The sequence below is a fragment of the Panthera tigris genome, chromosome B3, assembly GCF_018350195.1.
Source record: "Panthera tigris isolate Pti1 chromosome B3, P.tigris_Pti1_mat1.1, whole genome shotgun sequence".
NCBI lineage: Eukaryota > Metazoa > Chordata > Mammalia > Carnivora > Felidae > Panthera > Panthera tigris.
Genome location: NC_056665.1, coordinates 97,030,029 through 97,287,116, shown reverse-complemented (window position 1 = coordinate 97,287,116; position 257,088 = coordinate 97,030,029). Strand labels below are relative to the sequence as shown.

Here is a 257,088-nt window from a genome sequence, read left to right as displayed (position 1 = left end):
TTTTCCCTTGTTCCCTTTCATTCAATTGGCCAAAACTTGGTGATTCTGCCTAAAATAGGGTTTCCTAAACTATAGTTCTTGGAATGAATCTTTGTTCCACAGCATAGTTTTTTAAAAAAATTATTAGGATTCTGTGATCAAATGAGCTTGGGAAATGCTGGGTTAAAGCAAGACTTCTAAGACCCTTCAATATACTGCTAACGTGACTTGTGACTCTCAAATGCAGATATAATATGAAGCATTTCCCAAAGAGTTTGGAAGCCTTTTTCCAAAGGATTATCTTTGGTGATCAGTGTTCTACAGAATATACTTTGCAAAATGTAATTCAAATATTTCTCAAATATGTTCTCTCCTCTTCACCCCTATACCCATTGCTTCAACTAGGGAAATCTCTCTCAACTAGTCGACAATAGGTTTCCTGCCTAGGACCTTTATTCATCCTTTACAGTAGTTGGTAAGCACCTTAAAATGTAAGTCTCATGCGATTTCGTGCTTAAAAATCCCGCAAGGTTTTCTCAGGACCCAAATTATAAAATCCAAAATTCCTATAAAAAACGAAGGCACTTCATAATCCAGCCCCTGACCATTTTTCCATCTTCATCTAATACAAGTCCATCCTATGCTCCAGGCATAAGAAGCTGTCAATTCGTGATGGTGCTATGCTAACACCTGACTTTTGCATACAACTGTTCTGCTGACTAAAATGTCATCACCTCCTCTCTGAATAATTCTTATTCATCCTTTAAAATTCACCTCAGACAGACCTCTTCTGCAGCTTTCCATTCCTCTACCTCCCATTCCCTAGCCAGAGAAAAGTGTCTCACTGGTGTACACTCAATGCACCATGTGTTATAGGACACCTTTGTAATTATCTATGGATGCATCCCTATTTTCAACGAAACTATGACCTTCTTAAAGATTAATGACATTTATTTATTCCTGTTTATTGGGCCTACTGCAGTGCCTAGAACATAGTAAATACATTCTTGGTGAATAAATGGATAAATATATATATACATTACCTTTTAACTATTTCAATACTATTTCTGAAAACTCACTTAAATGTTATAGTATGTGTTTTATCCCTGAAACTTTAGTTTGGGATCTAGAAAGGTATTGGCAAATTTCTATAAAGGGCCAGAGAGTAAATGTTTTGTGCTTTGTGGGCCGTATGGTCTTGTGTTGTGTGAAAGAGCAGACTTGGACAATACACAAATAAATGACCATGGTTATGTTCCAATAAAACTTTATTTACAAAAACAGGCAGTGGGCCAGATTTGGCTCATAGACCATATTTTGGGAATCCCTGGCCTAGAAGGTTCATCATATTGCAGTGATCTTAACTGGTACTCTCTAGTACAGTTTCTGAAACTGTAGGCATGGTATTAGAAATAACCACCCTCTAAGAATGAACTGTTCAATATGATGGCCACCTGCCATATATAACTATTGAGCTCTGGAATGTGGCTAGTCTGAAATTAGATGTGCTTCGAGTATAAAATATACACTTACATCTTGAAGATTTTGCATGAAATAAGGAATGTATCTTATTATTTTATACTAGTGACATTGAAATAATATATTTGATATGTTGGGTTAAATAAAACATTTTTTTTAATGTTTATTTATTTTTGAGAGAGACAGAGACAGAACACGAGTGGGTTAGGGGCAGAGAGAGAGGGAGACAAAGACTCTGAAGCAGGCTCCAGGCTCCAGGCTCTGTCAGCACAGAGCCCGACGCGAGGCTCCAAGTCACAAGCTGGGAGATCATGACCTGTGCCCAAGTCTGACACTCAACTGACTGAGCCACCCAGGTGCCCCTAAATAAAACATTAAAAAATATATTACCTGTTTATATTTACCTTTTTAAATTTTATTAAATGTTTATTTATTTATCTTGAGAAAGAGAGTGAGCATGAGCTGGAGGGGCAGAAAGGGAGAGAGAATCCCAAGCAGGGTCCATGTTTTCAGCACAGAGCCCAATGTAGGGCTAGATCCCATGAATTGTGAGATCATGACTTGCACCAAACTCAAGAGACAGACATTTAACCGACTGAGCCAAACAGGCGTCCCTCTTTTTACTTTTTAGAGTGTGATGCTAAAGCATTTTAAATTACATTGGCAGCTTGCATTATATTTATATTGTACAAAAATGCTCTAAGACAGAATAATTACAAAACAGAGTATGCCTAACAGACTTAATATCAAGATTGCAAATGAAGCATTTTACCCAATTATTAAAGTGTCTCTGTTCAAAGGTGCTCTATATCTTGGTTTCTTTCTATCAATAACATTTTATGTCATCATTATCTTTTGCATAGAAATTAAGGATCAAAATCATTAATTATTTCTCCCTCCACAAGTAATGTATGTCTACCATTTTATTTCATCTCACTTGTTTCTCATCTTCTGTATCCTATACTTTGTCTGCATTTTCTCTTGAATTAAGTCTCTTGAAAGGATTTGTTTCTTCCAGTTTCTATTCATGACCCTGATTGAGGATTCTACACAAAGCTACTAGATTTAATAGTCCTAAACATTGTGAGTCTCTCCTACTATGGGAATATTTTAAAACTTTAGTGGCTCACATCACACACACAAAAATGTCCAAACTACTTGCTCTAGCTCTTGAGGCCTTCTAAAAACCGCGTTTTCAACTTCTATTTTGAACCATATCTCCTCCTCTACCACTCAAGTCAAACAAAGGATTGCAGATAACATATAGGCCACCCAGTGAAATTTCAATTTCAGATAAACAATAATATTTTATATATAATTTTAGGATATTGCATGGAATATACTTGTACTAAAGATCGTGAAATTGAACTTTCACTGGGCACCTTTTACTTTTTTTATTGGAGTTGAACACAATGTTCTATTAGTTTCAGGTGTACTCTGAATTTACTATGTGAATGTACTCAGATTTTACTACTCTATATGCTATGTTATGCTCACCACAACCGTAGCTACCATCTGTCACCATGCAGTGCTATTATAATACCACTGACTGTGTTCCCTGTATTGCACCTTTTATACCCATGACCTAGTCGCTCCAAAACTGGAAGCCTGTGCCTCCCACTCTCCTTCACCCAAGGCACTCTGTATTTTTAATTGCTAAATCTGGCAACCCTAGCCAGACAAGTCTATTCTCCATCTCCTAAATACTATATGATATACCACCAATGCACTTTTACTTACACATTTTAAGTGAGATAGTGCAAATAATGCCCTTTGAACAGTGCCTAGCACACGGTGAGCATACAATCAATAATGCTATAATTCCCCTTTTGGGTCCAACTCAGTTCCCACTGGCCTTCCCTAGCCCATTCCAGCCCACAATATAATACTTCTTTGCACTGTCTAGTATTTGATAGAGCACTTGATAACTGACTGAACATTTCGAGCGTATGTCTTCCCTAGCCTTAAATTTCTACCTCAAATAGAAATTACTGACAAAACAGGATTTTTCGGTATGGCATCTTGCATTTTAGCAAAATTATCAGATTTTACTCTTAAGTCCTGGCTTAAACACCAAAGTACATTATTAAAGCACTCTAGGTAACCTTAGGCTCCAGGTTCTTGCTGATAGGAGGATATAATGTTCTTTAAGTAAATCTCACATACAAAAAGTGAGCTACAATAGGATCTAAAAAGCAAGAAATTCACTTATTAAACAACACCTAAATGTCTGTAGTCGTGAATTTATTAGGTAGAAACACAATGTAAATCGTACACTCCAAATTTTCTAAAACCTTTTTCTCAAATCAAAAGGAGGCTCTGTATAAACAAGCATGCAAATAATCAACTCGGCGAAAACTAACTTCTATTTTTTCATGATGATCTGTAAAATTTGCAATCTACCAAGTAGTCACATGTGATTTTTACAGAAAAAAATAATTCTCAGAGTCCAATACTACATTCTCCATTACACAGAAGGCTCAGATTATATAGGGACTCAAAACTGGGTGATGGACAAACATGAAATTATATTACTCAAAGTAACCTTTTCATAAGCAATACACACACACAAAATATTAAGCACATCGTTAACCACTGGTTCACCTCAGCCATACTCATAGTATAGCACAGACTGCTGGAGTCCAAAGTCTGGCTCTGCCACTTATTAACATATACCTTCCTAAGCCTCAGTTTTCTCAACTATAAAATGGGAGGCTTTTCTCCCAAGTTTTGGTGAGGATGAATAGAATATGCATGAAATGCTTAGAACAATGTCTGGCACGTGGCAAACATTCAAAAGATGCTAACTCTTAATATTTTTAGAATGTTTCCCAATTTGGTATCTTTAGGCCTAGCTCCAACCTAGGACTTATTTACAAAACTGACTTAGAAATAAAGATATAGAGAAAAAGCACTTTAGTTTGCCAAATTAGAACAAACATCAAAGATCTAAATCCCTGCTTCTATAACTCCTTTAATGGTTTTCCCCCCTCTCATAATGCTATGACCTTCTCAGGACAGTCTATTTAGTTATAATGGGAAAGAGTTTTTATGGTCATGAATATCCAGCTTCACATAGATCTTTCTATGAACTACAAGTGCTTTTATTTTTTAAAGCCCATTTGTAAATGTCCTCCATAAAATTTACTCCCATAACTCCTGTTAAATTATTGTTTAGTTTCTCTTTTAAGACAGTTACAGATTCTTACATTCTACCACGTAAGCAGTATAGAACTCTCTAGGCAAGAAATAATTCATGTGTGAATTTCCTACTTTATATCACTTGGAGGAATTAACACCAGAAGAAACCAAATATCCTGTGACATGTTAGTCTCCAAGTCAACAAAACACTTCCTCTTACAAAGTTTCATAATATAAAATACTGGACTCAGGACTTGATTACAGTAATACCAACTGAATAAAAGTCCGTTCTATGATGTTATCTGAACCTATTCCAAACTAATCTAGGTTATCTGGAGGAAAGGGCCCTTCAACAGGGAAACACATTTAACTTATATCCAAAAACCAGCACAACTACCATAAAAATAAGGGAAACAATTTTAATGAAATGATTCGCAAGATCTTAAAGAATGTTAAAATTGAACTTGAAAAACTACTGATTCCACACATTTAAATTTCAGAGAAAAAAACCTCCAGGTTAGACTACTCAATCACAAGTCTCAAGGATCACTAAATGTTCAAGTGTGGTAAATTGTGTGTGCTGTTCCTTAAAGTTTTGATAAGACTCATTCATTCATTAACCATGGTCTTTTACTTTGGATTGCTGGATTTCCTATATATTTTGGTAATATTTTAAAAACTGGGGTTTAGACTTGGGGTCAACCAACTTTTTTAATAAGGGCCAGATAGTAAATATTTCAGGCTTTTCAGGCTAACTACTGTCACCTAGTCACCCTTGTTTTTTCAGTCTTTAAAAATCCTTTAAAAATGTAAAAACAATTCCTTTACTCCCTATAAAACAGGTCACAGCCACATTTGCCCTAGGCTCAGTTCCCCACCCCTGCTCTATACCATACAGTATTATCTTTCTGTTACTATGTCAATTCCACTGATATTTTTCAAGTATTTGCTCAAATGTCACTTTCTCAATAAGGCCTCTGAAGACATTCCTACCTGTCCTATATATATATAACATACTATGTAATACATAGTACATCACCTTACATAGCTTAAGTCATTATTTGATCTTTGTCATTTCCCCCCACCCCACCCCACCCCCACCAGCATAAATTACATGAAAGCAGATATTGTATTTTTTTCACTGATGGATCTCCTGTACCTAGACCAGTAGCAGGTATATCAGTAGGCTCTCAATAAATAAATCTACTCTTGCAACTATAAAACAAATACTACGGAGGAGATATATATCCAAATGAAATAATTTAACTAGTAGAAAAGTTTTCAAGGACAAGATTGACAAATACTTTGCTTTTAAAATTATTTCAAGTAGTCATAAAACATTTTAGAGGAAAAAAAATATTCAAAATTAAAGCATTTTCTTACTGTCCCACAAAATGGTTTTTCTTACAGACTAATTCCCAGGAAAGTTACCATTACTTTAGCTTACTTATAACATATTTCAGTTGTCATTCCTAAACCTCTCTACAGACTTGTTCTTCCTCTTTGATCTCACTTGTATGTATTCCTTGCCCACTGAACTCACTAATCTAGTTTGGCAAGTTTAAAGTTTAGCAAATCAGGGAAAAGTTACTTTACCTCTTCTACAGTTCTATGTCCCACCATTCTCTTTTTTTCATAAACTTCCTAATATTGCAATCTTTCCTACTTTGTCTTCAGCATTCAATATAAACAAAAAATTCTATTGAAGGTTATACTCCAAATGCATTATGCTCAGTGATTAGGCAGACTTAAAAGTTTCTAATTGTTGTATGTGGTTTTACAATTTTTCCCTACAAGCAACAAGATTTGTCTTACCATACCCTGACAGATACTTCGCAAGATACTGAGGGTTAACTGGGAATTTAGTAAACTCCACCACCATTCAGATTATGGCTACTATGTTTCTTTTTTTTTTAACATTTATTTTTTGAGAGAGAGTGAGCAGGGAAGGGGCAGAGAGAGAGGAGTCACAGAACCTAAAACAGGCTCCAGGCTCTGACCTGTCAGCACAGAGGCCGACACAGGGCTTGAACTCACAAACTGCAAGATCACGACCTGAGCCAAAGTCAGATGCTTAACCGACTGAGCCACCCAGGTGGCCCATGGCTATTATATTTCTAAACATATGAAAAACATAAAAACCCACTAAAGAGAAAAATATTTTCTACTTCTAGCACTGATAAATTGATACTTGGCAGCCATTAGTAAATCACAGTACTAAATATATTAATATTAATGTGGGGAGTAAATCACACCAGAGAATACACTAAGACATTCTAAAATCAAGCTCTAAAAATTGCTGATATAAGAGGGAATGCTTACAGAAAAGGAAATGTGTTTTAAAAAAAATCCTTTTATCCAACAAGTTATTCTTCATCTACTCCTACTTTCTAAATGGCTACAATTCAGGCATTCTTAGGAGACAAGCAACTTTGGGTTTAGAAGACAAACTTTAAAATCTAAAAGTCATTTGTCAAGGGTTAGGACAACTCTGCAGGCCAATTCTTTAGAGATACAATTCTCTACTCCTAAAAACACTAAGGTTGTGATTTGGGAAAAATGGTAGAATAGAAACTGCTTAGAAGCTTAATTTTTCAAAATTATTTTCAAGTGCTTTTGTGTCCTAAATTATCATAAAATCAGAGTAAGTTTGGTGGAATTAAATCAGTACAAAACTTTTTTATACACTCAGCATTGTAAAAACCAAACTGAATCTTTTTTGTTCTTATAAAAGCTAGGTGACTCCCAAATTGAGTCATTTATACCATATTTCCCTGGAGAATAACATGGCCCAACACACCACATGTCCCACTTAATCTAGTCCAAACGAGTAACATAACGTGAGAAACTGCACTGTGTAATTCCTTTATTTTCTGCATATTAGTGCTTTACCAACACTACAACCATAAAGAACACAATTCCAAGTACTGTACTTTTTAGTTTGGGGAGATCACAGTCTACAGACTCATTTACTTATATTAGACAAGATTAACCTCATTCAAAAACTTACTGCAGTTTATAAATTCACATAAATACAGAAATTGATGCAATTAAACAAAAACTTCAGGATCTTTTTTAAATTCTAGATTGTAACTTTTTTCTGCAGGCTACAATTACCTGCCCCGTGATTACCAATAGTTATGGTTCAATTTAACTACATCAATTATCCACCTTTTATATCCTTCAAGAAAATGTAAATGAAAATTACAAGTTCTTACCAAAAAGTTTAGGGTTTTCCAAATTTCAAATATTTGCTTCCCCCTCCCCCCTTCAGTTAGACAGTTCAAATAAACTAAAAGTAACCACCACATCTCACCTGCAACATTCAATAGCAATCACTTGATGTATAAAATTTTAACTATGCTCCCAGGTATTTTAAAACACAAAAAAAATGGCTGCCTATCAATCTGTCTGTCACAAGTTAGAAATACTACATTTAAGAATTAAGATGAGGGTTTCAAGTTTCCTCCAGTTTAGGCATTTATACCTTTGTGCTTGTCTTGTCTAAGGATGTTACTATAGCATTGATATTTGTATAACCCATGTTTATATACCTTTAAAATGCAATCACTTAAAACACTAAGAATTAAATTTATGGTGGAGCTTTGGGAATTTTAAAAGCAACTAAAATGTTCTCGGATGTGTCTGTCAGCTTGATTTCTAGAGATCTTTCTAAAGCAAAACTGAGAACTCTGTACCTTAGTTGCATTTTGAATTCAAAAATCCCTCTGCACCATCAGGAGCCTACAACATAGCACCTTTTCTCATCTGCTTTAAGTAAAATGTTTGTCAAGAGTTTTACTTTGAATAGTTAACTTTTTATAGCCTTATGCTTCTCATACATCTTTGGTAAAAGCTCCGTTATACAATATGGCCAAAGCACGAAGGACCAATACTGTCCAACTATGTACCATGATATCCCGCTCCATTTTAGTTTTCAGACACCCTCATGAACAAAACCCACTCTACCTTCTCCTGTATACTGCCTTTGCAGTCTACATTTCTTAAATTCCCTATGTTTAATTCCTTGAGGATCTCTAAAATTAATCCTTAAGGCTATATGAGAACCAGATGCTGCTCACAATTCTGTATCAAGCATTAACATTTGGTTCCAAGTATCAATCATAGTGGTCTCAATAACCTAGTTACCGGTCCTAACAAGCTAAGCAAGTAATCTTGCTAGGACCTGGATATCACCAGTGAGCACAATGCTTACCCTTGAAGAAAAATAAGTTTACATTCATTGTCATCTGTAGGTTCGTTTTCTTCATCCTACTTCCCCTTTGTCATTCCTCAAGTCTACACATAATTCATTCATCACATTTCCTTCCTTAAAGGAGATAGTGTATTAATGAACCAACAGGATATCTGACTTACTCTTTGTATGAGTTAATCCTACAAACAGAATTAAATACTTTTTTCATAAAACATCTTTTCCAGTGTTCTAATTAATGGAGATGTGGATCACTCATCTATAAAAAAAGACTTGTATCTTCAGCTTAATCACTTGCTCTAACGTGAAAACAGGAATGTGTTTTTCCAACTAGGTAGAAGGTGTATTTAATTTGAATTGTTAGATGCTTTATTAATGGACAAAATAAACATTCTAATAATTTTTTTAACTATTGGTCTTAGATATTCGAAACGTGGTAAAATATATATTCCAGTTTTGCCCCAAAGTCACGTAAGATATCTACAGAGATCTCATCTGTGTGTGGCATACACCATTATTGCTCCACTTTCTGGGAAAAGTCTACTTTTAAAGTTAAAAAAGAGGGAAAACAGCAAAGTTGCTAACTTTGCAGTGAAAAAAAAACCTGTGTTCTTGACGGGTTACACTTTCGTATCTTTATGCAGTGTAAGTTGGCTATGTAATAAGGAACTTGAGCTTTATCCCTACTCATGCATGATGTATGTTTCAGAACTTAATAGCTGACATTTCAAAAAACTTCTTACATTACCTGTTTAACATACTGATGTGCAACTGGAACATATTACAATGATATTACTCATGATTTGCCACTGTAGGCTAAGTTTACTACACTGGTCTTAGATATAAAAGGTCACATTTGAAATTACTAAGTTAAAGGTAAAACTCAGAAGGGAGGGGTAAAGGCCTTAAATATAAAAGACAAACGGCAGTTTGATTAAGCAATAATTTTCAGTTTACTAGATGAAACAGACTTGCAACATAGTCTGCATGAATGCAAAATAAGCCATCTACAGCAAGTGATAAGGAAACTGGGCAAAAAGGAAAAAAGCATACATTGCAAAAAAGATTCTCTCGAAATAAAAAATCAAACCATTATTATAAAGGACTTTACCAAAAACTGCTATATTTCCCCCATCCCATTTGCTGGAAGTCATTAAGAGCATCTAGCACTTTGTGTTCATGGCAAATGTCAGATCAGAGCTTCCTAACGCAAAGCAAAAAAAAAAAAAAAAAAAAAAAAAGAACGGAAAAAAAAAAGAAACAAAAAAAGGAAACCCCTAACCCCCCCCTCCCCAACCGTAGAACAGTAACTCCAGAGTTCAAATTCAAAAGAAGAGAAAGTGGCAATTGAAAGAGGTGATGGTGGCGATAATCCTATGAATGGGTTTTTGATTTCTCTCCTTCCGGGGGATAGGTGGAGAATGCTCATTAGGATTTGTAGTTAGAGGTTAACCATGTGAGCCCCTCATAGAGTCCATCCCCTGAGGTGGCACAGGAGGGCTGCACATACCAGTTCCTGTCCCGAATCCGGGTCAGGCCCAGTTTCTCCTGGATCTCGTGGGGTTTCATGGCATCAGGCAGGTCCTGTTTGTTGGCGAAGATGAGGATTATGGCGTCCCTCATCTCCCGGTCATTGATAATGCGGTGCAGCTCCTGGCGGGCCTCGTCGATGCGGTCGCGGTCGGCGCAGTCCACTACGAAGATCAGACCCTGGGTCCCGGTGTAGTAATGCCGCCAGAGCGGCCGGATCTTGTCCTGGCCGCCCACATCCCATACGTTGAACTTGACGTTTTTGTAAGTCACCGTCTCCACGTTGAAACCCACTGTGGGGATGGTGGTCACCGACTGGCCCAGCTTCAACTTGTACAGGATTGTTGTCTTGCCGGCCGCGTCCAGGCCCAACATGAGGATCCGCATTTCCTTGTTCCCGAAGATCTTGGATAGCACCTTCCCCATCGCGTCGGAGGAGCCGGGGCCGGGGGCATTCAGGTGTCCCGGGTCCCCTCAGCCAACAACGCCGCAGCCGCCGCGAAACCGAAACGAAGCCTCCCGGCCGCGAGGGCGCCCGTGCGGCCTGCGTGGGAGTCGCCTCCTCCTCGGGGCAGAGGCCCGGGCTCGCGACTCACTCGGGCATCACCGACCGCACAACTTGATTCCTCCAGACGCCGCTGCCGCCGGGGCCCTGAGTCTGCGCCGGGAGAGCCGCCGCCCTGCTGAGGCGCGGCCCGGCCCGGAACTGCCCTTCCCCCCGCGAGCGCCGCGCGAGCGCCGCCGCGGTTCCCGCTCCTCCGCCTTCTCCTCACTCCGCCGCGGGAGACCGAGGCCCTCCGGCCCGCCCGCCGGTCCACCAGCACCGGGCTCACCGACCCAGGCCACCCGAGAGTCAGCGCGGCTCCGGCGCCTCGTCAGGTCATTGATCCTCGCGGGAACTTGGTGCGCCGCCTGCAGAGACACAGAGAGGAAGAAGGGAGTTACTGGCGGAGCACCAGAGGGGAGCGGAGGCCGAGGTGGCCCGCTTTCCCAGCTCAGTCCAGGAGGTTACCTCCAGCCGCCGCCCTGAGCGCGGGCTCCCTCTGGCCTCCACCTCCTCCTCCTCCCAGCTCTGCCGCTGCCGCCGCCGCCGCCGGAAAAGGCGCCGAAGAAACCGCCTCACTTCCCCTCCCGATCACGCAGGCGCAACAAGGCCGACCGTTCAACGAGAGCGACCTCTGTAAGGAAAGCGGCCCGCGCGCCAAGCGTCAGGGGCGCCACGCGCGGAGGGGGCGGGGCTACGGCGGCTCGGAGGCCTCGCGGGTGCGGCCAGACCCTAGACCCGCGAAACTCGGACTTTGGCCCGCGCCCACCTGTCGCTACAATAGCGGCCCCAGTACTTTCTGCGTTTCTCTTCCGCGTGCTCTCCTCATCCATTCCCCTCGAACCAGAGGAGCAAATCCACTGGGGAGCTCTACAGGGTGGGGCCGCGGGCGGGCCGCGGGCAGCCCGCTCCCGCGGTCAAGGCCTCCCCACGCTTGCTACTTCCAGACCTGTTCTCAGACGTCGGTGCCCGCCGGGTGCTCCGCGAGTTCCCTCCATCCCGCCCCAGCCGTCGCGCGTCCTCAGTCTCCCAGGAAAGCCCTACAACAGCCTGCTGTTACAGTCCTGCTGTTTCTGCGTCTCGCCCAACTCCTCCTTGGCCTCCCTTATCCCTCGTGTTCTGTTCATTTCTTGAAAGACAAGTGGGAGGCCCGTGTTTTGTGTGGAATCTGCTAGACAGTGCGGCGCTTTTACTAGGCTTGGGTTACCAATGAAACACTTCTTGTGAGTGTTTGAGCCCTGTCTTTTATATATCTCTTCAGGACCGGTCCACGTTACTTAAAAGTAACAGTGTTACCAAGAGCTCCCGTGCCTTGGCGCATTTTCAGCTTTTTAAGGTGAAAACTTTTCCTGTTCAAGTATTTACGTCCTTTTAGTGTGATAAGCGGTAACTTCTCACCCACACTCTCTTGACTTTAAGAAGCCTAGTGATAATAATCTTAGCATACGGTTTAGAATCAGAAAGACTAACTAGATCTAGGCCTGGATCTAGGCATTTAACCTTGCTAAGTTTGTTATCTCACGTGTAAACCAAGTGTAATGCCGACCTTGCTCTTTGTACTCGGTTGGAGGGTAAATAACAAAATGTTTGTGGAAGACTTCAGGAAACCTTTTTTGTATCAAATGGTTAGAGATAAAGTTAGAGTTAAAGCTAGGCGAAAGCTTAAAATAAATGAACCAAGGGGAGGAAAAACAGGAAATAGCTTTTTTTAAAAAGGAAGATGCTATAACAGCATAGGATAACATACTTATTTAACAATATAATTAAACTTGATAATGGTAGATTGGTTGAATGATAACCTTATAAGCTCCAGCTAAAATAAACTTACTGGAGTTACTAATATTCTGACAATGGTCTAATTTACTTTCCATCTGCCTTAATAGGCGCTGTCATAAAACTGAAAGAAGGATTTTGGGAGTGAGAAGATTAGAGTTCAAAGGGTTGCCTTGCGTTTTATAGCTGTGAATCCTCAACCTTCATAAACTTCATTTGCTTTATAAAATCAGACAAAGAATGATCGCTAACAAAAACAGTCACCATTTATTGAGTGTTAGTTATGGCAAACACTGTACTAAATACTGTACTTTAAATATATATTTTTAATCTTCACAGCAACCATGTGAAGTAACTTTGAATATTATTAGTATTCTACCTATGAGGAAGCTCAGGGACAAAGAGGATAAATTGTGTTTTGGAGGTCATAGCTGAGATTAAATCATGAATCTACAGGACCCTCTCTTAACCCCCACATTATGCTATCTCCCTGACTACCTCACACAATCCTTTAGAATCTCAATTACAGTATTTTTAAAGTACTTTATAAAGTGCTACAGTACTGTTATATTTGACTATGTATATAGTTACATGTATATTGTTATATATTTATATTTATATGTGGCAAATAGAGGGATTGTATTTTGTTGCATTCCAACATAATAGTTTTTGATAGCAGATTCCAGTTTTTCCAAGTTGATGGGAGATTGATGGGGCTTGGATTTATTTTTCAATGGAAGGAGTGTTGTAATGAAAAACAGAAGCAGCTTGAAGACTTAGCATCTACCTGGCACTGGCATTGTGTTAGGGCTAAAAAGTTCATTTTTGAAAGCCATCTTCCATTTATATTCCACCAGAATGCAAGCTTCATTGAGGCAGAGACCTTATTTTGTCAACATAATGTCCCCAGGGATATCATTATTTGAATGAATGAATGTCATTTATACCACACAAATAAGACCAAACAAAAAAGGAAAGGGATATACTATTTTTGTCTGGGGTTAGAGTATTGGATATCTAGGGTGGGCCATCATACAATAAATTATTTTAAGTAATAATCGTAAACAATATAATGGCCAGAAAATACAGTGAACATTTTAACTTTGTATATACAATCATGGCAGTTGAAAAGTAAGTGAATTTCAATAAAACAAAAATATCTGTAAAAAGTAACAATTTAGGCAACTATTAAATCATACCATTGATGAAACATTTTCTTGATTTCTTCTTGAAAGAGCAATTCAAAAATAGTAAATTTAAAAAATATTATTTCCATTCTTTGAAATATTTTACACATAAACTAAAATATGCATTTATGAAACAAAGTATTACATTTCTCAATATGTACCTTGTTTCACTCTTTTTAGTTTTAAACACAAATGAATGCTCCAACACTACAGAAAAATTGATCTTTGCTTTTTAACTCAAAGCTTATAAATGAAAAGATTTCTCCAGGTTACTTAGAAACAAGGCTCCCCTTTCAGAAAACCCCATAATTTCTAATCTGTTGAACAACCACATATGTTGTCTTACGATATTCCTGACTAACATACCATGTTATATGAAAAAGATTTACTTATAAAAATGGCTTAGGTTTTTGCTTTTCAAATAAGATGAACAAGTCTGTTCATCTTAGCGCCTATGCTATTTACCCTATTTCTGAATTCCTAAAGCTCTTAATCATTCATTCTGTATGACTAAGTCATATATTTCTTTTTATCCCGTGCAGTGCTAATGACAATTCTGATCATACAGTGAGAATAGTCAGACTACACACCTGTTTGAGGAAGATAGCATCCCTTGTTTATGGCTTCATTTTGAGCCCTTAGTCTAGACGTACCCAGCACTGAGCTCTATCTAGTTTAAAGAAGACTAGAGCCCCAGGAATACTATTAGCGGTAGAAATAAAGAATAAATAAGAAGCTATTATAAAGCATATCTTTAGAAAAATTTCTAATCCTTTCCAACCAAAACACTGAGGCAGGAGAATTAGCCCTCCCTTGGTATTATACATATCTGTTTATAAGCTCTCTAAGAGAGGTTTCATGTCCTTTTCATTTTTGAACCCTAAGTCCCTACCAGAGTACTGGGCATGTAGTAAAATAAAGTCTCAAATATTTAAAAAAAATTTTTTAACATTTATTTTTGAGAGACAGAGCACAAGTGAGGGAGGGGCAGAGAAAGAGGGAGACACAGAATCTGAAGCAGGATCCAGGCTCTGAGCTGTCAGCACAGAGCCCAATGCGGGGCTTAAACTCACAAACCATAAGATGGTGACCTGAATCGAAGTCGGACGCCCAACCAAGCCACCCAGGCACCCCAAGTCTCAAATATTTTTTGATGATAACATAGTGAAGATCAAGACTCTCAAAAATAAAACTAAAAAATCCAATTAAGACAATGAAAACAATTTTAATTTGTAAGTATTCTTGGTAACTTTAATGGATACAAATATTTAAAAATATTTGAAGAGACACTGGGAACCAAAATAATAGTTCACTCGTTTGTCCTCTTTCTGTGTTCGCTAAATCACTTTCTAGTTCTTCCTCTTTAACCAGAAAAAAAGTTACATTCCAATCAAAACCTTGAGCTATGCCTGAGTATGAAGACTTCATCTCATTTTTAGCAATATTAAAGGTGAAAATGATAAAGCTAAAAACACATTGAATTATAGTTGATATTTTAGCAAATTGCTTAATAGTCACTGCTTCAGACCACAAAAAGAAACACTGAGGCAACATGTTCTAGTGGCACAAGTGAATAGAAAAGGCTGAATGACATCCTTAAATTACTCCCAACACTCCTTGATTAGGTTTAACCTGGGTAAGTTATTCATCCTCACTGATCATCATTTTGTTCTATTTCTGCAATGGAGACATCTCTTAATTGATTAGGGCAGTATTCATTTTTTCCCTTTAGAGTTGAAAGAGCTAAGCCACTGAGAAGGGTAAGCTACTTTCTTAAGATGAATAAAATGGTACAGAGGAGATTCAAATTAGGATTTTTTTTGATCCAAGTCTGGTGTTCTTTTTTCTACTGTACCAAATAATTGTGTGAACTCAGTAAGCTGGACTAGATCAATAGTTTTCAGCCCTGGCTGCATATTTAAATCACCTGGAGCATTTTAAAACTGCATAAATGCTTGGGTCCCACCCCACATCAATGAAGTCAAAATATCTATGCTGGAAGTTCTACCCACCAGTATTTTTTTAAGGCCTCCTTGAGTGATTCTAATGTATCGCTAAAATTGGAAACGACTGAACTAATTGCTAACTTCCCTTCACATTAAAAAGTCTATGAATCCTGAACTCTACTTATTTTGTTACTCCTCATCCCCAAGATACGTATCTCCACCCACAATTTCTTGCATAGTATAGTGCAGTAATACTTTAATCACTGGTATAACTTACCAAGATATTAGACCTGTCAGAAAAAGGCATAAATATTTCTGAGATTCTTGTTAAAAAAGTATTCTGAAAATATGCTAACATTATAGCCAAAGTTATTGAATTATTAATGGAATCACTCTCAACTAGTCAGCGCCAATGAAAAGAAAGTAAGATGGAATACTTGGCAACCATAGGATGATCAAATTCATAAGCTCTAGATTAACTTGTCTGTGGATACTTGCCATTTGGCTGCTCAGTATGCAAATACCTCTCCTATTTGATTTAATCCCAAACTGGGTAGAAGGGAAGAAGAAGGCGGGCAAATAGGTGCATTCCTTTTCCTATCTCCCTGGTAGCTAGGGTTTGGGTAAGTGGGCTCAACCACTTAATTAATCAATGTCCTACTACAGGCTTTGAATTTTGAGAGATTCAGAATTACAGAGTTGCTGTAACAAGTGCCCAGAGTGACTGAGTCCAATAAGATGGTGGCAGAAGTGCCAATGGCAACAAGTGTTATAGTAAAAGCACCAGAAAACTCTTCTGTGGCATAGTCTCAACAGGGCCTTTTCTCCGTCTCTACAATCTTCCTGACAATTCTTTGGTCTCCTAATATACTTCCAATAAAATTATTTTCAGTTCAAGTTAACCATGGTCAGTTTGATTGTAAATAAGAATGCTGAATGGCAAACATTTTAATTTAAAGAATGAAAAATAAAATCTTTGACTAGGACATTTGGGTAGCTCAGTTGATTAAGCGTCTGACTTGATTTTGGCTCAGGTCATGATCTTACAGTTTGTGGGATCGAGCCCCGGGTCAGGATCTGAGCTGATACCATGGAGTCTGCTTGGGATTCACTCTCTCCCTCCCTCTCTGCCCCTCCCCCGCTTGTGCTTGTGCGTTATCTCTCAAAACAAATAAACATGAAAAAAATAATAAACAAATGAGTAAACAATCTTTAACATTGTGCAAACTAGAGATCTGATTATGCTAGTAATTTTACCATTATGTGGCCATTTGGAGATGGAGTCAGATGAGTAGAATTCTAGAATCATCATTTCCAACCAGTTAAAGTTGTGTTTTTTCTCATGGAAGTACATGACTATCATTTTTATATCAACCATTTGAATTAAGATTGTTGGAGTGGGAAACATTTCATTTCCTGGAGATAATCATAACATTTCCTGTTAAGAAGAAGCATATAGAGGAGCCTGGGTAGCTCAGCTGTTAAAGCGTCTGACTCTTGATTTTGGCTTAATCATGATCTCACAGTTGTGAGATCCAGCCCCGCGTGGAGCCCCACATCTCTGCCCACATCTCTGCACTGGAAATGGAACCTGCTTGAGATTCTCTCTCTCCTTCTCCCTCTGCTCCTCCCTCATTTGCGCCCACCCCCCTCTCTCTCTGGGGGAAAAAAAAGAAGCATATCATGTCAGAAATTTGGTTTTAGGTATCAGGAAAGTATTTTTAAGCTAAAACAAGATTATTATTTCTGTCTAAACTGACAAAGAGTGCAATATTGATTTTCTGAAAAAGTTTTTTTTTTTTTTTTAAGAACAGAGCAGCTAAGTCATTCAGATTGCTTAACTGAATCCTCCAAGCTTTGTAATTAAGTGATAAAACAACAGTTTGTGTGTAGTGTTTACAGTAAGAGTTTTCGGGCTCTGTACTATCAGTTACTCAGATGTGTTGTTATTATACAATAACATACTGTATGGCTGTGTGTTGGTATGGATAGTGTGCTCTTCAGGAAGATACTCAAGGGACACCAAATAGCTGAGGGCTAAAACTAACCTTGTTCTATCTTTATGGTGGTTCCAGCTTTAAATTTCTTAATTTATAGGCTTTGTTTTTTGCTTTATCTTGTTTTGTTTCTGTTTTGTTAGTTTTCTCCTGTTGTTAGAGATATATGAAGGAAACGGCATGTAAGTAAAATACTGACCTCTGATTGATGAATGAGTCACAATGGTACTAAACAAATAGATTTACTGATTTAAAACATCATGCAATATTAGCTCTTTATATTAGTTTTTTTTTTTTCCTTTACCATAGTATTCTGCATTTGATCTGCCTTACTTCCTGACTTGCTGGTAAGGGATTCAGCTTCTCAAGGAGATCTTTCTAATGGCCAAGTTGGTGATGAAAGCAAAGATGGAAGAACTTTCCATGTTACAGGACCCAGAGAAAAAATTAATCTTCCAAATCTCAAGAAAAGGCGGTAAGCCACTAAATTTAAAACTGTTTATGGATTAGAAACCAAATAAATAAGATGATTTTAAATGCCACACAGTGCCGCTTCAGAGAGAGAACAAATGAATGAATATAAAAATGAGTGAGAAAGAAGAAGAAAGGAAGGAAGAAGAAAAAGAAGGGAGGAATAAAGGAGAAAAGGAGATAATTGTGTTGAAAAAGGGAGCTTGCCAATCTTGTAAACTGATACCTTAACCTAATCCAAACCTAGCTTTGGGTTAGAAAGGAAAGATTCCTTAGAAAAACATAACCAGGTAGATTAAGATGAGATTTCCTCCTCCATAACCTTCTTTTATTTTGCTTTGTGTACATGTCATAGGCATACCAAGAACAAACAAGGGAGCAGTTTTTGCTGTTGAGTACCTTTGGACTTTCAGTATACAACTGTCTGTAGTAGGTCCTATTCTAAGATACAGTTTTGAACACAGTGTCCAAAATTTATGTGTGGAAATGGTTGTAAAATCCTAGGTAAATGTTGCACTATAACCAATTTAACAATGATTTATCTAGGCAAAATTTATGGGTTTGTTTCCTTTCTGTTTTAAGAAAGATTTATGTTTCAATAGGCTTAGAAAGACACCTACTGGATTGTGTGTCCACAGTAATAGATAATATAAACCTACTAAGCCAAAATCTGGCTTCAGGGTAACATTACAATTTCACAGACTGGAGTCTAGAGTGCTATGACCCTCTCTGGTGAACTAGGACAACAGTGCTCGTGGTCTCTTCACTGTGGAAGGAAGGTCAGCTACCCAGTGTGCCACCTTCCCAAACTAGATTATTGCTGGAAAAGGAAAGTTCTAGAATTCTTGAAGCAGTTTCTGATATTGGGAATTCATTTTTTTCTTTTATTTCTTTTTATTAAAAAAAATTTTTTTAATGTTTATTCATTCCTGAGACAGGGAGACAGAGCGCGAGCAGGGGAGGGACACAGAGAGAGAGGGAGACACAGAATCCGAAACAGGCTCCAGGCTCTGAGCTGTCAGCACAGAGCCCAATGCGGGGCTCGAACCCATGAACTGTGAGATCATGACCTGAGCCGAAGTCGGACACTCAACCGAGTGAGCCACCCAGGCACCCAGGGACTTCATTTTTAAATGTAAACACGGGTCTTTCCACTGCTTATATCTTTTTGACATTATAAGTCATGAATTCAACGTGCTTACCCAGTAATAACCTTGGTTATATAAGAAGGTTAACCTGAGACTTTATAACAATTTGATATGGACACATCCTTAACAGTATATCAAAGATTCTAGGAGTAGAACAAGTTTCCCGATGCATATGGGTGGTATAGAGGCATAAGCCTATGCCCGGTGCATAGGATGTCTTTGGAAACAGCTACCTGCCCCCCTTCCACAGGAATATAAGAGTAGATTCCTGACAGTCCTGGTTTTTCCGTGAGACTCTTCAACACATACATTTCTGGTCATACCAGTTGGACCACAGGTAGATTCATTATTCTAATTGGCCAATCAGATTCTCATTCCTGAGAATTTAAAATCAGATGTGAAGAAGGACCATATTAGTCTGTCTCTTCCCAGTGGATCCATATCCTACTAACTAGGGACTTGGTCACGGCCATATTCTGCTTAGAGTATGGGTGGCAGACAGAAGTTAGTCTTCAGGGACAAAGAAGAAAAAAACAGATGTACAGAAAGGAGCAGAGACAAAACAGATTATTTCCTAGGTTCCAGTGCACAGTTCCAGGCCCTTCTTGGTGTCTGTCTGCATACCAACCTTTGAGTTTTATGAGACATCCTGTATCTTTGTATAAAATTACCTTTCTTCTTGCTAAAGGGAGCTCCAGTAGGATGCTGTTACTTACAAATAAAAGTACGAACTTTACAAAATATGACAATGTAGTGCATAAGCAAAAAAATTTTTAAAAATAAAGTAAATGTATCAAAGTTGCAGACTTTTATGCCTTATGAAGAATTATATATGATATACAAATATCTAATGCATAATAACTGCCATCACTGTTGCATAAAACCACGTTAGAATTAGGGTGGGAACGAGTGGACTACTGGTAAATCTAATTCATTATATAAAAAGCTCTAAACAAGTCTGTAACCTGGTCTTTTGACCTCTCCCTGAATTGCTTTATAGAGCTCTTCGAATAATTTTTTTAAGTTTTTATTTATTTTTATTTTTGAGAGAGCATGAGCAGGGGCGGTGCAGAGAGAGAGGAAGACAGAGGATCTGAAGGGGTCTCTGCGTGGACAGCAGAGATCCCAATGTGGGCCTTGAACTCACGAACCATTAGATCATGACCTGAGCTGAAGACAGAAAATGCTTAACTGAATCACCCAGGCACCCCCAGAGCTCTTAAAATAATTTAATGTATTCTGATACATTATAGCAATAGTTATCTTAATGTGGGAGGAGAAAAGGACATCAGAGAATCACTGGAGGAGTTTTTCCATTAGCATCACTTGCCCTAAACAGAAGGCAATTATAAAAATTAATACAATAGACTTCCGCTTCTGGGAAGATGGGGTAGACATACTTTTTCCAGTTCTACTTTCTAAGTACAGCAAAAATCCCTGGACGTTACATATTCAACAAGCATAAGAAAACTCTGAAAGACAGAGAGAAGAAAGCAGACTAGCTGGACTAGAGACCAAGCAGTGACATGGTAGTGAGTTCCCTGGGTTTGCTTTTTCCTCATATATCCCAGACTTGGAGCTTAAGAAGTCAGAAATGCCAAAAACAAAACAAAAAACTCTAACCAAAGAATGCTCTCTTTAGCCAAAGGATTAGGAAAGGGGCAACCTAGCAAGACAGAAAACTTTTGGAAAATAACCACTGTACTCCAGCCAAACAACAAAGAAAAGACTGTGGCCCTACCTTTACCCATGGTAGCAAAGGCCAGGTGAGTAGCTTAGATTTCCACCTTTGCTGGAATTTCTTTTTCTTTTTTTTCTTTTCTTTTCTTTCTTTTTTTTTTTTTTTGAGAGAGAGACAGAGAGGGTGCACACTGTCAGCACAGAGCCCGACACTAGGCTCGAACTCATGAACTGTGAGATCATGCCCTGAGCCAAAGTCAAGAGTCAGAAGCTTAACTGACTGAGCCACCCAGGCACTGCTACCCTTGCTGGACTCTTCATGAGGTGCACCACCACTAGGTGGAGTAGAGAATAGGGGCTTTTATCCCCACCAGGAGGTAACAAGCCCCATGCAAACACTTGGTGTCAGTGGAGACCACGTGGAAAACTAGACTTCCACGTCCATTGACAAGAGACACCCCTTTCTGTCTGCTGGGGTAGAATCAGAAAAGTCCTAGTGGAGAGTCAGTATTTTTATAGTAACAAGGCCACCCCTTCTTCCCAACACCTCACTCATCCCCAACACCCCTCACCACTTGTGGTGTAGTGTTAATGAAAAAACATGTGGGAGCAGTAATGAGGTACTCGTATCCCTTCCAACCAGGGAGGTATCACTGGAAGCCTGTTGGGAAGCCAGTACTCCCACCCCTACCCAGCAGTAACAAGGAGCCTCCCATTAGGGTATCAACAAAGTCTGAATGAAGAACCTGGACTTCTGAACCAGGACTACTTAACCTGGTGGTAATTAGATGGTGCTCCACTTTTCCTGTTGGAGAGGTGTGAGAGGAAGCCAGCTAAAACAGAAAGTTAAATAAGGTCCAGATTGTTATAATATTCAAAATATTCAGATCTCAACCAAAATTCACTTATCATACCAAGATCTCAGACTGAGTGAGAAAAGACAATCAATAAATGCCAACACTACAACGATAAAGATGTTAGAGTTATCTGACAGAGATTTTATGGCAGCCATCATAACATTGCTTCAGTGAGCAATTGTGAACACAGTTGAATCAACTGAAAAAATAGTCTCAGCAAAGAAATAGGAAGTCTCAGCAAATATTTAGAAGATACAAGGAAAAACAAATGGAAATTTCAGAACTGAAAAGATATAATAACAAACAGCTCAGTTGATGGGCTCAACAGCAGAATGATAGGGACAGAGGGAAAAGTTTGTGGACTGGAAGATACAGCCACTGAAATTACCCAATCTGAACAACAGAGAGAACATAGAGTAAAAAACATCAAGAAGAGCCTCAGAGACCTGTGGGACTATAACAAAATTGCTAATGTTCATACCACTGGAGCCCCAGGAGAGGAGAGAGAGAGTAGGGCTTAAAAAGTTCCCCTAAGATGTAATATCTAAACATTTCCCCAATTCAGCAAAAACCATAAACCTACAGATTTAGGAAGTTGAAAGAACTTCCAAATAGGATAAATCTGATACACCAAAGCACATTATAATCAAACTTCTAAAACCTGAAAACAAAAAAATCTTCAAAGCAACCAGAGAAAAAAAGCACCTTACCCACAAGGGAAAAAAAAAATTTAAACAATAGTGGATTTCTTACCAGAAAATATAGACGCCAGGAGGAAGCAACATAACATGTTTTAAGTGATGAAAGAAAAAAACTGTCAACCCAGAACCCTATATCCAGTAAAATATTGTTAGGGAAATCAAAACATTCTCAGATGAAGGAAAACTAAGAGAATTTCACCAGCAGACCTAGCCTTAAAAAAACGTCCAACAGAAGTTAGAATTTCTCTAAATGGAAAGAAAAGGAATTTTTTTAAAGGAATCTTGGAACATCAGGAAGGAATAAAGGACATAGTAAGCAAAAATATAGGTAAGTGCAATAGATTTTCCTTCTTCAGTTTTCTAAATTACATTTGATGATTGCATCAAAAATTTATACCACTATCTGATATGGTTCTAAATGTATATAGAGGAAATGTATTAAAGGCAATTACAATATAAACAGAAGGAACATAAATATGTGCAGCAAAAACTGATAGAACTGGAAGGAGAAATAGATAAATCTACACTTATAGTTGGAGACTTCAGTGCCTCTCTCTTAACAATTTATAGAACAAACTAGACAGAAAATCAGCAAGGCTATAGAACTGAACAGTGGCATCAACTAATAGGATATAATCAACATTTGTAGAATATTTCACCTAACACACATTCTTACCCATGGAACATACACCAGAATAGACCATATCCTGGGCAATAAAACAAATCTCAGAAAATTTTAAGGAATGAAATAATACTGAGTATATTCTCCAACCACAATGGAATCAAACTGGAAAATTTGAAAGGTAACAGGAAAGTCTCTAAATGGAAACTAACACACTTCCAAGTAACCTATGGGTCAAAGAGTAAGTCTCAAGGGAAAGAAAAATACATTGAAATGAATGAAAATGCAACATATCAAATTTTGTGGGACCAGCTTCTGCAGTGCTGAGAGGGAAATTTATAGCAATAGAATGCACACATGAGAATAAGAGGAAAAGTCACAAATCAGTAATCTAAGTTCCCATCTTAAAAAACTAGAAAAAGAAGAACAAAATAAATCCAAAGTAATCAAATGAGGAAATATTAAAAAACAGAAATTAATAAAATTGAGAACGGAAAAACAATAGAGAACATCAATGAAACAAAAAAGCTGGTTCATTGGAAAAATCAATTAAGGTGACAACCTCTATCTAGCAAGACTGACAAAAAAAAGACACAAATTACTAACATCAGAAATGAAACATGAGATATCAATAGACCCTGCAGATAACAATATGATAATAATAGAATGCTACAAACAACTCTGCACACATACATTTGACAAATTAAAGACCAATTCTTAAAAAGTTCAAACTACCTCAACACACCTAATGTGAAATAGATAATTTGAGTAGCCCTATAATTATTAAGGAAATTGAATAATTTTAAAACTCTACAAAAGAAATCTGGTGGCTCAGATGGTTTCACTAGAGAATGCTACCAAACATTTGAAGACTTTTAGGAAATAGAAGAGGAGGGACCACATCCCAATTCATTTTATAAAAGTAGTATTAGCCTGATATGAAAAACAAATAATTACAAAGCTGCAGGCCAATATTACTCATTTATAAAAATGCAAAAAATATTTTTTTATTTATTTTGAGAGAAAGCGTGAGTCGGGAAGGGGCAGAGAGAGAGGAAGAGGGAGAGAATCCCAAGTAGGCTACATACTATCAGTGTGGAGCCCGATGCAGGGCTCAAACCCATCAACCGTGAGATCATGACCTGAGCCAAAATTAGACGTTTAACTGACTGAGCTGCCCAGGGGCCCCAAGATGCAAAATGATTAAACAATGTTAACAGATAAAACTCAGCAATATACAGTAAAACCTTGGTTTGTGAGTATAGTTTCTTCCAGAAACATGCTTGTAATCCAAGGCACTTATATATCAAAGCAAATTTTCCCCTAAGAAATAATGGAAACTCAGATTATTTGTTCTACAACCCCAAAATATTCATATAAAAATGATTACAGTACTGTAATATAATACAAAATAATAAAGAAAACACAAAATATAAAGAAAAATAAATTAACCTGCACTTACTTTTGAAAACCTTCATGGCTGGTGTGAAGGAGACAGAGAGGAGGGTTATTGTGTAGGACAACTTTCACTATCACTGATGGAATCACTGCTATCTATTGGCTCAGTGGAATCTTTTCTGCATGGGGGCCATTGTATGTGTTTGCTCAGATGTTGACTGTAGTATAGTATTAATAAACTCTTGTCATATACTGTATTTAGTGTAGCTGGCAATAAGGCAGAAAAGGAAAGGTTCTATATCTAAAGGCAGCCTGACCTAGAATGAAGCCAAGCATTCCTAAGCTTACTCTTGTATGGAAAAGCAAAGGACCGTCCATAGGTGCTTTGAAGTGACAAAAATACACTAGTGCTAGTTGTGGGCACTTTCCAGCGTTCTGAAAAATCACTCATTTCTCCCAAACGCCTTGGCCTGAGACCGAGCATCTGAGCATAGGAGAGACGATCACCCACAATCCCACAGCGAGTGAGAGAGAAAGAGAGAGAAGAACCATTGGCTCAGTTGTGATCATGTGATGTTTGGCATCACATACTACTCATATTGTAAGACATCGCTCATTTATCAAGTTAGAATTTATTAGAAATGTTTTCTCATCTTGTGGAACACTCGCAGAACAAGTTACTCGCAATCCAAGGTTTTACTCTCTATATATTTTTTAAATCCTACTCCAGGGTTACCTGAGTGGCTCAGTTGGTTAAACATCCAACTCTTGATTTCAGCTCAGGTCATCCTCTCAGGGCTCTGAGATCGAGTCCCGCATTGGGCTCTGCTCTGGGTGTGAAACCTGCTTGAGTCTCTCTCTCCCTTTTCCTTTGCCTCTTCCTCTCTCTCTCTTTCTCTAAAAAAAAATAAAAAATCATACACCAATCATGCACCATACACCATGACCAAGTGGAGTTTGTTTCAGAGATGTAAGGTTGTCTCAGTATTTGAAAAATCAATGTACTCCACCATATTAGCAGGCTAAAGAAGAAAGCACACAATCATATTTATCAATGCAGAAAAGACATTTGACAAAATTCAGCACCTATTTATGTTTTTTTATTAGTTTATTATTAGAGAGAGAGAGAAGAGGAGGGGCACAGAAAGAGAGATTGAGAGAGAGAGAGAGAGAGAGAGAGAATTCCAAGCAGGCTCCACACCGTCAGCACAGAGCCCAATGTGGGGCTCAAACTCACAAACCATGAGATCATGACCTGAGCTGAAATCAAGAGTTGGACATTTAACTGACTGAGCCACCCAGGTGCCCCAGGACCTATTTATGGTGAATGCTCTTAAAAAAAAAAAAAAAAAAAAAAAAAAGGAACTAACTTCCCCAAGTTGCTTTTTTAAATTTTAATCTACAAAAAAACACTACAACTAGCCTTATATTCAGTGATGAAAGACTGAATGCTGTCTTCCTAAGATCAGGAACAAGACAAAGATATCTACCCTCACTCCTCTTATTCAGGATAGTGCTGGAAGTTCTAGCCAGTGTGTTAAGGCAAGAAAAGGAAATAAAAGTCATATAGAATGGAAAGGAAGAGATAGAACTGCCTCTATTTGTAAAAGACATGATTACTTACATAGAAAAGTCCTAAGAAACCTACAAAAAAAAAACCAAAACAAAAAAAACCCTTCTACAACTAATTAGTGAGTTCAGAAGACTGCAGGATTACAAGATAAACACAAAAATGCATTGTATTTCTATATGGTAGTAATGAACATATGGACAGTGAAATTAAAGATACAATAATGTTTATAATTACTCAAAAAATTGAAATATTTAAGAATAAATCTAACAAAACATGAACAGGATGTGTATGCTAAAAACTGGAAAACACTGGCTAAATAAATCTAAGAATATCTAAAAACGCGGAAAGATGTATTGCATTCATGGATTGGAAGATTCAACATGGTAAATTTTCTCCAGTCAATTTTTCTCCAGTCAATTTTCTCCAGTTTAATGCAATTCCTACAAATTCCCAGCAAGACTTTTTGTCATTATAGACAAAATTACTGTACAATATATATGGAAAAGCAAAGGAACTAGAAAAGCCAAACAATTAAAAAAAAAAAAGTGGGAGAAATCAGTCTATTCAATTTCAAGACTTGTTATTATATAGTTACAGTAAAAGACTCTGATCGTGATGGAGGGATAGACATATAGATTGATGGAGCACAATGGAGAATCTAGGTACAGACTCACACAAATATGCCCAACTGATTTGTGTATATGTATATATACACATACATGTGTATACGCATACATACACTATCGTAAAATATGTAAAACATACAATTTGCCATTTTAACCATTTTTAAGTATACAATTCAGAAGCACTGATTATGTTCACAATGTTGTACAACCAGTACCATCTATTTGCAAAACTTTTCCATCACCCTAAACATAAACTCTATATCCATTAAGCAATAATATCCTGCTCCCCTCAACTTCCACTTTCTGTCTCTATGTATTTGCTTGTTCTAGGTACTTCATATAGGTGGAGTCATACACTATTTGTCCTTTTGTGTCTAGCTTATTTCACTTAGCACGATGTTTTTTCAAGGCGCATCTGTGGCATAGCATGTGTCAGAACTTCATTCCTTTTTGTGGCTGAGTAATATTCCATTCCACATTTAGTCCACCCCTTCTTCAGTTGATGGACACTCAGAGAAAAGCTTAAAATTTCCCCCTTCCAAAATAAAAGTGAAAGTAGGTTGCTATTTGAACTTGGGAAGGTCTCAGTGTTCTTCCTCCCATTCATGACAAGGGGAGGAAGTCTAGGGGAAGATATTTCCCTCCTCACCAACTCCACATAGGAAAAACCTCAGGATTTTTATATTAGCCATACTCGGGGCCAGCAGTCATGCAAGATTAGATACTTTTCCCGTCATTACTCTCAGAAATTATGCCCTTTCTCAGGGTCCAAGGTGAATAGACATAAACCAATTCACATTATTTGTTTCATATCAAGCAGATTCATTGTTTCCCTGTTTACACTTTTATTCTCAAAATTAACCTTTATCCCCAATATTAACCAACAGTTAACACTTCAGGGCACCTTGCACATGCTGGATAACTAGTTGTTGGATGAGAGTGATTTAAGCTAAAAGTGATCGTCTCTCACCTTAGTCAGTGAAAGCAGTATGCAACTTAAAGTACTTGTTTTCCTACCAAAAGCCAGGCTGTTCTGATATATTAACCTGGGAAAATAATTAGCCTTGAGAATAGAAAGTCACGAAAAAGTAAGTCAATTTGCCAGTTATTCTGGCTGGCTGTGACATTAGCCTAAGTCTACGGAGGCCCCAAACAAAGGAAGCACTCTTCCAAACGCTATCTGATGAAAACGAAACATTCTAATTCATTCTAATACTTTCAAGATGAATAAATTAAATACAGCAGAAAGCTTTTGCCACGCTGGCGTAAAGAATCAATACCTACGATCAAGTGTTAAATATCAGGATTTGAAGTTTTGGTGTGGGCATGTGATTTATTCCACCAGATCAGAATCAATGTAATAAATAGCCAGGCTCGGATGGAGTTCTACTAAGTTCTAAAACGTTAAAACATTTCCGCAGAACCGTTGGATGAAAGTCAAAACGTATTCAAATTGAAGAAAATAGCACTCCCAAATTTAACTTTTATATTTATCGGTCCAGCGGAGTGACAGGGTGAATAATTTTGCCCACTACTAGGATTTGTTCTTAAGTTTTAAAACCTGCCACAAGAAAAGAGTTTATGGATATATGAGATATCATTAACCATATTAAAGGCTCTTCCTCCATGTAGGGTGTGCCCAAGAAGTAAACGTTTATTATGTCAAAGTGTTCGTTCTCGTTAATGCATTGTTCGTTTATTAAATGTAATAGAATCAAGGTTAGCCCACAAGGGCTTGTCTCTGAAATGCAAATAACCTAGCCTGAGGAAAATCCTGCCGCCTGCAAGTGATCCTCCTGTGGTCAGCAGCGGCGAACCGGCAGCCTGTCAAAGGACAGGGACAGGTGAGCCTTTGGGGGATGATGCAGCCCAGTACCGGACCGCCAGATCCTGGGACCCAGGTGGTAGTGAGCACTTTGTCCGCCTCGCCCCCTGGCGGCCGCCCTCCCTTCCCCTGCGGGCCCAGCCCCTCGCTCGCTGGGTAACCCCGCCTCTCGCCTCCTCTCCCCCTCTCCCCCTTCGCCTCCAGAGTTCCCAACCACTTCAGGTCCCTGACCGCCCCCTTCTCCTCCCAGGGCAGTCTCGCCTCTCTCTTCCCTCTGGAGGCCCCACCTTTCCATGAAGTGGCCTCACCCCTCCCTCCCCTAGTGGCCCACCTTCGTTCCCGGAGGCCCCGCCTTCCCCCTCCCAGGTTCCTCTCCCGTTCAGCAGCCCGGGAGTAAACTTGCGCGATCCTGGCTGGCAATCGTACTCAGGGTGCACCAGTTTTTTTCTCTGTGACCTCTGAGCCTGCTTTTCTTCTGCCACAGGGAGCCTCCTCCTCGGGTGTTCTCTCGGGCCTAGCAACTGAGGCCTCTTCGGCCCTGGCCAGCCTCAGCCTTGTCGGGTACTCTTGCCTGATGGCTGCTGAGGACGTAAGCTCGGACCTCGCTTGCCCTAAAGCCTTTTCTCCCGACCTGGGCAGAAAGCCTCTTCGTCTGACTCCACACTCTTCGTCGTTTAGTGTCCCAGAAGGACTAATGTATAAAAGTTTTGAGCTCCATGGAGTGGATTTTTGTGGACGTATGGAGACAAACCATTTGGGATGAGTGCTAATGTTTAATAAGCACCTAAAAATTAACTCATTCAGGTTATGTTTTGAAGAAGCAAAACCTCAAATAGCCAGACAGGACCTAGTTTGTTGAACTATTTACAAGTAAACAACCTAGGGGTGCCTGCCTGGCTCAGATGGACGAACATGTGACTCTTGATCTCTAGGTGCTGAGTTGGAGCCCCACATTGGGTGCAGAGATTACATAAATAAAAGTTAACTTTAAAAAAACGTGCACATAGGTTAAAACAACAAGGCACAACCTAGATGATAAATGGTGGCCAGGATGTGGAGAAAAGGGAACCCATGTGCACTGTTGGTGGAAATGTAAACTGGTTCAACCATTATGGAAAACAGTATAGAAGTCCCTCAAGAAATGCAAAATAGAGCTACCATGTGATCCAGCAATCCCACTTCTGGGTGTATATCCAAAGGAAGCCATTATCTGGAAGAGACACTTGTACTTCTGTGTTTACTGCAGCATTATTTACAATAGTGAAGGTTTGCAAACAACCTAAGTATCCATCAATGGATTAATGGATTAAAGAAAATGCTGATCTATATATACATAATGATGGAATATTATTCAGTCTTTAAAAACAAAGAAATCTTGGGGCGCTTGGGTGGCTCAGTCAGTTAAGTGTCTGACTTTTGCTCTGGTCGTGAACTCACGGTTTGTGCGTTCGAGTCCCACGTCCGGCTCTGTGCTGACAGCTCAGAGCCTGGAGCCTGCTTCAGATTCTGTGTCTCCCTCTCTCTCTCTGCCCTTCCCCAACTTGCACTCTGTCTGTCTCTCTCAAAAAGAAATAAGCATTAAAAAAGAGAGAGAGGGAAGGAAATCTTGTCATTTGTGACATGGATAAAACTGGAGGGCATATGCTAAGTGAAATAAGTTAGACAGAAAAAGAAAACTACTGCATGGTATCACTTAAATGTGGAATTTTTTTTTTAATGTCAAGCTCATAAAAACAAGAGTAGAAAAGTGGTTGAGCAGGGGTTGGGGAGGGAGGAAATAGGGACAAGTTGGTAAAAGGGTACAAACTTTCAGTTATAAGATGAAAAAAGTCTGAGGATCTAATGTATAATATGGTGACTATAACACTTTAACACTGTGTTGCATAATTGAAATTTGCTAAGAGAGTAGAACTTAAATGTTCTTACCAAAGGGGGAAGAAAGGAAATATGTGAGGTAATGGTTGTATTAACTTGATGGAAGGAATCCTTTTAATATATATGATATATATATTCATGTTGTACGCTTTAAATAGCTTACAATTCTATTTGTAAATTACATCTCAATAAAGCTGGAAGAAAAAGTTACAAACCCTTAAAAAAAAAAAGCAAACACCAATTCAGGCTTGTGAATACTTGACTTAACACTGGATGTTATACATATTACTAATCTATAAAACAATGCAGGTAAAATGTATAGAATGATTGAAAACTGGTTAGTGTAATTGACCGTCGTTAGATTTAAATCATTATAAGCTATGCATCAAATTGAGAGGCTTATACTGCCACTAAAAGTATATTGACAAATGAGAAAAACAGAACATAAAAGTTTTATTTACAACATAATTATAATAAAAGTGGATATGAATAAAGAGGTTGTAGGAGGGCACAGGACTCAAACTAGAAAATCAGACCCTTCTCACAGGAGGTTGAGGCTGATTTGTCCAATCGGGGTAAGCTGGAGATGCCTATAGCTCTTTTTGTTCCTGTCCTTTCTGAGTTCTGGTTAGTCAGGGTTGTCATCTGTGAGCTTCCCTATATCCATTAGAGTATTGAGTATGCTACAATAATAGGAGACTCCCCCCTCAAATACAGTAATTTAAATGAGACAGAAGCTTAATTCTCATGTAACAGTCCAGAGGTAGAAGTGACCAAGGCTGGCAGGGTGGCTCCGCTCCATTAGGTCGTTAATGGACCCTGGTTTCTTTCCTCTTGATGCTCTGCTATACACCCTAGGATACTTTCTTCATTTGCATAAAGCTGGGGCACTGCTGTGGGTTTGCACTGGCGCCATCTAGCTCTGGGGAAGGGCAAAATAGCAGAAGTAGAGGACAAAAGATTTATTTGTAAGCAAATGATGCAGAGGCTGCAACTATCACTTGCACACATATTCCATTGGTGAGAACTTGAACACACTTGGTTGTGGGAGAAACTGGGAAATGTGGTTTCTGATGTGGAGAACAAAGGCAAAAAAAAGTGTAGATAAAATTAAATTTCCTTACAACTTGCAGCCCACTGACAAATACTTCAGACAGAGTATGACATTCCTCTAGGAACTCCCAACTGTCTTAATGTTAATACTTTACTAGTGGCAAAGAGGAACCTTAGCTTGACAGAAGCTAGGCCTCCAGGATCCTGTAAGTCTTAACATAATGAAAATCCTTTTGGAAACTTTCTTTGTCTCTACTGCCCCAACAAACTTAAAAGTATATAACTGGTTGTTCCTCACAATCCCAGTGCAGCTCTTTCTACCCACAGGTTCTGTACCCATGCTTTAATAAAACCACCTTTTTTTGCACCAAAAATGTCTCAACAATTGTTTCTTGACCTTTCACTCTTGGACCTTACATCAAATCCCATCAGTCTCTAAGTGGGGTTTCATCTACCCAACTAAACGTTAGTAAAATGTGAGAACAGATGGGGACAACTACCATTCTGCCACATTTCCCCCATTTCCTTTAAATCAGTTCCTTCTTCAGAGGAGTTCCTTTACTTTGGTTTACACATAACCCTTATTGCTGGCAATCGAAGTACCTTAACTGATAGCTCATTCTTCAGGTCTCAGTTTAAATGACACTTTCTCAAGGAGGCTTGCCTGACTACTTTCTCTAAAGTATGTCCCTTCCCCATTCTTGCCATCATTGCTTTTCTCTCAGCACTTTGTTTCCTGAATGATACTTATCACAGCATATACACTGTGATAAGTACCCAAGTGTGTGTGTGTGTGTGTGTGTGTGTGTGTTGCTGTTTTTTGTTTGTTTCCCCCAAGTGTCTGTTTTCATCACATCTCATCTCTATCATCTAGCACAGTACCTGTCATTGGATAGGCAAGAAAAAAATATCTGCTGTTAAATGAATGAAACAGTGGTCAAGGATGACTGAAAGAGTTCTGAAATGACCAAATAAATATTTTGGCAAAGAGTGAGAATACGGGAAATTGGCCAGGCAAGTTTGCAGGTAGGAATCAGAAGATGGTCACTTTTGCTTGCAAAAGTTGAATTTGAAGTGTTGAATGATTTCAAGATGACATCCAGTAGGCCACTAAAAATATAGATCTGGAGCTCTGGAAAGAGCATCATATTGGAGCTATAGATTTGAGAGCCTTGACAATTGGTGAGATCACTCATGAAGAGAATAGCAAGAAAATAAAGATTTAGAAGGGAGCTACAAGGAACAGCAACATTTATAGGGTTGGCAGAAGAGAGACTGCCAAGGCTTTGGAGGACCTGTCAGAGGCTGTCAACAAGAACCAGGGAAAAGAACATTTCAAGGAGGAGGTAGTGGTCATAAATGACACAAACTGGGGGTGGGGTGATAAATTATGTGGACAGAGGTCTTACAGGGTCCCTTAGATCTGCCAGTTGGGAGCTTAGGCATGGGAGCATCAGAATAGTTTTAGTGTATAGGTGGACTGTGGACTAAAGATGGAATGTAGGAAGTGAATGTAGTAATTGTATAACATGCTTTCAAAAAAGTGCAGCCATGAAAACAACACAGATTCCATTTGAAAAGAGAGGCAAGGCCAAAGGAGAGCTTTTAAGGTGAAAGAAAGTTCAGTATCTCCACAAGTAAAAGAGAGAGAGATAGGATGGGTGTGGAAATGACTGATGGAGGAATTTTTACCTACTGGATTTGAGATAGGAAGCGACAACAAAGTTGTCCTTCCGTGAAGATGTATTAGAGGAGGGAGTGGCAAGAAGTTGACAAAGTTTTTCTGATGGCCTTTAATTTATCTATGAAGGAGGGAGCAGTTAGGTGATGCAACAGAGGGGGAAGTCGGGACTACCTTCCAGGAGAAAACAGGAATGGGGAAGATCGTGACCGGACAGAAGTCTGGTGGTTGGAGATCTACTATGGTTGGAAATCCTTTTTTCCTTCTTCTCCTTACCCCTTCCTAACCTAGACCTGTTCCGAAAAACCCTCCAGGCCGCCAAATCCTAATCCTTGCGCCCATCCACCCAGACACGATTTTTCTCCAACAATAACGGGCAACGAACACGCGGGGACGACAAAAGCAGATCGTTCCCTTAGGCTTCCTGCATTTCAGTAGTGAAAAGTGAGCGGGCCCCGGCACTTTTGCGGACCCCCAACCCCCTTCTACTACAGGTTACACTTCCTCTTACAGCTGTACGGAGAAAGGACCTGCTTGCTGTGGACAATGAGACATTTAGGGACAGATGGTTCCCTGGTAAGTAACTTCCTCGAAAAGGTGCAGTATGTATTAAAGCCTGGCTTAAGTACAGGAACACAGCGTTCGGAGCAACACGCCCAGAGCCTAAGTCCGAACAGCGAAAGCGGCTTCACGCGCTCGGAGCCTAGTAAAGCAGGACAGCAACCCATCCCCGAAGACGTCACACGACCTCAGCCTCCGGACCGCCTCGCACTGGGCGTATCCATTCCCGCAGCCCCGCCCCTGCTCCGCCTCCAGGTAACGTCATCCTACCACAGCCTCTAGTACTTCTTTGCAGGCTCTCCGAGCGCCGGGCGCGGTGGCGCGTGCCTGTAGTCCCAGCTACTCGGGAGGCTGAGGCAGGAGGATCGCTTGAGCCCAGGAGTTCTGGGCTGTAGTGCGCTATGCCGATCGGGTGTCCGCACTAAGTTCGGCATCAATATGGTGACCTCCCGGGAGCGGGGGACCACCAGGTTGCCTAAGGAGGGGTGAACCGGCCCAGGTCGGAAACGGAGCAGGTCAAAACTCCCGTGCTGATCAGTAGTGGGATCGCGCCTGTGAATAGCCACTGCACTCCAGCCTGGGCAACATAGCGAGACCCCGTCTCTTTTGTTTGGCTTCTCTGGATTTGAGAAGCCTGTGTCTCCTAAATAAACGGCAGAAGCTTCCCCCCATCTTTTATGTGCTCAGGAGCCGACTAATAGGCGCATTAAAAATAAGTGAAATGTAAGCGGACTATATTACTGACTCTCCCCGCTATTTTACATTTGTCTCCTATTTTGTGTCTCCTTTAGTAGGTTAAAACTCACCCGATGACACAGGATATTTGGCGTTTAGTAGCCACCTCATTGCTGACCCCTATCGGACCATCGCCAAAACTTCTCTGCTAAAGACTGTTAATCACCCTCGCCGCCAACAGGGGCTGCTCGTTCACTCACAGCCTGTTGGAGAAAATGGCTGCCGGACCACAGCACCAAAAAAATGCGCCTCTGACCCCAGATTGCCCAAGTTCTCCTGGCGGCGGTCCAGCTTGCTGCTCTGTTACCACTGTTTCCCCGGACCTTTCCTCCCCACGTCCTGCCAGGAAAGGTTACCTTCTTTCACCACAGTTAGGTCAAAGTTTTTGCTTTCAAATATTGCAGACGGAAGATCTGACAGATGAGCAGCCTTCCACCCCAATCCTTACATTCAACTGTTTATGGATAGGGCTAAGCTTCCGACGGGGTACCCTGCTACTCCTTCCTTGGGTGGCGGGGACAACTTAGGAGGCGCCCAGACACCCTTGTGAGAGCAGAGGCAAGGGGCCAGCGTGGCCGAATGCTGTCACCCGGTCTCCCCTCGATTCTTGGATTGCCAAAAGCCAACGTTAGAGATGGAAGGAAGCGCCGGTAACTTCGAGCCCCCCGCGCGCGGCTGCATGCGAACTCAGTGTTGCGGAGAGCAAAACCTCAGCGCCCGCCACCGAGCTGCCTCGAGCAAGGCTGGTGTCCCTATCTCATTTTAAAAAGGAAATACATGAGCAAAGTTTGAAGGAATAGAATTTTCAAGTTGTCAGAAGTTCTTGGTTGTGATTGTAATTTCACCTCTATGAAAGAACTGGCTTTTAAAGGATTCCCTTTTAAATTCAGACATTTTAGGGGCTGCGGAAGTTGATCAAATATCCACATCAGTCTTAACATTAATCTGATAATCTATTGGGAATTTAAAGACTAAGCACTAAACACAGATTTACACCACTTGTAAAATAACAAGGAAAGGGACAGTGTAGCAAGCTTTTCATAAAGCTAATGGTATTCCATTTTTTTGAGGTGATTCTTTTTTTAAAACAAAAATAACTGTTAGAAAAGGCCCTCCTTGAACAAATATCTTCTTCTGGTGCTTCTGGGTCTACCCTCCACAACATCATGGACTAAGTCCTACTCCAATTCTTCAGGACATTTGAAGACTTTAAAAGTCACCTCCAAATCAATGCACTTTCACTAAATGGAAATATACAGAAATGCATTTTTACTTTTTAAATCTTTACCCCACTCCACCCAGAAAATAGGAGAAAAATACTTTGAACATTTTTTTACCCCCACCCCACCCCCCTACCCCCCCAAAGGATCCCTAAATTTAGCCCAGAATGACTTAACTGTGACTATAAGGACTGCATTTGAGTTGCCACCTCTGCTGCTTTGGAGTTTCTATTTCCCTTCAGTCTTTTCCACCACCTCTAGGAGAACTTCTCAGCTTTCTGTAACTGAAGTGTGGTAGGCAGAATAATGAATGACCTCTCCCCCCCCCCCCCAAGATGTCTACATCCTCGTATTGGAACCTATGATATATTACTTTACATGGTAAAAGGTATGAGTAAATTAAGGATCTTGAGATGGGGAGATTATCCTGGAATATCCCAGGGGGCCCAGTGTAATTACAAGAATCCTTATGAAGAAGGCAGGCAAGACGATCAGAGTCAGAGAAGAAGATAAATACAGCCTGGAAGTAGAGATTGGAGTCCTGCAAAGCCACCAACCAAAGACTGTGGACGGCTTCTGGAAGCTGGAAAAAGCAAGGAAACCAATTCTCTCCTAGAGTCTCCAGAAAGAATGCAGCCCTGCTGACCCATCCCGGACTTCCGACCTTCAGAACTGTATGATAAATGTGTGTTGCTTAACCCACTGAATTTGTGATACTTTGCTACGGTAACAATAGAAAACACATGAAAATACATGAGAGGGGTCAAGGTTAGTCTGTACCTGAAAAAAACCCCTATGAGGTCAGGAAGAACTCATTACAGTAACTGTCTTCTGTAATATACTTGTGCTTTTTTTTTTAAGAACTTTTCATGTTGAACCAGTTTTTAGGGTTGATACCTTTTCTCATGGTTTGTATTTCTTTAAACTATAAGAATTTAGAACTCATCCATCCATTCATCTAGCCATCTACCCATTCAAAAAATTGTTTAAGTAAGTGCCGAATATTTACCAGATCATATATTTATACTAGATAAGCAGAAACAGTATAGACAAATTATTGTCCTTGTAGAGCTTCTGTCTCGTTGAGGGTGAGGAGGAGACCATCTTTTAAAAATGATCCATGTAAGGTGAGTTTTAGCATTCTTGTTATGCTCTGCTGAGTATATTTAATTCATTAGCCTGCTTGCATGCCTGAAATCGCCAATACAAAAAACTCTGTCCTGGGTTAAGGCATGGTTTTCAGTTACAAATACACTTGTACATTTGTACAAAACATGTACAAAAACACCATTAGAGAATGTCTATTTCAGCCACCCTCCTGATACTTGGTTATACTTTACTACAATTTCCTATAATATCCATGAAAGAAATTCAGTATATCATGATGTTGACCACATTTTTTTTTTAAAAAAAGAATTTGTGTTAATGGTGTAATTTTTGATATACACTAACTTAAAAGTTTTATGTATTCACAACTATTTATTAGTCTTAACCTTTATGGTTTATACTTTGGGTGTTTACTTTGAAGGGCCTCATCCATCTCAAGAGCTTATAAATAGTCATATTAATGTTTATAACTCTCTTATCTTTAGAGTACACATGTCATTGATTTAAAAATACCACTGTCTCTCCAAAACAATGCTTTTCTTGTTCTTTACTTTTTGGGGGGTTCACATTCTTGGTGCAAAGTGCTGACAGCAGATGAAGTATTACAGATATAATTATCAAAAAATTGTTGTCCATTTTGACCTGCCTGGTGGCTCCCTAAAGGATCACTTCGAAAGTTTTCCTTTGTTTTAACTACATAGGAGCTTTTCCAGGGCCAGAAAGGTTTCACAAGCAGTATTTGTTGAAAGCATTTAAAGGGAAATGTATTAGCTCCTGCCAGCCATGGCAAGAGTTAATAGGGCAAAAAATAGATCAAAAAGGCTAAGAAGAAAGAAGCTGAGGAAGGAGGCACTTGGAGGAATATAGACTGACAACTCTGGTATATTCCAGGGAATCCAGAAGATCAAATACATGCCCAAGGCAGAATGCATGCTCAGAAGAGACCTCTCACTAAGCTCTCACTTTGGGCTGGACTTCAGGCTCAGAACAAGAAGGAAATGAAGGCTAAGGCAGAGTTATAAACTGACATGCTAAATGTCAGAAGTACCCCAACATAGTCCATTCTGCAAAATCAGAGAGAATTCTTTTGTTTGTCTGTTTGGTTGGTTGGTTCAAACGTTTAAGGAAATCTCTGTCAAACCATTAGTGGCACATTATTCTAATGGAACAGAACTTCAGTGGCCACAAACAACAAGGAATAAATAAAGACTTACCAAAATTAGTTCAAAAGAGAGGATTCTGGGAAAATAGTAGAGTAGGAAGCACCAGGAATCTGTCTCTCCACCTAGACAACAACTGAAGGATGGCAGACAACAACTGGCAGAGTCTGTCTAGGGTACCTATTTCAGAACTGAGTGGCTGCAACTTCCAGAAAAAGTCTTGGATGGTAAACTGTGGTTAACTTTTGTCCATTTCAGTGCCTAGCCCCACAGCAGGCAGATGTATACACATTCCTGGAGCAGCTTGCACATAGCGTTTGGCAGCCAGAATGCGCAAAAGGACCCAGTTTTCCAAATATTGAGCGTCTATGCTCTGACTGACCATTGCAGTTTCTGGTCACAGAGGTGCAGGAAAAGAGGTAGGTGGCCATTGTTGTTGCATCTCCCACCATTGTTGGAAGCCCCTGCTAACTTCCAGGGGATTGCAAGGGTCAGCACCCTTTTTCTCCTCTCTTATATTTTTCCTTTTTCTTTTCCCCCTTTGGGGAGCCAGATGACAAAGACTATGACATTCAAAAGCAACTGCATATATGGGGAAAATTAGAAATTTATGCTTCCAGGGGTGCCTGGGTGGCTTAGTTGGTTAAGTGTCTGACTCTTGATTTTGGCTCAGGTTATGATCTCACGGTTCTGAGTTTGAGCCCCATGTCAGGCTGTATGCTGGCAGGTGGAGCCTTCTTGGGATTCTCTCTCTCTTTCTCTCTCTCTGCACCTCCGCCACTCGTGCATGTTTGTGCTCTCTCAAAATAAATAAATAAACTTTGTTGTTTTTTTTTAAAGAAATTTCTTGGATAGAACTAGAGGGTATTATGCTAAGTGAAATTGGTCAGAGAAAGACACATATCATATGACTTCACTCATATGAGGACTTTAAGAGACAAAACAGATGAGCATAAGGGAAGAGGAGCAAAAATAATATAAAAACAGGGAGGGGGACAAAACATAAGAGACTCTTAAATATGGAGAACAAACAGAAGGTTGATTACTTGGAGGGGTTGTGGGAGGGGGGATGGGCTAAATGGGTCAGGGGCATTAAGGAATCACTCCTGAAATCATTGTTGCACTATATGCTGACTAACTTGGATGCAAATTTAAAAAAATTAAATTAAATTAAATTAAATTAAATTAAATTAAATTAGCTTACTGGAGGGGTTGTGGGAGGGGGGATGGGCTAAATGGGTCAGGAGCATTAAGGCATCTACTCCTGAAATCATTGTTGCACTATATGCTAACTAACTTGGATGTAAATTTTAAAAAAGTAAATTAAATTAAATTAAATTAGCTTTAATTCTAAAAAAAATTTTTTTAGTTAAAAAAATTTTTAAATACAAAAGAAATTTCTGCTTTAAAGGGCTTGAATAGACATTTATCCAAAGAAGATATTCAAATGGCCAATAAGCATATGAAAAGCTGCTCAACATCACTGATCACTGGGGAAATAGCAATTAATATTACAAGATATCGCTTCACACCCATTAGAATGGCAAATATATAAATATTAGAATGGCAAATATAAAAAACTTGAAAAAAACAGAAAATAAGAGGCATTAGTAAGAATGTAGAGAAATTGGAATTCTTGTGCACTGTTGGTGGAAATGTGAGACGGTATTGCCATTGTGGAAAACAGTATGATGGTTCTTCAAAAAATTAAAAATAGAACTACCATATGATCCAGCAATTCTACTTCTGGGTACGTACTGAAAAGGATTTAAAACAGGGTCTTGAAGAGATATTTGCACGCCCATGTTCATAGCAACATTATTCACAATAGCTAACATGTTGTAGCAACTCAAGTGTCCACTGATAAATGAACGGATAAGCAAAATGTGGTATATACATGCAATGGAATATTATTCATCCATTAAACGGAAGGAAATTGTAGGAGCGCCTGGGTGGTTCAATCAGTTGAGCGTCCTACTTCAGCTCAGGTCATGATCTCACATTTCAGTTCGAGCCCACATCGGGCTTGTGCTGGCAGCTCAGAGCATGGAGCCTGCTTCAGATTCTGTGTCTCCCTCTCTCTCTGCCCCTTCTCCATTCATGCGTGCGTGAGAGATGTCTCTCTCTCTCTCTCTTAAAAATAATTAACATTGGGGCGCATGGGTGGCTCAGTCGGTTGAGCGTCCGAGCTTGGCTCAGGTCATGATCTCACAGTCCGTGAGTTGGAGCCCCAGGTCGCACTCTGGGCTGACAGTTCAGAGCCTGGAACCTGCTTTGAATTCTGTGTCTCCCTCTCTCTCTGCCCCTGCCCTGCTTGTGCTCTTTCTCTCTCTCAAAAATAAATAAACATTAAAAAAAGTTTCCGAACTTGACTCTCTTTAAAAAAAATAAAAAAATAAACATTAAAAAAATGTTTTTAAAGGAGGGAAATTCTAGCATGCTACAGCATGGATGAACCTTGAGAACATTATGCTAAGTGAAATAAGCCCATCACAGAAAGACAAATGTATGATTTCAGTTATATGAGGTATTTAAAGTAGTCAAAGTTGTAGCGCTGTTAGCTTGCAGGTTTCTAGGGGCTGGGGGCAGTGGAAATTGGGAGTTGTTGTTTAATGGGTATAGAGTTTCAGATTTACAAGACAAAGAGAGCTATGAAGATGAATAGTGGTGATGGTTTACAACATTATATATTTGGGGCACCTGGGTGGCTCAGTAGGTTAAGCTATGATCTCACAGCTTGTGGGTTTGAGCCCTATGTCAGGCTCTGGTTGACAGCTCAGAGCCTGGAGCCTGCTTCAGATTCTGTGTCTCCTTCTCTCTCTGCTCCTCCCTACTCACACTCTGTCTCTCTCTCAAAAATAAATAAAGACATTAAAAAAATGTATTTTAAAAATAGTTTAGATGGTAAATTTTCTTTAGAGTGTATTTAAACACAATAAAAAGTGGAAAAAATTAGTTCAGTAAAAAAAAAAAAAACTGAAGTGTTTGGTTTACTATACAAACAAACAACAACTACAACAAACAATATAAATGTTTGACGAAATATCTAGGCATGGTGGCCCAACCAAGCTAACACATAAAATTAATTATCACAAGTCCACCCCTTGTCAACTAGATATTCATTTATGTCTTCCTAAACCATACTTATTTTTAAGTTTATTTATTTATTTTGAGGGGAGAGGCAGAGAGAGAGGGAGAGAGAGAATCCCAAGCAAGTTCCACGCTGTCAGCGCAGAGCCCAAAAAGGGGTTTGATCTCACAAACTGTGGATTATGACCTGAGTCAAGATCAAGAGTCAGATGCTTAGGGACACCCAGGTGACTCAGTAAGTTAAGTGTCCACGTCAACTCAGGTCATGATCTTGCGGTCTATGAGTTTTAGCCCCGTGTCGGGCTTTCATTGGGCTCTGTGCTGACAGCTTGGAGCCTGGCGCCTGGGGCCTGCTTTGGATTCTCTCTCTCTGCCCCACCCTGCTCATGCTCTGTCTCTCTTGCTCTCAAAAATAAATGAAACATAAAAAAAAAATTTTAAATAAAAGAGATGCTTAACCACCTGAGCTACCTAGGTGCCCCCATAAAAAATTTCTACTGTATTGCTGACATACTCTTCCTTACCTCCACTGTGGAGTAGCAGATTTCCTCTTGGTAGTCAGGAACAATCAATCACCCCAGTAAGCACCATAACTCCTTCTTTGCCATTGATTCAGAGGTATGAGGAGCCCAAAGTGGAAAAGGCAGCTGTCTAAACTCCCAGTTCAATGGAATCATTATTGTACCTCAAAACCAGCAGGTTTTTGGGTCCCTCGGTAAATGGACCTGAGTAGCATACGCAAATGAGGGCTATGTTGTCTCCAAAATTCAAAAGGCCCACCGGGCATTGTACCTCTTTTTTGTTGTACCATGTGCAACATACTAGTTCAACCAGCATAATGTCATCAGTGTAACGAACCAGTGTGTTATCTTGTGGAAGGGAAAGGAGATCAAAACCCTGTGAACCTAAATTATGATATAGGGCTGGAGAGTTGATACCCCTAAAGTAGAAGAGTGATTGCTGCCTTCCCAGGTGAAAGCAAATTGCTCTAGGTGGTCTTTATTAACAAAGGTGGAAAAAAAGACGTTGCCAGATCAATAGCTGCCTACCAGGTACTAGGGCATGTGTTGATTTGCTCAAACAATGAGACTATGCTGTAGCAACTCCAGTTGAAGTCATTATCTGGTTGAGTTTATAATAATCCACTGTCATTCTCCAAGATCCATTGGTCTTCTGCAAAGACCAAATGGGTGAGTTCAATGGAATGTGGGGAATCACCACCACTGCATCTTTCAAGTCCTTGATGGTGGCACTAATCTTTGCAACCCTTCCAGGAATGTGGTATTGTGTTTGGTTTATTATTTCCCTAGGTAGAAGCAGTTTTAGTGGTTTCCACTTGAGCTTTCCCACCATAATAGCCCTCACTCCACAGGCCAGAGAAGCTGTGTAGGTATTCTGACAGTTGTTGAGTATGTCTATTCCAATCATACATTCTAGTATTGGGGAATAACCACAAGGTAGATTTGGAGATCCACTGGGGCCACTGTGAGGCAGACCTGAGCTAAAATTTGATTTATCACCTGACCTCCATAAGCCCCTACTTTGATTGGTGGACCAAGGTGACATTTTGGGTGTCTCAGAATTAGGGTCAGGTCAGAGTCAGTGTCCAGCAATCCCCAAAAGGGATTGTTTTTTTTTAAATTATGATTCAGGGGTGCCTGGGTGGCTCAGTTGGTTGAATCCGACTTCAGCTCAGCTCATGATCTCACTGTTCATGAGTTTGAGTCCCTCATCTGGCTCACTGCTGTCAGTGCAGAGCCTGCTTTGAATACTCTGTCCCCCCCCCCGCCCCAGTCCCCCCAATCTCTGTACCTCCCCACTCATACTCTCTCAAAAATAAAATAAAAACACTCAGTTTTATGATTTACTGACCATTTCTTTTTATCCAAAGCATAGTTACCCTGTTAAACATTCATAGGTCCCCTTGGGGAAGACTAAGAGAGAGATTAACAGTATAAACTTTTGGAAGTTTACTAGGGTCCTTCCTTAAGGGGACCTGGACTCCCTTTCTTTCAAGGGGCGCTGGGCCTGTAAACTTGATCAAGTCTGGAAATTGATTGAAGGGCTATGACTTTTTATGATTCAAGCTAGATTTTGGTTCACTTGAGCTAGGCCTCTTATATGGATCAAGTGAGAATTTAGTAGGCTTCCCATATATTTTTCTACTAGGAACACCATGATCAAACAGACAGCATAACAGGTCTCCAGTCAGACAAATCTGATTGCTGTTTTGACTTTGCTGCCCACTATGGTAATTATACCCAGTTTGCCTTTGGTGATGGAATGCTGCCATTTGGACCCTGACAATTCACCATCCAGTTATTCCCATTGCATTTAGGATTCCCAAACTAGTAGCAACAGTTCCCCACAGTAGGTTCTGGCCTACAGACAAATGTGATCGCGGAGCTCTTCAAGGATGCTGAGGCTCCCCTCACAAATTTATTTCTCACTGTTGTGGTGAAAAGTGTCCACTGGAAACTTCCAAAGTGGGTGGGTAGGTCTTAAGTGACAAATGCACCCTAATTTTATGGACCTAGATAGCAGAGATGGTTGCACAACATTGTAAATATTTTCAGAACTACTGAATTGTGCACTTTAAAATGATGAATTAAAATGGTGAATTTTATGTTAGTGAATTTACCTCAAATTTAAAAAAATCTCAAAGACTACATATAGAATATTTCCATGAATTGAGTAGAAAGTAAGATTAAATATCTTATTTTAAGTGAAACTACATTGGTTCCTAGTGATCACCACTTCATCTTCTAGAGATCAATGAACTTTCAAGTATGGGCCAGAGGCCCCTTTCATCTTGGCAGCGAAAAATGCAGATACCTTGAGCCAAAGTTAATGAATAACTCTGGGTGTGGTGCCCAGGAATTAGCTTTAATTATCTCCACAGAAATTACTGAATGCACACTAAAGTTCGAGAATCATGATTCTAGGTGCTCATAAGTCACCCATTAATAATTTTCTCTAAATTTTTGGTTGGGCCAAATGTTAATAGCATCTGTTTGTGGTTTCAAATAGTCACTTTTATCTACTCTTTGAAAATCAGATGATTTACCCACCTCCTGTTTTCTCTTTTCCCCCCAACAAGTCCTCAAGTATTCCTGGTTCAGAATTTTCTCAAAGAAATTCAAAAACTAGAATGATAGAATTCAATAGTAATCGATGCAGTTCTCTGGTCATTTTTACTCTTATCTTGATCTACTTCTCTCCCTTAAGTATTTTCTTGCATGCTCTTTCTGATGCCCACTTTCCTTGACAGACAAAGCAGAAGAAATGAATTAATTAGTTGATAGGCAGACGTTCCCTGTATTACTTAGTGTTCCTGCTCCTATCTTATCGGTCTAGTGCCCTAAGGAGGGAGTTTTGCTGAGTACTTCAGTTTTTGTTTTTAAAGAAACACCTGAGTGTCGTCCCTTTCACTGTGGAGTTTTACTCGTATGTTTTTATGCAAGATATCTAGGCGGTCTTTTGGGGATGCCTTCAGAGCCAACATAATAACTTTAGTATTGTTTATGTCTAGCCGGACCTCTCATTTTTGCAGTTTGGAGCACAAACTTGGCTCTCACTCTTTCCTAAACTCTCCAAATGGTTTATTTAACATTTTGAGTTCTTCAGCATGGTTTACTGTGCCCTACGATGCAGTAATGCCCTGTACCATATGTCTTACGGCAGCACCCCTTAGCATCTACAATTCCCGGTTTCTTCTGAAACGGCATCGGCGCCCTTCGAATTTACAGTCGCCTTCTGCTGTTGGAAATTGTGACGACTTGCAGCCGGCAGGCTGGAGAATCCTCCTAGGCTCAGGATCCTTGCCGGACGCGGTGGCGCGCGCCTGTAGTCCCAGCTACTCGGGAGGCTGAGGCAGGAGGATCGCTTGAGCCCAGGAGTTCTGGGCTGTAGTGCGCTATGCCGATCGGGTGCCCGCACTAAGTTCGGCATCAATATGGTGACCTCCCGGTAGCGGGGGACCACCAGGTTGCCTAAGGAGGGGTGAACCGGCCCAGGTCGGAAACGGAGCAGGTCAAAACTCCCGTGCTGATCAGTAGTGGGATCGCGCCTGTGAATAGCCACTGCACTCCAGCCTGGGCAACATAGCGAGACCCTGTCTCTTTTGCGTTCTTTCCTTGTATCTATCGTAACACAACGAGAAGTGGCATACTTGCATTCTTGCCTGGCAGTTTTCCTACTACCCCACGAGTCCCCCATGGTGGGGCAATCTTCTATTATTTTGTACCTCATTTCAAAACATTATGTAGCAAAACACCTGAATATTCAGGTTGCCAAGCGTTTACGGAGTTCCTATTGTATACCAGGTACTATGCTGAGGCAAGGGGATGCCAAGACCGAGGTTAGACGAAAATCCCACAAGACATCGCAAAACGCTCTTCGGAGAGCGTCCATCAAAATAGGAGCTCTTTTTTGAACGTTTCTTCGCCTTTATTGTTGAGGGTAATTGTAGGTAATTGTAGGGTAGTTCGTTTCGTTATATTTCAAAATTCTACTCGTCCAGTTAACCGAATGGAATGGGCTCATTGCTCTTGCATACCGAACCCTACCGCCCATTTGGGGGAAATCCTCCCAGTACTCTCATCATAAATTGTTATGACCAGCAGAGGTCGCTAGGGAGGTCAGCTTGAGTCCTGAAACACGAGAGGGAAAGGTGACCGGACTAGTCCGTCAGCTTTCCAGGAAGGAATGCAGTTTCAAGAGAATAGTTCGGATCTATGTCTAATTGTTTTGGTATAACGAAAAGCTAGCTGACGGCGGCTTGATATTCCAATTCTTCAGAAAAGCGACGCAAACACGTTCGCTTCAAGGAATATTGGGTCTTCTGCGCGGCCGTAGATTTCGGCCAAGTGCGCCTGCGCATAAGAGTAGCGGCGTTGAGTCAGGGAGTCAGTGGAGAAAACTGCGGTAGCGACCCTCAGACCTCGCCATGAAGACTCGCTTCAGCACCATTGACCTCCGCGCGGTACTCGCGGAGCTGAATGCCAGGTACTGAGCGATAGGTGACTACGCTCTTGCGGGGAATGCAGAAGGCAGACGCCGGTGCCCCGTGGTGGAAAAAAAGACCAGCCTGATGTTTCCACTTAATCCCCCAGTGCTCCTCTGCGGACCTGGCTAGGCCTGGGTGGGTGAGCGCGTGACATCTTTCCCGTGGCCCTCGGGATATCTGGGGACCCCAGCGTCCGCATGCCCCACACCCCGCACTCCCGGGCTGCTTGTCTCGCTGGATCTTGTGTCAGGCTTTGGCGGGGCCCTCGCCGAGCTCTCGCCTTGTTGGCCTGAGTTGCCCCGGTCTGGCAGCGAACCTTTATTAAGACACCAGACACCAAGTAGACGCCGGGGTGCCCAGCAGTCTTTTGCCTCAGGGGTTTCCAGACCGGAGGCCTGGTTTCTTTGACACTCCTCCTCATTCCTAGGAGACGGAATATTGGCGTTTTAGCTGAAAGTAACATTCTGATCTGGTTTCTGTTATGCAGCTGTGTGAGCTTTGCCATTTTTTCCCCAGAGTTTTGTTCCCTTTTTTTTCTTTTGTAATAAAGGGGGTTAGATATTTCCTTAGAAATATCGGGTCATTTCAAGGACGCAGGGCAATGCATGGTGTTCCTAGGACTGCTCTTTTTGTCTTAACTTTTGTTCTTAAGAAGTTACACTTCTTTTGGGCTCAATGCCTGGTGGCCTTCACTCTGCTCCCTGGTTGACTCCATATCCTTTGAGTTGAAGATCCCCTCTTTGAAGGCCCTGCTTCCTCCTGCGGCTTTAATTTGAGTGAAGTTTTGTATTTCACATGTTGTTACGTGTTTCCTTTCTCTTGCAGCTTACTAGGAATGAGAGTAAACAATGTTTATGATGTGGATAATAAGACCTATCTTATTCGTCTTCAAAAGTAAGAGCATTTTACAGGCTTGTTTGATCTTTGGTAATTAAATATGAGATTATTGATTTTTTTTTAAACTGCACTTTTAGTCTGTTTTATTGAGTTAGCATTGACAAATGCCTTAAAGAAAAATTTAACTTCTTTCTTCCACAGACCAGACTTTAAAGCTACACTTTTACTTGAATCTGGCATACGAATTCACACAACAGAATTTGAGTGGCCTAAGAATATGATGCCATCTAGTTTTGCCATGAAGGTAAACTTTAAGTTATACTTGAAGCTAAATTTTAAGGCCCTGATATTGGTCACTAACAATTTAAGTTTTAAAATGTTTGGTTTTCCTTCACTATTATGAATAAAGTACAGATAAAATAGTTGATAGATACTGGGATGAATAAAGTAGACATTTATTGACTTCTCCCTGTTACCCTTCACACCCCAGTATGCTCTAGATCTTTCAGTTCTCACAGTCATTATTCTAGTTTCAACTTGTATAACATTCCCATAAAGTCCTTTGAATTGCAGTATACTTCTTGCTATCAAAACAGTTCTTTGTTAGACCAGAGTTAATTTTTCTAAAGCATCATTTTCATTAGTTTCTTACCTTTTATGATTCCCAAATTTCTGAATTCATATCCTATCTTCTAGTATTCTTGGTTTTCTGTGATATGCCCCCCCTTAACCTTTTCCTAGTTTTCTGCAGCTCACTTTTGAGCTGCCAATCTGTATTTTATTGAAATACTCAATGACATTAGTATGTTACCAATCATATCTTTTTACTTTTCACTTCTCTCTTTGCTTTTGTCTTGTTTTGTTTTTTCTATTAAAACAGAGAGTCTGCATTTGTGGACGTGTTACCTGTCCGTTTATTGGCATAACAAAGATACTGAAAGTTTATGTGGTACAGAAGAAAGACATTAGAATCAAATATACCTAACTTTGAATTAATGATTTTGCCGCTAAATAATTTTATAACCCAGAAAAGTAACTTAACCTCTTGAAACTTAGTTTCTTTAAATGTAGAATGCGGATAATAACTCCCTCATGGGGTTATTGGTGAGGATTATTTGAAGTAACATGTAAAGCACCTAACACAATGCCTGACACATATTAGGGCTCCATATGTATTAATTTCCTTCTTCCTCTCCTCCTCACTTTCCTTCAGAAATTTATTTGTTTTGGCATTGTGTTATTTCATTAGAGGCTTTACAGAGAAGAATCTTATCCCCAGCAACTTAGAATCTGTTTTGGATTACAAGTTAGGTAAGTGTTTCCCAAATCACAAGGCCTGTCACAAAATTATCAAACTCTTAAAAAGTTTAATTTATAGTAACCCCAAATGGTTCTTTTGGGAATTGTCCTTAATAATGGTGACACTTGGTATGTGTATAGCATTTTTCAAAATAAATTAATAACGTATATTTTGAGCTGTTTAATATGTCAGTGGATATGAAGAACGGTTATAGTTTTACAGATGATAAGATACATGATACTGGGATTGTGTAAAAATCCCCAAATCAGGCTATACCAATAGGAGGCCAAACACTCTTAAAAAAAAAAAAAAAAAAAAAGTTAGAATTTTATGAGTTAGGTGTACATGTTAATCTAAATGTATATAGAGAGATACCCTTCAATGGAGCAGACACAGTGTTAAGCACATGATAAATAATTTAAAATAAAGAGCTGCTACCTTTGTATGGCACAGTCATGCTCAGTTGTGGCAAATCACAGTGATTGTTCTTCATTCTCACATTTGGGGATGCCAGTGATAGCTTTGTGGCACTGTTGTTTTCACCAAGCTGCTAATAGGGAAATAAATAAAACAAACATTATGTATGTACTGTATGCCCATCTATACTCATGATAAGTAATCTTCCCTTTTCTCCATTCCATGGTGTGGATTTCTGTTCCTTTCAAGGATGCCTTTTATCTCCATTTTAACTTTGTTTTTCTTGAATAAAAATACTACTGGGGGCCTCTGGGAGGATTGTGATTTTCCCCTGGGAGTTTAAAAATAGCCCTATATGTAGGTCACTGTTTAAATCAAAACCGTTATAGACCACTCTTAGAACTATTGAATATAGGAGGGAGAGATTGTTAGAAGTTTGAAAAGGCTTATTATATCTGCCTGAATGTATAAGTACATAAAATGAGAATTTTCGTCAATTTGAACTATTAGGTCTGGAGAAGAAGTCTTCTTGGTTATGAAAGAGTTGGCATTGGTTCTAAAAATGATTGTATATATTTTTAAAGGTGAATTTATATTAGCTTCTCTGTAAAATTTATCTTGAATTTGAGTCTTGAAAGCATTCTTTCTTACTGGTCTTGAGTAAGCAACCTTCCAAATTAAAGAATTAGAAACAGTGGTAAGAATTTTTAGGCACTACAGAGTAGTCTTGTTTCTGGTTCATATTATACTTAAATATTTGTACTAAAGGATGGTACATATAATCTAAAGCAATAGGTGTTGACCAAGTAATTTATATTTGGGTTTAAAAAGTTAATTGTATTTTAATTGCTAATAAGAAAAGAACATCATGACTAGGGATAGGAAGAATGGGATTTGATAAGGAATAAGAGTTATTATATTTGGATTTGAGCTAAGTTGGTCAAAAGCTTTGGAGACAGTACCAGAAAAATTCTGTCTGGGCTATATTAATACATTTGTGGGAATAGAAGGTAATTGGATGTACGTTGAAGGCGAACTTACAGAATACCAATAAACTCATGGTTCAGAATTTGTATTTGAAATGGAAGTTTGGTGGAAACCACTAATTAATATTGAACACAAAGGAAATTTGGGATCCTTAAAAGATGAGACTGGAAAGAGGCTTTATGAAAAAAGGTTGTGGCTTTGAGTGAGGTCATCAGGGTAAGAAAAAGAGATTTAGCAGTGATATAAACAACAGTACCTTTCTCTATAGGGCAAAGTACAAAATACTGTTTCAGAGTTAGCAGTCAGAGTCCTGACAGAAAGTGTTTTTCCTTTGATTATCATCTGCAGGCTTTTGTTTACTATTTTTTAAATGTTATTCTTGATGGAAATGAAAAGAGGAAGCTTATTTACAAGCCAATACCAAATGGTTAGGAATTCACTTCTACTATATGAATGCCCTTTTCTTCTGTTTCCCACTAGTGCCGAAAACATTTGAAGAGTCGGCGATTAGTCAGTGCAAAACAACTTGGTGTGGATAGAATTGTAGATTTTCAATTTGGAAGTGATGAAGCTGCTTATCACTTAATCATTGAGCTCTATGATAGGGTAAGTTAAATTTGGGTGGTGAGATGAAGGATAATTCATTGTTGTATTGTTAATTATCTGTGTAATACTATTATACTGTAAAATATGGGCAGGGAACAGCAGCTGTAGCCCATCTGAAATTGATTTTTGTGTGTGGTCTCAGGTAGTGAGTGGTCAATTGAAATTTGTGTGATACCCTCTTTAAAAAATTTTTCTAAAAACTTTATTGTTTTCAAATGATTGTGGATTCACAGGAAGTTGCAGAGATAGAGATGTCCGTTTCCCTTAGTTGTTACATTTTACGTTATTATAGTACAATATCAAAGTCAGGAAATTGATGCTGGTACAATGTATGCATCTAGTTCTGTTCATTTTACCACCTTTGTAGATTCATGTAACCACTACTGCAATCAAGATACAGAATTTTTCCATTACCACAGAGATCTTCCTGGTGATACCCCTTTATGGTCATACCCACCCACTCCTCTTCCTCCCACCATCCCTCCCTCCTGACAACTACCAATCTGTTCTGTCCCTATAATTTTGTCATTATAAATTGGGTCTTCAACAAAGAAGTCAGGTTCAGAACCTTGGTAGAAGGATATACCAGATAATCTTAAATGGGAGTTGGTAAACTACAGCCTGTGGCCCCTTTTTACAAAGCTTGTGAGCTTAAGAATGGTTATGTTTTAAAAAGGGCTCTTAAAAAACAAAAAAGAATATGCAACTGAGACCATATGTGGCCACAAATGCTAAAATGTTTACTGTCTTGCCTTTTACAGAGTTTGCTTTGTAAAAAAGTTTGCTGGCCTCTGCTCTTATAGACTCATGTTGTATGAGCCAATAGTGTGTAGACAAATACCAAAATATATCAGAGGGCCAAGGTAGGATTTATAAGACTCATTTTAATCTAGAAGCAAGTGCTTCCATGAAAATAGAGTGCTAACCTGTGTTCTAGGGTGATCAGAATAAATTACACAGGACTGAATAAACTGGAGAGAATCTAATTGTGGTTAGTTATTTTCTAGAATATTTTTGGTGTTATGATGAGTATTTTATGGTGATGTATGATAGAGCCCTTTACCTTTCTCTTCATCCTTAGTAGTCTGTACTTCTGCAAACTGGAATGATATATAATTAAATGGTGATTTGCTCTCATTGATCCTTTAGAATTTAGGAACAAATGAGATTTTTTACTGAGATTTTTTTTTTTTTTTTCCCAGCTAATGGCAATGTGTATGTTTACATAGGTTCAATAAGAATTTGTAATTCTTTTTACCAAGATATAATAAGGCAAATTGTGCAAACTAGGTCAAACTTAGGGTGTCATATTTGTGAATAAGTCTCACTTAACTAGGTATGACAAAGGTTATATTTTATATGTAGAAGCAGTGTCCACAAAACATCCTGAGAAACTGATCTTTTACCTATTCTGTGGCATATATGATCCTAGCCTATTGGTGGTAAAGAATTTGAATAGATTTGAATAACTGTAGATCTGAATAACTTTAAAGAGGAATTTACCTGTATTTATAGGTCTACCGCTGACACAATCAGTAGTGATTTTTGTTTGGTTTCAAATACTAATTTTTAAGTCTCTGGGATAATAGAAAACTTTTGAAAATAAAATCCCAGATTTCTTACGAATTCTCCAGGCAGCAGTGATTATTATGGCTTTAGTAATTGCTTCATACCTTGTGACTCTAGATTTGCTGACTATATCTGAGGAGATATATTTATGTTACTTAACATTTCTTGCTGGACCTATGTAAATCAGGCCAAGATGCAATGAGAGTAGCTTGTGTTTATGTATATTTGTCATCAAAATAATTTTAGATGTTATGATGAGAAAGGACTGTAAAAAAGTATCTAAAATTTGGAAAGAGACAAAAAGGACCAAACTGTCATTTTAGTACCCTGCTGGGTGTTGTCTAGCAGGCACTTATGGGGGTTAGTTTTTCCTCTAGAGTTGTGTATCTTGAATTTGCTGTTTACTATTGATTAGGGTTTTTTGTTTTGTTTTGTTTTTTTACAGTTCTTTAAGTGTAGACTTTAACTTGTAGAAAACTGATAGCAATGCAATGATTCTTGCCTGATAGCAATGAAAGTTATTTGATCCAGTAGAGATTCAAATTGTATCTGTCCAAAGAAAAGATATCCTCAGTGGTTACAGTCTTACTGCCTTGAATTGACAATCTTACACAATTATTCTCATTGTAAATAGTTCATTTATTTCATTTCTCTTACAACCAGTTTTACCATCTAGTGGTTTTATTATTCATTAGTTAAATAAATTTTGACAGTTACAATAATAGTTTATTGTCTTCTGGCAACTGTTACTTCTACTGAAATCTGTCAGCTCCTTTGAAGGTAATCTGGCGTTTTTATCTGGATGCTTTAAAATTTTTTCTCTTTGTCTTTGGTTTTCAGTATTTTTGCTGTGCTGTGCCTAGTTGAGTTATTTGTAATTATCTTTTGGGGGTTCATAGGGTTTCTAGAATCTGAGTTGATGTTTTTCATCAGTTTTGGGAAATTCAGCCCGATTTTCTTTGATCTGTCTTCCAATTCACTAATTTTATTGCTACCAGACAAGAATCACTTGGAATTGCTCTTTTTATTGTCTGTTGTTTCTTTTGATTTTAATTACACTGTCTTGTCTCCTCACATGCCTGGTTATTTCATTTTGTGCCAGGAACTGAGTAGAAAAAACAGTAGTTGTAGTCTGAGATCCAGAATGACTTGTCTTTCTCTAGAGAAGATAATTGCTTTTGACAAGTGGCTAAGGGTACAGCTAATTCCAGATTACCTTACTCCAATCAAAAATTGAATTGATTAGAAGTTGGGCCTGGAAAATCTGGTATATTTCTGGTTCACACCTTCCCTTAAGAAGCAACCTTTATGAGTCACTATTCAGAACTGGATTTCTCAGGACTTATCAGGATATCTGCCCCCGCCACTGCCCCAGTCACCTTTCACTTGGGCTCTGAACTCCAGTTTTTATTCCCCTTAGTTGTCCCGTGAGTCTATCAAAATTTATGCTCAGCTTCTCAGCCTATCAGTTGTTTCTTAACTGTTAGACAAACGATCCTAGGGGAAAAGTAGCCCCCATGTGTGACTCATCTTTCTGAGTTTTCTTCTCCTAGGTTTTGGTCCTGTGAAGGTTTCCTGTCTTGCTTGCATTTTTGATTTCTTAAAATACAAGCTTTGTGTATTTTGTCCAGTTTTTCTGTTTCTCAGTAAGACATTGGTTGGAATTATCTAGACTACCATTTAAATTAGATATGTTTATCAAGTAGTTCATGAATACATTCTCAGTATATAGAGAAGTACATAAAATTAAAATGGAAAGTCTTACCCTTCCTAGCCCAAACCCATTTCCTCATTCCAAGGTAACCACTGTTATGTATGGTGTCTTATTTATGATCTCCTTCCCCTCTTCCCACCACCGTCAAAACAAACAAACAAAAAACTCAAACACCTTTTTTTTTTTTTTTCATCTGTGGGAGGAAAAAATCTCTAGAATGTAACTGAAGGCATGCTTAGGTTTCAGTCAATATGCTTACGTTCTAAATTTAAACTTATGTACCAGGCACGGACCTTTCCATTTTTTTTTTTCCTTTTTCAATTTAAACTTAGACCTTAATGATATGTAAAAATTCTTTGCATACAATGATTTTGTGTAATCTTTGCTATTATTAAAAAAAATCTAGGGGCACCTGGGTGGCTCAGTTGGTTAAGCATAGGACTCTTGGTTTCGGCTCACAGGTCATGATCTTACGGTTTCATGAGTTCACGCCCTGCGTCTGGCTCTGCACTGGCAGTGTGGAGGCTGCTTGGGATTCTCTCTCTCTCTCTCTCTCTCTCTCTCTCTCAGCCCCTCCCCTGCTCATGCTCCCTCCCTCTCTCAGAAGAAATAAATAAACTTAAAAAAAATTTTTTTAATTAAAAAAATGTAAACAACCTTTTCATTTTGTAATAATTTAGGATTTATAGAAAAGTTGTGAAGATAATATGAAAAGTTCTTGTATATCCTTCATTTCATTTTTCTTAATGTTAACCTCTTACATAATCACAGTACATGTGTTAAAACTAAGAAGTTAACACTGACACATTACTGTTAATTAAACTGCAGACTTTTTCTTAGATTTCACCAGTTTTTGTAGTACATACCCTTTTTGTGTTCTGGAATCCAATCCAGGATACCCCATTGCATTTAGGGCCTTTCTATTTTGAGGGGTTTGAGCTATTAGTATGCATACTGCCTAGGTTTCAGAGGTCCAGTTATTGATGAGTTGGAAATACAGATTAAGGATTTTATACATGAAAGTATGTGCTTGGGAATTGTCAGCAGTTATTGTGATACTTAAGAGAGGTAGGTTGGTTGACTCTTACAGTAGATCTTGAAGATTGCTCTTCCCTCTCTTTATACCAGGGTTTGATCTCCTAGGCTTCATGTCTGGAATTTTGATGTATGGTTTATCTAGAATTGATCAGACCTTGGTTAAAGAGGTGATTGCTGCTCAAATTCATTTAACAAACTCAGTTTATTAATTTGCAATAAAATTCCAACAAGAAGGATGCTGGAGAAAGTAAGTTAAGGTCAGAAAGTAGTTTATTGAGTACATCAGAGTCAAGCACAGTATTTCCCAAAGTATGTTTCTTAGATACTACCTTCCCTAGATAATAGGTGTACCTAGAAAAATAGGTCCCATAGCCATTAAAATTTGAGGGCCTTTGAGAATAAAGGGGGAAAATTTTTTTTTTTAAACTCTGGGACTTATCAGTGCCTTTAATGCAATAATGTGATGTGTATATCCCCTAGAGAAGGATATGTTACACAGAATTTCCAACTTTATTTGCTCAGAGTTCTTTTTTTATGGAGGTGGGGGGAACCATCTTACAGAATAGTTTTGGGAAACCCTGGTTTAAGGCAAAAAACACTTTCAGGAAAGTAACTGCCTTGCTGGAATCTGCCAGATATTCTTGATAACTGCACGCTTTGATTCAACAAACATTTATTGAGCACCTTCTCTGTGCCAGGCTCTATGGCTGGGTCTGTTTTGCCAGTCACGTTAAATTACATCTTCTTCAGTCAGACACTATGTGGACTTCTTTCCAAGCCCTCACCCAAACTTTGCTTTTCAGTTAACTTTTTCTTTTCTTTTCTGAGAGAGAGACTGCAAGTCAGGGAGAGGGATGGGGTGGGGGAGGAGAGAGAGAGAGAGAGAGAGAGAGAGAGAGAGAGAGAGAGAGAGAGAGAGAGAGAGAGAGAAAGAGAGAAAGAGAAAGAGAGAATCCCAGGTAGGCTCCATGCTTAGCACAGAGTCCAAGGTGGGGCTCGAACTTGCAGACCAGTGAGATCATGACCTGAGCTGGAACCAAGAGTCAGACGCTTAACTGACTGAGTCACCCAGACACCCCTAATCTTAACTTTTTAATAGATACTTTCATTTTTCCATATATTTGCTTTCCACTTCCTAGGATACAGATTTTTTTCTGTGTCTTGCTATTTTTTACTTAAGATTATAAACATTTTCCTACTTTTTCAAAACAGTCTTCATAAGTTAACAGCTTTTAAATAGTTTGTTAGGTTGATATATCATAATTCAGCAATTTCCTCAATTTTTACATTTAGGCTGTTTCCATTTTTTTCTATTGGAAATAAACTGCAGTGAATATCTTTAAGCATATAGCTTTTGGTTTTATGGAGTTCTTACATTAGGCTACATTACAAGTGTGGAACCACGTGGGTATGAAGTGTAACTATCTGTATTGATTTTGCCAGATAACTATTGCTATCCAAAGACAAATTGCAGATGAAAGTATAAATATCTCTTCATTTGGTTTCTGAAATATCTGTCTGTTCTGAATTGTTTTTAATAAGCCACGGTATTTGTAGACCTACCTCCTGCAAGGACAACAGTAAGTTTAGCTGGTGATCATCAAGGTGTTAACTGACTACAGGTTTCTCCTGCTCTCCGAAAGTAGAGCGTTCATATGGAAACTTTTGTAAGCTGAAATGGCATAAAGCAAAGAAGCAGTTGTCACCAATTTATATAGAAAACCTTTTGAACATCCCCAGAAAATACCTTCTCTTAGGCTTTTCTGATACTTTAAGGACATATCTTACTAATAGATGCACAAAATAAGTAGAGGTAAAGCACAGATGCTCACAGTTCAAAGCTATGATGGCTTGATGCTGAAATGCTGAGTTAAGTTCCCAGGGAATGGGGTTTGACTCACTGCTTGAGTTGCCTGCTGACTCTATAACAGGTCACTGCCAAACAAACTGAGTGCTTTTTTTTGTTTTTTGCCTTATTTTCATAAAAGTGAAAATTAATTTCAGATTTCTTTCGGTCAGTGAAGACCGGTATTAATGTAGGACTTTTGTAAAAGCAAGGCGGTGTAAAGCAAAGTTGTGAAAAGTAGGTGATAACTGTTGTACTTCCATTAGTGACTTCAGTAGAACGATCAGACAGTGAGTTTAAAGTTGCTTTATATTCCTTCATTATGTTTCAAACTTGGGGTCCTTTATTTATCTTATTTCAGTCTATGATGGACAAGTGCAAGGAGCACTGTTTAGATGTGACTCAAGTGCTTTTTGTTTCTAACTTCATTGTAGCTTTGATTCAGGTTTTTAAGAGACCCCATTTTCTTTCTCACTTTTTAAGAAGTTTCAAGAATGATTGGGAAAAGCAATAAATTATATTTTATTTTATTACAGGGAAACATTGTTCTTACAGATTATGAGTACCTAATTTTGAATATACTAAGATTTCGAACTGATGAGTCAGATGATGTTAAATTTGCTGTTCGTGAACGCTACCCAGTTGATCATGCTAGAGCTGCTGAACCTTTGCTTACTTTGGAAAGGTAACATGTTTTGTTTCTAAACTCATTTCATGTTGTATTAAAAGGTAAAATAGATCATATGTCAGAATATTAAAGAACTGTCACATAAAATATTTTGTTCATTTGCATAAAATAACTAAATTTGGACTGCTTGAACTATTTAAATGTGCATGTAAGCAATTAAACCTCATTTGCAAGTAGCAGCTGTGTGTCTTTTTAATCTAAGTCTGGTGTTACTTCAGGTGTTGATGATTTCTTGGTAAAGTGAGGGAACTTACTAGCTATTCTGTGGGAAGACAGATGGCTATCTTGCACAGAGTACAAATGGAAATGGTTTAGCTAAGAAAAGGGAGTACCGTGGGATAAGGTGCTGATTTTAGGTACTCTTCTGGCTGGAAGGTTTTGCTAATAGCGATAGCAGAGGTTCTCAGAGTTTAGCATGCATCACATTCACCTGGAGGGCTTGATAAAACATATCCTGCCCCTGCTTCCAGTTTCTGATTCAGTGGATCTGGTGTAGAGCCCAGGAATTTTCAGTTCTTACAAGTTCTCAGGTGATGTTTGTGCTGCTGATCTGGGGATCAGAGTGGCCAAACAGCATCCTTAAGAGCTCTTACTAAATGCATAATTAGGTAAAGCCATTCCAGGTATTAAGATCTATCACCAAGCTCTACAAACATTTACCTGTTATATAGGAACATCTCTTTCTTAACACATATGGGCACATTTTCATTAAACAATATGACTAAGTTGAAAAGTATTGATTTTTCTTAGAAGACTTGGTTTCAGGTCCGAACCTACTACCCTTGGGTAAATTACTTTTATGACCCATTTTCTTACCTACAAAGTGAACTAATTCTTCTTGTATGTTAGAGTATTGTGATGATTAGGCAATTTGATGGAAATGAAAGAATTGTAAATATGAATATTGCTGTAAGTTTTATTAAATAAAAGATAATGAGAGGCGTGTCAATTTTGTTTTCACAGACTGACTGAAATAATAGCCAGTGCACCTAAAGGTGAACTACTGAAGAGAGTTCTTAATCCATTACTTCGTGAGTAAGCCTAAATAGAGCAATGAAATGTTTGCAAGAAAATGTAGTTTTCAGGAATATATTTAAATCTTTTATAACTTAAGAGAGTATTACAACAACTTGATAATGTAGAAGGGAGCTTAAAATTATCTTTTGAATAAATAAGAATTTATTTTTAAGGAAAGAGGAATTTGTTATACCACATGAAGTTTGACCTTTATGTGTTAGCTTTTATTTAAAAGCAATACAGCTAAATAAACTGATAGTATGTTATCTAGCATTTTAGTGCTAGTGTACTATTCTGAGAAATTGTGTTTTCTTTTCATTGTGAATCTTTGATTTAATAACCACTTGAGTTTTTGTTTTTGTTTTTAATTGGTGTGTCTCAGGGTACCCCAGAATCTGTCAGGTACTTTCAGTCAGGATAAAGATAATCCAATAAATTTATACTTGAAAAATCATTACTCATCCCTATACTGATGAGTCTGGAGAGGACTTGGGCAGGCAGGTATCCTCAGTTACTGGGCATTAGGGAGTCACTTGTCCTCTCTTCTGAAATTAGAATGCATTAATAAGTTACCCTTACAGCTTTCCAACTGTTAGTATAGCATACATAAAATTGTTAAGTTTGAATTTTTAAAATTAATTTATTAATATGGGGTATTGTATTAACCAGTTTTTGGATGCTAAAGCAATCTTTCATTCCTGATTTGAAATCCTTTATATGTGGCTCAATTCCATTAAATTCTTATAAAATTTATGCACTGACTTCTGCAGTTGTAGTCTCAAATTTTTGTAAGTACTTGAATTATCATTTCTAATTACATTTCAAAATAAGTAAAGTAAAAAAATAAAATCATAAAATCATAAAAAGCAAAATAAGTAAATTGTTATTTTCATTGACTTCTGAGTAGATATTTATATTGGGATGTAAATTTCATATTATATTTTGGATATTATATAGGGGAATACTAAAAATAATATCTTCTGCTTTTATAGCCTATGGACCAGCTCTCATTGAACACTGTCTTATAGAAAATGGATTCTCTGGCAATGTCAAAGTGGATGAAAAATTTGAAAGTAAAGGTATGCCTGCATGCTACAATTTTTGCCCATTTTCATGTTTCATGTATTTCCTTTTTTAAAAAACTATGAAAATTCTTTCTGGGAAAGTAATAAAAGTGAGCAGGTAGTAAATCTGTAAAAACTATAAAATATTTGATCTATTAATTTTTTTTATGTTTGTTTGTTTGTTTATTTATTTATTTATTTATTTTGAGAGAGAAAGAATGCGAGCAGGGGAGGGGCAGAGAGGGACATGGGGCTTGATCCCATGAACTGTGAGATCATGACTTGAGCCGAAATCAAGAGTCAGACGCTTAACCAACTGAGCCACCCAGGCGCCCCAGGTCTATGAATGTTCTATCCGCCTTCCTGCTCTAATGTGGCACTTTATCCCTGGTAACTCACAGTTCAGTCTCTTGACCTACCTTAGTACTTTTCAACTTTACAATATTCTCCTTTCCCTGAATAATTGAAGTGGTTACCATACTTGAGGTAGGATCTGGTGTAACACTTGATGTAGTTGAGTTATTCACCTTCTGACTAGGAAGTTGGAGTGCTTTTAGTAATAGTTTTATTCATGCATTTTAATTCTATAAGAACTGTAGTGTGTCTATGTGATGAATTAGGCTTTTGTAACTACTTAAGGGAATCTAACTAAATTGCCAGATTAGGACAGTAAAAAATTAGAGGAAATATAAGGGAAAAGGAAGACTTGACTTTTGACAAATTTATTTGCAGATTCTCATGTAAAATTACAAAAATACATTCTTCGTGTTTATATTTTGGGATTACATATCAGTTAAGATTTGGGGATATTAGTTTTTATGCTGTAAACGTTTTTATGTTTAAAAATACAAATTAATGTCTTAGTGAGTGATTTTGTGTTTGACATACTAATTCAGTGCAAGCCTGATCAAAATGCCAACAGGTGGTATTGTTTTTGCAATTGCAGTGTTCTGGTTTTTTAAATAAATACTGTGGAATAAAAGCATGTGAAAATGTTCAGGAAATGTTTGGAAAATAGTAGTAGTGATGGAGAATAACCCTTTTACAGATAAAGGTATATTAAGAACCTAATAGTTTTTTTTGTTTGTTTGTTTGTTTTTTAATTTTTTTTTTCAACGTTTTTAATTTATTTTTGGGACAGAGAGAGACAGAGCATGAACGGGGGAGGGGCAGAGAGAGAGGGAGACACAGAATCGGAAACAGGCTCCAGGCTCCGAGCCATCAGCCCAGAGCCTGACGCGGGGCTCGAACTCACGGACCGCGAGATCGTGACCTGGCTGAAGTCGGACGCTTAACCGACTGCGCCACCCAGGCGCCCCAAGAACCTAATAGTTTTTAAAAAAGTACAAAATGAAAAATTCAGAAACAGGCCCACATATATATGGGAATTTAGTATATAAACAAAGTATCTTTAACATCATGAGGGTAAAGATGGATTCAGTAAAAAACTATTGGGATCACAAGCTGGCCAAAACATATTCTTATTTACATATACTGATTATAAACATGAAGTAACTATATTTAATTTTCTTGAACACTGTTATTATTTCATAAGCACTTTTCTGTTTTCAGTATGGTTTTGTAATAGTTAATTGACACTTGATTGGCATTCCTTTTTTCCATTTTGTTCTGTTAGACCTTGAAAAAGTACTTGTTTGTCTGCAGAAAGCAGAAGACTATATGAAAACAACATCCAACTTCAGTGGAAAGGTAGTAGCACATATTATTATTGTATATTGTACTATTGTATATTGTGGTTTTATTTTTTAGATTTTCAGAATTCACAGTTAATTAGGGATCACTACATGTAAGTTTTTTGTTAATTTGGAAATTCAACATCTGTAATATGCTTATTCTAGGGGTTTTTGGTTTTTTTTTTCTAATTGCTGTTGGGTTATGATTTTTCTTCTGTTCCTTTTTTTTTTTTTTAAGTTTATTTATTTTGAGAGAGGGAGAGAATGCACATGCAAGAGCATGCAAACAAGGGGAGGGTCAGAGAGAGAGAGAGGAAGAAAGAGAATCCCAAGCAGACTTCTGCCCTGTCAGCACAGAGCCCGACATGGGGCTTGATCTCATGAACCCTGAGGTCATGACCTGAGCTGAAATCAAGAGTGACATGCTTAGCTGACTGAGCCTCCCAGGCACCCTTCTTCTCTTCTTTTTATAGAAAGTACTAGGTCAGGTCACAATTGGCATACCAGGAAAGTTGAGGAATTTGAAAATAATTCCTCTTAGGTTGGTTTTATTTAGAGAAATACTTTTTAATTGCTAGCACTTAATTAAAAAATTAGCAATTTACATCACTCTAATAGGTAAACATCCTCTGAATCATCTCATATCTTGTTTTTGTTCCCTATTCAAAGTATAACTTTATACTAGAAGTTCAGAGGAAGTTCTGATTAATTCCAGCTAAATTCAGTGCAGATACACCTGCCCAGTTTTTAAAATGAATTAAAATTTCTTACCAACAAAGTAAACCTAAGACTTTTTCTCCTGAAAGTAAAGTGCTATTGACTTTTTAAAGTTGCAGAATATCTAAAATTAGGAAGAAAAAAGCAAAATGTACACGGATAATCCCATCATTTTATCAAATCACTAGTTTTAATTTTCTTTATTCCTTATTTTTCTTGTCCATATGAAAAAAAGTATTATTTAATAATACTTATTGAGCCTAGAAACATCATTTTGAGAATTGATACAATCAATAGACAAATGTAGCAGATTATTTAAAACTAGAATAATTTTGTAAGTTTAATAAAATCGGTATCAGTCATGGAAGATACATCTTAACTATGAAGAGAAATGAATTTTAATATTGGATTTTTGTAGGGGTACATCATTCAGAAAAGAGAAATAAAACCAAGCTTGGAAGTAGATAAACCAACTGAAGACATACTCACGTAAGCATATAGACATGAGTCAGTTTACTTTGGATATTTATTAATGTTCTTGAATGATATAATAAATATGTTTTGCAGGTATGAGGAATTTCATCCTTTCTTGTTTTCTCAACATTCACAATGTCCATATATAGAATTTGAATCATTTGACAAGGTGGGTTTTCCAATTCTGTTTTTTTGACCAGTTAGTATGATATGAGTTATTAAATTAACACCAACTTGATTTGATTGATAAATTAAAAATATTTCTGGTTTACAATCACTGTATCTGAGGATTAAAGATCATTGCAGTCACAAATAAAAACTGTTGGAAATTTTTATTGTCACTTTATTTCAAGATGAAGGACCAAAGGTTTGAACTTAATTTGATTCTTGGCCCTTTGAGCTATATAATACATTTCCTGGGAATCTGTTCAAGTTCTTTGGGTAGTGTTATGAAACAAAATGGACTCTAAAATTCTGTGTATCTAAGTTGAAGTAGAGACCCTGTTTTGTTTTTTTTTTAACCAGTTACTGTCTTTTTCTGTTTTTTAAATAAGGCCGTGGATGAATTTTATTCCAAGATAGAAGGTCAGAAAATAGATTTAAAAGCTTTACAACAGGTATGGTATTGTTAAAAACATTAAACTAACTAGGCTTGGTGTGATTTGCTGTGTAGACGATGCTTTCATATAGGAATTGGTGACGTTTCAGAAGTAGTATGGGAATGCCCTGATCCCTTGGCTCACTGATAATGGTCCAGGGGAGATCTCACTGTTGAAAAGCATTCCCTCGTTTGTTCCATCTGTACGTAAGATATTCTCTAAGATGGAAAATACAATGTGAAGGTGAGTCCTGTTATTTATTCCCTAGTATAATATGGGTTATTACAGCAACCCAAAGCTTTTCAACCTTTGCTGTTAAGGGAACATTGTTCCAAGGAGATTTTTAAGTAGGCCAAAAGAAAGGGAAACGTTCTTTCTGTACAAATAAGTGTATTTTTCATTAAACTGGGTTTTATTCTAAGTGGGCTTTCAAACTCCACAGAAAGTTTTAATATGCTCTGTTTCTTGGTACATTTGACCATGATTTTGGAGCATTGCCACAGAGTTGTTTTAGAAATTAGCCACAGTCACTCTTGATTTGAAGAGGATTTAATTTTTCAAAAATATTAATAAATTCTTGAAATATGTGTGCAAAAGTTTGGAATTATATGAATCTCTGTGCCCTCCCCTCTGTTTAAAAAATTAACAGCACAATTTCAAAGCTGGTGGGTTGAGTGAATTAAATAGTGTGCCTGCCACACGGTGGCAGCACTTTAGCTAGTAAACAGATATTTAGCAGTAACATTGGATTGCATGTTTTTATGTGCATCAGAATATTCATGAATTATTTTAGTAATCACTGTGTGTTCTTTTAATAGTCACCATTCTTATGATTCAAATCTTTTAAATACTACATCCCATGATTCAAACCTTCATTAACTGATGATTCTGTTACTAGTGTTAGAAAATTTGCCTCAAATCAATAACCTTGAAATGCAAATGATAAATGCTAAAATGCTATATAGAAGGTAAATTAACTACTGTGAGACTTTTGGCATTAATTTAAGAAAAAGAGTACTCTGTAGAAATAATACTGAGAAAATTAAAAGCAGCAATAACTTAAAAAGAAGCTCTTTTGGTAATTTGTGTTCTTTAAGAATGCATTTCCCTAAAACTTTACAGTTATGTGATAAGAAGAAGATGTCTTATAGTCAGAATACATTCCTATATAGGGAATGGGAAGTAGGTAGTGGGGAGAGGTAATTTGGGAGCTTGAAACACTTTGGGGTAGGGTAGACCTGGGTGTTGGACTGCAGGAACCTCAGACAGCATTGTGGGGTTGAAGTGGAGGAGGGAGAGTTTCAGGATGTAAGAGAGGAAAGGTGCAGAAGGCAGAAGAAAACTAATTTTTAAAAAATATGTTTTGCCCACAAAAGGAAAAACAAGCATTGAAGAAATTAGATAACGTCCGGAAGGATCACGAAAACAGATTAGAAGCTCTTCAACAGGCTCAGGTATTCTGTTTAGCTTTTTCCCAGATTTCACAAATGGTAACTTTAAATAAAACACTGTATGTTAACTAAGTGGAATTAAAATAAAAACTAAAAACATAACTTTAACATGGTATTACAGTAAATGTTTTTGTTTCTTAAGGAAATAGACAAACTTAAAGGAGAGCTCATAGAAATGAACCTACAGATAGTTGACAGAGCTATTCAGGTTGTTCGAAGTGCTTTAGCCAACCAGATTGATTGGACAGAAATTGGGTTAATTGTGAAAGAAGCCCAAGCTCAAGGAGACCCTGTTGCAAGTGCAATTAAAGAATTAAAACTACAAACAAACCATGTTACAATGCTACTAAGGTGAGTTTGATTCTTAGTTAAGCAGTTAATGCTTGTTTTTATTTTGCTGTTAAATTGTTCACTGTATTCATTTAAAATTTTTTCTCTTGTATTTGGAAGTTTATCCTTGAAGATACAGAAAAAACATTATTTACATTAAAATAATGCAACTATTTAAATACTGCAAATACTTTATAATTTCATTGAGGAAAAAAATTGAAAATAAAAAAGTGATGTCATTGACATTAGTGAAATACTATTGAATATTTTTAATAGAAATCCATACTTGTTATCAGAGGAGGAAGATGACGATGTTGATGGTGACATCACTGTTGAAAAAAATGAAACCGAAGCACCAAAAGGAAAAAAGAAAAAGCAAAAGAATAAACAGCTGCAGAAGCCTCAAAAAAATAGGCCATTACTTGTTGATGTTGATCTCAGCTTGTCAGCATATGCCAATGCCAAAAAGTAAGTGTTAAGTATGAATTGTAAGTAAAATATCTGCAATAAATCAGGATAATAAGGATAATATATGTATATATATTACGTATGTATGTGCTTTGGGGTGAAAACACTTTTTAAAATCTAACTTTGTGCATTATACAACTTTGTTTTCAAAACATACAAAACAAAGTTGCATAATTCACAAAATTTGTTCCATATGATTTGAATGTGTAAAATTAGAAGTAACAAATAGAAAGCTAAAGAATAGCTTAATTTTACTTAAAATTTTAATAGCTTAATTTTACTTAAAATTAAGAGAAATGCATTTTTCTAGATACTATGATCACAAGAGGTATGCTGCTAAGAAAACACAAAAGACCGTTGAAGCTGCTGAGAAGGTACTTACTGTTTCTTAGAGTGAATGTGAATTGTTTTTTCTCTGCTTTAAATGAGTGGCTTTAATTATTTCGTTTAAATGAGGTTTTCTAATTCAGAAATAACTTTCAAACTTAATTTTGCTGTAATTATATGTATTTCCAGTGTTTATTTTCTTCCCCAAACCTGCTCCTTCCCCAGTCTTCCCCTGCTATAAATAGCACCTTCCTTTTTCCCTTTGTTTGAGTTAAAAGTATTGGAGTCATCCTAGGCTTTTCTCTCATAAATTATATCCAGTCCATCAGCAAATCCTTGTAGGTCTTTTGTAGAGTATAACCAGAATCTGACCACTTCTCAATAATCCCAGCCCCCGTCATTTCTGTTCACATAGACTGTAATAGTAGCCTCTTCTTGGGTCTCTGCCTTCTACCCTTTCCCCCCTACAGTCTGTTCTTCAAACAGTAGCCATAGTGATCCTTTTAAATAAAAAATGAAGTTATTTCTCTTTGTTCAAAATCCATTTGCTTCCCATCTTATCAAGACAGGTCAAAGCCCTTCTCCTGCCCTGTAAGGTCCTACCTTATCCACTCCCCTCCAATTTAATCACCTGCATTCCTCTTGCTACACTCTTTTCAGCAACACTGGGATCTTAGGTGTTCCTGTAACAGTGATGCATGCTGACTTCTCAGGGCATTTGTGTTTGTTGCTCTTTCTACAGAGAATGTTTTTCCCTTAAAGTTTCCATGGTTTGATCCTTCCATTCATTGGCATGTCTACTAAAATGAGACTTTATCAGAGAGGCCTTTCTTTAAAAAAATTTTTTTTGATGTTTAAAAAAATTTTTTTTAATGTTTATTTATTTTTTAGAGAGAGAGAGAGAGAGAGCTTGAGTGGGAGAGGGGCAGAGGGAGAGGGAGACACAGAATCTAAAGCAGGCTCCAGGCTCTGAGCTATCAGCACAGAGCCTGATGCAGGCTCGAATGCACAAATGGTGAGAGCATGACCTGAGCTGAAGTCAGACACTTAACTGACTGAGCCACCCAGGTGCCCCTTTTTTTGATGTTATTATTTATTTTTGAGACAGAGAAAGTACGAGCTGGGGAGGGGCAGAGAGAGTAGGAGACAGGAACCAAAGCCGGTTCAGAGCTGATAGCAGAGAGCCCAATGTGGGGCTTGAACTCACGAGCCGCAGGATCATGACTTGCGCCAAAGTCAGACACTTAGCCAACTGAGCCACCCAGATGCCCCCAGACAGGCCTTTTTGACCATATTTACTAAAAGTAGTACTACCCTTGGGGCACCTGGGTAGCTTAGTTGGTTAAGGGGCCAACTCTTGATTCCGCTTAAGTCATGATTTCATGGTTCATGAGTTTGAGCCCTGCATCAGGCTCTGCACTGGCAGCATGGAACCTGCTTGGGATTCTCTCTCTCCCTCTCTCTGCCCCTCCCCTGCTGGTGTCCTCTCTCTCTCTCTCTCTCTCTCTCTCTCTCTCTCTCAAATAAACATTAAAAAAGAATAGTAGTACCTTCAACCACTCCCTCTTATTCTGCTTTATTTTTCTTCTTAAAAAACACCCCTCCCAACATATGTTGATCTGTCTTTCCTCTAGAATGTAGATTGTATGAAAGTAAGATCTTTGTTTTGTTCATTGCTTTGTCCCAGCCCCTAGAATATTGCCTTGAACATAGTAACATTAATATCTGTTAAATGAGGGGTGCCTGGGAGTCTCAGTTGGTTAAGCATCCGACTTTGGTCCAACTTCGTGTCAGTTCATGATCTCATAGTTGGTGAGTTCGAGCCCGGCATGGGGCTCTCTGCTGTCAGCACAGAGCCTGCTTCAGATCCTCTGTCCACCCCCCACCCCTCAAACCCCTCAAACCCCTCCTTCACTTGCTCACGCACGCTCTCTCTCAAAAACAAATAAACATTAAAAATATGTGTATCTGTTAAATGAGTAGCCCTCATGACTTGTCTTCTATCTCTCTCTCCAATCTCATTTCTTGACATTTTACTGTGTAATCACTACTTTCTTGGTGAAGTTGGCCTTTTCTTTTTGCTTATAGTGCTTTTCCTATTCTTTGCCTTGATAATTCCATTTACCCTTCAGACTTCAGCCTAAATGCCATTTCCTTAGAAATACCTTCTTTGACCATAAGCATTTATAAGTTAGGTTCTCTTGTTATATTCTCATAGCATCCTTAGAAGCACTTAACATGTTTATTTGAATGATTATGTGTTTGATATTCATGTCTTCTCCTCGACCCTCTAGTAGGGTGAGAGTGAGAACTTCCTCTTATTCACTATTGTGTCCCAGCATCTAGCCCAGAACCTATCGTATGATAGATACTCAGTATCTGTTAACAAATGAAACTTTTTAAAATTTGTAGGTATTGAGCAAATATTTGTATACATTAACCTTTGACTTAAATTATTTTAATATTTAAGGCACAAATCTTTATTTTGTGTGTATATGGTGTATGTATGTAAATAGTTGCCATTTTGTGACGTTTAAAAATAATTTCTTGTCTTATCATTTACTTAGTGTTATCTAAATACATTGGCAACAAATTATTTAAAAACTTTTTTCTTATAAATAGGCATTTAAATCAGCAGAAAAAAAAACAAAGCAAACGTTAAAAGAAGTCCAAACAGTTACCTCTATTCAGAAAGCAAGAAAAGTATACTGGTAAGTGTTCTACCTTTTAAAAATATAGTTTTTTTGTTTTTTAATTAAAATTATACATGTACATTGTTTAGAAAAATCAAGCAGTTCTACAAAGCTTGTTGCAAAAACCAGTAGCCTTGCAGTATTTTACCCCTAGTCCTGTTGCCTCTTCTCTTATGGAAACTATTTTTAGCTCTTTTAGCTAATTGTTTTGGTATTTACCTCCTTTCCTCTTAGTAATGTGCTTATATTGCTGCTTCTTGGTATTTCTGTTTTATACTCTGTCAATGACTTCCCACTATGGAAGATGAAGATTTTATTCTTTCCATTTGGTGCTCCGTTACACAGATAGACACCAGCCAGCCTCCCAGTAAAGGGACATAATTTTGTCAAGGTAGATATCCAGCATTAATATACAGTAATATTTTATTGTAATCACAGCTGAGTCATATAACACTGTTTCTTTTCCTTCCCTGCTCAGCTTTTTGTCTTCGTGAAGGTGGTAATTGTCTTGTTTCATTTACCTTCCTCTTCCAGGTGTGTTCAGACACATTGGAATTCTATCCGTACCTTGCAGAAGTCTCTCCTGAGATTTTGACCTACTTTGTTCTAAATTGGTTACCCTAAAGATCTTAAGATTTCATTTTATTTTATTCTGGAAGTTCTCTTTACCTTTCTCTATCTTGGATTCTCTGTCCTGAATCTCCTACTTCTTTTCTTAGTTGATGGAATGTGTACTCTAGAAGCTACATAAGAAGGCGTGTATAGGATGTAAAGCTTTTGAGGTTTTTGATAGGTAAAAAAAAATTGTTTTATTTAATTGTGCGGCTGATAGAATTCTGATTTGAAAAGGTTTAAAGTCCTTGTTCATTGCATTAGCTTTCAAATTTGATCTTCAGAAGTCTGATGTCATTTTGATAGCTTATATTTTATTGAAAATTTGTTTTTGCCTTTCTGTAAACTTGTAGATCTTAATTTTTTTCCTCTCAGTTTTCCAAATTTTCACAATGATGTAGGTTGGCGAGGATGTTTTAATCTATTAGGCTGAATATTCTGAGTCTCTTAATTTGGAATCTTTCAGTTCTGATAAATTTTCTTGAAATATCTCTTACGGATTTTTTTTTTTTTTTTTTGGTTTGTTTTCTTCTGGAAGTCTTATTTATCAAATATGGAACTCCTTGGGGGCGCCTGGGTGGCTCAGTCGAATTAAGTATCCAAATTTGGCTCACATTGTGATCTCACGGTTTGTGAGTTCGAGCCCTGTGCCGGGCTCTGTGCTGATAGCTCAGAGCCTGGAGCCTGCTTCAGATTCTGTCTCCCTCTCTCTCTACCCCTCCTCCACTTGGCTCTCACTGTCTCTCTCTCAAAAATAAATAAACATTAAAAAAAAAATTTTAATATGGGACTCCTTGGATGGTCCTCCAATTTTTTTGCATTTTCTATTTTTCAACTTTTAATCCTTTTCTATATTTTGAGAGATTTCCTTTATCTTTCAGTCCTTCCACTGAATTTTTAAGTGTTTTTGTTTTTTTGTTACTTTTTAAAAACTTTTGCTCAAGTTCTTTATAAACTGAGAGTAGTTTTGATGTATTTTTATTTAAAAGTATTCTTTTCTTGCTGGTTTTTGGTTTGTTTTTTATGTTTATTTATTTTTGAGAGAGAGAATGAAAGAGTGCAAGCAGGGGAGGGGCAGAGAGAGAGAGGGAGGCACAGAATCTGAAGCAGGCTGCAGGCTCTGAGCTGTCAGCACAGAGCCTGATGCAGGGCTCGAACCCATGAACCGCGAGATCATGACCTCACCTGAAGTCGGACACTAAACCAACTGAGCCACCAGGCACCCCTTGGTTTTTTGTTTGTTTTTTTTATTATTTTTTTATTTGTTGGGTTTGTCTTCAGCTTTCGTTAAGGACATTTATTACTGTCTTGTGATCCTTAATTGTCTGTTCGTATTGTCTGTTCACATTTTATAGTAGAGCATGAAAATGCCGATTGGAAGTTCTCTGTGGGGGGTTAGGCTTATAAAATGATGTATGGGGGCTATTTTGTGTGGAATTCTCACTGTGTTTAGCTTTTTTCCTCCTCAGCTGGTCTCATTTTTCAGGAAAGGTGTTTTTTGTTTTTTGTTTTTTTTTTTTTCCCCCTGCTTGGAAAGTGAAGAGCTGGTTGTCAGCATTTTGGAAGCCCAATGGGAATAATAGGTTGCAGAGGCTTAGTACCCAGTAATTCATACATTTACCTAATTGCTGTTTTACGTATGTTTCTTCTTCTTACAACTGTGCCACATTTCCCCTAATTTGAAGATCCTTTTCGTACACTTTATAGAACATTAACTTCTGGCTTTCTGTTAGGATGTGGAAGGAGCAGCTACTACCATGTTCACAGCTGGAACTTTTTTCTTTTTTTAACCCCAGTTTAACCTATTTCTAGCAGTACCTTGTGCTGTTTTTAAGTTTTTTATGGGTTACACAGTGTAGATTGATTTGTTTCTTGGCTTTTTCCATTGTCAGCCTGGGATTCAGCTTCTTGAGCCTGATCACTTGTCCTTGGTTTTTCCATTTTTAAAAAGTTTGTTGCTCTTCTCTCTCTTTCCTTTCTTTTTCTCACATCTCTATTGATGAATAGGATTGACTTGTAATTTTCATGTCTCAGAAGTTCTTGGGACACCTGGGTGGCTTAGTCAGTTAATAAGCATCCAACTCTTGATTTGGGCTCGGGTCATGATCTCATGGTTGTGAGATCCAGCTCTGCGTCAGGCTCTGCACTGGTAGCATGGAGCCTGCTTGGGATTCTGTCTCTCTTGGGATTCAGAGAGCAGGGGAGTCTCTCTGCCCCTCCCCTGCTTATGCTCTTCTTGCGCATGAGTGCGTTCTCTCTCTCAAAAATAAATAAACTTAAAAAAAGAACCAGTTTTAACTGTTGATCTCCTCTATTATATCTGTGCTCTCTATTTTATTATTTTTCTCTTTCTGTTTTTCTTTGAGTTCATTTGTATATCCCTTTATGATTTCTTGAGATGGAAATTTGGTATATTGCTTTTTTTCTCCCAGCTTCTCTTCTTTCTTGATAAGTATTTAAGGCAGTAAATTTCCCTTTAAATCTGGCTTTAACTGTATCTAAAAAGTTTTGTTATATACTATTTTCATTATCTTTCATGTCAAAATGTGTTCTAATTTACATGGTGATTTCTTCACCCATGCCTTATTTAAAAGTAATGTTTATTAATTTCCAAACCTATGAAGATTTTTGGTTATATTTTTGTCATTGCTTTCTAGCTTAATTTGCATAATGTTCAGAGATAGAATTCTGAATTATCTCAACCCTTTGACATATGTTGTTGAAACTTGCTTCATGGTCCAGCATATTTATGGTCCACTTTATTTACAAATGTTTCATATATAGTTTAAAAGAGTGTTTGTTGTATAGTTGTTGAGTGCATCTCTCTAAATATTAATTAATTCACATCCATCAATCATGTTTTTCAAATCTTTAGCATCTTTACTAATTTTTTTAAAAAGTGTTTGTTTATTTTGAGAGAGAGAGTGTGAGAGCTGAGAGAGGGAAAGAGAATCCCAAGCAGGCTGCATGATGTCAGCACAGAGCCGAAAATCAAGAGTTAGACATTTAACCAACTGAGCCATCCAGCTGCCCCCACTAATTCTTTTTTTAATGATTGTTTTCTTAATTACTGAGAGTTTTGTTAAAAATCACATAATTGTGGGGCACCTCAGTGGCTCAATTGGTTAAGTGTCCAGCTTTGGTTCAGGTCATGGTCTCATGATTCACGAGTTTAAGACCTGTTTGAACTGTGTTAATAGCTCAGAGCCTGGAGCCTGCTTCAGATTCTGTGTCTCCCACTCTTTCTGCCCCTCCCCTGCTCATACTTGGTGTCTCTCTCTCTCAAAAAAAAAAAAAATTAAAAAAAATTTTTAAATAAATAAGGGCACCTGGGTGGCTCAGTCAGTTAAATGTCCGACTTCAGCTCAGGTCATGATGTCATGGTTCATGAGTTCCAGCCCCGTGTAGGGCTCTGTGCTGACAGCTCAGAGCCTAGAGCCTGCTTCAGATTCTGTGTCTCCCTCTCTCTCTGCCCCTCCCCTACTCATGCTGTCTCTCTCCCTCTCTCAAAAAATAAATAAACATTAAAAAAAATTATTTTTTAATAAATAAAAGATCACATACTTGTGCACTTGTGTCATTCTCCTTTTATTTCGGCCATTTTTTGCTTTATATATATGAGGCAGTATAAATACAAAGCTGTATGTCTTCCTGCAGAATTGAGCCTTTTATTAACTGTAATCAGATGTTCCTTTAACTTCTAACTTCTTTTTCCCTTCTCTGTGAGATATTAAAACTACATCAACTTTCTTTTGGTTAGTGCTTGCATGATAAATCTTTTTCCATCATTTTATTTCAATCCTTTTATATCCTTATATTTTAATATTTTAAAGGAGTGTATATATCATTTTCCAGTCTGACAGTCTTTACATTTAATCTGGAGAATTGACTACATTTAATGCAATTTCTGATATATTTGGGTTTAAATCTATCCATTTTATTATTTGCTGTCTTTTTCTTTTTTTTTTTTGAGATTATTTATTTTGAGAGAGAGAGAGAGAGAGGTGGGGGGAGGGGCAGAGAGAGAGAGGGAGAGAGAATCCCAAGCAGGATTCTTACAGTAAGCAAGAATGTAAGCATGTAACCAATGCAGGGCTCAAACTCCTGAACCATGAGATCATGACCTGAGCTGAAACCAAGAGTCTGACCCTTAATCGACTAAGCCACCCAGGCGCCCCTACTGTTTGCTTTCTATTTTGTTCTTTATTCTTTGTCTTTTTGCCTCCTCCTGATTTTTTTTTCTGTTATGTTCTTTTACTAAAATAATTAGAAATACATCCGTACGTTTCTCATTGTCTTTGTACTTGTGCATTTATGTTGTTTTAGAAAAACCTCTCTACCATCAATAGAAGAATTGTTAAATAAGTATAGTACATCCATTCAACAATGAAGATGACTTTTTTAAGATTTTAAGTAATGTTGGGGCACCTGGGTGGTTGAGTCGGTTGAGCATCCGACTTCGGCTCAGGTCATGATCTTACAGTTTGTGGGTTCGAGCCCTGCATCAGGCTCTGTGCTGACAGCTTACTCAGAGCCTGCAGCCTGCTTCGGATTCTGTGTCTCCTCTGTCTCTCTCTGCCCCTCCCCGGCTCATGCTCTGTCTCTTGAAAATAAATAAATGTTAAAAAAATTTTTTTTTAAGAAAATAAAAAAAAAAGATTTTAAGTAATGTCTATACCCGGTGTGGAACTCGGACCCACAACCCCGAGATCAAGAGTCGCATGCTTCATCAACTGAGCCAGCTAGGTGCCCCAAGAAAACATTTTTAAGTGAAAAAAAGAAAGCAGTTTGCAGAATAGTGTGTGTTGTGTTTAAAAGAAAAGGTTTAGAATAAGCATTTTTTAAAGCTTTTATATGTATAAAGAAACTCTGGAGAGGGATATACAGAAAGCTAATAACAGTGGACTTCTGTTTGATATTGGTAATGAGAACTGAAAGGGGATGCAGGATCTTAAACTATGCCTTTTTTGTCTGATTTAAAACATTTGTGAACCATGTATATGTATTAATAAAAAATCAGATGAGAAAACAGGAACACAATACTTGTGCTATTATATTTTGGGTGTTAAAAGGGAGTTTAATGCCAGTGCTTAATCTATCATTTTTAATCAGAAGTTTTTAAATTGTAGATTAAGTCAAAGAAATAGTCATATGTAATATAGAAAATATTTCTGTTCATCTCTATTTTGTCATTTTCTAAATGTCATACAAATATATACTCTTTACTTTTTATCATAATGGTATGTATTAATCATGAAAACCAAATTACTTTTTCTTTTGAGAAAAGTTAGTTTTATAGAGCAAAAATTACCTTTAGAAGTATAAAAGTATAAAGAATACCATATATGTAAGTATTCAGTTGATTCAGGACAGAGTGAGAAAACTTCTTTCTTACTTGTGGCCTCAAAAGTTAGCCAGTGCCCCACTGAAAGAAAACTAAACCTAGGGACCATGTGACATTGTATGTTGTTGCTTTGTGTAATTCATTGTTATGTTATCCTTGAGTTTAAGAGGGGACTATATGAGAGGGAGATAAGGAGAGAACACATTTTCAAACATAGAATTTAATTACTTCTAAGACTGTCATAAGAATATCCTTGGCCAGTTTGTATAAGATTTCAATAAAATTCAGTTTGATGCTTTAATAAATTAAACCATCAAGTTGTCTTAACCTACAAGGTAGGATAGCGTCTTGGAATTTTGTTTGCAAAAAGGATGTGAATTCAGGTGACTATAAAGCAAAAGAATGTTAACTTTTTTTCTTTCAATTTGGTAGGTTTGAGAAATTTCTGTGGTTCGTTAGCTCAGAGAACTATTTAATTATAGGTGGAAGAGATCAGCAACAGAATGAAATAATTGTGAAAAGATACTTGACAACAGGTAGGTAAGATAAAAATTTAAAGAATTTTCTCATATAATTGGATCAATTATTTCAATATTAGATGTAGATTTTCATCTTCTATGACAGGTTTAATTGGTAGAAGGAGTTTATCTTGATGGTTTATGGTTTGTTGAATATGCATTTTGACACTTAATCTTCATTTTAAGTGAATATTCCTAAATTAGTAATGGTGAGCTAATCTGCAGTGTTGGACTTTTGATTCTCTTCTATATTATAACAAAATAGCTCTCAGTCCTCCAAAGTTAGTGTAGATCAAATTTTTAAAGGCTTGTTTTTTTAGTGCGGAAGTTTGTAACTTTTTTTTCCATATTTAGAAAAAGAACTTAAGCCCTGTGGTGTATGTAAGTCTTCTCATTTATTTTTCTTTGCTGATAACAGCCACCTCGCTGTGGCTGAACCTTCACAGTGTGGGTATCAGAAACCAATAATCAGAACTAATCTGATATCCACTGCAGATCCCAGACCAGAAAAGAAAGCAGCAGGGATCATGGTATTCCATGGTGCTTAGGGCATGGTCTCTCTCTTCTGTAGCTTTGTTCTGACCTCAGCTTGTGTTGGGGCAGTATGAGTTTTTCTCTTCTTTGAGTTTCAAATCCCAGACGAACTGTTGGGGCAAGCAATGGCTGCTCATTTTACTTGTTAGGAACTTTCCTTTTTCCTTAACAAAAGAGGAAAGATCTCACTCCTGCATTTGTTTGTTCATTTGTTTATTCATTGGTAGCACACACATAGAATACAACTCACAGTCCTCACTGTGGCTTACAAGCCTCCTGGCTTCTTTCCTTCTTCATTTCTTACCATTCTTCCCTTAGTCTGACCTCTTGACTGCTCATCATACATGTCAAATATCCATGGTCCTTAGGACCTTTACATTTGCTAGATGACTCATCTCTCACCCTCCAGCAAGCTAGCCTAGACTTGCTTACACGGTAACTCAGCAAGTTTCTGAGAGAAAGGGAGGAAGCACATAAGGCCTATTAAGACCTAGGTTGAGAACTGGCACTTGGTCACAGCTGCTATATTCTGGCTAAGGCAGATCACAGGGCAGGTCCAGATTCGAGAGACTGGGAAGTGACTCCACTTGATGGGAGAAGCTTCAGGATCACAGAGCAAAGAGGTGTGGCTAACAAGGGAGAGAGGAACTGACCATTTTAGTAATCTGCCATATTACCATTGCTGTTTCCTATAAGGAGGACTATGAGAGATCTCCTAGGGGTGGGAAATGGACTTTATGCCTTCTTATCCCCTTTGGATTCTGAACCCATTAAAACCATTAAAAAGAAAAAAAAGAAAAAAAAAAGGAACAGGACTTAAAGTATTATTTCTCATTTGTCTTTAAGGGGACATTTATGTACATGCTGATCTTCATGGAGCTACTAGCTGTGTAATTAAGAATCCAACAGGTAATATATTTCTCTTTATTATTCAAAACTTTATTCTCTTTATTATTCCAAACTTTAATTCAAAACTTATTATATGACAAAATGTGTTAATAGAGTTAAAGGACACTTTATTATGATAAAAGGGTCAATTCATCAACATATTTATAACTATTATAAATATATGCGCACCCAACAACAGAGCCCTAGAATACCCTTGAAGCAAAGTCTGACAGAATCAAAGAGAGAAATAGTTCAGCAATAATATTTCAGGACTTTAATACCTAACTTTAAGTCATGGATATAATAAATAATTAGATACAAGATTGACTAGGAAATAGAAGATATGAACAAATATTTAAGTTAACTAGACCTAATATAAATCTCTGATATCCTCACCTAACAACAGTAGGCTAATTCTCAAGTGCACCTAGTATGTTCTCCAGGCTAAACCATATGATAGTCTAGAAGACAAGTCTTAACAAGTTTAAAACTACTAAAATCATACAAAGTAAGTTTTCTGACCATAATGGAGTGAAATTAGAAATCACTACTAGAGGAAAATTTGGAAAATTCACAAATGTGTGGAAATTAAACAGCACAGTCATAAATAACCAGTGTCAAAGAGAAAATCATAGGGGGGTGTTAGAAAATACTTTGAGATGAGTGAAATGAAACACAGTATATCAAAATGATAGGAGATGCAATTAAAGCAGTGCTTAGAAGTTTATAGCTGTAATGTTTATAAAAAGAGGAAACATTTCAAATAATGAACAAAACTGTAACATTAAGATCTAGAAAAAGAAAAGCCTAGAACCCATAGTAAGGAACAAAAGGAATTAATAAAGATTAGAGTGGAAATAAATGCAACAGAATAGAAGAACAATAGAGAAGAGCAGTGAAACCAAACTTGTTTTTTTTAAAAAAGGTCAACAAAATTCATAAAACTTTTACTGGACTGACCAAAAAAAATAAGAGAAGATTCAAATTCCTAAAATTGGGAACACAAGAGGGGAAATTACTACCAACTTTGCAGAAATCAAGAAGATTAAAAGAAAAAGTGCCCTAGCTGCTTCTTACAAAACACCATTTTAGCAACGCTTGTGTAGTATTCTGGGTGGCGAATGTGCAGTAAGACAGCAGAATGAAGTCCTGTCATAAATGGTTTCTTTAAATGAAGAATGAACTTTTCACTGTGATAAACATTAGTCACATCTCTAGTCTGTGTCTGGAGCATTTATTAAATAACTTTAGAAGTTACATTTGCTGAGGGGGGAAAGGATTGTGAGGGCATGCTACCTACAGTTGTAGGGCAACAAATTAGATAACTTGGATGAGATGGACACATTCCTAGAAAGATAAAAACTAGCTAAACTGACTCAAGGAGAAATAGAAAATCAAACAAACCTATAACAAGTAAAAAGATTGAAATAGTAATTTAAAAAAATTAAAAAAAACAAAACCAAAAAACCCTGCTCAGGCCCAGGTAGCTTCACTGGCAAATTCTACCAAACTTAAAGAAGATTGAACACCAGTGCTTTACAAACTCTTCCAAAAAATAGAAGAGATGGGAAAACTTCCTCACTCATTCTCTAAGCCCAGTATTACCCTCATAACAAAATCAAAGATGTCACAAGAATTGAAAACTACAGGCCAGTGTTGCTTATGAACACGCACACAATTTCTCAACAAAATATTAGAAAACTGAATCCAGCAGCATATTAAAAGGATTGTACACTGTGACAAAGGGGTTTATTCCAGGAATGGTTGATTTAATGTATGAAAATTAATCAATGTATTGATAGGTGAAGGACAAAAACCACATGATCATCTCGATGCAGAAAAGGCTGTTGGCAATAATCCAACACATATTTGTGATAGAAACACTCAACAAACTAGGAATATGAGGGAACTCCTGAACTTGGTGAAGGATTTTTATGAAAAACCCAGAGCTAACATCATACTTGATGGTGAAAGACTGAAAATTTTCCCCTTAACATCCAGAACAAGACAAACATGTCTGTTGTTGTCCCTTTTTGTTTTTAAATTTTTAAAAATAATCTTTTGATGCTTATTATTTATTTTTGAGAGAGAGAGAGAGACAGCAAAAGTGGGGGAGGGGCAGAGAGAGCGAGACACAGAATCTGAAGCAGGCTCCAGGCTCTGAGCTGTCAGCACAGAGCCCGATGCGGGGCCGAACTCAAGAACCATGAGATCTTGACCTGAGCTAAAGTCAAACACTTAACCTCCTGAGCCACCAGGTGCTCCTATCCTTGTTACTTCTATTCAACCTTGTATGGATGTTCTAAGTAGACAGGCAATAAAAAGAAATAAAAAATATGCACATTGGTAAAGACCAAGTAAAACTATTTCCATTTGCAGATGACATGATCTTATATATTTAAAACCTCAAGGAATTCCCCCAAAATTATTAGTTAATAACTTTACAAATGTTCAGGATACATTTGTATGATATATAAAAGTCAGTTGTATTTCTATGCACTCACAGTGAACGGTACTAAAGTAAACTAATGAAACATCCATTTATAATAGCATTAAAAAATATGAATAAATTCACCAAAAAGAAGTTGCAAGATATACACCCCAAATATAAAAAACATCATTGAAAGAAATTAAAGAAGAGTTAAGTGGAAAGACTTTCAGTGTTTATGGATTGGAAGTCTTAATATTTTTCTGATGGCAGTACTTCCCATATTAGTCTCCAGATTTGATGTAATCTGTCAAAATTCCAGCTTCCTTTTTTTTTTTTTTTTTTTTTAACAAAGATTGATGAATTGATCCTAAAATTCACATGAAAATGCAAAGGACCCAGGTCAGCCAAACCATGTTTAAAATGAAGAACAAAGTTGGAGGACTCACACCTCTTGATTTCAAAACCTCCTGTAAAGCAACAGTAATAAAGACAGCAAGGTGTATGAGGAAGGACCGATAAATCATTGAAGCGAATTGAGAGTTCTCATTTATAGTCTGTAGAGTAGACTTTGCACAAGGGTATGAAAGCCATTCAATGGGGATAGATAGAATACTGTTTTCAAAAAGTGGTGCTTGGACTAATATCCATGTACAAAAGAATAAAGTTAGACCCCTGCTTCACACCATTTATTAAAATTAAATGCATCAAAGACGTAAGCTTAAAAGCTAATACTATAAAACTGTTACAGTAAGGCATAAATCTCATAATGAATCAGGAAGTCATTTCTTAGATAAGACATCAAAAGCATAAGTAACCAAAGAAAAACAGATTAATTAGACAAATCAAAATTAAAAACCTTAATTCAAAGACGCTATTAAGAAAATGAAAAGACGGTCGGGGGGGTTGGAGAGTGGTGCCTGGGTGGCTCAGTGGTTAAGTGCCAGACTTCAGTTCGGGCATGGTTCATGGGTTTGGGCCCCACATTGGGCTTTGTGCTGACAGATCAGAGCCTGGAGCCTGCTTCAGATTCTGTGTCTCCCTCTCTCTCCACCCCTCCCCCACTCACACTCTGTCTCTCGCTGGCGCGCTCTCTCTCTCTCTCGAAAATAAATAAACATTAAAAAAAAAAAAAAAAGGTGAAAAGACAACCCACAGAGTAAAATACTGGCAAGTCATTTATCTATCTGCTAAGGAACCAGTATCCAAAGAACTCTTAAGACTCAACAACAGAAAGGGAAAAAAGTTTTTAAATGACAAACGATTCAAATAGATATTTTCCCAAATATACACGAATGGCCAGTGAGCACATAAGATCCTCAGTATCATTCATCATTAGGGAAATGCAAATCAAGACCACAAAGAGGTACCACTTCACACCCAGGAGAATAGTCGTAATAAAAAAAAATAGACAAAACGTGGGGGAAGGATGTAGCGATTGGAACCCTTATATGCTGCTGATGGGAATGGAAAATGATGTAGCCACTATGGAGTAGAGTTGGCAGTTCCTATTGACCATAGGGGACACCTGGTGACTCAGTTTGTTAAGCTTCCGACTTCAGCTCAGGTCATGATCTCACGGTCAGTGAGTTCAAGCACTGCATCGGGCTCTGTGCTGACAGCTCGGAGCCTGGAGCCTGCTTCGGATTCTGTGTCTCCCTCTCTCTCTGCTCCTCCCCCACTCATGCTGTGTCTGTCAAAAATGAATAAACGTTAAAAAAAAATTGTTTTTAATTAGCCATAAAATTTGTCACCCAGCAGTTCGACTCCTAGTTATATAGACAAACTGACCACACTAAACTTGTTTGCAGATATTCCTAACAGCATTATTTATAATAGCCAAGAAATAGAAACAACCCATATGTTCATCAGTTGATAATAAACAAGTTGTATATCCATTCAATGGAATATTATTCAGTCTTGAAAAGAGATGAAGTACTGATAATTGCTGTAACAGGGATGAGCCTTGAAAACATTATGCTAGGTGAAAGAAGCCAGACGTATATGATTCCATTGATATGAAATTCCAAAATTGGCAAATCCATAAACACAAAGTGTGTTAATGATTGTCAGGGGCTGGGAAAATGGAGAATGACTATTTATGGATATAGGATTTCTTTGAGGGATAATGAAAATGTTCTGGAATTAGTGGTAATGGTTATGTAGCTTTATGAATATACTAAAGACCATTGGATTATATACTTTAAAAGGGTGAATTTTATGGTACATGAATTACATCCCAATTAAAAAGTATTTGAAATCTAATTGTAGGGAGATATTATTAATATGCTCTTCATTTTGACAATTTAGGTGATTTATAGTAATTCTGGAAGAATTCAAACTTTAGGCCTTTCTAGGTGATTCTTTCTGGAATAAAGTTAGAGTTATTGACATAAGTGATAAGGCATTTCTTCTCTGATTTGTTTTATTTACTTAGACTGTTTAAAAACCTGCTTTGTAAATATATATTTGTAATTGTTATTTTTTTATCTGGCATAAAATATGCCAGTATAGTTAACATACAGTGTTCTGTAAGTTTCAGGTATACAATAGTGATTCACCAATTCTGTGTATTACTCAGTGCTCATTAAGATAAATGTGTATTCTTAATCCCCTTCACCTATTTCACCCATCCCCCCACCCATCTCCCTTCTGGTAACCATCTGTTTGTTCTCTTTAGTTAAGAGTCTGTTTTTTGATGGACGCTTTTTTTTTTCTTTTGTTCATTTGTTTCTTAAATTTCACATATGAGTAAAATTATATTGTATTTGTCTTTCTCTGACTTATTTTGCTTAGCAGTGTACTCTATAGATCCATCTATGTTGTTGCAAATGGCAAGATTTTATTCTTGTTTATGACTGAATAATATTTCATTGTGTGTGTGTGTGTGTGTGTACACATCTTTATCTGTTCATCGATTGATGGATGCTTGGGTTGCTTCCATAATTTGGCTGTTGTAAATAATATTGAGATAAACATAGGGGTGCATATATCCTTTTGAATTAGTTTTCGTATTCTTTGGGTAAATACGCAGTAGTACAATTATTGGATCATATGGTAGTTGTATTTTTAATTTTTTGAGCAACCTCCATACTTTTTTTCCACAGTGGCTGCACCAGTTTACATTCCCACCGACAGTATACAAGGGTTCCTTTTTTTCCACATCCTTGCCAACACTTGTTGCTTCTTGTGTTTTTGATTTTAGCCATTCTGACAGGTGTGAGGTGATAGTACATTGTGGTTTTTGATTTGCATTTCCCTGAATGTGAGTGATGTTGTAACTATATTGTTAATAAAAATCGTAACTTCATGTAATATGAAATTAAAATGTGGTATCAGTATTTAAGATGTAAGAGGATCAAATCCATCATGTTGCATGTGATTTTCAGGTCTTGCTGTATAGAAACTCTGTACTTGGGTATTGAAGCATTGTGGTGTTTATATCACAGGAGAACCCATTCCGCCTCGGACCTTGACTGAAGCTGGCACAATGGCACTTTGCTACAGTGCTGCCTGGGATGCACGAGTTATCACTAGTGCTTGGTGGGTGTACCATCATCAGGTAATAAGGGCTGTGGTCCTTTTTCTTAATTTATTAAGAGCTATTGTGTACCAAATTTTGAGGGTATAGAAGTCAACAAGGCAAAGTACCTACTTTGATTGAGGTGACATTTTGGTGGTGGAGAAAAACACATGCATAATGTCTGGTAACAAGTGCTGTAACGTTTTTTCTTTAAAGCAGAGTAGTCACTAAAGAGTGATTGGGGCTACCATTTTGAAAGTAGTGTCAGGGAAGGCCTTTCTAGGAAAGTAAGATTTGAGCAGACACCTAAAGGAAGAGAATGATTTATGCAGTTATATAAGATGAAGAGTGTTCCTCTTCATCTTTGTTGGAATTTTCTGATCTCTCTTTGGCCCTTCCTGAAAAATAGTTATATCCAGTGTTTTTTATTCATTTGGCTTTAGTAATTGTCCTTCTTTGTTGTTATTGCTGTTACTTGATACTTCACTCCATATGTGACTTCATTTTCTGTTTCACATTTTCAGTAATTGCAATTGATAATGATATATTACAGGGTCTTACAGCTATACAGCAAGATAAAGAATTCATTACTATTATCCTCCCTTAGGTTCATCTTGTATCTATTTATAGTCATTTTCTGCTTATGCTATGATACTGTGTTTTCAGGAAATTAATATCATTTCTGGTATTATATTTTCTGCCTGTTATAAAAGTGGTTTTAATTCTTTCATTGAACAGGTTTTTTAATGGTGAAATTAGTGTGCTTTTAATCCCTCCAAAAACTATGACAAAGGTACTCTCAGATTTGGGGGTTTCGCAGATAACATACAGTTTTTAAATACATCATCTTATTTCCTAAAATGAAAGGTTATTTTACTACCCCCAAAACAGTATCTTAGGAAAGGACTTTATTTAACAAATATAGTTTGTTTTTTAAATTTTTTTGTTTATTTTTGAGAGAGAGAGAGAGAGTGCATGCGCACACATGTGGGGGAGGGGCAGAGAAAGAGACAGAATCTGAGGCAGGTTCCAGACTCTGAGCTGTCAGCACAGAGCCTGATGCAGGACTCAAACTCACAAACCATGAGATCATGACCTGAGCCGAAGTCAAGTGCTTAATCGACTGAGCCACCCAGGCAGGCGCCCCAGTATAGTTTTATTTTAGTAAATATAGTTTTATTAAACTTTTCTTATTTTTCCTATTATATCTCAAACCAGAGGAAATGTGTGAACAAGTTCTGCCTCTAATCCATGGCATTTGAAAATTATTGATGTAGTATATCCTTCATTATTTCTTTTCTTTGTTACTGCCAATGGTATATCTGTCTTTGAAGAGATATTTCAGTATTGAGAATTTTTACTAAATCATAAACTTTTCAGGAGATGGTGCTATTTACTTAAATATGACTTTACTTTCTTGAGTGAAAAATTTAAAAACACGTGTCTTAAGACAACAGTATGATGTGGTATTGTGTTCCTCAGGTGTCTAAAACAGCACCAACTGGAGAATATTTGACAACAGGAAGCTTCATGATACGAGGTAATGATTATGGAGACCGGTTTGAGGACCATTACTTACTAATATTTTCAGAACAGAAATTATTCTGATTTCATATATGAAATCTATTATGAAATAAGGAAAATTTTGTGCTGCTGTGGCAGATTTAGCATTTGTTATGTCATCTCCATAGATATTTTTCTTGATGAGGATGTGCTTTCATATAACATGCCCTTTTTTTCTAAAAGATTATTCAGGGATTGACTAACCCAAAGATGATAGCAAGCATTCATATTTTTTCTTTCTTAATTCCTGTTCCTATACATAATGCCAAATTCTGTGTTCCTTCATGACAGAGAAAAGACCAAATAAATGTGACCATTGGTGTCAGATAATTTGTAAGCATAAAATGGAAAAAGACAATTTTTAACATTTATGTTTATTATCTTTTATAGGAAAGAAGAATTTCCTTCCTCCCTCGTATCTAATGATGGGGTTTAGTTTCCTCTTTAAGGTATCCTTCAGCTTCTTTGTTAATGTTTTTTTAAATTTTCTTTAGTCTTACCTAAAGTTTCATCAGTGAAAAACAACTATTTCCATAGGTAGATGAGTCTTGTATTTGGAGACATCGGGGTGAAAGAAAAGTCAGAGTGCAGGATGAAGACATGGAAACATTGGCAAGTTGCACACGTGAACTCATATCAGAAGAAATGGAACAACTAGGTAGTTTACAGATTTTAATAAAGTAGCTTATAGTGTTACCTTCTGTCTAATTTTGCTTCTGAATTCTTAGAAGATCATATCTACTTTGGGATAATTGAAATTTCAAAAATACAGTTGCTGTCGATTTTACTGAATTTTGTTTTTGGAAATGTTAAACATACTTGTTCTAATGAATTATAAAGTATTTAATTGGACCATAAGTACTATATAAACAAATGTAGTAAAACTTCAGTATTTAATGGGTCATATGTAAATGTGTTCAGCAAAGATAGACTCAGGTATTTGTGAATGAGCATTTACTTTTGGATTTAATAATTAGAACTTATACAGAGATGAATTTATAATAAGTAGAATTTCTCATGTGAGACTTTGGCTTGATGTAATAATACATTTGCTTCAAGTAGAGAGCAACTGTGGTTGCTGGAATAAATTTACTCACCTACCTGAAGGAATAGGGAAAGTATGCCCACTGTTTTACTTTTACAGTTCTTCTTTTTCCTAGGGTCATTCTTCTTTAGGAGTAATATTGCGGCTTCATTTATGACTACTGTTGTATCACAAGATTTTATTTCTTTGAATTTTCACAATGTTTCTGACACTGTACAAAGTTCTTTACGTTATTTTTATTTTATTTTATTTTATTTTTTTGTTTAACATTTATTCGTTTTTGAAAGGCAGAGAGAGACAGAGTGCGAATGGGGGAGGGGCAGAGAGAGGGAGACACAGAAGCAGGCTCCAGGCTTCGAGCTATCAGCACAGAGCCCAACGTGGGGCTCGAACTCACGGACTGCAAGATCATGACCTGAGCCGAAGTTGGCCACTTAACCGACTGAGCCACCCAGACGCCCCTATTTACATTATTTTTAACTGAATTCTCACAACCGTCTTTGTCAGATGGTGATGGCATCTCCTTTTATTAGGGAGCCAATTAGGTAATATTATTACTAGACAGTGTTTCTTTTGGAAAGGTATGAATACCTTCTGTGTGCCAATTATATTGCATGTATTGTCTCATTTCACTTCTCATGTGCAAATTACAATAACAGCAGTAGAATTTATGGAATTACTTTTCCTGTCCTCCTCTTTGGAAATACCTAACCAAGACAAGTTAAAGTTTTCGTTGTAGAAATGATTGCATTGTCCAAGATATTTATTGTGGTAAAGTATTTCGGAGAGCATTTATTCCAACCAGTTCATGATACAAGAGAATCCTTTTTTGTCTGAGTACCCTTTGGGGATGTGATCAGGCTTTTTTTTTTTTTGGTGATGTCTTGGAGACACAGGGAATCAACAGAATATTATTGTTTTTGAAGTTTTCAAGGTAATCCTCTAGTTTTGTTATGGTGATAGCACTCTGACTTTTCTTAACGATGATTCTACAGACGGAGGTGACAGTAGCAGTGACGAAGATAAAGAGGAATCACACGAAACTCCTGTGGAAGTGGAGCTTATGAGTCAGGTTGACCAGGAGGATATCACTATTCACAGTGGTGGAGATGAGCTAAATGATGAAATAATTCAGGAAGAGAGCTCGGAAGATGAAGGAGAATCTGAAGAAGTGGTAAAAGATCAGGAACCTATTGCTGAAATGATGGATGAAGGCGAAGACACATTAAATTATCCTGACACTACCATTGATTTGTCCCACCTTCAATCTCAAAGGTAATTAAAACCTATTACAGCTGGGAATGATGGAAGAGTTAATCCTTACAAAGATAATAACATGATTGACTTCAGTACTTTTACCATCCATTGTCCTACAGTCTTATTATCTTTTTACTGTTTGATTGGGGGGGTAGATCTCTGTAAAGAAATTTCGAGGACCCAGTGTAGAAAAATACAGTAAATATGAAAATGGTCAAAATAGAAACAAGTAAATGAATATAAATGCTAATAATGTAAGAGAGGCAGTTCCATTAAAAAAAAAATAGGTGTTTTAATCTTTAATGTCTTATTGATCACCAGGTAAACAATAACATAGTTCTGAAAGCTCTATCACTGGAATAATTAGGAACACCTTAGGAGTCTGACCAGAATTGGGTCTTAGGGGGTGTCATAGGGTAACTTACTCTGTGTCTCAGCTTAAGTTTCATTCTCTGTGAAAATGGAATGTTACTCCTTTCATTGGGTTTTGGTGAAGATTATTTGTATATAAAGCATCTGGCAGTGCCTGGGACATAGTAAGTGTTTAATACATGTCTGCTATTTAAGAATATATTTAGAAGTGTGAGATGAGCAATTTGATTATGTTTTTTAAAATTTTGTCAATGTTGAAAGTTTGTAGGATTGCCAGTAATTAAGCGTATGATACGGGAATGTTTGCAGACTTTAAATGAATGCCATTTACAACCCAGTAGATGCCTCGTTCTGTTTTCATAGGTCCCTCCAGAAATTGGCTTCAAAAGAAGAATCTTCTAGTATGGTAAGCTGTTTTCAAAGTTCTATGAAGAACATCATGTTCTTCTCAATGAGTAATTTTGTACTTTTTAATTTTACTTTCTGAAAAATTAATAGTAGTGATGTTATTGTTTGTATTTGCTTGTGTTTTTTTTTTGTTTTAATTTTAATAGAGTGACAGTAAATTACAGAGCCGGAGACATTTGTCAGCCAAGGAAAGAAGGTAAACATATTTGTGTTATCTAACTGAAAAGCATATAATTTTTTTTCTTACTGACAGTTCAGTTATGACAGATCACTTGGCTATTCCAAAGACTTCCCTTGTTAAAATTACCAAGAGTTAGCATAAACCTTGTTTAGTTCTTAATATTCAGCTCTCATAGGTTTTTCTGTTTTAGAGCCCTGATCTGTCACTACAATCAGTGAGATAGGTAAAGTAACGTGAGTGAGACCCTTTGTTACATAAATATATGCAATAGCGATTGCAGTGCATTAAATTGACTGGTTCTAGGATAATATTGACAGGAATACTTGAAAATAACTAGGAAAGTTTTATTTAATAAAAAGACTTTTTTTCTTTCTTTCTTTTTTTTTTTTTTTTTAACATAGCAGGCCTCGGAAGGCAAATAGAAAGGGGAAAGCAGAAGGAAAGAGACAACTACAGGGTAAAAGAAAAAAACCCACTATAGGGCTAAAAAAAAAAAAAAAAAAAGAAAGAAAAGAAAAAGGCTATACAGCTAGTAAAGCACCCTAGAGACCCTAGGGTGGAGTGGACAGTAGGCCTTTTTGTTTTACGAAGGTAGTCATGAAACAGTTTCAGTGATCTCTCTGAGGACATGGCACTATGCTAGATACTGAGTATACAAAGAGGTAAAATATAAAATGTGTGCCTTCGAGAAGTTTTTGAGTCCTGGATCAGGAAAGAGCCATATGGTAGGGATACAGTAGTTCAGGGGTGAGAAATTGCTATGAGTTCAGGTGTTTTGGGAAATACCATCATAAGTATACGTTAAAGATGTGTTAGAACTTATTTAGGTAAATGAAGATAAGATGGTCAGAGATTCAGAAGAAAATAAGCATGAACAGAACAGGGCACGGAATTGGAAATATTACACATAGTGCTTTGGGGAAATGATAGACTGAGGTGAAAGGAGCAAAAAGTTCATGTTTGTGAACTGGTAGATGGTAAGATTGACAAAGTGAATTTGGACCAAAAGTGGAGAAGTTATTAGAATGATAAATTAAGGATTTTTGGACTTTCTCCTGAAAGTGATGAGCACTTTTGGGAGACTTTAAATGGGAATGTGATATAGGTAGGAAGACTAGAAGTTCACATAGAGCAGATTACGGGGAAACACTGGAGGAAGGTCTAGGTAGGAAGTGATGAGGACCTGGACTAGACAGTGGCAGTGGGGATAAAAAGATTGCACATGAAAAATAGCATAGTAATAGAATTTCCCCTTCCTTTTTAATCTGCATATTTTTATCCATTATTTATTCAACTAACCTGGCAACAGATATTTTATTGAATATTTAAGATCAGTCAAGGCCATGCTGACTTAAGACTGCAGATCCCAGTGCCTGGTCATTAAGGTGTGGAGGGACTGAATGTGGCTACTGAGTAAGGATAAGTAAAGGGTGTAACGGTGTATTAAGCCTGGCTGACAGAATGATAAATCCATGAACAAAAAATTTTCAACTTTTTCCAGTGTGATGATTTGTGCTTCTTTTATAGTGTAGCCTGGTGGTTATGAAGTTAAGCAGGAGCCATGATCTTTTACATATTGTACATGTTCTCCTTCCCCTGTACTATTTTAAGGCACTAAAGATTTGAAATTCAAAGAATTAGATGTTCCCATTTCATTTATGTTTAGGGAAATGAAGAAGAAAAAGCTTCCAAGTGACTCAGGGGATTTAGAAGTGATAGAGGTAAAGGACAAAGAAAAAGAAAATGCTCTACACATTGAAACTCATCAGAACACAAGCAAAAGTGTCCCAGCTGTGCAGCCAATGAAGCGAGGACAAAAGGTAATAAAACTTGGGAGTGAACTGTTAAACTTAGTACTCCTTGGCTCACAAATGAAGTTATGAGGCTCTTAATTTTTTAAAGTTTAAGCGAAACAAAAGATGTAGGCAAAAAAATAATCCTATGTGAGTTTCTTTGAAAATTAGTTAAAAAGAGACAAGGTTTGGGAACATGGAGATCACTGTTCTATGTTCCTTGAAGATCATCTAGATACAAGCTCCCATGTAGAAGAAGAATTAGAAGATTGTGATTTGCTAGTGACACTCTGATAGTAACAGCTGGTGCTGGTCGTTAGTGATATTTAGTGATAATTGTTTTTTTCAAATATTAATGAGATTTTGGTTAGAGGTCCTATATTTCTTATTAAAGGTGGATAATGAAGGAAGAGGTAGTAGATACAGAATATACTTTAAAAAATGCTGTAGCAGTGTAAAAAGAGGAAATTGTGAGCTAATATGTATCCATTTATCACTATAAAAATTAAATTCCTTTGAAATCTTAATAAAGGTCATGTTTTACGATTTTCCCTCCATCCATAGTGGTCACAATTTCCTGGATTTTTTTTCCAATGGACCTCAAAAAAATAAAGGGACGTGCTGAGCATATGGAAGAGAAGAATATAATTCTCCTCATATTAATAGGTACATTCAGGGGCACCTGGGTGGCTCAGTCGGTTAAGCCACCGACTCTCAATTTGGCTCAGGTCACGATCTCATGGTTTGTGAGTTCGAGCTCACATTGGGTTCTGCACTATGACAGTGTGGAGCCTGCTTGGGATACTCTCTCCCTCTCTTTCTCTTTGCCTACCGTGCATGCTCTCTCAAAGTAAATAAACTTGTACATTCAACATGACTTTAATCACAGTTGAGATTTTAATTTACTTGATAAAATAATTCTAAAGTTCATTTCAAAGAGTAAATATTAGAGAGTTGCTAAGGAAATCTTGAAAAAGAAGATTGAGGAGGGATTTCCCTACTAGGTAGTAAAACATTTCATGTTAGAACTATTAAAACAGTATGGTATTAACATAGAAAAAGCCAAATACAAAAAGTGAAACTGAATAAAATCTAGACATAGGACATTAACTGTAATATTTAAACATTTAGTATGTGATAAAATACTATTACAGATTACTGGGGAAAGTGTCAAATACTCAAAATTAGTGGTTAGTCATGTTAAAAAAAAAATAATTCTAGGTGACAAAAAGAACCATTTATAAAATGGAAAGACCGATGGCAAATGTGAAAAAAAAAAAAAGTGATAAAAGGAATTTCCACCCATCAAATTAATAGAAAATGTGTATTCAGTCATTCAGTAAATGTTTGAGTGCACACCATGGGAATTCCCATCAAGAGTCCTAACAATGTATTGACCCTTTGACTCAGCAATTCTACCTTTAGGAATTTATCCTAAAAAAATCATGTGCATGCACTAGCATAAGGATATTCATCAGGTTGATATTTGTAATTACAAAAAACAAACCAAAATTTTTTTTTTCAAAAAAAAATTGAAAAAAACCTTAAATGCCCAACAACATAAAATAACGTGGTGCTTTCATACAATGAAATATTCTGCAGATAAAATTCCAAGGCAAATCCTGAGGATCTTTATTAAAAGACATTGAAGTTTTAGATAATTTTGTGGAGAACTTTCATCTTTACCACACTGAGTTTACCTGTCCATGAATGTGACTATAGTCTTGTAAGAATATTTTATAGTCTTCAGTAAAGATATATTTTCCCATAGAGTTTTATACATCTTATCTGTTCCTGCTTATAATTTTTCTTTTTGTTAATGGTATATTTTTAAAACTTTCACTTCCTATCATTACTGGTTTGTGGGGAGATGATTTTCTTACATTGATTTAGTATTAGGTAATCTTATTGTACATTTTAGTATTCCATTTGTAGGCAGCAGTAGTGTCTCCAAATAATGGCTTTTCTTCTAATCCTAATATCTATTACTTCTGTTTTTTGCATTGGCTCAAACATTAGTACAGTGTTGCATAGAAGTAATAATAGTGTGTATCTTTGTTAATTATACATTAAAGGGACTGTTGCTAAGATTTTTATCATTGTGGGATGTTTCCTGGGAGTTGTTGGTTGGTAGATAGCCTTTATGAGGGGTTATTTTTAATAAGATTAAATTTATTGAATGCCTTTTCTGCATTTTTCTTTTACTTCCTTATGCTTTTTCTTCCCTTAGTTAATGTGGTAAATTACTTAAGAAAATCGATTAAATTGGCCTCTGATTTTTCATACTGCCCTTGGGGTTTTGCTATCTAGGTTATACCAGTTTCATAAAATAAGTTTGGAAGGTTTTCCTTTTTCTGCTCTCTAGAACTTTGTATAAAATGGAGATCGTTCCTTGAAATGTGATAGATAGCGTTTGCTTATAACTGGACCTGGTATTTTGGCAGTTTGTGGGTAGGTTTTTAAGTATAGTAAAACCTTGGTTTGTGAGCATTATCGGTTCTGGAAACATGCTTGTTATCCAAAGCACTTTGTAATCAGGAAATTTGTGATCATGTGACATTCGGTGTCACATAATACTCGTGTTGCAAGACATCGTTCATTTATCAAGTTAAAATTTATTAGAAATGTTTGCTTGGCTTGTGGAACACATGCAAAACAGGTTACTTGCAATGCAGGGTTTTACTTTTACTTTGTACCAGCTACCCTGCTAGGTACTGCACATTCAGTGGTAAACAAGAAAGACCAAATTTCTGCCTTTGTTATACAAAATACCAATTTTGGGAAGAAGTCACGTACATGAAGATCATATTGTTCATCCCCCTTTCTTGGTTTCTGTACTTTACTTTTGGCTCTTTACTTTTTTTTTTTAATTTTTTTTAACGTTTATTTATTTTTGAGACAGAGACAGAGCATGAACAGGGGAGGGGCAGAGAGAGAGGGAGACACAGAATCGGAAGCAGGCTCCAGGCTCTGAGCCATCAACCCAGAGCCCGACGCGGGGCTCGAACTCATGGACCGCGAGATTGTGACCTGAGCTGAAGTCGGACGCTTAACCGACTGAGCCACCCAGGCGCCCCTACTTTTTTTTTTTTAAATTTACATCCAAATTAGTTAGCATATAGTGCGACAATGATTTCAGGAGTAGATTCCTTAGTGCCCCTTATCCATTTAGCCCACCCACCCCCACAACCCGTCCTGTAACCCTCAGTTTGTTCTCTACATTTATGAGTCTCTTCTGTTTTGTGCCCCCTCCTTTTTTTTATATTTGTTTCCCTTCCCATATGTTCATCTGTTTTGTCTCTTAGAGTCCTCAGATGAGTGAAGTCATATGATTTTTGTCTTTCTCTGACTAATTTCACTTAGCATAATACCCTCCAGTTCCATCCACGTAGTTGCAAATGGCAAGACTTCATTCTTTTTGATTGCTGAGTAATACTCCATTGTATATATATATACCACATTTTCTTTATCCATTCATCCATCGATGGACATTTGGGCTCTTTCCATACTTTGGCTATTGTTGAGAGTGCTGCTATAAACATGGGGGTGCAAGTGTCCCTTCGAAACAGCACACCTGTATCCCTTGGATAAATGCCTACTAGTGCAATTGCTGGGTCGTAGGGTAGTTCTATTTTTAGTTTTTTGAGGAAACTCCATACTGTTTTCCAGAGAGGCTGCACCAGTAACTTGTTCTGTGAGTGTTTCACAAGAGCAGCACACATTTCTAATAAATTTTAGCTAATGATAAATGAGCAATATCTTGGAATACGAGTAGTATGTGACGCTGGATCACAATGGAGCCAATGGTTCTTGAAATTCACTTTGATATACAAGTGCTTAGACATTATAAAAAGGAGGGGGGGTGCACCTGGGTGGCTCAGTTGGCTAAGCGGCCTTCTTCGGCTCAGGTCACGATCCCATGGTCTGAGTTCGAGCCCTGTGTCGGGCTCTGTGATGACAGCTCAGACCCTGGAGCCTGCTTTGGATTCTGTGTCTCTCTCTCTCTGCCCCTCCCTGCTTGCACTCTCTCAAAAATAAATAAAACATTAAAACAAAAAGAATATACAAGTGCTTAGGACTATAAGCATGTATATGGAACAGATTAGGCTCTGAAACCAAAGTTGTACTGTATATGCTAATTAAATTTTCTCCAGTGATGATAGGTCCATTCAGTTTTGTTTCTTCAAAGTTGAGTTTCCTAACTTCTGTTTTCCAAACTGTTCTTTTCATTGGGTTTTCCATTTCTTGGTTCAGTTTCATGATAATATTGTTCATTTTACTGTCAGGTTAAAAAGAAATTTTTTTTTTTTCAACGTTTTTTTTTTTTTTTTTTTTTTAATTTATTTTTGGGACAGAGAGAGACAGAGCATGAACGGGGGAGGGGCAGAGAGAGAGGGAGACACAGAATCGGAAACAGGCTCCAGGCTCCGAGCCATCAGCCCAGAGCCTGACGCGGGGCTCGAACTCACGGACCGCGAGATCGTGACCTGGCTGAAGTCGGACGCTTAACCGACTGCGCCACCCAGGCGCCCCAAAAAGAAATTTTTTTTTAATGCTTTTACTTTTTTTGAGAAAGAGTGCAAGTGGGGAGGGGCAGAGAGAGAGAGGGAGACACAGAATCTGAAGCAGGCTCCAGGCTCTAAGCTGTCAGTACAGAGCCACGAACCGTGAGATCATGACCTGAGCTGAAGTCGGACGCTCAATAGACTGAGCCATCCAGGCGCCCCTTTCAAGGTTGTTGTTTTTGTTTTTGTTTTTGTTTTGAGGCATAACGTACATATAGTAAAATGCACAAATCTAGACTGTTTAGATCAGTGAATTTTTAAACACACATGTATCTGTGAAGCCACCATCATGTGATACTTAAATGTTTCCAGTACTCACTCTTCCAGAAAGCCCACACTTGTGCCTAATTAGTATTCCCACCAAAAAAAAAAATCTTAATCGCTGTTGTGTATAGCTAAGAGTTGAATGCTGATTTATAGCATTCATGTTGTGTTTGGCTTTAGTAGAGAACTACCAGTTTTCTGGAGTACTTCACCAATTTCCTCTCAAGCAGAATATCCGAATTATAATTGTTCTGCATTGTAACATTTGGTATCGTCAGGGGTCTTTTGGTCATTCAAGCATGTATATACCACAGTCTTATTCTGGCTTTAATTTGTATGACCCTGAATACTAATGATATTGAACACTTTTTCATGTTTATGAGACATCTGTCCTCTTTTTGAAGTGCCCAGTTGTAAAAATTAGGTTGTCCAGCTTTGTCATTAATGTATATGAGTTCTTTGAAATTCTGAATATAGGTCTTTTCTTGGATGTATATGTTAGAAATACTTTTCAGGCTTCCTTTTTTTATTTTTTTATTTTAGGCAGAGAGGGAGCTCTTGAGCTGGAGAGAGAGGGGCAGAGGGAGAAACAGAAACCCAAGCAGGCTCCATGCTCAGCAAGGGCCCTAACACAGGGCTTGATTCCATGACCCTGGGATCATGACCCAAGCCAAAATTGAGTGTTAGATGCTCAGCTCACTGAGCCACCAGGCACCCTCAGTCTTGCTTTTTTTTCATGTGTTTTTGATGAGCAGCATCTGTTAATTTTAATGAAATCTGAATCATCAATCTTTTATAGTTAGTTTTTTTTTGTGTCCTGTTTAAAGAAATCTTTAAAATTTGTAAAGATTTTACAAGATTTATAAGATCTTGTAAAATTTGTATTTGGGCCCCAGCTAAGATTAATAAAGACAAAAATCTTTGGAGGTGAGGCCTAGATGTCTGTTTTTAAAAATCACTAGGCGAAAAAAAAAATTAGGTGATTTGGAAGTGTAGCCCAGGTAAAAGGTAAAGATAAAGCCAGTTTGTTGAGAAAATTCAAAGCCTTAAGTGCCTTGCCTTTATCCAGACTAGCTTTGCTGCCTTGTTTCCTGTTCTTCCTCTGTATGTATATCCTGACTCCAACCAAATGCAATAACTTGCTGTTAGTATACTGTCCTGTTTTTACCTTATAATCCTGCTTTTTATATAATCCCTGATACTATAAAATTTACTTAAGACTTTCAAGTTTTACTTTATTTCTTCCCCACAGTTCTTGCTTAAGCTGAAAGAAATTTCTTTCTCTGAAGTATCTTAGGAATAATGTTTGCATTTAGAATATGTTGCATTAATTTATCCTTGCTCTTATATGTATTTTTTTCTACCAGATGGTAAACTCCTTGAGGCTGAGGACTATGGTTTATCCATCTTCTTAGCCTCCATGTTGTTTATTATAATGGTACCTTGCTTGGTAACCATTTCTGACAGAGAATAGGAGCACCTTTCCTTTTTTTTTTTTTTTAATTTTTTTTTTAATGTTTGTTTATTTTTGAGAGAGAGAGAGAGCTCAAGAAGGGAAGGGCCAGAGAGAGAGGGAGACACAGAATCCGAAGCAGGCTCCAGTCTCTGAGCTGTCAGCACAGAGCCCGATGTGGGGCTCGAACTCACAGACTGCAAGATCATGACCTGAGCTGAAGTCAGACACTCAAACGACTGAGCCACCCAGGCGCCCAGGAGCACCTTTTCTTTACAAACATTTGTTGACATTTTTTAACTGAAGTTTTCCAAGTAAAATCTTTTGATTTTGTAGAGTAAAATGAAAAAAATGAAGGAAAAATACAAAGACCAAGATGAAGAAGAACGTGAACTCATCATGAAATTGCTGGGGGTAAGTAACATCTAAAAGTCTTTTCTTCCTTTGTTTTTTAAGGGGCATCCAGACCACAGCCTATCATATGGTAGGATTCAATACATTTTTGTTAAAATATAGACAGTATTGGCACAAAAACAGACACTCGGATCAGTGGAACAGAATGGAGAACCCAGAAATGGTCCCACAAACGTATGGCCAACTAATCTTTGACAAAGCAGTAAAGAATATCCAGTGGAATAAAGACAGTCTCTTCAGCAAGTGGTGCTGGGAAAACTGGACAGCAACATGTAGAAGAATGAACCTGGAACACTTTCTTACACCATATAAAAAAAAAAACTCAAAATGGATGAAAGACCTAAATGTAAAGCAGGAAGCCATCAATCCTCAAGGAGAAAGCAGACAAAAACCTCTTTGATCTTGGCTGCAGCAACTTCTTACTCAACATGTCTCCAGAGGCAAGAGAAACAAAAGCAAAAATGAAATACTGGGACCTCATCAAAATAAAAAGCTTTTGCACAGAGAAGGAAACAATCAGCAAAACTAAAAGGCAACCGACGGAATGGGAGAAGATATTTGCAAATGACATATCAGATAAAGGGTTAGGATCCAAAATCTGTAAAGAACTTTTCAAACTCAACACCCAAAAAGCAAATAATCCAGTGAAGAAATGGGCAAAAGACATGAATAGACACTTCTCCAAAGACGACATCCAGATGGCCAACTGACACATGAAAACATGCTCAACATCACTCATCTTAAGGGAAATACAAATCAAAACCACAATGAGATACCACCTCATACCTGTCAGAATGGCTAAAATGAACAACTCAGGCAACAACAGATGTTGGCAAGGATGTGGAGAAAGAGGATTTCTTTTGCACTGCTGGTGGGAATCCAAGCTGGTGCAGCCACTCTGGAAAACAGTATGGAGGTTCCTCAAAAAATTAAAAATAGAACTACCCTAGGACTCAGCAATTGCACTACTAGGCATTTATCCATGGGATAAAGGTATGATTTTTTGAAGGGACACATGCACCCCAATGTTTACAGCAGCACTATCAACAATAGCCAAAGTATGGAAAGAGCCCAAATGTATCAATGGATGAATGGATAAAGATGTGGTATATATATACAATGGAGTCTTACCTGGCAATCAAAAGAATGAAATCTTGCCATTTGCAACTATGGATGGAACTAGAGGGTATTAGGCTAAGCGAAATTACAGAAAGACATATCATATGATGACTTCAGTCATATGAGGACTTTAAGATACAAAACAGATTAACAGAAGGGAAGCAAAAATAATATAAAAACAGGGAGGGGGACAAAACATAATAGACTCAAATATGGAGGACAGAGGGTTACTGGAGTGGTTGTGGGGTGGGGGGTGGGCTAAATGGGTAAGGGGCATTAAGGAATCTACTCCTGAAATCATTGTTGCACTGTATGCTAACTTGGATGTAAATTAAACAAATAAATAAAAAAAATTTTAAAATATTGACAATATTGAACATACTTACATTATTTTACTTCTATGAATTAAAGTCTGCAGGTTCAAACAAAGAAGAAAAGGGGAAAAAGGGGAAGAAAGGAAAAACAAAGGATGAACCTGTGAAGAAACAGCCCCAGAAACCTAGAGGTGGACAAAGGGCTTTAGACAGCGTAAAGAAAGAAACTCCCTCCCTTGAGGTTGTAACTCAAGAGTTACAAGACTTGGCTGTAGATGATCCACATGATGACAAGGTAAGGCTACCACACATATGTGGGCTTTTGCTTCATTAATTAGGGTCACTAACCACCTCAGGTTCCTAAAATATGAGGCTTGCAAGTGCTAAAACCAGGACAAGTGGTAACTTTATCCTTAATGGAAAGTCATTTTAGAAATACAACCTAAAAGACTACATTTCCAGGATGTAAGCGTAAAAGACTACATTTCCAGGATGTAAGCGTAGAAAAGTATGGAGAGGCTTTGATTCTAGTGGGAACTTCGTTAAAATAAGACAAATAATTGGGATTATCTTGAAGAGGAGTAGGAATAAATTTGCGCTACTCTAGATTTTTCTATGAGAATATATGCTGTATTATCTTACATGATGTTGAAACTGCCAAGTGCTCTGGTTGAAAAACCAGTTAGAAGTTAAGTTTTTTCCAGTTAAGATGGTTGCCTGAGATCTTGAAATCTTGAGCAAATGATTATAAAATTGGAAAAAATTTCACTTAGCCTGTATTTTATTTATTGCAGTTAAAGCTTTGGTTAGAATTGTTTGCTCTGTTCAGTGCAGATAATGCTTACAGGGATTCTAAATGTGTTACTGTTGTTTTCCTCTGGACAATGTTATTGTTTAGTGATGTTATAACTCAGTTTGATCCTCAGATTTTTTTACACTGTTCTCATATTTGTCATTCTGTAAACTGTAAACTCATAAATATTGGGGTATAATGAATCATACATAAAAAATCTATTTGGAGATAATCTAAGCAAAGCAAAACAAAATTAAACTTACCTTTTTCTTTTATATTTACCTATTGTGTGTGTGTGAGAGAGAGTCCCAAGCAGGCTCCACACAGCACAGAGCCCGATGTGGGGCTCAAGCTCACAGTTGGTGAGATCATGACCTGAGCCAAAATCAAGAGTCAGACGCTTAACCAACTTGAGACACACAGGCGCCCCAAGCTTACCTTAATAGTGAAAACTTCTTACAAGTTCTATTCTACGATTCTCCATTTTCTTTTGGCAAACATCAAATTTAGTTGTAATTTTAAATTGTCATTTTACATTTTACTGTTTTAGCATGTACTCCAAATGAAAGTCCTTAAAAAAAAAAAAAACACTTCAGAGAACAATCCTTTTTCTCTTTGAATTGCATTGTTCTCTAAAATATTAGATGCACGGGGCGCCTGGGTGGCTTAGTCAGTTAAGCATCTGACTTCAGGTCATGATCTCGCGGTCCGTGAGTTCGAGCCCCACATTGGGCTCTGTGCTGACAGTTCACAGCCTGGAGCCTGTTTCAGATTCTGTGTCTCCCTCTCTCTGACCCTCCCCCATTCATGCTCTGTGTCTCAAAAATAAAAATAAATGTTAAAAATAAATAAATAAAATAAAATATTAGATGCACAAATTAATTCACTAGAGTTTTGTGACACTGAAGAATACATTCTTGGGGTCCATAACCTGTTGGTTCAATGTGATAGTCTTGCTATATTAATATTTTTTTCTCCTCATAGTTTTTAATCATGTGGAATTTCAATTTAAGTTATAACTGACTATTAAAATTTTATGTTTGGAGCAGGAAGAGCAAGATCTGGATCAACAGGGTAATGAGGTATGATTTTTGTGTTGGGGTCTCTACAGTGACACACAATGACTACAGTCTAGTTCCCAGAACATTTGACACACAGTTTCTAACTAATTAAAACTTTAGTATATGTGCTGCCGAAGCAAGCACTAATTAAAACTTTAAAAGCTAAGACAAGATCACAGGCTCTGGAGTCCAACATTCTGGGTTTAAATCCTAACTTTGCTACATATAATTGCAACCTTGAGCCATTGTTTTTTGTGCTTCTGTTTCCTCATCTGAAGAGTGGGGATAATTGTCCTTACCAGGAGAGAGTTGTTTTGAAAATACACATGAAGCATTTAGAGAAGTCCATGGCACATAGTAAATACTACTTGAACACCAAGCATCTTGTCTAAGGTTATTCATGTTGCTAAATAAATATGGCTCATCTTATAGGCAGCCCACCAAAGAGCAACTCTAAGAAGGCTAGAAGATTCTTCCTTAAGAACAGGCAAAAGTGTCCAGGGGTGGAGGGGAGTGGGGAATGGGGACAGAAAAATCCCCGTGGTCAGGAACTACTGGTCTAGCCAAAGTATCAGTCTCATTTCCATGCAATGGATTTAAATCTATTTGTGGTCATTATTATACATTATTTTTAATCCATAGCAGTTTTCTGCAATGTACTGTTATCCAACAAGTTTTTTCTCCTTTTTCCCTTGTATGTATTTACAAGTGCCATTTTGAAAATCATGTGAGAATTATGCTATGGAAAAAATTTTTAGTAGAGAATAGAAGTATAAATACCATTTGGTCTTAAGACTGAAGGTCTATCGAGGGAAGGGTGGGGGGAAAAGATCTATCAGAAAAAGATAAAAATGATAAAAATATGTGTTGAAATATTAGAGTTTTCCTTTTTCTAGGACTGGTATGCATTTTATAATTGTTTTTCTTTTCCCTTTTAGGAAAATCTCTTTGACTCTTTGACAGGGCAGCCACATCCTGAAGATGTATTACTATTTGCCATCCCAATATGTGCCCCTTACTCCACCATGACAAACTATAAGTAAGTCGTCTTTAGTTTACTCAAAATAGCGGACATAATAGTTATGAATTGTTTTGAAATTTCTATTTAGTAATACATGTAATTCCTTCTTAAAGATACAAAGTGAAACTTACTCCTGGAGTTCAGAAAAAGGGAAAAGGTATTTAAAATCTTTTTATGAATGATTTTGATCGCTTCTTCTCTGCACAGAAGTAGATTCTTCTATTTTCTATTTACAGCTGCAAAAACAGCCTTGAATAGTTTCATGCATTCCAAAGAAGCAACAGCAAGAGAAAAAGACTTATTTCGCAGTGTAAAGGTAAAGTATTCCTCCAGAAGTCTGGAGATGGGTGGTGCAATTAAAAATGTTAGCAGTTATACTTTTCTACTTTTGGTTCTTTATTTAATACATGCCAAGCTGCAGCTCTTGTTTTGGTAGAAAATGCTGTCTTACTAGAAGCAGTAAAATAAGATCGTTTCAGTTGGAAATTTTGGAAATGCCTTTCTTTTGACAGCAGAGGGCACATAATTATCATAAAAGAAACATGACTACCATATAGCATGTGAAGATATTCAGCAATTCTCTTTTTTTAGGACACGGATTTATCAAGAAATATTCCTGGCAAAGTCAAAGTGTCTGCACCCAATCTTCTGAATGTAAAAAGAAAATAGCTGAAATGAAACCCTAAAATATTTGAGAAGAGTCAATTTTATAGCCTTTTGGAAGTTCAGAGATGAAAACACCATGTAACAAGACTTCCGCATTTAAAAATGAACTAAACATTGCCTTGCTATATTCGCCAAAAGGACTTACTGGTTTTTTTCCAGTTTTATAGAGAGGAAACGCGGATAGGATTTCCTAAAATATTTGTGGACAGTTAAATGCTAATTGTATACATCTGTAGTTATTCTCCTACATTTTCTTAAAATTTGGGAGGTTAATACTAAGTTTTCATTTCATGTTGTACAGAAACTGGAGTGAAGTGGCTCAGTTGCTCGGACATTGACTTGGTCGTCTACCGTGTACAGTGTCAGAGCTCTGTTACAGGCCAATCACAGGTGGTTTTTCGTGTTCTGGTGCGGTAGTGGGGTTTGGGGGCAGTTAAACATTTAGGATTAAGTCTTGGAAGCCTTCTGCCGTTACCTGTACTTGTCAAAAAATATATTAGACCAGATTTAAAATAGACATAATTCAGCCTAAGAAATAACACCTAGAAAAAAATGGTATTGATCATTTCCATTCATTTATACAACTTCACTTTTCATCCTCACTTCTTCCTTGTAATCTCATTCAGTTCTGTACCATTTTATTTTCTACCTCTAGTAATGATCAGCATGTTACAGAGTATCTTAACCTAGGATATCATAAGTGCACTTTTAGGCTTACCACTAAAGACTCCTGACACAGCTTTCTTCTTCTGTCTCCTGACAAATGGAGAATAAAGTCCTACATCATTTCCATTCTTTTATGAGCTAAACAAACTGTCACTTTTTAAATGATGAGACAATGGCTACCTACAGTCAATATGACCATTTGCCCCAGCCCCTATACCAAAGCATTAAGGTCAAAGCACTAAACAGCTGTTGGTCCTTCCAAAATTTCTTTTACCAGCTTAGTCCTGTTGATAATGTTTTTCCATTTGAAATTAATGTAAAAAAAAAAAACAACTTTGTAATTATACATATAGCCAGTGTTGTAAATACAACAGACTACTCTTGCTATTTAAAAAAAAAAATATATATATATATAAATTTAAAAAAATAACATCACCATTTTGATAGTGATAAGAATAATTAGTATGTTTCTATAGCTATATATCCTGAAGTACCAAAAAGGAAATATAATAACCATTCCTTGGGGTAAAAAGCCAAGTATCATTTTCTTTTGCTTTAATAGAAGACAGTTACTGGTGTTAAATACATTTATTGTAAACTTTAGACACAAAAATAGGTTCTCTAGGCCATTCACATGCACATTAAAACCAAAAAGCTGCAAACTACAACAATGCATATAATTATACAAACGATGCCACTCTCTGATGTTTACAGAATTGCTGTCCATGCAAGGTGATCAGAGGCATTATCTATGAAGCCTTAAGATCCAGAAGTGTTGTTACTACCAAACCTCTGATTAACACTGTGAAGTAAGTGTTTTGGAAGGCAGTTCCACGAGTTGGCTAACATTTCTTTAAAGCAAATGACTGCTTCTAAGCTTAGCCTGAAAGTGGACAAGAGAAAAATAAATTTACTGTTTGAAGAAATTACCAAAAAAACAAAAGCCCACTTTGTTTAAAGATTTTCGTAAGAACTAGTTTTATCAATGGAAACTTGTCATTGCCTTTAAATTATCTGTAAGCCTGGTTTTTCAAGAGCACTAACTTAAAATAATCTGAGTACCAAGTAAAAAGTTACTTACCTTACAAGAGATTTTGGTTGAACTGAAAATATAAGTATTTCATTACTGTGTGCCTGAAAAATAGAAAATGAAGAACATATTAAAAAGTAAGTAGTCCACAAGACTCAAAAATATGATGAAGTGTCCTTTAATGCAGGGTAGTATACTTAGTACACTTACAGCTCTGTGATGGACAAGGAGGTTATTGGCACATCCACCAAAAACAATGACTTCTCCTTCGTCACTGGCACAAGCTGTGTGCCATAATCTAATTTAAAACAAGAGTTTTAAGTTACCCAGACACCAAGTTGACAATTTACACTACGAACACAATGATGAAATAAAGACTAGAGATCTTCAGTACAGACCAAAACCTAATGTTGAGCAGCAATTATCTTAAGTAGCAAAAGCTAGAAAAATCTATTAATGTCTGTTTTATCTGGATGTTACCATTTTATCTATCTGGTCCAGTCCTAACTTATGCAATGACGGGTTTGAACTGAATGATCTGTTCTCTAGGTCTTTGTTAGCAATAAAAATCTTACGGGAGATGTGTGCTACATGCCCTCTCAATCTTCTTCTTTTCATAGGCAGGGTCAGTTGACATTAAAGAAAAAATCTGAAGGATGCTGTGAATCTGCCTGACATACTCAAAGTCTCAGGCCTGGTAATTCTATGGAAGAATTTTTCTGCCTGATGAAGCCTTTATGGCATAAGTGTACTTAGAGACTTGTGGGGAAATGCAGGCTGACCTACCTAAATATGCTTTGAATACCAGTTGTGACTATATCATTTGCTTTGGCAGTTTTTGTAAGAATTCTTCTTGAGATTAACAAAAATAACTCTTCTTTTTGGGTGATTTGATTTAGTATTTGTTATACAGTGCTCCTACCAATCTAATAGAAAGTTCTGGATTTACCCCCCATATACCTTCTTCAAGGTTTTGAAATTCTCTCCAGTTTTGTTTTTTTTTTAAGTGACAAACCTAGAAGCAGTTCAATTCACTGGAGTAAAGAGCTTGATTATAAATTTTAACTACATCAATTTTATGATTAAAAACAGCAGAAGTCAACATCCAGCCCTGTTTTTCATGCACCATGACAGAAAAGAAAGCATTTAATACAAGGATAGCATTGGTTTTCTTTTCTTTCAAAAGGTTTGATGTTAGGGGCGCATGGGTGGCTCAGTCTATTAAGCATCTGACTCTTGATATGGGCTCAGGTCACAATCTCACGGTTCCTGAGACTGGGTCCTGCATCTGCGCACTGCCAGCACAGAGCCTGCTTGGAATTCTCTGTCCCTATCCCACTCATGCTCACACGTGTGCACTCTCTCTCTCTCAAACATTAAAAAAAAAAAAAAAAAAAAAGGTAGGATGTTAAACATTAGTGAACGCTAGGGTGTTTATCATAAGAATAGTGGATGTAATGCAGCCACAATTTCCTCAATCATTACCAGTCTTGCACATCTTTTTTAAGGTTTTAAGTAATCCCTATACCCAATGTGGGACTCAGGGTTGTTTGAGATTAAGAGTCATATGCTTTACTGACTGGCAGCCAGGTGTCCCCAGTCTTGTAGTGAATAATTGAGGTCCATAAAGATGTACAAGAATTACTTTGTAAATACTTCATACCTTGGCTTTTCAGTATAGGGATGATTAAACTGTATCCATTCATTTTTACTGATGCAGTAAGTCCAAGCATCACCTGATTGAAGTGAAGAAAGAAGAGCCATGAAATATGTTATTTTGTCAATGAGACATTCATGTTTAAAGGGCACAGCTTTAGCAAGAAAGGTAATGAACTGTAAGTAGAAAGAGAAAGTATATATCCTGGTTTTTCCCTGCAGTTAATCAAGTAAGCCCTTTGCATGTCACAACCCTTAGGTGGAGCTTTTAAGGGCTACACTGGACAGAATAGATGGATGTTATAGTACAAAAACAATTATAGATTTATTATAGGATCAAAAATAATAGCAAACCTCCAACCAACCCTATGGCCCTCTGATACATCTAAAATAGACTGAATTATTTTCTTCTATTTATATATTACATATGAATGATAATGATTTCTTATATTTTTAAAGGACTTACTTAGTGGCTGTTTATCAGTGGTAAATCCTCCAAAGAGAAAGAGATGATCTGAAGAAACTGGTGTTAGTGAATGCCAAGATCGGCCAACTGGGCATATGCCTTGTGGAATTCTGAAAATAATAGCTAAGTTACAATATCTGTGTTTAAAAGTAGCTACTGTTTAATATGGAAAAATATTTAAATTTTCTTTGAAAATTTATACAGAATATTTGACAGAAGAGACTTTAAATTTAAAAAGCTTCTTGGTATTTTTTTTTTAATTTTTTAATTTTTTTTAAATGTTTTATTTATTTTTGAGAGAGAGAGTGCAAGTCGGGGAGGGGCAGAGAGCGAGGGAAACACAGAATCTAGGAAGCAGGCTCCAGGCTCCGAGCTGTCAACACAAAGCCTGACACGGGACTTGAACCCATGAACCATGAGATCATGACCTGAGCTGAAGTCACACGCTTAACCGACTGAGCCACCCAGGTGCCCCAAAAGCTTCTTGGTATTAATAGCTGCATGCTTGGTATTAACTATGTTTTTAGAAGGCAGAGTGAACTTTAGACCTTTTCAACAAACGTTGAGCACATGTTGTGGAACAGGAAATCAAAAAATAAAATTCCTTATTTAAGGATCTAGACATCATGTTTATTTAAATTCAGTTATTTACCTGCTTAAATTTCTATGCTAACAGAATAAAAATATTAAAAAATTTTAGAAATTATCTAAAGTGATACCTACAATTCATTCCACTCCCATGTATCCAGATTAAGACAGTGAAGATCATTCATTCTAGCATCCTGAAAAAGGATAATTAAGTAATTATCATTTTGAATGACTCATAAGCAAATCATTGAAACTGTTCACAAACTTACTCGATATCTGCCTCCAAACACAAAGCCTTTGTTTCCAACAGTTGCACAGGCATGGGCAGCACGAGGTGAAGGTGCTTTACCCTATAAAAGTCACAAAAGCAATTTTTTAAAATAAACGCCAATCTTCTCTGGAGGTGGGATGAGGGTATGTAAGACGCTTGAGCTTTTAAGCTCAAGTGCAGATGTCTAGTCAACAGCAGTACTAACCCTGGGAACTGTAATTTTAGATTTTGGAGATATATTACTGAATGCACTAGTTAATGGAATGCTTGTTTATTTTTTTTAAATAAAAAGGTAGCAAATTATAAGACACCTGCGTCAGAGGAAAAAGAAATCTAATATTTGAGTAAGTTAACAGTCTACTGCCAGGTCATTTATTTAGTTATAAGCAATATCCCTTAACATCTATTAGATAGTAGATGCCAGGTTAGTCCACATATTCATTAAACTTTTCTGAGGTATGGACTTCTTGGAGAATAATGAAAGCAATGGATTTTCTCCAGAAAAACAAGAATGAACTGTCAATTTTACACCACCTCCCAATTCCCTTTCTCCTCTAGGTAGCCTTACTTTATAATAATTCATTATTCTTCAGTAACTCACAGTAGTTATAGGCTGACTCCAGATAAATGTTTCAGTGTCTAAAATATGTACATGATCATTCCATCCTCTTGGGTGACTTGAATTCTACAGAAAATGAGTAAGAATCTGAGTTATTTTTCAAATAATATTTGTAAAATTACATATCCTTGTCTGGTTTATGAACAAGGCAAAATGAACAAGACTAGCAGACATAAGATGTATTATTTCAACATACTAAGTAGACCATATACAAATATGAAACTTCACTTACCCAAAAAGATGTTTCATCAAATTCAAAAGTTCCCAATACTTTATCTTCAGGTAAATATCCGTAGCCTCCAAAAAATATTAACCTGTTTGATAAAAAACCAAGACACTAAAAATTCTAACATCCACAGGTTAGGAAGTTACAAGAAGTTCTTCTTTTGTCATGCTAGGAACTGAGAAGGCATGCTTGAGTATATGAAAATTCTTATTCATAGAATAATGCCTACTGTGCCTAATTATGTCTTAGGTGCTAAGTGCTTTGATGTATTAATTCACATAATCCTCATATGGGCCCTAGAAGTTATGTTCTAGGGTTACAGTGTTTATGGGCTATGGATACTTGAATGGCAAACCACTTTGCACATAAAAACCCAAACCTATGGGGCTGCTAACTCACTTGTTTTTATATACCCAGACACCAAGTTTATCCTTTGATGATGGAGGAATTCCTTGGCAATCAATTCTTTCCCACTGTAGTACTCTGTCTGTAGACCTTGAATCCAGCATGTAGAACTGTCAGAAGCAATGATTTCAGTTAGATTTGGTTATGCAAAAGAAATTCAACCTTGGCATTCAGTTTTATTGTGATTTATGACTATAGGAATGTCATCTAATTCAGTGCTTCTACAATTGTGACTACAGACTGTTACTGGTCCAAATATACATAAGGAACTTATGCCAGAATATAAATTACCTAAGTTGCTAAGCACCCTGTTGAGCTCATATTTTTTTCCTAATAGCCACATTTTTTTTTTAAATATATGAAATTTATTGTCAAATTGGTTTCCATACAACACCCAGTGCTCATCCCAACAGGTGCCCTCCTGAATACCCATCACCCACCCTCCCCTTCCTCCCACCCCCCATCAGCCCTCAGTTTGTTCTCAGTTTAACAGCCTCATTTTTTTTTGATGAAGGAACAGAAGTATATTGTGCCTTACATAGGCACTTTGAGTTATGCTAATCTAATTTATGGGTTTGAAGACGGTATCACCAAAAGAATTCAACTTAGCAATTTCACCTTCAAATTCAATTTAACAAACATGTCTTAAGCGCCTACTTAACTCTGGGAGCAAAGGATAAATCTTAAAAGATTAAGTACTGGTCTGTCTTTCCAAGGTTTCACATCCAGATACTTGAAGAGACCTGGCCATTATATGTATATCTTTTTACTTCTCCTAAGACTTCTAAGCTTCCTTTTCATCAAACCTAAAAATACTCAACTGTAGCCATTTCTCTGTCTACCCCTAAAGCCACGGCTTCTTTTTTTCCCCAAGCTGCTTCATGTGGTGTTAAGGTTCTTTTTCTCTTCCTTGCCCTAAAACACACGCACCTCCACTACAGCCTGTAGCAGTGCCTCACAAAATCTTTTAGGCACAGAACCCTTACTTCACACAAAATCTTAAGCAAAAGCCTAACTGAAGTAGAGCTACACCTGTTAAGATGGAGGGGTAGGGGGGTGATCTGAAGCCTGCCTAACACCATGACGCTCCTCCCACAGGGGTCCCAAGGCATCTCAAAGAAATCCCTAGAGCTCCTAGGAATAGTCTGAAACTTTGTCAGCCATATGCTCCAGTCACACCAAACCACTTCGCATTTCTGTGAACAGAACATTTGCTTATATTTCTGCCTCCTGATACTTGCATCTTGGCTACCTCTCCCAGTTATGATTCTATTCAACCCTCTTGGTTAAAGACTTTACTTATTCTCTTCCTCCATCCTGCCAAACACAATGTCAAGGATTCTTTTTCAGATTTAACAATATTTACTGAGCTATTTTATGAGCCAGGCTCTATGTATCTTCTTATCATATGCTACTGGAACCATCTACTTATTATGTGTATCCCCTCTAGGATGTGAGCGCCTAGAGACGGGAACTGTATCATTCGTCTCTGTGTCTCCAATGTCTAACCAAGTGCTCAGTATATAAGGTGCTAAGTTGCTAAATAAATTTATTAAGAGACTCCCTAGATCATATGCATCTTTCTGATTGATATTTGTGTCTTGCTGGCCTGAGAAAACAACTGTTAATCTTTTTCCTATTTGGAAAAAACACAAAGTCTGAACAACAGTACCTTATGGTACCATATTACAGGAATTTTAGTATATAAAATTCTGTATTAATTTATCCTCATAGGCGAGTGGTGGTCTGTTCATTTTACCCTGCTCCTCATGATTGCATCTTGTTTTCATTTGGTTTGCTAATATTTATCTAACACCCCAGGGTTCTAAGAGAACCACAGCTGCAAAGAGCACAAAGAAAACCCACTCAGGAAATTACTGCAGACAAGTTATCAAAGTTGACTTTACAAAAGGCATAGAGAAATACGGACTGGTAGACAAAATACTAAAATGCACATTCATACCGTTATCAAGGACATGCATGTTTTAACCGGGACAGGAATAAGTATGGGCTAACCTTAGAAATCGGAGGTTGTCTGAAAAAGAGTAAAAACCAACAGGGCCACCCAGGCACCCCATGTTTAGTTGAGCTCTCAAACCACAATCCTTAGAAACACTCACCTTATTCGTATTGCCTCTTGAATGGTGTCCTCCAAACAAGTAGAGCACCCTGTCCACACACACCGCACAGCTTCCTGACATAGAAGGAGGAACATCGCCTTCTGTGTTAATTTTTTTCCTGAGGGCAAAAAGACTGAATGTAAATGTTTCCCAAAAGAGAAGAAATGCAAAAGTTACTTGTTTTTCTTCTATCCCCACAATAAATGGAAAAAATAAAATGGGCTGGCCGGCTAGATAGCATCTGTGGGTCTCGTCTATATCTAAAATTAATTCAAAGAATGAGTTCCTTCCTCTTTGTTCACCCATTCCACACGCTGCGCCAGCTGACCCCACACACAGGGACGGTGAGAAGCTCTGGAAGCCCAGGAGCACACCATTTTATGTTTCTCAAACTAACCTGCTCTTTATTGATACAACCATAAGTGGCTATTTTGTTTTTGGTTTTGAGTCACCCAGGTACCTAAAAGGAAAACATCCCACTCCTGACCAGTTAATTCAACAAGTGTGTTTTATTTAGTCACCTTTTAGCCATTCAAATGAATCTGATTCAAACCTAAGTAGTACTATAGGCACGTGGGTAATACTTTCTATAGGCCAGGCACTCCTGGGAGTGCTTTGCATGCTTTAAATCCTTCTGACTCTAAAAATGAATCTGAATCAAAAAGGCCTAAGATTCACAGTATTAATAGGACTGTTCAGGTCTTCTGCTCACTCTATCACTTTATGCTAAGCTTTAACTTTGGCAGGCTTAGTTTTACAAATTCCTTATGGGGCTCAATTTTTAAAAAATTCATAGAATTCCCCTATTAAAGGAATACCATTATCAATTTCTCTCTTGAAAACAAAAAACACAGATGAGCCAACAGCTCAGATCAACACTGATTTGCTATGTACAGAAATAATCCTTAGTTTTAGTTGAACTTTTTAAGAAAATTTTTTCAACATTTATTTATGAGAGACAGAGGGCAAGTGGAGGAGGGGCAGAGAGACTGGAAGACACAGAATCTGAAGCAGGCTTCAGGCTCCGAGCTGTCAGCACAGAGCCCAAAGTGGGACTCAAGCTCACAAACGTGAGATGGTGACCTGAGCCGAAGTGGGATGCTTAACCGACAGGGCCATCCAGGCGCCCCATTTTTAGTTGAACTCTTAAGATTCTGCCAAGAGCCTCTTTGAGGACCACTGTCACAAGACTGGCAAAAGATCCTTTTCAGAATATCCCCAGTTGTATGGAAGGCAAATTTCACTTCTTTTTTTAAACAAAACACACTATTTTAAAGAGATTTGTATAGAAACTTTAATGGCAGAGCTCATTAAAATAAAACACCACCTTTATTTCTAGTAGATACAATCTAGAAATTATTTTCTCATTTTCCACGTAACAGAAGATACAACATCTTGAAAAAACATCATATATGGAACTTTTATAATATTTTCATTCCAGGATTGGAAGCCTCTATCTACCTCTTTATTTTAGTATTACAATGATACTACATAGAGCTCTGAATACAAGTTTCTTCGAAGGTCATAAAAGCACCAAGTAGGGGTGCCTGGGTGACTCAGTCAGTTAAGTATCTTGACTCTTGATTTCGGCTCAGGTCATGATCCCATGGTTCGTAGGTTCCAGGCCTGTGTCAGCACAGAGCCTGCTTGAGATTCTCTCTCTCTCTCAAAATAAATAAACTTAAAAAATAAAATCACCAACTAATTACTGAAGAGTTGCTAATGTATCTAAGCTTAGCAGCTGAACCAAACTAGTACAAGGTTGGTTTTAGAACATAGAGATAACTCTGCATCTTCAAATAAAATAGTTTTATTAGAATGGGCTTCACAGAGTTTTTATTTGCAACCTTACTTGAATTTTTTAGTCCCCCTCATAATATCCACAGTTACCATCTTCCAGTCTCCATGTTGTAGATCCATAGTTCTTCTCTAGGCAGATAAAAGTCATACAATCCTCTGACTTGATTACTCTAAGAAGAATAAAAAAAAAATAGCAAATATAAAAAATAATTGGTATTCTAAAGAAGCACTACTGTATATTTTTTCATATCTACCTTGTTTGAGATAGTAATAAGAGTTATGAGATGTTAAATGGGTCTTAACAATATAATACTATCAAATGGACAATCTTCCTTGCTCCAGGCCACATACTCAAAGTAATGCTTAATATAGATAACCCTTAATGTTTTTGATGCAGCAGGTGCAATGATACAGGAAGTTATGAAATCTCTAGGAAATCTCTAATGTCACTTTATGCTGAACAGACCATTCACCAGGTTTCAGCTGCATGACTTCAGGAGAGGTCAGCTATGCCATGGTTCGCACACTAAAGACTGTTCTACCGTGTGAGTGCCTGACTCACACTAACACGTGTCGTTTTCTAGCCATTTTTTACTCTCACCCATCCATTCTCTACCAAAAAACAGATGGCAGAATTGCCAGTGTGCAGTTATTCAGTTGCACACTGAATAATGCAAAATTTTCTGTTCGTTGTTCTCCATTTCCCTTCAGATAGTAATTCTTAACAGAATGAGTTTACCATATGCCAGAACTATCTGAACACTATCAACGGATTGCTTTCTTTAAAAAAAAAAAAAAAATTTTTTTTTTAATGTTCATTTTTAAGAGAGACAGCCAGAGCACAAGTGGGACAGAGGGAGAGGGAGACACAATCCGAAGCAGGCTCCAGGCTCCAAACTGTCAGCACAGAGGCTGATGTGGGGCTCAAATTCAAGAATCGTGAGATCATGACCTGAGCTGAAGTCGGACGCTTAACAGACTGAACCACCCAGGTGCCCCAATGGATTACTTTCTTTAATCTTCATAACAACCCTAAAAAGTAGTTGAGATTACAAGAAAACAGGTTTTTTAGAGAGGTAAGTAATTTGCCCAAGATTACTTGGCAAGTAACTGTGGAATCAGCATTCTACCCTCCTTTCCCTGAATTGGCAACTTTAATCACTGCCTGACCTTCCTAGCCTTTGAACCTCCCCACTTTTTGAACAATGTCAACATACGGTGAACAATAGCAGTTCATGGAGAATGGGTGTCAGAGTCTAATAAGCTTGAGTACCATACAGAATTAGTGCACGTGGCCTTGTGGACATTTCTCTTTCTATTCCACCACTTAACAAAAAGAAGGCTGGAAGCATGACAGCAGGCTCACCGGGAATAGCTCAGCCTGGTCTGAAGAGGGAAAGGGACTACTATGTGGGAAGCTAAGGTTTATTGCCCTCAAAAACAATATCCAAGGGCTTTTCAGAGTTCTAGCCAAAATACTGAGGACAGCCGGTTTTGGAACCACTCCACTGCACTGGTCATCACTGGTCATCCTGCCTAAACCCTAGACTTCTGGGCCCTCAAACACTCACCATCAGAAACCTTCGTTCCTGAGGTGCCTGGGTGGCTCAGTCTGTTAAGCATCCAACTTCGGCTCAGGTCATGATCTCACAGTTCATGGGTTCAAGTACCACATCCGGCTCTCTGCTGTCAGCACAGACCCTGCACAGACCACTTCGGGTCCTCTGCCCCTGCCCCCCTTCTCTGCCCTTACCTTGATCTCTCTCAAAAACAAACATTAAAAAAAAAAAAAAATCGTCCTTCCTGACAACCCTCGCTCTCCCCACTCCCCAAAGAAAAGTCCTGTTCCTTCAATGCTGCTGATTTTTACAAACAGAATTATGAATATGTAGTTTAGACCACAGTGTGATTGACTAACAGGTTAACTTTTCTCCAATGGATTGACATTTTAATAAGGGTCACTACATAACTGCCTCTTCCTCCTACCAAGTACCGTCCTCTAACCAGCTATTCACTGGGGGCTGAGGAAAGCACTGCAGATTAATTAGGACTGGCAAAATAAAATTTTAAAAAATGCTTTTGTGGTTAAACTAAATTAGTCAGGACAGCTATAGTGGTTTATTCCATCTGTCTTTTTTGACAGTCATCTCAAAAGTGTTCAGTTATGACCAGGTCAACGTGCAAGAAGCTAAAACCTATTACCAGAGTCATAAAGTCAGTCATCAAGCACACAGGTGTAGTGGACCAGATCTCAAGCAAATGGGGGCAGGGAGATCAATGTTAAGACCAAAAGGGACTAAAAAGTTAACTTTTGGTAGGAATGTCTCAGAGCAACCCCAGCGAATGAAATGAGCCAGTGCTAGGATATGGATCGTTACTGAGAAGCTCTAATAGCAAAAGGGCAGGAGAACTAGAGAACAAAGTTTAAACAGGAGACACCTGGTAACAAGAAGCCAGTAGTAACAAGAAATGCAACTGGGTCTCAACATTGTTTATGAGCAGGGGTCAGAGAGCTGAACTTGGTAGTTACAATCGTTGCTACTGATTTTTTGGTTGCTGGTGGCGCCTTCTCCATTAGTTTTCTTAATAGGGGTTTCCTCTGAAAATTGTCAACTCTTTCTCAGCTGAAAGCATAACAGCCCTGGAATGTTCAAACAGCAGGGTGACGGCCATCTGCACAGGTGTAGCTAGGCCTCCCGAACAGGCGGGAAGGTTGAATAAGGCCATTCCTGCGGCCTTCGGGAATTCTAGCGAGTTTTCCTACACCCCGATTATTGCCCAAGCAAGCAACGGTATCCGTGGGCCAAAGGACCCCAGCTCCAGAGAATGAAGTGCTCTAAGCGGGCCGACAAACGGTAAGAGTAACATCACACAACGTCACCTCTCTTACCTCCCACCCGCGCCCCACCTTTTAAAACATAACACGTATCGTAGTCGTGCGCCGCCCAACGTGCCCTCCCCCAAACAACGCTCCAACGTCCACAGCGCCCAGGGCCGCCGCGGGCCCCGTAAGCAGAGGGCTGGAGTGACAGCAGCCCAGGAGCGTCGGCGCGAATTAGAGGACCGGTGAGGAGAAGCCCGCTCGCAAGAAAATGCACCGACGGGCACAGTCGCGACACGGAGAGGGGGGTCCGGGCGGCCGCTCTGCCCCCCCCCCACCCCGCCGACCCGGACTCGGGGTCCAGCCGAGCGACACCCGCCGCGGCCGGACGCCCACTGACCTTGTAGCCGCCCCAGACGAACATGTGGCGCCCGTCGCCGACGGCTACGTGGCCGCTGCGCTCGGCGGGGCAGGCGAGCTCCATGGACTCATAGCTCTCGTAGGCTGGCCCTGGCAAGTCGTCCGCTCGCAGATCCTCGTTGCCATCAGCCATCTTGAGGCTGCACGTTTGTTCACCAACAATCCCCACACCCGCGCGGGGGAAAGAGACAAAAGAAAAGGCAGAAATGCACGGCGGCGACAGGCGAGCAGAAAGGGGCGGCGATAGGGACGGGGTTAAGGCCGCCCGCTGGCCGCCCGCGTCCGCTCAGCCCTCCTCGGCGAGGACAGCCCCTCCGCTGCCTGGGCTGCGCTGCGGCGGCGCGGGTCGGGGGCGCGGCGGCGGCGGCGGGGCCCCGCCGGGAGCAGGGCGGAAAGGGGGTCCGCTTGGGGCCGGGACTAGAATCCAGCCAGCCCGCCCCGCCTCCAGCTCGCCACTCGCCGCCAGCCGCAGCCGGCCCTTGTTTACGCCGCGGCCAGAACCGCCCGTTCCGCTGACGCCTCCTACGGGGCTCCGGAAGCGCGGCGGGCGCTCAGCGCCCCCAGCGCCGGGTCCTCCCGCCGCCGCCGCCGCCGCCGCCGCCGCTGCTGCTGCCGCCGCGGCCGGCCTGAGCCCCGATATGGTGTGTTGACTGAGCTCCAAACACTCTCTGAGCCTCCTTTCGCTGCGGGCACTACAAAGATGGGAAGAATAGTAGCCACCTTCTCGCAAATTTTTTTTTTTTTTTTTTTTTTTTTTTTTACTGAGAAATCTTCCTTGTGTGATTGAGGAATGTTCTCCAAGGGTTCACAGTCTGAAAAGGGGTAGTGACATTGTGACATTGCTCAGTGAGTTAGCGGTCTCAGCTTCAAAAGAGAGTCAATGCCCCGCTTTCCTGTGTCCAGGAGGCGTGGCACCTGGCCCTCCCGCGCGGGTGCGCGTGGGGCTCCCGACTTCGTGCCTCCCCGACGGTGCCCGCACAGCGGTTCCAGGCACCCCTGCTCGCTGAGCTCTTCTGCTTCGGCAGAGATCTTACTTTCCAAGCCCAGTCTGGAAAATTGTGCTCAAAAAGTATTTCAGAAACCATCATCGCCCAGTCCTTAAGGGAGGATGGCAAATTCTGTTCACACACACAGATACTGCTTTGTTCCATTTTGATACATTTCAATTAGGTCAAGAAAAGAATTCCTGCAATCTAAACTTAGTCACCTGTAAAATAGGGTTGTACCTGAATGCGTCTTAAATCCCTAATGTAATGGTGCCACTTTACTTGGATGTGTTTGGTGAGAGGAGTGTGCTTTATTATCCTATCTCTTCCCCATCTTCACGCTGCTACCACTGCTTGGAAAGGATACTTTGAACAATTAACACAGGCTTTCCTCACTCAGATTTTCATAGCCTAAAACTCCTTCCCTAGTCACTGCCACTATGTTTACAATTTATCAGAATTTCTGGGATGGGTGAAAGCAGTGCTTAGGGGGACACTTATAGCATTGAATGCGTATACATATTTGACAAGAATAAAGATGTAACATCAACCCTCCTAGTTTTCATCTTAGGAAACCAGAAAAAGAAGAGCAAGTTAAACCCAAATGGAAGAAAACAATTTTTTAAAGCTGTATCAATGAAATTGAAAACAAGAAATAGAGAAAACTAAAAGCTGGTTCTTTGAAAAGATCAATAACATCAGTAAGCCTCTAAGCCAGGCTCTGTAAGGAAAAAACAGAGAAGACGTAAATTACAAATATCAGAAATGAAACAGGGGACAACACTACAGATCCCATGAACATTAAAAGAATAATAAAGAGATCTTATGAACAACTCTGCTCATATATTTGATAACCCAGATGAAATGGACCAATTCCTTGAAAGACACAATCTGCCAAAACTCACGTAAGAAAAAAGCAGACATTTTGAGTAAGCCTATATCTATTAAAGAAATAAAACCAGCGGTGCCTGGGTGGCTCAGTCTGTTAAGCGGCCGACTTTGACTCAGGTCATGATCTTGCATGGGTTTGGGAGGTATCTGTGCTGACAGCTCAGAGCCTGGAGCCTGCTTCAGATTCTGTGTCTCCTTCTCTCTCTCTGGTCCTCCCTGCTCATGCTGTTTCTGTCTCTCAAAAAATGAATAAAAATGTTCTAAAAAATTTTAAAGAAGTTGAATCAATAATAAATAACCTACCCAAACAGAAAACAACAGGCTCAGATGGGTTCACTGGTAAATTCTAACAAACATTTAAAGAAATATCAATATTCTATAATCTCTTTCATAAGATAGAGCAAAGAATACTTCCTCACTCATTCTGAGGCCAGCATTATCCTAATACCAAAACCAGACAAAGACATCACAAGAAAAGAAAATGACAGACCAATATTGTTCATGAACACAGATGCAAAAATCCTCACCAAAATATTAGTAAATCAAATCCAAAAAAATAAAGTATTATACACCATGACCAAGAGAGATACACCATGACCAAGAGAGACTTAGCCCCAGTATTCAAGGCTGGTTCAACACTCAAAAATCAACTAATGGAATCCACCATCAACAGGCTAAAGAAAAATCAAATGAACATATCAGTAGAAGCAGAAAAATTATTTAACACCTATTCAGGATAAAAACTCAGCAAACTAAGAAACTTCAACTTAATAAAGAACATCTACAAAAACCTACAGTTCACATCATACTTAGTGCTATGAGAAACTCAAAGCTTTCCCACTAAGATCAAGAATGAGGCAGGGATGTCCCCTCTCACAACTACTTTTCAACATCGTACTGGAAGTCATCACCAATGCAGTAAGGAAATAAAATGTTAAGAAGGAAGAAACAAAACTTTGTTCATAGATGACATGATTGTCTATGCAGAAGATCCTAAAAATTTTCTCTGGTTCAATCTAAACAATGGAATATTCTTATTCAGTGGTGCAAAGACATGAGCGATCTTTTCAAGCATGAAAGCATACAGAGGACATTTAAATGCTTGTTACTACAGAAATACACCAACCTGAAAAGGCTACATACTATGGGATTCTAACTATATAACATATGGAAAAGGCAAAACTATGGAGAAAACAAAAAGATCAGTGGTTGCAGGGGTTAGTGGGGAGGGAGAAATGAATGGGCAGAGCATAGAGCATTTTTAGGACAGTGAAACTATTTTATATGCTACTATAATGGTAGATACATGTTGTTATACTTCTGTCTAAACCTGTAGGATGTATACCACCAAGAGTGAATGAACCCTAATGTAAGTTTTGGACCGCAGGTGCATCTTAGCTTGGCTGATATAACAAAATACCACAGACCAGATGGTGTGAACAACAGACATTTATTTCTCACAGTTCTAGAGGCTGGGAAGTCCAAGATCAAGGTGCTGGCAGATTCGACCCTAGGTGGGAGCCCTTTTCATGGGCTTGCATCCTGACATGGCAGGAGAAGAGTGAGCTCTGGTGTCTGCCCCTTATAAGGACAACAGTCCCATCATGGGGTCATCACCCTCATGACCTCATCTAAACCTAATGACCTCCAAAGACTCCACCTCCAAATACTACTACATTGATTGAGGAGCAGGGTTTCAATATATGAATTTGGGGGAAACACATTCAGTCTGTAACAGGGTGATAAAGAATGATCTTGCTGTACCCACATGCTGGACTGTATGGTAACCTCATCAAACCAGAAATTCCAGTAGAATCACATTAATACAATGAAAAAACAGGTGTGCGCATATGCATGTGCACGCACACACATACACACACACATACACAAGGTGGACAGGGAGCATTATGTTTCTTAAAATTGCTTCTTTTCTTTTGAAATTTTCTGAAGTCAAAATTTTTTTTCAGACAGTACATACTACCCCGAAAATTCGTGACTTTATATTATTTCTCTCTCACATACACGTACAATATAAATAAGGTATTAGTGAAAGCACCACTTCATCCTGGACTGAAAGTAAAAAGTTCTAAAGAATACTTTTAAGCTTTTATCCAAAGGCTAATCATTTTTTAAGGGTATGTGTGCAAAGACACTATTTGGAAAAAAAAATGTACACTAACTTAGATGGGCTATTTACTGTACCACACTAAAGATGATTAATGCTCAAAAGAATCCTTCCTGACAACTGGAAAAATATCCTGAAAGACAAAATAAAGATGGCCAGAAATCCTTTTTCCTTGAGGACGAGATTGGAAACCTATTTTGTGAACCACCTGAAAAAAACTATCAACCCCTGCAGAATTGTTTTCCGAACAGAGAGCCCACAAGGGGAGTTCCGAGAGAAAGTTCTGAGGCTGTCACTGTCTTTGGCTCCTCTACACCATGGAGGTCAGCAGCACAAGAGTTGATAGGAAACCATCAGCTAGTGAGAAGTGAAGGATTAATAATGCTTGGCTTTGAGGCTTTGAAACGAGCTTTGCAGGCTCCCAGAATTTCTACCGCTCCTAACAGAAGAGAAGCAAAACCTGGTTGAAGTCAACTTGGGGAACTTGCAGGTAAGGATCAGAATTTCCACTCCTACTATTGAAGCAGCACAGTATATTAAGTCAAAAAAGAGCAGCGCCGGCTTTGTGTGCCACAGGCAACAGATTTCTCGTGAAGCCTAAACGCCAGTGTGTTTCGAGGGGGTGAATCCAACTTTTAACATTCCAAGTAAACCATTTAAAACCAGAAGTGTTTTTCTAAGAGGCTAGAGAGGTGTCTGCCTAATCTAGAATTTAAATTCCCATAATCTACACTTTAAAAGATGTTCATTCAATTCAATGTCATGTATCCCTATCCAATAGGTTTTCATATTTTTTCCCCTTAAAAAATGCTGATGACAGAAGTTCATAGTAATAATTACTTCTAGGATGTATGTTGCCTGTGAGATCCTTTTTCTAAATCTGTTTTCAGCCTCAAAATAGTAAAAAAAGAAAAAGAAAAGAAAAGAAAAAGAAAACTTACACTGAAATCTTGTTTGCACAATCGACTCTAATGACTGGTTTACACTAACAAAACTAGGAAAATAGTATATCTACAGAGTTTGTATAATAAATAAAATGTAAGCACAAAGTATTTCAATACATAAATAGAAGCCTTTACACATCCAAAATATGGTGCATATATATAAAATATATCTAAAATTTAATGAGATACTACAAACTACTATAATTATCATTATAAATTACATATATATTTCAATATAGAAACATATTCTCTCTAGTATTTTAAATTTTAGAGATAACTTGAATGGTGGTGTTAGGGAGAATAATGTTATATACTGAGCTTCTTAATAATTCATTGTTATTAGTAATTCAATGAAAGTGTATAACTGTGATAATATGAGTAACTTCTTAATTATGGCAAAAGTACTGGCTAAAGGAATATAAATATAGTATGCTATTTCTGTATAGGCAGGTAATACTGAAAATAAATAGGAAGACAACATATTTCCCTATGGGCCAAATAGCAGGGTTTCTATAAAGGCAAATTACTAAGTTACCATCCCATTTCATTACTTGCAGAAACTACTTTAGAAGCATTCTTCCAGGGCAAAAATATATTTTGATGTGTCTCAAAAGCTAATATATCTACTGTTTCCCCATATTTCAAAGTCTGTATGATAAGTTAATCTCCACTTTAGACACTTTAAAACATGGTCTTTATAAAGTTGGATTAGCTAGTAACTTAGGGGTAATGAAAGACAACTGAAGGCATTTATTCTGCTATTCAAATAAAGGTGGGGACAAGTTACAATGAAGCTTAATAAGACTTTACTAGGTAAGGGCTAAAGGGTAGGAGTCCACTGTTTAATCCATATCGGCGCTTGCCTATTTTATCATTTTGCCCAGCTGCATCAGTTATTGAAGGAGAAGTTTTTAAATTACTGGATTACTTAATAAGAAACTTTAGATACTGTTTAAGTGGCTTGAGAAAATCCATTCTTTCTGAAAGTTGATGTATAGTATTTTTATCTATTATTATGTTGGGGGATTTCTTAAGTCCTTGGGCTAATTTCTCATTCTCCTCAAATTCATATAAACTTTTCAGTAAAGAGTACACAGTGAGTTAAAATCTCTTACAATTGTATGTACTTTCAGAAAGTATATTTCTTCCTGCAGCTAATTAGGAAATTAGTTTACAAATATAAAATATAATCTTCCATTAACATCTTATTCCCATATATTCCATGGCCTATAATCACTAGGACATAGCATTTTTGTTTCAAATTTTATCTTCTAAATCCTCCAATTTTGGGGGGGGGGTAAATATACAGTCTGATTAAAATGTGTACACATATTAAATATAGAGAGTATATGACAACTTAATTGCTACTGATCCACTGATACTTATTTTCAGTTTCTTCTTTTTGGATTCTTTGTTCTTCTCGGTGATTAGCTGCAGTCCAGAATGTTATTTTTTTGAGCACTTGTTGCAGAAGTTTAGGAGGTAATAAAGATATCTGACTTTCTAAAATTATAGCATTTTTACCAATGCAGTCTAGGCATGACCTGTAAATAAAATATTATAGAATTATTAGTTTTTGAATCTGAACTTATAAAATATTTATAGGTAAGTATTCTTAAAAAAATTATTATAAAATTGTTACATGATAACATATTTCCTCTGTATTGTTTGGAACATGATAGGATACGTGTTCTTCCCAGAGCACCACAATAATTGTATATTTTTATAGCCTGAAGGCCATATCTGACCAAAAGCCCATGGAAACAGAAATTTCAACTTACTATGCACCATGCATAATGTTATTTAAACAGAAAAGATTCAGATTTCATTTCAAATCATGTTAGTCTGTAGCAGATCATTTTTCATTTATCCTCCTAGTCCAATAACCACTTACTCTTCTCTGAGAACTGTCTTTTTCTTCCATCGCCGCAAGATGAAGCATCTAACATCCATTTTTACGCCAAGTGACCTGGTCCCCCCCCCACCCCCCCCCCCCACCCCCCCCACTGTAACTCACTTCACTGGCACATGTGACTTAGTGACTGACACTGACCCCTAGGTCTGAAGAGAGGAATGGAACAGCAATGCAGAAAGAGCCAATGAGACCCCACCTGAGGTTCTCCCATCCTGGGAGTCTGGGTGGTCATTTTTCCCCTCTGATTCTACTACCTCGTAGAATCCTTCCAAATACAACTCCCTTTTTATCTTAAGCTACTTTGAAGAAGGTTTTGCATTTTAAAACCGAAAGAAACTTGATGAGCTATCAAAAAAGCATCTATTTCAACTGATAAGCTTTAAATCAAACAGGGAAGCAAATCTTTTTTAAAAGTTTTAAAAATAAATTCACTTGATTCTGCTGTACTTAACCTCAGTTGTCATTTTTACAAGGATTTAGATATTTATATCTTCCATACTTTCAGGAAGACTTTTCTCTCTGTGAAAACTCTAAGCAAGGAGAGTGAAAACGTTGTACACAGACACGGGAGATGTGCAGGTGAATGACACAAATCTTACACTTGATGTAAGTTTAACTCTGCGGCTATGTTAACACAATAGCTCCTGTGTCCCTTCCACCAGGGAGAAGGGACAAGTCAGATGAGGAGACGGACTCTGTCATTGCTATTCATTCACTGATTCAACAAATATTTATTCGTGTGCACTATTTAGGAGCTTATTTAGGAGCAGGAAATCCAATACTGAGAAAAACCCTATTTTGGCTTTCAGGCAGATTACGATTTAGTGAGGATCAACAATGTTGAGACTGGGATAACAAGACATGGCCTTGACAGGTACAGGGTTCTAGGGGAACCAGACAGGGAGAATACCGAAGACAACCACAGCAAGCCAGGGAAACCTTCCAGATGGGATGTCCAAGCCGAGACCTTGAGAGTCTCAACAAATTTTTCATGATAGAGGACACACACCTGCAAAGCCCTAGAAATGAGATATAAGATTTATTCCAGAAACTGGAACTGAGTGGTTCAAATATAGCTAGAGAATGGTGAGAGCGGGACATGGCGGGAAATGAGGTAGAAAGACAGGTGGAGGCCCTGAACACCACAGTAAGGAATGTGCGGTTTGCCTAAGGCAGTGGGAGCCACTGCGTGATCATCACAGTATAAAATGTGCACGTGCCTTGATCCACCAACAGCCCTTCCAGGAGTTTCTCCTGAGGAGACATGCAAGTTTTCCAAAAGCATATACAGGAATATGACAACACAAAATTTCTAATAATAGCCCCCAATTGAGATATCCTAAATAAATATCAATACACTAGTAAAGAAATTGTACTTCCATGAAACAGAACACTGGACAGCCATTACGAACATAAATATAGGTCTATAAATTACTGAATGATTATATGTTTACATGACAGATACCCACAGTACGAGTCTCAAAAGCAGATTATAAACAGGATGCATACTTTGACCCTTTAGACACACACGCACACGTGAGCGCATACATGCATATGTATACTGCTCTCAAGGTTCCAGTGGCCTCTTAGCATGGTTCATTTTAAAGTGTGGAAGGATAAACAGCAAACTCTTAACAAAGATCATTGTGGACGATGGCTCAAAGGTGATTTTTTTTTTACCATATACCTTTCATACTGTGTGAGTTTTCTTGGTAAATACATCTTATTTTTTTTATCAGAATAAGCACCAGCGGTATTTCATCTTAAACCTATATATGTATCCAAATGTACGATGAGCATGATCCCACAAATACATTAGATCAGACAAGTATCTTGAGATGAGGAGCCTCTGCCGGCAAATTCCTATTTGTTTCCACTGCCTCAACACAGCAGGTGCCAAACGCCTTCTGACTTAAATTTAAAATTTAAATAGAATTTAAAATAATTTAAAATAAAAGGAATCATTTATTATTAAATAATTTAAAATAAAAAGATTGCTCTGGCTACACTATGGGCCACTGGTTGTGGTGAATACACCTCACGCAAGAATACCACTAAATTCCTGCTATAGTCAACGGGTTTTTTGGTTTTTGTTTTTAATTCAAGTTCTGATGCATCAAAATGAGCCCAGCATGAAAAGGGTGTGAAAGGGTGTGTACGCATTCGCAGAAGCACTGTGCTAGGGGCAAAGGGTGACACCAAGAAGCCTGACTGATAGTCACACTCAGTCCCAGCCCCAAACACAAGCCCATCCAGTCTCTGCTGTGCCTTTCTCTCATTTCTATGCTGGTCCACCTTCCCCATCATTGTTTATCTTCCCTTCCAAACTCTGTGCTTTTTAGAACACCAGCTGTGTCTGCAAACACCTCCACTTCCTCTGACTTCCTGCCCTTGCTTTAACTGAAATCTAAGAAAAGTGCGTAGCCTGCAGCCTTCTTGAGAAAAGAGTGCCACTTCTCCTGTGTCTCCGTTAACACAGTCCAGGAGCTACTCGAGTATTTGTTGTCGCTCCAGGCTGCTGTCATTTCACCTGCAGGTGGTGCACCCTCCCCCCGCCCCTGTTGTTGAGAACTTTGTGTGGAAAACTCTTTTGAGTCTTTATAACCTCAGGACAGTTCTGCCTCTAAAACCTTCCACTTCCAGATTCTCCTCTAGGAGGGACCAGAAGCCTTACATCCTTTTCCTATGCGCACTCCCTTCGCTCTTCCCAGTTCTCCAGACTGTAAGTCCCCTCCGTTCTCAGCTTCCTTTCCTTCCCAGCCCGGTCCATCTGCACTTCATTCTCTTGCCAGAAACTTTCATCCCCGTCTCCGCTGTCCCTCTGTTACATCACCCTGGCTAAACTCCAACCATGGGAGAATTCAGTCAGCCAGCTCCTTTCTGCAGCAGCCACCTGCTCAGTGGGGCTGGAGAAAACCAGCTTCCGCAGACAGGGCCCATCCCTTCAATTCTCCGAGGTCTCAGCTGAGCCCCCTGAGTGTTCTGCAGTGCTGTGTTATACAGCCCCAGTTGGTATCTTCTCAAAGCCACTGCAGCAGTGATTTCAAATCTTCTCCACTCCTAAGTCCATGTCCTCACCTCTCCTCTTTCTTACCTTGCTACCAACTACGCTTTCTCAGTGCTTTGCCCCCCAGCCAACAAATTCATCTGCCTCTACATCCCTACTTTCTTCATTATTTAAAAAGTATTTTTGCTCTACTCAACGACTAATTCAATTACCTGTTCACTAAAACCCACCTCCTCGAGACCCCGCTGCACCAATTTTTCCTTCATTTTCTTGTGTTTTTTTTTCTAAGTTTATTTTTATTTATTTTGAGAGAGATAGACAGCAAGCTAGGGAGGAACAGAGAGGGGGGAGTAGGAATCCCAAGCAGGCTCAGTGCTGTGAGCGCAGATCTCAGTATGGGGCTTGAACTCACCAACCCTGAGATCGTGACCTGAGCCAAAGTCAAGAGTCAGAGGTTAAACCTACTGAGCCACCCAGGCGCCCCATTTTCTTGTGTTTCCAACAGCTGGTTCTTCTCCTTAACGTATAAATAAATATAGCTTCAACAGTGAGAGGGTTGGGGTAGCAAGGTCCCATGCACTAGAAAGTCCACTTATAACTTTTGACTCTCCCCAAATTTAATTGCTAATAGCCTACTGTTGATAGGAAACCTTACAGATGACATAGTCAATTAACATCTATTTTTGTATGTATAACATCTAATTTGTAATATTAACATCTCATTCCTCTGCTCCAAATTAGTCAATGCTTCTTGATCTACTAGATAATATAAACTTATCTTCATGAAACACAAGGCTCTGGATGATATATGGTTGCTGATTTCTTGTCCAACTCCCTACCTCATATGTTTGTCTCAGGAATATTCAGGAATTCAGTTTCCAGAACATACCGCACTCGTGTATCTTGTACTAACCCCCATGCACTGCTTGTTCATAGCAAATTGTCTCGAACCCTCCCTCCTACGCAAAGACTCCCCTAACCTTCACCATCTTAACCACGTGGACAGAGGGCCTTCTCTTCCACGAGTCTCATTAACTTCGTATATGTTACTCTTAAAGCAACATTATTTTTCTTTTATAGTTGTTGAAACCCTGCCTTCTGTATTATTAACAATTCAAGGGAAAGATCATGACTTTTCATTTTATAGCACAGTGCCTGCCCATGGTAGGCACTCCAACACTGTATTTTTTGATCCTTGTATATAAGGAACTTGCAATCTACTTTGGGAAAGTAGTTCCGTTCACAGCAAAAGGTAAGTAATAATACAAGGCAGTATAATCATTACATCAGCAACTTCCAAACTCTGCCTGCACATTAGAATTATCCTGGGGTCTTTCAACAATTCCTAAGTTCAGGCCACACCCCAGATCAATTAAATCATAACATGTGGGCATAGAACACAGCCATCAATACTTTTTGAGGTTCCCTATGAGATTCTAATGTGCAGTAACAGAAGGAACCACTGAAATAAGAGAAGGAGCAGTTATGAAAGATATTAGGATGGTCCAGTTTGAGCTGGTCCAATGGTTTTGAAGTGGTCCAAGTTGTAGAACGTCTAGAAGTTATAGCCTACTCCTTGACATACAACACATATGTCTCTCTCATGTGCCTTCACCCGTGTTATTCCTCCTGCATAAAACACCACACTTGTTCACTGGGCCACTTCTACTTCGCTCAGAACCTTCCTCCTGACTCTCAGACAGAAACAGGGGCTTCTTCCCCAATCTTCCAACTATCCCTCTTATATACTCCTTTTAAAGCAAGAATAGGGGCACCTGGGTGGCTCAGTCAGTTAAGCATCCGACTTCAGCTCAGGTCATGATCTCACAGTCTGTGAGTTCAAGCCCCGCGTCAGGCTCTGTGCTGACAGCTCAGAGCCTGGAGCCTGCTTTGGATTCTGTGTCTGTCCTGACCCTGCTCATGTTCTGTCTCTCTCTGTCTCAAAAATAAATAAAAACATAAAAAAAAAAAATTTAAAGCAAGGATATTCGAGGGGTGCCTGGGTGGCTCAGTCAGTTAAGGATTCAACTCTTGATTTTGGCTCAGGTCATGATACCACAGTTCACGGGTTCAAACCTCGAGTCAGGCTCTGCTCTGAGTGTGGATTCTCTCTCTCTCCCTCTCTCTCTGCCCCTCCCACAGCTCACATACTCTCTTTCTCTCTCAAAATAAATTTAAATAAATAAATAAATAAGCAAGCAAGCGTGTGTGAATTAAGACACCACATCACACCATCAACTTAATAACAGATTTGGTGTTAAAAAAGAAATTCTCCTAAAGTAAATGCATATATATGTATGTGTGTCTATTATTGGACACACAGATTTCCTAAGAGTTAAAATATGAAAAACTTCAGACTTAAATCAAGGAAATACAGTGTGTTTAATACTCCCATATGAACTAAATGCAATTTTATGCACAAAATAAAAATGATTATACTGCATATTTTAATTTTTAAAAATCACATTGGTGTATGGTTCACTATTACAAACTTGACTATACTTTTCGGAAGATGTAAATATTTTATTAAGTTCAAATCCTAATCTACCTGAAAAATTATACTGCTTCCCAAAAAGGAAGACGAAAGAAATTATCCTATATTTATAGCGTTATAAATATGTATATATAATGAAAATACTTACCTGAGTAGTGAATAGGGCTGTGTTTGAAAGATCAGTAAATCATTACAGTGGCCCTAATCAACATAAAAAAAAGAATTATAAAGGTGTTCAAAATAATAAAATTGCATTAATTAAATATTTTCTTTTTGTAAATGTAACAGAGATTACGTAAAGCAGCAAATAAATCTCCCTCTAGCTATTTACTCATACACACACACACACACACACACACACACCATACATATACATATAAACACCTGCTATCCACACAAACTTTGGCTACATTGCTACCTTTTTTCAGCGACCAAATTTCTACCTAACCACAACCTATACAACTGCAAATTTAAAACTCAGAAACATGTTTTTCTCTTAGAACAGTGAGTTCAAAATGAGAAAAGTAGTGGTTTTCAAGCTTATTTTGTTTTTTAAGCAGAACTTTTCTCTTCCAAATGACTCTTATTTTAAGATCTCTTTCTCTTGTCTCTCTTTCGCACAGGGTCCCATCTGGAAATCTCAGATCCAGAAGATTTTTTGAATAATGATTCTTTCATCTGAAAGTAATGTGGAAGAGTCGGCAGAAAACGTCCCTAATCCTTTCAAATAAGTCTTTAGAATTCCATAATTTATGATGATTTTAATCAGAATTCCTGTTTTAATGATAAACTCTGTATCCTACCGATTTCTAGTGCCAAGAAAAAGAAGACAAACCACAAAGTTTATTTTTTAATTAAATGCCAAGTCGTGGCTTTGATCTTTTGTTGAAGCACTGAATTCTTAGCCAAAAAGTTCTAAAACTTTCAATATACATAACGTTCAAATTGGAGTCCCCAAAACTGCAAACTCAGCCAACCCCCCTGGAGAGAAACCAGCTCATTTCAGGGTTTGCCACTGGGCAGGTGCAGCTTCAGAGAGAACTAGTCTGAAGAGATATCCACCAGAGAGCTGGCACCAACTTGGCTGATTCTGGCCGGAGCACACTCTCCCTGATGGCTCCAAGTCCCTCGATTCCCAAATGTCCTATATAAACCAGAGCAACCAATGCCCAACTCCTGTCCCAACACAGCACAGTATGAGCATGGCCACCTCGCTCTGAACTTCCCAAGGTGCTAGGAGTGAAAGAACAACACTCTCCAAATGCTATTCATTTATTTCTTTGGCCTTAGTTTTATCAGATTTTAAAATGACAATGCTTTAATCTTAAAATTAAAATGAGTGAAGCAGTGGCAAAAGACACATAAAGTAGAGAGAAAATACACTTAAAAATTTCAAACTAGTTTCCTCTTGACGGGAGAAGCTAGCTAGCATTGATGTTGTAGTTACCGAGGGAGGTAGTAAATTCCATGGGTACTTATTACTCTACTTAGTTTATGTATACATTATATACATTCTTATAAAATATCAACTATACCTTACAAATCTTTTAATTCGATAAAATTATAAACATCCATACTATGGTGAGACTCAAAGAGAAAAGGGAAGAGTCATCCTTTAAAAGGTCTTCTTAATAATTTGACCAAAGAGATTCTCTCTCTCCTTCAGAAATAAATTAACATTAAAAAATTTTTTTAAAAAACAAGGGGGTGCATGGGTGGCTCAGTCTGTTAAGCGTCCAACTTCAGCTCAGGTCACGATCTCACAGTTCATGGGTTCGAGCCCTGCATCAGGCTCTGTGCTGACAGCTCAGAGCCTGGAGCCTGCTTCAGATTCTGTGTCTCCCTCTCTCTGTCTCTCTTTCTCTGACCCTCCCCCATTCACACACTGTCTCTCTCTCCTTCAAAAATAAATTAACATTAAAAAAAATTTTTTAATTAAGAAAATACGTGTCGGGCTCTGTGCTGACAGCTCAGAGCCTGGAGCCTGCTTCAGATTCTGTGTCTTTTTCTCTGCCTCTCCCCTGCTTGTACTCTGTCTTCCTCTCTCTCTCAAAAATAAATAAACATTAAAATTTTTAAAAAAATAAAAATAAAAAAGTAACTTGGTTAATGAGGTTAATAAACCTATTTTGATTTGTAGACTCAAAATATCCTCAAATGCTTCACAAAAGCCACTCATTCTGAAGATTAGTCACACACCACAGAGTAACATTTCATGTTCTTCCATATTTTGCAATGTGGGAACATCAACAATCTTGTTAAATAGCCATTTAGTTTAAATAACAAAACTACTCAGAGGAAATATTTAGATAGGAAATTTTCTTACTGTATCCAAGGAAAGTAAATCATCTTTGCTCCCACCAAATACCATTATTTCATTTTCTTTCCCCAAACAGGCTGTATGCCATAACCTATAGTTGAAAATTATAAGGAGAGTAAAATACTATGAAGAAAGAAACCATATGTTACAGATAAATCAATTTTAAATTGCACACTTTCACATTTAATCTATTTCAAAATGGGCATGACTGAACTTGAACTTTGGCATATCCTAAAAGAGGTTAGATTTTGAATATTCCTCGAGAATCACTAAAAGATTAGATCCTCATTAAATCATGTCAATTAAAATGACCCCCCACCCAATAATTCTTTTCTGTTATACCCCCCCAACCTTTTTCTAGCCTCTATCTCATAGATATTCTCACTGAAATAAATTAGTTAGAAAGGAACTGATCATCCTGTTGCTAAATGGACACTTTCCCCAATTTTCTTGGGACTCTCTGCCATGTTACTGTTTTCATCATTTTTTACTTTTCTTTCCTGTTCTCTGTTCCCATCATCTGACAAACCCAACCTGGCATTCCCTTCACATTTAGACTGTCATACTACTTATCACTCTGAGTACAAAATCCATAACATGTTCTTCGTTTTTCTGTCTCTAATCTCTCTCAGCTACATTTAGCTGATTAATAACATTTTCAAATGTTTTTAACCATGGACATGTCCTGATCAGGAAGCATCTGTGCCATTTTTCTTAGCCTAATATTCATATAACCAACAGCTATTTTTTCCCACAAGTTTTAATTATTGGCCCCTCCCCCCCTGCAGTGAACCCTCTACTTCATCCAAGTTCATTTATTTTCATCCCCTAAGAGAAAGGTTTATTTATCTCTAGGCTTTTGCTCACCCCATTTCTTATGCTTAGGATGATAAATCATTCTTGCAGAGCCTTAAACACAGGCTCAAAATCCCCAGGAAGTGTTCCAAATACCCAAACTAATTGACTGTTACTTTCTCTGGTCAGCACCTTTCAACATTTATGTACACATTTTATAATCTTCTGACTTATACTTGAAGATAAACTGTCCTATACACTCCTTTAATTCTTTGATGTGTGGGTCTTCTAAAGGTCCACACATGAGGTCCTTAGGTCAAATCTTGGCAGTGGTGTGCTGGAAGTGGCTTAGCAGCCAGTTGAAACCAACTGTGCCTATCCCTCTTCCAATCCATGTTCGGTGCCATCATGCTGGTAGCTTGAAACTGGCCATGATGGAAACCAGAAAATGCTACAAAGCTGGGCTTTTTGGTTTTACTTTTCCTGGAGAGCAGCTGTTAGCCCTTTACCAGCACACCGCTGGAACCTGGGTAATCTAATTTTATGCTTCTCTTCAAAAATACCTAAACATTGTGTTCTGCACACAGAAGGTGCTCCAAAACTCTTGATTAACAAAAGCAAATACAAAAACCAGCATTACATATTCAATTATTAAATAAACAAGTTATTTCATAAGAGTAGAGCATCTAATGTTCTTTTTGAAATGGTCTGATAGCTCATAGTCATCTCCAATTTCACAGTATTTACAAAGAATAATCTTAAGTTTTGTAAAATTCAAGATTTCTGGGAGCTCTAACTCTCAGGAAAAAAAGTACACATAAATTTCTCAATTTTAGAAGCTAAATCAAGAAATGTACAAAGTCATCGCTTTGACTCTTAGAGAATTTTGATGACTTTTCTTAATAGACCAAATTGCTGCAGCAAAAGACATCCCAAACAATTACATATTACCCCTTATTACCACATAAATTATTTTTAGTACATTAATCCTTTTCACTTAACTTTAGCAAGTGCAAACAGTAGGGTTATGCACAATTTGTTAAATCAAATACTTTCCTCACACAATCACTCACACATTCAAGGACAGTTGCACTCGGGACCCAGGATAGAACTGAGCCATAAGAGATTTTATTTAGGAAACACTCTGCCCAATTCTCCAACTTATATGTTAGAACATAAATTGACATAAACCTTCATCAACACCCAGATTATGTTGTGGGGTCGGGGATGGGGACTGGATAAAGGAAATGGAATATAAGGGATGCTTAATTTCCAGGAGAGAAGGCCATGTGTAACCTCGGCAACAGTCATGGGACCCAACAGTAAGTACCTAAGGCTCTATAAGCCAATACTTTATTGGACTTCTTTCACAGACACATTTAAAAAGGGGTCCTTGTTGACAGCCACTGACACAGGCAATTAGATACGGCTTTGTACTTGGCCTTTCACCCAAGCTTTGCTCTAACCACAGTGAGACCTGGAGGAGAGGGTGGTACACTGTGGAACAGTGGTTCTCAACCAAGGGTGATTTTTGCCCCCACGGGACATTTGATAATATCTGCAATGTTTTTGACTGTCACAACTCCAGGTGGGTGGGTGGGTGGGGGAATACTATTGGCATCTAGTGGGTAAAGGCCAAAGATGCTGCTAGACATCTTACACTGCAAAGGACTAATGACAAAGAATAATTTGGTCCAAAATGTCAATGGTGCCGAGGTTGAGAAATCCTGCACAGAATTACAAGAGGAGAATTGGGCCGTTCACATTTTAAAGTATAACTTGGAACAGTTTGCACAAAACGTATTCAGATGTTAAGTAAACTCTCACTCATAAAAATTAGTATACATCCACATATATATGTTCTCCTTACACTAAACTGTATCCTCCTCACCTCATACCTGAAGATAGATCTGCCTCTGTCTTATCTGCCTTAGGGAAACTCTGGCCTGGACTTCATCATCGAAGAACACTGGAAAGCCTTTCCTGCCTTGATTTTGGTGACATCTAGCTTGCAACCTGATGTTTTGTCTACAGACTGATAGTTTATGTCCTCTCACAGCTGTTCTAAACTTATCACCTAAACATTCTAATAAAGCATATTATTTACATGACACATCAGCTGAATTCAAAGAAATGTCTTTACATAGCTCAGTTCTAACTAATATATTATTGATAATAGTTGTGTTGCTCTAATTACTTATTAAGGATAGAATTATAAAATAGGAGCAATTTAAAAATGAAACATATTCTTAATACCACTTTGGCCCAATATTAATGCAATCAAACAACCGTAAGAGAACTAAGAATGTCTCTAGTCCAGCTTCCTCATTTCATGGGATGAAGAAATTAATGCTCAGTTTCTTTAAGTAACTTTCCCAAAGCCAAAAAGCTAGGTAGTAGCTGAGCAAGGACTAGAACTCTGGGCTCCCATATCTTAATATGAAACTATTTAAGTTAAAAAATACATTTCAAAAGATCCAAATTGCTAAAATAATACATTACAATGAATTTCTACACACGAAAATATAAGAATCACTTATGTAATTATGATAAACTCTAATTTTTTGTGCATATTAATATAGATGTACACACTGAAATATATACAATTTTTTTCAGGCTTTTTTCTCAAGGAAGTTACTTCATTGTCATTTATTAAACTTCTGAAATGCATGTCATTAAGTTGACTTCACACTAGTATACATAATCTGTAGCAAAAAAATCCTTAAATACATGGCATGAAAACAGTAAAATCTATTACCAACTATAATGATTATAAATGTTCTGACTATCAATTTCCTATGAATATATCTTTATTATACCACTCACTCAAATTAGGGAAAAAAAAGAATTACAATACTAATGTTGTTTTCTCTGTACAGTTTACCCTAGAACAACACGAGGTTTGGGGCACTGATACCCCACAGAGCTGAAAATCTGCATGTAACTTTTGGATCCTGAAAACTTAACCACTAATAGCCTACAGTTGACCAGAAGCCTTACAAATAACATAGTCAATTAATACATATTTTGTATGTTATATGGTTTATATACTGTATTTTCACAATAAGTAAGCTAAAGAAAATGTTACTTAACAAAACAAAACAAATGAATAAACAAACTAATAAAAACCAAAATCAGACCTATGAATACAGAGAACCAACTGATGACCGACAGAGGAAAAGGGAATGGAGGGATGGGCAAAATGGGTGAAGGGATGGGGTGCCTGGATGGCTCAGTTGGTTCAGCCTCTGACTTTTGATTTCAGCTCAGGTCGGGATCTCATGGGTTTGTGGGATCAAGCCCTGCATCAGGCTCTGTTGCTGACAGCATGGAGCCTGCTTAGGATTCTCTCTTCCTCTCTCTCTGCCCCTCCCCCACTCTCTCTCTCTCTCTCAAAATAAATAAATAAATATTTTTCAAAAATGGGTGAAGGGAAGTGGGAGATATAGGCTTCCAGTAATAGATGAATAACTCATGGGAATAAGAGGTACAGCATAGGGAATATAGTCAATGGCACTGTAGTAGCATTGTATGGTGACAGACGGTAGCTATACTTGTGGTGAGCGTAACACAATGTATACACTTGCCAAATCACTATGTTGTACACTGAAACTAATGTAACATCATGTGTCAACTACACTCAAATTACAAAAAAGAAAATGTAATTAAGAAAATCATATGGGATGGGGCACCTGGGTGGCTCAGTCAGCTTAGCATCTGACTCTTGATTTCAGCTCAGATCATGATCTCACAGTCGTGTGACTGAGCCCAGCGTCAGGCTCCCTGCTGAGCATGGAGCCTGACTGAGATTCTCTCTCTCAACTTCTATCCCTCCCCACGCACCTCTCCCTCTCCCTCTCCCTCTCCCTCTCCCTCTCCCTCTCTCTCTCTCTTAGAAAAAAAAAAAAGAGAGAAAATCATATGGGAAAAAAAGAAAATCATATGGAAAATATATTTATAGTATTTTATTTATTTTAAAAATCCATATAATAAGTGGACCCATGCAGTTCAAACTTGTGTTGTTCAAGGATCAACTGTAGTCTAATAATAATATGCTGTTTCTACAATTTTTTCTCTATAATGCATCACAAATAACTAACATGTTTCTTTTTTAAAAATTCATATAAGTGAATATATCAGTTAATAAAAATAAATATCTGCCATCTATTTTATTAACATGAAAGTTATTTTCTCATTAAATTGCAATAAACCTCTTCCAAAAACAAATAACTACTAAAGCCAAATCCATTCTTGTCTACTTATTAAAAATATTAACATTATATGATACTTCCAATTTCTTAGGCTTTTCATATTTATGAGGCAAGATTATACAGTTACCTAAAAGAGTAACATTTTCAAATATGCAAATATGGATGAAAACAGAATAGACGATTTTTAACAATCAGACATAATTTGAAATGATTATTAAATTATTTGGGTAACATCAAGCTTATTTGAAAGATATCTTTCTTGATGATTTACAATTTTAAAGGCAAACACTATAAAATCAGTGCTATATTTAATACTTGATTAATTCTTAACTATTTTACTATTCTTTAAGTTCTATATTTACCTGGGTCTTGTTTTAGGTAAGTGTGTAAGTTGTTTCCAACAATTTGTTATGACATTATAAATCCAACCATCACCTGCAATATTATGACAGTTAAGAAATTAAGATTAGGTCTTTGTACATTTCCCCCCAAATTTATCATGCTATATTTATGCAACTATCTTTTGTGTGTATGCATGTTTTCTCACAAAAATTTTCAAAGATATAGAGAGGTAGAGTGAACATGATAATGACCCCTCACATATCTCAGGTTCAAGAACTATCAAGATTTTGCTACATGTTCTCCATTTCTCTCTTTTTTGTTACTCTTGTGGCTCAGTTATTCTAAACCAAATCCTAGATCTCCTGTCATTTTCCCCATATATACTTCACTAAACATGGCTTTTAAAAGGAGACATATTTTGGGGCGCCTGGGTGGCACAGTCGGTTAAGCGTCCGACTTCAGCCAGGTCACGATCTCGCGGTCCGTGAGTTCGAGCCCCGCGTCAGGCTCTGGGCTGATGGCTCGGAGCCTGGAGCCTGTTTCCGATTCTGTGTCTCCCTCTCTCTCTGCCCCTCCCCCGTTCATGCTCTGTCTCTCTCTGTCCCAAAAATAAATAAAAAACGTTGAAAAAAAAAATTAAAAAAAAATAAATAAATAAAAGGAGACATATTTTTCCAGAATGACAACGGCATTATCACATACATAATCACAATGCCATTATCATAGTCAACAAGATTAAAATAACTTCTAAGTATCATGTAATACCAGTATGTTACACTAAATCTATAGAGGAGGAAACTGACTGGACTGAGTTAGGACATAGAATTTCCCACAGGCCAATGACCAAAATCAGCAAATAGGAATTAGAAACAGTAGAGCTCAAAAAGATGTTCTATTAAACAACCCCTAATGAAAAAATAGATGTTAGTTATTAGATTCCAAATCTCTTTTAATTACGAACCTTCAGATTGGAGAAGCATAATAATCTGTAATAACTAACATCCCCTGCTAGAAACCCTTGTTTCTCTAACCAGCCTCTGGAGTTTGTCTGTTGTCCAGCAGACTGCTGGATGCAAAGCTGATACTTGATGCATTTTTGTTGAAAAATAAATACGTGTTTCCAGATCCCATATGGAATTATATAAATGAGTTTAATGGTATATAAGGTTTCTTATCAAAACACCTCTAGCCACAGAAAACTTCTGGGTTAAGAAAACATGAAACATCAACTATGTCAAACTAGGAAGTGGATACTTAGTCATTTGTCTTTCCTGATGCCACAGTTTTACTGCTGAAAAAAAAAAAAAAACCTGCATTACAAAACCATAGCTATTGGGATCAGCAGTGACAGGAGTTTAAAAATTCTGGCTAAGCACTTTCTTTACAATTCTGGAACAGAAAGAGAAGCAACTGCCTTCCCACCTTATATTTCCAGAGCCTTCTGTTCTAATCCCCATTCCAGCCTACACTGTACTGGGATCAAAAATCAGGAAGGCACAGAATCACAGAATATTATAGTTGAAAGGGGCTTTAATTCATCTAGGTTCAACTACCCTTTCTTTTCTATATATCTAGGAAACAGGAGAACATGGAGAGCCAAAGATACTAAAGCAAAGAGTTTTCTAATTCTTAATGCAATCATACAGTTGGGGATAAAGGTAAACCAGAAAATCTGAAAAAGAGACACCTTAAATATCAAATACAATTAAGAAAAAAGAATGAGATAATAATTGTAGGCTACACTTTAGTTGACTTACTTAATGGAATATTGTCTGCACTTAGTCCACCAAATAGAAAAAGTTTATCATCAGCTATTGGTGTTAAAGTATGCCATGACCGATGTTTGGGGGTTTCTCCATTAACAGGAATCCTGTGGCAAGGGAAAAAAAATAGAAAAATCTAGGTACTGTGTTAGTCAAAATAAAAAGGGTTTTGATAATCTCAGATTAAAGGGGAAAAAACTGCCTTCACTACTTTTAAAAACAGCTGATTTTATGAACTCCACCTGTATTAAGATTTTAAAAATATTCTTAAATCCTTAGATGAATTTAAATAATCTTTCCACTTAGTGTCTATTCCACCTGGTTACAGAACACAGACTGAAAATTTAAAAGTCCTAGTTAATTCACAATGCATATGCAACATCATTCTTGTTTAATCAGTATAACTTCCCCAGTTTTTCAACATAACCATTTTCATGTCTGTAACTTTTTACTGTTGGCCCATGTTTCGTTTTATATTTTCAGCTGATTTCCTTGAGGATATTATGGGATTTTGTTGTTGTTCCTTTTACTCTGGTTTACTTGCTGTATGATTTCCCAAAGTTTCTTTGCCTTAAAATGCTAGCTATTCTACCTTCAAAATAAAAGCATGCGAGCCATTCCAGATCCAGGACAAACCTCTGAAGATTTTTAAAAAATACTGTCCTATTCTTAGAAAATTACAAACATAAGTACAAAAGTTTAACTCATAATTCAGGAGGTGAGAAGGCATCATTCTTCAGCATTCTGGAATGTTCCAGAATAATACGGGCCATTTGTGGAAGATATTTTTTTCTAAAATGGAAATATTTTTATTTTTTGTATTGATTATAAGAATTGTTTTGGTTACAAAACATTCAACAACCACATTTTTTTTTTTAGGGGCACCTGGGTTGCTCAGTCGGTTAAGTGACTGACTTCAGCTCAGGTCATGATCTCGTGGTTTGTGGGTTCGAGCCCCCCGTTGGGCTCTGTGCTGACAGCTCAGAGCCTGGAGCTTGCTTCGGAGTCTGTGTCTCCCTCTTTCTCTGCCCCTCCCATGCTCGTGCTCTGTCTCTCTCTGTCTCTCAATAATAAATAAATATTAAATTAAAAAATTTAAAAAATATATGTATATATTTAAAAAAATTTTTTTTAATGTTTATTTTTGAGAAAGAGAAAGACAGAGGTGGGCAGGGGAGGGGCAGAGAGAGAGGAAGACACAGAATCTGAAATAGGATCCAGGCTCTAAGCTATCAGCACAGAGCCTGACGTGGGGCTCAAACTCATGTACTGTGAGATCATGACCTGAGCTGAAGTCAGACGCTAACTGACTGACCACCCAGGCACCCCAACAAAAATATTTTTATTTTTATTATTATTTTTTTCTATGTTTACTTTTGAGGGAGACACAGAGGTGAGTGGGAGAGAGGTAGAGAGAGAGGGAGACACAGAATCCAAAGCAGGCTTCAGGCTCTAAGGTGTCAGCACAGAGCCCAATGCGGGGCTCGAGCCCACGAACTGTGAGATCATGACCTGAGCCGAAGTAGAACGCTCAACCAACTGAGGCACCCAGGCGCTCCAAAAGTATTTTTAAAAAGGAGAGTTCTCTTATAATCCTGTCCTCTAGCAATAAGAAATAATAATAATTTGGTATAATCTTTCTAGGCTTTAATACACATATAAACATGTTTATTAAAAATACATAAATAGGATCATACATTCTATTCTGCAACTTTTTTTTCATTCAACTAATATGTTGTAGAATATTTCTATGAAGTGTAACTTTCTTTGGTAAAGGAAGCATGACGGCCCACTGGCCAAATGTGCCATGATTTAAATAATCCCCAAATGTGAACATGAAGGTTGACCTCTAGTTTTTGCTTTTATAATAATGTAACACACACACACTTACTGTCTTTGGGGAAACTCTGGATCAAAGCAGAAATTCCATTTTACATTTTAAATATATTGCCAAACTACCTTCCAGAAAAACTGTACCAATTTATGCTCTCACTAATTATGTTGTTACAACTTCCGCACACATTGGGCATTTGTAATTATTTTTAGCTCCATTTCTTTGATTGTCTCTGAAGTTGAATATCTCTTTAAAATAATTTTTGCCCATTTGTAAAATAAATTTTGCCCATTTGTATTTGTATTTGTATTTTGCCCTTTAAAATAATTTTTGCCCATTGTGCCCATTTGCCATTTGTATTTTGCCCAAATAATTTTGCCCATTTAAAATAATTTTTGCCCATTGTATTTCTTCTGTGAGTTGTTCATTTATGTCCTTTGCCCATTTTTCTGCTGGATTATTTGTCCTTTTGTTACTGATTTTCTGAGTTCTTGTGGATTTAGGCCTTGTTAAAAATACTGCAATATGACTTCCAGTTTGTTTTTTGTTTGTATTTTCCAATTTTTCTTTTAGCTTGGGTATAGTTTTCTATACAGAAAACTACATACAGAATATTTTTAAAAATATTCATTTATTTATTTTGATAGAGAGAGAGAGAGCAGAAAGAGGGAAAGTGAAAATCCCAAGCAGGCTCTGAGCTGCCAGTGCAGAGCCCTACGCGGAGCTCAAACTCACAAACCTGTGAGATTATGACCTAAGCTGAAACCTACAGTCAGATCCTTAACCAACTGAGCCACCCAGGGGCCCCCAGAAAAATTGAATTCTTAAGTGATCTTATAAGTCAGTCTTTCTATTTAATAATTTTGGGTTTATAACCATTTTTGGGAAAACTTTCTCCATGCCAAGATTTTTAAATTATTATTATTTTCTTAATTTACATCCGAACTAGTTGACATATAGGGTAATAATGATTTCAAGAACAGAATTTAGTGATTTATCACTTACATATAACACCCAGGGCTCATAGCAACAAGTGCCCTGCTTAATACCCATTGCCATGTAGGCCATCACCCCACCCAACACCCCTCCTTCAGCAAACCTGTTTCTTCTCTGTATTTAAGAGTATCTTATGGTGTGTCTCCTTGCCAGTTTTTATACTATTTTTGCTTCCCTTTCCTTATGTTCATCTGTTTTGTATCTTAAATTCCACATATGAGTGAAGCCATATGATATTTGTCTTTCTCTGACTTATTTCCCTTAGCATAATACACTCTAGTTCCATACACATTGTTGCAAATGGCAAGATTTCATTCTTTGTGATCGCCAAGTAATACTCCATTGTATATATGTACCACATCTTCTTTATCCATTCATCTGTCAATGGACATTTGGGTTCTTTCCATACTTTGGCTATTATCGATAGCACTGCTATAAACATTGGGGTGCATGTACCCCTTTGAAACAGCACTCCTGTATCCTTTGGACAAATACCTAGTAGTGCAATTTCTGGGTCATAGGGTAGTTCTATTTTTAGTTTTTTGAGAAACCTCCATACTATTTTCCAGGGTGGCTGCACCTGTTTGCATTCCCACCAGCAGTGCAAAAGGGTTCCTCTTTCTCCGCATCCTTGCCAACATCTGTTGTTGCCTGAGTTGTTCATTTTAGCCATTCTGACAGGTATGAGGTGGTATCTCATTGTGGTTTTGATTTGTATTTCTCTGATGATGAGTGATGTTGAGCATTTTTTCATATGTCTGTTAGCCATCTGGATGTCTTCTTTGGAGAAGTGTCTATTCATGTCTTTTGCCCATTTCTTCACTGGATTATTTGTCTTTTGGGTGTTGAGTTTGGTAAGTTCTTTATAGATTTTGGATACTAACCCTTTAGCTGATATGTCATTTGCAAATATCTTATCCCATTCCATCAGTTGCCTTTTAGTTTTGCTGATTATTTCCTTCTCTGTGCAGAAGGTTTTTATCTTGATGAGGTCCTAATAGTTCATGTTTGCTTTTGTTTCCCTTGTCTCTGGAGACAGGTCAAGTAAGAAGTTGCTGAGGCCAAGGTCAAAGAGGTTTTTGCCTGCTTTCTCCTCGAGGAGTTTGATGGCTTCCTGTCTTATGTTTAGGTCTTCCATCCATTTTGAGTTTATTTTTGTGTATGGTGTAAGAAAGTGTTCCAGGTTCATTCTTCTGCAGGTCGCTGTCCCACCACCATTTGCTGAAGACACTGTCTTTTTTCCATTGGATATTCCTTACTGCTTTAAAGAATAGTTGGCCATACATTTGTGGGTCCACTTCTGGGTTTTCTATTCTGTTCCATTGATCTGGGTGTCTGTTTTTGTGTCTGTACCATACTGTCTTGATGATTACAGCTTTATAAAACAGCTTGAATCCAGAATTGTGATGCCTCCAGCTTTGGTTTTCTTTTTCAGGATTGCTTTGGCTATTTGGGGTCTTTGTGCTTCCATACAAATTTTAGGATTGTTTGCTCTAGCTCTGTGAAAAATGTTGGTGTTCTTTTGATAGGGATTGCTCCATGCCAAGATTTTAAAGACAATCTGCTATATTTTTTTCCTGGCACTTTTGGAGTTTCATTTTTAATGGTATTTCTATTTTGGAATAATATATGGCTCTGATTCCATATCACTACATGAACAGCTGAAGTGATACCTAAATATATTTATTCTATTGTTAAATATATATTTTGAACCACAAAAAAAATCTTTTACATACTTCATTATCTGTTTACTTGTGATGACACCAACAAACTTTCCTTCGTTTCCTCTACTGGCCAGTTCTCAAGAATACTTAGAATAAAACCAGTACTTTTACATAATCAAGTTTCAAACTCTGGTATTCTCATGTTTTATATAATTTGGTTAAGAACAAACTCTGCATTTAAATCTGTATATTCCTTGCTTAGACATATAATCTGAAGGAAAAAGATACTAATTCAGTTTTAGAAACTCAAATTTGGATTATGATCCCAAACACACACACACACACACACACACACACAAATGCCTTTCGATTAAAACATACTTAAATTTCAAACGTACCTTCCAGACCAAGTCCAGGTATCTAAGTTCAGACAGTGTAAATCATTCATCCTAGTTTGCTAAAATAAAAGTGTGTTAAATTAGTCCCTGTTTCACATTTTTCATGGACTAAAATTTTGGTTTTAAAATTACTTCAGGTTAAAGATAGACTATCTCCATCTTACTTATTTTTACTTATTAGCATCAGAAGTTTACATATGAAGAAACAATGCTAAGCATTAATCAAATTACTATAGAGCTACCCAATTAATGTGTCAAGGGAGAAAGGAAGAAAAGGCCTTAAACTAATAGGATTTAAATGTTAAGACATTAAGCTTTTCTGGTTATGCACAGAAGTGAAGGATTCTCCTCATTAAAATATGATTTATAAATCATGTGTGATTACTCATGTATAGTCTGTTTAGGGGATGGAAGATAAATAAAATTTATTATTGAATGGTATTTTATTTACCTAGATACTTTGAATGTTCAGTTGTTCCCCCAAATCAGAAAATAATTTTTGTGAGCAGAAGCACACATAAAAATATCATTTTCATGAAAAACACTAACCAAAACACGTCCGCCAAAGATATAGCCCTTATTTCCAAGAACTGCACACGTGTGCGCGGCTCGCGGCTGCGGTGGGACTCCACCCTGCAGGCAGAGAGGAGGAAACAGAGTGCAAAACTTGAAACATCTCTAAGGAAGTCACACTCATGCTCAGTATGAGAAATACCTGACTACCTAGTCACCATTACCCCTATAATTCGATAAACACCCTGATGCAAAAGTTCATTGTAGGGACGCCTGGGTGACTTAGTTGGTTAAGCACCTGACTTTTGGTTTCAGCTCAAGTCATGATTTCACGGTTGGTGATGACGAACCCCATGTATGGCTCTGTGTTGACAGCCTGAAGTCTGCTTGGTATTCTCTCTCTCTCTCTCTCTCTCTCTCTGACCCTTCCCTACTAATTGCTCTCTCTCTCTCTCTCAAAATAAATAAACGTTAAAAAAAAGTTAATTGTAAATAGTAATCATTATAGATAAATACTGCTCTTCAAGAATGAAATTTACTCACCCTGATCTTTACTTTCTCTTTTACTTTTATTTTTTATTTTTTAAAATATACATCCAAATTAGTTAGCATATAGTGAAACAATGATTTCAGGAGTAGATTCCTTAATGCCCCTTACCCATTTAGCCCATCCCCCCTCCCACAACCCCTCCAGTAACCCTCAGTTTGTTCTCCATATTTATGAGTCTCTTCTGTTTTGTCCCCCTCCCTGTTTTTATATTATTTTTGTTTCCCTTTACTTTTTAAAGTGTTTTTCTTAGGGGTACCTGGGTGGCTCCCTCAGTTGAGATTTGACTCTGGCTCAGGTTATGATCTCATGGTTTGTGAGTTAGAGCCCCATATTGAGCTCTGTGCTGCCAGCTCAGAGCCTGGAGCCTGCTTCAGATTCTGTGTCTCCCCTCTCTCTCTGTCCCTCCCCTGCTCTCTCTCTCTCTCTCTCTCTCTCTCTCTCTCAAACATTAAAAAATGAATAAAATGATGGAACAGAATAGAGAACCCAGAAATGGACCTACAAATGTATGGCCAACTAATCATTGACAAAGCAGGAAAGAATATCCAGTGGAACAAAGATAGTCTCTTCAGCAAGTGGTGCTGGGAAAACTGGGCAGCGACATGCAGCAGAATGAACCTGGACCACTTTCTTACACCATACACAAAATAAACTCAAAATGGATGAAAGACCTAAATGCAAGACAGGAAGCCATCAAAATCCTCGAGGAGAAAGCAGGCAAAAACCACTTTGACCTTGGCCTCAGCAACTTCTTACTCAATATGTCTCCAGAGGCAAGAGAAACAAAAGCAAAAATGAACTACTGGGACCTCATCAAAATAAAAAGCTTCTGCACAGAGAAGGAAACAATCAGCAAAACTAAAAGGCAACTGATGGAATGGGATAAGATATTTGCAAATGACATATCAGCTAAAGGGTTAGTATCAAAATCTGTAAAGAACTTACCACACTCAACACCCAAAAGACAAATAATCCAGTGAAGAAATGGGCAAAAGACATGAATAGACACTTCTCCAAAGAAGACATCCAGATGGCCAACCGACACATGAAAAAATGCTCAACATCACTCATCATCAGGGAAATACAAATTAAAACCACAATGAGATACCACCTTACACCTGTCAGAATGGCTAAAATGAACAACTCAGGCAACAACAGATGTTGGCGAGCACGCGGAGAAAGAGGATCTCTTTTGCATTGTTGGTGGCAGTGCAAGCTGGTGCAGCCACTCTGGAAAACAGTATGGAAGTTTCTCAAAAAACTAAAAATAGAACTACCCTATGACCCAGCGATTGCACTACTAGGCATTTATCCAAGGGATACAGATGTGCTGTTTTGAAGGGACACATGCACCCCCTGTTTATAGCAGCACTATAATTCAATAATTCACAAAAGTCCAAAGTATGGAAAGAGCCCAAATGTCCATCGATGGATGAATGGATAAAGATGTGGTATGTATGTATGTGTGTGTGTATGTGTGTGTGTATGTATATATATATATATATATATATATATATATATATATATATATATATAAAATGGAGTATTACTTGGCAATCAAAAAGAATGAAATCTTGCCATTTGCAACTACGTGGATGGAGCTAGAGGGTATTATGCTAAGTGAAATTACTCAGTCAGAGAAAGACAAAAATCATATGACTTCACTCATCTGAGGACTTTAAGATACAAAACAGATGAACATAAGGGAAGGGAAACAAAAATAATATAAAAACATGGAGGGGGACAAAACAGAAGAGACTCATAAATATGGAGAACAAACTGAGGGTTGCTGGAGGGGTTTTGGGAGGGGGGATGGGCTAAATGGGTAAGGGGCACTAAGGAATCTACTCCTGAAATCGTTGTACTACATGCTAACTAATTTGGATGTAAATTTTAAAAAATAAAAAATAAAATAAAATAAATGAATAAAGTGTTTTTCTTAAATGCCTGACACTATTTGGCAAAATAAAATTTCATGTAAATTTCACCTTGAAATATAAATATTTAAAAATCAAATTTAAACTATTCTTTCCTCACTTCCCTTTCCCCGCCCCCCCCCCCCCGAGGTAATATTGTGAGCAAGCAGTGCACAGTGTGATAATCTCAGAGACCCTGAAAAATTAAATCTGCCCCCCTAAAACTCTTGATATCTCAAACTCCACAGTAAAACTTTCACTCTTGCTTTAAGCCAAACAGTCCTTTGTAGCTTGCTAAAACTCTTCCCATTAACTAATAACACTTTTCTATACTTTACTTTGAACAAATACAGCAGATCTTTTCTCTGGAGAAGTTTTGTATTCGTGGGTAAAGACAGTATAATGGATAGATGAATTAATGAGATTCTAAGGGAAATTTTTCTGCATAATTTCCACGTGTTCATGGTAGGAGTCTTTGTTTATGCATTTCATTCCAAGTTCTAAAAGAACCTTTTCAACATTTTTAGCACATTGGCTACTGAATGTGGGCACAGGAAGTTTATTTATTTTTTATTTTTTTTTAACTTTTTTAAATTTATTTTTGAGACAGAGAGAGACAGAGCATGAATGGGGGAGGGGCAGAGAGAGAGGGAGACACAGAATCGGAAGCAGGCTCCAGGCTCTGAGCCATCAGCCCAGAGCCCGACGCGGGGCTCGAACTCACAGACTGTGAGATAGTGACCTGAGCCGAAGTCGGACGCTTAACCGACTGAGCCACCCAGGCGGGGGCACAGGAAGTTTAAACTCTACATTCAATATCAGAATTTCCTCGACTTTTCAGGCTTACTTGAATCACTGTCCTGAAACCAATACAGTAAGAAATTATTCAGATATTACCAATTTACACTTAAATAAATGAGACAGAACCTTCTGAAATGTGGTCCCCAGTCATTCCAGCAAAATATAGTTTTTATTATTACCCCACCCCTGATCTGAAATTTTGGAAAAATTATTCTACTATAAACATATCTATTATGCAACAAATATTGAATTTTTATCAAATACATCTCATAACCACCTAAAGCTTCTGAGTGAGTTCACATAATTCTAAACAAAAACAAAGAAATGGCATCTGCATTAATCTGTAACTGCATAAATAATGTACAATGCTTATTAAGTTGCTTGAAATACTGAAAATAACTCAAAGATCCCAATTACTAACATACTGTTCTTAAGGGATAAAAATGCCATGTAGGAAAAACACTTTCAACCCTTCTATTTTACAGATCACACACTACATGGCTTATCTGAAGGACATAGCTCTTTTATGACAGAATTAGAATGCAATTCCAATTTTTTTCAACTTTTACACCAATAATTGGTACACTCTACCATGCTGCCTTGTCTTTTGATGTTGATATTTGGAAATAATAAAGTAATTTAAGAGTGTCCCTAAAAAATGAAGAGAGTGGGTTCCAGCTACAACCATGTCAGAAAAACTTTCAGATAAAGTATAAATAATATAAAAACTTATTTGAAGAAATCATCAGAGAAATTACAGTGAAAATATTGGTAAATATGAACTAAATTAGGGACATGTGCATGTAAGGCTACTACAGCAGGAAGGGAGGGCTATGAACTGAGGTAAGAAGGGAAAGAAGGAGCCAGAGAAAGACTTGAAGTTCAAATATAAGTACCTCAGCTCCCTCATCCCCAGGAGCACATCCTTTTTTTTGTTTTTTTTTAAGTAGGCTCCAGCCCAGCATGGAACTTGATCTCATGATCCTGAGACCAAGAGTTGCATGCTCCATCAACTGGGCCAGCCAGGTGCCCCTACAGGAGCATGTTCTAGAAATTCGCCTTCAATAGCTATAGATCCCTGATTTTTCTCTAAATAGAGGGTACAGATGCCTGAAAAAGATCTAGGATGAGTTTCAGTAGATCCATTCTCAACAATTTTCTCTGCACTTGCTTGTTCCAATATAATTATGTGAACAGAGATAAAATGCTTTTATTTCATTAACAAAAGACATAAATCTTAAAATTCAAATGTATGTACGTCATATATGCATATTAGTGGACAATTTTGGTTTTGCCTGTTCAGCATTCCATTCTGCACAGTTCTGGTGAGTTCATCAGCCACAAAATCCTGTTCCCTTAGGGTAGGCCTGAGACTTGGGCCTAAACCAATTATCCCCTTGGCAACAGGGACCAATGTAGAGAGTGAGAACATGCCCAAATACAACCAGAGTCCTTTTCTAAGACTTATTTGTAGACATTGAAAGAATACAGCACCAGTAGAAAAGACTGTTTGGATAGCCAGGACCATATTCCCTCCTAAAAGAGCTGGCTGGTCTGCAGTAGACAGAATAGAGCTAGCATATAAAGAGAAGCAGAGAGAAACTAACAGAGATGGAAAACATTGTTGCTGTTGAGTAACTTGGGCAAGTTCCTGAGGCTCAAGCCCTTGCGGCTCTTCCACTGTGTGAGCCACTCCAAAACAGACTTCTCCCCATGTGAAAATTCGTTATATCTTAAACTAACTTGAATTTGTGTTTGTTCACCAGCACTTGAAAGAGTATTAATAATGTATTTTTTGTCATGCTATAACCACATGTAGATTTCAAGAGTTTATGAAATATGGGCTTTTTAAAATTGTGGACTTCATTATAAAAGGACATTTTAAAAGTGCCATTATTAAATGAGGACATCACACTTGTGGCTAAAGAATGATGATGGAACCCTCTTTAGAAGATTTTTCTAGAAAACCTTAGCTAACCTGGAGAAAAATAGGTGATTAAAAAAAAACGACTAGTGACAGTACTCAGGGACCCCTTAATATATAAATATAAACTCAATTGCTAAAATCCAAATGACTTAGCAAAACTGTATCCTTTTAAACTATCAATGGATATATCAATATAAAGAAAGGTAACTTTTTACAATACTTACTTTAATTTCTGGTTGAAACCAACTCCGTGTCTTTGTATCAAATATATGAACATCATTATGCCACCCCCAGAATATCTGTTCTTCCTAAAACAGAAGTTTTTTAAATATTTAAAAGCTTTTATAATTTTTAGATTAATGTTACAAATTTAATTGCATATTTACCAGTGAAATAATAGGCACCATTACAAAAATAGAGTTAAGTGTTAGCATAGTCATAAAGCTAACGCGTACAGCAGTGGCTCACAAAGTGTCGCCTCCAGGCCAGTAACAGCCACCACCTGGCAACTTGTCCTCTCATAGCATTGCTTCCAGTGAATCATAACTTTACTCATTGATAACCTGCCAATCCTCTCAAGGATTGTCTCTTTTAAACTTGCAGAGGACAGAATGACATTTATATTTTGCAATCTGTTTTCCTAGAGTACATGCTCTGAATTCCTAATCTTTGCAATTAGGAACTTTAGGGGACCATGGTTCTTGTTTCCAAAGAGTTCCAACCACTTCTATTTAACCAAGCAGTTTGTTTGTATAGGTAAAACTTGTGCTCACTCTCTTCTTTGTCTTCTAGGAAACAAAACTGTCAGCGAGGTACCCATTTAGCAGTTATACTATACTTAGCATCTCTGGATTGTTGAAATCCTCTGTTACTACTCTAGCTTACCACTCTGTTGGTTTTATGTTCTATGCCAGAAATACATCATTCATTTTTGGCAGGACTTGTCAAACAAATTAAACAAACTAAATGATTTACTTAATTTAAAATCTAAGAGAAAAAAATCTACTGGTACACCAGAAACTTCAGGACATGATCCTTAGCCTAACCTGTACTAGAAGAGAAAAAAAATGAGTAAAAAAATTAGATAGAAGTAATGGGGATGTATAGTTCTGAAAATTATCAGTAATACTATAAGTAGCAAAGCTTTACACATATTTTATTTGAAAACTCAAAAACCATGGAAATACACAGAGAACTTTTTAAATACCCATATACAAAAACATATACATGAAGTGTACATATATATTTATATTATAATGTACAAAAATACTATATGCTAGTAGAAGGTAAAACCAAAGAGTTACTATGTATCTTGGTGCTGGGATCAATGTTGTGTTTGTTTGGTTTGGTTTAGTTTAAGATTTTATTTTTAAGTAATCTGTATACCCAACGTGGGGTTTGAACTTTCAAACCCAAGATTAAGAGTCACATGCTTCACCGACTGAGCCAGCCAGGCACCCCTGGGATCAATGGTTTTTACAGTTATCTTTTAGGGGCGCCTGAGTGGCTCAGTTGGTTGAGAGTCCCATTTCAGCTCAGGTCATGATCTCTCGGTTCAAGGGTGCGAGCCCCGCATTGGGCTCTGTGCTGACAGCTCGGAGCCTGGACCTGCTTCAGAATCTGTTTCCCTCTCTCTCTCTGCCCCTACCCCTCTGTCTCTCTCTGTCTCTGTCTCTCTCTCAAAAATAAATAAACATTAAAAAAATTTTAAGTTACCTTTTAAAAGGTTTCATTTTTATGTCATGTCTTATTTCATTAGTAATAGATTATTCTCTAACCAGTAAGACATAGGAAAGGTAATGTCACTATCAATTTACTGCATTACAGAGGCCAGTCTGAGCTATGAATAGTTCTGGTGGACATACCTAAAAGGAGGTGTGTATCAGCAACAGCCATTCTGGTTATCTATGAACAAAGTTTTTCCAAGTTGTGCTAAAGTCACCACTTGTCTAACAGAAGCAGGTGTGAGTGATGAATGTAAGAAATTACTCTGCCAGTAGCCATGAAGGCTAATACCACTAGGTGAGAGAACTTCCTCTAACTGAATCTAAATCCAAAAGAAAGAAAACACATTTTTTTTTTCACAGTGTCAATTATGGCAATTTAAACAGAAAGATTGGGCTCATTGTGTCTAGAGACTTTAAGGGGATACTAAATTTGAGGAAAATGTAAACAGTGGTTACTGTCTTACCCAAGATGCATCATGAACATCAAAACAGTCCTGGAGTTCACTGTGTCTCCTACACCCATAGCCACCAAAATATATTAATCTGAAAAACAAGTACAAGAGAACACATTTCAGATGTTCTATTTCCAGTCTGTTTGCAAAGGAGCTCATCTCTCTCTCCCCCTAGTAATCTAAACAAGCCAAATAAACTACAAAACCACAGTTTAAAAAAAATCAAGGAGAGAAGGGAAGAATCCTAAATGAACTAATGCCAGAAAGTGATGAGTTCTCAATAGGAGAGAAGAGACACGCGCACAGCTGCTTTCATTCCTGGTACAATAGCAAGAGGAGGAAGAATCCGGGACAGATAGGCTTTGTAAAAGACACCACCCAAAATTTTAATAGCTGCATATAGGCTGGCATGGCAAATTAGAATCTTAAGAAAATCAGCACAGTGGGAGATTGAATCCACTCGCCAAGTCTTTCACATGGTCTTCAGAGAGCTCATGGTTGGTCACCAATAGGCAATAATCTACTAAATTGAGTCTACTAACATTTGAGATCAGGACAGAAGAGCTGACGGAAATACCTCAGAAGCATACCAAGCCATTACAGCACACAGGATGCCTGCTCTCAAAAGCCCAGAGGAGGACATACAAGGCTGAAAATGATCTCCTAAGGTATGGAAAGCGAAAGGGGGGACTAGAGAGCAAAGAGAACTCCCTAGTAATCCAAAGACCTACCAATGAGGCTACAAAACAGGGAGAGACCTTCCACGGTTCTGAGGCTCGGAACTCTGTGAAGCATGGCAGAACATCTTTGGAAAATCTGCGATGCTCAAACATGGGGTCCTAGCAAAGGAAAGTCCTGATCTTGCCTCAAAACATCTGAAGCCAGTTGTACAATGGAATCAAACTAAAGTTATAACAGCCTCAAACACAAATCAACTACAAATGAGACTGACTGAACTCCCACTCTAGCAGCTTGAGAAAAACATAAAGGACATGTCATTTTCTGAAGATAAATATCATTTTTTCCAATCTTTACCATTCTTTCACACAGAATGTCTAGCACGTGGTAAAAAAAAAAAAAATACAAGATACATGAAAAGGTAAAATAAATAAATAAATAAATAAATAACCTATGATCAAGAGAGCAAAGAGCCAATATAAGCTGACCACAAGGTGGTCAGCATGGCATTTACAGTAACTATGATAAACTGTGATAAAGATAACAGACCTAGTTTGTAAAATGTGGACAAAATGCAGGAAGAACAGAACAATTCCAGCAGAGACACAGAATGATGAAAAATAACCACTAAGTGGAAATGCTGAAAATGGGGGAAAATGTAAGAAGTAAAGACTTGAATAAATAGGCTTCACAGGAGACTGGACATAGCAATGGAAAATACCAGTGAACTTGAAGATAGGTCAAGAGGTTAATAAAAAGTATTCAAATTAAAACAAAGAGAAGAAAAGAGGGGGGGGGAACCCAGAGAGCCCAAGCTCTGTGGAACAATATCAAATGGCCTAATGTGCACTAAACAGGAGCCCTTGAAGATGGAGAGACAAATAAATGTGTAGAAGAAATATGTGAAAATTACTAAGAGGTTTCTAAAACTGATGAAAGATATAAACCCACCAACCCAAGCTCAGCACACTCCAATCTGGATAAATACAAAGGAAACTACAAGCAGGAACATTTGTTAAAAAAAAAAAAAAAAGTTTATTTATTTATTGAGAGAGAGAGCATGTGCACAAGTATGAGTGGGGGAGGGGCAGAGAGAGGGAGAGAGAAAGAATTCCAAGCAGGCCCCACACTCAGTACCAACAACAACATGGGGCTAGGAGATCATGACCTGAGCCGAAATCAAGAGTTGGAAGCTTAGCCAGCTGAGCTATCCATGCTCCCCCAGGTAGGAACATTTTAATCAAATCAATGAAGAGCAAAAATAAAGAACAAATAAAGAAAAGCCAGAGTAAAAAGACATATACCGGGGAACAAAAACACGAATGAGAGTGAATTTCTCACCAGAAAAATGGAGGCCAAAAGCAATGTCATAAAATCTTTAAAGTGCCGAAAGGAAAAAACAAACAAACAAACAAATAACCTGTCAACCTAATGGGTAGAGAAAAAAGTCACAAAGGAAATTAAAAATTACCTTGAAATGAATGAAAACACAATAAAACAAACAAAAAAGAAAATGCAATAAAATAAAACTTATGATGTACAATGAAGATGGCACTCAGAGGGAATTTTATAGCTGTAAATGCCTACAATTTATTTAAAAGATCTCAAATCAATAACAGAACTGTACACATTAAGGAACAAAAAAGAGAAGAGCAAACTAAACCCAAAGATAACAGAAAGAAGGGTTTAGTTTAATTAAAGGGTATAAGCAAAATAGTAAATAGAAAAAAAACCAACAAACTAAAAGTTGGTTCTCTGAAAAGATCAACACAATTGACAAAGCTTTAGCTAGGTTGACAAGGAAAAAAAGAGAAAACTCCAAGCACTAAAATTGGAAATGACAGAGGGGATATTATTATCAACATTACAGAAATTAAAAGGATTTTAAGAGAATACTACAAAAAACTATGCCAACATACTGGATAATTTAGATGAAATAGAAAAATTTCTGGAAAGACACTATCAGAAATGGCTTGTAAGAAATAGAAAAACTGAATAAAACTATAATAAGGAGATTGAATCAGTAATCAAAAAACCCACCAACAAAGAAAAGCCCAGGACCAGATGGCTTCAGTGATAAATGATACCAAACATTTATAGAATAATTAATACCAACCTTCTCAAAGTCTTTTTAAAAAGAAATGAAGAGGAAAGAACATTTCCTAACTCATTCTATGAGGCAAGCCAGCCAAAAACATTACAACAAAAGAAAACTACATATATCCAGTAAGAGATTAATATCCAGAATAAGTAATGAACTCCTATAACTCAACAACAAAAAGACAACCCAATTTTTAAAAATGAGCAAAGGGCTTGAATAGACATTTCTCCAAAGAAGATCTACAAATGGCCAACGGGCATATGAAAAATGGTCAACATCATTAGTCTCTGGGGAAATACAAATTAAAACCACAATGAACACTACTTCACACCCACTACGATGCCTATTATTTTTAATTTTTATTTTATTTTTTGAGAGAGAGACAGACAGAACATGAGCAGGGAAGGGGCAGCGAGAGAAGGAGACACAGAATCTAAAGCAGGCTCCAGGCTCTGAGCTGTCAGCACAGAGCCCGATGCGGGGCTGAAACCCACAAACCGTGATATCATGACCTAAGCTGAAGACAGATGCTTAACCAACTGAGACACCCAGGTACCCCTGCCTACTGTTTTTTAAAAAGAAGAAAAAAAAGAAAAAAGAAATAAAGGAAGAAATGGCAAGTGTTGGCAAGGATATGGAGAAGTTAGAACCCATGTACAATGCCAGTGGGAATATAAAATGGCATAGTCACTGTAAAAAACAGTTTGGTGCTTCCTCAAAAAATTAAACATAGAATTACCATATGACCTGAAAATTCTACAGTTAGAATTAAAAACAGGGACTCAAACAATACTTGTAAGCCAATGTTCACAGCAGCATTATTCACAATAACCAAAAGGTGGAAACAAATGTTCATCAACAGATGAACAGATAAACAAATATGTAACAGGGCATACAATGGAATGTTATTCAGCCTTAAAAAGGAAGAAGCCCCGATACACACAACATAGTGAACTTTGAAAATATTTTAAGTGAAATAAGCCAGACACTAAAAAACAAACATTGAATGATTCTACTTCCATGAAATATCTGTAATAGGCAAATTCATGCAGGTAGAAAGTAGATTAGAGGTTACCAGAAGTTGGGGCGAAGAGGGACAGGGAGGTATTGCTTAATGTCTACAGAGTCTCTGTTTGGAGTGATGATAAATTTTTTAACTAAATACAGTAAAACCTTGGTTTGACAGCATAACTCATTCCCAAAACATGCTTGTAATCCAAAGCACTTGTATATCAAAGCAAATTTCAAGAACCATTGGCTTAGTTGTGATCATGGGACAATCGGCATCATGTACTACTCGTATTGCAAGACACTGCTTGTTTATCAAGTTAAAATTTATTAGAGGGGCACCTGGGTGGCTCAGTCAGTCAAGCGTCCAACTTTGGCTCAGGTCATGATTTCGCAGTTCGTGAATTCGAGCCCTGCATTGGGCTCTGTGCTGGCAGCTCAGAGCCTGGAGCCTGCTTCAGATTCTGTGTCTCCCTCTCTCTCTGCCCCTCCCCAACGTGCTCGCTCTCTCTCTCTCTCTCTCTCTCTTTCTCTCTCTCTCTCAAAAATCAATGAACATTAAAAAAAATTTTTTTTTAAATTATTAGAAACGTGTGCTTGTCTTGCAGAACACATTACTGGCAATCCAAGGTTTTATGTACTGGTGATGGTTGTACAGTCCTGTGAATGTAATTGTCCACTGCACTGGACGCTTACGTATGGTTAAAATGGCAAATTTTATGTTACATGTATTTTATCATGACTTTTTAAAAAGGTGTAGTAAAAGTAAGTCCCTCTCCTACTCTCAGTCACTCAATTTCCCTGCCTGGGGCAACCACCGTTACCAGTTCCTTGTATATGTGAACAAGAAAAACTTCAAAGGACCAAAAACATACTTTGTAAGGTTAGGATCAATTAAGTCTAGGACACAAAAGCACTAACCATGAGGGAAAAAATGATAAATTAGACTATATTGAAATCAGATTATACCATTGAGAGAATAAAGAGATACATGCCCAACAGAAATGTTAACGCTTATGTACCAAAATACATAGAAGAATGCTCATAGCTATATTATTCCGAAGAGTCAAAAAATAGAAATGACCCAAATGTCTATCGACAACAGAATGAATAAATACATTGCAGTATTTCATTTAATATAATAACACACAGGAAAGAAAACAAACCATAGGTACATACAACATCATGAATGAATCTCAAAAATATAATTTTGGTTAAAGTATAAATTCTATAGGATGCCATATACAACATAAAAAAACAAAAATATATAAAATATAAAAAACAATAACTAATTTAGGATACCAGAAGTCAGGATAATGGTTTCCTTTAGGAAGGGGGCTGAGCATACTCATTAGGAGTGGACATAATGAAGGATTCTACAGTGTTGATGATGTTCTTTCTTTACTTGAGTGGTGGTTACATAAGTATGTCATTTTGTGATAACTACTTAAGGTATACACTTATGATTTATAATAGTCCTATAAGAATGCTCTGTAGAGCTTCAATATCTAAACTAGTGAAGTATTTATACATTAACAGATCAATGGAACAGAATAGAAAACTCAGATCCAAATACCAATGAAAATTAGGTAAATACATGATAAAGGTAGCATCTGAAATAACTGAGTTACAGACAGGTAGCCATTCAGAAAAAGATAAACCTGGATCCATATCTCATACCATTCTCAGAATAAGCCCCAAATGAATCAACAATTCAAATGTAAAAAATAAAATGACAAAAGTACTAGAGAAAAATACATTGGTGAATTAATGTATAACTTTGCAATCAAGATTCAAGATCAACAAGCCATAAAAGAAATTACTGGTAAAAAAAGAAATTATTGATAAATTTATCTAAATAAGTTTTAAAAATCTGCTTAATGCATGTAGAACACATAGTAATAAGCAAACTCAAAAGACAAATGACAAATTGGAAAAAATATATTCATACCATATCATATCATAGTCAAACACTAATTTCCTTAATACATAAATAACTCCTAGAAACTGAGTTTATAAAAGCAAAACTCAAATAGAAAATAATTACCAAAGGACACAAATAGTTCAGAGAAAAAGAAATCAAAATTCCCCTTAAACATAGGAAAATACATCCAAACTTACAAAAATTGTTTCAGTGAAAATGAAAATAAGACTGAGACATTTCTCATCTGTCAGTATGGCAAACAGACAAATAATCTGAGTTTGCCAACAAACTCTTGGCAAGACTACGGAGAAATAAGCATTCCATTGTTGAGAATGCAAAATGGCCCCACTTATATGGAGGAAAAATTGGCAAAATCTACTGCTATGTGTTTCATTGTGTTCTTCCAAAATTCATGTTCAAGTCCTAATGCCTGCCCCCTGCCCCTGTATCTCAGAATATGACCTTATTTGGAGATAGGTTCTTTACAGAGGCAATCAAGTTAAAATGAGATCATTAGGGGAGGCCCTAACCCAGCATGACTGGTGTCTATAAAAAGGGAAAATCTGGAGACAGATAAGAATAGATAGAGAGAATCCTATGTGAACATGAAAGCAGAGATCAGAGTGATGTCTCTACATGCCCAAGAACATCAAAGATTGCCAGCAGAAATGGGGCGCCTGGGTGGCTCAGTTGGTTAAGCCTCCAACTTCAGCTCAGGTCATGATCTTGTGGTTCACAGTTTCAAGGCTTGCATCGGCTCTGGGCTGACAGCTCAGAGCCTGGAATCTGCTTCATGGATTCTGTGTCTCCCTCTTTCTCTGCCCCTCCCCTGCTCACACTCCATCTCTGTCACTCAAAAATAAATAAAACATTAAAAAAAATTTTTTTTAAGTTTGCCAGCAAATCACCATAAGTTAGGGGAGAGGCATGGAATAAATTTTTTCTCAAAACCTAGAGAAGGAACCAATCGTGCTGACCCTTTGATCTCGTACTTCCAGTTTCTAGAAACATGAGAAAGCACATTTCTGTTGTTTAAGCCCCTTAGCTTATGGTACTTTGTTAAAACAGCTTTGGCAAACTAAACATTTGTCAGAATTATAAAGGCAATCTAATTTTATCCAATGGATACATTTCATTTAAATTCATTAAAGCATAGTTTGTAACAGCAAAGGAACAGAAATAATCTAAGTGTTATTTCATTTTCAGGGGAAAGGTTATATAAACCATGGTATGTCCTCAAAGGGGAATGCTATGCAGCTACGAAAGAAAAAAAGGAAGGAAGGAAGAAAAAAGGGAGGGAGGAAGAAAATCAGCTTTCTAACTAGGGATTCAGAAAGATGAAAGATCTCCATGGTACACTGCTAACTAATGGAAGCAGCAGGGTACACAAGAGTGTACAGAATACACTGCTATTTGTGTAAGGAAGAGAGAGAAAAAAGGAATACGTGCACACACTCCTACGTATTTGCTTCTATTTGCATAAAGTAACACTGATGGCAGTGGCTTCCAAACCTGTCTGCATCTTGGAATCACCTGAGGAGTTTCAAAACATCATAACCCTAGAGATGATCATTTAATTAGTGTAAAGTATCACCTGGGCTTTGAAATTAAAAAAAAAAATCCCCAGGTGATTACAATTGCAGACAAGTTTGAGAACCACTGATGTAAGAATACAAAAGATATTAATTGAAGCAGCTATTTGTGCATGGTGGGGGAGAACAGAGTGGATAGGGACAGGGGTGGGAGCCAGACCTTTCACTGTAGACTTTTTAATATGGTCTTGAGTTTTGAACCATGTGAATGTGTTAACTATTTAGAAATTTTAATTAAATAATAAATTTATTAAAAAAAATAGTTGCATCCACAATGCTTATTTTTATGACATGGCTCTTACCCAGGATGCAGAACTGCCATTACCAACAGAGTCAAAACAAGTTTGTAATTACATCTTGAAAAAATTCAGACTTTCAAGTTTTCTCTATTTCAGCCACCACCCTTGCTAAAGTGTACTTAATGAGATGATTCTGCCGTATTACCTGTCTTTATATACCCAGCAAGAAAGTTTATCACGTGGTGTGGGTGGTTGTCCTTCAAAATTGGTGATTTTTTCCCAAACGTAGGTTCCATCTCTTGTTCGCAAATTAACAAAATAAAGCTTTTAAAAGAGAAGAACACCATTAGCAGACAGGGCATTTAAAAATCAAGTCTGTGTCTGAGGGATATGTGATCCAAAACTTAATAATATAACTTTTTTTTTCTTTTTGCAAGGTAAAATTTTTCATTGTAAAGTTAATGAAAAAGAAAGCTGTGTTTTAGAAGCAAAAATGACATATAAAACATACTGAAATGGATCTTTTCTCATCATGCTCTGCCCTATAGACACCAACTAAGCAGGGAGCGAACTCTGAAGCAGAAAGACATGGAAGAGACGAACACAATGGCTGCATTTTCACTCTATTTTTAAAACCTTGTAAGCTTAAGATTTTCTACATATATCTTCTCCTTTAAATATTTGTACACGAGATTAAGTGATACACTGAATATTACATTTTGCTGCACTCCTGAATTGAAAGAAAATATTACTCGATTGCTGTATCCTTTGTCATCATATCCTCCAAAAACGTACAGCTTTCCATTAATGCAAACACCACAACTTCCTGACATGGAGGTAGGGAGTTCTCCTTCCATGAGGTGCATGGTCCTGCAGCAAGAATAACATGGAATTCCATGACTTTCTAGAAAGGCAAATTAAAATTCCCTTTGAACTCCATGAGTACTCTTTCAGTGAAAATTGCCATTGACAACTGTAATTGAAATGCAATGGTAGCCAATACGGTAAAAACTCTAATACATGGTAAAGATTTTTCAACCTACTGGGGAAAAAAAATCGCAAAATCTTCAGGTGTCACTAGAATTGGGAATTAACTGGTACAACAAAGCAAAGTCTTCTGGGGTTGCCTGAACCTTGAGAGGAATGGTAAACAATGAAGACCGAGCAGAGAGAGGAAGAGAGTAGGGGAAAGAAAGAGCCAGAGAGAATAAAACATTCAAAGAAAAGGAAAGGGTCATGCTAAACGTTGCAGTATGTTCTAAGTTTGGTCTTAAATTCCCTGTAGTCTATGAAAATATTTAAATCAGATTTTAAGATTGGACATTCTGCAATTTAAAATTACTTACCACAACCCACTATCAATATCATAGGTCCAAATTTCATCATTAGGCAAATATACTTCATTGTCTTCAATTGACTAAAAACAGAATACATAAAATTATGTTTATCAATTACACAGTAACAATTAAATGGTTCCTCAAGATGGGAAATCTGTGATTAAAATGCTGCAAGACACAAAATCATAAACAGGCTCCGAGAGGGTTTCTTTAATTTAAACTAAGATAGGTAAAAAAAAAAAAAAAAAGGAGAAAAAAAGACATTTTCTAAGAGAAAGTGGGCAAACAAGAAAGGTTTAGAATACAAAATAGCACGTATATGAGTCTCAAGAAAAAGACTCAGGGCAATTAAACCTTAAAAAGGGATTTGGAGTAAGGGAAAATGGCAAAATAATAACATTCAGAGCAGAATACTGAAGACTACAAAGTCAGGAAGAAAAGGAATATCAAAAGAGGGCAATATATTTTGGATGAAAGGAAGGAAATAAGGAAGTAAATTTTTATAACCTATAATTAAGACCACTTATCAGATATTTTGATTTACTGAGCATATTTTTTGAGTGCCTACTATGTGCAAGGCATAGTGTTAGGTGTTCATTAAATATAGAATCTAAGGAGCAAGATAAATTTAGTCAAAATGACAACTCAGAATCCAAATAATCTCTAAAGAAGCAGATAACATCAACAGAATAGTACATTCTGACATTTATGATGAAAAGAGAAATAAGAATAGAGAAATCTTACTTATTTTCAGTGTAAAAATTTAGGGATTAAAACAAATTCTTACATAAATCCACCATAATTTATTAGTCTGTAAAATAATTCAAAAATAACTAGTTTTAAAAGATAGCAGTTTAAGAATTTCTAAGACTGTATGATGAGTAAATTATTAACATGTTAAAAAGAGTTGGTTAGTTTTCTCATTGGCTTGTTAAATTAAAAAAAAAAAAAGTATCTTGACTACCAAGTATCTGACCCCTGCCACCACCTTTCTCTCTCTCCCCTTCCTCCCCCTACCTCACACACACACACACTCACATGCACAAAGAAGAAAACCATTGTATTAATTCCAAGGAAACTTTCACTCATGTCTGGCTGTGGAAGCCCTATTAGATGGATAAGTAAACAAATAATTGTAAGGAGTGTGGTAACTGTATGATCCTAAGATTTAATGGCATCAGGGTCCAGTAGCCTCATGTATGCACCTTTATAACAGAAATAGTATGAAAATAGATTGTCACTATTCTCCTTAAGTCCCTCAATGCTTCCCCACTGCTCCCAGGATTATCTAAAATTTCTATGATTCTGCATTATATGGCACATGCTATCCCTCCAAAGGTTATCTTGCCTTTTACTCACTATGCTCTAGTCTTCTTTCAGTTCCTAAATCTCTGCAAATTCCTTGCTTCAACAGGGCCTTCATCTGTGCTCATCTTTCTTCTTGGAATGCTCTTCCGGAATTTGCCTGGATAACTGCTCATTCTTTGGAAATCAGTTTAAATGTTGCTTCTCTAATCTCCCAGAATAAGGTTACGGGATTAAGGTCCCAATTAATTGCTCTCCTGCAGTACTGTACTTCACTTCCAAGTCCTTTGTATCACCACCCACCCACCACTACCACTAACCTATAAGCTTCATGAGTGTGAGCGCATGGGCCATGTTTATCTTGTTATAATTCTGTTCTGAGAGTGGAGCACAGTACCTCGCACATAAAAGGCAAATGTAATGTTTGTTGATTGAGGAGTGAATGGATAAGTGAATAATACTTGTTAAACTGACTACAGACTCACCTTAGCCTGATTGAAAAAAAAAATCTCTTTGAGGGCACCTGGGTGGCTCAATTAGTTAAATGTCCGATTCTTGATTCCGGTTTAGGGCATGTTCTCACAGTTCATGAGTGGAGCCCTGCACTGCCAGTACAGAACCTGTTTGGGAATATCTCTCTCTCCCCCTCTCTTTCCCCCTCCCTTGCTCACACTCTTTCTCTCTCAAAAAATAAGTAAACCTAAAAATATATCCCTTTCACTAATCTTTAAATGGGGTGGTGCAAAAACACAAACGAATCACAGAAGTGAAAAATTTGGACTTAGTTCCCTCTCATTTTCTCAGAGATTTCATTCCTAAATTATCCCCTCTTTTCTACATCATTAAGTTTTCCTTCTCTACCAGATCATTCCTATTGATGTCCAAACATGCCTTGATATCCCTCATCTTTAAAAACAAACAAACTCTCCCTTAACCCCATCTCCTATTTCTTGACTCCCTCCACAATAAAACTTCCATGTTAACTACAGTGAATGTCCCTCCTGTTTCACCTCACATTCTCTCATCAATCCAAATTAATCTGGCTTCTGAGCCCATCTCTTCACTAAAATTGCTCTGTGAAGATAACCCTACAAAAGAGAATTTGTTAACTGATTTATCCAGAAATATGAACCAGAGAGATGGAATATATTGTTTTAAAAACAGACATGGAAAAAGAGAGAGAAGAACTAAGTCTAACCAGAATTTCATTAGCATGTAATAGAATAAGTAAGAGGCAATATTTGAAGAGACAAATGCTGGGAATTTTACAAAATCGTTGAACATCATCAATCCTTGAGATCTAGGAAGTCCTAACAAGTTGCAAGCAGGATGAATAGAAATCCATACCATGATACATCACAGTAAAACTGCAGAATATCAAAGAAAAACATATTTTCTTAACAACAGCCAGATAAAAAACAAATCACCTTCAAACAAAATGGCAACTAATGACTGAATTCCCATTAACAACCAAGACTAAGTATTACCAATATGTTTAATGAAAGTAACTGTCAACCTAGAATTCTACACCCAGTGAAAATATATTTTAAGAACCAAGGTAAAATAAAGAAATTTTCAGACAAACATAAGTTGAGACAGCTGGCCAATAACTGACCCTCATTTAAAGAAATGCTAGGGGCGCCTGGTTGGCTCAGTCAGTAGAGCATCCAACTTTTTTTTTAGTTTATTTATTTATTTTGAGAGAGAGAGAGAGAGAGAGAGAGAGAGAGAGAATAGGGGAGGGGCAGAGAGATTGGAAGACAGAAAGAATCCCAAGCAGGCTCTGTAGAGCCAGATACAGGGCTCGAACTAATAAACCATGAGATCATGACCTAAGCCAAAGTCTGACGCTTAACTGACAGAGCCACTCAGGCGCCCAGAGCACCAGACTCTTTTAAAAAAATTTTTTTTGTTTAACGTTTATTTATTTTTGAGACAGAGAGAGACAGAGCATGAACGGGGGAGGGTAAGAGAGAGGGAGACACAGAATCTGAAACAGGCTCCAGGCTCTGAGCTATCAGCACAGAGCCCGACGCAGGGCTCGGACTCACCGACCGTGAAATCATGACGTGAGCCCAATCGGCGCTTAACTGACTGAGCCACCCAGGCGCCCCCAGAGCACCAGACTCTTAATCCCAGAGTAGTGAGTTCAAGCCCCACAGTAGGTGTGGAGCCTACTTAAAAAAAATAAAAGAAATTTAAAAAATTTTTCTTACGTTTATTTATTTTGCAAGAGAGAGAGAGAGAGAGAGAACACAAGAAGGCTCAGAGAGAAGGAGAGAGAATCCCAAGCAGGCTCCACACCATCAGTGCAAAGCCCAATAAGGGGCTCGAACTCACAACCCATGAGATCATGACCTGAGCTGAAACCAAGAGTCAGATACTCAACTGACTGTGCCACCTAAGCACCCCAAGAAAAGAAATTCTAACAGCTATTTCAAGCAAAAGAAAAATGATATGCAATTAAAGATCTGAAATGTGATAAAAAATAGTATGATGAGATACTCGTAAATGTATGGGTAAATTTAAACCCACAAAAATGGGCTAAACTTTTTTTGATGCTTAAGGAGAGGGAAACAGGAAAGGACTACCTAGGGAAAAGGGTGACTGGACTTAAAACTTTCTCAAGTAACTGAACTCTTGGGGAAGAAGGAAAACTATTAACTTTGAACTTTGTGAAGTAGTCAATGTTGAAAGAGAGTAGTTCCCACATGGTTAGAAATAAATCATATAATTTCTACACAAGCAAAGACCAAAAAAAAGAAAAAAAAAAGGAAAGAACGAAAAACTCCTTAAACAATCCTCAAAATGAAAAAGTTAAGAAGCAGGAGGAAAAGAGAGAGGAGGGGGAAATAAAACACATAAACACATTTGATGAAAATAGTATATCAGAATCACATTAAGTGAAAATAGGCTAAACTCTTCAGATAAAATATACAAAATGTTAGACTAGACAAAAACAAGATCCACCTATTTTCAGGTTGTAAGACACACATCTAAAATATAAAGATATATACAAAGTTTCCATGAGAAGGTAGAAAAAGGTATGCCATGCAAATACTAACCAAAAGAAAATTGGTATAGATGTACTGAGAAAATACATTTTAAGGAAAGTAATATTACTACAGATAAAGAGGATCACTACAAAATAATAAAATGTTCAATTATCCAGAAAGATATAATAATTCTAAGTTCATATACATATAAAGAGGCAGCCTAAAATACATTAAAGTAAAAACTGACAGGATCACAGGGAGAAATTAACAAATCTATAGTCAGAGTATGAGTTTTAAAGACCTGTTACAGTAACTGATGGAACAGGAAATAAAATAATCAAAAAAGATAAAGGAGCTTTGAACAACACAACCAGCAGACTGATAAAATAGACATAAATAAAACACTTTACCTGATAATTAGAATATATATATATTTTTAAGACCTAATGGCTTATTTATGAAAACTGGTCATATGCTAGACTTTAAAGCAAGTCTCAACATATCTGAAAGGACTGGCAACAGATAGACATAGATAGACATAGATTACACTGTATGACACAATTAAGTTAGAAATTAATAACAGAAACCTAATTACAAAAATAGCACAGAAATTTAAAATATTTTCCCAAACAACTTATGGGTCAAATAAGAAATGATAGTGAAAAGTATAAAATATTAAGACTGTAAAATAACAAAACACTGCTTACCAAAAGGAGGAGGAGAGCTAAAGAGGTACTTACAAGAAAATATATAGTCTAACACACTTAAAGAATTTAAAAGTCTCAAAAAAAATGAATTAAGCATCCAACTTCAGAAGTTCAAGAAATTACAGCATAATAAACCCATAGAAAGTAGGAGGAAAGGGGCGCCTGGGGAGTTCCATCAGCTGAGCAACCAACTCTTGATTTCAGCTCAGGTCATGATCTCACATGTTTGTGGGATAGAGCCTCGCATCAGCTCTGCGTTGACAGCGTGGAGCCTGCTTGGATTCTGTCTCTCTCTCTGTCTGCCTCTCTCTCTCAGAATAAATAAACATTTAAAAAAGTAGGAGGCAATAAAAAGCAAACATTAATGAAATAAAAAAATACAACAGAGAAGATTAAGTAAACCAAAAGCTGGTGTTTCAGAAGGCTGGTAAACCTCTGGCAAAATTATTCAAAAAAGGAAAGAAAGGAAGGACATACTAAATAAATTTAGGATGAAAAAAGGGACATACCTATAGCTACTACAGAGATTAAACAGAGGGTATTATGAACAACTTTAGTTTATGCCATGAAATTTTTAAACCTAAAGGAAATGGATAGAGGTGGGAGGTGGGGTGAGGGAACCTTACCAAACTTGACATCAGAAAAAATGCAAAATCTTAACAATCCACAGCTTTGAAAAGATTGAATCAGAGATTTAAAACCTCCTCTACAAAGGTCCAGATGGCTTTACAGATGTGGTCTTCCAAACATTCAAAGAACAATTAATTCAATCTTACAAAAACCACTTCAGAATATAAAAGAAAGAACAATACTGAATCCATTTATAAACACAGATGTAAAAATGCCCCTCCCAAGAATTAGCAAACAGGATCCAGTAATGTATAAAACAGATAACCTATTTTACTAACTTGCATTTAACCTAGAAAATGCATCATTGGTTAATATTTATATAATAGTATAAATTATCCCATTAAGAGATTAAAGGAGAAAAAATATGATTGTCTCAGTCTGATGCAGAAAAATCACTCTCCAAAGTTCAACAGCCATTCACTGAAAATCAGATAGAAGAAAACCTCCTCAAGTTGAAAAAAGTTATCTACAAACAAATAAACAAAAACCAAAGCAAATATCAAACTTAATGGTTAATAGTCGAAAACTATCCTTCTAAGATTAGGAACAAGACCAAAAAAAAGGCTTCTATTTAACATTGTACTTTGGATCAACCAGTGCAGTAAAGAAAAGAAAACAAATAAAAAGTAGGAGAGAAGAAACAAAAGTATTCAAAAACTGTATTTCAGAACACAGCAACAATCAGGACATTTAGTTTGTAAAAAATTAGCAATAGAAATTAAAAAATATAAAGAAACTAAGAATACAACAAAAGATTACAAGATTCCTATGAAGACACTGTAAAATTTTATCAAAAGACGTTTCTAAAAACCCTCCTAAATAGATATACTATATAATTGGAGGAGAATACTCAATTTCATAACATGTCTATCACCCTCGAAAGATCTGAAGATTTGAATACAGTGACAAAAAATCCCAACAGAAACTTTATTTGACAATCTGACTCTAAAGTTTACACAAACGAGGAAGCACTGTGGAAAAACAATTACACAGTTCATCTAAAAGCTAAATGTAGAATAACCATATGACCCAACATTGCAACTCCTACATACTCAAAAGAATTGGAAATAGGGGCTCAGATATTTGTGCCAATTTCACAGCAGTATTATTCACAATACACAAAAGATGGTAACAACCCCAGTACCCCATCACAGATGATGGATAAGCAAAATATGGTATTTACACACAATGTCATCTTGTTCAGCCATAAAAAGGAACGAGGTTCTGATTGACACTATGACATAGATGAACCTTGAAAACATTGTGGTAAGTAAAATAAACCAGACTCAAAAAGACAAACATTGTATGATTCCAATTACTTAGAATATCTGTAAAAAGGCAAATGCATAAAAAGATTAGAAGTTACCAGTGACTGAGGAAAGAACTAAGAGAGAGTTATTGCATAATGGGTATACAGTTTCCATTTGGAGAAACAGAGTTTGGGAACCAGATAGTGGTAACATTGTAGAACATTGTGATGTAATTAATGACACTGAATCATGCACTAAACTATGGCAAAAACGGCAAATTATAAGTTTTACATGTTTTACTACAAAATAAAAATAGTAAAGAAAATTTATACAAAAGCACAAAAGGCTCTAAAAAAACACAAAATATTCTTGAAGAACAAGATAGAGTGGGGATTTAAATTTATATGTTAACATTTTCAAACTTCTACTAAAGCAGTTGCAATTTACACGGTGTGGTTGTCAAAATAAACAGACCAACTGAACCTAATAAAGGACCTGGAAACATATCACACACACATGAAACCTTCATGTGTGACAGACTGAGTTTGCGTGTTCACAAGGAAAGGGACTATTTAATATATGACACAAAGACAATTGGTTATCCATATTGAAAAAATAATGAAATTGGATCCCTATTCTAAACCATTTAAACAAACAAAAAATTCAGATAACAAAAGATTTAAACATGGAAGGCAAAACTGAACGTTGTTTGGAAGATAACATAGGACATTTTATGATCTCCATATTGAGAAAGATTAAAGATGCAGAAAGCATAAAGCTTTAAGGAAAAGACTGAAATTACATTAAAATGAAGAAATGCTGTTGAACAAAAGACAATCATCAAGAAAGCACAAAGACAAGCTATAAACTGAGAAGACATATTCAATTCATACAGCCATATACTTAAAGAATTCCTATAAATCAGTTAGAAAAAAACAAATAATCCAACAGACAAATGAGCAAAAGACATGAACCAGCATTTTTACCGAAGAAGAAACACAAATAGTTCATAATTGTTCAAATGAAAAGGCATTTAACGTCATTAGTAATCACGGAAAAGCAAACAAAACCACAATGAAATATCACGTCACATTCACTGGATTGGGAAAATAAGGCCAGATAGTACTGAATGTTATTAAGGATGTGCAGCAAGGAGGAAGCTGGTGGGAGTGTAAATTGATACAAATATTTTGGGAGCAGTGACATTTCCAAGTAAATTTGGAGATGTGTATACCAAGTGACCCAGCAGTCCACCTCTTGGTATATGCCCTAGAGAGAGTGCATGCCCTTGTGCAGGTATAATAGGAGATGTGTTATAAGAATATTCCATGTAGCATTGCTTAACAATACCACAAAAAAAAAAAAAGAAAAGAAAACCATTCAAACATTCAACATCAGAATAAATAAATTGCAGTAAATTCACACAACAGAATATTAGAGAGGACATATATCAAATGAATGAATCCAGGGATGATTTTCAAAATATTTAATAACCAGATAGCACAGAAACTGACAAATCAGAATGGACATCAGCTAAAAACAGGTATAGCCATGCAAGGGCACACTAGCTGAATAAAAGCAATGTGTGAATCTAAAAAACATGCATTACTAAAAGAATTAAGTCACAAAAGAAAACGTACGCTATGACTCCAAAACCAAATAATATATTGTTTAGAGACAGATGCATGTGTGGTAAGATCATAATGAAAAGAGTGATTAACAAGAAACCAAGATCCTGGTACCCTGTGGGGTGGAAGGAGCACTGTAATCAGTGAAAGACAAGCAGAAAGCTGCTAAGGTACTGGTTCCAGTTGATTTCTTAAGCTGGCAATTAAAGATGTTTACCTTTAAATGATACTTATTTTACACATTCTTTCTGTATATACATTTCAAACTTTAAAATTAAGAAAATAAAATGTTCAGAAATGAATAGTTACTCACAAAGTCATCAAAAAAGCTGGAGAACCAGCCTCTGATCCACACGAGTTAGGACAAGCTCTGAAAGCATGTCATAGGACAGGTCTCGTGAGCTAATTGCCGCTGTCACTGGAGAATGACACCACAACTTGTAGCACCACCTTTTATGCCAGGGACCTTGCTCTTCCTACAGATTCTATTGCTGGGTAAGAATCCTCTTCAGGTCCTCATTTTTGCATCTTACTACGTATTACTTAGTATTACTGTGAGTCCAAATCTAGCACAGATTCATCTAACTGGGTCCAAGCCACCTGCCCACAATCTAGCTGCAAGGGAGGCTGGAAGAGTACAGTACACGACACTCAGGTTCTTATTATTGGTCACTTACCATAAGCTATGCCCCTTCTAGATACTGGGGATACAACAGGGAACAAAATCTCAATCTTTATAGAATTTACATTCTATGGGCTAGGTAGAAGGTAGACAACTACAATAAATACCCCAAACAGACTCATTTGGTGGGTGATAGTACAATAAAAGAAGGAGGTTCAAATTTGGGGCATCTAAAAAGAACAAATGTCTTCCATGTGACATGGATGGCCTATGTGACCATATATGAATATGTAAAACAAAACTATTAGGTTAAAGAGAATATGCACTTAAGGCTTTGATTCACATCACTACATTTCTCCTTAAAAAGGTTACACAGATTTGTATTCCCATTACCAGACTAATTCATTTCCCCATGCTCTTTTCAAAAATTCTTTTTAATATTTGCAAATAGGAGAAGAAAAATCTCATTGTTTTTTTCAGTTGGGTTTTTCTTATGACTCATATTGTATTTCTTCTTTTGTAAATTTCTTGTACATATTTATTGCTCATTTTTCTATGGAGATACTTTTACTTTTACAGATATTAATCTTTATTTTTGCCTAGATGTTGCAAATGTTTCCCCCAGTCTTTCATCTGCCTTCTTACTTTATGGTATTTAAAAAACATAGTTTTAAATTTTTAAAAAGGTTTTATCTACCTATCTTTTCCTTCATAGTTTTACCCAATTCATTTTTATTTTTCCAACTCAAAATTTTAAAAGAGTCACTGTTTTTCTTCTGGCATGATATAGCTTAATTTTTCTACATTTAACTCTTCAATCCTAAGGCTCTACTATCACTTTCCTCTGGCTATCCCTAGACCATTTACTGAATGAGTAATTGCTTTTCCAGAATTAAAATGCTACCTTTTGAATGTTTGGTTTGCTTGGCTGTTTATGTAACTTCATTTCCATTCCATCATGCTATCTCATGTTGCATCAGGAGCACTGACTTAAGTATTGTAATATTGTGGTATGTTTTAATATCTGGCACTGTAAACCTCCCACCTTGCTTCTTTGAAAACATATTCTAAATTGAGTCTTTTTCCCTTTACATCTATGTCCAAAACAGAAATATGTAGTTAAGCATACTTGTGCAGATATTTTCTATAAGGAAAAGTTTAGGGAAAAATGTATTAACATCAACTGTGTTATGAAAATAAAACTGTTCATGTGATTAAGCCCTAAGAAGAAAGCATACCAGCTACAAACATGCTAAAACACCGCGCTTTTCCTCCAAAACTTGGGGAAACTGCTCATAACTTTTCAATGTTCCCAGTAGCAGCACTAAAGATTACATGAAGTTCAGTAATACAGAAAGAATATGGAAGAAGAGGCAAAAGAATATTCTGGCATTGGGGCACCTAGGTGGCTCAGTTGGTTGAGCGTCTGTCTTCAGCTCAGGTCATGACCTCACAGTTTGGTTTGTGGGTTCGAGTTCCATAACAGCCTCTGCTGTCAACACAGAGCCCACTTTGGATCCTCTGTCCCCTCTCTTTCTGCCCCTCCCCCACTCATGCTCGTTCTCTCTCTCTAAAATAAACATTAAAAGAAAGAATATTCTGGCACCAATTAAAATTTGCCACTTACTTTTTTCAGCACTGCCACTCTCACCTCTAGAGAGAGGTAGAATTGTTTTCAGATGCAATGTCCTTAGAATATGTTGGATAATAATGAGTTAATCTAGACGGTTATCTGTGGACTATTCAGGTTTTAGGATGTATGTTCATGAATTTTAACATATTGTTTTTTGGTGATAAGGAAGAAAACTGGGGCACCTGTGTGGCTCAGTCGGCTAAGCACCTGACTTCGGCTCAGGCCATGATCTCGTGGTTCCTAAGTTTGAGCCCCACATGGGACTCTGTGCTGTCAGTGTGGAGCCTACTTGGGATTTTCTCTCTCCCTCTCTCTCTGCCCCTTTCCCACTTGTGCTCACTCTCTTTCTCTCAAAATAAACTTAAAGAAAAGAAAAAAAAAATAAGGAAGAAAACTGTGATTAGAACATACAATCTGAAATTATTGGATTATTCTTAACTACTGACTACTGGATTACCTCCAGATTCCAAGGGCTCTCAGCTATCTTCTTTTCAGAAGGGTCTCAATAAAACACTTGTTGGAAGGATTCTACTTTTCCTCAAGATATGCTAGGTCTTCTTTTTTGCCTCCCACTCTCTTTCCTTCCACTCGTGCCTTAGACATTCGTTAGCTGCTGATAATTCCTGGAATTTAAAAAGTACAGGCATACCTTGTTTTATTGCACTTTGCTTTACTGCGCTTCACAGATACTGTGTTGTTGTTGTTTTACATTTATTTTATTATTGAGAGACAGAGACAGAGCATGAACATGGGAGGGACAGAGAGAGGAGGAGACACAGAATCCAAAGCAGTTTCCAGGCTCTGAGCGATCAGCACAGAATTCGACGTGGGGCTCGAACTCACAAACCGCCACATCATGACCTGAGCCAAAGTCAGACACCCAATCGACAGAGCCACCCAAGTCCCCCTTGATACTGTGGTTTTTTGTTTTTACAAATTGAAGATTCAATCAAGACTTCACTGGAGGCAGTAACTGCAGATGTGGTAGAAATAGCAAGAGAACTAGAATTAGAAGTTGAGACTGAAGATGGGACTGAATTGCTGCAGTCTCATGATCAAACTTGAGCAGATGGAGGAGTTGTTTCTTATGCATGAGCAAAGATAGTGGTTTCTTGGAGTGGAATCTACTGCTGGTGAGGCCTCTGTGAAGATCGTGGAAATGACAACAAAGGATTTAGAATATGACATTTTCTATTCTTGGTAAGGCAGCAGGAGGGTCTGAGTATTGACCCCAGTTGTGAAAGAAGTTCTACTGTGGGCAAAATGCTATCCAACAGCATCACATACCATAAAAAAATCATTAATGAAAGCAAGAGTCAATTGATGTTGCAAACTTCATCATCTTCTTTTTAAGAAATTGCCACAGCCACTCAACCTTCAGCAACCACCACCCTGATCAGTCAGCAACCATCAACATCAAGGCAAGACCCTCTACCAGCAAAAAGATTAGGACCTGCTGAAAGCTCAGATGATAATTAGTACTTTTTCGCAATCAAGTATTTTTAAATTAGGGTATGTACATTTTTTAGACATAATGCCATTGCACACATAAGAGACCACAATATAGCATACACATAACTTTTATATACACTGGGAAACAAAAAATTCATTTGACGTGCTTTATTGTGGTGGTCTGGAACCAAACCTGCAATATCCAAGGTATGCCTGTAGCAAACTCTTTCTAAATCTGCATGGCACTTTTCAGAGTGGTTCTTAACAGCATGGTATCATTGAATCAGTAAGTAGTAGAAAACAAAGTGATTGTATTCACTGATTGCCACCTGAACACCTGGAATCTAATTAATTACATAATTTTCAAGATTAAAATGAGATAAAAATATTCAGACATTTCATTTATAGGCCCAAAATAAATGTATACTGTCACCAGATACGAGATATTGCAGTTACTATGTTAAATTAGATTTTTTCACTTAACTTTTACAATATTAAGAATCAATATAGCAGATGAAGTTTGACACCTCTACATCTTCAAGTGGCAGAGCTAAAAAAACAATCAAAATATTTCTTCTACATAAAACCATCAATGGATCTAGGCTCCTTTTTCATAACGAACAAATGGTGTAAAGATTAGACATGAAGAAAACATAGTCATCTAGTTTACCTTAGTTTATCACAGAAAAAATAGCCTTTGGAAATCCAATATACCTAGGTTGGAATCTCCTACCCTTGAGGTCAAATGGCCATCATTCATTCCCATTGACTCATCATCCTTACTTTTAACGGGGTTATTACTTACCTTACAAGGCACGGTAAAGATTATATAAGATTAGGAATATGAAAGTTCCTAGCACATGCCAGGTATAGTAGGCACTCAAAGGTCAGTTCTAATTTTCCCGTCCTGATACTGCACCAAATTAAAAATAAACACACAAACAAAACAACAAAAACCAACTTGGATCTGAGAATCATTTAACATAGATAGTATGTACTTTATTTCAGTGAGTGAGTCAGTAACGTTACATCTGTCATATAATAGTATTGAGACAGTCAGAAAATGTGGGTTCTACTTGCAAAAGAACTTCCAGATGGCTCGCTTTAAAAAGACAAAAAACGAAAAACTGTAAACTGATGGGGTTGGCGTATACTCCTGAACTGTTTTCTGGCTTTAGAATCTTTGCTTCTATAATCTTATGATTATAGAAACAAAACAAATACACATTCAAACCTCCATCGTAATAAGCGTATTTAAGCAATTTTTACTAAATTGTTGCTAATACGAGTCTATTCTGAGACTCAAAAACAACTTCGTAATTACCCACCGATAAAGGAATGCCACTAAAAATCGCTTAGAAATAGTGAAATGCTTCAGTGATTTCAATACTCCGAATCGCAACCTTGCAATAAGGAAATATTTACAAAACAATACAGCGCGGCGTCCTCGTGGTGCCTTTAAGTCTGCGCAAGCATTTAAAGATAATTAATTGCGCAGAGACTTAGTGCCGGTCAGCCCGGGGGTTACTGGACAGCTGCGGGGGGTCGGGGGGGAGGGTGGAGAGCGGACAGTGGGAAGAGCCCCAGAACGCGGGTTTGAAGGCTTTCAAAGTGGAAGCAACGGCGGGGCGGCGTCAAGCCCTGGCGCGGCTGGGAGAGCGGCCGACGGCGGAGGGGCGGGCGGACGGGCGAGGGGGTCGCCGGACGCGCCGGGCCCGGGCCGCGGACCGACCCCCGTCTCGGGGCCGGTGTGGGCGGGCGCTCGGCGTCCGCTCGGGCCCAGAGGCCGGGCGGGCTCCCAGCGCGAGTCCGCCCCGTCCCGCCTCTTCCCCTTACCACGTAGCCCCCCCACACGTAGAGGAAGTTTCCGTCCACCACGGCGCAGTGGCCGCTGCGCTCCTCCGCCACGCAGAACGGCTGCGAGTCCGCCATCCGCGCCGTCGCCCGGTCCAGCCGCTGGGCGCGCCTCGGCCCCTGCCCACGGAGCGGCCTCTCCTCCCGCCGGGCTCTTCCACGCACGAACGGAACGCGTCGAGGGCCGAGATTGGTGGGAAGGCGGAACGAGTGCGTCTGCGCCGTCCCGCAGCCCGCCCGGGAAGCCTGGCCCGGGGTGGCGTCGCCCGTTAGGGATGCTCTAGGCTGAGCTGTGAGGGAGGTGCCGTGGCTTCGGAACCCTGCCACCTGCTGATTTCTTCCCACTCGGGATCGCGTGATTTTGGCAGTACAACCTAACTCTGTCTCTTATTAGCTGGATAAATAGGCTTCTGGTCTATTGATGCTGCTGTGACATAAATCAGTATATTAATTAATGCTTCGTGTGGGTTTCCTTTTCCACTCAACTTCCAGCAAAGATGGTTATCCATAAGAATGGGGGGGGGTGTGTAATATATTTTTTTAATTAGGGATTTTCTGAAACGTATTCTAGCAAACTGCCGCCTGGGGTCCAAAGTAAATCTGCGCCTGTTTTTGTATAGCCCACAGCCAAGAATGGTTTTACATTTTTATTATTTTTCTCATGTTATTTTATTTATTTTATTTTATTTTTTAATTTACATCCAAATTAGCATATAGTGCAACAATGATTTCAGGAGTAGATTCCTTAATGCCGCTTACCCTTTTAGCCCATCCCCCCTCCCACAACCCCTCCAGCAACCAACCTTCTGTTTGTTCTCCATATTTAAGAGTCTCTTCTGTTTTGTCCCCCTCCCTGTTTTTATATTATTTTTGTTTCCCTTCCCTTATGTTCATCTGTTTTGTCTCTTAAAGTCCTCAGATGAGTGAAGTCATATGATTTTTGTCTTTCTCTGACTAATTTTACAAATACCCTCCAGTTCCATGCACGTAGTTGCAATGGCAAGATTTCATTCTTTTTGATTGCCGAGTAATACTCCATTGTGTGTGTGTGTGTGTGTGTGTGTGTGTGTGTGTGTGTGTGTGTATACCACATCTGCTTTATCCATTAATCCATCGATGGACATTTGGGCTCTTTCCATACTTTGGCTATTGTTGATAGTGCTGCTATAAACATGGGGGTGCATGTGTCCCTTCAAAACAGCACACCTGTATCCCTTGAATGAATACCTAGTAGTGCAATTGCTGGGTCCTAGTGCAGTTCTATTTTTAGTTTTTTTGAGGAACCTCCATACTGTTTTCCAGAGTGGCTGCACCAGCTTGCATTCCCATGGTCTTACATTTTTAAATGGTTGGAAAAAAGGGGTGCCTGGGTGGCTCAGTCGGTTAAGCCTGGGACACTTGATTTGGGCTCGGGTCATGATTTCCCAATTCGTGAGTTTGAGCCTGGCCTTGCACTCATCATTGACAGCACGGAGCCTGCTTGGGATTCTCTCTTCCTTTCTCTCTCTGTCCCTTCCCCGCTCTCATGCACTCTAAATAAATAAATAAATAAACAAAATGGTTGAGAAAAATCAAAAGAAGAATGCCGTTTTGTGACTTGTGAAGATGATAAGAATTCAAATTTCATCATCTGTACATAAAGTTTTATTGGCACACAGGCACCCTAATTCATTTAAGTGTTGACTATGACTGTTTTTATACCATAATTGCAGGGTCGAGTAGCCTGAGTTGAGCAGTTGCAACAAAGAGCATATAGTCCATACTGCTGAAAATATTTACTGTCTGACCTCCTACAGACAAAGCTGGCTAACCCTTGTTAGTAAATGATGCTACTGAAGTAAAACTACAGTCAGGAGGGAAGATAATAATTCTACCAGTGTCTATAAATGTGCTTGAAGAACTTGTGAATGCCCATTACTCAGAGCAAGTTCCATTCACTTATTCATTTATTCAGTACACATTTATTAAGTACCTGCTTAATGTAGATAGTTCGTTCTCAGGTTCTATTAGATGGGAAACTCTGAAGGAATCTTATTATTACTGACTCGCCAGACCCTGATACCAAGTAGGTACTGAAAAAATATTTGTGGATTAAATGAACAAAAAGACAAAGTGAATTTTAAGATAAATAAGACATAGTTCTACCACAGGGGCTTCAAAATCCAGTCAGAGGGAAAGATACATAAAGAAATAAATGCCGTGTGGGGGGAGAAGTGGTATAGTGCAAATGTGGACAAAATACAGCAGAAAAATGGGAAGGAAATTTGCGATCTATTGATGAAGGGAGTGCACAAAGAGAGACACTTGCGTTTTCTTACAAGTTGTGTAAATAGTTGAGGATGACTAGAATACTTCTAGAGAGTAGAGACTAGCCAAGGATAAAGGTGGGACAGGCGATCACACAGCCTTGCTGATGCTAAGGAGTCTCAACTTTAAGGCCCAAAGGGTCTTAAGCAGGGATGTCCCAGCAACCCTCTTTCCACCGGCAGCGGAATTCCAAAGCCCTCTCGAGGATTTCCGTGAATTCTTACAAGGATTATAATCTCATAGTCACTTCTGGCTTTAAACTCCTACTGCTACCGGAATAATTCCACTCACAGATACATGGATCTTCTATCGCTGGAGCATGCTACATCTCTTCTCTGACGCATCACTCCAGACATGAAAATCAGAAGCATGCCTTATTTTCTTGAAAAGCCTACTCTTAAAAAGTAAAAACATGCATAAACACATCTCCTTCAAAAAAAACTTAAATAAGATAAAAGCCCACTCTTAAAAGTCATTTCAAGAGCAATACAAAGTCATTTGTATTTCTACTAAATTTTACTGACATAAAAGGTAAAAGTAAAAAGATGATGGGGTTTATAGCATAGAAGGAATCATTTCAAATGGAACATTGTATACCCTTGTTTCTAAAACTCCACTAGCCACGCCATCATTGTAGCCTTTGTCAAAGATGAAGTCAGACACTAGTTACAGAGGTGAAGATAGATTATTTTTCCCCCAGTAGTAAACTACTGCAATAAGGAAGAGGGTCCAGTGTGACCTGAAATCAACTTGTGGAAACAGAAGGCAGGAGACTTTTGAAAGGCTGGGGTTTGCTAAGGGAAGGCACGGATTGCTAAGTGCTAAGCCATGTGACTAAGCCATCTGGGCTTGTTAATTGGAGCCTACCCAGAGAAGAAACAAACTTCTATCTTGGTGCAAGTTAAAGCAAGACACCCACCAAAGATAAGCCTTTATTTTCCCCACTCAGGAACTGGGATTGAGAGGGACAGTTATCTCCCTGAATGTTTGCATTTCAAAAAGACAGCTCTCTGGTCTTCAGAGAAACATTTTTTGGGTGGTAGATTTACATCTTAAAGGCAGAGAAAGTATTTATAATCACAAACTTTCCAAAGTAACTTTCCAACAAAAAGGCATGAACAAGACCCAACTTCCCTTCAGAGCTGTTGCAATTTTTAATGGCTTGGATTTAATAATGAAGAAAGGCAAACAATATTTTAAAGAAAAAAAATAATGACAAAAATGAGCATCTCTGTATTCACCACTTTCTTTCAAAAAAAAAAAAAAAAAAGAAGAAGAAGAAGATAACCCCTTTGCTGTCTCTTCCTCTCAGCCCCTCGCCCCCACCACCCCAGCATAATCACTAGGCTGAATTTCACATTACTTATTCCCTAGCTTTTCTTTATAGTTTACCACATAGATTATTTTTTGAACTTTGTATAAATGGAATCATGGTGTATATATTGTTCTATGGTTTGGTTTTATTCACCCAACATATGCCTGAGGCTACTTCATGCGTGTAGGGGTGTAATTCTGTTTTTCCATTGCTATCTCATTTTATGGTATGAACATTTCAGAATATATTTATCCTTTGTACTGTTGAAGGTCACCTAAGTTCGTCCTCATTTTTACTACAACAACAAGGCTATTAGTAAATATTCTAGGGTTTGTGCACCACAAAGTATCTGTCAGAACTATTCAACTCTTTCTTTGTAACAAAGTAGCTATTTTTTCAACTTTACTGGTTAATACTAATTTGCTTTCTAAAGTAATTGTAACAGTCTATATGCCCATCAGCAGCAGATAACAAGTCCAATTGCTTTTAATCCTTGCTATCATCTACCTTTTTAATTTTTTGCCAATCTGATGACTATAAAAAAGTATATCTTCCTGATTTCAAACTATATTACAAAGCTATAGTAATCAAAACAATATGGTATTAGCATAAAAATAGATATGTAGATCAATGGAACAAAATAGAGCTTGGAAATAAACCCACATATATATGGCTAATTAATTTATGACAAAGGAGCCAAGGATATACAATGGGAAAAGTATATCTCTTCAATAAACAGTGTTGGGAAAACTTAACAGCACATACAGAAGAATCAAAGTAGACCCATAACTTACACCATATACAAAAATCAACTCAAAATGGGTTAAACTTAAACACACAACTCCAAACCATAAATACCTAGGAAAAAAAAAATAGAGGAAAAGCTCTCTGACATTGGTCTTGGCAGTGATTTTTTGGAGATGACACCAGAAGCACAGACAGAAAAAGTAAAAATAAACAGGGAGGACTGCATCAAACTAAAAAGATTGTACACAATAAAGGAAACAATCAGCAAGATGAAAAGGCAACCTACAGAATAGGAGAAAATATTTGCAAATTATATACCCAATATAAAGGTTAATATACAAAATCTGTGAGGAATTCATACAACTCAATAGCAAAAATGAGCAAGAAACAAAAAAAAAACCTATTATAAATGGGCAAAGGACCTTAATAGACGTTTTTCCAAAGAAGACATACAAATAGCCATCAGGTATATGAAACGGTGCTCAATATCATGAATCAGGGAAATGCAGATCAAAATGTCAATGAGACATCACCTCATATCTAATAGGTTGGCTGTTTTCAAAACATCAAAAGATAAGTGCTGACGAGGATGTGGAGAAATGGAAACCCTTGTGCAGTTTTTGGGAATGCAAATTGGTATAGCTCTAATGGAAAACAGTATATGTATGTGCTTCAGAAAATTAAAAATAGAACTACCTTATGATCCAACAGTCTCACTTCTACTCACAGGAAATGAAATCACTATCTTGAAGAGCTATATCTGCTCTCTTGCACTCATTGCAGCAGTATTAGATGATAGCTGAGATATGTGAACAGTGTTAAGTGTCTGTCAATGGATGAATGGATAAAAAAAACTGTGATATATAAATATATATACAATGGAATATTTTTCAGCTTTAAAAAAAAGAAGGAAATCCTGCACTGTAACAATAAGGGTGACCCTGGAGAACGTTATGCTAATTTAAATAAGCCAGATACAGAAAGACAAGTATTGCATAATCTCACTTATATGTAGAACCTGAAAATATCTAATTTATAGAGACAGAGAGTAGAATGTGGTTACCAGTAGCTAAGGGGTGTGGAAAAAGAGGGGATGTTGGTCAAGGGTACAAACTTTCAGTTAGACGAATAGACTCTGGAGACCTAATATACAGCATTGTGACTAAAGATAATAATAATGTAATACATACTTGAAATCTGCTAAGAGAGTAGGTCTTAACCATTCTCACCACACACATAAAATGGTAACTATGTGAGGTGATGGATATGTTAATTAACTTGATTGTGGTGATCATTTCACAATGTATGCATATATCAAAACATCATGTTGTACACCTTAAATATGTACAGTTTTTATTTGTCAGTAATTCCTCATAAATCTGGAGGGAAAGAAAGAAGCAAGACACAAAAAAATATGTTATGTGATTTCATCTCCATGAAGTTTAAGATATACGAAACTAATCTATGTCAATAGAAAGCAGGAAAGTGGGTGTTTGCGGGTAAGGAGAGGGGATTTTTAAAAAGGAGTATAAGGAAACATTCTGGGGTGATGGAGATGTTCTATATCTTGGTTGGGATCGTGGTTACATGGGTTTACACATTCATCAAAACTCATTGAATAGCATTCTTCCCATATGTGCAATGTATGTAAAAAAAATAGTTTTTAAAAGTCCTCACTCTATCATTTTCTTATTGCTAGTAATATTGATATTGTATTTTTGAAATGGCCCACTTGTCTTTCTGGACCTTAAAGTCCAGTGGGGGCTATAGAGCAGCAAACAGACAACTATCATACTATGTAGAAAGTGTGATGATAGCCAAAGTCAAGGGCACCTTGGAGGTGCATAGGAAAGCCACTAACTCAGGTTTGGGAGAGTCAGGGAAGATTCCTGAGAGAACATACAGTCTAAGCTAGAAGCTGAAGGATGAGCAGAAGTTGTTCAGGCAAACGGAGGGGAAGAGGGAGAGAAGTGTTCCTGGAAGATGGAACATGAGAGGAGAAAGAAAGATGTCCTGTTCATTTTATCCTAACGTCAAGAGTTTGATGTGTTTTAACTCGGGAAGTGAAATAATTATTTTTAGAAAGTTTATTCTGATGGCAAGATTGGAGACAAAGAGACCAGTTGGCAGGTCAGGCGCTGCTGGCTAGAGAGGCTGGTGTCCTGAATGAGGCCTCATGGAGATAGAGGTGGACAGGTTTGAGAAATACTTAAAAAGTATAACCTGGGGTGCCTGACTGGCTCAGTTGGCGGAGTATACAACTCTTGATATCAGAGTGAGATCTGTGAGTTCAAGCCCCATGTTGGGTGTAGAGATTACTTAAAAAAAAAAAAAAAGTAGAACTCAAGGGATTTGGTGGCTGATTGGTTTATGGGGGATGAAGCAGAGGGGGGAGGAAAGGATGCTGCCTAGTTTTCTAGCTTGGTCAGTGGATGAAAAGGTAATGAATTCGGGTAGTGAACAAGAGAAGAGGAACAGATTTGAAAGGGATAATGGTGAGTTCATGTGTGGGCATATTGAGTTGGATTTAAAGCAGAGAGGAATAAGAAATACGGATTTTGGAGTCATCAGCATAGAGTTGTTCACTGAAGTATCAGGACTTTATGAGGTAGCCAGGTGAAGGAGATATGGTTGGCAAGTTGGTGCTGGCTGTGGCAGGAGACCTTGATATCTTAACACGTGGACTTTTCATAAAGGTTCTTGAGGGCAGTTGGCTTCCCCAAGAGCTAGTGACCCAAGAGAAAGCAAGATGGAAATAGCAATATCTTTTATGACCTGGTTTTGGAAGCTATAACCTGTCCTTTCTACAATATCCTTTTAGTGTTATGGGTCAGTCCTCTTCAGTGTGGGAGGCGAGTATATAAGTTATGAACACCCAGAAGCAAAAATCACTGGGGGGCTATCCACAATCTGAATGGTTGCTTTCATCTGTTTTCCTCCATTGACACTAACAGAATAGGCCAGTTGGCTTTTAGATTGTCCCACGTTCTGGATTTGTCTGATTGTCCTCATGGTGTAATTTGGCTTAGTTCCCACTCTGTATTTCCTTAAGCCAGAAATTAGATCTAGGTTTGATTAAATTTAGCTTAACCTTTTTGGCAAGCATGCTTCATAGGTGACACTGTATGTCATATTGCATTATAACAATAACAAAACTTCAAAGTAGCCCACTATTAATGATGCTAAGTGTGATACTTGGTTAAAGTGGTAACCTCTGAATGATCCATTGTAAAAGGTAAGTTCTATCCTTTGTATTATTAGCTAGTAACCTGTAGGGTAACACTTTGGGACCGCACAAATATCTGTTCCCTAAAACTCTTATCTGATGTTTTTAACATTTTATATCCCTATTCCCTCCACTTTACTACCCATAGATAACCATTTGTTTTCTGTTTATCTATCTAGTGGTTAAGCAGATACAATCATCATTATTTGTACATTTCATATTTGTGAATTTACCTAATTGATAAAATTTATTTGTAACTCCCAAATCATACTGGGGGCTTTCACAGTCATTGAAGACATGCACAGAGCAGTGCAAAATTTTCATTGCCCATCACACACGTTTGTGGCTGAGACTGAACAAGACGATACTTTGGTTTCTTTTTTCATCTCTCACATATAAACAGGTGTCTTTTTCGAGGTATATTTAGTGCTACATTTTCTGCATTTTTGTGATTTTTGTTGGTGATTTTGCTGTTTAAAATGGCCTCCAAGCATAGTGCTAAAGTGCTTTCTGGTGTTTCAAGGCACAACATGGTGCCTGAGTGGCTAATACATGTGTTAGATAAGCTTCCTTCAGGCATGAATAGTAGTGCTGTTGGTCTTGAGTTCAATGTCAATGCATCAATAATATGTATTAAAGGTGTCTTGAAATGGAAGCATCCATCAAACAAGGTTATGTATCTAACCATTGATGAAAATATGACCAGAGGCTTTATATTCCCTCTGAAAATGTTGTATTTCCAATTTAATGCACAGTTAAGTGTATTGCTTTGGGTGTGCTTTCAATTTTAAGTTTACGTGTTTCCTTTATATTTTTTTAAATATGTAAGACATATAAATGGGTCTACAGTTGAAAGTCTTACCAAAAAGAAAGTCTCATTCTGTCCTTATACCCTCCTGTCCTTTACAGTTAACCATTTTTTTCAGTGTGTAGTGTAACATTCAAGTGTTTTAAAATACAAAACCAAGTAAATACATATACATGTATATATTCTTATTTTCTCTCCTTTTACCATACTTAAAATTTTTTTTTAATGTTTATTTTTGAGAGAGAGAGAGACACACAGAGTGTCAACAGGGGAGAGTCAGAGAGAGAGAAACACAGAATCTGAAACAGGCTCCAGGCTCTGAGCTGTCAGCATAGAGCTCCATGTGAGGCTCAAGCTCACAAACTGTGAGATCATGACCTGAACCAAAGTGGGCCACTTAACCGACTGAGACACCCGGGGGGGGGGGGGGGGGGTCAGTCAGTTCCTTTACCATACCTTTAAAGAAGTAAATCATGTACGTCGGAAGTCACTGTATATCAGTACTCAGAAATTGTTCTCGTGTTTTATAAGGCTGCATGTTCACTTATAAGCACTCTATGGTTTTGTTCAACTCACTGAAACAAGTGTTTTTTTTTTCTTAATTTTTTTTTAACGTTTATTTATTTTTGAGACAGAGACAGAGCATGAATGGGGGAAGGGCAGAGAGAGGGAGACACAGAAATGGAAGCAGGCTCCGAGCTCCCAGCCGTCAGCCCAGGGCCCCACTCGGGGCTCGAAATCACGGACCGCAAGATAGTGACCTGAGCTGAAGTCGGCCGCTTAACCGACTGAACCAGCCAGGCGCCCCGAAACAAGTGTTTTTAAAGTGTGGCAGATTCGCTTGTTGGAATCAGACTAAGTTCACATCCTGGCATCACCACTTAGAGAAGGTTTCATCTTGAGGGAAGCATCTCCCATTTTTGCGTCTCAGTTTTCTCATCTGTAAAATGTGTTGAAAAAATAGCACACAGCTCATTCGGTTTACGAGCAATACGACAGTTAATATACTTCATGCTTATGACATTGCATGGAACAAAGGAAGTTCTCAAATACAAATCGGGGTGGGTGGGAATGGTGGTGATTTTTGTAGCAGCTTCGAGTGAATGTTGGGGAAAACCTTATAATGTTTCCAGAACCCGTGTGAAGTAGAGAGCAGGAGTACACAGGGCTCCCGGGTCTGGAATGAGCCGGATGGGAGTCCCGGGTCTGGGATGAGCCGGATGGGAGTCCCGGAAGATGACAGCGATGAGGGCAGCGATGTGACGGCAGGTCAATACCGCGCGTGGGGGAGGGAAGCACACTACCAACCAGACACCAGGAAAGGACGCTTTCTCCTTTCATTCTCTGGGCAACAAAAGCGTGCGGTGTCGTCTCTTCTTTTAGCCTACAGGGTCACGGGCTGCGACGCGCCAGGCACCCGGGGCGCCGAGCTCTCGGCTCGGGGGCTGGGGCCCAGGCTGGGCTTGCAGCACCCAAGCCTGGGCAGGGGCCGCGCGGGGGCGGGGCGATCCCGGGAAGGGGCGTGGCAGGGGCGGGCCAGCGGCCGTGGCGCCAAAACGCGAACATGGCGCCTGAGCGGCTGAGGAACCGGGCAGTAACCGCCTTCAAGCTGCGTGGCTTGCTGCTCCGGGGGTGAGTCTCCCTGGGGGCAGTTTACGGGAAGGACCAGGCGGGCCAGGGTCAGGCGACCGCGCCGGGCAGAGGGACGCGCCGCGCGCCGATCGTAGGCTTGGCCTTAAATTACAGAGACCCTTGAAAAAGTCTAGAGTGAAATCGATCTGGCAGGGTCTTCCAGGCTTCGAGGACTTCGATTTCCCGACGTTCGCGTGGAATCGAAACGTTACTCCCCGGTGGGACACGGTCTCCTCCTGCAAAGTGCCACAATGAGCCGGAGAAGCGGCTGTGTCGCAGCAGCGGTTTTTTGGCATTGTGACTTGAGCGCCTCTCGGTATCCGTCTCCCTCACCTCCCCACCCCCCCCACCCCTCCCCCCGCGTCCCGCCTAGTCTCTGCCTCCGCAAAATGGGAATAATAGAGCGACTACACGTAGTTACCGAGTCGTCAGTTGAGCAACCTGGGAAAGCCCACATGCGTGTCTGTAGTTATCAACCTACAGTTTTGAGAAAATTGTGAGCCCTCCCCTTTCTAAATTTTGGATTAGGCATTACTCCTGAGTGACAATTCCTAGAGAGTTAAGAAGTGGCTAAATTTGAAGCATGTTACTAGATCTTTTCCTAGGTCTTCCTCCTCCAACCCCCTTGAACATTTCCTTTGGAACTTCTCCGATAGTCAGGTTTCCTGGCCATAATCATGTTTTCTAGTCCCTACAGAATGCACTCTTGTTAAGATTTTCCTCACTAAATCTGTTTGTTGTTGTTGTTGTTTTTTAGAATACAATGTTTTTTACAGACATATTTAAATACCTGCTGGATAGAATGTACTTTTTTTGTACTAGGCTTTGATCGCTCTTGCTGTATGTGGAAAGTTTTTGGTTTTGGAATAATGAGTTTTATGAAACTTAAAAAAAATTTTTTAATGTTTATTCATTTTTGAGAGAGACAGAGGAAGAGCAGGGGAGGGGCAGAGAGAGAAGGGGACAGAGGATCCGAAGAAGTCTCCACGCCGGTATCAGAGAGCCCAGCGTGGGGCTTGAACTCACAAACCGTGGTGAGATCATGACCTGAGAACGAAGTCCAACGCTTAACCTACTGAACCACCCAGGCGCCCCTTATGAGACTTTTTCTTAAATTAATTAATTTTTTTTAAGTGGGCTCTATATCCAACATGGAGGAGCTTCAACTCAAGACCCAAGGATAAGAGTCACATGTGATACCGACTGAGCCACCCAGACACCCCGACTTTTATGAGACTTTAACTTTGCTTTTGGATTAGTGGTGAACAAGGGCAAGGGTGGAGAGAAAATAATGAATTTTGTTCAGTTCGTCTCTGACATTTTGAAAATATGAGCAATTGATCAATAAACTGTTCTCTTTTCCCTTAGAATTTGACCCCTTAGAATTTATTCCCTTAGAATATTAAGCTGTCATTCATTAATGAATTTAGTCGGAGATACACTGAAATGCTATCTATACAGGATCTGGGCCAGATCTGTATAGCTTTACAGGCTTTAGTCTATCATAAGATCACTGTGCTGGAGCAAGGAGTACAAGAGAGAGTAAGACACTGTGGAAATTGGGGGATAGATAGTGTATTAGTTATTTATTGCTGTGTGACAAATTACCCCAAAACTTAGAGGTTTAAAACAGCACACACTTTTACTAACTCACGTTTTCTGTGGGTCAGGAATCCAGGTAGGCGTAGCTGGGTCCTCAGCTTCAGGGCCTCTCAGTCTCTCATCTCAAAGGTCATTTGGGCGAGATTTGCTTCCAAGCTCATTCAGTGGTCGGCAAGATTCAGTTCCTCCAGACCTATTAGACTTGGGGCCTCAGTCCTTGCTGCCTGTTGGCCAAAGGCTACCCTCAGTTCTTTGCCATGTGGTCCTCTCCAGTATAGCAGCTTAATCAAAGCCAGCAAGAGAGAGTTTTGTGACATCTTGTTGCTTTAAAAGTTTTTCTTTTAAAACTTCAATACAGTAAAACGTTCCATTACTTTTACCATATTCTGTTGTTAGAAGCAAGTTACGAGGTCCAGCCCATACTCAAGGGGAAGGGTTGCACGTGGATGTGAATACCAGGGGGCCTGGATTATTAGGGGTTGTCTTAGAAGTCTTTCTACCATGGATATTACATAATTCAGTTATTTAATTTCAACTTTAAAAAGATCCCAGGAAAGTAGTGCTCTGATAATGTACAACAAGGTAACTACTCTAGAGTTAAAGAAGTCCATCATTAAGGAAGTGGTTTGAGCTGACTGTTCAAGATGACTTCACTAGATGAAGAAAAGAGTGGGGAGAAATGACCATATAAAGTCTCTGAGGCAGGAGAGCACTGAGGGAGCCTAACAAGATTTGGCAGGGGCCAGGTCCTCTATAGGTCTATAGGCTTTGAGCTATCCTAAGAGCTGTCCCATTCACCCAAAATGTGTGTGACTTTAGGGACTTAGTCATTAAATATCTAATGGATCACCTTCAAATTTGTTTGGCATTCTGCCAAAGGATGGCATGGTTCCAGTTTTCAAGGACCAATTTATCTATGATAAATTGGAGAGGTAATACCCACACATGAAACAATCAATAAGCAACCCAAGATAAAAACAATTAGTGAGGTGACTATAACAATAATATTCATGTGAAGTGTGAAGTTGTGTGCTACAAACACAGAATGGCATGCAATTAGCTAATTGTTTAGACAGTGTTCATTCTGAGCCCTCTTGGCATTTAAATCAGGGATTCATGCAGAATTTTTTTTTTCTTTTTAAAGGTCAGCTTTATTGAGTTCTTTTGGAGTCATGGGGGGGATTCATGTGATTTCAATATGAACATTGCTTCTATGACTAGTCATATATCGTAATTTTTTCTAGTCTAATTTTTAAATTTTAAAATGGAAAACAATGATGAAATTACTAGAATTTAAGCAAATGCATTATCAAGTTAATAAATATATGCTTAAGTGTCTGCTGTGTTCAGGACATTGAAGCAAATGGAGTCTTCCTTAAATCTAAGGAGATAAAAAAAATGTAAGGTGATAAATAGTACAAGGCTAATGTGATGTATCAGATCTGAGATGTATAGGAATTTTAACAATTCAGAAGGAAGGGGAGATTGCAGCAGAGAGAGCTGGCCTAGGAAGCCGCCTTTTTTTTTTTTTTTTTTAAGTTTATTTATTTTTGACAGAGAGAGTAAGAGAGCAGGGGAGGAACAGAAAGAGAGGGAGAGAGAGAATCCCAAGCAGGCTCTGCGCTGTCAGCACAGAGCCTGATCTGGGGGTCAGTTTCACAAACTGTGAGATCATGACCTGAGCCAGAATCAAGAGCTGGACCCTTAACCAACCGAGCCACTCAGGCACCCCATGCCTAGGAAGCATTCTTAAAAGAAAGATGTGATTTGGGGCTTTAAGAATGGTTTTGTTGGCAGGGGATAGAAGGAAGAATTTGTTCAGAAAGGGCAGGAGAGATGAGCACCGCTTGCAGAGAGGAGTGAGTAGATCTTAATTTCAGTGCTAGATTGATAAGTGCCAGTTTTTGGCATCAAACTTGTAGCCTCAATTACCAATGACAGGCCTCATCTTTTCTTTCCTTCTCAGTGAAGCTGTTAAGTACCTCACAGAAGCTCTTACACCTATCAGTGAAATAGAACTTGAAGATGCGCTGGAAAAGATCATTGATGCAGTTGAAAAGCAACCCTGTAAGTAACATTTTCCGATAGCTCTTAAATCATTTCTAGAGTTCTATGTCCTCAGTTAGATTTATGGATTTAAGTGGAAGCTGAAGATTCCCTATTAAAATTTTCCTGCATTATGAGACACATGCATGGTAGGTAGCACTTCTTCCCAAGGGGTAACCTCTAGTTCTGTTGGAACTCAGGACATTCCCCACCCCAGGCTGTTAAAATTCTTCCCACTCATGGAGCTGTGTCACTGCCAGCTTTCCAGCACTTGACTCCTGATTTTGATCTAGTCCTCATGGTCACTTTTGTCTCTCTGTGTGCTTTCTACTTTGTCTTACTTAGATTCAGTACTCCTAAAAGTTTGGGGGAAACAAAGTTGAAGCTGAAGTCGGACGCTTAACCAACTGAGCCACCCAGGCACCCATTCCCCCTTTTAACATATGAGCATATAAACAACAATCTATCCATAAGGACATCTAATCTAATGAAATAATGCTTGTAAAGTCCTGAGCATAGTGTCACGCTTTTACTAAGGGCGTAATAAGTGGTTGCTGTTATAATTGTTACTATCATGCCTATGGAAACATAGCAGTTGTGATAGAAAGTTATACTAATGGAACCTTCTTAATCCTAGGAGTTTACAGAAGTGTTTGCATAACTGAATTTGTTATTAAACAGTATTTAGAAAAGTAAGGCATTTGACTTGTATTATGATACCACAAGCGTCTTTGGGTGTAGAAGATTAAGGTTTTTGAGATACGGCTTTTGTTATTGTTCTGACCTAACCTTTTGTCATAAGAACTAGGTAATGAGAATCTCAGGGTTGGTGTTTGCAGATTATTTTTAAGAAAAAAAGCTACCTGTGGAAATAAGTAATTTTTTTGTCTGTTTCTAAAATTTGACTTTAAATTCTCTTTTCAGTGTCATCAAACATGATTGAACGATCTGTAGTGGAAGCAGCAGTCCAGGAATGCAGTCAGTCTGTAGATGAAACTATGTATGTGGATAAAATGAACTCTTCCCCCCTGCCGGAGATGCTATGAATCTTAATTTAAATTATTTTCTTGGGGAAATAATTAGTGGTCAGCATTTGTACAGTGGTTATTTCTTCGTATTTCTTTTTAACTGATAGTTTGCATTATAAACCTCATTAAATGACTCATCTTTACTATTTTTTCCCTAAGATTTGAGATTAGAGTCTTGTTTATGCCATTACCAACTATTGCCACTACCCATCTGATCTGACTTTATATTCTGCATGCTACTACTGGATTGAATTGAATAGTTAGACATATACTTTGCTTTTGCTCTTAGGAAAGTGCTGCATCCAGAAGAGTTCAGCGACTTATGTTGGGTCACATGGTGAATAGCAAAGAGGGGGGAACCTTAGTTTTTTTATTCTTGCCACTAAGTCATGCTATTAGAGCTGATTAAATTCATATGGCAATAATTTTTCTGGGTTTTATTTCCAAGCGTCCATCTTTCCTTTCCTCTTTTGATGTTTACTGAGAGAGAAGGAGAGAGGGAGTGGGGGAGGGGAAGAGAGATGGGGACAGAGTTCCCGAAGTGGGCTCTGTGCTGTCACTAGAGAGTCCGATGAGGGGCTCGAACTCACGAACTTCAAGATCACAACCAGAGCCAAAGTTGGTCGCTTAACTGACTGAACCACAAATGAGCCCGTGCCCTCCCTTTCCTCTTTTGAATATGACTTCTTTCTAGATTCACAGGGTTTAACTGGGAGGAAAACAACTGGGGAAATGAACAGAGTAATAACTTTAACAGTTTTTTCCTCTTTGGGGCAATGGAGATCATTGAAAGGAGTCGTTACCATAGTAGAGCTCCTAAGAACAAAGAAACTGAAGAATTTTAATTTTAACTTTGCAAACTCATTATTTAAGATACTAGGGTACAGCCATCAACAGAAATCCAAAATGACTGTATGGAAGTGTAAGGATTATAATCATAAAATAAGCATTGAGTTAACTGTTGTTTCTGTCTAGCCCTTTATATGCCACAGTTAGCCAATGTGGAGGTCCAGTGGGACTACAAGGTAAACAGTCTTTGCAATTTCAGTTGTCAGAAAGTTACTAATTATCACAGAAGAGAGGCTTTTGTTTTTATAGATGAAGAGGTGGCGTGACAAGTCCAGTAACCTGTCAAGATTGATCTGCTAGAAAATAGCAGCACTGTACCTGGAATCTAGGTTTTCTTCACGTCCACCTGTTCTAGGCTGCTCTACGCTAGGTACTGCCACCAATGCAGCAAGAACGTTTTTGACCATATTCAATCTGGTAGATTAACATAAAATTTTAGGGAAGGTTTTTTTAGGTTGGACTGTTTCTACAATAGTGCCGTCAGTTTTTCTTAAAACCTTTTTCAAATGTGGTTATGTTATTAACACTGAAAGGAAGTTATTTTGTTGAATTTCCTTCTCTAACACTGGTCAACAATATGCCAGTATTTGGGGGGGGGGGGTGTCTTTTTCTATGTTATACCTGGTTCCTGGGACACTTTTGCATAACATTGCATAATTTTGGATTAGAAAATTGTTGGAAATGATATTCTTTAATATAGCTCATAAAAGTAGTACCCATGGGGAGAGACTTCTTTTAAGACATAACTATTTTATATGTACATGTTCTTTTTCAACAGATGACATTCTTAACTAGAAGTTAACTTGATTAGGGGCGCCTGGGTGGCTCAGTCGGTTAAGCATCCGACTTCAGCTCAGGTCACGATCTCACGGTCCGTGAGTTCGAGCCCCGTGTCAGGCTCTGGGCTGATGGCTCGGAGCCTGGAGCCTGCTTCCGATTCTGTGTCTCCCTCTCTCTCTGCCCCTCCCCCATTCATGCTCTGTCTCTCTCTGTCCCAAAAATAAATAAACATTAAAAAAAAAAAATTAAAAAAAAAAGAAGTTAACTTGATTAGCCATTTACAACAACGTGGATGGAACTGGAGGGTATTGTGCTAAGTGAAATTAGTCAAAGAAAGACAAATATATGACTTCATTTATATGTGAGATTTAAGACATAAAATAGATGAACATGAGGGAAGGGAAGCAAAAATAATGTAAAAACAGGGAGGGGGACAAAACATAAGAGATGCTTAAATATAGAGAACAAACTGAGGGTTGCTGGAGGGGCTGTGGGGGGGGTGGGCTAAATGGGTAAGGGGCACTAAGGAAGACACTTGTTGGGATGAGCACTGGGTGTTATACATAGGGGATGAATCACTGGATTCTACTCCTGAAATCATTATTTTACCATATGCTAACTAACTTGGATGTAAATTAAAAAATAAATAAAGATGTTTTGAAAAAGAAAGAAAGCAAAAGAAAGAGATTTGGAAATCAAAGAAAACTAAAAAAAAAAGAAAGAAAGAAAAAGAAGTTAACTTGATTAGGGGCGCCTGGATAGCTCAGTTGGTTCAGCATTCTGACTCTAGATTTTGGCTCAGGTCATGGTCCTGGGGTCGTGGAATTGAGCCCGAGTGGGGCTCTGCACTAAGCTTGGAGCCTGCTTAAGATTCATATTCTCTTTTTCTCTCTCTCTCACTCACTGTCCCCCTCTCCCCCACTCTGCCTCTGTATCCCTCCCCCACTTGTGTGTGCTTTTGTGCTCTCTCTCTCTCAAAATTAAAAAAAAAGTTAACTTGATTTTTTTTTCTTGAGACTATTGGCAATGCTTTCTTGTCTCTGAAAGGAAAATTTTACCCCCATATTATGACACTATAAGAAATTGTGGGGGTGCCTGGGTGTCTCAGTTGGTTGAGCATCCAGCTCTTGGTGCCGGCTCAGGTCATGATCTCATAGTTCGTGGGATCGAGCCCCATGCCGGGCTCTGCACTGACACTGTGGAGCCTGCTTGGGATTCTCTCTCTCCCTCTCTCTCTGCTCCTCCCCCACTCTCTTACTCGCTCTCTCTCTCAAACTTAATAAATAAACTTAAAAAAAAAAGAAATTGTGTATATGACCTGTGGAAAGTATATTTAATTTATATGCCATAAGATTGTAATACAAGTTTTTGTGCTCATCTAGAATTCGTATGTGTTAGTAAATCAGATCTGTGTTTTTGTGGGATGTTTTTCAGGGAACATATTTTCAATATCATAGGAGCATTTGATATTCCACGCTTTGTGTACAGTTCAGAAAGAAAAAAATTTCTTCCGTAAGTATATTGATTTTAAGGTAATTTCAGATGGACATTTCTTTCAGAAGGCATACAGCCCATGATTCATTTTTGGCCTACCTTTGTGTACTATGATAGTTATAAATAAGCATTCCTTTTTTTTTCTAGTCTATTAATGACCAACCATCCTGCACCAAATTTATTTGGGACAGCAAGAGATAAAGCAGAGCTGTTTCGTGAACGATATACTATTTTGCACCAGGTAAGCTGAGGGTAGAAAATGAGACTGTTTAAGATTAGGTAACACTCAGAGTTAATTTAAAGGATGGAATTTTGTGGTCCAAAGCTTGTTCAATAGACTGTTATTGGCCTGTGTTTGAGACCAGATGGAGGATACAATTAACAATTAACAAATGTGATGATAAAAATAGCTAACATTTATTACTGGTTTTTAACATGCTGAGCACTGTGTCCAGTATGTTACAGACATTACTTACCTCATTTAATCATTACAACATCAGTGTAGGTATAAAAGCTATTATCCTCATTTTACAGATGAGGAAACTGATACCTAGATAAATTTAGGAAATTTACCAAAGATCACATATAGTAAGTACAGACAGGATTTGAACCCAGTTCGTCTGACTCTGGAGTCCGGCCTTTACCTACTACACTATGCTAGCTTTGTGCAGTTTATAGTCTATGAAGTTAAAGACATTTGCACAAACAAGATATAGAGTTTTATGTGCTGTAAAAGAGATATAAACAGAATGTATTCATTGGGAAAATCAGGGCCTTGGTTGCTTTGATCTTGTGAAATGGGGAAAAGGTAGTGGTAACAGTGTGAACAAAGACACAGCAAAGGGAAAGAGTGGACTCTGCAGGAAATGATAAGCAGTGGGTCCATTTTTGTGTGTAGAGGAAGGCTCGTGAAGAAGAGTAGCATGGGATTGGTTTGGAAAGGCAAGCGGGAGCCAGGTGGTCAGAGTGCTGTGGATGCCACTCTTGGCGTTTGGGACTGTTTTCTTGGTACAAGGAGCCTTGGAATACCAGAGAGACTCCATCACAGCTGGGTTTTTTGAGCCCTTCTCTACCAGCAGATTTGGGGATGGGTTAAGAATGTGAGAGAAGGGGCGCCTGGCTGGCTCAGTCAGTTAAGCATCCGACTTCAGCTCGGGTCATGATCTCACAGTTCGTGAGTTTGAGCTGTGTGTCAGGCTCTGTGCTGACAGCTCAGAACCTGGAGCCTGCTTCACATCCTGTGTTTCCTTCTCTCTCTCTGCCCCTCCCTTGCTCATGCTCTGTTTCTCTCTCTCAAAAAGAAATAAACATTAAAAATAAAACAACAACAAAGAATGGAAGAGAAGCCTTAGAGGAGTCTGTTATTAGTCCTGCCATAAATGATAGCTGGGGGGAAGGAAGTGGCAACGGTTGTAGACCGGGGACCACACTGGAGCAGTGGAAGCCATCATTCATGGTGACAGAGTGGATGTGAAGGGGAAGACAGAGAGTAAAGACTCAGAGATGATTAAGGTTTTGAGTCAGAGAGTAGGACAGTAGAATAACATGGTAACAAATAAGAAAAAGGGAATGTTTGGGGAAGATGATTCAGATGACACAGGTACTGTCTTAAACATTTTTGAATTAAGGTTGTCAGTGGGAAATCAGGTGAAAAGTACATATAGAGCTAAAGAAAGAGATGTGGGAAGACAGATTTAGGGGGCATCTGCCCAGAGGAGTGGATAGAACTGCAGGGATGGGTGAGACCCTATGGGGTGGTGGGGAGAGAAGGGAAGAAAGGAGAATGTGGGGGCCAGACCAGGGTGGTGGTATACGGGAGAAGGTTTTAAGGACAGGATGGTCAGCGCGAGTAAGCTCTGAAAAAGGATGAAGAGAGTGAACCCTGAGGATGCCTGTCCTCTCCTTCCATCACCTACGTAATGTGGCCGGATCAGTCTTCCTTGATGTGTAGCTCTGATATTGTCATGATTTTGCAGTCTTTCAAGGAGGTTTACTGCCTATTGAATTAAATACAAACTATATATACTTAGTGTTTGAGATCTTCAATTGCACCTTTTTGGCCAAAACCTCTACTTTTCCTCTAATCGTACTATACTAGAGCCAAAAATGAAACATAATTATTGTTCATTTCTTCTCCTTCTTCTGTAACTTTGCTTTTATTCTTCACTCTCTGGGCTGCTCTTCCCTTCCCACTTTTCTCTGCTATTGAAACCCTCCTAACCTTCTCAAATTCCTCCTCTTTTCTGAAACTCTTCTTGATGAGTCGGCTGCAATCTCCTTCTGCCTTAAAGCACTATGTCAGTCTGTCTTGTGCATCATTTACTGGAGTTGGCCCTTCCTTGCCTTCGGGGTGCTTATCCCCGTTATGAGATGCTCCTTGTGTATTTCCTCTGCCACAGTTGCTTGGCACAATGCTGTTCACAGAGAAGATGCCCAAGTAAATACCACATTTCTTTTTTCTTTCTTTTTAAAAATTAGATTTTAAAGCCTATCATATTATTTTGGGTGTGTCACGTAACCCTTCTGAGCCTCATTTTTTCTTACCTGTGAAATGAAAGCGTTGCATTTTCGTCCATTCACATTTTTATCACAATTATCTTCCTATAAGCAAATCTGATGTTATTTTTATCCTATTTCAATATCTTTGTTTTCTATTGTCTACCAGATAAATTTCCTGACTTAGCATGTAAAGTCGGTATCGTCAGGGCTCTTTTATTGGAGGTTACAGAAACTCAAACTGACTAAAACAGAAAGAGGCATTTATTGACTTGTGGTGAGGTCTGGAGGTCCACCAGTTTCAAGCATGGCTGGATCCAGGATATCCCACGTCTTGAGGCATCTACCTGTCTCCATCTCTTGGCAATTTTATAAAAATTGATTTTACTTTCAAACAGGTTCTCCCTACAAGATGACAGAGGCCCCTAGTAGCCTCAGCTGCACTTGGAGAAAGTTCCTCTCTTCTGGTAGTTCTAGCAAAGGTCTCTTAGTGGCTCTTAGCTTGAGCCTGGACCATTCACTGGCCAAGACGTGGGGTACTTATTCACTAGGCCTATTTATAGAAGGGGGAAGAGACACCAGCCTTGCCTAAACCACATGGACCACAGGGGGGCAGGGGATATGGTTCCCCAAATAGAGGCTCCAGCTAATCTCTTGCCCTGTCTGACATTCTGCTTTGTGTACCTCAGATTCCAACTATACTACACTTTGCGTCACTTCCCAAACACTCCTTTACTCTTGTAAGTCTTTCTTGTGACACGTCCCGTCCTCTGCCTGAAATGTCTTGTCTCAGCCTCATATGGTTTCTTACTAGCAAAGTCTTATTTATCATTTAGGATCTTGTTAAATGCCCCCTTTTGCCTGGGGTCCTTTGTAGTATGGTGGCCCTCTACTTTTCTTCCTCACAAACCCCTGTGCTTTGAGGGTGACCCTTGGTTTGTTGTCTTCATACATACTTCATACTGACACTCAGTCCAGAGTGTGCTGCTGGCAGCTATACGATAGAGCTTTTTCTTTAAAGAAATTCTTTGAAATAATTTTTTTATTTTCCAAATTACACTTCTAGGTATTTGTATATTAAAACATGTGGGCTTTCAAATTTATTGAGAATAGGCAATATTAACATTCATTTAAGGACAAGATTTTGTCAGAGTACTATTTTAATGAATTTTAGTTTAAAATGTCTAATTCAGTAATTCATGTGAATCTGTCTTTTTTATAGAGGACACACAGACATGAATTATTCACTCCTCCAGTGATAGGTTCTCATCCTGATGAAACCGGAAGCAAATTCCAGGTTAGTTATTTAGGAGGCGTAAGTGTATAAGTTAAATATTTATTGCTTAATTCTTACTTATTGAAATTTAAATGAGAATGGACCACTGGTAACTGTTTAGCTAGCTAATTGACCTGTGCAATCTCACTGTTGAGAAAGACCATTGTCTGTGTCCTGGGCCCTGCAAATCTCTAATAGAAGCTACCACTTCCTTCTTTGGGATAGGCCCTGAGACACCTGGCTGGCTTGGTCAGTTAAGTGTTCGACTCTTGATCTCAGCTCAGGTCTTGATCTCACGGTCATGAGTTCAGGCCCTGCATTGGGCTCTGCACTGGGTATGAAGTTTACTTAAAAAAAAAAAAAAAAAAAAAGCAGCAGGGAAGGAAGGCCCTGAGACTACGGTAACCCCCAGACCGTCACTGGCCACCAACACAGATCCTTGGTCCTTCTGGTCCATTTGCTGGATATGACACTGGCTTTCTGACCAACTCTCAATGTTACCCTTCCTGCTCTCACTCAAACTCCAAAATCCTGGTCCTTGTCCAGCCCACACACTTACTCATCTAAAATGTGCTTTGTCTGTTGGAGTAAAAAGTTTACTTAAGGCACTAAGGAAATAACATTTATAGGATAAATGAGACAGCACAGACAGGCCACAGTGTTGCTGGGGCCTGAGGAAGAGGTGGGAGGGAGAATGTTTTCTGTCACATGGGCTCCTTCCACTTTTGTACTCCTATGCCCTTTGTTTACTTGTTCCAGCCACACACCTAGTCACTGTCAGCCTGGCTGTGGCTTTATTCCTGTCTTAGCACACAGAGTCCTGCCGGGAGACAGTCCTTTGCTACTTCTAGGCCCTGCCAGTTCTCTGAGGTTCCGTATAGGTTCTGAAGAGGCCCAGCCTCTTTCAAGGTTCATTACATTCTCTGCCATTACAGATCAGAAGTCATGATGATGAGTAGTCTGATACTAAAATATAACACTACACAATGCACAAATTAAGGTTCGATGGTAGCAACATAGGAGAATACATTTATAGTGTTTGACAGTTTCTGCTTTTAACTTTTACGAGAGAAAAAATTGTATTCACTTTTGGAAATTGACATTACTTATATTTCCCTACCAAAGACCATCTATGTGTTTTCTTATATATATTAGGTTTCCTGTGGCAACTCAGTTGCCCACAGCCCAGAAGCATTATTTCTCCTCTCCTTTTTCCCAAACTAACTTTAAGACTTAGCTAAATTATTTGGGAGACCTGGGTGGCTCAGTTGGTTAAGTGTCTGTCTTTGGCTCAGGTCATGATCTCACAGTTCGTGAGTTTGAGCCCTGCATCGGGCTCTGTCCTGATAGCTTACAGCCTGGAGCCTGCTTCAGATTCTGTGTCCCCCTCTCTCTCTGCCCCTCCCTCACTCACACTCTGTCTCTCTCTCTCTCAAAAATAAATAGACATTAAAAAAAATGTTATGGGTTAATGTGATTATATCTGACTTTATTTTTCCTTCTCTATATTTTTAAAATTTTTGAGTAGTAAACAGGCAGTATTTGTAATAAAAAAAATTTTACAGACAAAAAGAAGCTTCACTTGGTAATTCCTATAAGAATGAAACATTATACACCCTTTCATTCAGCAATTCTGTTTCTGGAATTTGTAGAAGTATGTGCAACAGTTATACCCATGCACTAGGCCAAGAGAGGTGCAAGAAACATTAAGCACTGTTTTTACCAACAGAAAACTGAGCACCTTATGTGTCCTTTAATAGGAACTTGGTAACATAAATTTTTGTATATGTACTGTACATATCTATATCCATTAAAAAGAGTGAAGTATATCTATGCATAGTTAAATAAAACGATTTCTAAGAGATATTAAATTTAAAAAGTTAAGTTGTATAATATTAGTAATAATATGGTTTAATCTTTGCAAATAAAACAAAAACTGTATGTGTTTATAAATGGTATATGTATTAACATATATGTAAGACTGTGTATAGAAAAGCATCAGAAAGGATTTTTTAAAATGGTGCCCCAATTGTTACTACCTTTAACTTAAAGATAAAAATATAATGGTCAGATTGAGGATGTAAATAAATAATAATGACAACCTTTTGAAATGCTAGTATAACTTTTTAAATAGCCTACTAATTTGCAAGATGTATTGACCAAATAAATAAAATTTATATTCTTTTCTATATTTTAAAGGTAAATGTACTTATCATCATTCAGAATACAGTAGTCCCTCTTTATCCAAGGGTGATATGTTCCGAGACCTCCAGTGGATGCTTCAAAGCACAGATAGTACCAAAACCTGTATATACTATGTTTTTTCCTCTACGTACATACCTGTGATAAAGCTTAATTTATAAATTAGGCACAGTGAGAGATTAACAACAATAATAATAAAATAAAACAATTATAACAATATACTATAATAAAAGTTATGTGAATGTGGTCTCTCTGTCAAAATATCTTACTGTACTATACTCACCTTTCTTATGATGATGTGAGATGATAAAATGGCTACATGATGAGATGGGAGGTGAATGATGTAAACATGACATAGCTTTAGACTACTATTGACCTTCTGGTGATTCATCAGAAGGAAGACCATCTGCTTCCAGACCATGGTTGACAGAGGGTAACTGAAATTATGAAAAGCAAAACTGGATAAGGCGGAAACTCCTGTAATATGAGATGAGACTTCAGTGCTAAGAGCCTGAGTTGGTATTTTAGCTTTTTATAGGGTCAATTATATCTGAGTTTTATCTGATTTTCTACTCTAGGTGAAAATACTGAAATGCGCACTAAAAATTCACTTATTTATAAAAAGAGTAGTTTCTTCAAAGGACAAATTTTCAACCTTTAAGAATTTATTTTGTCTCATTTTAAGCTTAAAACGGTAGAAACCCTATTGGGCAGTACAACCAAAATTGGAGATGTGATTGTTCTTGGAATGATAACCCAGTTAAAAGAGGTAAGTTAAACTTAATAAGCATCAAACTGTTTCCAGCCTTTGGACTGATGAAATGTCAGTTCCGTATAGCATTTCTGCAGAGGGTACAGGGATGTATTCTTCACTGAAGACTCCTGCCTCAGTTACCAAGTAGCCTTTGCATCTGCATTTGGTTTCCTGAGTAGACATCAGGGAGTGTCTTTGACAGGCCGCCAGTTTGCATAGCCTGAAATTAGTCCTCAGTGACCTCTGCTGGAACTGAGAGTACTGAGTTTCTAACAAGCAAGGCTGCAGACCACATCCTGCTCCCTCAGAGAAGGACACTGTTGGCTCTCTTAGGTGGAGGCACCTGGTGAGGCCCATACGGCCACCACCGAGCATCCCTCTTGCTGTCTCTTGATCTGCAGAGGTCATTCTCCATGTCCCTCTTAGGAGTCTCAGTCTCCATCAAGTGATTAATCTGAGGCTACCAGACTAGCAAATGGAAACACGTGGGCCAGGAATTGCTAGTTTTGAGAAATCCACTGTACTCTACTGTATTCTGTTGTCAAAGTTGTCAGTATTTTAATTATTTTGTCAGAGTATCCATTTTTACATAAATGTGGACATATTCCTTTTAACTTTTTTAGGGAAAATTTTTTCTGGAAGATCCTACGGGAACCGTACAACTGGATATTAGTAAAGCTATATCCTTTATATATTTTTTAAAATTATGTTATATGAGTTGGGGATATTGATTACACACCATTCTTAAGTTAACCTATTTGGTTTCCTATTGTAACTTACGTATGATGATGATGCAGGAATCGAGACATAATTCTAGCCAGAGACAAAAGAAACTGTAATTCTCCCTTATTTGGAGAATCCAAACAAGTCAGTGAGGAAGTTTATACCATGCTAAGAATGATCTATACTGACATTATTACCAAGCTACATCTTAGAATGGGGAGATTTAAACCTAAAATTTTTTAAGCTATGATCTACTCACAGTTTCAAATGTGAAGTCTTTGAATTTATTAGTCAGAAGTCCTTTGAGCCCAGAATTTATGTTGACTTTATCACCACCTCAAGCATAGAAATAGAATTATTTTCCTCAACTGCTGTATACCAGTTCCATAGTGGTTTATACACAGAGTCATGCTTTGTCTTAGCAGAAGGTAAGTCAGTATACCTTTTGCTGTCCTCCTCATCGTTCTACAGTGAAACCATTTCTACATTGGTTAAAATGTATTAACATGATATCATTTGGGAGAACATTGTTTATAAGAGCATACTTTTGACAACATTAAAAAACTCAGACTGGTGATGGGCCTGGGGTTTCTTTTTGGGGTGATAAAAACATTCTGAAATTAGTGGTGATGGTTATACAACTTGCGAATATACTAAAAACCACTGAATTGTATACCTTAAAGGGTGAAGTGTAAGGATATGTGAATGATGTCTTAATAAAATTGAAAAAAAACCCAAACAAACCAGATTTTACTTAGGGTCATAAAGTGAGACATTTCCTAATCTTTGTACCTCATGTCTCCGTACTCTAACATGTATTGTGAAATTAAAATGAAAAGTTTTACTTCTGAGTCTGTTTCTATTTCATGACTTTTTAAAAATATAGAACTGAGACTACCTTTGGATCTGTAGCTAGGTGGGACTGGCAACCTCTGTAGTTAGTTGACAGAAGATGAGACAGCAACTTAGCATTACTGCTTTGTCTTCCATAACTTTCTTCCTTTCAGACAAGAATTGGACAAATGAAAGTGACTCGTTACTTATCTTTTTCAGGCTGGTTTGAAGATCAGGTGTTTCATGTCAATGCCTTCGGATTTCCACCCACTGAACCCTCTAGTACTACTAGGTATAAAATGTTTGGCTGAAGCCCTACAGGAATTTCATAATACTGGCAGTAGTGGTTTTAAGAGTGTGTATCATTTGTCGGTTACTCAGGCTTTGTGTCAAAATGCAAAGAGTAATAGGAAGAGTTGGAAGACTGGATTATATGTGCATCTGAAAAATAGCACGTTGATTCGTGGTTAGTTGTATTCGTATCTCCCTACCTTGGCTTTTATGGGCACGTGTTCCAGTCTTCCTGTCTCGCTTATCTATGGGGTTGATTAGAAGTTCAACTGAGGTAAGAGATAGGAAGACACTTAGAAGAGTATAATTTTCATGTTAATATAAAGCCTTATTTTTCTACTAATGATTAAAAGTTACAAGAGGCAGGGGCACCTGGGTGGTTCAGTCAACTAAGTGGCTGACTTCAGCTCAGATTATGATCTCGCAGTCATGGGTTCGAGCCCCATGTTGGGTTCTGCTGACAGCTCAGAGCCTGGAGCCTGCTTCAGATTCTGTGTCTCCCTCTCTCTCTGCCCCTCCCCCGCTCATACTCTGTGTCTCTGTCTCTCTCAAAAATAAATAAACATAAAAAAAAAAGGTTACAAGAGGCAGATGAAAAAGCTCTTTAATGTAAGCAAAAGCATCATAATGTTAGAGCCATTCCAAAAGGACCTTCTCTGAGAAGAGAGAGTTCCCTGTCACTCAGGGTTTTTTGTTTTTGTTTTTTTTTAATGTTTATTTATTTTTGAAGGAGAGCGGGACAGAGTGTGAGCAGGGGAGCGGCAGAGAGAGAGGGAGACACAGAATCCAAAGTGGGCTCCAGGCTCTTAGCTGTCAGTACAGAACCTGATACGGGGCTCAAACTCTCGAGCTGTGAGATCATGGCCTGAGCTGAAGTCGGATGCTTAACTGACTTGAGCCACCCAGGCACCCCTGTCACTCAGGTTTTTGAGCAGAGGCTAAACGATGGTGTAAAAGTTGTAGCTGGTGGCCTGTGGGTTGAATGTAGTCTGAAGAGCTTTCTTTCTTTTTTTCCCCTTTGAGGTATTCCCCTTTGAGGTATCTTTTGTTTCCGTTGTTTAAAAATTAAGAGATTTCTCATAAAAGTCTAGATTTCTGAGTCGTCTTGAACAACCAGATCTGGCAACATGGTCCTTGAATTCTCCCCCAGCTATCACTCTACTGCAGTGATGGCACTTTGGGCAGGACATGTCAGTGCACCCTAGCTCATACCTAGGAGGCCTCAGCTGGTTGCTGCTTCCTTATTCAGTATTCCCTTCCTGAAGCCTGTGAACATTTGAGTTTGCCACCTTTGGGGGAATTAAAGTTGCCTCCTAATCTTGAGATTCTGTCTGTGGTGAAAGTGATTTCAAGAAGTGTAAGAATTAAGATTCTAGTCCTAGTATACCTGTACAAAATCAAGGTATACAGGCCACGTTTGCTGGCTGGAAGTTACTGTCAGGGCAACTTCTCTTCCTGTTGAGGTAACCTAGGGGAAAGTGCCGTTCATGCAAATGAGGACACAAGCCCTCATCAAACTAACTCACTTTTAAGTGAATGCGTTTAGTGCCAGTTTGTGGCTTTTTACAACATGGTAGGTTTTCTTTGGGATATATTTAGAGCAAAATTTCTGTCGCTTTTGACATTTTATTTCCATACAGGCTTCAAAATTACTACTTTGGAATGAGAGGTATAATCAAGGAAGCTGACCGTGAGCAGTAACCCTTCGGTTTCAGCCTCATACAGAGCCTGCCAGGCAGTGGAGACGATAGGGGGCAGTGCAGAGTAGTGCACGAAGCTCTGGCCCTGGCTCTCAGACAGGGTCTGAAGCTGAGCACTTGCATCTGTTAACTGGGACGGGCCACAGGCAAATCACTTAACCCTCCTGAACCTTGTTTTTTTCTCTTTTGTAAAATAAAGAAAATAAAATCTCCTAAAATGAGGTTTTTTAAGGATTTAAGATTGTAATCTGAGATATGTTTATATATGTACATAATTTACTTAGGAACCACATCATCCATCCATCCATCCATCCATCCATCCATCCATCCATCCAAGGAGAGAGTTTCTTTTTATGTGTGACTATGCATGTTTATATCCTTTTTTTTTGACATTAATAATGGACACATACATTGCTTTGTAACATCCAAATTTTTATAATTCTGCCATGTATGTTAGTCTCTGTAGACCTCCTTAATCCCTTAGAACAAATTTCTAAACATGGAATTGTTCGGTTAAATGGTTAGTACTTATTTTGAGCACTTTTATTAGATATTGTTTAAATCAAATGTGCATTCCTCCTACTTTCAATTACATAGGAAGTTTAATGTTTGCTTTAGTCGGTTTTAAAAGACACAGAAACAGCCTATTAAGTATTTATTCACTGCTTCTGTTTTTCTTATTTTAGGGCATTTAAATAAACTTATTTGCTTTTTAAGTGCTACAAATAGTACATTTTCATGGCACTATTTACACTGATGGGAAAATAACCTCATTAGGTAGAAAGAAACTAAATTTGTAAAATTATTAGAAAAACATCTCCAACATGGGGCTGGCTCAGTCAGTAGAGCATATGACTCTTGATCTCGAGGTTGTGGGTTTGAGCTCCATGCTGGGTGTAGAGGTTACTTAAAAATAAAATCTTTAAGAAAAAGAAAGAAAAACATCTCCAACAGAATATAGGCTAGAAGCTAATAATTATGTCATAATTACCTAGGGCATACTATGGAAATATTAATTTTTTTGGAGGGCCTTCTAATACATCTGTGAAGACTTCTGCAAAACTAAAACAACTAGAAGAGGAGAATAAAGATGCAATGTTTGTGTTTATATCTGACGTTTGGTTAGACCAAGGAGAAGTGTTGGGAAAACTTCACACCATGTTTTCTGGTGGGTGCCATTCTTTTCTACCCTTTTAAACTCGAACGAGGGTTCATGTCTTAAAACTAAATTGTTAAAAATGCATCTTTTTGAGTAGTCTATTTTCCTGTAAATGTTGATTCAGCAGTGAGATATTCTAAATGAGCCTATCTTAAAAAACTTAAATTTTTACATTTGAAAAATAATTGTGCATGCGTATGTGTGTTCATGAGAGCTAAGAATTAATCCTAAGTATAGCATAAGAATGGATAAGAGCTTGGGTTTGGAGTCTGACAGAACTGGGTTTATTTATTTATTTTTTAATGTTTATTTATTTATTTATTTATTTTGAGGAATGGGGGGTAGAGAATCCCAAGCAGGCTCCACGCTGTCAGTGCAGAGCCCAAGTCAGGGCTCTATCTCATGAACCTGGAGATCATAATCTGAGCTGAAACCAAGAATCATATGTTCAACTGATTGAGCCACTCAGAACTGGGTTTAAATTGCAGCCTGATACCTTGGGCAGGTTACTTAATCTCTCTCTCAGTTTATAGGGATGTTGTCAGAATCAAGCTATTACAGGGCCTGGCATATAGTAAGTGTTCAATAAATGGGCAGTATTGTTACTATTGTCTAAAAATACTGGTTATTAAAATAAGGTATTATTAAACTAGTAACTTTTTGTTATTAAAAACTCATGGTTAGGGGCTCCTGGCTGGCTCAGTCAGTGGAGCATGTGACTCTTGATCTCAGGGTTTTGAGTTCAAGTCCCATGTTGGGCCCAAAGTTTACTTAGGAAACAAAACAAACAAAAGAAAAACCTCATGGTTAAAGGGTTTTTAATCTGATTTCTAGACTAGAAAAGTGATATTCATTTTATTCTCTTATTTTTAGGTTATTCACCAGCACCTCCAACCTGCTTTATTCTGTGTGGTAATTTTTCATCTGCACCATATGGAAAAAATCAAGTTCAAGCTTTGAAAGGTATTGAAGGTCTATTGAATAAATGTTTCTACATTTAGATAAATGAAATTGATAAGAAATGATCTATAATATTTTAATTTCATTTAAAAGATGTAGAGTTGTAGCTAAGCAAATATAATTTGACTTTTATGTGCATTAAATGCAAATTAAATTTAATGTCCCTTTAAAATTTTAGATTCCTTAAAAACTTTGGCAGACATAATATGTGAATATCCAAATATCCACCAAAGGTAATGATTTCTATTGCTATATTTTTAAAAGTTTTTTAAAAAACAAACAAAAAGTGAATTCTAAATTTTATATCCATGATTATTAAGAAATGAATGGAACAAAAGTTTGAGAAAATTAGTATGCTAAGAAAAAATTATCCTCACATATCATGATAATGTATGTTATACTATACTAGAGATTTATAGTGAAAAATATTGAAAAGGAAAGAGTGATACTTTCAACTATATTTTTAATTTCTTGGTGACAGTACTTTGTCTAGAGCTGTACTCTTCAATATGATGGTCACTAGCCACATGTGTCTCTTTAAATTTAAATTATTTAGAGGTTCCTGGGTGGCTCAGTCAGTTCAGTGTCCAGACTCTTGATTTTGGCTCAGGTCATGATCTCACCACTGCGAGATCGAGCCCTGCGGCTCTGCGCTGGGGTGGAGCCTGCTTAAGTTTCTCTTCCCCTCTACCCCTCCCCCACTTTCTCTCTAGCACTCTCTCTGTCTCTCAAAAAAAATTAAAGTTAAATGATTTAAAGTTAAATATAATTAAAAATTCACTCACACTAGCCACAGTTCAAGCACTCAATAACTGGACAGTGCACATGGAGACATTTCCATCACTGCAGAAAGGTCTGCTGGACAGTGGTAGTCTGGAGACTTAGTTCATTTATTAAAATGCATGAAATTTAAAAAATATTAAAAATTATTATTTAATTCAAGGCAGTAACTCGTCTTTAGACTACTGGATAGTGTTGCAATAATTTTTTTTTTTAATGAATTATATTGAATTTTGCTACAGTAGTCGATTTGTGTTTGTTCCTGGTCCAGAGGATCCTGGATTTGGTTCCATCTTACCAAGGTAAGTTGTGTTTAGATTTTTCTAACAGTTAAAAATATTTTGTCAAATTTAAAAATATATCCTACACCACATAAATTGTTTCTATAGGCCACCACTTGCTGAAAGCATCACTGATGAATTCAGACAAAGAGTACCATTTTCAATTTTTACTACCAATCCTTGCAGGTAAATATTACCATTTTGTGTTATGCTTTTTTTCGTTTCATTTCAAAACTAACTTGCCTCTTAAACTTTGTCTCCGAACTTTGACTACTATGAGGTAAATATAAAGAGAAAATTTCTCTTTATTTTAGGTTTCTCAAAACTTTAGAAATATTTTATCACTGGGCACCTGGGTGGCTCACTCAGTTGAGCTTCTGACTTTGGCTTAGGTCATGATCTCACAGTTTGTGGGTTCGAGCCCCACATCGGGCTCTCTGCTGTCAGGGACGAGCCTGCTCGAGATTCTCTCTCCTTTTCTCTCTCTGCCCCTCCCTGACTCATGCTTTCTCTCTCAAAATAAATAAATAAACTTAAAAAAATAAAATTAAAAATATTTTATCACTATTGAATTCACTGATAATGAATTTAGAAGCTGAAAAACAGATGGAGATTTAAAAATCGATATTCTCATTACACATCCTTTAAGAAAAGCTACAATGGAAGAGTGAAACAGATTATGTGTTACTGCACATGCCACTTACTATAGTCAGAGGTTACAGTCCTTTGTTCTCTCTTTTCTGCCTGCATTCACTCTTTTGGTGACCTTAGCTACTCCCAAAGCTCTGCCATCTGTGTATTGACAACTCCCACATTTACATCTTCAGCTCAAACCTTTCTCCCAGACTCCAGACTTATGCATCCAGATGCCTGCTCATCATCCCCCATGTATGTCTAGTAGACAGCCTCACACTGAGCTTCTCATCTACTTCCCACCCGTCAGCTCCCAACCTGTTCTGTACTCTTCCTCATCAGAGTTCATGGCACCTTAGTCCTGCTAGTCACTCGAGCCAAAACTTTTTGGGCTTCTCTCACATGTAGTGTTTCAGGAAGTCCTTCAAAAATGTGAAGGAAGACCAAAATATATGCAGAATCTGGCCACCTGTCACCGCCTCTGTGACCCTCTACCATCTGCTCTAGCCTGGATTACTGTAATAGCCTGCTCGTTGGTCTCAAGCATCTACCCCTGCCCCTCAGTAGTCTGTTCTTAACGCTGTGTTAGAGTGATCCTCTGACACATAAGCATGTCACCTCCGCCTTACTGATCCTGAAATTTGGGCGCTCCCCGTGCCCAAATTCAGTAACAGCCCATATCCTTGCAGTTGTAGTCAGGGCCCAGCATGATCTGGCCTCCTATTCCTGCTCCTCTCTTCCTCATTTATTCCAGTCACCACAGCCTCCTCTCTGTTCCTCAGACATGCCAGCCATGCTCTGTCTCGGGGCCTCTGCTGTAGCCGCTCCCTCTGCCTGTCCTGTGTTCCTCCTTTGCCTGCAGTGTTCTTCCTCTACATATCTGCTTGCCTCTCTCACCTCCTTCACGTCTGTGCTCAAATCAGACTCCATTATCAGCCCTACCTATTTTCATCATCCTGTTTAATCCTCCAGCCATCTAGCCCTTCTTACCTCACAAATGATCCCTGATAGCCTGTTTTTCTTTTTCCCATACACTTAGTCATCTCCTAACATCCCATATAATTATCATGTTTATTGATATTTTTTCTGACTGCCCTCCCTCCATTAGAATATAAACTGCATCAGGGCTGGGATCTTTTTGTTTTGTTCACTCATCCCTACGATAGTGCTGGACACATACGGAGAGCTCAGTAAATTACGGTCGAATGAATGGAAGGATAGAGTCCAGCTGAATTTTTGCTGTGGTAAACGATGGGTAGTGGGAATAGCTTTGTATTATAAAACATTTTGCCTTTTAAACTATCTCCTTTTTTTTTTTTGCTGAGGAAGTCAAATTCAACTACTGCTTTCATTTCAGAATTCAGTACTGTACACAAGAAATTATTGTCTTCCGTGAGGACTTAGTGAATAAAATGTGCAGAAACTGTGTCCGCTTCCCTAGTAGCAATTTGGATATTCCTAATCATGTAAGTTAAGAGTCTTCTTTATTAAGCTATCATAAGTGTTGCATTATATAAAATACTGTTAAGTCACTTAATAATTTGACCTTTTATGTTTATGGTTCAAACTACTTTTGCCAGTAAGTTAATTTTTGTTACTAAGTCAGTGTTTCTCAACTTTCTCACTGAAGTATCCCCTAATGGGCAGAGGGAAGCCAAGAATGAGCCAGAAATTTCTTTGAGTCTTCCTGCTTTGCCTTAAAACTCCTAAATCTTACGTTGTACTTCAAAATATATATGTATTTATTTTAAAAAGTATTTACCTCGGGGCACCTGGGTGTCTCAGTTGGTTAAGCGTCCAACTTCGGCTCAGGCCGTGAACTCATGGTTCATGAGTTCAAGCCCCACGTCGGGCTCTGTGCTGACAGCTTGGAGCCTGGAGCCTGTGTCTCCTCTCTCTGACCCTGCCCCACTCCTTCTCTGTCTCTTAAAAATAAAATAAACATTAAAAAAAATACTTTTTTTAATGTTTACCTCATCACGTTCATTATTTTATATGATCTGTCCACATCGGGAGGGTATGTAATGTTTATCTTGTAGCTTCAGGGTTCCCTGAAGTGGTACATGGATCCCCATGTACCATTTTGGGAAATGTGGAGGTACATCTTACAGAGCATTTTTAGTATTTATTTTATAATATTTAAAGTTTATGTAGGCTACGTATCTATTCTTGGCATTACTCAAGCTGTGGAATTATTTTTAGATGAACATAATTAATAACTGAGTTTATTATACAGTTAAAAGTACAACTGTTCCAGTGTGACTACTTTGGGGGAGTAGCTTTTATGATAAGTGGTGTTAAATGAAAACTTACAAATTTTTTCCTAAAATACAGGATAGTTTATTTCATTTCATATCAGTGTTTCTCAAAGTTCTGTGATTTAAACTTCTCCTAATTGTTTCTCAAATTTTCTAAGTCCTTCTGGTAATTGAGATTTAATGTAAAGTTACTTGTTAGCAATTTTAACTTTTACAAATGAGCTGAAGTTTGTTTTATATTATTCTTTTGTAGTTTGTAAAGACGATCTTATCCCAAGGACACCTGACCCCTCTCCCCCTCTATGTCTGCCCAGTGTACTGGGCATATGACTATGCTCTGAGAGTGTACCCTGTGCCTGATCTCCTGGTCATTGCAGACAAATACGATCCTTTCACTGTGACCAATACAGAATGCCTCTGTATGAACCCGGTAAGAACGTCATCAACCTTATATGGGCATAGTTTGTCAAGACTGGAGTGTTATTTCTTTAAATTTAAAAATTTAGTAAAATCACTGTTAGGAGTAAAAATATGCTATTAAGGAAACATTGAATTAATGTGGTACACACAGAAAGTTCTTCAACTTTCAGGATAGCATGTGACTGTAAAGTAATGTAACTTAAAAAAAAGAATACACCAAAGCTTATAAATCCAAATGAGTATTTTTCCCTTCAAGGTAACTTACCTTAGGATTCCTTTCTGGGAATTGCTTTCAGAGCCTGTATCTCATTCTCTTTAAATATTTTAATGTCCTTTGTGGATGATTTTGACTTTTGGAAATTTGTGCAAGTCCCAGAAACCTAAGCTGGATGAATGTGGGAATTCTTACTCGGACACAATTTCTACAGAAGTAGAATTGCCTTTTCATATTTGGGGAATTACTGCATAAACATTGTTGATGTGATACAAACTATCTTCAGTAGTGATTTTTACTTTGTATTCTTCATTGATTCTTATGAATGTTAGACCTATTTTAATACTTTTTTGTTTTGTCTAGGCCATTTCTAGAAACATCATGACTTACTATTGGTTACTGCTTTCCTCAAACACTCATTTATTTTGTCCAGCTTCCTCTAAGACAGGGTTTCTTAACCATGCAACTGTTGACATTTTGAACCAAAGAATTTTTTGTTGGGGAGCACTGTCCTGTGCGTCAGAAGGGTACTTAGCAGCATCCTTGACCTCTCCCCACTAGATGCCAGTAGCAGCCCCCAGTTATTAACAGTGGGAAATGCCTCAGGATATTTGCCAAACGTCCCCTTGGGGGGACACAATTTTCTGTGGTTGAGAACTGCTCTGAGGAGGGGCACAGTCAACAATTTGGTTTCACTGTTTGAAATTTGTGGCCTGATTTTTTTAGAACCTTTATTCACTTTTCCAATATTCTTTCACAATGAGGCTATTTCTTATTTAAATTTTACTCTTTGGGTGTTCTCATAGTTAATGCTTTATTTGATAACACCTTATTTCTGAATTTTTCCACTTTCTCATCCGGTAGGCCAGTAAACAGCCCTCTCTACATCATTCTGTCCTTTTTTACCTTACTTATACCTTTTGGGCAAGCCCCAAACTTGCCTTTGACATTGCTCCATCCCTTCTTGACACTTCCACTAACAAATGCCTGCAACAGGCCAGACATTGAGTTGGTGCCAGGCACACAGAGACTGAAACAAAAAGACCATCTCTGCCCTAGAGTTTAGTAGTGGACGCATTGTGGGATTACTGCTCAGTTGCTTTGGGGGCACCTGAGAGGGGCGTCAACCTAGATTTTTCACTGGAGGGAGAGAGGGGCAGGAAAACTTTCTTCAACATGATGTTTATGTGTCTTATATATGTATGTAGCATTGCACAGTACAGCATTTCTTACGCTAGGTAGAGCCACCCTAAGCATTTCCAGATACATGTTAGTAGAAGACAGTCTAGCCAACTTGAAAGACTTTTGCTTCAGGTGGAGCCATTTTATAATAATATCTTATCTCAGCAAAGATCAGGGGGAAAAACATCTGTCTCATTACTTTATAGTCACATCTTACAACTTTCTTTTTAAGTCATGAGCAAGGAGTTTGATTTTAAAAGTAGGAAATTCGGGGGCGCCTGGGTGGCGCAGTCGGTTAAGCGTCCGACTTCAGCCAGGTCACGATCTCGCGGTCTGTGAGTTCAAGCCCCGCGTCAGGCTCTGGCCTGATGGCTCAGAGCCTGGAGCCTGTTTCCAATTCTGTGTGTCTCCCTCTCTCTGCCCCTCCCCCGTTCATGCTCTGTCTCTCTCTGTCCCAAAAATAAATAAAAAACGTTGAAAAAATAAAAAAAATAAAAAAAAATAAAAGTAGGAAATTCGGGGCACCTGGGTGGCTCAGTTGGTTAAGCGGCCGACTTCGGCTCAGGTCACGATCTCACGGTCCGTGAGTTCGAGCCCCGCGTCGGGCTCTGTGCTGACGGCTCAGAGCCTGGAGCCTGTTTCAAATTCTGTGTCTCCCTCTCTCTGACCCTCCCCCGTTCATGCTCTGTCTCTCTCTGTCTCAAAAATAAATAAATGTTAAAAAAAATTTTAAAAAATAAAAAAATAAAAGTAGGAATTCTTTTTAGAACAGTTGAGTGTTCACTTACAGGCATTTTTTTCTCCCAAAGGGATCTTTTCCAAGAAGTGGATTTTCATTCAAAGTTTTTTATCCATCCAGTAAGATAGTAGAAGACAGGTAAGTGTACCCCCAGAAACAGCAAGAAGGAGGTGTCTTTTAGCAGTGTAGTGCTAAAAATCACAAGTCCTGTAGGTGTGCTGAGGTTTTAAAAATATCTGTAATTGTCTTTTGGAATATTCTAGGCTGAATTTGTGGTCATGCTGTGGGACATAGAATTGTATGTACTTGATGGCACATTTGTGATAAAACAGATTAGATTAAGAACGGTTTTCTGAGGAATATCTCAGAACAGCTCTGGAGCTGGGTTAGTTCTTTTATAGGCTGACTTCTGATGACATCATTATTCAGAGAGGTCAGCCCCACCCTCCACATGGTTGATTCTCAAAACCTAGGTAATCTGCCTTAAATTGGCAGCAAACAAGTGTGGGGGGGGGCGGGGACTGGATGTGTGTGTGGTGATGGTGAGGGGTTGGGATTGGGAGGCTGTCTTGGGAAAAAAGAATAATAACCTGGGAAGGCAGTGGTTTTCAAAGGGTGATCTATAGACCACTCTCATCCAAATCTTCTGGGATCCTTGTTAAAAATGTTGTTTCTGGGGTGTGGAGCATAGGTGGCCCAGTTGGTTTAAGTGACCAATTCTTGATTTCAGCTCAGGTCATGATCTGAGGGTTCGGGGGTTTGAGCCCTGCATTGGGCTCTGTGCTGACGGCGCACGGCCCGATTGGGATCCTCTGTCTCCCAAAATAAATTAACATTTAAAAACAAAACAAAAAAGTTTCTTACTTACCCTGGCCCAGGAGATACCATGGTCATGAAAGTGGTTTTCCCAGGGCAAGGCTTATCCATTGCACTCTGGGTGTGCCAATCCCTGCGATGTCCCTGAATGTGGGAAGCCTGGCTGCATAATTTGTGGCAGTGGGGAACTGCTTTTGTGTTCCCCGCTGGAGGTGGGAACTTAATCCAGGATTAAGCTGGAACTTAATCCTGTTAAGTTCCAGGATTCTGCTCCAGACCTATCAAATGTCTCTAGTTTAGAGCCCAAGAATATGCATTATTGACCCTATTTCTCTTGGATTCGGGCATCCTAACACGCGATTTCTCGGTTAATCATATTTTGAAAATGCTCCCACATTCAGATAAGAACAAGTGAGCAAGTAACTGCCTTCTGGGTTCTTGTCAGAGAATATAATCTTGAACACACAGCCCAGTTGTCTTTCATTTTTAGTGGGCAATTAACATATTTACTCAAATAAAAACAAACATGAGTACATGATAAAGATTTCGATGTTTAAAAGTATAAAATTGGAAAGGAAAAATACATATGCTTCCTAACCCTGAAACCGTGATTAACAGTTTCTTACATATTTCTTGAAAAAAAAAAAAATGCATTGTTCTTGCTGCTCAATAACTCATGGAGGATTTAAGTCCATTCACTTTGAGATACTGTAAATTTTATTCTCGGATTCACTCACTTGACACATATTTGACTCTTACGGCATTCCAGACACTGCTTAATTTGTGGAATGAATACAGCCAGACAGATACTCATTAAGGTCGCAGATATTCTAGTCTATTCTATAAGCCCAACAAATGTTTGACTCTACCTAGCCCACACTGAATCCTAAATTGCCCCCCCCCCACCTGATTTGGAATGCCCTTAGGTAAGAGGAAGCACCTGTCTCCAGTCTCATGGCTCCCTATTGTCACACCTGGATGCCCCTGAGGGCATCTGATTTTGTGATCTCAGGATTAAGTCATCTCTGAGGGGTGTCTGCCAGGAGCATATTTTGTCCACCTTCAGGATGACTTTTACTGAACTGCGATTTGATATGAAACTTACTCTGCTGTGAAAACCAGTACCGGGAACTTTCAGTAGGTCTCAGGACAAGAGAATTCTGTGTCTGTCCCAAGCAACTGTTTATCTTAGGGGAGACTGTGTATCTTCTGAGAAGCTCCCTTTGCTTTAGCTGCTAGGAAGTACAACCAGATGTGTAGCCCACTTTGATAGCAGCAGAGGAATTACTAGCATAAATTTTGGGTGCAGCTCTGGCTTCATCTTCTCTCCCCTGTATTTTGCCCTTGAATTTCCTCATTTACTTTTATCTTTTTATGACATCTCTGCAAGCCATTTTATACTCTTTTCTTAAAAAATGAGTCAGGATACAAGTAAGTAAATCACAACAGGAAATGAACTGATGTATTAATTATGATGGCAAAGACTTCAGCTGTTTCTGGTAACGTTGCCCGATTGACATGCAGAATTGTTTGCGTTCTAAGCACTTTTTGCAGAACTCTTTGACAGTTCCTGACATTACTGTGTTAGAAGTCATGTGTGTACCCGTCTTCCTTAAAAGCTTCTAGCACAGCCTTTGACTTGCAGTTGACGCTCACTGTTGGTTGAGTTGAAATAGTTGGCTCCTTTATCTTCTATGGACTCAGCTGCTGAAAAGTTTTGACATGATTTCCAAACTATAATTTAGTAGTAATAATTGAAGGAATCTTTTCAGTGCTGGCTCAAACAGGTTGATGTACATTTATTTTCAAGAGAACAGAAGACAATTTGAAGATACAGTGGAATAATTTGGTCTTCCTGCTATTTAGTTTCTCCTAAGAAGAAATCGCTTAGTAGATTATTTGTGAAATCATACTGTAGACTTAATCACAGAAACTGTAGTCAAAGTAGATAAGGTTGGGGCGCCTGGGTGATGCAGTCGGTTAAGCGTCCGACTTCAGCTCAGGTCACGATCTCGCGGTCCGTGAGTTCGAGCCCCACGTCGGGCTCTGGGCTGATGGCTCAGAGCCTGGAGCCTGCTCCCGATTCTGTGTCTCCCTCTCTCTCTGCCCCTCCCCTGTTCATGCTCTGTCTCTCTCTGTCTCAAAAATAAATCAACGTTAAGAAAATAAAAAATAAAAAATAAAAAAAAAAACAACAAAGTAGATAAGGTTAACCCTGTTTCTGTATGTACTCTCAAATACAGTTGTTTATTTTAAAACACAGTATTGGTGATGTAGTGGAGAAATAAATACCCATTTTCACACATAGTTGGCCAGAATAAAAAGTGGTAAAAACTTTTATGGAAGGGAATTTGACAGGATTTCTTAACACTTAGACTATATATACCAGCGATTCCATTTTTAGGAATTTATCCTCCAGGTATACTTAGGTTTATGTTTAAAAGTAGGTACTGGTGGGGTGCCTGGGTGGCTCAGTCAGTTAAGCGTCTGACTTTAGCTCAGGTCATGATCTCACCGTTCGTGAGTTCGAGCCTCACAACAGGCTCTGAGCCTGGAGGCTGCTTCAGATTCTGTGTCTCCCTCTCTCTCCTCCCCTCCCCTGCTCATGCTGTCTCTCTCTCTCAAAAATAAACATTAAGGGGCGCCTGGGTGGCTCAGTTGGTTGGGCGTCCGACTTCGGCTCAGGTCATGATCTCGCGGTCCATGAGTTCGAGCCCCGCATCGGGCTCTGGGCTGACAGCTCAGAGCCTGGAGCCTGTTTCGGATTCTGTGTCTCCCTCTCTCTCTGACCCTCCCCTGCTCATGCTCTGTCTCTCTCTGTCTCAAAAATAAATAAATGTTTAAAAAAAAATTAAAAAAATAAAAATTAAAAAAAATAAAATAAAAGTAGGTACTGGCACTTTACTGTAGGTTTTGTAATAGCAAAACTAACAGTGTAAACGTGTATCCATTTAAATGTGCGTGCTTCTTCAGAACTTTTTGAATTTAAATTCCAAAGCCTTAAAGGAAGGGATTAGGTTAAAAATTATAAATATACTTGTTACTGAATTGAAAAAAGGTGCAGAATAGTGCTTATTGTATTCTACCACTTAAGTGTTTTTAAAGCATATACCCTCACAATACATGCTTACATATAATTACATTATCTTTATAAGGACAAATAATTGCTTCTGGGAGCAGAGACGGAGTGTGAGACTGATTTTTCACTGTGTCCCCTTCTAAATATGGAACAATGTTCATGTAATGACCTATTTTTAAAATGAACTACAATTAAATATTAAGAAATATATAATTAGGTTTCCAAACTATTTAATTTTATGAATTTCTATTTTCAGCAAACTTCAAGGTTTCTGAGATTCTAAGACCATCTAAAGACAGAAAATTCATCAGTTTCTGCTTAATTTTGTATCTATGTAATTTTGATAAGTTACAATAAAATTATGATAAACTCAGAATGTTCTTAAATTTGTATTTTATGGAATTTTGTTATTAAGTTATAAACATGGTACACTTTACAAGGTTTTACAGCAAAAATATTTTCTGCATAGTCTTAAGAAACATGTGAAAGTATGTATGAAGATATAATCTGATTATACATTTATGGTTAAAAACTGAAGTTTTGGGGCACCTGGGTGGCCCAGTTGGTTGAGCGTCTGACTTCGGCTCAGGTCATGATCTCGCAGTTCCTGAGTTCAGGCCCCGCTTTGGGCTCTGTGCTGAAAGCTTGGAGCCTGCTTCAGATTCTGTGTCTCCCTCTCTCTCTCGAAAATAAACATTAAAAAAAATTTTTTTTAAAGGTTTAATTATTTATTGTCTAGCCATGTACCAATATTCATTTTAAGAAAAGTACAAATATTTATAAAATTTTCTGAACCCTTGTTTTAGTCTAACTTGGGTTTTTATCACCATAAGAGTCCTAATGGTATATTCAGCAATTTTCAAACTGTTTAAATTTCAAGTCACAGAATTTATTCTAATAGTGAAAACCTTTGTGTCAGGATATTACTATGATAATTTCATAATTATCTTCTGGCACTGGAAATTTAAAAACACATAGTCCCCCTAGATTTTACATTTAGAAGACACAGTGTTTATTTTAATACCATCCCCTCACTTACCTTTTAGTTTATGGCATTGCAATAATAGCCTAGAAATGAATCTGAATGACAGGAAGTTGTTAGAGGTACAAAGAATTTCTCAAATGTAAGAGTATCTTAATATTACAAACAGCCTGGAATGGAAGACATTTCTTTGAAAGAAAATTAGCTTTTGGGAGAATAGAGACTGATAAAAAATAAAAATGACATACTGAAAGGAAAATTCCTCAAGGAAATTTAATCTGAACATAGTGATAAGTGAATTAGTAGTTAAGAGTGAAGTGGCAACTTAAGAAGTGGTTTGAAGATGGAAAATTTGGGGAGAGTATTAGTAGAGGCCTGATGTTAGAAGAGCAAGATTTAGCTTTAATTTCAAGAATAACCTAGAGAGGGGTGCCTAGGTGGCTCAGTCAGTTAACTGTCCAACTTCGGCTCAGGTCATGATCCCATGGCCCTTGAGTTCCAGCCCGGCATCGGGCTCCTCGCTGTCAGCACAGAGCTCTCTTCAGATCCCCTGTCTCCCTCTCTGCCCCTCCCCTGCCCACACTCTATTTCTCAAAAAATAAACATTAAAAAAAAAAAAAAAAGAATAACCTAGAAAAAGTTAAAGAAGAAATCAAGGCATAAGGTCAAATGCTATATATATATTGCTTGGAAAATGTACAATTTGGGCCTTAAAAGTGGTAGCGAAATAAACACTGTAAGGTTGTTGGTCCAGTTATGAGAACGAGAGCTACCTATGAAAGATGATGGGTCGAAAGTTATAAATGGAAATTGATACAATGTGTTCCCTCATTCATTAACTCCTTCATTTAACAAATAATTGTTTCTATAAAATGAACTTTTTGAGATTTTTACATTTTATTTTATTTTTTTTAATATATGAAATTTATTGTCAAATTGGTTTCCATACAACACCCAGTGCTCATCCCAAAAGGTGCCCTCCTCAATACGAGATTTTTACATTTAATGGCTAGAAAGACAGGGTGCATTTAGGAGTTAGCAAGGTGAAGTGAAATGAAGCAGGGTAGTTAACTATGAGCAGAGAAGTTGCCAAAACCAGGCAACAAGATAGTAACTAGAACCGGGTGGGAATCAGTGTTGTCCAGAAACGTAAAGCAGAAGTCTGAAAGATGGAGCAGTAGAGGAGGAGCACTCAGAGGGTATCCTGGGCTGCTTTGGGAAAAATCAGAGGGTTGTTGTGCTCCCCAACTTGGTACTTACTCAGCTGGAGCATGGCCCACCTCACTGCAGAAATCTGGGTATGAGGCCCTGTCATAGGAAGGTGTGCCTTCGAGCAGGGGCCAGGTAGTTCACAAGACAGGAGTGGGTAAGATTTCTCTTCTATGAGAAAAGCGAACACTTGGTCTCGGGTGGGGAATCCACAGGAAGTGCAGACTGGAGCACGCAGGCCCACCTAAGGGCAGCACCTGCTGTTGTTCTGCCATCAGCCAGTCATGGCCACACAGGAAGCCTAGCCCAGTCTGCCATTTTGGAGAAATCCGTACTGTCAGGAAAAGCATCCCGTGTTTATTCAAGCACAGGTGACTAATTGAAATCACCAAAGTTTGCACCAAAGACGACATGATTACAGACTGGCTTATGCCCATGAATTGCTTTCTCTGCCTTACAAGCACAGAAATTGTAATCTTGTGTTCTATAAAATACACCTATTAAGTAAGATGAGTTGGGTCCCAATCATTCAATCACTAAAATCTATTGTGGAATCTGCTGTGTTTTCGTAGAGTGAGGGGGCCACAGGCAGGGTAAAATTAAAATGGAATGTTTCAGTTCTGACCCTGTGCACATTCGTGTGTTTTCCATGTAGCGTAGGCCCCCTCCTACCATATTCAACTAGTAAAGCTCCATTTTTATTGTTCTTATACTTTGGGCTTTATTTTTAGACAAGCCTGAATAAAAAAGGTGGTTGGGCTTGGAAAGGGGTAGGAAACTGCCACTCTAATTCTTTAATACATTGTTAAATGTTTACCATGCTAGACACTAAGCTAAGTGCTTACTGTGCTATTTAGGCTCCGTTAGGTCACCATTACCTTTAATTTGTAAGTGAACAGACAGGAACAGGGAGATTAAATAAGTTGCCAAGGTCACACAGCTGGTAAAGGTCAGAGACAAGTTCACTCCATAGTGTATTGTTTCCCTTCTACTCCCTTACTAAACAGTAATTTTTACTCCACACTTCAGAAGTTATACAAGATCATGTATCTAGAGCTGTGTTTTAAATTGAAGGTTGAGCTCATCAGTGGGTTAAAAAAAATAGGTCACAGCAGAATAGAAAATTCTAAGGTGTTAAGTATTGTTGCATGATACTATTGTTTCAATCATGTGCCAGTCAGGAGGTGGCATGTTGTCAGAGCTGTCTCACTTGCTTTAGTGGGTATCAGGCCAACACCCCACTCCTCCCAAAAGGACAATCACTAGCCTGATTTCTAGCAGGAAGATTTATCTTGCCAAGCTTTGCCTATTGTACAATGGGATCATATGATATGTATTATTTTGCATCTGGTTTCTTTCACACAACCTTGTTAATAACATTTATCCACATTATTCATTCATGTCCATTGTATGGATATACACATTTGTCCATTCTAGTACTGATGAGAATTTGGGTAGTTTCTACTGTTTGTCTATTACAAATATTGCTATTATAAATATGCACATTCTAGTGTATGTCTTTTGATAGAGATATGTTTCTGTTGGATATATACATGGAAGTAGAACTTCCTAGTCATAAGATATACATTACAGTCAACAGAAATTTTCCAAAGTGATTAATCCAAAAGATACTTCCAGCATACTAGAGTGTCAGTTGCTTCACATCCTTGGAGCACAATGATTTTGTTTTATTCCAGTGCCTAAGCCATCTAAGCATTAGGTGCAGCAACTGTGCAATAAATATCTGTTCAAAGAATGAATCTGAACTTACATGGCATTTAAAGCTGTGGCCTTGATTAAGATCATCTGTGAAGAGGGACACTTGGATGGCTGTCAGTTAAGTGACCAACTCCTGGTTTCAGTTCAGGTCATGATCTCACAGTTCATGAGTTTGAGCCCTGCATCGGGATCCACGCTGACAGTGCAGAGCCTGATTGGGATTCTCTCTCTTTCTGCCGCTCTCTGGCCCTCTTTCTCTAAAAAAAAAAAAAATCATCTGGAAAGAAATACAATTTTTTTTTAATGTTTATTTTTGAGGGGGGGCGGGGAGATCATGAGCCCGGGAAAGGCAGAGAGAATCCCAAGCAGGCTCCATGCTGTCAGTGCAGAGCCTGACATGGAGATCAATCTCATGAACTGGGAGACGATGACCTGAGCCGAGACCAAGGGTCGGACACTTAACTGACTGAGCCATCCAGGTGTCCCCTAAAAATTCAATTAGATAACAGGGCTGATGAACAAACTTTGGGTGACTCCTACAGTTAGAGACCCGGCAGGAGAGAATAAGCAGAGGAGGAATATGGGAGAGCATGAAGTTCTTCAAGAGTAAAGTAGGTTTCAAGGAGGGGGCAGTCAACTGTTTTTGAATGCTGCCAAGAGATTGTAAGATGGGGGCAGAGGCTGGGAAAGGAGTTAGATTTTTGGTCATTTCAAACCTGAGGGACTTAAGCATTAAATCACTCACACTGAGACCTCATATAGATAACCGGATATAGGAGTCCGGTGTTTAGAACCTGATATAGAAGCCTGGTATTTGTGAGTGTAAATGTATTTGTGAAGGAGAGAATGTAAATCGAGAAGAGACAGGGTTCTAGCCCAGAGGCATTTCTACTGCAAAGCGGAACAGAGGCAAACATTTACAAAACATGATACAGAGTCAAGTGTCTCACGAGGTAGGAGAGAGACCTGGAAAGTGTTGCCACTGAGGTAATGCCAACATTAACTGTGTTAAATGTTGAGGACAGTTTCAACAAAATGAGAACAGAAACTAACAATCACTGGATTTAATAACTACCAATTAATAACTACCTTAGTCAGTAAATATTCTTCTAAAACATCACTTTGAATGACTGCACAGAATCCCATTGTATGGCAGTAGCTAAATCCGCTTACCCAGTCTCATTGTTGGAATTCTTAGATTCTTCCCAAACCTTGACAATTATGGGTAACGTTGCCTTGACCACACTCTTAGATTTGAAATTGCTAGATGAAAAGAGTATGTATCTTCTCAAGGCTTTTGATATAGCTACCAAACTACTCTCTAGAAAGGTTTTATTAAACTCTATACCACCCCAAGGAAACACAGTAATTGCAAAAACTGCCTTTGCCATTTTGATCAGTGATATATGGGATCTTACAGTTGCATTTTTGTTATTAAGGTCCTGGGGCACCTGGCTGGCTCAGCTGGAGGAGCAGGTGACTCTTGATCTTGGGGTTGTGAGTTCCAGCCCCACCCTGGGTGTGTAGAGATTACAATCAATCAATCAACAACTTAAACAGTCCTGCATGTTTATTGCTGATTGGTCATATATGAATAGCCTGCACATATCTCTTGCCCCCAAATGTGAGTTGTTTATAGGGCAAACTGGTGACATATCCAGAAATCTGAAATGTTGGTGTAAAGTAAAAAAAAAAAACAAAAAAAAAATGTAGATAAGCTTAAGGGTACCTGGGTGGCTCAGTCTGTTATAGTGGGACTCTTGGTTTCGGCTCAGATCATGATCTCAGGGTTGGTGGGTTCCAGCCCCCCAGTGGGGTCCACGCTGACAGCACAGAGCCTGCTTGGGATTCTCTCCCTCCCTTTCTGCACTTCCCCCACTTGCTCTATCTCTCAAAATAAATAAATAAACTTAAAAAAATGTAGATAAGCTTAAACTGAATTACAGCTTGCCAGTATACTAGCTAAGTGACCTTGGTCAGGTAACTTCTCAGGTCCCATAGTCTTTGTGAAATGGTGATCAGGTCTACCTTGAAGTGTTGTGAACAATAACTTACATAAATACTGGAAATTACAACAATTATTATGACAGTTATTCTGCATAAGCAATTGCACCATGGCACAGGAATCTAAAAATGCAGTATGTAGAGTAATTGATTGATTTGAAGAAACTAAGACGCTATTTGCGGCATTTCCACCATCCCACTCCAATTTCTGCCCCTCCTCCCAGGTGCTGGTAGTGTCACTATGGCAACGACCACGCGCTGCCGCTGCCGTAGGCTCCGTTCTCTGGCGGTTACCGGACTCCTCCACCACCCCACTCTCCGCAGACCAGCGACTGCACCGCGCGTCCCGACCACCTGGTCTCGGGTAAATCTCCCCTGGCTCGAAGGCCAGGAGCCACGGGGCAGGATGGCCAAGGCGGGAGCCTCTTCGTCGCTGGAGGACTTGGACCTGAGCGGAGAAGAGGTCCAGCGGCTCACCTCCGCCTTCCAGGACCCGGAGTTCCGGCGAATGTTCTCCGAGTACGCAGAAGAGCTCACAGACCCCGAGAACCGGCGGCGCTACGAGGAGGAAATCACCGCGCTAGAGCGTGAACGTGGAGTGGATGTGCGGTTCGTACACCCGAAACCTGGCCACGTGCTGCGCACTAGCCTCGACGGGGCGCAGCGCTGCTTCGTGAACGTGTGCAGCAACGCACTGGTGGGCGCGCCCAGCAGCCGAACCGGCCCTGGGGGCGCGGCGACCGGCAGCCAGTGGTCCCTGCCCTACAGCCTGGCTCCCGGCCGCGAGTACGCGGGGGGCCGAGGCACCCGATACACTGTCTACGACGTAGTCTTCCACCCAGACGCGCTCACGCTAGCCCGGCGCCACGAGCGCTTCCGCCAGATGCTGGACACCACGGCCCTGGAGGCCATCGAGAAGCAGTTCGGCGTGAAGTTAGACCGCAGGAATGCCAAGACTCTGAAGATCAGGTACAAGGGGACTCCGGAGGCCGCCGTCCTGCGCACACCCCTGCCCAGGGGTGTCCCGGCCCGGCCCGAAGGGGAGCCGGAGAACCCTCTCCCCGATTTCCCCTACCCCTACCGGTGCCCGGCGGTGGCCGGGAACTCTGTGGTCCCCCGGACCCAGGCGCCCTCCCCTCCGGAGGCGGTCCTGCAGTCCGCCCCCACAGAACCTCGCTACAGCGTGGTGCAGCGCCACCACGTGGACCTCCAGGATTACCGCTGTTCCCGGGATTCGGCCCCCAGTCCAGTGCCCCGGGAGCTGGTGGTCACCATCGAGCTGCCGCTGTTGCGCTCGGCCGAGCAGGCGGCGCTGGAGGTGACGGGAAAGCGGCTGTGCCTTGATTCAAGGAAGCCCGACTACCGGCTGCGGCTCTCGCTCCCGTACCCGGTGGACGACAGCCGCGGCAAGGCGCAGTTCAACAAGGCCCGGCGACAGCTGGTGGTCACGCTTCCCGTGGCACTACCCCCAGCGCGCCAGATACCTACGGCGGAGCCGGAAGAGGTTGCCTACACACCCGGAACTGACGGCGCGGCGTGCCCTTCCGCTCGCGAGGGGGAGGCGGGCCCGGCAGGGGGTTGTGCCGGGATTGGCGGCCCGGAACCCAGGCTCCCTGGCGCTGCGGATTTACCGAGTACTAATCCGGCCGCCGCTGTGGAGGAGCTTGTCTCCCAGCCCGAGGAGCGGGACTTGGACGAGCAAGCTGTGTGGACAACGGGCATCGAGGAGAAGCCGCCTTCCGTAGCAGGGAGCTCACCTGGGGACGGTGGAGGAGGCTCCCCTTGTACTTCATCTGGGGACCTTGACAGGGGGTCTTCTGCAGGAAGAGGGAGTGCGCGGGGAGAGCTCAGTGTTGAGACGCGCGTGATCGGGGAAGGTGTTCCATCTGATCGAGCCATGGGTCGTCCCGGGACGGCCAGCAGGGAACCATTGTGTCCTCCTTTGCAGTGTAATCAGGATGAAGAATCCCTGACTCTGCTAATTCAAGTGCCTCGGATCCAACCGCAAAGCCTTCAAGGGGATGTGAGCCCCTTCCGGTACAAATTGTGCTTCTCCACCCAAGACTTAGTTTATTATTCTTTCTTTTTGCAATTCGCTCCAGAGAATAAATTGAATACCAAAGAACCTGTGGTTAGTGTTTCTTCAAACAATGCAGTGATAGAACTGGCCAAATCTCCAGAATGCCATGGACATTGGAGAGAGTGGTATTACGGTTTAAACAAAGATTCTTTGGAGGTAACAGTTCTTTCTAGATTCTTAATATTTGAAATATTCCGTCCCACTTTTAAAATTTACTATTAAAACTGGCCCTTGAACAACACAAGATGGAACTGCCTGGATCCACTTACAAGCAGATCTTTTTTGAAAAGCTTTAAGTGTATTTTGTTAAGATTTTATTTTCAAGTGATCTCTATACCCCACCTGGGGCTCGAAATCACCACCAGAGATCAACATCAGGCTCCATTGACTGAGCCAGCCAGGTGCCCCTAAATGTATTTTCTTTTATGATTTTATTAATAACATTTTGTTTTCTCTAGTTTACATTATAAGGACATAGTATAAATGCAAAATATGTGTTAATGGACTCTTTATGTTATCAGTAAGGCTTCCAATCTGCAGTAGGCTATTAGTAGTTAAGCGTTAGGGCAGTCAAAAGTTGTAGGTGGAGTTTTCAACCGTGGGATGGGGGCGCCCCAACACCCCCCACCCCGCCACCCTCGTTGAAGGATTAACTGAATAAATATTGTTAAACTGAACATCAAGATCAGCTACACCTCTTATGGGCGGGTACTCTAGAACTTGGGGCTGAGCATTATCTAGTTTACTCAGGATACAGTATTCATGAATAGTATGTTCTATTGTAGTTGCTACTACACTTTCAAGGTTATTGAGGTTCTTGAATTTCAGATTCTAACCCTTGAATTTGTTACAAGCTAAAAAAAATTACATGTAACAGATGAATACCTCAATGCAAACCACCAGTTGTTAATTTATGAGTTTAAAAAGTTCCTTAGAACTTCAAATTTTACAGTTTTTTTAAAAAAATTAATAGTACCGAAGTACTAATTCCCAGAAATAAAACTTGTTGCAGAGTATATATTGAAAATTAACTTTCTGGTCTTGGGCTTTAACTTGCCAGAAATTTTCACCTCTTCCTGTTATTTTCCTAGATACTTGCTAGTAAGTTATATTTTATGAGGGGCATCTTCTGGGAGAAGTGGTTAATTTGAAACCATCCCAAAATAGTAAATAAGCCAGGACTAGGTAAAATACTTTGTGAGAATATAATATGAAATTGACTGTTTATATCATCAGAAGGGGGACATTGAGGAAAGGGCAGTTTTTCCTGTAATTGTTTTATTTCTTTACTTATTTTTAAAGTTTATTTAAGTAATCTCTACACCTAACGTGGGCCTTGAACTCACAATCTGAGATCATGAGTCGTATGCCCTTCTGAATGAGCCAGCCAAGTGCCCCTGTAATTGTTTTAATAAATGTAAAAATAACTTAAAACTGGGAAGAAGGCTTTATGGATAAGCAGTTGAGAGAATACTAAAGAATATATTTTAATCTAATTTTCTAGAAAGCTAACATTATTTTAGCAAGGAAATTAGACCAAAATGGGATTAGGGCAACTGTGTGTTACATCTTTGATGCCTGAAATAGATTTATAATTACTTCATTAGTCATCACATTTGCTAAGGCTGATGGAACCATAATACTCAATTATTCTTCTTTACACTTCACTGGACTAGGCTCTAAGTATTAAAGTAAAATTATTTTAAAATCACAAGAGTAATAGGTGGGTAGACATAGAAAATATAGTGATTAAATTATATGCATTATATGGAAATAATTATAAAGAGACTGGATTGTGATGGTCAAGGTCAGAATTGTTACTTTACACATAAGTACAATATTATTTATAAAAGCCTTAAATATCCACTGGAAATTTTCCTAGAGATACAGGACCACTAAATTGAATATCTTTTATTAGAGTAAAATCAGCCATTAGAATAAGGCAAGCTTATGCAAATCCTCTATATTTTAATCATAACCATTTCCATTATAAATATTACTTTCCCTTGGGTTTACTAAAGACTAAAGTATTTGGTGTATTTTTGTGCAATGAATGTGTTTTTCCAGAGACAGGAACCTTAGAAATGCTTTTAATTGGGGAATGTTTCTATCATCAGTTATTTTGGAACTTAAAATAATAGGAATGAAATTACTCCAAATTTTTGGGTAAGATTTTTCTGTACCCAAGGTTCACTTTGGTAGGCGTTCACAAGTGTAGATACTGTATAAAATAAGGGAACTTGAAACTTGTCTCTTTCTGATTTTGCCCTCCTATTTGGACAAAATAATGAACTGTGTTTATTTGGAAATTTGTTTTTATGTAAGTATTTTATTTCAGGCAACAATAAACTGATTTTATGAATTTTAAATATGGTTATCTCTTCAACACCCTAACTATATACCTATATTCATTTCACATGAATATGCACAAACTGCTTTGTGTTTGAGAGTCTGGTAAAAGTGATTTATGCATTTCCTAATAGTAGTTTGGAAATCTTTCCTATGTCTCTTGAAATCTATTTCATTCTTATAAATAGCTATATGCTAGTGTCACGCTGGATTATCTCAATGTGTAAAATTAGAATCTACTTCTCAAGTAAAATATTATATTTGGCTGTTACCAGGCCAAGAACTAAAACGCAAACTGGTCACACAAAATTTGAATAAATCCTGTCATGTATTTTTCTTAGCTGACTCATTAGGAAGTATTCTAAAATTAAATTACATTTTATAGCTGTGACTGCATTTAGACCTAGTGGTGATGTTATTCTTATACAATATTGAGAAAAAAGAAAGAAAAATATCATTTATAAGTAAGATTATCTCAGATTGTTAACAGAGACTTAGAAAAGGAACTAGGATTTTTTAAAGACTTTTCTTTTAGCGCCTTTGCCGTTATATGTATATACTCTTGCTACTCTTAACTACTCAATACTGTTTTCTTCTGCCAAAACAGCATAGGAGTAACATTAAACATTTAAAAGTATAATCCTGAACTGTGTTAAGAACTTTTACGAGCTGTTCTTAGATCAAATGTGTCAAGAATGACTTATGAGGCAGAATTTTTTTTCTCTTATTTTAGGAAAAGCTGTTTGTCAATGAAGAAAATGTTAATGAGGTACTTGAAGAGGTCCTGAGCTCTCCATTTAAACAGACAATGTCCTTAACCCCACCATTAATTGAAGTTCTTCAGGTTACTGATAGTAAGATTCAGATTCACGCAAAGGTAAGGATTTGGTGGACTTTGTAGAGTAGTGATTTAGGACCAGGTTAAAGCCTGACCAATATCTTAATTTTTGATTTCTTGATGTCATAACTTTAAATCAAATGTACATAGTATCTGGGAAGACTTAGGAGTAAAGACCTCTTTGTATGTATTTTACTGTGTGCCATGCACTTTGTGATTTATTTTCACACAGATCTCATTTCATCCCAAAGTAACTCTCCATTGAGGAATAGAGTGAGACTAACATTTAGGAAGTTTGAGTACCAGTCCAGGGACAAACAAGTCTTTTTGACTCTCAAACCGTGGGAAGGAGCTGTGTCATTCTGTTTGTTCATTATTTCTAGTTGAACCATAAGTTTGGTTATTTTGTAAAATTAATTAGTTAATTATATTTTAGAAAGGGAGAGAGCGAGCGAGCATGGGGGAGAGGGGCAAGGGAGAAAGCATCTTTTTTTTAAGTTTATTTATTTTGAGAGAGATTGCATGCACATGCCTGCACAGTTGGGGGAGGGGCAGAGAGAGAGAGGAAGAGCGGGAATCCCAAGTGGGCACCACACTGTCAGTGTAGAGCCCAATGTGAGGCTTGATCTCACAAACTGTGAGATCATGACCTAAGCCCAAATCAAGAGTTGGCTGCTCAACCGACTGAGCCACCCAGCTGCCCTGGGAGAGACACTCTTAAGCAGGCTGTCTGCTCAGGGTGGAGCCCGATGTGTGGCTTTATCCCATGACCCTAGGCTGTGGAATCATGACCTGAGCCCACGTTTAACCCACTGAGCCACCCACGTACCCCTAGTTTGGTTATTTTTAGTCTTCAATATTGGACACAGAGATAATTTAGTAACTAGCACAGTTGATTTATATATGAATGTGGGGAGGGAGTGGATCTAAAGAATCACAGAAATTCAAGAAAACTCAAGAAATTCAAGAATGACCTTATTAGAAAGACTACTAAAGGGTTGGTAGGCCAGGATTATTTTATCTTGAAGGAGATGAGGAGTCACTGGAAGGAATTAATCAAGAATTAATGCCAGGTTTGCATTGTCTGCATTATTAAAAAATAACTGGCAGCATTTGGAAGATGACTTTGAGGGGGAAGCCTGGAAATCCACAGTTCTGCAAGGGTTGTTCCCTCACAATTAAAAAAAAAAATCTATACCCAGAGAGTACTACAATTTAATTTTCTATTTGTTTCAAAGAATTCTTAATTTATTGTTTCTCTTGACCTAGTTGCAAGAATGTAGTAACTCTGAGCAGCTTCATGAAAAGGAAGAAAAAGTCAATGAAGGAAGTCCTGTAACTGAAAAAGAAAATATAGAACATCCTACCGCCTCAACAACTGATTCTGATTCATCTGTGGCAGTTAAAGTACTAGAAACAGATGGTTGTGGTTCAGTTGTATGCTTGCAACAAGAGTCTCTTGATGTTTCTCACATGCTATTTGGAAAGTCTCAGCAACCTGAGTCAAAAATGGAACCTGAATTTATAAAAGAAAAAAGTCCTGTTTACTCAAATGAGGAAAAAGATAATTTAAAAGAACCAGTGATAACAGAAGAGAAAGAATTACATGGAGACCATCAATCATTACTAAACGAAACAACAGTTCACAATTTACCTGGTCTTGACAACATAAAAGAAACCAATATGCAGGATGGTAGTGTGCAGTTTATTAAAGATCATGTGACTCAATGTGCATTCAGTTTTCATAATTCTTTGCTGTATGACTTGGATTAATTCTATATAATTTTAGAATTTAAAAGTTAAGAGTAAAGTTTTTTGGACTTAGATTATTTTTCTGTTAACTATTATTGTAAAACAAAGTACTTAAGAAAGTATAAAATTAAAATTTTCAATTTTGATTCTAATGGGGAAACTGGCGATATTTTTTGCATGTATAATTTATACAGAGTTTCCTTAATTACGGTGATTTTTGTGATTCCTCTGATGTGTACTTTTTCTAATGGAGGGTTATTAAACATATAGTTTTAATACAACCTGTATATATTTGCTTCTGTTTGTTTTTGGCTTCTTTTCTTTACCATAACTTTAATAAAGTTTTAAAGTAAATATTCACTAAGTTGTGTCTGTTACAAAAATTCTCAAGAATGCAATTAACTGGAAATTAATCAGTATGTGTGTGTGGTGGGATAGAATCTCAAAACTATGTGTTTATAAGTTTCACTAAATAGAACATATTTATGTTTGAAACAGAGATTCTTAGAAGTTTACCAACCAATATTAACGACCCAAACAATTACAATACAAATACACTGAATGAAATTTAGTATTTTTGCTTCAACTCTGTATTTCACTCTTCTCATGTCTGTCACACACAAAATACAGGTTATATAGTGATACTTTTGAAAATTGAACTTCTTAAAAGATGTTTTTGGAAGTTACTATTGGAGTATTAAGACATTTCTTGGTCTTACAGAATACATTTATGAATATTTTTAAAAGCTTTTAAGTAATCCCTACACCCAAACGTGGGGCTTGAATTGATAACCCCGATATTGAGAGTCACATACTCCAACTGATGCAGCCAGCCAGCCAGCCTACATTTACTAATATTAGAACAATAAAAAATCTGGGAATTTGTTCCCATAGGAAAACTGTCTTTGCTGTATTACATGGAAACAAAACAGCCAGTCACGTTTCTAGTTAGTTTTTCTTGCAATATCTAAAAAAGGGTAGCAGATAATGTATCTTAAATTATTAGTTTTGTGGAATAATATTTTTATTGGAGGCCAGGAGAAAATCCGAATAAATTTTTTCTCAAAAATTTTTAATACAGCATGAATGTAGAAAGGAAAGTATTTGTTGATCTAATTGCTGACACCAAGGCCATGATGATTTATCTATGTGTTTCAAAAAAAGATACTAATTCAAAGGTCTGGCCCTACCTTAGTCCTGGAAATTACCTAATCTCTTTAGTCCTTTGAACTGGGGAAAGTCAGATCAGAGCACCAAAAGGTAGTACAAAACCTGGCAATTCATCCTGATTTATATTTATAACCCCTCTAAAATCTGGAACCAGATTGGGCTATGAGGGTAATATAAAGGTAGCACATAAAATAAGAGAACTATTTGCTCCACCTAAAATGACCATATGCATTTTTCCACCATAATGACTCTTAATTTGATGAAATCATTTCAAAACTGTCCATTTAATACATAATTTCCCTGGGGTTGAAATGATGTCATATCTACACAAATTAATCTTTGAGTAATTTCTGGTTGAATGCAGTTATATACTGTTAAGAGAAACTTCCACATTAAATATAGAATAAATTTTAAGCCTGTTTCCTATTATTGTGTGTGCCTTTTTAAAAAGTATGATTTCAGTTAAAATAAAGCCAGCACTAGAACATGTTTCACTGTAGCATGACTGAACTTTCTATCATTGCTGGTTCTCGAAAACAATTTAGGCTGTATTTCACTTACAAGGCAGCTTTTTATTGTTCATTAGCTATGCTTGGCTAATTTGAAAGCCAGTTTCTTCCAAAGGGAATGCATTGTCAAGAGTGGGGTTTTCTTTAATTCAAATTCAGTTGTATGATGTACAAAGGGTTCATATGAAGATACAATGCAAACTATAAAACTTCTAGAATGCCTTTACTGAATTTTGGTATAAAGAGTAAACAAAATTTCTTCTACAAAATGATTAGGAACTTTTTATGCAAAAATGAGTTATTTTATTTTGGCAGCACTAAAAGAAAAAAAAACCCACTGTATTTCTACATTGAGGTGAAAACAGTGTTTCAACTTTCTTATCAAATACATTCCAAAAGAAAGTGTGTTCTATGAAGGTTCCAAAGCACAGGCAAATCTTAACACAATAATACAGGAATCTGTAATACTGAAAATGTCTGTTCTGATAGGGTGTTTAACAAACATAACTTTTGAATTATAAAACCAGCGAAGCAAACCCTTCCTAGTAACCGTGTCGAGTGAAATTGGGCTTGCTCCATTAATACTCTAATGATTCTATTGTAATACTTTTTACTGTTATGACAATTTTAAATAAAGTTTGCTGTACTTAAAATAAGTTTTGAAAGTGGAAAAGTGTACAAAGTTCCAGATAAAAAGATTAAGAGATGCAATTTAAATAAAATTTCTCCTCTTTTCTTTTACCGGTTAACAATGATTACCTTTACCTGATACAGATTGAACTTTAAAACCCAACTCCTGAAATGAAAACTTCTGTTTAAATTTTTGTCAGACATAGAAGGAAAAGATTACTATATTTGGACATCTTTTACAAGAATTGTTTTTTTGTTTTTTGTTTTTTTTGTATTAAAGCAGAAACCAGTTCCTAAACCCTTTTTATTCAATTGTTTATCCTGTTTGGACAAATATCAAAAATAGAAGACTGTCACTTTTGCTTTTGTAATTGTGATTTTTCACTGCAGTCTTCTATAACTTTTACAGAGTTCATGGTCCCTAATATCTCCCCACCCTCCATTCTTCCTAGGTGGGGAAATGGCTGCCACAAACTTCTCACTGATAGTTAGAGTGTCTGGAAACAAGTACTGTTTGTTATTATTTAAGAGTGACTCAATTTGGGCACTCTGGGTGGATGGTCTACAGGTTTTCTTGTGGTGCATACCACAGTCTCCAGCATGAAATATCCTAGGAACTTGAGGAACCAGCACTTTCCAGAATTTTGGAAGACAGGATACAGTTAAATATTGAAGAGTCCAGTCCCAGTTATAATCATCGTAAGTACAGAAAGTGTCCGTGCACTCAATCAACTTCTGATACGCATCCCGGGTCAAGGCTAGACCCATATTGTGCTCTGTGGATTTCCAAGTTTTCACGTCTACCTTGTCAGCAATGCCATGGAAACTGCGACTGGCCGTATACGTCCCCAGGGAGAGAACATCACACTCAGGACACTCTTGCTGCTTTAACTTCCACATCTTTTTGAAGACATGGTAAAAGTCTGGGGCTAAGTAGTGATCCTCCTCTAGGAAAAGTATGAGGCCAGCATAGTCTCGAAGAACTTTGACCCTTTCCCATACAAAATGCAGCTTCCACCACCAATGGTGTTTGGTTTGGGAGAACTTGGCCTCTCTATAATGGCCAAAGGAGTCGGGATACTCAGCATTAATGCATCCCATCTTCAAAGCTGCATTCTTCTCCAGGTCTCGGGGGCAATCTCTGGGGTCGCTGCCTGGAAACTCGTTGGGGTACAACTGAATGCTGAAAGGAAAGAACACCTGCAGAACCGGACAGAAATCCACCCCAGCGATCAGTTGATTGATTTCTGTCGACCAGAAGTCATGGCTAAAGATGACGAGGACGCTGTCGATGCCCTGGGCTTTCCGGAGGGAGTCCAGCAGCAGTCTGAGGTAATCGGGCCGGTTATGCACCTGGACCACCAGCACCAGCTCTCGAGGGGTCCAGGAGCCGGCCTTATCTACATTCCTCAGCGTCTGGTCGAAGTTCAGCTGGTACACCAGGGACCTGTACCGCAGCGTCAGGTTGTCCGCCTCGGGCTGCGGGGCCGCGGGGACCAGCGGAGCCGCCGACTCGTTGGAGACCCGGCGGATGCCCACGGACACAGCCGAATGGTCCCCGCCCCGGCCGCCCGCACCTCTCGCGGGCTCGGCGTCCAGCAGCGGCGGGGCGAGGGCCTCGTTTTTCCTTTGTCGCCCATTGCTGCTCCAGAGGACGAAGCCGCAGGCGGCCACCACGAGCGTCAGGATCAGCACCTTCCGCTTGTAGATGCGGAACCTCATGGTCTCCAGGGCCGGGAGCGCTGGCGGGCGGGCGCGAAAAGGAGCTAGCGGCTTCTGCACAGAAGGGGCGGGCGGGTGGCGGCCGTCACCTTGGCCTGAGGCAGTCGGAACTGGACCCCGCGGCTGCCCTAGCTAACTCATCCCGGGCCCCGGGGGTCCTGGGGCCCGAAGGGTCTCAGCTCCCCCGCGCCGCCCGGGCTCCACACATCCTCGCCTGGCAGCTGCAGCTCGGGCAGCGGCCCCGCGGCTAGGAGCCGCGGCTCGGCATCGCCTCGGTCCTCTCCATTCAGCAAGGGTCCCGGAAGAAGCCCCGCAGCGGCCCCACCGCACTCCCGCTTGGTTACCTGCGCCTCCAGCGGCCCTGCGTCCTCTGCGCTCTCATCCTTACACGGGCCCTACACCGCCAAGACCGAGCGACGCAGCCTCGCCCCACTCCGGCGGCGACCGTTCTGACAACCCGCGACTGGCCCGCGGAGCGCCGCGGCCCTCCGGCCCACACCCCTCCGGCCCGCCCCTTGGGCCCCTGGTTGGAGCTTCCCGGACGCGTCCGGGGACGCCAGGCCGCCGCTGCCTGCTGCCTATTGGCCTTTAGTACTGTCGCTCACGCACAGTTCCTGCTTCCGCCTCGTTCCTCCCTTTCCTGTTAGGCGCGAGCGAGGCGAGGCGAGGCGAGGCCAGGCGAGGATCGCGGACGCCCAATTTGCCGGTGAGCTAAGACGGTAGTGTAGCGTCTCAGCAGGAGCCTCCAGTGCTGGGAACCCGGGGATGGACGAGGCCCTTGTGGGAACTGGAGGGCGAGACCCGCTGCCTGGTTTGCTAGAGCTAAAGAACTGGCTTCTCCCTTTGGAAAGGGGCTCAGGAATGGCGGCTAGTGGGCCGGGAGGCACATATTAAGGACACGTCAGCCTTCAGGGCTGCTCTGACGGGTGGCTGTAATTCTGAGAGGAAAAGTGAAACCAGACTGATTTGGTTCCCGGAGAAGGAGCGTAGGCGGGCCGTAGCCACTGTATCGCGCGCTGAACCGGGAATGCCCGGGCGCTAGAACGTGGGGGAAGAGGGTGCGAGGAAGAGCCGGAGGCTCTAGCTTTGGCCTTCTCTGAGAAAGAAAATTAGATAGACACCACTTCTTTTCTTTTGGGGTAGCCACAGTAAATTAAACTCCAAAGGAACTCGCTTTGTACGGGGAAACTGGCTCCTGAGCCCCCTGTGCTGCTGCATTGCATGCTAATTTTTATTGAGTCTCATTCTATACATGCTCTAATAATTTAAGCATTCCAAAAGGTGTGCACTTTTCTGTGTAATTTATTCTTATATGAAATGAGTACTTGGTGGGTCTATACCTTAGTGATACATGTAATGCTGTAATGTTTTCCTGAATTTTTAAAACGTTTTATTCAAAATGTTTGTCTGCCACTGTAATTTTAAATGTTTTACCAGTTTGAATCGTGCTGACAGCCCTGCTGCAAAGATGGTCAATGTTCCGAAAACCCGAAGGACTTTCTGTAAGAAGTGTGGAAAGCATCAGCCTCACAAAGTGACCCAGTATAAGAAGGGCAAGGATTCCCTGTATGCCCAGGGAAAGAGGCGCTACGATCGGAAGCAGAGTGGCTATGGTGGGCAGACGAAGCCAATTTTCCGGAAGAAAGCTAAAACCACAAAGAAGATTGTGCTGAGGCTTGAATGTGTCGAACCTAACTGCAGGTCCAAGAGGATGCTGGCCATTAAAAGATGCAAGCATTTTGAACTGGGAGGAGATAAGAAGAGAAAGGGCCAAGTGATCCAGTTCTAAGCTTTGGGATTCTTCTTTTCCTTGATGCTTGTAGCAACGTTATCTGTATGAAAAATAAATGCAGTAATATTTTTGCTCAAATATTCTGTGTTTTTTGAAATACAAATAGAATGACATATTTAATGTGATTCAAAATTAAGGAAATAACAGCAAATTTGTTGAACTAAGATATATCCTCTCCTCAAATTTATTTTAGTTTCATAAGAATTGGAATATTGTTTATGTGTCACAAACACACATACATATATAAAAAGACAGGAGTACCACCTCCCAACTTTACAACAAGGTTATGGAACTCTATCAGGGAAAAAAACTCAGACCTTCTTTACCTTTTCTGGTTAATTTCAAATATGTTAGGCAAATTCATAATCATGATTGAAGAGCTCCTGGGAAAAGTCAAATCAGATTTTCAAGAAAAGTAAATGAAGAGGCTAAATTAAGCCTGTGTATAGCAGACTCAGTGGGGCAGAGTATCAAAGATGAGGGATAAAAAGAGCCGACTTTTTGCAAATTAGTGTCCAGTAAGGACCACTAGTCATATAGATATTTAAATTAAAAAGCAGTTCCTCAGTTAACACTAGCAGCTACATTTAGTGCTCAATAGCCACATGTGCTGAGTGACTACTCTATTGGACAACAAAGATACAGAACATTTCCATTACGGTTTTTTTGGATGGCATGGTTTTTAGACTGGTCCTGAATGTAAGGCAGGAATTAAAAACTGACTTCTAACTGCAAAATGTTCTGAAGCTAGTGAAGAACCATGAGTCCATAATAGCATGGACTGCTTTTTGAATCTTTTAGAAGCTACTCTGGGAGGTACTCAAATGTTACAACTTGGTTATTGGGAGGTTTGAGGAAGCAAGCAGTTACTACTGAAAATAGAATGGAAGGCTGAAACTCAAAGAAGTGAACCTTATAACCCATGAAAGGCAAAAAAAAAAAGTATCAAAAGGAGAAATAAACTGACAAAGGGTATGGATTATGAGAAGACAAATTCTGCATTCTGTACAAGAATTTTAAGTTGGCCAAGATAGTTGCATGGGATGGCTTTTAGATGAGTAAGGATGCAAAGACAAAGGGCTAGGGTGTAGGAGTAACAGATGGCTAGCACTTAGTCCCAACACAGACACATCTGCATTTGTTATTGAAGGAACTTTTTCTTCAAGAACATGTAAAAATCAGATACAAGTTAAATATGTCACAATACATTTTTTAAAGAACTATGTTTTAAAGTAGTTACATAACCTGGGTAATTCCTCGCCGTTTTGTTCAGAAGAAACTAAGATATTATACTTACAGAATTCTTGGTTTTAAAGAGCAAAAGTGAATTAACTTTAGAAGGCAGTATAAAGCCTGGACTTAAAATCTGATCTGGGTTTATGGTACTGACCTCCTAGGGTAATTGGTGAGGATTAAATAAAATACTGTATGTAAAACACTTGTGACAAATACTCTGCTAAATGGCAGCTCTTTTTATGTAAGCCATGTTTGCATTATATATATGATTTTTTAAAATCAAAAACCAGAAATTTTTGCAGGAAGGATTTAATTGACCACAAGCAATACAAATTTAAGGTCACCCAAATAATTATGGCTCTGGACCAAAGAATCTGCTCTGAGAAGAAACCATATTTTGGAATAGAATAGAAATTTGGAAGGAATAGAAATTTTTGCAGGAAGAATTTAATTGACCACAAGCAATACAAATTTAAGGTCACCCAAATAATTATGGCTCTGGACCAAAGAATCTGCTCTGAGAAAAAACCATATTTTGGAGATCATATACATAAAGTTTTAATAAAAATCTTCTAATATTTAGGGGTGCCTGGGTACCCCAGTTAAGGATCTGTCAGTTAAGGATCTGACTTTGGCTCAGTTCATATCTCACGGTCCATGAGTTTGGTCCCGGTGTGAGGCTCTCTGTTGACAGCTTGGAGCCTGGAGCTGCTTTGGATTCTGTGTCCCCCTCTCTCTCAAAGATAAACATTTTTTAAAAATTCCTTAAAAATATTCTAACATTTAAAACAGTATTTACTCAATGCTTGAATTTTCAAAAAAGAGTAAGATGTTCCAAATAAATATTTTAGGAAAGAGGAAATAGTTACCTAAAGCCATAAGAAACAGTCTTACACAGACTCAACCTGTAACTCCAGGCAGGCCTAGAACAAAAATGATATGCTAACACTAGGGAAGGTTTTCTCCAGTAACTTTTACTCTTTCACCTCTTTTGTTCCCAGAAACCAGTTATGAGGCTGATTTGAAAAAGGGCAGTGCAAATGTATAGAATGGAGTTCTACTAATTCCATTTTCCACATCTCTTTCAAGCAGCTACATTTTATATTTCCTCTAACCTAGTTAAAATTCTAATCATAGGTCAGCTGGTGTATCGCCACCACTTTTTAAAGTAAAAACTTGAAAATATTGGGGCACCTGGGTGGCTCAGTCGGTTAAGCATCTGACTTCGGCTCAGGTCCTAATCTCACGGTTTATGGTTTTGAGCCCTGCATCTGTGCTGACAGCTCAGATCCTGGACCCTGCTTCGGATTCTGTGTCTCCCTCTCTCTCTGCTCCTCCCCCACTTATGCTCTGTCTGTCTCTCTCAAAAATAAACAGACATTAAAAAAATATTTTTTTTAACTTGAAAATATTAAGTAACTAAAATAATAATCAGAAAAAGAACAACCCTCAAATATAGGATGTAATCAGTGAAAAGCAATTTTCTGTTCTTCCTACCCAACCCTAAAATCCTGTTCCAACTCTAAAAGTTACAAAAGTCACAACAAAGATTATGTGATTAACATTATAAAACTTATAAAAGCCGAAGCCTGCTTATCCCAAAGCAACTCCAACTTTATGCTTGGTGAATATAGAATTCTAGATGTAGAATAATATACCTGAAAAACAAAGTTTCACAGCAAACAAGTTTTCACTAAAACTTAGACTCTATTAGTCCTCCAACATATATTTTCTGTATACAGAAAGTCAATTTCTTTAATTGAAATTCAAGAAGGAAACTGGTAAGAAAATTCTATGACCAGAGTGATAGGGATCAATATCTGTTTAACATTAAAAGATAGCCCTACAACCCATTCTGGAAACACTAGGCTGACATCAACACAAGTGAAATAAACTGAAAAAAAGTCTACTTTCACAGTAAAATTATAGGTTTTAATGAAATTAAGGTTTTACAGTCAAATGATCGAAAATGTTAGAGTAACACATTCCTCCCCTCAAGTAAGTATACAAAAAGCTTCCCTTTCTCTAATTTGATACTATTAAACCATAAATGAATCCCAAGGTGATCTGTAACTAAATGGAATTTGTTTTTGTGTTATCACCAGTTACTTTAACATATCACAGGAATTTACGTAACAGGCTAGAGAACAGAAGTAAGAGATAATAGGTGCTTCAGTACCACCCATATTATCCACTAAGACCACAGTGTGAGCAACAGAGTGTAGATTCATAGTAGTAGTTCCCTGAATAAAACAGCTTAGACAGAATCTTCCACAGACACAGGTTTTAGCAGTATCCAAATCTTGGCAAAGATGAAAAGGAATGATATGAGAGCCATATGGAATCCTATTGGAAAAAAAAAAAGTTGAAAAAATATTTAGCATGTTACTAGATTCAGAACTTCATGTATTGGGTCATGAATTACAGGATACTGAATTATAACCAAGGAAAAATAAGATTACTCTATTAAGTGACTCAGTATATTGTTCTTTCTTCCAAACTGTTAAGAATGGGGAAAACACCATATGGCATATTGTAAACCTAAGAGTATCTATACTACTCCATAAAGTATCTTTTAGCACTGTCACCTAATACCATAACCCATGGAATAGTATGAAGAAATCTACATTGTATTATCAGTATAACATGATCATTTAAAGCTACAGCTCTAGTATACAATTCTCATAATGGCGATGGGAGAATTACTGAGTTCTATCTGTGAAGAAACATTTATTTAAATAAATCCAAATACTCTCCTAGGCATCAACTGTTTAAAAGGGAATTTTAAACTGTGAAACAGATTTAAAACATATATTGTTTCAGGTATTTTTACTTTACTGGCTGAGCAAGTGCTGACCTCACCTTGCTTAAATCACTTACTGGCTATTAAAATCAAGTCAAACTCAAAAACCCGAAAAAGTCAAACTCTTTTACACTCATCTCCGAGACACTGTAGGATGGTCTCTTGAGGTTGCCTGCCCACTGCCCAACTCCTGACTCAACCATGCCCCAAGTCACTTTGTCTGTCTTCTAGTCTTTTCTTTGTTCTCTAGTCCCTAGCCTAGGCTGGCACATAATAAGTGTTCATATTTTTTCAACAAATAAATAAAACCTACTCTATAATTTAAACTGGAGTTCAAAACCCTATCAGGAAAAGTCTGAAAAGATACATATCAAATAAAAAACAGTTTGCATTTCATAGGGATTTGGGACTGGTCTTGTTGGCAATTCATTTTTTTTCACATGTACTAGTTTGTTCCTTCTATAAATAACAATTTTTTAAAAAACTGTCTAAGAAGTGTCTACCACATGTGTATATTAACCTGTTTCAAGCTACTAGTTATACCCTAAGGAAAGAGGTAATAGTGTAATACTGTTAAAAACTGTATTTTCTATCTAACATAATTTAAATTCCCACATATTTTTCTAATAGACCATAAGTTTATGTTTGTAACCAGTAGTGAAGACAAGTTACCAAAGGCTAGATAATAGGCATTATTCTCATAGCTTTGGATCTGTATCCTTTTTATACCAAGTGGGCTGAAAACACTTGATAAATACAAGTGATGGGGTAGATAGAAAGAAGTAAAGGGGCGCCTGGGTGGCTCAGTTGGTTAAGTGCTCGACTTTGGCTCAGGTCATGATCTCACGGTTCATGGGTTCGAGCCCATGTCAGGCTCTGTCTGTGCTGACAACTCAGAGCCTACAGCCTGTTTCAGATCCTGTGTCTCCCTCTCTCTGCCCCTCCTCCACTCACACTCTGTCTCTCTGTCTCAAAAATAAATAAACATTAAAAAAAAATTAATGCCAGGTAATAAATCCTATAACCAAAAAGTCAAGCAATGAAAGGGGGTGGAGATAAAACTTTAGATAGGGCGGTCAGGAAAGGCCTTTCTGGGTGTCACTTGGGAAAAGAACTAAATGAAGTGAGAAAGTGAGCTATGGAACTTTCTGGAAGAAAGGCATTCTAGGTAGAGGAAAGGAGCAGCAAGAAGGCCACTGCAGCAAGATGTCAGACTGTGCACAGCATTGTAAACTATGTTAAAGCCTATGACTATTACAATGAGGATGATGAGAATACCAGACTCTTATCAGAGGTACTGCATTTTATGACTATTAAAAAGTCTTACCTATTATATAACATGGCTCGTGCAGAGGATTCCAATAAAGTTAATGGTGTTTGCAGCATTATAACTGGAAGGGCTTTTGGTTGTTCAAAAGTATTTCCAAAAAGATCCAAGTACTCAAGGGATAAATTTTGAAATTCACTAGGCAAAAATGGAAGCTTATTTCGAGCGGCTGACAAAAAACGCAGGTTTGTCAATTGTCCCATCTTGAAAGGAAATCGAATCAATTCATTATCATCAAGTTTTAAATCTGTAAGTTCTCGGAGTTGACAAAACTGCACAGGGAGGGCCTTAATTTTGTTCTTGCTGAGATCCAAACTCCGAAGTGACTTCTGGAGTGTAGACTGACACAAAGCTACACTAAATGATTCCAAGTGATTGTCACTCAAGTTAAGTTCTTGAAGATGGATGAGGTCTCCAATTGTAGCTGGAAGCTTTTTTATATGGTTGTGACTCAAGTCTAATTTCCTAAGGTTTTTTAAGCAAAGCATACGCATATCAACTCGGACAAGCCCACAGTAAGAAGTCTGAAGATGTTCCAGAGAATATGGGAAGTTCTTGCTTAGAGGATAGTCCTTTTTGGATGTGATAACCATTTTAGTTTTAAATTTTTCAAATTCTGAAGTCTTCACTGGTGTGAAGGTTGAAAGTGGTACCTCAATATTACAACCTCTGTGAGCGAGTCTCACAGCTGACAGGAAACTCTTTAAGCTGCTGGAATTGGCCTGAATAAATAAAAATAAGTTGTACAATTATAAATTCCATTTTAGATAATACATGCATGCTAATTTACCCTTTAACAAATTCTATAAAGTTATACATGCAAATGATGGACTCATTTCTTGAAAATGGCTGTAAAAATAAATTTTTTACTATTTTGATAAATTTCAATATAAACACAAAAAAATTTGAAAGTTTTTGAAAAAATATGTTGAGAGACATACTCTAAATTTAAACCATTCAAAAGGGAATCAAAAGAGTATAAAATAAGACAGGAATACATGAAAAGATACCACTTAAGACTTGGGTTTATCATGAACTGAGGCAAATCTCCAGTGCCTCTGACATAGACTGAGATGGTGCTGTGCACTGCAAAATACCCAAGGCTGCCATTCACAAAGACTTGGAATTATGAAAAGCAATGGTCCTCTCAAAAGCAGGGCCAAATGGCACTGTAAGAAGTGCTGGAAAACATCAAAAGCAAGACAGATTGCTTCCAGCTGGACAGAAAAATCACTATTAAAGTGGTATGGGAACTAAGTTCTCAACAGAAATATCTAATGCTTGCAGGATATTTCAGAAGTTTCCTAAAGTTTACATGTGAAGGACTGGTAACCTGCAGCAAGTTTGAGGAATAGTACGTGATCCTATTTAGTTGGAATGTGGGAGCTTTGTAGAGGTGTAAAAGACTAGAAATGCAGTGTGGGGATGGTATAGATGAACCTGATACCATGATGAGGAGGATGGAATGATCAGGCTGTGGAAATCTTTTAAGAACTTGGAACAGGAGAATTACATGAGAAAAGCTAAATATTATTTCAGCAGCAATATACACAGTGACGTAGTGTGAGTGAAGTCTGGAGACCTGGGTCAAGTAGGTCTGGTACAGGGTACCAGCTTAAAGATTTGGGAGTTTATATAAATAAAGACTGAGTTACGAGAATGGAAAGCAGGTATGGTAAAGAATAGGCAGAAGATTAGAATAAGCCTTTAATTGGGGATAGAAAAAAAAGATGCCAGAGATAGGAGACAAAGGAGTGGCTAAGAAAACCAAGAGTAAACCAGGATAGTGTCCTGTCAGATGCCAAGAAAGGAAAGTTTTATTAAGAAGGGAGTGGTCATCAGTGTCGAAATCTACAGACCTCAAAATAATGGCAATGTGATTGAAAAAAAGGAAGGAGACCACTGATCTCTGAGACAGTTTTGATAAACCACTGAAAACAAAGGTCAAAAGACAGTATGTGGAGGCAATGGATTTAACCTTGTCTTTGGGAAATTTGTCTATTCTATTTTGATTGGTTAGACCTCAGCTTTTTTTAGGTAGAAGAAAAAGTTAGTAGGAGAAGCTGAATATCAAGAGAAAATGAAAAACTATAAGAACAGGAGGAAGTAGAACAAAATGTTTCCATTCAACACAAATACCTTAAATAGTCATTAAACTTTATTGTTTACAAACCACTTTGCTTTGGATTAAGGATAATGAAAGGCTGAATAAGACATTGCTTCTACTCTCTGTGAAGGGGGGAAGAGGAAAAGGGGATAGGGCACAGTAAAGTTTTATTTTAATGGTTTAACTATTTTTAAAAATTATAATAAATAAAATACCCCCAGAATGGAGGGGCCTGAATGGCTTAGTCAGTTTTGCATCTGACTGGCTCAGGTCACAGTCTCATGGTTTTGAATTCGAGCCCCACATCATGCTCTGCACTGACAGCAAAGAGCCTGCTTCAGATTGTTTGTCTCTCTCAAAATAAATAAACATTAAAAAAAAAAAAAATACCCCTCAAATGGTTCTAATTGCATTTTTTTTTTTTTACACCAAATTTGATCTGTAATGGGTGACTTTGCTGGCAAATGTAGCCGTGTGCCACTGGCTTTATAGAATTCTATTCTAGGAACACCCTAAGGGTCCATCTGGAGCACGGAAGTAAGCCATTTTCCTTCCTCCTAATCCTGTTGCCTTAGCAGGCTGACTCTACACTGTTAGAGCCATGCCAGCATACCAGAGAAACTGTGTATGTGTCTGGTGAGTTTTTGAATTCCACCACAGACCTGCCACGGCTTCTTCAAACACACCTGCCAAGTGTACATCCCTATTCAGTTGTGTGGGATATCGAGGATCCTCAAATAGTCTCTTCTTTAAAGAAAATACAGCCAACCAACCTAATTGCTATTTTTTTTTAAACAATCTTTTAAGTTTATTTTCATTTATTATTTATACATATTTACATTTATTTATTTAGAGAGAAATAGAGAGCAATTAGGGGAGGGACAGAGAGAGAGGGAGACAGAATCCCAAGTAGCCTCTTCACTTTCAGCACAGAGCCCAGTCAGGGGCTCAAACTCACAAACTGTGAGATCAAGACTGAACCGAAATCAAGAGTCAGATGCTTAACTGAGCTGCCCAGTTGCCCCTTTAATCGTGTTTGTAATACCATACCTTACTTAAACAGATATCCACAGGAGGCTCCTTTAACCGAACAGTAGCTTTCCCCTCATCCATAAATTTGGTGAAGAATTGCTCAATGTTCTCCTTTAGCTGCTTAAAACCAATGAGAAAAAAGGACAAAATCTGGTATTGTTATTCAGTAATATTTATTACAATTAGAATATGCCAGTCACTTTCCCAGGCTTTTACTCCTTAAGTCTGCATGTTTTGTTGTTTTAAGTTTTAGTTTTTATTTCTGTGGGCTTTTTTAGCATTTGGGTAGCTACATTTCTTATCTAGCTTCTGGTAGATATTGCTGTTAGATCAGTCCAGTAACTCTTTCCTGTGACTTCCATTTGGGAGAATACTCCTCTTCTCCCATTCTATGTGGCTGTAGAAGTTGTCAATAATAGTTACTTGCCTTCTTAACTTCAGTCCAGTAGTCTCGGGTGGACACACCTCCCACAAGATTATAAACGTCATGAAAGCAGGAATCTTGTCTCCTTTGTTCACTATTGTATCCATGGAGCTACAACAGTGACTGACACATAATAGGTGCTCAAAAATTTTTAATGACTGATGTTCCTGTTTTAGACTTCAACAATAATGTATTGAGAAGCCACTCTGTACCATGTACTATGATAGGGGGCTTGAAACAATAGTTTTGAATAAGACCAACATAGTAATTATGTTTATAAAGTTGTCAGTCTAATGAGAGACAATTATTAAGTAGGTAGTTACAATCATAACAAATATTAAGATAAGGGAAGTATAGACTGCTCTAAGATCTTATATAGCAAAGGAATACGAAAGTGACCTTAAAGATGAGAACTGAAGGATTAGGAGATGTCGGGCAAATGAAGATAGTGGGAGAAGAGAGAGAGAATAGCATACCAGTAAGGAAAAATGTGTGCAAAGCCTTCAAGGCAAGAGGGCTTGGCAGTTCCAAGGAGGTGAAAGAAGTATGGCTGAAGGATCCAGGAAAGAGAGGCAGGTGAGTCAGGAAAGGCAAACAGGGATTGCATGGTGAAAGATTTTGCAGACCATGTCAAGAATTTTGGATTTTATTCTGAAAATGATATCTACTGAGTGACTTGAAGCTGGGAACATAGTTACACCTACATTAAAAAAAAATATCTTGGGGCGCCTGGGTGGCTCAGTCGGTTAAGCGGCCGACTTTGGCTCAGGTCATGATCTCGCGGTCCGTGAGTTCGAGCCCCGCGTCGGCCTCTGTGCTGACAGCTCAGAGCCTGGAGCCCATTTCAGATTCTGTGTCTCCCTCTCTCTGACCCTGCCCCGTTCATGCTGTCTCTCTCTGTCTCAAAAATAAACGTTAAAAAAAAAAAAAATCTTTATTTACTTTGAGAGAGAGGGATGGGGGAAATCCCAAGCTGGCTCTGTGCTATCAGCTTGGTGGGGCTTGGTCTCACAAACCATGAGATCATGACCTGAGCCAAAATCAAGAGTTGGATGCTTAACCTACTAGGCCACCCAGGCATCCTAGATCTGGGATTTGGGAAGTTCCCTTTAACCACAGTGTAAGAATGAACTTTGGGGGAGGGGAGAATGGGATGAGGTTGGTAGAGACCTAGGGATATCTTTTAAGACACCTAGCCAGACAAGGGATTCTGGTGGTTTCAACTGCAGCTGGGATGGAAGGAGGTATGAAAATCTGAAAGGATCCTAGGAGGTAGAATTTTAAGGATTCAAAAATATATTACATGGGGATGCAAAAACCTTAAGGTTTCTGGATAGAGCAGAATATTTAATGAGTTGCAGAACATGATCAGAAAAGTAGGTTTCGGGGTGGCAAAGAACATTAACTTTTAGATATTTTGAGTTTGAAATGCTACAACACATCCAAGTGAAGATTTCCAACTAAGATTCAAGTTGCAAGTTAAGGGAGAGGACTAGCTAAAGATACAGATTTGCAAATCAGAATGAGATAGGCAGCAGCTAAATCATGGGGCAGAAAAGTTGGTATAAGAAAGATCCCCAAGGTACTTCCCACACTTAGCACTAATACCTAGTCTTCAAGGCCCAGGACCAACACCACTTTAATTCATCCAAGAAATGTTTATTGGGCACCTACTATGTCCCAAACCCTGTGGTACCACCTCTTCTACAAAACTTTCTCAAGCCCCAATAATCAGAATTCATTTCATTTTTTGATTCTGCTCTACTTCTACCTTTATTATAGCACTTACATCATCCACCTTGTAATGTAAGCACTGGTTTCTATTTCCTTTCTAGTGTTGGAAGGACAGTGACCAAATCAAGTCTTCAACTCACTGTTCACAATAAAATTCTGATTAGGGTTACCACCTGCAATTATTAATGCAGAAGTTTTAAGGGCGATCATTACAGACTTAAAATAGAACCTGAACTGACCATGAAAGAGGGTTTGGGGAAGACAATGGAAGAAAAAAAAAGGGAGACCCAATTCTTGCTATGAGCTTGCTTGTCACCTTACAGTTTTCTAACCTATAGAATGTTGGGTGATTGCTAAAGTCCCTTCAAGTTGAAAATTTTATAGGAGTTGATTCCACGAAGAGGGGGAAATTACACTTTCAACTACTTATATCAAATGTTAAGTGTCTCTGAATGAGATGGTAATGTCCCCTTTCCTCAATCTTTGAGTATACACTGTGGAATACAACACTAAGGGAAATAATTCTAGAAACTGTATAAAGTCCAGTGAAGAGTCAGATGCAAGGGTCCAGTGAAGAGTCAGATGCAAGTCAGACACAAGGGTATTCCAGTCATTCTGACAAAATAACATAGTACCTGGTGAAATGAGGGAAAAAGGATTTTATAAAACCTGTGCTTTGGAAATTCCATTTCAACTTTCAACAGCTTCTAGAGTTTACTACTGCTACACAGATGAGAAAAAGCCCTGGTCCTAGAAAGTCAAGTCTTAGGAAATAAAACATTTGAAGGAAGGAAGGAAAAGGAAAGGAAAAGAAAGATGCAGTGAGCAATAACATTAGTATAAATATCAAGATGCAACCCAAAGCACTACTGCTTTACTACTGTACTAATCTGGTCTAGCGATCCTGGATACTATCCTTCATCACTTAAAGCCTTAAAAAAAAAAAAAAAAAAAAAAAGCTAGCGAATATACCATGGGAGAAAATAATTTATTGAACAAAAGTGCAATTATTTTACTGTTCCCCCAAAGTGGATTGCCATTCCATTTAAAGATTAGTTTCATGCAGGCCGAATTTCCAGAGGCTTTAAGACAGCAGGGATGCCACCTACTGCTAAACAGAAACGCTGCCAATTTGAAACCAAAGGAACGGGAAAGAAAAATAAGGAGAAGGTGCGCTCTCAAAAGCTTTCCTCTTTCGGGTACACAGGGAGACGCCCAGGACTGGGGGTGGTGATGGGGCGCTGGTACCCCACAGGCAGGCTCCAGCCTCTGGAACGCGCGAGGCTCGAAGGGGAAGAGCTCGGGGCTGACTCCCGAGGCAGGGCCTGTTCGGTCCACGCACCTCATAGCGGGTCCCGCGCTTGTCCCTCAGGGTGCAGATGACCAGGCAGGTAGGGAGCGGGCCGCCTCGCTCGCCTCCAGCCCGAGGCTGCGGCCGACTCCCGGGCGTCTGCTGACAGAGGCTCAACACCGCCCGGGTGCCCTTGCCCCGGTTCCTCATTCCCAAAGCCGGCAAGTGCCGACTGACTACCTCGACCTCGCAGTGCAGCTTCATTTTGCGCCAGCCGCGGCAAGAGCTCCACAACTCCGCTTTGAAACTGTCCCCTTCCCGCCGCGCAGCGCCGCCGCCGGGGTCCTCGAGCATGCGGGCTGTCCCCGGATATGCCTGCCTGCTCGGAGTGCCAACAGCTCGGGTTTTCTCGGTACAGTGGCTCTATGGGTCTGCGGGGAGGACGGCCTCCCCCTTCACTTGCAGGGCCGAGTCCTCACTGTGGTTGTGGGTCGGTGGAGCGCGGATACCGGACCCTTGAGGACTTAGCTCGCATCTCCCGAGCCGGCGACTGGCGAGGCCGCAACGTCCTTTCCCGGGAACGCTTGCGGCTGGAGGCACAGGTGGTTATTGTTGGGGGCGGAGCTCTGTTTTCCGCGGTTCAACTTAACGCGTTTCCTGCACCTGTTGGGTCGCTAAGCCGGTATCCCTGTGTTAAAAGGGAAAGTCCGCTTACCTATAGAGCTTCGGAACTGGGGAGTTGCCCAATGCCAGCCGGGGCCAGCATGTCCCGGTGCTGATGGGCTGGTGTTTGTTTTGGTTTGGGTGGCTCCCCCCTCGGAGGCAACACCTGCCACGTCAGAACGGAATTTGATAGGACAATATTTGACTTGGCAATTTCTGTTGAACAGGTTACCGCTTTGTAACCGCTATTAGGTTGGATAGAGTGACTGGTTTAACATCTGACACTGGGAGAGACTATCCAGACCCTATAAGCACCTACGGCTCTACATTTCTTGGTGGAGGGAGGCGCCCGGGGCGCACATCTTATTTAAGGAGGCGCTCTCAAAAATGGCGTGTGCTTCCCTGAGCGCACAGTCCTTTCTCCTTAAATTTTGTGCCCTAGACGCCTCTCTCGCCTCATCCTAATCCCAGTCTTTTATCAAACATTCATTTTGTTTGAGCGGTACTTTTGCAAATGTGAAATGGCTTACAGAAATACGGATTTTCAATTCAATTATGACAATACAATGATTTATCCTTAATTAGGTGTGAGTCCCTGTTTACAAGGTGTTGAACCTGAAGTGTTATCTGTTGATTCTCATTCTGAAAAACGTAACTGGTTCCTAAAAATTAGTAATGAATAAAACATTACGTTTCTTTTTTTTCTATTTAGTATTCTTGCATGGAGAGCATGAAAACACGGCTCCTCATTTAGCAACAGTTAATCATGTGGCCAGTGAAAACATACAATAAGCCAAACACACCTTACAGTTTTCAAAGACAGACTTCAAGAATTACCCACTGTTGTTCTTTGAGTGGATAATAATGTAGAAGAAAATAATAAAACGCCAGCCTAAAGCATTACAAGTACGATAAATATACTCTGAACTTCCAAGAACAGTTGGGAGGTGGGGAAATCTTACATGTATAAACCAATGTAATTTTGATTAGAATAGAAATGTACAAAAAACAAGACTACAACAACAAAGCCTCAACCCTCTATTTGGTGTTACCTGGGTTGTTGAAACACGGATTCAGTGAATTCAGTAAATGTTAAATAATCTAAATATATGAAAGTTACTTAACAGTTCCAAGGTGATTTCAGAGTAGGACAATGGTTTGTATTGCCAAAAACGTATCTTCCTAATTGCCAGATTCTCAAAAATGGCCTGTGCTTCCCTAAATATTTAAATAAGATTATCTTATTAAATAAGATTACATAAAATAGTAGTGGTTTGAAAGTAAAATAAACATATATCAGTTTTGGGGATCTTAACTCCCACCTCCACCTTCCCCCAACATCTTCACCTTAGTTCCCTCATTTTTAATAGCTGAAATACTTGGATCTGGTGTTTATTTTGGTCTTCTTGGACTGTTTACCAAGCAAAATATTCTTTAGGGGTGTCTGGCCGGCTTGGTTCATGGAGCGAGTGACTCTTGATCTCAGCGTTGTAAGTTTGAACTCTATGTTGGGTGTAGAGATTACTTAAAGTCTTTAAAAAAAATAGAAAAGATTCTTTGATTACCCATCCACACTTCTGTCTTTACCACCATACAAATAGAATCTGCCTGTTGACCTCCTGTACCTTTAATTAGCTCAAGCTAGTTTGAATTGCAGACTGACTGAACATGGAAATACAAGGCATTTTAAAGTGGGCTACAGCTTTTGACAAAAGGAATCAGAGAAATAACATCTAGATCAATTTTCTTCTGTGAAATTGATTCCTTTTCTGCCTGGCCTACATACTACACTCATTCTCTCCTTTTTGTTTTGTTCATACTAATTTAACCCTATTAATCTTTCAAAACCCTGTTCAGTTTCCACTGGCTGTCTCTAACATCTTGTTCTCCTTTTTTGGAGTCTGAAAATTCAATTGCACTTAAACTTACCTTTCATTTCTTTTATTTCACTGAGTTTCCAGTGCATAACAAGCATTCAACAGTTAATTAATTGAATCTCGGACTTTCCCCTTCATTTGTACCCATAGTAAACTTTACTCCCTTAGGTTTATGGCTCATTTGGGTTCAAACTGGTAAATCATAGTTGTATCATACTATTAAACAAACAGTGAGGTCACCATCTGTGGACAGTGTAGACTTGGCTGTCCTGGCACATTGGGACCAGATCTTCGAGTTGGTTTTTTAACCATAAACTTCATCTAAATTAAATAAAGCTAGATAGTTAACAAATATACACTTAAGCATTAGACCTGTATAGTGCTACCTTGTCCCTGTTGATGCTCTGTAATTACAACTTATAAGTTGTGTTTCCACTATGATTTCCTAATTACTACCCATTTTTCCCTTGTTAGTGGTACCATGTCAGTTGAAAGCTGCATTACTTCCCTCCAGAGATATTCCTAAACTTACCAGGTCTTCTGGCTTCAAAATGTATTCCTTTATTTAATATTTATGGTGTTCTTGCTGTATGCCAGTACCTATGTTAGATGTTTAGAAGGCAGAGATGATTTTACAGTGTTTAGGAGAGACAAGCAAACCAACAATTGTACCACAATTGGATACATGTAAGACATTAGAGGAGTATGAAGTAGCCAGATGATGAAAAGAATTTGTTTGCTAAACCAAGGCCTTTGAACTTTAGCCTGAAGGTTCTGGGAAACTTGAAAATTTTCAACAGGGGATAAAATTCACACCGTTTAGAAAAGGTTACTGTGGTCACTAAAGAGATTACTTAGGAGGTAGAGCAAGCCTAGAGGCAGGAATCAGTTGAAAGGCTAATGCAATAATCCACCATCTACACTACTGCCAAATTAAATTATTTTAGGGGGTCTCCTATCACAGAATCCTAAACTTTTACAGCTGAGACATACTTTACACATATTCTAATTCAATTCTCTTATTTTACACAAAAGGAATACAGGCTGAAAAGAGTAAAGGGATTTGCTCACTACCTCTGAAGAGTGTTAGTGCTAGGACTTGTCGCCTATCCTGTACTTAATTCTCCCCGCAAACCTTCATGGATTTCCACTCTTTGCAATTTAATTAAATACAGTTGTTTAAAGGCTTGTTTCTTGTTCCCTTTGGAATCTAGTCCCTATTACTTAGGTGGACAAATCTCCCCAGGGCAGTTTCTGTGGTTTTCAGTTCCTGCTTAGCACCAGCTCTTTGGGATTCCTGGAAGCTCAACTCAGCATTTTGGAATACATGATATTTCATCTAACACTTTTGGGTGTTCACTTCAAGAAGAATCTTAGATTATCTTGTCCAAAATATTGCTATATGATTACTTATTTAATGCCTATCCTCACCTCTAGACTACAAACTCCTTGGGAACAGGTTCTGAGTCACTACTGTTACATGCAAGACCTAGCATAGTGTTCACATATAGTAAGTACTCAGTGCATATTTGTAGAAAGAATGAATATGTAAATGAATATATGCTATTCACTTATTCATGTAACAAATATTTATGAGAGCTGGCATTGTGCTAAAATAGAGCAAGCTCACAGACTAATGTGCATTCAATTACCATTGTTTGTGTTGGAGTAAGGAACTAGCCATTTGGAAGGGAAGGAAGCTTGCTTTCTCTTTCACTCCTAGAGAACAGTGAAATAAATTTTAGGTGGATCCAAGACTTAAACACTGAAAATGTAAAAGTGCTACATGAAAACACAGAAGTTTTTTAGAATTTTGACACTACCTAAAAAAGTAATGTAACAAGTTGACAAAACAGTTTTTTTAACGTTTATTTATTTTTGAGAGACAGAGACAGAGCGTGAAAGGGAGAGGGGCAGAGAGAGAGAGGGAGACACAGAATCTGAAACAGGCTTCATGCTCTGAGCTGTCAGCACAGAGCCTGACGTGGGCTTTCACAAACCACAAGATCATGACCTCAGCCGGAGTCAGACCCTCAACTGACTGAGCCACCCACATAACCCCAAGTTCACAAATTTTAATACATAAAATGTAAATGTTCTGCATGGAAGGATATACCAGAAACAAAGTAATTACTAAGAATCTGGGGTTATGGTCAATATAAAATAACTTTGCCACTAATACAAAGGTCAAAGTGCTCATTTTCTTCTGCATAAGCTTTACTAATATATAAACTACAGATCAGCAATACTTTAAGAAAGTGGCCTGTGGGCTCAAAGGAGAAATTCCCAAATACACATGGCTGGCTTATAAACATAGGAAAACATGCTCTGCCTCATCAAAATTCAGACTGAAGCAATACTTACCGTTTTTAGGCTAGCAGAAGGACAAACATAAAGAAGTTTGCTAATATACATTGTAGGAAGATTGTGGGGAAACAGATAGAGGTATTCCTTGTTAATATTGAGGGTTAAGTTCCAGAGCACTGACATAAAGCAAATACCACAATAAAGAGAGTCAAAGGAATTTTTTGGTTTCCCAGTGGATATAAAAGTCATGTTTACACTATCCTGTAGTCTATTAAGTGTGCAATGGCATTATGTCCAAAAAATGTACATAATTAAAAAAATACTTTATAGCAAAGAAAAACTGCTACCCATCACCTGAGCTTTCAGTGAGTTGTAATCTTTTTGCTTTTGGAAGTTCCTTTTTAAAAAAATTTCTTTTTTTACATTTATTTATTTTTGAGAGACAGAGCACAATTGGGGGAGGGGCAGAGAGAGAAGGAGACACAGACTCCAAAGCAGGCTCCAAGTTGTCAGCACAGAGCCTGATGCAGGGCTCAAACCCACAAACTGTGAGATCATAACTCAAGCCAAGGTCAGGCACTTAACAGACTGAGCCACTCAGGGACACTTGCTTTTGGAAGTTTTTACCTCAGTGTTGGTGGTTGCTGAATGATCAGGGTGGTTGGTGGCTGCTAAAGGTTGGGGTGACTGTGGCAATTTTTTAAAATAAGACCACAGTGAAATTTACCACATCATTTGATTCTTTTTTTCATGAAAAATTTGTCTGTGGCATGTGGTACCGTTTGATAGAGTCTTACCCACGGTAGAACTTCTTCCAAAACTGGAGTCAATCCTCTCAAACCCTCCTGCTGCTTTATTAACTTAGGTTATATAACATTCTAAATCCTTTGTTGTCATTTACACAATCTTCACAGTATCTTTTAAAAATTTTTTTAAATTTAAATTTTGCTTAACATATAGTGCAATATTGGTTTAAGTGACTCATCATTTACATACAACACCCAGTGCTCATCAAAAGTGCCCTCCTTAATATCCAACACATATCTAGCCCATCTCCTGCCCACCTCCCTCCATCAATCTATAGTTTGTTTTCTATCATTAAGAGTCTCTTGTGGTTTATTTCCCTCTCTTCTCTACCCCCTCCCTTTGCCATATATTCTCTTGTTTTGTTTCTTCACAGCATTTCTAATAGGAGTAGATTCCATCCTAAGGAACCACTTTCTTTGTTCATCTATAAGAAGCAATTCCTCATCTGTTCAAGTTTTCTCATGAGATTGCAGCAATTCAGTCCCATATTCAGGTGCCACTTCTAATTCTAGCTCTCTTGTTATTTCAAGCACATCTGCAGTAACATCCTCCACTCAAGTCTTGGACCCTCAAAATCATCCATGAAGGTTGGAATCAACTTCTTCCAAACTCCTGTTCATGTTGACATTTTGACCTCTTCCCATAAATCACAAATGTTCTTAATGGCATCTAGAATGGTGAACCTTTCCAAGAGGTTTCAATTCACTTTCCCCAGATCCAATGGAGGAATCATTATGTATGGTAGCCATACCTTACAAAATGGATTTCTTAAATAAAAAGACTTGAAATTTGGAATGATTCCTTGATCCACGGGCTGCAGGATGAATGCTGTGTTATCAGCCATGAAAACAACAATTAATCTCATTGTACATCTCCATCAGAGCTCTTGGATGAACAGGGGCATTGTCAATGAGCAGTCATGTTTTGAAAGGAATCCTTTTTTCTGAGCAGAGGTCTCAATTGTGGGCTTAAAATATTCAGTAAGCCATGTTATAAATTGTTGTGCTGTCATACAGGCTTTGTCATGCCATTTGTAGAGAGCAGGCAGGGTAGATTTAGCATAATTCTTGAGGGCTCTATGATTTTTGGAGTGGCCAGTGAGCACCGGCTTCAACATTAAGAACTACTTGAATATCAAGATAGTATAGCAGACTGTTCAAGTGTAACTAATTGTTTCTTGCTTATTTATCCTTTCCTTTTTGCTTTTAAATGAGTTCACACTTCTTTAGGCCCAAAGGATTCTATACCAAAGTGTTGAATATTTATGGAATTCATCTCTGAAGCATTTTAATCATTTAAAAATTATGTAGACCAGCTAGGAAATGTCTGGGAAAGCTATAGTTGGGGCAATGTTCGATTAATTTTTGAGAAGCCCGTGATTTTGGAAACTACACATCAGTGATTGATATAAACTCTAGGAAAATCATAGAAGTTTGACATTGGGCCCTTTTCAATCAGGCTTTATGACAAAATACCTTTTCTATGTTACCTATCACTAGGTTTTTTGTGCATCCTCAACTCTAGTTACACAAGGTTGTTCACCTTCCCCAACTCCATTCTTTGGCTCAAACTCTTCTTCTCACTAGGCATTCCCTTCCACATAGTGCTGCCTGTATAAATCCCACTCTTCAAGGCTTACATCAAAGCCCTCTTAAATATATCTCAAGCTAGAATTAATTTCTCTCTTTTTTGCTCCTCTTGTACACCACAAGCATACCCACTATTGGAAACAGAAAGTTCTGCTTACTTAGTTGTACACAGGTCACTGAGTCACACAATCTGAAAATGTAAGGAAGGGCTCTTTGAGATAATCCTGTTTTCCTCCCTACATCTGCAAGTTTTAAGGGCAGGAATCAAGTCACATCTGGTTTTTAAATTTTGGATTTGTCTCTTCCTTCATCATGTACCAAAGTACCTAATTTAATGGTTGGGAGGGGTGCCCTACCAGAATCTTGACATACCATGCCTTGGAGAAGCATTGTATTTTTCACTTTCAGTATAAAAGTTCATGTGTAAAATGTTGTTAGATTATTTCACCCTATGGTACATTTTATAAATCAAAGCTTTCAGAGCCATATACAGTTAAGTTTTATCTAGAGACATTATAAATGTCCCTGTGGAATTTAGACATCTTCCAGCAGATTTTCAGATGGCATTTTTTTTTTTTTTTGTAGTTGTAACCAAATCATCTGGTCAAAGTAACATACATTGTGCATTTACTTCTCACTTTAAATTTAACTACATTTAAATATCAAACACACCAAGCCTTTTATCATTTTTCTGAGCTGGTGTAGATGTGTCCATTAAAAAACTAGGGTGTGTCAATTAAAAAATAAGAAATCGCTTTGAAAACGTATTCTGTTCAACAAAACAGAAACTCCTACTGTTGACTCTTAATTATTACAGCTGACTTTAAGTTATTTTATTAATTTGTCCCAGCAGGTGTCAGTGCTGAGTTGAGGCAAAAATCGTGTTTCCAAGGGTAAAAATTTAATTTTAGAGATATAAGTGGCTCGGGCGATGAAAAGATGTTTAGATTATGAAATTGTCCATAATTTTAAGAGTTTAAAATTCATTCCTCAGGGCCTTCAAAAGAGACGGGGTCTCGCTATGTTGCCCAGGCTGGAGTGCAGTGGCTATTCACAGGCGCGATCCCACTACTGATCAGCACGGGAGTTTTGACCTGCTCCGTTTCCGACCTGGGCCGGTTCACCCCTCCTTAGGCAACCTGGTGGTCCCCCGCTCCCGGGAGGTCACCATATTGATGCCGAACTTAGTGCGGACACCCGATCGGCATAGCGCACTACAGCCCAGAACTCCTGGGCTCAAGCGATCCTCCTGCCTCAGCCTCCCGAGTAGCTGGGACTACAGGCGCGCGCCACCGCGCCCGGCGCTCGGAGGCAGCGCAAAATGATACTAGAGGTTACAGTGCGGTGACGTCATCAGCTGTGCCGGCTTGGATTGTTTCCAAGACCTTTCTGTTAACAGCGTGGCCGCATAGCATTCGCGTCATTTGTCAGCACTGCATTCTGGGTAAACTGTCTCAAACGTTTGAAGAGCGCATGCGTTTGAGAGCTCTTTCCTTTTGCCTCGTTGCGTCCGGGAGAGCAAGATGGGTCACCAGCAGCTCTACTGGAGCCATCCGAGGAAATTTGGCCAGGGTTCTCGTTCTTGGTGAGAAACAGAATGTGGTGTTAGGACGGGTTGCGCTGGCATGTGACGCGGCCAGAACTCTAATGTAGAGGAGCCTGCAGGCGGCGGTGAGGGCCGAGCGACTCTAGAGCTGTGCCTGCCGCCATTACGGGCCTCTGACGGGTCGGGGAAGACGGGCGGTGCGGGTGGTGGCCCCAGAGTGCGGAATCCTTTTATTTCTGTGGCCTCCAGTAGCGCCATCTCTTTTCTTACAGCCGCGTCTGCTCAAACCGGCACGGTCTGATCCGGAAATACGGCCTCAACATGTGCCGCCAGTGTTTCCGTCAATACGCGAAGGATATAGGCTTCATTAAGGTACGCGGCCGCGGATGCCATACTCGTGTTTTGTGAGCGGAGAACGTTCACATATTTCCTTACAGTGAGCTTGCGATCAACACCGTTTTCCTCTTTGTCTTGGCTGTGAGCCGCGCTTTTTTTGGTGACGGCTGACCCTGCTAAAATAGCTGTAGTAGTTAGGTCAATGGGATAGGACCATGTAGACTTTATAAATCGTCTGACTCCGATTGACCAGTGTCTGCCAGTTTTAGGTGCCATGCATTATAGTGGATGAAATTACTTGCTTTTTCAGAAGCCACTGAAAGTGGTTTTAGTTCTCTTTAGTTTTAGATCTCTTTAGTCTTACCCAGACATTTTTTTCCAGCAAAATACATGTGTTGCCTCCTGCCCTGAAATGTTGAATAGTATCATGTACTGGAATGAGCTTGAGGATTGGGGCCAGATAAATTTTGTTAGGATTCAGACAGAAGGCTGCTTTTTAATAGTCCTATGACATTGGTCCAGGGTCATGAAGTTCAGTGTCTGCCTGAGAGAAATAAACGGCAAGGTTGTTGCAAAATTTGTATATGTTTATATGGAGCTGTCTTGATTCTTCCTGCTAGTGTCCCCCTCCCCTCCCATGGGGAAAACTACTTCATTGTCTCTGGGATACGTTAACAGTCATTGCCATTAATGTGTGATCTCTGGCAGACACAAAGTATCTTAAGCTTAGACTTTTAATTTTGACCGAATAACAAGTATATGCTTGCTGTTACAGTGTGGAAGTTTATATGTCTTAGTGGGAGGTGGTGAGTGTCTCCCTGATGAGAATGGACTCAGACCTTGAAACTAACTTGGTGTCCTCAGTTTCTCAGCTTAAGATTAAATGAGTGTATGAATGCCTCCTACAGTAGTTTCTGGCACACAGTACCAAAACGTTAGCTGTGTAATTAGTTCCCTACTTAATAACCATCGAGAGGTTTTGGTAAAGATCGTTTTATGTATTAGTATTTTCCTAGTGGGAAACTGAGGGAAGAAGTGAGAATACCAATACTGAAGTTTACAGTCTAAAATATATAATTGTGGTTTGTGGAATGGCTTGTGGGCATTCAGTAAATACTGCGATCTTGGTAACTAGTTTGGGTGGGTCATATCCAGCTTAAACCTCATTTTTCTAAAATGAGCTGGTGTTTGTGAGAATAAAATAGGATACTTAAACATTTTGAATTAATTTCCTTTTTTTTTTTTTTTCAGTTGGATTAAGTGAACTTCCTTGAATGGGTCATCCAAGATCCCTACCTTAACTGAAGATATCCAAGATAACCTATCTTAATGCCAACTCATTGTACATAAAATAAAAATACTTCAATTATGAGTGTTTTAATGTGAATGGAATGGTCAATTGATTATAGAAGTCTTTTTAAAGTGTGCTATTTAAAATGCCCTATTTTAAAATGTATCTCAATGTGTTCATCTTCAAAATATGTGGCTTAATTTCCCTCAGTTATGTAAAAGTACCCATGCTGAAATCTGGGAAAAAATGCCGGTGTTGTTTTTACACTTCAGAAAACTTTTTGTTACATAAAGCGACTTCTGTATGTAGGAGCATTCAACATGTAACCTGGGCAACTGTCTCAGAAGTAATTGATTTGCTATAGTGAGCTAGGGCAGTAGAAGTAAAAGTGTTGAAATATGTTTTTGAGGAAACCCCTGTTCTAGGAATTTCCCGGAGGTGGAGAGGTAGCAGTCTTAGCTTTTGGAGTAATTCATGGATAAAAGTTTGTAAGTTTCTCAAATATTTGTATGTGGAAGGGACCAGTGTTTAAAAGTTCACCGAATGGGTCTTGTGAGCAAAATACTTTAGTGGGGCAAGGGTGGAAGGAGGGAAGCCTGTCTGTTGGAATAGTTTAGGCAAGGATCTTAGCTAGGGCTAGGATAAAAGGGAGTGTGGTTGAGGTAGTCTACAAACAAATGGCCTCTGAAGAGGAAGATGACAGGATTTGTTGAAGGAATGGATGTGGGGGATACAAAATAATGATTCCAAGAGCTTCGGCCTGAGCAACTGGAAGGTTATAGTTGCTACTAGGCGAGGACTGAAAAAACAAGTTTGGGAAAGTTAAGTTTGGGGCATGGTAAGTTGAGTGCTTCTTAGATATCCATATGGAGCTCCCAAGGAGGTAGGCATTTATTTGTACACATTCCTCTGGAATCCATGGGAACTTGGGACTGGTAATACAGCTTCTGTTGTCCCCAGAGTGTGAATAATAGCTACTATTTTGGGATCTTTTTTAGTGAAAGATCAATTCCTAAAATCTAGGGAATAAGTGAAGAGGACTGTTCTGGGTTACTCTAGGGACAGGTGGGAAGATGAGTAAAGCAGACTGAAGGAGAACCTAGATAGTGGCATACTAGAAGACAAGGAGGGAGTGATCAGCTAAGTGCTTCTGATTAACCGGTTAACATCATCTCGCAGGAGGGGAAATGTGACTAGAAATGAGTGGAAAAAGCATCTTAATTGATTTTCAGAATATGACAACCATGCTGTTGTAGGGGGTCATGGAAGTTGGGGACAACTGAAGCTTAACTTTCATGAACTTTATAGGAAATCCATCTCTACCCCTAACCTTTGAGGCCTAGAAGTATGAGCTAAACTGCAGTTACTGCAGATCAAATGTCTAGGGAAGAGCCCGATGTTAAACATCAAGGAGGTAGAATATTGGGAGAAGAGCTTGAAGATGTAGGAAAGTTTCTGGTAATGGAATGGAGCTGGTGTTAACGACAGTGGGTGAGAACCTGTGTTAGCTGAGCAAATGTAAAAATTTGAGGTGGAGATAGGCTCCTACATCTAGTGATTTAGGCAAATGAGGTGGTGAGAAGAGTTTGATTATGAGACTCCTGGGTGAACTAAACTCCAATCTAGTGGGATGGCGCTGTGTAAATGCTCATGTACGTAGCATTGGCTAAGGGAACATACCCTAGACGTTCCTGGCCATGTGTATGTGGTGGGAGTGAGTGGGAAGGCTTGGTGTGAACATGTCGTCTGGCTTCTCTGCTAGAGGTTGGATAACTTACTGTTTTAAGATTTAAATGTATGTGCTAGACATGTGAAGTGCCGTGTGCGCGCTATTTTTCTCAAGTGTCTGACTACTTTTTCATGCACATGCCCATTACACAGCTGAGGAAACTGAGGCTTAGGAAAGTAATTTTCCCTAAGTCTCCCCAGGTAAGAAAGGGATGAGAACTGGACTAGAACTTGAGGCTCTTTGATGTCAAAGCTAATTCTCTCAATGCCCACTACATACTCTTCCCCAGAGACCATTACATAAAGGCAGGGACTATTTCCATATTTACCACAGCACGTAACAGGTGCCTTATATATTAATAGTAGGTCTTTAACTGAAGAAATAACCTAGTAGAAGCTCAATAATGTCAATGGCAAAATATAGATCCTATGAGAGAGGTCCAAACAACCAATGGAGGGTACAGAATGTATTTTTAGGTTTGAGTCCCTTGACCTACTAACTTAGATCTAAATGGGACCTGTCAAAGAACCTATCAAGGATTTTAGTTAGCTCATTACTGAAACGAATAAACTGTTTCAGTACATTCAAAGAATTCAAAACCACTAGTGGGTGTTGAAATAAACTTACAAATAAATGTAAAACTGGCTTTTTTAACGAGAGGAAGTCAACTATCCATCAAACAATATTAGAACTTGTCTATGGGCAAGTATAATTTATATGCAACTTGCAAAGTTGTGGAATAGCTTGAACACAGGCTCAGAATCTCTCACTCCAAGACTGCTAGACAAAAGCTTTAATTTCCTTGAAAGACCCCCAACAAACTTTAGGTCCATGTCAAAATCTTTCACAGTTTTTCTCTACAGATTTTTACATAATTGGTAAAATTTTCAAGTTCATGTTTTGTGCCAGGCTCTGTTCTTAGTGCTTTACTGGAATTAGCTGCTTTAATACAATGTGAGGTATAATCCCTATTTTGCAAATAAGGCAACTGAGGCAAAAAGAATAAGTAAATTTACCAAGATAGTATAGTCGGTGAGGTTCAAACCAAGTAGAGTATCTCCAGAACTGCTCTAATCATTAAATTCTAAATGTCCAACAATTATGAAAAGCTTTGGTAAATTTTAGTTTACAAAATAGCCTAGAGAAATAATTTTCAATACAAAGTGGGAAATTATATATGTGGTACAATTTCAATATGTTAAAAACACAGAAAAAAAGGAAGGAAACATACCAGCATATTAGCAGTGATTGCCTTTGGGTGATTTGATTTGAAGCATTCAGATTTAAGATTTATTTAAGGGGGGAGAATCCAGTGACTACTGCAGTATATAGTGCCCCAGGTACCAATATTGCCAGTGAGGCTCCTGCCCGGTCCCAAACAGTTCATTCTATTTTTAGATTGCTGTGGTGGCAAGTTCTTTCTTAGCTTTGCTATGATTAGTTCCATTGATTTCCACCCATTGATATTAATTCTATGTGGTGCTGTGCAAAACAAGTCTAATCTCTTTTCTGCAAGAAAAAAGAAGTTCAGCATGGGAGCTCTTATGTTCTCCCAGAATCTTTTTATTTTAGGTTAATTTGTGATTATTTCAACTGTCCCTCATAGGACATGATTTAAGCCATCTCTGGTTTTCTCTGAATTAATTCCACTCCCTCTAGATCCTGACAGTGCCTGACATGGCACATTTCACAGGGCAGGCATGCAGTAAAAATTTGTTGAATGAATCAGTGAATGAGCAGGTTTGGTAACGATTGTAATTTGGTTGGGTATCAGTGTGTCTTTACTTTTTATGGGCGCTTTTTTTTACCATTACAGAGAGACCAGAGACCATATTCTTGGACAACTACCTGCATGGCTAATGCCCCTGACAGTTTTAAAATGGTCTGCTTTGCATAACTTCTGCCTAGGACATAGTTCTTTTTGAAAACTATCCTTAAGCCTTAGCACCTTAGAGCTTTGCGCTTTTAGGTGGGCAAAACAAAGCTCTTCTAGTGGTATAATTAAATTTTTTTTTAACATTTATTTATTTTTGAGACAGACACAGAGCATGAACAGGGGAGGGGCAGAGAGAGAGGGAGACACAGAATCGGAAGTAGGCTCCAGGCTCTGAGCCATCAGCCCAGAGTCCAACGTGGGGCTCAAACTCATAGACCACAAGATCGTGACCTGAGCTGAAGTCGGACGCTCAACCAACTGAGCCACCCAGGAGCCCCTCTAGTGGTATAATTAAGAAGGGCTTAACAAGGTGTTTGAATTTCTTTAATATCCACAGAAGTTGAAAACAGGAAAAAGGAAGAGAAGGCTGAGCTACTAGGTGTTTCTCAAGGGTTAATTTAGAAAATTAAAGGCTCAATTTGTTGATATCACTGAATATATGTGTATACGGGAATCAAAGCTATATAGGAGCCAAAGATTGGACTAGATTATTACCTGTGCTAGTGCTAGGTGTCCTTTGTCTTTCAAAGCTTTAAAAGAATTCAGATTGGAAGTGACAAGCTTAATCTAGATGGGCTAACTATCATTTGGTATCTCAATTTAGAGTCATTTGGTTAATTAGAAAACAATTTAAAGAAACCAGGACTGACTTTTGTGTTTACTGAAAATCCTTTGTTAAATTTAGCCCATTATGTATGTCAATGGTGACCAATCCCTTGAGCTGCTTCCAGACTGGACCTTCTGATTCCTATAAACAAATGCTGGATTCCCTGACAGACGTATTGAAGGCCTGTAGGACCACAGTGCCCTCCTTTTCTGTTCATCACTGCCCCCCACCCTCACAGCCCCCATTGTTCTCATTAGTCCCCTTAGCCTCTGGACACCTTTTTTTTGTTTTT

General features: G+C 38.4%; 10 protein-coding genes, 1 long non-coding RNA gene and 1 other non-coding gene across 19 annotated transcripts; 6 read left to right on the top strand and 6 right to left on the bottom strand.

Moving 5' to 3' along the window:
* Positions 1-9,746: 9,746 nt before the first annotated feature.
* ARF6 (ADP ribosylation factor 6) lies at positions 9,747-11,134 on the bottom strand. Its single transcript, XM_042989647.1, has one exon. It carries the CDS (start codon positions 10,766-10,768, stop codon positions 10,241-10,243), a length of 528 nt encoding a protein of 175 aa, XP_042845581.1. The 5' UTR covers positions 10,769-11,134; the 3' UTR covers positions 9,747-10,240.
* Positions 11,135-45,923: 34,789 nt separating this feature from the next.
* NEMF (nuclear export mediator factor) lies at positions 45,924-102,725 on the top strand. 3 transcript variants are annotated; one of them, XM_007097550.3, is made up of 33 exons: positions 45,924-46,179; positions 47,006-47,074; positions 47,219-47,321; positions 50,202-50,327; positions 57,031-57,179; positions 58,146-58,213; positions 59,192-59,278; positions 60,900-60,973; positions 62,093-62,163; positions 62,242-62,317; positions 62,703-62,765; positions 64,124-64,201; positions 64,341-64,549; positions 64,805-64,996; positions 65,307-65,370; positions 67,946-68,034; positions 74,405-74,508; positions 75,871-75,933; positions 81,790-81,902; positions 83,346-83,403; positions 83,817-83,875; positions 83,964-84,084; positions 85,467-85,746; positions 86,464-86,506; positions 86,655-86,704; positions 88,356-88,509; positions 95,101-95,178; positions 96,709-96,906; positions 98,454-98,486; positions 99,404-99,504; positions 99,600-99,643; positions 99,723-99,802; positions 100,078-102,725. In XM_007097550.3, exons 1-33 carry the CDS (start codon positions 46,121-46,123, stop codon positions 100,153-100,155), a joined length of 3,234 nt encoding a protein of 1,077 aa, XP_007097612.1. In that variant the 5' UTR covers positions 45,924-46,120; the 3' UTR covers positions 100,156-102,725. The 3 variants fall into 3 exon arrangements, with proteins under 3 accessions (XP_007097612.1, XP_042845576.1, XP_042845575.1); XM_042989641.1 differs by lacking the exon at positions 45,924-46,179 and adding an exon at positions 46,190-46,315; XM_042989642.1 differs by lacking the exon at positions 50,202-50,327 and having other exon boundaries at positions 45,925-46,179.
* On the bottom strand, positions 46,537-56,994 carry LOC122239599. Of its 2 annotated transcripts, none has more exons than XR_006218833.1 (3): positions 56,212-56,994; positions 48,756-48,867; positions 46,537-47,009 (listed from the first exon to the last, which is right to left on the bottom strand). It is a non-coding gene; the product is annotated as an uncharacterized LOC122239599 (long non-coding RNA). The 2 variants fall into 2 exon arrangements; XR_006218834.1 differs by having other exon boundaries at positions 48,756-48,864.
* On the bottom strand, positions 101,392-113,373 carry KLHDC2 (kelch domain containing 2). Its single transcript, XM_042989643.1, has 13 exons — positions 113,221-113,373; positions 110,090-110,169; positions 108,200-108,317; positions 106,074-106,189; positions 105,681-105,762; positions 105,431-105,514; positions 104,828-104,908; positions 104,694-104,752; positions 103,971-104,080; positions 103,512-103,584; positions 102,059-102,146; positions 101,900-101,952; positions 101,392-101,701 (listed from the first exon to the last, which is right to left on the bottom strand). The coding sequence occupies exons 1-13, from the start codon at positions 113,371-113,373 to the stop codon at positions 101,578-101,580; spliced, it is 1,221 nt and encodes a 406-aa protein (XP_042845577.1). The 3' UTR covers positions 101,392-101,577.
* Positions 113,374-116,440: 3,067 nt separating this feature from the next.
* Positions 116,441-171,161, bottom strand: KLHDC1 (kelch domain containing 1). 2 transcript variants are annotated; one of them, XM_042989646.1, is made up of 14 exons: positions 170,750-170,805; positions 167,919-168,084; positions 156,700-156,770; positions 156,106-156,223; positions 155,559-155,677; positions 147,824-147,902; positions 145,857-145,940; positions 140,475-140,558; positions 139,926-139,984; positions 135,028-135,140; positions 133,291-133,363; positions 127,929-128,013; positions 125,751-125,803; positions 116,442-119,730 (listed from the first exon to the last, which is right to left on the bottom strand). In XM_042989646.1, the coding sequence occupies exons 4-14, from the start codon at positions 156,217-156,219 to the stop codon at positions 119,544-119,546; spliced, it is 1,050 nt and encodes a 349-aa protein (XP_042845580.1). In that variant the 5' UTR covers positions 156,220-156,223; positions 156,700-156,770; positions 167,919-168,084; positions 170,750-170,805; the 3' UTR covers positions 116,442-119,543. The 2 variants fall into 2 exon arrangements, with proteins under 2 accessions (XP_042845578.1, XP_042845580.1); XM_042989644.1 differs by lacking the exon at positions 167,919-168,084 and having other exon boundaries at positions 116,441-119,730; positions 170,750-171,161.
* Positions 171,162-180,697: 9,536 nt separating this feature from the next.
* Positions 180,698-211,774, top strand: POLE2 (DNA polymerase epsilon 2, accessory subunit). Of its 3 annotated transcripts, none has more exons than XM_042989639.1 (19): positions 180,698-180,802; positions 184,371-184,471; positions 185,375-185,450; positions 188,542-188,619; positions 188,749-188,842; positions 192,320-192,394; positions 195,261-195,344; positions 195,953-196,009; positions 196,432-196,480; positions 197,106-197,178; positions 199,873-200,045; positions 200,910-200,999; positions 201,175-201,229; positions 202,019-202,078; positions 202,166-202,243; positions 204,048-204,156; positions 205,202-205,378; positions 207,574-207,641; positions 211,655-211,774. In XM_042989639.1, the coding sequence occupies exons 1-19, from the start codon at positions 180,735-180,737 to the stop codon at positions 211,671-211,673; spliced, it is 1,584 nt and encodes a 527-aa protein (XP_042845573.1). In that variant the 5' UTR covers positions 180,698-180,734; the 3' UTR covers positions 211,674-211,774. The 3 variants fall into 3 exon arrangements, with proteins under 3 accessions (XP_042845573.1, XP_042845574.1, XP_007097610.2); XM_042989640.1 differs by lacking the exon at positions 180,698-180,802 and adding an exon at positions 181,036-181,118; XM_007097548.3 differs by lacking the exon at positions 180,698-180,802 and adding an exon at positions 181,178-181,298.
* Positions 208,364-208,525, top strand: LOC122240002. The gene has a single exon (XR_006219385.1). It is a non-coding gene; the product is annotated as a U1 spliceosomal RNA (small nuclear RNA).
* Positions 211,775-217,615: 5,841 nt separating the features above from the next.
* DNAAF2 (dynein axonemal assembly factor 2) lies at positions 217,616-224,636 on the top strand. The gene is made up of 3 exons (XM_042989636.1): positions 217,616-219,548; positions 222,475-222,618; positions 223,849-224,636. The coding sequence occupies exons 1-3, from the start codon at positions 217,719-217,721 to the stop codon at positions 224,350-224,352; spliced, it is 2,478 nt and encodes an 825-aa protein (XP_042845570.1). The 5' UTR covers positions 217,616-217,718; the 3' UTR covers positions 224,353-224,636.
* Positions 224,637-224,903: 267 nt separating this feature from the next.
* MGAT2 (alpha-1,6-mannosyl-glycoprotein 2-beta-N-acetylglucosaminyltransferase) lies at positions 224,904-228,861 on the bottom strand. The gene is made up of 2 exons (XM_042989637.1): positions 228,707-228,861; positions 224,904-228,416 (listed from the first exon to the last, which is right to left on the bottom strand). The coding sequence occupies exon 2, from the start codon at positions 228,360-228,362 to the stop codon at positions 227,022-227,024; it is 1,341 nt and encodes a 446-aa protein (XP_042845571.1). The 5' UTR covers positions 228,363-228,416; positions 228,707-228,861; the 3' UTR covers positions 224,904-227,021.
* A 114-nt stretch (positions 228,862-228,975) lies between these two features.
* RPL36AL (ribosomal protein L36a like) lies at positions 228,976-230,232 on the top strand. Its single transcript, XM_042989638.1, has 2 exons — positions 228,976-229,068; positions 229,800-230,232. Exon 2 carries the CDS (start codon positions 229,831-229,833, stop codon positions 230,149-230,151), a length of 321 nt encoding a protein of 106 aa, XP_042845572.1. The 5' UTR covers positions 228,976-229,068; positions 229,800-229,830; the 3' UTR covers positions 230,152-230,232.
* A 3,068-nt stretch (positions 230,233-233,300) lies between these two features.
* LRR1 (leucine rich repeat protein 1) lies at positions 233,301-242,606 on the bottom strand. Of its 2 annotated transcripts, none has more exons than XM_015544505.2 (4): positions 242,160-242,606; positions 238,678-238,779; positions 235,521-236,242; positions 233,301-233,736 (listed from the first exon to the last, which is right to left on the bottom strand). In XM_015544505.2, exons 1-4 carry the CDS (start codon positions 242,460-242,462, stop codon positions 233,496-233,498), a joined length of 1,368 nt encoding a protein of 455 aa, XP_015399991.1. In that variant the 5' UTR covers positions 242,463-242,606; the 3' UTR covers positions 233,301-233,495. The 2 variants fall into 2 exon arrangements, with proteins under 2 accessions (XP_015399991.1, XP_007097608.1); XM_007097546.3 differs by having other exon boundaries at positions 238,678-238,776.
* An 8,219-nt stretch (positions 242,607-250,825) lies between these two features.
* On the top strand, positions 250,826-252,605 carry RPS29 (ribosomal protein S29). The gene is made up of 3 exons (XM_007097545.1): positions 250,826-250,936; positions 251,170-251,269; positions 252,485-252,605. The coding sequence occupies exons 1-3, from the start codon at positions 250,875-250,877 to the stop codon at positions 252,491-252,493; spliced, it is 171 nt and encodes a 56-aa protein (XP_007097607.1). The 5' UTR covers positions 250,826-250,874; the 3' UTR covers positions 252,494-252,605.
* The last annotated feature ends 4,483 nt before the right edge of the window (positions 252,606-257,088 follow it).

What these genes read in the sequence shown, in the direction of transcription:
- ARF6 (XM_042989647.1), bottom strand. Translation starts at nt 10,768, where the DNA reads ATGGGGAAGGTGCTATCCAAGATCTTCGGGAACAAGGAAATGCGGATC.
- NEMF (XM_007097550.3), top strand. Translation starts at nt 46,121, where the DNA reads ATGAAGACTCGCTTCAGCACCATTGACCTCCGCGCGGTACTCGCGGAG. An exon ending in GGTGGGTGTACCATCATCAG is followed by an intron (nt 81,903 to 83,345) that starts GTAATAAGGGCT and finishes TGTGTTCCTCAG; the next exon opens with GTGTCTAAAACAGCACCAAC. An exon ending in CAATGAAGCGAGGACAAAAG is followed by an intron (nt 88,510 to 95,100) that starts GTAATAAAACTT and finishes TTGATTTTGTAG; the next exon opens with AGTAAAATGAAAAAAATGAA.
- KLHDC2 (XM_042989643.1), bottom strand. Translation starts at nt 113,373, where the DNA reads ATGGCTGATGGCAACGAGGATCTGCGAGCGGACGACTTGCCAGGGCCA. An exon ending in ACATGGGAGTGGAATGAATT is followed by an intron (nt 104,081 to 104,693) that starts GTAGGTATCACT and finishes TATTATTTTCAG; the next exon opens with AATTCCACAAGGCATATGCC. An exon ending in CACTGATAAACAGCCACTAA is followed by an intron (nt 103,585 to 103,970) that starts GTAAGTCCTTTA and finishes CACTTCAATCAG; the next exon opens with GTGATGCTTGGACTTACTGC.
- KLHDC1 (XM_042989644.1), bottom strand. Translation starts at nt 170,845, where the DNA reads ATGGCGGACTCGCAGCCGTTCTGCGTGGCGGAGGAGCGCAGCGGCCAC. An exon ending in ACGTGTGGGGGGGCTACGTG is followed by an intron (nt 156,771 to 170,749) that starts GTAAGGGGAAGA and finishes TTCTGTTTTTAG; the next exon opens with TCAATTGAAGACAATGAAGT. An exon ending in CAGCCCTATTCACTACTCAG is followed by an intron (nt 119,731 to 125,750) that starts GTAAGTATTTTC and finishes TTTTATTTACAG; the next exon opens with GTCATGCCTAGACTGCATTG.
- POLE2 (XM_007097548.3), top strand. Translation starts at nt 181,192, where the DNA reads ATGGGAATAATAGAGCGACTACACGTAGTTACCGAGTCGTCAGTTGAG. An exon ending in AAACCGGAAGCAAATTCCAG is followed by an intron (nt 192,395 to 195,260) that starts GTTAGTTATTTA and finishes TCTCATTTTAAG; the next exon opens with CTTAAAACGGTAGAAACCCT. An exon ending in TTTGGTTCCATCTTACCAAG is followed by an intron (nt 202,079 to 202,165) that starts GTAAGTTGTGTT and finishes TTGTTTCTATAG; the next exon opens with GCCACCACTTGCTGAAAGCA.
- DNAAF2 (XM_042989636.1), top strand. Translation starts at nt 217,719, where the DNA reads ATGGCCAAGGCGGGAGCCTCTTCGTCGCTGGAGGACTTGGACCTGAGC. An exon ending in TAAACAAAGATTCTTTGGAG is followed by an intron (nt 219,549 to 222,474) that starts GTAACAGTTCTT and finishes CTCTTATTTTAG; the next exon opens with GAAAAGCTGTTTGTCAATGA. An exon ending in AGATTCAGATTCACGCAAAG is followed by an intron (nt 222,619 to 223,848) that starts GTAAGGATTTGG and finishes CTCTTGACCTAG; the next exon opens with TTGCAAGAATGTAGTAACTC.
- MGAT2 (XM_042989637.1), bottom strand. Translation starts at nt 228,362, where the DNA reads ATGAGGTTCCGCATCTACAAGCGGAAGGTGCTGATCCTGACGCTCGTG.
- RPL36AL (XM_042989638.1), top strand. Translation starts at nt 229,831, where the DNA reads ATGGTCAATGTTCCGAAAACCCGAAGGACTTTCTGTAAGAAGTGTGGA.
- LRR1 (XM_015544505.2), bottom strand. Translation starts at nt 242,462, where the DNA reads ATGCTCGAGGACCCCGGCGGCGGCGCTGCGCGGCGGGAAGGGGACAGT. An exon ending in TGGATATCTGTTTAAGTAAG is followed by an intron (nt 236,243 to 238,677) that starts GTATGGTATTAC and finishes TTATTTATTCAG; the next exon opens with GCCAATTCCAGCAGCTTAAA. An exon ending in CGAGCCATGTTATATAATAG is followed by an intron (nt 233,737 to 235,520) that starts GTAAGACTTTTT and finishes TTTTTCCAATAG; the next exon opens with GATTCCATATGGCTCTCATA.
- RPS29 (XM_007097545.1), top strand. Translation starts at nt 250,875, where the DNA reads ATGGGTCACCAGCAGCTCTACTGGAGCCATCCGAGGAAATTTGGCCAG. An exon ending in GGCCAGGGTTCTCGTTCTTG is followed by an intron (nt 250,937 to 251,169) that starts GTGAGAAACAGA and finishes CTTTTCTTACAG; the next exon opens with CCGCGTCTGCTCAAACCGGC.